Source organism: Eublepharis macularius, chromosome 4 (assembly GCF_028583425.1).
Source record: "Eublepharis macularius isolate TG4126 chromosome 4, MPM_Emac_v1.0, whole genome shotgun sequence".
NCBI classification, from domain to species: domain Eukaryota; kingdom Metazoa; phylum Chordata; class Lepidosauria; order Squamata; family Eublepharidae; genus Eublepharis; species Eublepharis macularius.
Window position 1 is genome coordinate 164,264,343 of NC_072793.1, and position 223,893 is coordinate 164,488,235.

General features: G+C 45.3%; 9 protein-coding genes across 12 annotated transcripts; all 9 read right to left on the reverse strand.

The window, feature by feature from the left end:
• Nucleotides 1–3,054: 3,054 nt before the first annotated feature.
• On the reverse strand, nucleotides 3,055–38,675 carry LOC129327341 (tripartite motif-containing protein 10-like). 3 transcript variants are annotated; one of them, XM_054975901.1, is made up of 9 exons: nucleotides 38,431–38,675; nucleotides 37,732–37,821; nucleotides 34,309–34,732; nucleotides 26,997–27,092; nucleotides 21,940–22,170; nucleotides 14,322–14,344; nucleotides 12,206–12,321; nucleotides 6,406–6,507; nucleotides 3,055–4,850 (listed from the first exon to the last, which is right to left on the reverse strand). In XM_054975901.1, the coding sequence occupies exons 3-9, from the start codon at nucleotides 34,714–34,716 to the stop codon at nucleotides 4,333–4,335; spliced, it is 1,494 nt and encodes a 497-aa protein (XP_054831876.1). In that variant the 5' UTR covers nucleotides 34,717–34,732; nucleotides 37,732–37,821; nucleotides 38,431–38,675; the 3' UTR covers nucleotides 3,055–4,332. The 3 variants fall into 3 exon arrangements, with proteins under 3 accessions (XP_054831876.1, XP_054831878.1, XP_054831877.1); XM_054975903.1 differs by lacking the exon at nucleotides 37,732–37,821; XM_054975902.1 differs by lacking the exon at nucleotides 38,431–38,675 and having other exon boundaries at nucleotides 37,732–37,860.
• Nucleotides 38,676–43,088: 4,413 nt separating this feature from the next.
• LOC129327339 (E3 ubiquitin-protein ligase TRIM7-like) lies at nucleotides 43,089–64,517 on the reverse strand. 2 transcript variants are annotated; one of them, XM_054975898.1, is made up of 8 exons: nucleotides 64,045–64,517; nucleotides 58,158–58,322; nucleotides 54,818–54,913; nucleotides 53,542–53,772; nucleotides 51,473–51,495; nucleotides 50,626–50,735; nucleotides 48,000–48,032; nucleotides 43,089–45,662 (listed from the first exon to the last, which is right to left on the reverse strand). In XM_054975898.1, exons 1-8 carry the CDS (start codon nucleotides 64,450–64,452, stop codon nucleotides 45,130–45,132), a joined length of 1,599 nt encoding a protein of 532 aa, XP_054831873.1. In that variant the 5' UTR covers nucleotides 64,453–64,517; the 3' UTR covers nucleotides 43,089–45,129. The 2 variants fall into 2 exon arrangements, with proteins under 2 accessions (XP_054831873.1, XP_054831872.1); XM_054975897.1 differs by having other exon boundaries at nucleotides 43,090–45,665.
• A 4,978-nt stretch (nucleotides 64,518–69,495) lies between these two features.
• LOC129327338 (zinc finger protein 287-like) lies at nucleotides 69,496–84,356 on the reverse strand. The gene is made up of 8 exons (XM_054975896.1): nucleotides 84,321–84,356; nucleotides 82,367–82,865; nucleotides 82,179–82,224; nucleotides 73,673–73,731; nucleotides 73,255–73,426; nucleotides 71,124–71,246; nucleotides 70,715–70,837; nucleotides 69,496–70,420 (listed from the first exon to the last, which is right to left on the reverse strand). The coding sequence occupies exons 2-8, from the start codon at nucleotides 82,766–82,768 to the stop codon at nucleotides 69,741–69,743; spliced, it is 1,605 nt and encodes a 534-aa protein (XP_054831871.1). The 5' UTR covers nucleotides 82,769–82,865; nucleotides 84,321–84,356; the 3' UTR covers nucleotides 69,496–69,740.
• A 4,498-nt stretch (nucleotides 84,357–88,854) lies between these two features.
• LOC129327352 (E3 ubiquitin-protein ligase TRIM7-like) lies at nucleotides 88,855–111,114 on the reverse strand. Its single transcript, XM_054975916.1, has 7 exons — nucleotides 110,689–111,114; nucleotides 109,021–109,116; nucleotides 107,972–108,202; nucleotides 106,037–106,059; nucleotides 102,322–102,440; nucleotides 99,895–99,927; nucleotides 88,855–91,353 (listed from the first exon to the last, which is right to left on the reverse strand). The coding sequence occupies exons 1-7, from the start codon at nucleotides 111,112–111,114 to the stop codon at nucleotides 90,851–90,853; spliced, it is 1,431 nt and encodes a 476-aa protein (XP_054831891.1). The 3' UTR covers nucleotides 88,855–90,850.
• Nucleotides 111,115–114,881: 3,767 nt separating this feature from the next.
• LOC129327755 (E3 ubiquitin-protein ligase TRIM7-like) lies at nucleotides 114,882–131,852 on the reverse strand. The gene is made up of 7 exons (XM_054976513.1): nucleotides 131,127–131,852; nucleotides 126,321–126,416; nucleotides 125,799–126,037; nucleotides 124,869–124,883; nucleotides 124,107–124,225; nucleotides 122,472–122,504; nucleotides 114,882–116,063 (listed from the first exon to the last, which is right to left on the reverse strand). The coding sequence occupies exons 1-7, from the start codon at nucleotides 131,535–131,537 to the stop codon at nucleotides 115,546–115,548; spliced, it is 1,431 nt and encodes a 476-aa protein (XP_054832488.1). The 5' UTR covers nucleotides 131,538–131,852; the 3' UTR covers nucleotides 114,882–115,545.
• A 23,884-nt stretch (nucleotides 131,853–155,736) lies between these two features.
• On the reverse strand, nucleotides 155,737–170,573 carry LOC129327350 (E3 ubiquitin-protein ligase TRIM7-like). Its single transcript, XM_054975915.1, has 8 exons — nucleotides 170,109–170,573; nucleotides 169,743–169,907; nucleotides 167,955–168,050; nucleotides 164,379–164,609; nucleotides 162,919–162,950; nucleotides 158,894–159,003; nucleotides 157,553–157,585; nucleotides 155,737–156,324 (listed from the first exon to the last, which is right to left on the reverse strand). The coding sequence occupies exons 1-8, from the start codon at nucleotides 170,547–170,549 to the stop codon at nucleotides 155,807–155,809; spliced, it is 1,626 nt and encodes a 541-aa protein (XP_054831890.1). The 5' UTR covers nucleotides 170,550–170,573; the 3' UTR covers nucleotides 155,737–155,806.
• A 4,713-nt stretch (nucleotides 170,574–175,286) lies between these two features.
• On the reverse strand, nucleotides 175,287–190,178 carry LOC129327344 (E3 ubiquitin-protein ligase TRIM7-like). The gene is made up of 7 exons (XM_054975906.1): nucleotides 189,499–190,178; nucleotides 188,064–188,159; nucleotides 186,900–187,130; nucleotides 184,418–184,440; nucleotides 179,346–179,464; nucleotides 177,813–177,845; nucleotides 175,287–176,098 (listed from the first exon to the last, which is right to left on the reverse strand). The coding sequence occupies exons 1-7, from the start codon at nucleotides 189,916–189,918 to the stop codon at nucleotides 175,584–175,586; spliced, it is 1,437 nt and encodes a 478-aa protein (XP_054831881.1). The 5' UTR covers nucleotides 189,919–190,178; the 3' UTR covers nucleotides 175,287–175,583.
• Nucleotides 190,179–198,951: 8,773 nt separating this feature from the next.
• LOC129327347 (E3 ubiquitin-protein ligase TRIM7-like) lies at nucleotides 198,952–210,039 on the reverse strand. Its single transcript, XM_054975911.1, has 8 exons — nucleotides 209,466–210,039; nucleotides 208,427–208,591; nucleotides 207,966–208,061; nucleotides 206,854–207,084; nucleotides 205,920–205,942; nucleotides 202,832–202,950; nucleotides 200,370–200,402; nucleotides 198,952–199,846 (listed from the first exon to the last, which is right to left on the reverse strand). Exons 1-8 carry the CDS (start codon nucleotides 209,895–209,897, stop codon nucleotides 199,320–199,322), a joined length of 1,626 nt encoding a protein of 541 aa, XP_054831886.1. The 5' UTR covers nucleotides 209,898–210,039; the 3' UTR covers nucleotides 198,952–199,319.
• A 5,093-nt stretch (nucleotides 210,040–215,132) lies between these two features.
• On the reverse strand, nucleotides 215,133–219,059 carry LOC129327756 (zinc finger protein RFP-like). The gene is made up of 4 exons (XM_054976514.1): nucleotides 218,643–219,059; nucleotides 217,704–217,799; nucleotides 217,162–217,392; nucleotides 215,133–215,138 (listed from the first exon to the last, which is right to left on the reverse strand). The coding sequence occupies exons 1-4, from the start codon at nucleotides 219,057–219,059 to the stop codon at nucleotides 215,133–215,135; spliced, it is 750 nt and encodes a 249-aa protein (XP_054832489.1).
• Between the last annotated feature and the right edge of the window lie 4,834 nt (nucleotides 219,060–223,893).

The window sequence follows — 223,893 nt, forward strand, 5'->3', positions numbered from 1 at the left end:
CAATTGAAAAGTAGTGCCAGTTTGCATTGAGGGGTCTGCAAGCTTTATCAGCATCACTAATCAGGTTTCTCAGCTCCTTTTGGAAGCTTCTTCTGTTCCTGTCTCCTTCCCAAAAGCAACAAAGGAAAATTCTTAAACCTTTTTAAGAAAGGCAGTATTGTACAGTGGGTTGAGTGACAGACTAGGATCTGGGTGACCCAGTTTCAATTCTCTGCTCTCTCATAGAAGCTTGCTGGGTGACCTTGGGCTACTCACACTCTCTCAGCCTAACCTACCTCACAGGGTTTGTGGTGAGGAAGAAATGGAGGGGACAAGCCACTTTGGGTCCCCATTGGGGGAATAAGCAGGGTATAATATAAAATAAACCTTCTAGAGGTTGGGTTTCTGATCTAAGATTCTAAGATTCTTTTGATAAAAACTATTCCCACACTGAAGTAAAATTGGCTACTTTATTTCTACTGCGGATTGATGAAATACACCTAAATATATTGGAATCCAAGCCTCAGAATACAATAGCAAATGAAGAGCGTTGTGTGAGGGCAGTCCTGGGTTTTCTGCAACAACTATACAATTGCATTTTACTACACAATGCTAGAGCTTTAGATAAAGCATTGGGAGCATTTTATGATTGGTTTTTGAATGTGTGGGTGTGTTTGATGTACAATTGACCACTGAGGAAGGCCTTAGGGCCGAAACGTGTCTGGTCGGTCTTTGTGTTGTTCATTGTAGTGTTCATGGTCTGTCTTTGTGCTGGTCATTGAACTGTACCATCATTTGGGTACTGAGAATGTTTTAGCAATTTTCAGCATACGTATGTATGCCATTCAGCCATTCAAGCCTTATGTTTTAAACTTGTTTTTAACCTAGATTTTGTGCACGTTTATAATAAATACTCTCTTTGAACATATTTTATTTTACGTTGTAACTTGACCCTTCTTTTCCTCTGCTTGTTTGGGCTGAGTTTGTGGGGGTCTTCCCCACACCCCCGTACCCTTCCTTGAGAAACAATGTGACTTCATCATTCAACCGAACTCAAAATCCTGAGAGAAGTAATAGAAGAGAACCGGAAGTGAGCAGAATTCAGGCAATGTACAGCAGAAAGCTGAGAGAAGCTATGGGCAGGTGTAGACTTCCACACAAAGGGAAAAAATGCTTTGGGAAGAAGTCTGCCTCACTACGAGCACCCAAATTAGATGTTATGAGGAATATATACTGCCCTCTAGTGTCTTCTCACATGCTTCCGGTGATGAAAACAATACCCATAATGGGCACCATGGTGCCAACATTGTCCACACCATGATTGCATTTAAGGGGCTGTCAGTTGTGGAGATGTTCAGAAATCCTGACACGATGTTGTGGCAGTTTCACATATTTCTCTGAGTCTTCTAATACTTTACATGGATACCTCAGCATCTTTGATACTTTGCGTGGATACCTCAGATATACTGCTTTAATAGTCTCTGCCACCACCAACAGAGTTTAGTAAATTAGCAGCTTTAAATTGACTTTAGGAAGTCAGTGATCTTAGAAGGGTGCAACTCTGCTTAGGATTGTAATGGGTTGTTTTAGGCCAGCTAAGAATTCTCCTCTTGAATGAAGGGTGTGCCCATTCATGGCCTAAACGACAGAAAAAATGGATGGCTAATCTATATGCTGTCCTGACCTGGATAGCCCAGGTAAGCCTGACCTTGTCAGATCTCAGAAGCTAAGCAGGGTTGCCTTGATTAGTAATCAGATGGGAGACCTCCAAGAAAGGCCAGGGTTGCAGAAGCAGGCAATGACCACCTCTGTTAGTTTCTTGCCATGAAAACCCTGCCAGGGGTCACCATAAGTCAGCTATGATTTGAGGGCACTCTCTGTCACCTATCTATATAACAGCCAAGGTGTGACTAGCTGATGGGAGAGGGGCAGGTGCTCAGGCCTTGATCCCTGAGTATAGAATGAATCTGGTATTATTACAATTGAGTAATTTATTTATTCGCACTATTAATAATCTGCCTTTCTCAATAAGACTCAAGGCAGATTACACAGTGTGAGTCAGTACAGTCAATATCAAAGATACTTCAATAAACATGTAATGGGTATTGTTACGACCCTTACTTTCTCTAGGGTAGATTTTGCCTTTAATCTTTCCCTTACACCCTCTGGGTAGATTGCTGCCACCAGGAATATTATATTCTAAGATATTTTATTTAAATTTTCCCTTTGGTAATGTGCCTAAGCATTAGGCTCCTTCGTGGTTTTATGTGGCCCTGAGGATAGGAATGGGATATAGCAATGACAGCTACTCTGGGAGATTAACAAAAACAAAATAAACTTTTATTTTTTCAAGAAGCGTATCAGTTTCATAAAAGTAGTTCTCAGTTCTTAAAGTTACTTCGTTTAAACTCATTCACACAGATCTCCTCTAAGGCTTCACACACAGGTAGCCTCTTTCTCTGACTTAATATTTCTCACAGCTTAAATTTACTCAGGCTGCACACAGCTTGCCTGCTTTCTCTTGACTGAAACTTTGCTCTCCACTCTCAGTCTAAACTGCATTCACTCCACCCACACTCTCAGTCATCAAGCAATCATATCACTTGCTCATCCCTCTCTTTCACCCCCACTCTTCACTTATATCACACCAAGTGTTTAAAGACACATGCACACATTTACTTAAACATGCAAATTTGTAAAGATTTAAAAAAACCCAGCAGACATCCAATACAGAGCTGAAGAAATGCTGAAACAGAGCATAAACAATTCTACAACTGATACATTAAACAACAGAGTAACTACCCAATAGGATCATATTTATAGCAATAGTAGTCAAGTCTGAGGTCCCTCCTTATCCCTTGACTGATGGGTTCCCTAACCCTTTACTCAGGGCTTTTTTCAGTTGGAACATGGTGGAATGGAGTTCCAGCACCTCTTGAAAATCCTCGGCAATAGTGTGTGAAAATAATATTATTTCAAAGAATCCTGTGTGTTTCTTCCTCAATTCCCTCTTGAGTTCCACCACCTCTTTTCCCAGAAACTCCCCCCCCCCTGATTTCACCTATGTGCAGAGTGGCACCTGCAGGAGACCCTGTTCAGATGAACAAAGCTGCCATGGAGGAACATAGGGAGGGAGGCGGTCCCGTTGGTATGCTGGGCCAAGGCTGTGAACATTTTATGATTCGTGGCTAAATATGAAACAACAATGAAACACAAAGCTAGACAGTCTTCTGATCCAAAATATCTGAGAAAAACCACACTCAATAAACACGTGAAAGGAGAAGAATGTATACCTTTATGCTTATACACAGATCTGGTCCTCATTCCAGATTTGGAATCTGTACAATCCATTCTCATCCAACCTTCCCAGACTCCTCGGGAGAGGTATATCTTTGCTTTCTATCTTAATATATCTCCCTCTAGTTTCCAACGCGCAGTGCACCACAGAGAGCTGCCATTTTTGTTCCTCTTTTGTAGTTAGCATTTCAAACCTGGAAGACTGGATAGCTCTGCCCTAATTGATTCCACTTCTCTGTCCTATTCCCAAATCCTTCCCACATTTAAGCCTCTAATTTAGAAGTGACTGCTGCTCTAAATTGGAGAGCTCTTGTTGATTTTTGGGTTATTATTGTTTTATTGTTAATTTAGATAACTTTATCGTGAGATGACTGGAGAAGGCAATGGCAAACCACTCCATAAAAAGTCTGCAAAGAAAATGTCGTGATGCAACGTCCCCCCCCCCCCATGGGTCAGTAATGACTCGGTGCTTGCACAGGGGGCTTACCTTTACCTTATCATTACACAGCTGCGGGTAGAAAAGAGGAATGTGAAAACCATGACACAGATTTGTGAGTTTGGAGGGAGACTGAAATCCTGCTTTAGGGCATTATTTTGGGGAGCTCTCAAGGAAAATCCAGCCAGACGAATATATCACAGAATTCACGTTGGCTGCAACAGCTGAGGATTGTCAGAGAAAAGTGGGTCATCATGGAAGATTTCAAAACCTCACCATCTGGTTTTAAGATTGATGTAAGCTGGAAACACCCTTTTCCAAGCAGTACTGGCTTGCCCTAGCAAGTATAGCAAAAGTTTCTTTGCCAAAAATATTTTGGACAATGCTCAGCACGTACCTTCTGTCATGCTTGAAAATAATGGCATACTTAGTAAACCGCTCTGAGTGGGCATTAAGTTATCCTGAAGGGCGGTATATAAATTGAATGTTGTTGTTGTTATAGATGTTGGCAGAATCTGTATGATGAAATCCTCTCTAAATATCTATGCTGAATGATTTTGAACAATCCTCTTTGTTTCAAAAGCAATAGCAGCATGGCCTGTGAGGGTGATTTGATTGCCTTAAAGAGATAGACTTATGTGGCCTTTATCATACACTTGAAAAAAGGGCTGGAGGGCCTCTCCAGAGAAAGAGGTATTTGAGAACTCATAGAGAATGGCTCTCGTGTCAGCATCAAAAAAGGCCACGTGCCCCTTATGGTAGTCCAGAGAGACTCGGATCCTCTTGGGCTTCCCATTCAGAGATGGATGAGGGCGCTGATGAGTTGTGAAAGCCCAGTACCCATCTGCCCACTTCCCCACAGCCCAAATCCCTCCTTTAGGACTTAAGGTGATCCAGCCCTTTCTCTTCACAGACTTTTTGGCGACCCCCACAGCCCATCGACTTGCGCTTCCTACAATGACTTCAAAGATAAGTTGGCCTGATGTGAATCCCTCATAGCCCAGAACAGCAGTACATGTATCAAATCTCTCAGGATTATCAGGCAGGTGTTGATATTTGTCTTCATGTCTCACACTTTTCCGATCCTCGGACAGAACGAGTTGGGGATGGGCCGTGTCTGGGTCCAGAGTCAGTTTTGCTGTCGGACCCAAATGAGGAAACAGAAGAGAAGCACAGTCAGGTGGGAGATTAATCAACTTCCTGAGCCTCAGCTAAATACATCATCGCATCATCTTCACCTTCTGTGGGTAAGTCCCACTCATGGACGCTACTGATTATAAAACTATAGTTCAGTTTATTTTATTTTGCCACTATGACTAAAGAGAAAAACTGAAGCCCGGAGAATACTGAATAAGGAAACTCCATCCTAATTTATATATAACCCTATTTACTTTGGATGCCACAGTGTACAGGGAGGCAGGAGAGTGCAGTGGTGAGGGAACGGCATTTTGCACACTCTCAAAGATACTTTTCTACTCATATTTGGGAACTCTGCATACTGGGGAGGTTAAGGTCTAGACACAAATTAAATTGGGAAAAGTGAGAATAAGCAAGAGTGAAAAAAGAATCAGTTTTTGTAAAGTATTGTTGGATAACCAAGAGTGTATTATATTGGAAGGAAATGCATTGTAGGTGTTCTTAGGATGCAAGCAAGGAAAGTGGGGTCAGGGCTTAATTTCTAATGAGACGTGCTTTCATGAATGCACACCTGCATCCCAGCCATCAATGTATTCTTGTATTTTGCATCCTATGCTGAATTATTAGTGTGAACTGTACTGAACTGAGAAGGGATGGCTTGCCAATTGAGTTGTTATCAGCTACAAATATGTACTTTCATTTCTGCAGTAAGTGGCCTTGGAGGCCAGATGTGTAAAGCAACCTATGTATCCGTTCTCAGACACTGTGATGATTTAACACTGTGATGTGTCTAGAATAACCTTATCAGTTCCCATGTAACTCTGGGGTGGGGGGTGGGGGTTGGCACCAGAATAAAATGGACCCCAGGGTGGGAAGTTTCCCTATATCTAACCTTGTCCATGTTTGAATAATCTTAGGGTGATTATTCTTAGCCAATGGCTACCTTAGGGTGAACACCTTGTACTGTATAGATCTCTAATAAAGTTTGCCTCAACCAATACACCAAAGTGCTTGTTGTGAGGGACTTAGGGAATCTAACTGCCAAGACTGCCACCACTAAGGCCTGATTATATTAAGGTGAAGAGTAAGAGCTGTATTTGCTTATTCATGGGGGAAAGCACTCGGCTTATAATCAAAGACACACCTGAAAGGAGCAGTTCAGAAGCAAGTTTCAGCTGGGTAGCCATGTTGGTCTACAGCAGAAGAACAAGATCCAGGTCCAATAGTACTTTAAAGACCAACTAGATTTCCAGTATGAGCTTTCAAGAGCCAAAGTTCCCTTAGAAACTCCCTTAGAAATTGATCTTTCACTTGCTTTCATACTGGTCAATTGCTCATTCTAATGCTTCTTGGAATGTAAAGTGTGGTAATTAAGTTGTTCATTTGCCAAGTGGAACCTTCCAAGACTAGGGTTACTAACATGGGACTGTAATAAACCACAATGCACAGAAAAATGGGTACCTTAGTTACCACCTTTGTAGTGTGAACAAGAATTCAGAGAATATTGTTATAGTTTTAGATTGAACCCAGGGGTTAAATAAACTTATATTTCTTACCTGTACATTTTGTCTCATAGGGTTCAAAGTAGATGGGTGGTACCACTCTGGTCACTCTATTATCAGTGCTCTGTACTGAATCAAACCAGGTTTCTTCCATCCCTGATTGAATCCAAAATAATGAAGTCCTGTTAGGCAGTAGTAACCATATTCCTTACGCCATGGATATTTAAGTACTCCTTGCCTCACTGGTTCCATCTTGTTCCCCATGCTTTTCAACATGTATGTAAAGCTGCTGGGAGAGGTCATCTGGAAATCTGGGGTGAGTTGTCACCAATATGCGGATGACACTCAGCTCTGTCTTGCCAGAAGATCCTAGAGAGGCTGTTGACAGTGTTTTTGGGGAGAGACATGAAATCCAGTCCCAGCGTACATTTTTATACTATAATTGGGCTGTCCAGCCACATGCCCAGTGTGTGTGTTCTGGGATCTTATACACACACTCAAACAAAGAGCTGGTGACTCAAGCTGCTACTCTACAGACACCCTCTCTCTCCTAGACTGCTAAATATCACCCAGTCCCCTAAATTGCTCTTCTATTTCATCTTGTTTTCTAGTAAGCTCTGTATGAGTGTTGTATGCATTCTGTGCAATTGCCCTTTAATAAAAACCACTCTTGTTAAACACTAGCCTGTTTATTAAAGAGTTCTCTAGAGGAACAATCTTGATATGGGAGGCTGCCCTTGAAAATATTGCAAAAGCTATAGTTGGTACTAGGTATCCATTCTTCTGGTGGGGGTGGGGGAATCCTCTGCACCCACCGTTTGCCCCTGCTACTGCTTACTTGGCTTACTTGGCCAGCAGGGGGGAGGGCAGGGAGGGCAGGGAACAGGCCTCCCAGCTGTGCTCCCAGGGACAGCTCGACAATGTCACTCCCGGGAGTGATGTCATTGTGCCATCCTGAGAGTGCTCCTATGTTTTTCAGTGGTCCAATTTAGGCCCCAAATCAGCCCACTGCGAAGCATGAGCACACTCCTGCACCTTGCGTGATGATGTCACTTTCCAGAATGATCAGCCTGCTGCGAAGCATGAGCACACACCTGCACCTTGCACGATGATGTCACTTCCCAGGTGCAAGGGGCAAAGCCAAGGTAAGAGCTGAGTCTCCCCCTTGTGCTGAGAGGATAATGGGAATCGGCAATCCTAGTTGGCACAGAATGCTGTGGCCAGAAGGCTGACTGGAGTGGGTCATGTCCATGGCCTGCACCAGAGTTTCTGGTGCCTGTGGCCACGTGTGCATGTGCCCTGCATGTGCGTGCGCTCATTGATGACATCATCACACAGCGCAGGATGGATGGGGCGTCGTGCGGAGGCTGCTCCGTGCGCTGCCCCAGCAGTGGCTCACAGCTTCTGCATCCGGCTGGGGCATGTGGGGCTGAAGGAGTGCGCAGCGGAGCTGGTGTGGCTGGCTGCAGCTGCTGCTGCAGCCAGCCAGCCAGCCCCATGCTGCCATGAGCCACTGCTGGGGCAGCGCACGGAGGCTGCTCCTGGCTGGGGTGTGTGGCAGCGGCGGCAGCACGGGGCTGGCTGGCTGCAGCAGCAGCTGCAGCCCAGTCACACCAGCTCTGCTGCATGCGCCTCTGCCCCCAACACCCCCTCCAGCGCCCCTCCAGTGCCCTCACACCCGAGGCCACTGCCTACCTGGCCTCAATGGGCGCGCCAGGCCTGGTCATGTCATGCCAGTCTTGTTCCATCTACGCTGATTCCCAGTTTGCTCCTGGACCCAGTTCAAGGTGCTGGTATTAACCTTTCATGCCCTTGAGGCTAGCATTCCTTAAGGACTTGTTTCTCCCATATGAAACTACACATTCACTCCAGTCAGCTTTGGAGGCCCTGCTTCGTGTGCCCCCTGCCATCTGAGGCTTGATGGGAAGCAATAAGGTTGCCAGGTTCCCTCACCCTCTAAGCAAGAGGTGGGAGATCTTGCACTCCTCTCTTTTGTTGTCTTCCACACATGTGCTCCCAGACTACGCGATGCCATCACTTCCAGGAAGTGATGTCATTGCATTGGGCCTCGTGCAGCCCCAGGAAGTGCTCCTGCAGTCTGCAGTGGGCCAATTTCAGCCCATTTGGGGCTGAATTGGGTCTGTTTGGTGCCAAAATTGGCCCACTGTGAAGTGTAGCTCTGTAGGGCCCTCCCATCAGTGCTCCCGCACTCAGCAGCTGGCCAAATTGAGCCCGTTTGTGGCCAAAATCAGTCCACTACGGAGTGCAGGAGTGCTGCTGGGGCAGCATAATGGACCCTGGCTTGCTCCCATGCTTTGCAGTGAGCCAATTTCAGCCCCAAATGGACCAGATTTGGCCTGTTTGGGGCCCAAATTGACTCACTGCAGAGTGTGGGAGAGCACCATGCCACCCGGTAGCCTGCTCCAGGAGGTGTCCCCCCACACACACACTTTCCCCCCTGCTGGCTAGGTAAGCAGCGGTGGGGGATGGAGAGTGGAACCGGGGAATGCCCCGCCCCCAGTAGGGGACTGGTAACCTGAGAAAAGGCCTTCTGAGTTGTGGCACCAAAACGTTGGGACTTCCTCTCCAGGGAGATTCATCTGTCCCTTTCTATAGTTGTCTTCCACCAGTGGGGGAAGACTTGTTTTGTTTGGCGTACCCCAATAACCGTTATTGGCCCTCCTCCCTGTCTTTTGTGTTGTGTTTCTGTGTCTGTATAGTGGATCATTTTTATACTATTTTAAAAGTTGTTAAAATTTAAATTGTTTTAAGCTGTTCTTTTTTAATGTTTTAATATCTGCCACCTTGGAGACCCTATTTGGGTAGGAAGGTGGCATATAAATGGCTTAAATAAATAAATACTCTTCAGAACCATTTTTTTAAAGCAGTAGTCTCTTATAGGGGTGTGCAACAAAAAAAATTGGGAAAAGAGTAGAAAATTGCTTATTAACCCTCTTCAGTGTGCTCCAAAAAGATTCGGAGCACACCAACAAACTTCTGACCCCTCTGCTTATTTCACCCAATGAGAGGGGGACAAGGAGGTTTCCTCCTCCCTCTTCCATCTGGTGAGGAGGAGGAGGAGGAGATTCCCTCCTCCCTCTTCCACTGGGTGAAATAAACAGTGGGGTAGTAGGTTTAAAAACCTACACCACGCCGCTTTCTTCAGCCCCCTTCCTCAGTCCACTGAAAGCCAGGTTTCAAAGCATCTTTTCCTGCACCATTTGCAAGTGGTGTGGGAAGGGATGCTTTAAATTTTCAACCCATGCAGCTTTCAGCTGATTAGGGGGAGCACCAGTGTATCGGGGTGAAGCCAGCAGTGGGGCTTCCCTTCTACTATGATCATTTGTGGCAGGAGGAGCTTTCAAAAGCTTTAAAGTCAAACCCCATGCTGCTAGCTTCAGCTGATGGGCTGCTCCCCACCTGTCAGCTGAAGCAGGCAGTGCAGGGTTTGAAAGCACCCCTTTCCATGCCGCTCACCAGTCGCGTGGAAAGGGTAGCTTTAAAGTTCACACCCCACACGCTGCTCACCTTAGTTGACAGGCAGGGGCCCAAAGCTTTCCGAAGTGACCCAAATTGCTTTGGAAACCTTTGATTCAGCATTTCCAAATTGGGCCCACAATGCTGGGCCTGATTCAGAAATCCCAAATCTTTATAAATTAGGTCTGCTTTGGGTATTTACCCCAAATCGGAAACTTGAATTGCACACCCCTAGTCTCTTATTCAAAAGCTTGTAGTGCCATAGTATGTTGAAGGCTTTTAAGGACTGACATAATATTTCTAGTGTGTTGGAACTTTTGGTTGTTATCTAAAAACATGTACCCATTTTAATTTCCTTGAGAGAGCACTGCTAAATCTGACCCTGCATTTTTACATCACATTATTAAAAAAAACCCACCAAAGCGATCACAGGCTGCTGGCAGAGTTTAGGAAAAAATCCTATCTACACTTTGGAATTAACTTTCAATGGATTTACTACATTGGATTTTTGCAATAGTTAATAACTGAATGCAGGCCACTAATGCAACAGAGAGGCCTTCAGAGAATAGGCATGAACACATACTGATATACAGCAGAGAGAAAAAAACCAAGAGGTAGGTTGAACTACAGAAGAAAACATTCAATAAACCCTAAACACTAGAGAATGCTCCACAGCTTCCCCTAGGTTACAAGCGGACTAAAATACATTTTCAGCAATATTTTACAGTAACTAGACTCTTGGCAGGCTGTTGCTTCTCCAACATTGGCTAGCATTTGCGCATCTTATTACATAATTCTATAAGTGGGTATCCGACGACTCACCGGTTAGCCCAGAATGCAGGTGTGGTAGAGTGCCCCTAGGGGATAACAGGGGAGTCACTCTGTCGGCAGTGGCAATCCCGCGCCAACGGGGCAGGAACAAGTTGCTGGCGGGCACAGCAGCTCGTCTGGGAACTGGCACCATCCCCACACTCCCTGCCTGAAAGTGGCCAAATCCGGACCAGTTGGGATCATGATCCTGGGGGGGGGGGGCAGAGGGGCACATCAGAGGGCAAGCCTCGCTTGCTGCCTCCCCCAAACTGTGATCCCAGCGGGTGAAGGAGTGCAGCAGCAGGCAAACCTCGCTTGCTGGCTCTCCCTCAAGCTGCGATTCAGGCAGTGGGGAGGTGCGGCAGCTCCTGATCACCAGCTTCTGATGAGTTAGGGCTGGCTACACGGAGCTCCTCTTCTCTTGAGGAGTCCTGGCTGGTTACACAAAGCCCCTCTTCTGAGGAGTTCTCACTCTCACTGAGCCCAGACTGAGCCATGACAGGACTGGTCCCAGCTCTGCCTCTCCTCAGAAACAGTCAATAAGAGTGTGGCAAAAGCTGGGCAAGTGACAGTTTGAGTTGGTTATAAGGGAGGTACTGAGAGGGAGAAGGGTTTGAGACACTGTTAAGAAAGGCAACAGAAGGATAGCTGGATGTTAATCTGTTCTGTTACATAATAATCATTCTCTGTTTAGTGGCTGAGGGAAATTAAAGCTCATATACAAACCTCACACACTGGTCACAACCAATGGGCCAAATTTAATTTAATGGTGGCAGAGTATATATGGGAAGTAAACTCTAAGTTTCCTTTCCCCAATAACTCTGGGCTGTAGCTAGGTGAGGGGCAGTAAATAGAGAGAATAGGCTGCCTGTCTGGTAGAGCCTCTGAGAGAGGAAAAAGGGGACCCTGTGTATATTTAGGTCAGAGTTCTCTGCCTGATAATAGGTAAGGTTGCCAGGTGTCCAGTTTTCACCTGGACAGTTCAGTATTTTGGGGGACTGTCTGTGGAAAACATTTCCAAAATACTGGACACCTGGTCTGGCCCCTCCTCTTCCCCCATTTCCCAGCCTGGCTGCCCAGCCTCCTGTGCCTGGAACCCAATCAGCCTGGGGAAGTGGCCAGCCAGCCCGCTCAGGTGGCCTCCTACAGCTGCGTGAATTGCCTAAGCAGCCAGCCAGCCGAATCGCTAGGGTGGCCTCTTGCAGCTGTGTGGCCTGCCTGAACAACCAGCCAGCCTGCGGGCCCAGAAGTACTTGATTGCAATGATGTCATGTCCTGTAGTGATATCATCATGCTGGCTGGGCGTGTGCATACTCTGCACGCGCACGCAATTCTTTTTTAAAAAGTTTGCACACCCTCCCTCCCCGAGGTCCAGTATTATTCTGGACCCCATCTGGCAACCCTAATATAGAGGTTTGGTGGTGTGGGAGGACTGCTCTTAACTCCCTGGGAAGCCCCTGGACCTGTGAAGGGAAGTTTCTGCTAGGTGATTGTGCATAAGGGAGGGGGAGTCACAATAGCCTATTTATTTATTATCATCAATATTACTAGTCAAATTCTTCAGTACCTTTCAATTGTTTTAAAGCAGCCTTTGGAAAGGTGTTATCACAGATGCTCTGGATCTTCCTATTCAGCTCTGGAGGAAAAGCCACTGATTTCTCAAACTTTTGTTTTCCTTCATACCTGGTTGACAGAAAAAGTGTTAATCATCCATCCCTCAAATCCAAAATTCCTGAGTGGAACAAAAGAGGAAAATGAATCCCGACGGTGAGCAGCAGGGAAGTGTGCCAGTCCTCCCTCCAGCCTGGCCAGGACTTGACAGGCAGGAAGGCCTGCTTGTGTGAGCATCTTAGAGCGGAACCACAAGTGATGCCTGACACAGGTTGGACACTTGTCAGCTTCCCTCAAGTTTTGGTGGGAAATGTAGGCAGCATGGCGGAATGTTGGACAAGTGACAGTTGAAAAGTCCATTGGGCAGCAGTCAGAGAGCCAAGCTGCAAGACCAGGATGCCTACATTTCCCATCAAAACTTGAAGGAAGCTGACAAGTGTCCAACCTGTGCCTTTTGTCACTTGTGGTTCCGCTCTTAGTCAGTATGTCAGCACCATTTCTTCCGATGGGCATTATTTAATGTCTATTAGTCCTTGGCCATTTCCACACGGCTTACCTGCTTGCGTTATGTCCCGGCAGATCGTGCAAAAAATGCGGAAGATCCCTTTTTTTTGCACGAGATTTGTACGATGTCATGTGATGTCACACAAATCTCATGCAAAAAAATGCGATCTTCTGCATTTTTTGTGCGATCTGCCGGGACATAATGCAAGCAGGTAAGCCGTGTGGAAACGGCCCAAGTTTGTGCATCTTATGATGTTCAGTCATGAAAGAGTTAAACTGTTGCTTATGTTACTTAGTTAGTAAACTTATTTGCATGTAACCACTTAGCTGTCAAATGAGGTTTCTCACCATAGGACTGGGAGTCTTTATGCTTAATGATAGCTGAGTAAGGAATGAAGAAATGGAGTCCATCAGAGTCTTAACAAGAATTTGTCAACAAATATGGAACACAAAACAAAGTTCCATGGACTGGAAACAGTTTACATTCCAATTCCAAAAATGGGATGCCAAAGAGTGCAGCGAGCAACTATCAGACTATCACATTAATTTCCCGTGCAAAATTCTTACCATATATGGATCAAGAAATGCTAGATGTTCACGCTGGATTTAAAATAGGAAGAGGCACCAGAGATCACATTGCAAATTTACAATGGCTAATGGAACATACCAGGTAATTTCAGAAGAAAATCAACCTGTGTTTTATAGATTGCAGCAAAGCTGTAATGGAAAGGGCACAAGCAGTCATTTGTAGAATTCCCAGGTTCCCACTTATTAGGACACACAATCCCCCACCAATTCCCTCCAATGCCCACCAATGCCTTGGGGGATAAACTGGGGAGGGGAAAGGGCAGGGAAAAGTCTGGAGCGATGGCTCCACTTCCAGTTTAAACCAGAAGTGATAAGGGATGTCCTGCAATTTCTCAAAACCTCTAGGGTAAAACTTTTTGAAAAAAAACAGCACATCTCCAGTGATATGTTGACATCACTTCTGGGTGCACAGGAGTGACAGCATATTGCTGGCAATGTGAGGACACTGATGTCAGCCTCATGACACTGATAACAAGCCCCCCCCCCCAACAGCTAGTAAATCTCCAACTGGTTGCCGGGGGGACCTAGCAACCTTAGCCATTAGGGAGAACTGGCCTGCAACTCACTTTCAGAGGCTTTTCAACTTGTTCATGATCCACAGGTTGGAAACACTCCTCTAAACTTTAGAGCACTCCTCTGTAATACTGAGATGCTACTTTTTATCCCAGAAACAGCCACCAACTTGAATATGTACATAAGCATCCTTGAAAAAAACCCTTAAACTCTATTACAGAGTAAACAAAGACAACGCACATCAGGCAGAGAAAAAACTTGAGTCTGAAAGCAGAGTTAGGGAGCTCAGGCTTGCTGTGAGTACACGAATGTGGTACAAGTATGAAAGATAATCTCTTTTTCATTTTTAACATGCCAGATGGTCTGTAGTCCTATGGTTTCTTCTCTAAAGTCCAAAGGAACAAGTTCATTATATGCCATCCAGACCCTTCCCAGCACATGAACAGAAATGAGTGGGACCCACTTACCTCTGCAAGGTGCTTTTGAAATCCTGGAGGGAAAAGAGAAGGAATAGTCAGTGCTTGTCGTGGATCACACTAAAAAAACCCTTCACATGCTCTATGATGATGCTTTTTGGCCCTTTGTGTCTGCCTGCCACACAACACTCAAAGGCTGGGGATTTGCCTTCATGTCTTCATAAAATATGGAACGTATACAAGGCAACACAGCACCTAATAACAACAGAAGTGAAATCTAGTGTGTATAAATCAATAAGTCAGCTCTCACTTGAGGGCACTCTCCACCACCATAAACGCTTACTAGATTTTAATTATAATACAATGATAATAAATATAATAAGTCTATAAACTGACAGACTATCTCATGACTAGGTAAATACAATTTCCAATACCTAGTGTTAATTATATATAAACTCCAAATACAATGCTCCAATATATCAACCATATGGCAGTGCCGTAGCATGGGTCTCTGGCACCTGGGGGCAGCCCTGGGGCTGTTGGCGCCCCTACTGTCAGTCCTTGGCAGGCAGATCCCCAAGTACTCCACAGCAAACATACACAGGTGATTTGGTTGAAGTAACTTTTATTGGAAATCCATTAGGTTCAAGGTGCTTAGATAGTGGAATTGGCAGAAGTGACGTGTTAAGGGAAAGAATGGTTAGATAAAGGGTAATGTCCTGACCAGCAGCCGTGCACCTGGTGCAAGCGACCCCCCCCTGCCCCCCAGTAGATCAGGCCTTGCCATATGGCAGGGGTGGCCAAACTTGCTTAATGTAAGAGCCACATAGAATAAATGTCAGATGTTTGAGAGCCACAAGACATGATGCATTGAAGTGACTTCAGATGAAGAAGTGGATTTGGGGAGTGTCCTGTAAGTGACATCACAGGAAGGGGTAGGGTTTTGATGCAGTATGCTGGAAATGACATCATCAGAAGGGGTGGAGCTTGGGAAGAGCCATCACCCTACCTTTGACTTGGAAGAGAAACACAAAAGTGATGTCACATCCTTGCTAGGCTTCACCCCAAATTCCCCAGGTATTTCTAAGTCAAACATGGCAACCCCAACATTTTTACTGAAAATATGAAAGGCATAGAAAGAACGAAGGAAGGAAGGAAGGAAAGGGAGGGAAAGACATGAAAAGAAAGGAGGGAATGGAGGGAAATAAAACAAAATAAAATGTATGGCCATGGTGATAGAGACCACCAGGAGCCACACAATATGTCTAGAAGAGCCACATGTGGCTGCCGAGCCAGAGTTTGGCCACCCCTGCCATACGGTAACAAAATACATCAAAACAGTCTCAAATACAAAAAACCAGTGGAGCTTCAAGAACCTTATTTTTTATGCTAGATCTGTGTTCAAGAATTTGGGTCTTAACAGCCCACATGTTACTTCTCACATACAGTCTGTAGCATGGGTCAATGACAACATACACACTACTTAGGTATTAAAGTTTGAAAAATGATTCAGCTATAACAGTGGTTGAATCAGAAAGACAAAGAGCCTTTTCAATCAGTAGAGGCTCATTTTTTAAAGAGAAATTTACACAAGACCCTATTACATATGCATTTGAATGCATGCCTATAGCAAGTGTGATTATGAACATTTTTTTAAACATTGCCATTTGGTAGCTGGTATTCCAGGGTGCAGTGACAGACCACGTGTAGGTTTCAGATGAACCAACAATATTAGGGATATAATAGTACATTCTACATGGGCACGAACCAAAAAAATTTAATGACTGTGTGGTTTGTGGTTCGGTGCTGACGATGATCCCGAGGTCACGAACCACAACGAACATTTTCTGTTGCTGAACCAGTTCACGGTTCGCAGTTTGTGGGGAGCAGAATGGCCCCTGTTGCACGTAGAGAGCCCATATTCCCGGGGAGTGTTTTGCAGGCTCTCCTACAGCCATCACCCAAGTTTGGACAAGATTGCAAAAGGGATCTTGGAGTGATACCCTCTCCAATCTGAGGCCCCCAGGAAACTCCCACTTGATACAATTAGAGCCACCGGTTGATGTTGGCCCAATGTAGAGAAGGTGGGTTTTGAGGGCAGCTGCCAGGCCTGGTGGGCACAGGAACGCGGTGATTAGCCACCTCCCCTTTAGGGGGTGGGGGGTCTGGCCACTTGCCGGCGACACCCCCCATATGCCCACCCACCAGGCCAAAGAGGAGCACACTGGTATTCGGCGTGAGAGGGAGAGGATATGTCATTCGGACAGGGGCCTGATCCCCCAGCAACTGTGGGTCCTCACCCGAGGGTCCCACTGAGGAACAGTGCAGCAGCAGCTGATAGCACCCACCTCCCTGCCTTGCTGGAAAGGACAGGAGGGAGAGGAGATGTCATTTGGAGGGGAAGTGGGAAGATCCACCAACAGCCACGAGGCCTTCTCCGAAGCTCCCACTGAGCTACTCTGTGGCGGCAGCCAACAGTACCCACCCTGCCTTGCCAGAAAGGATGGGAGGGAGAGGAGATGACATTTGGAGGGGTACGTGGGAAGATCCCCCTGTAACCGCCAGTCCAAAGTGGAGCGCACTGGTATTCCCAGCGCAGGCTGGAAGTAGGGTGATTACGGCAGCCGCCGGGCCTGGCAGGCACGGGAAGGCGGCAACAAGCCACCTCCCCTTTAGGGGGCAGGAATACCCTAAAGCGTTGGTTATATTGTCAGGAGACTTTAACGCACGAATAGGAGGTAATGATGAGGCCTTGCTTTCAAAGGTGCTGGGCTCATCTGATTTAGTTCTTCCATCTCCCTGGTTTTCCAGATGTTCTAGAGATCCCAAAATTAACTCAGCCGGCAAGCATCTGGCCTCACTGGCGGTCACGTTAAATCTGGTGCTTTTGAATGGCACTGTCAACCCTAAGCGATCAGGTTGTTTCACCTGCATTACCTCTAATGGTCTAAGTGTAGTTGACCATTTATTGGCATCCCCAAGCTTACATTCCTTAACCACCAATGTGGAAGTAGGTGAATATCTTGGGGGAGATCACCTCCCTTTGATTCTTGAATTCACACCTCAGCAGATGGATATGCCCACCTATATCACTATGGCCCCCCAAGATCGGACCCTTTTCAAGAAATCTATCAAATGGTCCCATGAGATCAAGTCCCAGATAGCTGAATTGCTTAATCAAGGAAAGCCTGATATATGCTGGGCACAACACTGCCATTCAGATGAAACGCAAGGAGGCTTGGAATATTATAGAATGTTGATGAGGAGTTTGTCATCTTTCTTCTCTGTAGATAAGAGGGTTATTAAGCAAGAAAATGTTGCACCTAATTTAAGGGGTAATAATTGGTATGATGAGGAATGTAGAAAGCTGAAGAGATTAATCAGAACACAGTTTAGAGTCGCTAAAATCACAGGTCTTCAGAAGGAAGTTGTAAAGATCAGACTTCTTAAACAACAATACAGGAAGACCATTAAAAGGAAGAAAGAGTTGGCAGCCTTGAAAGACTGGGAATCCCTTCATCTAGCGACAGTAAAAAATGATCATAAGCTTTTCTGGAAGCTAGTCAAAAATTCATCTACTTACTCACATGAAAACTTAGATATTACCACACACCAGTGGATTTCTCATTTTAGTGCCCTTTTTCAGAGTACAAAAGAACCTATACAAACCACTATCACAGTACCTTGCTTTTCAAATGAGAACACTGGAACTTGGCCAATGGTCTCTCCAAGCCAAATAACTAATATAATAAAACGTCTGAAACGGGGCAAAGCACCCGGACCGGATTTTATCCCTCCTGAATTGTTCCTAATGAACCCTGATTGGTGGGGGGCTTGTTTAGCTCCCATATTTTCATCAATAAATAGTTCAGGTTCCATGCCATCTGACTGGAAGCGTTCAATTATAATCCCAATTTATAAGAAAGGTAATAGGTCCGACCCTCATAACTATCGTCCTATAAGCCTACTTTCTATTCCAGGGAAAATCTTTGCGGCACAACTTCTTGATAGGTTAACGGATTGGATGGATCAAGAAGCAGTACTCTACCCTGAACAAACAGGCTTCCGTACAGGGGCCTCGACTATGGATCATTGTTTGGTTTTACACCATCTAGCAAGCAAATATTTGGCACCCCCCGGCGGTAAACTCTATGCGGCCTTCATGGATTTGAAGACCGCATTTGACTCTATTAATCGTTGTAGATTGTGGCGTAAATTGTCAGAATCTACAATAGATAAAAGACTTTTATATTTAATAACGAACTTATATACTGACACTTCCGCCCAAATTAGGTACAACCGGCAGGGTCAATTAACTCCAAGTTTTCAAACCGATAAAGGTGTGAAACAAGGTTGTTTGCTGGCTCCATCCTTATTTAATCTATTCATTAATGACATGATTCCATTTGTGAAATCACATACCAGACACCCCCCTTATCTAGCAAATACTCCAATTTCGATTCTTTTATACGCAGACGATGCTCTCCTTATCTCCAAAACAGAACTAGGTTTAAAATCACTAATTAACGCATTTATTACATATTGTAATAATGAGGAACTTAAAGTTAATTATGCTAAATCAAAAGTCCTGAGATTTTCCAGGTCCTTCCATAACGGCCCCAAATCGATAAGAGTACTGGGAGGGGCTTTGGAGAGAGTCCCCTCCTTTAGTTATCTTGGTATCACTTTTAACTACAATCTATCATGGAAACCACATATTCAGGCTGCTCTGAAGGCTGCAAACATTTCATCAATGGCAATTAAAAAATTCTTTTACTCCAAAGGAGCAAAACATATACCAGCAGCCATTAGGATTTTTAATGCTAAGGTTATCCCACAGATACTTTATGGGTGTGGAGTGTGGATTGAAGGTGTATCCGACAACCTTGACACCCCTCTACACACATTTTTGAGGGAGATAGCGGCAGTCCCGAGATGCGTAGCAGGTACTGCACTTAGAATCGAATTCGCCCAACCCTCAATTGAGAAGAGAGCATGGATTACAGCCTTTAAGTTGTTCTTGAACAAGGAAATTTACAAGGACAATTCAGGGAAAGTAGGTTTTGCACACTTGATCCCGCAGGATACCTATAAGAGTAGCTGAACTAATTTAATTAACCAGAAACTAAAAATTCTGGATATTGATATAACATCTTTACAGTCAAATGAGGCCCTAAGAGTTATAAAATTAAAACTAAAGGATCTCGATTACAGCAGTACTCTCCAGAGAGCCAGACGTACATGTTCGGGCTTATCCCTGGGACTTTCACCCCCAGAGGCTATTCCATCTTATTGCTATTCTTTAAAGATTCCAGCTCAACGCAGAGCCTTCACATTGGCTAGACTTAACTCCTTCCCCTCTAAAGTGCTTTCTGGTCGTTTCTCTGGACTCCCTTATTCTGAACGAGTTTGTGACTGTGGACAAGGAAAGTTAGAGACCTTGGATCATATAATAGTTTTTTGCCCTAAGTGGAGTAAGGAAAGAGAGAGATTTATTATTCCTATTATGTTAAAAGAAAAGCTTCCCTTCCTTCCTTGGGCAATCTCAGTGCTACTGTCTGATAACTTTCCTGACAATCAAACCTCTGCTATAGTGGCTTCCTTTTTAGCCACGGTGATAAAGAAACAAAATCTTCATGAGCTTAGATAGTTTAAAGTGATAATGACGAGTTATGTCTGTGTGAATTGGGTCTGTTCAAGTGTACAGTTCATATTTTGTTGGTGTTTGTATGGCTTATGGCTTCGGCCAGAAAAGCAATAAACAACAATAAAGGGGGCAGGGGGTCTGGCTGCTTGCCGGTGGTACTTCCCATGTGTCCACCCACCAGGTCAAAGAGGAGCATGCTGGCATTCCCGGCGTGGATGAGAGAGGACGTGTCATTCGAATGGGGGCCTGATCCCCTAGCAACCACAGGTCCTCACCCGAGGGTCCCACTGAGGAACAGTGCAGCAGCAACCGACAGCACCCACCTCCCTGCCTCGCCAGAAAGGACGGGAGGGAGAGGAGATGTCATTTGGAGGGGAAGTGGGAAGATCCACCAACAGCCACGAGGCCTCCTCCTAAGCTCCCACTGAGCTACTCTGTTGCAGCAGCCAACAGCACCCACCTTCCTGTCTTCACGGAAAGGACAGGAGGGAGAGGAGATGTCATTTGGAGGGGTCAGAGTGCTCCAGAGAGGGACAGGTCAAAAGAGGGTCGTGAAGTCAGAAGATCCCAACAGCCGCGAGGCTGCCTCCCAGGATCCTACTGAGGAACTCTGTGGTGGCAGCCAGCATCAACTACCTTCTTGCCTTTGCGGAAAGGATGGAATAGGACAGGACCGGAGAGGTTGTTGGGAGGGGACTGAGTGTTCCGGAGAGGGCAAGGTGAGAAGAGGGACCATGTACTTGGGTGGGAGAGGAGGGTCGAGCCCGAGGCTTCCTGGCTGCATTGCGCAGCAGGACTGGGACAGAGGGACACAACATCCACCCTGAAGGAGTGCGCAGACTGCTGCGACAGAGGCTTGTCCGTTCCCCCTGTGTCACAGTGGAGGCTGTTGCCAGCATCACCCACCTTCCTGCCTTCATGGAAAGGACATGACTGGTTGTGGTGGCATTACCCATTCACCCCTGCCCAGAATTTGGCTGTTGGCAGGGGACACCACGATGTACAATTTTATGTGCAACAGCAGTTGATCTGTCCCTCAGGGCCAAAAGTCGAAGCATCATACAGCACCCACCTTCCTGCCTTCACAGAAAGGGTGTGAGGGCAAGGGACCCATTGCCCCCTGTTCAGAGGGGGCAGCAGGTGCCCATGGAAAGGGGGGGTACCATGCAGTGCCACACTAACACCAGCAACAGCAGCAGAGCTGTTCCTTGTGGCAGAAAGCAGCCTCAGCTGGCAGCACCACACCTTCCTGCCTTTGCGGAAAGGACATGACTGGTCATGGCATTACCCATTCACCCCTGCCCAGAGGGGACAGCGTCTGCCGTTGGCAGGGGCCACCGTGATGTACAATTTTATGTGCAACAGTAGTTGATCTGTCCCTCCTTGCCAAATGCTGAAGCATCATACAGCACCCACCGTCCGGCCTTCACAGAAAGGGTGTGAGGGCGAGGGACCCATTCCCCCCTGCTCAGCGGGGGGCAGCAGGTGCCCATGGATAGGGGTGCACCATGCAGCTCAAACCTGTCAGCTCAGAATATGCATCTGAGCTGCCCCTTGTGGTCCAAAGCAGTGGCAGCAAACAGCACCCACCATCTTGCCCTTACAGAAAGGGTGGGAAGGGCACATTCCCCCCTGCTCAGAGGGGACACCAGGTGCCATGGAAGGGGGCATGATGACATCATCATGTGATGATGTCATCACGTGGTCCAGGGTGTGTGCGCATGCAGAGCATGCACATGAGACTGGCCTCCAGCGCCAGAAACCCTGGCACCGGGGCTGTCGTTAGCAGCATGGAAAAGGGGACAACAGACTCTATCAACATGAAATAGAAATGCCTAATTCATAATAGGCCACACTAAATTGAATGCTTTGTCCTGTTTCTTCTGGGTGCTCCTGTACATATACCAAGTTTCAAGCACCATCAGCTGGGACCCCACTTCTTAGGTAGGTGAAAGGTGCACACAAAGGCATGCAGCCAGCTTTCACCTGGGAAAGCACCAGGTCTGTTCCTGCCAGTCTTACCTGCAGGAATTCAATTGCTGGTTGCTGCTCTTTTTCTTCCATGTCCTGGATGAGACTTTCAAGAGAGGAGAATTCCTGGGAGATTTTGGCCAGCTGTTCATCCCTTTTTCTTGCAATCTCTTTTTCTACTTCCTCCATCCTGCCCAGCTGAAGTTTCTCCTCTTCCTCCAAAAACTGGCTGAGTTGTCTGAACTCAGCCACTGTTTTCTGCTTTGCTGCTTCTGTTTGCTCCTGTGGCAAGTAGACAAAAAGGGGGAAAGCAGCCCATGGTCAGGAACAGTCAATTCTTGTGATATCAGAAGGATGAGGATTGCATAGAATAGGCACTTCTGGCTTTTCCTAATCCTTAGAATTCTTAGACTCATCCTTAGAATGGCCTTTAAAGACCATCTTTGTAATATTTTTATTGGAATTTTAAACAAGTTAATTAAAAGAAACATACAAAAAAGAAAGAACATAATTCTAGAAATTAAAGAAAAAAGAACAAAAAGGTATAGAAATATTAGATATTACGCTCTAACTCTAAAATTACCATAAATGAAAATTACTCCATTCTATCTAAACATTCCTTTCCTTTCCCTGATCTTCAAAAGCACAAATCATTCATTCATTTGTTTCTGTTTCTCACAAAAAGTCTAATAAGTAACCAGATATTCATCTAGTGTCTTTTCTCTGATCAAAGACATCAATTTAGTCATCTCAGCACAGTCTATTGTTTTCTCACCTTGTTAATTTGTTTTATTATTTGTATATTGATTTTAGTTTTTGTTTTTATCGATTTTAACTGTTCACCGCCCAGAGTCCCTGGGGATGGGCGGTATATAAATTGAAAAAATAAATAAAATAAATAAATACCCTATAGTCAATTTTTGCAGATAAAAAGAAATACATCACAAAGAAATGACTATCTTAGAGTAGCTGAAAATATGAGTGAAGCATTCAGAGCGCGTGGTTACCCTAAACACGTGATAGAGCTGGCTAGAAATAAGGCTGATAGGACCTCACGGAGGGCATTATTAAAATACAAGAAAACAGAATCACTTGGGCTTTGGACTTTTCTTCCCTTTCTGGGAAAATATCGAAGATTATACATAGGAACTGACATATTTTACAAGACATTCCTGGATGCGACTCTCCACCACAGATTGGGTTTAGACGAACCAGGAGTCTAAGAGTGCTGGTTCACTCCGATTTAAAGGTACAGGCAGACAGTTCTACTCTGCCCAGGGGACATTTCCCCTGTGGTCACTGCAGTATCTGCCCGCTTAGCATTGATTTGAAAGATATAACTCATCCAGTGTTAGGCCGTGCCCTTTTTTCTAAAGGTTTTTCTACGTGTGCCACTCCAAATGTAGTCTAGCTTATCAGATGCACATGCACTTTACTATACATAGGGAGTACATCACTCCCAATCCGTCTTAGGATTCAGGAGCACATATCTAAAATAAAAACGCAAAACCCAGAGGCCCCTCTTTCTCGGCATTTTCAAACTTACCACAAGAGTGAAAGGGAGCTGAAATTCTCAGTACTGGAGGTTTTAAAAGACTCAGGTTATGCCAACAGGTTCTTATTATAAGCGGAAGCACGGTGGATTTTCAAACTCAATACCCTAACCCCCCATGAACTTAATAATGAATTAGATTATTCAGCATTCTTATGATCACTTAAATGTTTTTTATGAATTTGGTGTTATTTATTGAACTTTTATAAATACAGTGTTTATTTATTGACTATTTATTGGATATTGTATGTATATTCCACCCTTCATGTATATTTCTTGTAATTCTAGGATTTAACGATGTCCCTGCGAGGTATGAATTTTACTTTCTATTAATTTTTAACATTTATTGTATATTTATTGGAATGCATACATATTTATCACTGTAATTTATTCATGTACCTTACTGGTGTATGTAATTCAGGATATGAATATTTTGTGCTATTACAGCCATATAGGATTATTTTCCATGGGAAGGGTTATATATAAGAGGGTGACTGTGCGTTCCTATATTGAAAAGGGACCTTTAAGTGGATCTCGGAGTGAATTGCTATATAATTAAGGGAAAAGGTCAATTAATTACCCCACCGTGACTTTACGGAGCTGGAGGATATTCCATTGGATTTAGCTATGACTGTAAGTAGACAACTTTAGTTTGGATATATTTTGTAATTTTAACGGTTCGGGTAGCTGATTTGCTGCAGTTCTGTTATAGGTTTAGTGGCCTGATGAAGGAAGTAGTTTGAAACAAGTGAAATCGAATAAGCCGGCAAAGCTCATTGCCATTGCCAGTCACCACTGCTATCCATGGCGTCTGCCAGCAGGAAATGTTACTGCTTGGTATTCTTAAGAAGACGCATGACGTTCTGTATTGCTACACTGTCTACCAGGACTGCTGCTGCTAATCTCCGCTGCCATCTACAGCGTCAGCCAGCAGAAAACGTTACTGCTTGATGTTTTGAGGAATGTGAGTGGCGTTTTGTAACTACTATACTGTTTACCAGGACTGGTCATACTCACCTCATTAAATTCATCATTTTCATATTGTTGCTGCTTGCTGTTCATACCATTTACCACCAGTGAACGCCTACGATTTGGAAGTGTCTAGAAGACATGTGGTGTTCCGTTTCCTTCTCTACCCTTTGGGACTGTGATATCGCATGCACTGATTGTTGTATATACGGCTTTACTTCCTGTGAGCTGTGTGCTCTTTTTGATTTAGAGATGAAAAAGTAACAATATTATTTTCTTTCTTTGCAGGTATTCTCCCATGTGTATTTCTGGGGAGCAAAAAGCACTCCAAGTTAAGTATTCTACCAAGATGTTTGATGAAGAAGAGCTGAATCAAGACAAAGTAAATTCTCTTGAGGAAGACCTTCTCCTCCCAGGGACACTGTTGCTGATTCCCTAGCCTTTGCTCAATGGTGGATCAGTAGTTTAAACCATGCATTTCATTGGATCTTTATCAAGGGCATAGAGGCATATGTCCTACGTCAATTTATGTCATACCCAGCAATCTCAGTCTTACATGTTTCACATGGAGTACTACAATCAGAGCAGCAACTGCCTGATCGTGGCCAGGTGAAGGGGGGAAGGCATTGCTGCCTGCTCTGCACCTGATTCCTGCCGGGTGAAGGGGGCAGTCATTGCCACCTACTTCATTCCTGATCCCGGCCAGGTGAAGGGGGAGTATTGCTGTCTACTCCTTACCTGATTCCCGCCAGGTTAAGGGGGGTGGGCATTGCCCCCTGCACTGCTCCTGATCCCAGCTAGGCAATGGGAGGAAGGCATTGCTGCCTGCTCCACGCCTGATCCCAGTCGGGTGAAGGAGGGATGGGCATTGCCTCTTGCTCTGTATCTCAATCTCTGCAGGGTGAAAGCAGGGGAGCAGTTGGGCATTGGTGCCTTCTCCCTGCCCCAATCTCTGCCAGGAGAAAGTGGGGGGCAGGAGGGAGAGATGGGCTGCCTCACCTACGCTTCCCACTACGGTGTGCTCTCTAGAGGCATGGGCTTCTTCACCTGGACTTTCTGCCACAGTGGCACCCTCTGGAGGTGCACCAGGATAAGAAGTGAGTTGTCTGGAATATGACTTGCCTTTTATATAATAGGATGACCACCATTCTCTTTGTGACCAGAATCTGAAATGATCTCACCTAATCAAGGTTTTTCTTTTAGGATGAACTATTTTAAAAGGGTGCTTGGGAACCTTATTTTGCATTTTAATGAATTTTGGTAATTATTTCTTATGAATCTGATCGAGCTGCTCCCCCCACCTGTACTTTTGGACTTCTGTTCTCTAGATCTGAAAGTGAGTGGGAGGGACACCTTTAGCTGCCCCTTTTCTATGTTCAGGGCAAGCCCAGAGCGAAACCACAAGTGACAGAAAGCACAGGTTGGACACTTGTCAGCTTCCCTCAAGCTTGCAGCTTGGCGGAATGTTGGACAAGTGAGAGTTGAAAAGTCCATTGGACAGCAGACAGAGAGCCAAGCTGCAAGACCAGGACGCCTACATTTCCCATCAAAACTTGAGGGAAGCTGACAAGTGTCCAATCTGTGCCTTTTGTCACTTGTAGTTCCGCCCCCAGTGCTTTAGACAACTATAGAGATGCAGGTGTAAAAATCTTGATGCATAACAATTTAGTAAACCCAGCAAAGACTTCAGTTCCAACACTGATTTTGGTGATGGTGCTTCAGTAATGGCACACACTACTGGATGTAAGCCTGCTTCATTAATCTTGTGTCCCAGGCATACAATTTCAAAGGTCCTGAAAGGTACACTTCTCCTTATGGTGAATGCCTGCAGATGATAATTTTGTAAGTATTTAATATAGATTTGCCAGTCTTCTGCCTCAGGTTCTCCTGTGATTAGGATATCATCATGAGAGGGTATACAGAAGCCCTCTACACATGGCCCCTCTGCATGTTAAGTGAAATGTGCAGAGAAGGAGAGACCCAGCTCCCACGGAAGCATGCCTAGTGTTACTGCCAGGGCTTTTTTCTGGGAAAAGAGGTGGTGGAGCTCAGTGGGTTGCCACCACAAGGGGCAACTCCTGGTGGGAGGTGGTGCCTGTGGTACCACATGCACATGCACAAAGTGTGCACATGCTTCCGGGACCATGCAATGATGTCACTTTGGGTCAGCTGGAACAAGGGAGAAGTTTTTTTAAAGTTTAAATCACCGTCAATGAAAATGGTCACATGGCCAGTGGCCCCGCCCCCTGATCTCCAGACAGAGGAGAGTTTAGATCGCCCTCTGCACTGTGGCACGGAGGGCGATCTAAACTCCTCTCTGTCTGGAGATCAGGGGGCGGGGCCACCAGCCATTTTCAAGAGGTGCCGGAACTCTGTTCCACTGTGTTCTGGCTGAAAAAAAGCCCTGGTTACTGCTAAACAAAAGTATCTGTCATTTGCCATAAAGTGGCAACTAACACTATTAAGTCATCTAGGGAAGATCAGGGCATTCCTAGTTAGTGCCCTGTGCTTTGACTCTTCATTTTATGTTCAATTTCCAGATATTGATGTAAGTTTCTGTTGACTTCTCAGAGAAAACAAGACTTACAAGCAGTCCTTGGCATTGATTTTCTGTGTCTGCTTTGTAGGCCAGAATTTCTTCTCTCTCCTTCCTCAGGATCTCAAGGCAGTCACAAAATTTACCCTGAAATGAAAACAAAAGGTCAGGCTTTCTTATTTTGTAGAGGTTTACTGTACAGAGAGATGGCACGGTAATGTTTGACTTCAAAGACATGATGTCATCGCACCCCCTGCGAGTTCACATGCGCAAAGATAGCCAAAAGTGACTGCTGGGCCCCACATCCCACTGGGAGGGTAAAGGGACCTGGCAACCCTACTTGACATGCTGCTCCTGCATGAAGAACGTTGTAATGCACGCTACATAGGCATACTCTTAAAGACAATTTGGAAACTCTAGCTAGTACAGAACACTGCAGCTCAATTGGTTATCACGAGCTAGCTGCAGTCAGCTGACACTCCATTGGTTACCAATCAGCTAAAAGGTTCAGTTCAGGTGGTGCAGAATGCTGCAGCTTGTTTAGTCTCAGGAGCTAGATGGAGCATGCATATCACTCACATTCTGCTTTCACTCCATTGGCTTCCTATCAGTTACTGGGCCCAATTCAAGGTCATGATGACTATCACATTCAAAGCCATTTCATGGCCTAGGCCCCTCTTATCTGTGCAACTATCTCTCCCTCTATGTTCAGTCATGGCAATTTTGCTCATCTGGTCAGAGCCTTCTCCAGATTCCACCCTGCAGCTGGGCAAAATCAACAGCTGCCCACACGTGCTTTCTCTGTGGTAGCCCCCATTTTACGGAATGGCCTGCCTGAGGTGAGCCCCCACTCTCCTGGCTTTCCACAAATGATGCAAAAATGAATTATTCAAGAGGGATTTCTACCCAGATTACAGGACTGTGTCATAAGAAATAGCCCAGAGAGATGTCTTGTTAGGGACAGGGACTAAACACTACAGTTTTGAGTACCATCTGCTGATGTAGATATGGGCCTACTAGGGAGTTTTCCATGCTGCTAAACATGCCAAAAAATTTCTGCTACCATTCCCTAGGGTTGCCAGATAACAACAAAAACAACAACAACATTTGATTTATATACCACCCTTCAGGACAACTTAATGCCCACTCAAAGCAGTTTACAAAGTATGTCATTATTATCCCTACAACAAAACACTCTGTGAGGTGGGTGGGGATGAGAGAGCTCCAGAGAGCTGTGACTAGCCCAAGGTCACCCAGCTACCTTCAAGTGGAGGAGTAGGGAATCAAACCCAGCTCTCCAGATTCGAGTCCCACACTTTTAACCACTACCCCAAACTGACTCTCCTCTTACCCTCCCAGCGGGAGTGGGGAGAATAGGGATCCCATTCCCCCTGTAGGGGTGGGGAATCCCCTGCTCCCACCTTTCACCCCTGGCACCACTTACCTGGCTGGTGGGGGAAGGTGTAAAGCAAGCCTCCCAGATGCTGCCCTGAGAGCACTCCTGAGCTTCACAGCGGGCCGATTTGGGCCCCAAATGGCCCATTTGGGGACCATAATGGCCCAAAGCAAATTGTGCGCAGGCTCCCCACCTTGCACAATGACATCACCTCCCAGAAGTGATGTCATCGCGCTGGTACAGGACTGTGCATACACGGAGCATGCCAGGAGCAAGGACAAGGTAAGCGTCAGGTCCTCCCTCCCACTGAGAGGGCAGGATGACCTGGCAACCCTAGAGGGGACCCAGCACTCATCTTGACCTTTGTGTTCATGCACACTTGCAACGAAACATTCACTGAGCAAAGTACAATAATGAATAACAGTCAGGACATTAACAGAAACAGATACAATAGGGAATGGTAAGGATCCCAAGTCCTCCAGTGGGGGTGGGGGTTCCCCCACTGCCACCTTCCACCCAGTGTCATCACTTACCTGGCCAGTGGGGGGAGATGGGGGAACAGGCCTCCTGGGAGCTGTCTCCAGGCTGCATGATGACATTACTTCCGGGAAGTGACATCATTGTGCAGGGCCCAGGAGCACTCCCAAGCTTCACAGCGGACCAATTTGGGCTCCAAATGGAGCCAGGCGTGCCTCTTGTCCAGCAGGGCTTCTGATTGAGTTCTGATAGGCTGTGCAAATTCAGTGGCAGTTGCCACCACAGTATTTGTTTTATTTTCTCTCTCACTCCTCTTTTCCAGTGTATTTTTTAAAAATTACCCAGGCAATTCAGCTTCCTCTGTGTGTGTTTCTGTGTGCTTCACCCCTCTATAACAGCCATTTTGTTATTTGTGGCCATCACCCTGTGTCAGATTTCCAAAGGTGCCCATAGGGTCAGAAAGTTTGGGGACCCATCTATTATATGTTTGCAAAATTTGAGTCCACCAACACTATGCAATGGAACCAGACTGGAGGTAAGACATTTTTATAACTACATTATCAGATGGACAATAATTACAGGCTATGCACCAGGCCAGGTTATATTTATTCCAAGAATTCCTGTAATACCTATAATTTCAATTTAAGAGGCTTCAGTTTCTCATTCAACTATGTTTTGCAATGAGCATGAAAGAACAATCATTAAAAAGAGTTGGCCCTTGGGCAACTCATTTTAATGATTGTCTTTTCTTAAATTTTTTTTTATTGGATTAGAACATATGATCATTTAGTACAAATATTTCCCCCTTGTAAATTCCTATTTCTAACCCCCTCCGTTTCCTCCCCCCTTTTGTTTGACTTCCAACAGTTTTCCAACCCTTTGTCTATCTTATTACTTACTTATTTGTTATCATTTTAATCATTTTAATGATTGTCCTTGTTTGCACATGGGCAATTTTATGTAGAATTCTGAAGGAGTAGGAAGAATGATTATATACAAAAATGTGTAATATTTGTTTTAAATTCTTAATGAGTAGATTATAATCTTAATGGTGTTTGATGCTCTAATTGTTTACAGAATAGTTGTTAAACAAATTATATTGAAAATTGTACTATTACAGGAGAAAAATATGGTGAAACACGGCCTTTAAGTTCAACTCTCAGAATGTAGAGGAACAGAACTTAGTAAAGACACAGACTTTCAATCACCTCCTGTTCGCTCTGGGAGGTTAAAAAATCTTGCAGCTGTCCCAAGTCTCCTTCTGGAAGTGCCCTGCCTTCCCCTCACGCCTCAGAGTTTGCAAAAACAAACTGGGTAACTGCTAACTGTCATCAGTGGCTCTGAGAGTCTCTCCTGCTAAATGGAGTCTTAATTTGTATTTTCTTCAACAAACTTGACATTGTGTATGTTATGAGACAGCCCTCCCACACAGCAAGAGAAGCACTAATGAGAATTGCCAACTGCCTGGAGGGAAAAAAGTGCTCTGTCCCTTTAACAGAGAATTAATGGGATGTTATTTACAAGGGGATGCTATGTCAGAAAAAGCTTCATCTCCCCATTTCTAGACATTAAGCCTCTATGAGAGGGATGTGATGTACTCCAGCCCTCTTGGCAACCCTAGCAGGGAGTAAGAAGAACATTAGGACTTGGGGGGTGGCAGAAGAGGCACAGGAGCCTGAGGGGACACATGGCAGAGGGATGCTGCCTTCTCCTGGCAGGTCCCTGTGTCTTTAAAAGCATAATGACTAGCCTGGGGTACCAAACTCTGTACCTGCCTTGCCATTAAGAAAATAATTGGGGGGGGTGAGGGGCTTGAGCATCTTGGGCTCAGAGCTACCTGGAGAAGTTCCGGCATAGGATGGCGGCGGCGGCACGGCGGCAGCAGCTCCTCTCTGGGCTGCAGTATAGGCTGCAGTATAGGATGCCACCCCAGCAAGGTTAGCCAGCCTCAGTTACACTTGTTGCATACAGATAATCCCCATCAGTGCTTTCTTGCCCCTCAGCATGAGAAGGATGGAGCCGCCAGGCTGACCTGCTGCTCCTTGTCCAAGTACTTTGTCCCTCCTGAATGTCTCCCCATCCTTGGCAACCCCTGGCACAATGCTTCACCAGACACCAATGCAGTTGTCTCAGAGGTAGAACTGGAGGAAATGGCAGTATTTGAGGAGGTTTGTGCCTAGCAAGTGTGTTATGACCTGTACTTTCTTTGGGGTAGATTTTTCTTTTAATCTTCCCCTTACACCCTCTGGGTAGTTTGCTGCCACCAGGAATATATTATTCCAAAATATTTTATTCAAATTTCCCCTTTGGTAACGTGTTTAAGCGTCAGGCTCCTTCGTGGTTCTATGTGGCCCTGAGGATAGGAATGGGATATAGCAATGACAGCTACACTGGGATATAACAAAACAAAATAAATGTTTATTTTTCAAGAAGCGTATTGGTTTCATAAAAGTAGTTCTTAGTTCTTAAAGTTACTTCCTATAAACTCATTCACACAGATCTCTTCTAAGGCTTCACACACAGTTAGCCTCCTTCACTAGACTCAATATTTCTCTCACAGAGAACTCCTCAGACAGCACACAGCTAGCCTGTTTTCTTTTCACTCTCAATTCTTTCTCTCTCAGGCGCACACACAGTTTGCCTGCTTCAAAGAGAATGAATATATAGTCTCACAGACACACTCAGAGCAGAACCACAAGTGACAAAAGGCACAGATTGGACACTTGTCTGCTTCCCTCAAGTTTTGATGGGAAATGTAGGCAGTTTGGCGGAATGTTGGACAAGTGACAGTTGAAAAGTCCATTGGACAGCAGTCAGAGAGCGAAGCTGCGAGACCAGAATGCCTACATTTCCCATCAAAACTTGAGGGAAGCTGACAAGTGTCCAGCCTGTGTCAGGTGTCACTTGTGGTTCCGCTCTTAGTTCAGGCTTCCACTCAGGTTGCCTTTCCCTCACAAATACATGAACACACACAGGCTGCACACAGCTCGCCTCTCTTGTCCCAACTGAATCTTTTTCTCTCCCTCAATAACTGAAAACTGCCTTCACTCCGCCCACTCTCTGTCATCAACCAATCATATCACTCACTCATCACCCCCACTCTTCACCTAGCTCACCAAACATTTAAAGACACATGCACCCATTTCTTGAAATCATTACAAAGTGCATGCTCTTCAGTTGGGGAAATGCACCAAAGTGCCTGCTTGGAGCAGTCCCTTCCTACCCAAGATTTCCCACTTCAACCCAGCAGTGACCATGGACCTTTTTGCTGGGCTTCCACACCTCTCTCTCTCTCTGGAAAGTGGTGTTCTCTGTCATAAACCTGTCTGAGACAGACTTGGGAACAGGAGGAGCCAGAACCTGAAGGATGACTAGGTGGCCCAGGTAACATCCAGCATGACTGGACCCCATCCAGACCCAGAGCCTCTTCCAGATCTGGGGCATCAGACTTATCACTGAAGGCTCAGATCCTGGCAATGCTGCCAACATGCCAGAATCCCAAGCAGCCAGTCCCCAGTTGTAGGGCCAGGTCCTGGACTACCAGTCTTCTAACTTCTCATCCAACAAGAGAGAGCAACAGAGATAGTGGGCTCATGAAGAGGCAATACAGAGATGGAGACGTGCCAGGCTGGCAGCTCATGTTCCAGCTACTGAACCAGATCACGATGTGAATGTAGATCAAGCATGTACATCTCTGCTTAAATGCACAGGATCAGAGCTCAATCAAAGCCTGGGAAGGCGAAGCCCAGGAACAGTTGAAGCTTTTCACCCTTCAGGATACTTTAGCTCTGGGATAAGCAAAGATCCTTGCTGGTGCAATCAGTTCACAAGGCTACAACCTTGAGGGCTAGAACGGGCTCCAGACCCTGCCTGCTCCAATACTTCAGATCTTATTCAGTGAATATCTAGAGGAGAAGTTCTGGCTCATGAGGAGATCCACAGACCCAGAATCCTGAGGACAGAGCATTCTACATTCTTGCCAAGATCCTTGGAGCTGTGGCTGGTGTTGCCCTGCTCATGAATTCACTCCCTGCAAGGGACCCTCAGGGTCAGTGGGGTGAGTGCTGCTGAGTGCTGACTGCAATTGGTGAAGGGGAAATTGCTGGGCACCAGCGGGGAAGTAAACAAAGGCATTAAAGGCAAGCAAGCATACTCTACCCCCCTCCACCAACAATGCTGCTGTATGGACTGTGTGCCAAAAAGTGCCTACTTCAAATGCCACCTCAACTTTCTTTGGAGGCCTTACAATAAGCCACTGTTTTTGTAGCCCCCATTCCTTTCTATACAATACTGGCGTATTTTATTGAGCTGTTATAAAGATAAATTGGATAATATGTTTGAACATTTGAAATGCTGTACTTCAGTGGTAAGTAGACACGGGCACGAACTCTCCAAAAAAATAACGAACCCACGGTTCACGGTTCGATGCTGCCGACGAACCCGAACTAATGAACTGAAACGAACATTTCCCACTGATGAATTTAGCCTGGAAGATGGCTCCCTACTTTGATTTGGCTGATCTGGTCTATGTCTTGGTGACCTTGAGACTGGAATAAAGTAATTCACTCTACATTGGTCAGCCCTTGAAGTCAACTTGGAAACTCCAATTGGTGCAGAATGTCACAGCTCAGTTACTATCAGGATCTAGGCAAAGTATTCATATTACACCCATTTTGCAGTCACTCCATTCACTACCTATCAGTTACCAAGTTCCATTCAAGATATTGGTATCATATACAAAGTCCTCCGTGGTTTTGAACTCTCATATTTGCAGGACTGCCTCTCCTGCTGCAACAATTTCTCTCATCTGAGCAAAGCCTTTTGAATGTACCACTTTGCAAATGGGTGAGACTGATGACTCTCCATAAGTTACTTGATAACTACCCGTAACTTGATAACCATTGATGATAACCATTGATAATTTGCTAACCCATTGATAACTACCCATAACTTCCATAAGGTGGGGACTACCTTATGGACTTGCCTGACTGACAAGTTCAGGAAGGCCCCCACTCTCCTGTCATTCCACAAAACATGTTGAACAGAATTGTCTAGGATGGCATTTTTATACAGGTAGTAGGGCTGTGGTCTAATGAAATGGTCTGGGAAGGGCACTTTATAAAGGGAACAAGATTGTAGTCTATACCACTGTGTGTACTATGTATTGTGTATTTATTGTATGTATTATCCTGCTTTTACTGAATTGCTTTCTACTTTTGTAATACCATTTTCTGCTTTGTTTGACATATCAGGTCTAATTTTTTTTGTATTGTTTCTAATTGTTGTAATCCTAGTCCTACCGTATTATATTCCTACTGTATTGCTTATTAAACATCTCATGCTATTTGATTGCATTGACTTATACTGAATAATCCGCCTTGAATCTCAGTGAGTAAAGCAATTTATAAATAAAGTAAATAAATATTAGAAAGTTAATCTTTCATAGAAGATAAAAGGATTCTACTAGTGAGGATGCAGATTACTTCCTACCTTATATTGCTGAGCAGCCTCTTGCAGGGGAAGTATAGAGTGCCCTTTATGTTCTGGGGATCGCTCACAAAACCAACAAATAATTTTTTCATCCTCTTTGCAGAAGAGGCAGTTTTTTTCCTTGTGGCACAAATCAAATTCTTTTTCTGGATTTTTTTGATTCAGCAGCAGGAGTTTGATTTGTTCTACCAAACTTGCCAGCTGCCAGTTGCGCCGGAAATCCCCTTTCTGGTACTTGGCATTGCAGACAGAACACTTCAAGCTCACTATATCGTCTATATTCTCACAGAACTCAATGCAGCCCTGACAGAAACTGTGTCCACAGTCCAGGACCACTGGGTCTTTAAAGTAGTCATTGCAGATGGGGCACTGGATCTGATTTTCCAGGCTCATGGGTGCTGAGGCCATGGTGGAGCTTCAAAGCCTAGGTTTAACAGAAAAAAAACAAATTGTAAGATCTAAAAGAGACAGCAGGATGGGAATGAGGTAGAAAAGGAGGATTGGTTTGTAGACTGTTGAAATTATTTTGAAATTGAATCTATTTTATTGTTGGTATTATATATTATATATATTATATATCTGGTGGTTGAGGGATAGCATATATATCTTTACACAAATGGCAGATAGGTAAGAATTTCACAAACCCTACAGCAGGAATAATTCTCTATTAGAAAACCTCTAATTTAATCTACTTTCTGATGTGACTTCTCCTCTTGGATATATACACCTTAACATGGTAAGGGTTTTTTGTGTGTCAGTGAAGCTGAGAGCAATACCATCATGAGATCAGAGTCCACCAAAAGTCTAAACTCCTAGCAGAGTTAGTCAACACTGAGGCAAAGACTAAGGATTTTTTCCACAGAATTGTACCCTGAAGGTTCTGTCTCCATACTGCTTCAATTTACCCCGATTTCTACACACATTTTTTGCTTTTTGTGAGGTTCTGGCGCCTGCAGTGGCGTGCGCATGCACTCTGTGCGCGCGCACACCACGGACTGCGTGATGACATGTCATCACGCGCTGCAGGGGGCTGGGCGGCGTGTGGAGGAGCGCCGAGCGCAGAAACTGCGAGCCGCTGCGGGGGCGGCGTGTGGAGGCTGCTCCGTGCGCCGCCCCAGCAGCGGCTCACGGCTTCTGCGCTCAGCTGGCGCAGAGGAATGCGCAGCAGAGCTGGCGTGGCTGGCTGCAGCAGCAGTTGCAGCCAGCCAGCCAGCTCTGTGCTGCCGCCGCCACATGTCCCAGCCGAGCGCAGAAGCTGCGAGCCGCTGCTGGGGCGGTGCGCGGAGGCTGTGCCTGGCTGGGGTGTGTGGCGGTGGCAGCAGCAGGAGCACGGGGCTGGCTGGCTGCAGCAGCAGCTGCAGCCAGCCACACCAGCTCCACTGCGTGCTCCTCTGCCCCCAACACCCCCTCCTGCGCCCCCCCAGTGCCCTCGCGCCCAAGGCCAGAGCCTACCTGGTCTCAATGGGCGCACCAGCCCTGAGTGGCTGCAGTGGTAAATTTCGCCTCAGTATTACCAAATCACTTCAGCAATACTAGAATGAGTTTGGTAATGCCAGATTTTACTAAATCGGGTAAAATTTGGTATTTTTACCAAACCCTGTAACTGAATAACACATTCCTAGTTTCAATTCAAATCCAAATCAGGTTGACAGGGCAGATGACAGTGAGTCCCAGGATAGAAGGGGCTTTACTGTGAGGGTGAAAGCTGGAAGCTTTTTCATTCAAGGAAAACAACTAAAAGGGGAATAATAGAAGTGTATATAATTATGACTTGAAAATAGAGCGAGATCAGTCAATGTTACTGATTAGCAGTAGATTTAAGACAAACAATAGAAAGTGCTTCTCTTTACTTATAGAATTCTTCCACAAGTGGTAGTGATGATTGATAGTGGTACAGAAGGCTTTAAAAAGGGGACTAGACAAACTCATGGAAAAATAGGTCTCTTAACAGGTATTAGCCATACCTCAATAGAACCCCAGTTCTCTAGATATTACCTGGTGGAAGGACAGGCAATAGGATACTATTTCTTTCATGCCCAGTTTGTGAGTTTTCAGGAAGGAGGGATGCATGAGATTTATGGTGCAATTTGTTCAGAGTGAGGCAAGCAGGAAGCAAGTTCTGGTCCCTAAAGCAGCATCAGCTCCCCCATTAGAATAGACAAAGATTAATTCTTTCAATCAGCTGTAAATTTCAGATCTTCCTCCCCCTCGGCATTCCTTAAATCATTTCTCTCCTAGCAACCTGCTCATGCATAAACACTCATAATGTGTTGGATCTTACTAGCTTTTCTCAGTTCTCTTCCCAATTGCAGCCTTAATCTTATGCACCTGTCATCTATGTGGGTCCTATGATTTCCGGTGTAGCCTTTTCAGAGGTCTCCTCCCTCTTTTTCCAGCAGCAATACTGGCAGGATCCAATCCATGAAAAGTATTGATTACAGTGCCATTCTTATTTTAACTGACCAGCAATCAAATATACAAAAATATGTAATCAATATTTCTTATTACACTTTGATAAATAAAAACTCAACCCAAAACTTTTATAATTACAAAATTTGTTCTAATTATTCCAGCAATCAAATAAACTACTTAAATACAATAATATATGCAGAAATAATTATATTCTATTGTAGCTTATCAAAATAGTAGATTTTCCAAGAAATTTAACACATTCCCTCAGTCAGAATTGCCACTATTTAAAAGACATTGGAAGACCCGTGACCTCCATTTTGTCAAGTATGACTCTTAAGCAGTTAAGTTTTTCAGGGGCTTTGATGAAAGGATGAGTCCATTAACTTCCTTGCCTAGTGTCTTCAGCTGTTACTCACACTCATGCTTCAAAAGATCTGTTTAGAAATAGGCTCTTTGTTTCATTCAAGGGATGTGTGTCAAATTGTCAACTTGCTATAGGGGACTTCAGGTATAGAGTGGCTATGTTTCAAGTAGATAGCCATATTGGTCTGCAGTACAACAGCAGTCCAGTGGCACCTTTCAGTCCAACAAGATTTTCAGGGTAAAAGCTTTCAAGAGTAAAAGATCACTTCTTCAGATACCATGGCTGTGACGAATAGTTTTTGATTCTACCATTCTCTTAAGTTCTCTCTTTATAACATCACCCAAGACTGTCCACTCCAATGCACACAGACAACACTCCTGTTCTGTATTTCCATTTTGCCCTTTCTGCCTTCTTCATACCACAAGGCACCATTTATTAGCTGAATCATTGTCTCCCCTCTCCCTCATCCTCTCAAAATCTCTGACATACATTAGTGAAGCCTCCTATATTACCATTGCCTAAATATAAAGGCAGAGAGGGGGTAGAAAGGGAAAAGGGTATAAGAGGTGGAAAGCTCCAAGCACAGCCGTAACTGAATTCCCCTGTCCTGAATCTACTAAACTACCCATCCCTTATGTCAGAATTACCTGCTGGTTGTCTCACACCAGTATCTTGGCTCTGTTAGTCACACAAAACAATCTCCCCCTTGATTGTGATTTCTCACTCTTTGTTCACCTCTGCAGGGCACAAGAAAGAGCAGATCTGAGATTCCCTTGGCAGCAAACATACCACACTCGTTGCATCTACCTTCCTTTGCAGCTTCAGAAAATGAAAGCTGAAAAATGCATTTCGGTTCACACCTCTGTTGATAAATGGATCACCAAACAAACACATTAATTGGCAATAACCTTTGAACAGACAGCAAATCTCTCCCAACTATTTGAAATGGGCTTGGCACAGAAATTGGACAGCCTGTACTTTCTTGCATTTTGTGATCTCTTCACTCATCTTATTACATGTTTTTCTTCATATCTCTGTATGTACTAATAGACTGTACTTAGGATTGTCAGGCACATGACTGGAACCTCTGAAAAACTTTTTAGGGCTGGGGCATGTAGAAAAGGGAATAGTTGATGCATTGTTATCACTTCTGGTTAAAACCTAAAAAAGACAGCACAGATGCTCTAGGATTTCAGCAACAATTATGGTAAAAGCAAATAAATAAATAACATTAGATTGGGCTTGTTTTTTATAAGATGAGGTAGGTGCACACTTGACAGTGTGGACAGATTCCACCCAGTTTGCTGCTGTCATGAGTCGGCCTCAGCCTCAGCTGGCCACCTTACCTCTTGCCCCAGAGTCCTCCTCAGAAGATGAGCAGGAAGGGCCAGCAGGATTTCCTCTAGAGCCAGAAGCCCCTGCAGAAGCTACTGGAGAGGAGGAGCAGTCAGAAACCGCTGCTGCTGCTCTGAAGAGAATTCAGCAGGAACAGCCAGAAACCTCCCCAGAGCCTGCAAGAGACAAAGACTCCCCCAGGGCAAAAGCGAAACCCAAGCACCTGGAGCCAGCTGAGAGGAGGAAACATAGAGATAAGACAGCTCTGCTGGAGAGAAAGAGGAGTGCTTTGCAGGCACAGCACCGATTGGGGCTTTCAGGCAAGGAGGCAACATCTGTTCCTCATTAGGACAGCATAAAAGAGAGACGCTGAAGAAACTAAGTGTGGAAGCAACTTAGCTTGCCACTCCCTGATACCAGAGCTCTACGCCTTGCCTTGCCTTGCCCCCCCCCCCCCCCCCCGGCTCTGCTTCTTGATTGGACTCTGACCTCGGCCTGCCTTCTGACTTCCCTTCTGCCTGCTCCTCTCTCTGACTGACGTATTGGCCGTGACACTTGGGCTGACTTCTGGACTCTTGTTTGCTGCCTTCTGGACTACTGACTTCCTGGCAGTACCAGTGGGCCTCCTGCCTGTTGTGTTCAGCCCTGCAGTACCAGTGAGCCTCCTGCCTGTTGTGTTCAGCCCTGTGCGCGACAGCTGCTTGGTTTTTTGTGGCTGGGGTCCCTTTAATTAGGCAGCTGCTGACTCAAGAGATAAGGCTTTTAAGTGCCCTCATTTAGATTGATTGCACCTGTTATCTGGTGTTCATATTGAAAAAGAGGAGAGAGTTAAGCTATGGTGAATAGTAAGTGTAATGACTTTTGTAACATTGATCTATTATATATTGTACTTTATTGTATGGTCTGGCATGTGGTGTACAAATGAATTTGTATTTTAGGCACAGCTATTATTACTATGCGCTCTTGAGAAAGAGTCCCAAAACAGGAAATCAGCGTGCGTCCTGTTGAGCGCAGAGCAGCTTCCCCCTTCCCCTTCTGATTGCATCTGGTCCGTGGGTCCTCCCGGCTGGGCAGTGGGCTTCGGAGCGCTTCTGCTGGCGGACCGTTGCAGCCCTCAGAGAAGAGAGGAGTGCAATTGCTTTTTGAATTGGGAAACATCATTCTGGACCTTATTGACTTTGGGGAAGGTGGTCCTCTCCATTTTGGCTTGTGGTTGTGCTTGTTATTTATTATGTAAAAACATGTTTATGTTTCAAATATTGACGAGAGAGTGTTCATGACTGTGCAGATAAAACATAAATACTGCCTTTGTATTCATGTGTCTGTACCTGCAAGTACCAATTGCTGTTTTTTTTTTCTTCTTCTGGGAAATATAAGCAGCTTTATTGCAGGTTCATGAGGTTGTAAAAGTATGTGAAAAGTTACTAGACAACTCCAACCTTTAGCAAACTTCCTTAAACAGTGTAATCAACACACCTAAAGGATGAAGGGAGGAAACCATGAGGTTAAGTGAGGGACCACACAAAAGAACAATACGCACTCTGAAAACTTAGAAACTAAAACATCTGCATATACTATTTGCTAGCTGCATCATGCATCTTTTAAGATATTGGCAGTTGCTCTCCACATGTCCCTATGAATGTGGCACATTGCACAAACAGCATTACGTCTTGTGTGTGAAATATTCACAGAAGTTCCTCATTGCTGGACTTTACTATGGTTGACACAGTACACACCTTCCATCTGAGACTAGGTATGTTCCTTTGATTTGGAGAAGACAGCTCTGAGTCAAAAAGGCAAACAGAATGCACTAATAATCCAAGGAGGTGATTAAATGAATAAAAAGGCATAGATGGCAAGGAAAGCCTGAAAAAAATGAGAAAAATAATTTGCAATGCTGAGGTTCATTAAAGCATGGCACACAGCTTGTGGAATGGCAAAATTATGGGAAAGGGAGTGCGCAGTTACAACTTCTGAGAGTCTGATGAAGGGAAGTCTAACTCTTGAAAGCTCATACCTTGGAAATCTCGTTGGTCTTTAAGGTGCTACTGGACCCTAATTGGATCTTACTCTTTGACTGCTGACCAACCTGACTACCCACCTGAAACTATCATTGGAGAAGTAATGCACCCTGTTTTGAGTCTCCAATTAAACTCAAGCCAAAAAAACTACAATATGATGACAAATCTATTGAAGAACATCAATGTGGGGTGACAAACTATGCCCCCCATTGAGATTTATAGTATGGGGTGGGCATTTGATTTTTCTCATATGCAGCTGTCTAAAATAAACTATTTTTTTGTTTGTGGAAGATATTGATTTATGTGCATATGTCCTGTAAATAATACTTGGGGGAATCAGTTCAGTTTTGCCACAGATATGTGTGACCAAGACCGACAAGAACCCAGAGTGTAGCTATGCAGAAGTCTGGGTGTGGCTATAAGGCAAAAATGATTTTCCGTCTTTGTGAGGTCAATGGGAGGCAAGAAGTAGGTTTTACTAGGTACTAGTACTACTAGGTAGTACTACTTACTACCAGTTTTGAGTCCTGGTACAGTGGTGTGACTATTTCTATTATTATTAGGTAAAGGTAGTCCCCTGTGCAAGCACCAAGTCATTACTGATCCATGGAGGGACGATGTTTTCTTGGCAGACTAGGTGGTTTGCCATTGCCTTCCCCAGTCATCTACACTTTATCCCCAGGAAACTGGGTACCTATTTTACTGACCTCAGAAGGATGGAAGGCTGAGTCAACCCTGAGCTGGCTACCTGAACCTGGCTTCCGCCGAGATCGAACTCAGGTTGTGAGCAGAGCTTGGACTGCAGTACTGCAGCTTACCACTCTGTGCCACGGGGCTCTTCCTTCTATTATTATTATTTATATTATTTATGGGCCACCTTTCTCACTGAGACTCAAGGCAGATTACAAATTGTGAGAGTAGTACAGTCATTGTAAAGACAATTTCATAAACAATGCTGTAGGGTAAATAAATGCAAGTTTAGCAAGAATCCAATACAGCATTAAAGAAATGCTGAAACAGAACATAAGCAATTCTAGGGCTGATGTGGGTACACGTATTTAAAGCAGCATATAATATGTAAGGCAACACAGTGGTGAAGTCTATGGGTGAAGTCTTACTGTCATCTGACAAAGAGAGATGTGGCTGTAGAAAGCTTATGCTACAATGAAGTTGGTTAGTCTTAAAAGGTGCTATTGGACTCTTCCACTATTTTGCAACTACAGACTAACACGGTTAACTCCTCTGGATCTTCTCCAGAAAATGCCAGTTTTATTCGTGCCATTTTGGGCCATTTGGAGAACCAGTTTCTCCCTTGCCTTGGTGGCTAACAGCCCCTTCCTCCCTGCCCCTTGCCCTGTCATCCAAAAGAAATCACCTGCTTGTGTTTTTTATTATTTTTTTAATTAGTTTTCCTTTCTGACTGAGACTTAAGGTGGATTACACAGTGTGTATATACAGTAAATACAATATTCTTATAGATTCCCCCTGAAGAAGCATCAGTGAAATTTATACAGGAACTATATTTGACTAAAACAGCACTTTCCCCCACTTTGCCATTGTTTGCTCCAAAATGAAGCAGCCAGGATATTGCCAGAGGCTGGTTACAGGAATTGTATCATCCCTGTGCTAAATAGGGATCCCAGGTGCCTGCCGGTGTTGGGCAAACTCCCAGGGATGTGCCCCCTTGTCCGCCAATTGCCCAGACGCTGCACAACGATGTCAGTTCTGTAAGTGCAGTCGCTTCCATTAGCGATGTCATCACACCTGCCATGACCACCCATCGGAGTGCTCCTGTGCTCCACAGAGGGCCAATTTGGGCCTGAATCAGGCCACTGCAGAGCAGGTGTGCTCCACCGCGGATTCAGGCCTGAATTGGCCCCCACGGAGCACAGAAGCGCTCCCAGAGGCAGCCACAGCCCGCACAATGACATCATTTCCCAGAAGTGACCTCATGGGCTTAGGTGCAAGCACAGGCACAGTCACCACCTCCCGCTGAATGCCAGGGGGACCTGGCAACTCTAGTGCTGAAAGATCTACACTGGTCACCCATCTGTTTCCAAGCATAATTGAAAACTCTGATTCTTACTTGTAAGGCCTAACACAGTTTGGGGTCAGGTTACATGAAGGAACATTTCTTCCTGTCCAGCCCATTGATTAAGACCTGTCTTTCAAGCCCTTCTCTCTGTGTCCTTGCCTTCAGAGGTGAGGCAGGTGGCAATTAGAGACTGAATTTTCTATGGTGGCACTTAATCTCTTGAACTCCTTTCTCCTTGAGACTCACCTGGCACCTACTTGGCTTTACTTTTCTTAGGTGCCAGGCCAAAAAACATCTTTTTGCCTAGACTTTTAATTAGGGCTTTATTTTACCAGCTTTTGTGGCAAGTTGTGAATTTGATGTTCCCTTATTGAACTGTTTAGTTATTTTCCCCTAATCCCTTCAGGCCAAAAAGCCTGTGTTGTACTTTAGTACCCTTCTAGGAGTTGGCTGTTTGTTCTCTATAAAGTAGAGGGTAGGGAAGGCCCAGCTTTTGTTCCAAATAAACTTCCAATCCTTCTGACACAGTGTGCTTGTGGAATGATTACAGTCTGCTTCTATTTCTGTTATGGATAGTTTTTATACTCCTTTGGTTCAGTGGCTTTTTATTTTATTACATTGTTTTAATTGTAAGCTGCCTCAAGCAGGACTTTGAAGGGACAGCATAGAAATGTAAATAAATATTTTTTAAACTTAGGGAGTTGGAATTTGAATGCTGTATTCTAGTGGTTAGAACGGGGGATAAGTCATGGAAGACCCCCGTTTTGTTTTTTAAATTGCATTCTTGATTTATACTATTTCAATTCCTTATCCAACCACTTGTTTAGAAGCTCAGTGTACATTGATCTTTTTCTAGTCAGGTTTTCAGCTGTGACATCAAAATGCTCTGGCATTTATGTGAATACAGCTCCATTATATGCATATTGCCACAAAGTAACTTGAAGATGAGATATGAGGTCTAGTTGGGTATCTTGCCATTGCTTTTCTTCACGTCATCCCAGAGTTCCTTTGTCCTCTTCTTTATCTCTCTTCCTTGCTTTCCAGGTCCTTTATTCCATATAAATTTTTGCTGAGGGGCTTTCATTTCATGTCTTTGTATATCAGTTTCCAGTTTCGCGTCTTCTGCCTCTTGAATTTCCCTGAATTGCAGTTGCTTATTGTTCATTATATCTTTTGTCTGCATCATTTCCATTTTCACATTACAAACTTGGTTTAAAACTTTCTCCAAAGTGCTGTTTATCTGTCTCATAGCTGAACATATAGCCCACTGTAGGGTCTTTTCCATTTTCATTGTCAATCCTTCTCCAGTTTTTCAATATACGGGGGAGGCAGGAATTTGGATTATTTCCAAAACAAATGGGCAGCAAGGATTTTTCTCTTTTCTTTTGTTCCCCTTTCCAGTAACTTTTAAGACTATATTTGAAGCTCACATCTCCAATAAGTCTAAGACGTTAATTTCACTCCCTCTCCTGCATCAACATTTGCATATTCAATACGTAGCACCACTGGAGTAGCAGAAATAGATAGGCGCACACCAACAAGAAGAGCCACAATGTCTTTAATCATAATATGTACCAGCAATTTTCAATTAGCTGTTATCTTGCAAAGTAGTCCATCTTACCAAATTATTTCCATACTTAACTTTATCTCCGACACCTCTAGACGAAAGAATCTTTTAGTTAATGATACAAAATCCCTAGCGTCTTCTTTTTCTAGTCAGTAAGGTTAGAGTGTCTACTACTTAAGCCATAGAGTCCGTTTCCAAAACAGTTCAGAACTGGAGAAATTTACACTTACACAGAGGAGGTTATCTAAGGCAGTTGTAAACAGAAAGTTGTTGCAGTTTGAAGTAGAAAAGCTTAGACCGGAGGCTAGAAGCTGATTACCAGAATGGTTCCGTGTCGTCTTGAGTGAAAGGATTTTGTTTTGGAGCGACTATTCTCGGCTGCATCCAAGAATTCCTCTCCAAATAGCATCCCAGGCGTAGGGGTCTCTGGACCCGCCCCCCGACTATTAGGATCAGATTATGTCTTGAGAAATTCTCCCCAGACACAACTGACTCTCACTGCTGCCGTTCCAGAAGTCAAGTTAGGTAAGGCTTGAATCAATCGGTCAGCATGCCCCTCTGCTAATCCCCCCACAACAAGAGCTTCTTCCATTGACACCTAGGAAACACACTATCTACGTCAGACCATGTGTTTTTATTATCACATCCACCCATACATGCACTAGGACAGTAGGATAATTAGGGTTAGTCACTATAAGCAATATGTGTTGTGTATGTTTTGGAAGCCTAGATTACTCCCACACCATATCCCAGGGCTCACATTCCCTCGGTTTGTTATGTATTCATTGTTGTGTATTTCTTGGTTGTATTTTCCTGTTTGGTTATTTGATAGTAATAAAACCTTTGTACAGAAGTTTCGTTTGTCATTCCCCAATATCAAAAGTCTCTAGTCTGAATGCTTGCTGTGTAGCATATGGGATCCTGGTATATATAGGGAAAGGCCCATATAGATTAACCCTAGCAGTGCCAGTCTGCACTCTGAACGTGCTCAGGGGTATGTTCCTGGGACCAGAGAATAGACACACTTTGATTTATCATCTCAATTTCATGAGCAATACCACCACAGCCTGAAAGAGATTTGACTGCCTCAAAAAGAGAGATCAAAGTGAGCATTTGAATTCACTTCAAAGAAGGGGAAAACAGTCTCTCCATTAAAGGAGGCTCCTGAGAATGTGTGCAGATGGGCTGCTGTGTCAGCATTGAAAAAAGACACTTGCCCTTTGTCATAGTTCAGACACACTCGGATCTTCCTGGTAGTAAATCTGAGTAATACAGGCAAAGAGCTACTATGACCAACATAGAGCTTCGGTATCTGCATGAAGTTTCCATCTATCTTCTTCACACCCCAGAACCCAAACTCAGGTTTAAGATCAGTGGCATATCCCTTCCTTGTTACAGACTTTCTGGCAACTCCCACAGACCAGCCATACCCATTGCCCACAACTTCCCAGAAATGTCGGCCCGATGTGAATCCCTCACATCCCAGAACAATTAAGCATTTATCAAATCTCTCAGTATTGTAAGGCAGACTCTGAACTTTGTTTCCACATCTCACACTTTTCCTATCCTCAGACAGGATGAGGAAGGAGTTGGCTGTGTCTGGATCCAGAGTCACATCTACTGCTGAGGGGAGATGAAAAGAGAGAAGATTAAGACAGACAGGGAGATTAATTCCTGAACCTCAGCGAAATACTTCAAAGGATACCCTCCAACAGTCCTGGGGGGAAAGCCATCCTTGAATAGTTCTGTTTTTAAGTCAACAGATTTGCTTATTTTCTTTATTTTTCCATTATATGGAAGTATGTGGGGAAAAATCTGAAACCCAGAGTAGCCATAGCAAGGTATCTCCCTCCATACTAGGGTTGCCAAGTCCCCTTACCCTCCAGATAGGACCTAGCATCCACCTTATTGTTGCCCTAGTGCATGCGTTCCCCAGCTACATAATTTCAAAACAGAAAATCAATAACTAGGTACAGTCAGAGGCAAACTAGATGTAATAATAGCCTCTAGTCCAACCCATGGGTATCAATGCCATTTAAAAGAACTATCTGGCCTTTGGAAAATTGCTGAAACAGCCCAGATTGGGATCTAAACAGCCAAAATTGGGCCAGTGCCAGTCCAGAGAACCCTCCCCTGCCTGGCACCAGGCCGATCCAGGCCGTTTCCACCCTGATCCAGCCCATTTCGGCCCTGATCTAGGCCATTTTGGGCCTATTTAGAGTCCAAAACATCCCCCACCCAGCAATGCCCAATCTGGGCTGTTTTGGGCCCAATACGGGCAAAACATAGCCCAAATAGGCCATTTTAAAAATACACACATAGAAATTTTAAACAGCTGCCGGAACATCATTCCAGGGTGTTCCAGCTGAAAAAAAGCCCTGATCTTTAGCATCAGTTTCATCAGTCATCCGTCTAGGCTTCTCCTTTGTTTTAGCTACAGGAATAGTCTTTGCACATTCTTCCTTGATAATGTCTCTGGGTTCAGCCCACACTTCTTCTGGTTCAGTGGGCTTCGACTGAAAGATTTTACTGTTAGTAATACAAATTTGTTTTTACATGGTCTTTAAATTCTTCAGGAATGCTATTTAGATTATATTTTGGCACTATAATTCTATTAGTATTTCTCTTCAACTTTATTCTAATTTTTCATATTAACAGTGGTAGAGATGTATACCACAATCAGCTTCTGGTGTTTTTTTAACAGACAGAATAGACCGTATTCACCTTCTGCTTCCAAATGTGTGATCTATTTGATTTTTGCATTCACCACCCAGTGATTTCCACATATAAAGTCATCTGGTTGCCTGAAGCCTGCATTTGCAATTAACAAATTGCTGGTTTCACAAAATTCTATGAGTTGTTCTCTTGCTTCATTTCTTAATCCTAGTCCAAATTTTCCAACAAAGTTTGATTCTGCTTTGTCTCCTACTTTTGCATCCTGGACATATGATTATTTGTGCATCTTTTTTATGTGAATGATCAATTGGACACTTGCATAAAAGTTTTCCATTTCTTCCTCCTCAGCATCGGCAGTTGGGGAAAAACTTGAATGATGGTTATGTTGACAGGCCTTTCATGAAGTCAGACTCATATTAATTGGTCAGACTTTGCATTATAGTTCTTGATTGCTTGTGCTACAACTTGCCTCACTATTAGAGCAACACCATTTCTCATTTCCAGAGTAAAACACTTCGTAATTTCCTATCTGAAAATGTCCTAATTCAGTTCACTCACACCCAGGATTACAATGTTTAACAATTTTATTTCTCACTTTATAATTTCAAGCTTACCTTGATTCATACTTCTTACATTCCATGCGCCTATTAGTTTTGGACATTCCTTTTGCATCTATTCACATCAGCAATTTGTTTAATCCAGTCCCATCATAAAGAACAGCATTATTTGAACTTGTCCTCTGTTCTACCCCAGTAGCCAATTGAATACCTTCTGACCTGAGGGTTTTGTCTTCCAGCACTATATCTTCTTTTGTTTCAGGTTGTCTCATCAATAGGTAAGAGATTATCAGAGGTGATTTACCACTGCCTTCTTCTGCACAGGAGTAACCAGGGTTAGCTAAAGTGACTCTGCTGTTGTTTGTGAAAGATCCTCCTCCAGTGTCACTCTCCACTATTGGTGCTGCCCAGTAGCTATCCTTCAAGGATTTCTCCACCCCCATCACCACTGGAACTGCCAGTTCTCTTCTGCTGATGCACCTGTTCATTCCTGAAGGGGGTGGGTGCATCTTCGTCTGGTTTCTCAGCTCTGACCATTCTTCCTCAAGTCACTCTGCTAGGAATATACTCTTGATCCCATCTGCTTCTATCACTATTGCTCTCAGCTTCACAGACACAATCAAACCACCTCACCGTGTTAAGGCGGTAAACTATATTTGGTCCCCACATTTCTAGAGCAGAACTTTTAAACTGCAATGAAACACAAACAGGTATTAAAACTTACCTTTCTGCTTTGGAGGTCCAGACATCAGTGTGGCTGGGAAAGCAAAGGAAGAGAGATTAAGCATCAAACCATTGTCTATACACCCAATATTTTAACACAAATAGCAATTCACGAAATTATAAATGCTGAAACAAACCTAGAGAGCGTGGGAATCTTCCCCCCAATTCTAATTTATGAGTCTCATTACATGTTACAGAACCCTTGTGTCTGCCTTATCCTTTGTAACTGTGTATCTGCCCCTTGGCCTGAATCTGGCTTTCTTTTTTTCAAAGAACTAAACGATGAATGATCAAGCATAAGCATTGTATGTTTGCCTCCAAAGGAATCTTAATTCCAAAGCAGTAACCAAGTCAGCCAGTTACAGTAAAATAATCAAAAGTTCAGTAGCACCTTAAAGACTAATATTGAAATATTGTTGTTAGTCTTTAAGGTGCTACTGAACTTTTGTTTTATGTAACTGAGCCAGCTGATGGTGCCATTATATTAACTACTTTCTAATTATGTGTTGTTACCATATAGAGGACTTATTGCTACTGACCTGTGTTTGTCTGACAGAGGTCTTACTTTGGGGGCTCAAAACATCATCTTCCATGAAAAAAAATGCCATTTAAAATTTTTTTAAAATATCTGTATGTATTGTCGAAGGCTTTCACGGCCGGAGAACGATGGTTGTTGTGGGTTTTCTGGGCTGTATTGCCGTGGTCTTGGCATTGTAGTTCCTGACGTTTCGCCAGCAGCTGTGGCGGGCATCTTCAGAGGTGTAGCACCAAAAGAGAGATCTCTCAGTGTCACTGAGAGATCTCTGTCTTTTAGTGCTACACCTCTGAAGATGCCCGCCACAGCTGCTGGCGAAACGTCAGGAACTACAATGCCAAGACCACGGCAATACAGCCCGGAAAACCCACAACAACTATCTGTATGTAATCGATCTATATCTATAAATATATATATTTACATTTGATGCAAAAATTGAAAAACAAAATATTTCTATTTTGATACATTACTCTTTTGGCTCCAGTTTGGCAAGCAATTTCTTTGTCAATCAGAGCAAGGAAACAATAGGGAGAATAGCCTCCCTGCATTTGCCAGCCTCTTTATGCAAGGACGGTATGACTCTGTTTTCTCCACCTATCTTACAGGGCCATAAAAGAGACACAAGTTGACAGAAACCACATGGATTGTGTAAGGAGGCATGAACATATGTTTCAATTTCTCTTCCCCCAATGCAATTTTATTTCAATATTTCAAATTCTAGCTTCTGCTGGGCTTACAGATGAAAAGTTATCAAATATGAAAACTGATACATGATTTTTGTGCCAGTTCTGCATTGCTCAAGCCTGGAGGTTGAAGGTATAATCTGGAGCCAGTAAAGACAGTGAATTTGGCAATAACTGAATGGGATGTGGACTGAATCCTTAATTGGGAGAGTGTTGATAAAGGCACTACAGAGTGATAATATCTAGGCTCAGAACAAAAAAAAAGGTGGAACCCCCTCATGTGGGAAAGAATGAACACAGTCAATATAGCTATGTATCCGAAGTGATTTTAAAGTGCAATTCTAAAGTGTCAGGTCCAAATATACACAATTATAGACAGAATATTGGAACAACTATACAGAATTAATAGTTATAAAGGTGACATCCAAAATACAATTCAATACAAAATGGGGCCATCATAATACAACACTCTCTTCTTGTTATAGCAACAGTTGATGGCGCTGGAAGGACGGTCCCGGACAGAGGTAAATACACATGTCCAACATTGCTCCTGTATGTAATTGATATTGTTCTTTCTCCCTTACAGGTAGCAACTCCAGGAAAGCCCAGAGGCCGTTCACAGCAATAGATTTTCCAGCTTTGCAATGCAGACATCCGCACCTTGATTTTTTGGGACAATCATCATTTGTTATTCTATACACCCTTGATAAAGGTTACCAAAAACTGGCCTGAACAAGCGGCCTGTTGGGCAGGATACACTGGACCTCTGAACATGAGGAAATTCCTGCCCTGCTACAGAGTATACACAGGTCTCCTGGGCTTTCATCATGATACTTTGAATTACGGAGACGTTGGAAAAAAACTCGGAAGTCAGCTTCTGTTATCGGTAAGAAAGGGCAGTTTCTCATCTAGACTGAGCAAAAGAAGTTCTGATCATGAGCCAGGGGCAAGTACTGACATCAGATGCCAGATCTGCAGGCACAAGAACAGGACATTAGTTTCATTATAAATTATGAAAAATGTTAAACTTTAAGGGAATGGAAGCCCAAAATACAGTTTAAAACGATATTATGAACAGTAAAAATCTGTAGTGTATTATTTGCAAATTTCACCAGCATCATTAAACCAGTTACATCATCTCCCTTTGGAGGCCTCTTCTTTCCCTTCCTCCCTAATAAACAATGCAGCATCCCAAATGGTGGATATGGACATCAATTTTTTTAAAAAACACACATCTTTTTAGAGATTTCATTTTTGAGCTAAAATTCCAGGAGCAATTCCAAACACAATTCTTTCCACGCTGAAGTAGAACCGTCTTCTCTGCTAGCATTCTTGAAACGAGGAGCCCATGACAATTTCTGGACTTGTGTAGTGTTCTGCATGAAATACCTGCAGCCATACTTTATTACCTTTGAATTGTTTCATGACACCCTCCAGAAAATGATGTAGATCACAGAAGTCCCAGATCCTCCATCTCAGCTCAGAAGGAAAAGCCTCCGGAGTCTCAAACTTCTTATACCTAATGAGAAACATCGTTCATTCATCATTCATCCAAATCAGAATTCCTGAGAGAAGCAGAACAGAATCAGAAAATTAGCAGAAAGGCAATGGAACAATAGAAAGGTTAGAGAAGCCACAGGCAAGAACAGTACTGCAGAGAAGGATAGAAAGGATTTGGGGAGAAGAATCAGCCTCGCTGTAGTTCCTTATATCCCAATACCAAGCTTCAAACTACAAGCTGTCTATAATAAAAGATCCACATGTTCATCCATCTGTTGCAGGCATAACTCACCAGAAGATATACGAGCATGGGAAGCTATTGGGTTGGTGAGTGGAACGAGCAGGGACATACCCCTACTGAATAATAAGGGTGATTAGATTTTTAATTGTTGTTTTATGTATTTTGTAATTTTCTGAAGATGATGATGGAGGGCCACAAACTGTGATGGTTATTTTGAGACAAACTGTGTTAATGACATGGAGTTAAAAACAATGACAAGTGTGCTGAAGATGTTGCCAAGTCCCCCTACTGCACGTCCCCCTGCAGTGATGTATACTGGAGGTACGGGATTATAGTTCAGTCAGGGTTCCTTGGTATGAGGAGGTATGAAAGAGTCCATTGGTATGAAAGAGTCCATTTTTCATCTGCAAAGTGCTGGAAGGTCCAGAGTCCTACACTATCTCCTCAAGGTCAGGAAAGATCATGTTTTCACACGCTGCCCAGCATCCTTCCCAGCAACATGAAAAGATTCTTACCTCTGCAAAGTGCTTCCAATATCCTAGAGAAGGAAAAGAGAGAGAGGGAACTCAGTGCCTGTCACAGATCACTCTAGAAGGATCCTTCAGCCCCTGATGGGTGATGCATTCTGACCCTGTGGTGTATACTATCAGTAGTTGTACATTCATAAAGTAGGAAAAAATCTTCATGAGATAATAAGTGAGCGCAACCAAAGTACAGCCATTTCAGTGTGCAGTGCAGGACGATCTTTTTAAAACTCAGTGAAGGAAGAAAAGGTTATATTAGCCAAAAAGCAAACAAACAGGTCATTATTTTCAGCAGACCCTTCCCTTTAGAAGATGCTGTAAAAGATCTTAAGATCCTAGTTTTTGGTCATCCACCAGAACTCCACTTGGACGTCTTTATGCTTGCATGCCGTTCCCAAGACTCAGTTGAAAATGAAGAAAAGATGTCTTCAAGTTAGGGTAGCATAGGTTAGGGTATTTGACTTACGCTGTGTAATCCGCCTTGGGGCTCAGTGAGAAACATGGACTATAAATGAAACAAATAACTAATGGAAATAAAATACCCACAGTTACCTGCAGTTGGAAAACATGTTTCTCAAGCTACTGAGGATGTTTCAGGCGAATTAAAGAGAATGAACAATAATGCATGAGAGCTGGGTTACTGAACAGTTTTCCATAAAATGTTAGTCCCTGGATAGCAGAGAGATCTGGCATTATGTGGAGTTGCATTTCTATGTAAATTATAGAAATTTTGTCAATTTGCATCTATGAATGTTCATGCATGAAGCCTGGGCATGGCCAAAGATATGAGTCCTTGGGCATTCTCCTATAGATCAGATATTATGAAGAGCCAGCATTTGAATCCAGGACTGGCCCAAGAGCTAGTTTGCTGTTGTACTGTTGTTTTATTTTTGTGTGTTTTTTTCATCATTGTTGTAAGCTGCCTTGGGTCCCCCTTTGGAGAGAACAGCAGGGCACAAATAAATGAATGAATTACATTAGTGTATACAACTGGCTCTTTTTTTTGTTCATTTGTTAACAGCCACGCTACTCAACACATGAGTGAAGGGAACGTAACGACTTCTGCATATTGTGAAGAGCAACCAAATGACCAGCAGCAACAAATTCACACCTTGGCAGCTCAGGAATTTGTTTTGCAGTTTCTTTCTGAAGCTCCCCCTGCCCCCATCAGTTCTTCCAAGGCAGCATTGTGTGAACATGGCTGTAACTTGGTCACTTTACAGCAATTTTTCTTCAAAGCATGCTACGTTATAGTATTTTGCATGGGATAGTCAGGGTTCTATGGGGGTGGGCATCTCAGACACAAAACAAAATCAAAGCAATAGAATGCTGTTTAATTCACATGGCTTAACCTGTGTAGGCATAACTGTGGCTACATTATATACTGTCGTATTTCTCTTGCATGCTCCTCTGTGGGAGACTGTTACTCAAGACTGTGCCCTCTCAAATCCTTCTCGGGGTGTTTACCTTCCTCTTCACATGAATAACAGAGCAATTGTCAGCAGAGTGACTAATGTCTAAATCCATTTGTATAAATTTGCATAAATAGACTTAGATGGGAAGAAATCCACATAGGACTGCACAGTTAGTGTTGTACACCAGTGTTTCCCATTCCCAGTATTTTTGAGTATAAGAAACTCTTTTTAACACCAAAAAATTTCCTGGAGCTTCACAGGATAGCAGTTGCACTATATAAATAATGACCAAAAGATAAAAATGATAATGCTTGGTGAATAAATGGATTTTCAGACTCCTTGCTCTGTGGACCCCTGAGCCCACAAGTTGGGAACCACCATTGCACATCTTAAACCTGGGATGTTCTACAGAAGACTTTACTCTGTTTCTACCTTATTTCCATTCTTAATTTTGATTATTTTCAGAAGGCCTCCCTTACTCTGTAAGATGCAACCAGTGTCTGGAAAGGAAAAGGACAGGTTGGCAGATAACAGACCAGAGTTTCAACACCATGATCTGAGCCCCTTTACTTTTAGTGTGGGTGAAAGGGGCACCCAAAGATTTGGGGCCAGCCTACCCATGGAAAAGAATCTGGACAGTGTTACCTGCAAGAGTTCACTGGCTGCCTGCTGACATTTCTCCTCCATCTCCTGGATGAGACCTTGGAGAGAGAAGAGTTCTTTGGAGAGTTCAGCCAGATGTTCTTCTCTTCTTCTTGCAATCTCTTCCTCCACTTCTTCCATCTGGGTCAACAGAAGTTTCTCTTGCTGTTCCAGAAACTGGCGTAGTTGTCTGAACTCAGCCACTGCCTTTTCCTTCTCTTCTTTTGTTTTTCTCTGCAACAAGCAGGTGAAAAGAGGAGAAAAGCAGGCCAATGACAGCATGAAGAAAGCAGTGAGAATTCTCATAGGAAGGGCACTTCGGACTTTTCTCAAATATCACATTGACATTCAGTAAGCATTTTTTTTAAGTTGCTTAAAGTGGCCAAAGTATACATCAATCTCAGCTGCATTCTTTCCTCCTGGATGTGTTCCTTTTCTTTGTAAGCCTGAAGCAGAAGACCCCAAGAGAGAGGAAAGAGCTTCTCAAATGTGTTCTCCACTGTGGTCCTGTGAAATTGAAACTCGTGTACTGTGAGGTCCCATCTGGGGTCCAGACACAAAGATATGGATTATCTCATTTCCATAAAAGGCTGACTTCCTCTCTGGTCTCCCAATTTAAAGTGCAGCTTCCCTGGCTGCATGTTGGAAAAGACTAATACCCAGCCCACCCACCCCAGCCCCCCCAAAAGCCAGCTCACAACTGAGCACTCCATGTATTTGATCCCTTAGAATTAACAATGAGCGAACATCACTCATCTTACTTTGGAATTCGCCTAAGATCTGTAAGATTTTTCAGCAAGTGTTTGAGGGGGGACTCATCTCCTCGCTCATAATTTTGGTCCATGCACAGTGATGAGGCTAAGGACATGCATAGTATTGCCTTGTCAGTAATAGCTGTATGGTTTCACCTGCCCTGTGTCCATCTCATAGAATCACCCATATCAAAGAGCTGCTTGGAAATTCAATTGATTCTGCCTCCAGACAGACACATCCAGGAGCAATAGAGGATTCTAGATCTGAATGGAAAATGAGAATTACAGAACACTATTGCAAGAAATAAGCAAGAGACCCGTAGTCATACCAAGGGCAAGCCGTTACGTTAAGAATTTCTGTTGACAAATTAGACAGCTTTGGGGTAATTACTCTGATGATCCACAGAATCTCATTTAACATTTTGAGTCCAGTAGAACTCAATTTGTAATGCAACCAAGCATTAGGAGCTGGACAAATTCATATACCAACCAAATTTAAGTATTGGTTCTAGTATCTGTCCACTTACAAGCACGTCTTGGCTTTCCTTTATCGCATCCACTTTATGTGCCAACATATTTTCTCTTTCTTTTTTCAGAATCTCCAGATAACGACAGACTTGGTCCTGAGGACAAAACAAAGTTAAGATTAATATATTTTTTTGCTGGGGAAAATTTTTATTACCTCTGTTTGCCAGGTACGAGGTCCCCATTCTCTCCAAATTTGGGGATCTTAGAAGCAGAAAAGGTTTATTATGAGTTCTCAAATAAGCCTGATGCACACACTATCATGCCAGCAAACAGGCAGCACTTACATTTATACCATCTCACAGGCATGATGCAAGTAAACAACAATTACAGTACAGAGGATTACATAAATAAGCAAGTGAATATCTCATCATGTTCATGACATGATATAGTGACAGGTCAATATGTTTGCTTTCAGGTAATCCTACTATATAATCCCCTAAACGGGTTTCAGATGACTCACAGGGATTTTACAGAGCAGGCACATTAGTGCACCCCTAGCACTGCTCGATCTGTGCCCATGAGACCGGAACTGGGCACTTCTGGGCACATGAGCCTGTCTGACATGCCCTCTGCATGCCCTGCTGCTTGCATGTGTGCCCCTGGCCAGTGGCTGCAGCCGGAGCTGGGCAGTCAGCTGTCCCAGGAGGAGTGAGACGAGAGAAAGAGAGAGCCACCTGCTCAGGGGTGCGAAGGCGTGCCAAGAAGCTCTCCAAGGCAGCCCTAAACTTAGCAGCAGCCCTTCCCTCTGAGAAGGCAGGCAGGGAAGAAGCCATGCCTCCAGGTCTCAGCTGCTGGCCAGGCAGGTGCCCAGCTTGCTCCGCTGCCTCCCTACCACTCAAGGCAGGCGGGCGCCACATGGCCTGCTCACTTGCGTGCATGCCCACCGGCTGCCAGGTTTGTCATGGCAGCAACTGTCTCCCCCTCTCCCAGCAGAGCCCCTCAGAGTGTGTGGAGCCTGGCCCACCAAGGGACAGTGTGGTGGGTGTGGACAGGTGAAGGATGCTTCTTCTTTAACCCTCCTGGCACTGGGGGCTACTCCTGAGCAAGGGGCAGCTGGCCAGTAGAGCTGCAGTGAAGGAGAGCCCGGCCCAAGTCCCTGAGGCTGCGCTTCCCCTCCCTCCACCCAGATGGGGTTCAAAAGGCAGCAGGAGGCAAGCTTGCAGGTTGCCAGCCCCAGGTAGGGAAATTCTGGGGGGTGGGGGAGTGAAGCTTTGGGGACCTCAGTGCAATATAATGCAATAGAGTCTACCCTCCAAAGCAGCCCTCTCTTCCAGTGGAAGTGATCTCTGTCCGCTGGAGATCAGTTGTAACTCCAGGAGATCTCCAGGTACCACCTAGAGGTTGGGAAGTAGGGTTGTCAGTTTCAGGTTGGAAAATTCCTGGAGAGGGTGGCGTTCAGGGAAGGATGGAAGCTTAGCTGGATATAATGCCATAGAGTCCCCTCTGCTAAGCAGCCATTCAGGGGAACTGATCTCAGTGGCCTGGAGATCAGTTCATTCCAGACCTCCATCACCACCCGGAGATTGACAGCCTGCCTTCGATGATGGAGACTTTGCTAATGGAGAAGAGGTTGCAAGCCTCTCCTGCTTGCTCAGGGGCAGAAGGAATTGCTGCCTCGGGCAGGGAAGTCCACTCAAGTCAGCAAGCAGAGGCTGTTTACATTTGCAAATCATGCGCCCTTCTTGCCTGCACGCACCCTTCTTTTTCTGAGATAAATGTATTCACAAAGTGCCTGGATAGAAGTGGTGCAGTCACTGCTGTTGGTCTTTAGGGCTCAGCTAGACTCCCAAGTTCGCTAGGGTCTTGAGTGTGCACATGGGAATGCGCTTGGATGTAAGCCCCACTGTGCACCGCAGCATTGCCGTTGCAGGGTGGTCCTTGCAGAAGGCTTTGCTCAGAGGAGTGAAACTGCTGCAGCAAAGCATACTGGGAGAAGTACGAGTCCTAGACTATGAGGGACTCCTTACTTCTAAAGAACTTGAATTGAACCTGAATATGAATGGAGCAGCTGATCAATTGGTGCAATGGGCCTACTCAGCCTAGCAAAACTATACTACCATCCTAAAGAGGGTCATCCCTTTCAACGTCCATAGACTTCGGTGGACTTAGAAGGGTGTGTTTAGGAGTGCACTGCTGATCTCCTTAGCCTTGAGTGTTGGGAAAAGTGCCCCAATCTCTTTGGATGATTTTTGGCACCCTTTCCAGTACTAAAACCACTTTTTTGAGATACAGCAACTAGAACTGTACACAGTACTCCAAATGAAGCTGCACGCTAATGCCACAGAAAAGCATTACAATATTGCCGTGGAGGTGGAAGGGAGGCCCGGCACAGCACGTCCCTCCCAACCGTTTGCTAGGGCCCATTGCATTTCTTTCAAGCAACGGGCTTTATTGCTGGTGTCACATAAACTATCAGAAAGACTCCACGGTTATCTCTACATTGCTGAGGAAGAACATACCCAAGGCTGAGAACAGGGCAGGAAGGAAATATACGTAGCCTTCATTTGTCTTCTGACTGTACACAGCAAGGTCTTCGTGTTATTACAACCAAAATACAGGATGGAATGAGGGGTTATAAGCACCCAGAGAGAAGAGTTTTATTCACAAGTTCTTTAGTCATTTTAGACCACAAAGATTCACATATACAGAACAATAGAAAAAATTCCCTAACAACTTTATACAGGTCTAATATTTTAAGGTGAAAAAGATCTTCAGTTCCATTGAGGCAAGCTGCAGGATGTCCCAGATGAGGCCTCCCATCATTTTTAAACACAGCGATGTGTGTTTGGGGGCAGGATTAGGACTACAATGTGCGTGGAGGGTTCTTTCTCCTCCCTATGTTGTTTCCCCAGTTTAAAGCAACGGCTGATGGCTGCCATTTCCAAAGTGGGGAGATATAGGCACTAAAAGCATACTTGTCCCTGCGTGCTCCAGCTAATTGATTGGAATTGGGAATGTAAGAGGATGAATTTCCTTTTAAAGCGCTGGGCTGCTGGATAACTTTTTAAACAAGAAGACATGGCTGAGCATTCTGCCCCCTCCCCCATTCTCACGAGGTCTACTCTTTCCCCAGTTGCCCTCACCATCTTCCCTCAAACCGAGGACTTCGTTCCTGATGGTTGTCCTGAATGTGGGGGAGTGGGTGGGTGTATTTTGTGAAGGAGCGGCTGAGCCAAGAGACACCGAGCTTTGATAGACAGCAAGCAGGTTTTCACTCCGCATTTGAGCGCAGAGCCTATGACAGACGCCTGAGGGAATTTCCCTGCAAAGAGTGTCATGAGATACTCAGCAGAGAAGAATCCATAATTCTCCCCCTCTCAAGACTCAGAGATTTCCTACCTTGTACTCCTGGGCAGCCTCTTCAATAGGAATCACCTCATGATAGTTGTGCTCCTTAGATCTGTCACAGTTTAGACACATGAGGGCGCCATCATCCTTACAGAAGAGCTTCAGAGGCTCCTGGTGCTTTTCACAGACTCTTCTCTCCTCAGCTTTAATGACAGTCTAAGGACAGAGAAATGGCATTAGTTTCCTTGGGGGAATATATCCCTCTCTCTAAATGCCTGGAGCGAATCAGTGCCTCGTTTAGAAAAGGCCTTTTTATGTGAAAGCTGGATAGAAGCAAGGTTTTATTCAAGTTACCAAGCCTCAAACTACTTTGAAAGCCACTGAAATAATCCGTTCTCCTAGTTCTAAGCAATATTCAGTGGTTGGAACCTCCAAAGTAGAGAGGAGTTCCAGGTAGCTGCTTTGTTCCAAAGAAAAATCCAAGAACAAAATCTATATAATAAGCTTTACTAGGACTAGCCAAAATGACACAAAAACGGTACAAGCTTTTGAGTTCTCCGGAACTCTTCATCATGCCGAAACATCTCTTTTCTCTCACCTCTTCCTTTTTTAAACATCCAATCTGATGAACAGTTGCAGGCAATGTGAAAGTTTGCAGGGTGTTTTGTGTCATTTTGAGTTTAATAAAGAAGTATTACATAGTTTTTGTGTTTAGATTTTCTTTGTACCAAGGCAGGTAGCTATCTGGAATTTCTATCTACTTTAGGAATTTAACCCATAAACACATAAGGCTGAAGTTGATTTAGAATAGTCCAATCTTATTTTCAGGTGCTAATAGAACTCAGCTGCCCCAGTTACTTACTCAGTAGACCTTAGCAATGAAATCCTATATGATTCTTGGGGGCAGTTCTTGCCCCCAAAATCAGCCACTGGACTGGTCCCTTGAAGAGCACAATGCACAGAGTATAGGGGTGTATAATTTGAGGTGATCCCATTTGTTTTGGGGTGCAGCCGACACCAGTATCTTAATCTTACAGTGCAATCCTAACAAGAGTTACTCCGGCCTAAGCCCATTGAAATCAATGGGCTTAGACTGGAGTAACTTTTAGGATCGCACTGTTAATTTCTTCTAGAGGAAGACATTTGGAACGGCTATCACTAATACGAGGTTTAGGATCAGTTAACCGTACAAATCCACTGCAGGGTCAAATCTTGAGTTTGGGATGTATGAGTTGCTGTGGTCCAAATGTTATTGGGGGCTGTAGAGCTTTTTAAGTAGCATCAATATTTGTGGCTTGGTTGGCCAAAAAAAAGGGGGGGGGGACACTAGGAACTGCAAATAAGAAACTGTGAAGCAACGTTAACATCAGAATAAAGAAGACTTCAGCTGAAGGATTTGGTTCCCACTGATCCATCAAATAAAATTAATCACTAATACTGTCACTGTATGGAGAAGGCAATGGCAAACCACCACGTAACAAAAAGTCTGACAAGAAAATGTCATGATGTGATGTCCCCCCATGGGCCAGTAATGACTCGGTGCTTGCACAGGGGACTACCTTTACCTACTGTCACTATAAGGTACCACATTTTCCCTCTGCTTTTGGCCTTTTAAAGGACCTACTATGCATTCTGTTTGGTATTTATGACACACTGAATCAACCACCAGTTTTAATATTCACTAGGGAAGCTGGGATGTTCTCATCTTCTTCCAAAAAAGCCAAAGGCGCCTGATGCGAACTCTGCTCTGCAACCCTAAATCTGGAGGACTCTTCAAACAACTGACAAAATGGCCTCAAACTCACACCCTGAAAGATCTTATTTTCTTCTACTCTCCCCCTGCTTTTTTTTTAATACCTCCAACCTAAGTAGGGTTACCATGCCCCCGCTGGGGGAGTGGGATTCCCCGCTCCTACCCCCCCACCCCAGGGTAGGGTTGCCAGGCCCCCTCAACCTCCGGGCAGGAGATAGGGTCTGGCACTTACCTTGGGGGAGAGGGGGGGTGCGCATGCAAAGTGTGCATGTGCCCCCCCCCGGGCATGATGACATCACTTCAGAAGTGACATCATCGTGCAGCCCCTGGGAGCACATCCAGGCTCCACAGGGGCTCAAAACGGGCCCGATCCATGATAAAACTGGCCCATTTTTGAGGCACTGTGGAGCGCAAGACCGCTTCTACGCTCCACAATGCCTGAAAACAGGCCCGTTCTGCCATGGATTGGGCCCCTTTTGAGGAGTGAATTGGGCCTGTTTTTGAGGCGCTGCGTAGTGCACTCCTGCGCTCTGCAGCACCTGAAACAGGCCTGATTTGCAGCAGAACGGGCCCGTTTTCTGGCCCTACAGAGTGCAGGAGCGCTCCTGCACTCCGCAGCACCTCAAAACGGGCCCAATTCGCACTGAAATAGGCCTGTTTTGGGGCTCTACGGAGTGCAGGAGCTCCCAAAAATGAGCCCATTTTGCTGTGGATTGGGCCCGTTTTCAGGTGCTGTGGAGTGCAGGAGCACTCCCATGCTATGCAGCGGCCCTGATCCAGACCAAAATAGGTCCGATCCCGGTGGCTGCTGCGCACGAGAGCACACAAAGCCACAGGGGAGCCCGCAGGGAAGGTGCGCGCCCTCCCCAGCTGGTTAGGTAAGTGGGGGTTGGGTGGGGGGAGCAGAGGTCTGGGATCCCTACCCCAGGGTGAATAAAAATCAATGCTTTCTTTTTTAAAAAAATTAAAAATTAAAAATTGGATTTTTTAAATAAAATGTTTTTTGAAGATAAATGTATCTAAAGATAGTTTTCTATTTAAGATACATTATAGCCCGAAGGTTATTCATCATGAAATAAGAATTAGTTTTTAATTATATAGCATGAGGCTGTATATTCATACAATGTTTAAATTTGTTGGTAAATGAATTCCATTAATCCATTCACAATGCTGTGCTCTTTCAGAGGTTTCTATAAGATTATTGGGCAGTTTTTCTGTCTAGAAGATATTATCACAGATGCTTGGTTTTACAGTTCTTGTGTCTACAGAGATCACATACCTCTTCTTCACAGCAAAAATGTTATAAAATAAACATACAGAGTTGAGAAAAAGATCTTAATCCCATTGTTCCTTTGTAAATCTACGTACACAAAATCACCCCCTTACCTCTTAAGTGCTAAGTTTCAAAAAATGCAATGAATAGAAGATTGTTGGAAGTGGAATAAATCTGCAAAAGAAGCTAAGTGTGAGGAGGGAGGGGCAAGCAGTAAAAATGAAAGTGAACCCTTTTGAGCAGAATACTCCCCAACTCGTTGGATCTTTGTGTGTATAGCCTGTGGTTTATCATATTATTCTTTCCCTGTATAACCAAAGCAGTAAGTTTTGATATAACTGTAAACTAATCTGAAAAGTTGTTATTCTAAAAATGAAATCTGGTTGTAGATATTAAGATTATACCAGAAAGAATGAGTCTTTATGTAGAAAACCATGATTTAAATCAATTCTTACTGACTAGAGATTCAATCATGATTTAAATTGTGATCTAAAGTGATTCATGTATTGTCAAAGGCTTTCACGGCCGGAGAACGATGGTTGTTGTGGGTTTTCTGGGCTGTATTGCCGTGGTTCAATTTAAATCAAATCCACCCTGTAGAAAACTATCTTTAGATAATTTTTTCTTCAAAAACATTAAAAAATCTGATATGTTTAAAAATCCATTTTTAATTTTTTTTAAATTGATTCTTATCCACCGTTTCATGAGAATCCATTTAAAATCACCTAGTTCCAACTTCTACCCAGTCCAGTTAACAATGAACACATTGTGTGAACACATTATTTTGTTCTGTCAGTCCTAAATCGACTGCCTCTTCATTTAATTGGATAATCCTGGGGAACAGTACTGCGAAAGGGAGAGAAATATTTCCCCACATCATTGTTATATCTCAAACAGCTAACCCTCTGCGCCCTTCCCAATTAGACACAAAGGACCACCACAAAGGAGGTGGTCTTCAGAACTTTAATTGCAATTATAGGAGAGAGAACAAAATACCAAAAATGGTTCACTCTGGCTCCTACTTCGAGCAGCAGAGCTTTTACAGCAATTATATCATCATAATACAATTGTACCTAATTACAATAGGGTTGGTTTACAGTTTATGTCACAGTTAAGTCAGCTCATATGACATTTGCGCATGTGTGACACTGCAGAATAAGCCATTGTTTTGAATATGTTACATTTTAAGAATTCCTTTCTGACTGAATGTATCTGGCAAACAATGCTATATAGTACATATTGTAATTAGGTTGATAGAACAAAGGTGTAAAGTGCATAAAAATAGCATCTGTAACGTGACAAAAATCCCACATCCCAGTTCAACCTTGGGGGGATCCATTCTTCTAAATCTGCAAATAAACTCAATTTCAGCAATCTCAGGTTGTAATTTTCCAGTGCTTTATGACAAGTCCACCAGAGAGAGAGTAGAATCATTGTCCAGCATAGGTTGCAGGTCAAAGCTGTTTTGAACAGCTTTGAACTTCCAGAATTATATATGCCATCAAATGTCAACAATGGCCTTCAACTCTCCGTACTGGACAAACATGTCAGCCTCTGTCCCATAGCCTGGCCTAAAACCAGACTGAAAAGGATCCAAAGCACCCAAATTGTCCAAGAAGACCCGGAGTTTGTCAGCTATGGCTCTCTCAACCACTTTCCCCAGAAATGGTAAATTAGAGACTGGGCCATAATTGGCTATATCATTTTTGTCTAAGGATTTTTTTAAAGCAGCAGGCAGACCACCACGCAGAATGGGGCTGGGTTCCAGTGAGGGTGGGAGTTGGGAAGATTGACAAGAAAAACTGGGAGGATCCAACCATCAGTTTGTAATGCCTTTTGACGGTTCATTTTCCCAATATATTGTCGAAGGCTTTCACAGCTGGAGAACAATAGTTGTTGTGGATTTCTGTCTCTGTCTTTTGGTGCTACACCTCTGAAGATGCCAGCCACAGCTGCTGGCAAAACATCAGGAACTACAATGCCAAGACCACAGCTATACAGCCTGGAAAATCCACAACAGCCATCATTTCCCCAATGTTGACACAAGCCTTTAAAAAGATATATATATTTATTTCTTTTTCTATCCATTTAGTTACTACTATTTGGGTTTGTTTTTAAGCATATTGGATCCCCGTGCCTCAACAATCCATTAATTTTGTTTCAGTTACTGAGCCTAATGGTTCAGCAATGTTTTGTACATTTATTTCAGTATTCATACCCCAACGTTCGTGGCTTGTCAGATTCAAAAGAGACAAAGTACAGTAAGGACTGAGCGCATTGGAAGCCTTCTGAAGCGGCAGCGACAGCAGTAAGGAAAGATTACTTTTCTGCAGCCACTGCAACAACTAAATCACATTCATCACAAGTGTTCAAGATAAGCCAATTCGGAACCATTTTGAACTTCACTTGAGCGTCCTCATGGAAGAGGTCTCATGTAGGGACTCTGTATGCTCAATGAAGGGAGATGCAATGTTAGCCACCAAGGGCTCCTTTATGTGGTCTTTACAAGATTTTAGCAGCCAGGATGGGCAAGGATCTAGAGTATAAGTAGTGGCCAATACTGATGCTAGAACTTTGCCAATATCCTCCGCTTTAAAGATCTCATTACCCCCCTTTTTACTGCTGTCCAGTCATTCATGGAAGGGGAGTGTTCAGGATTTCTTTGGAGGATGGTCTTAGCGTGCTCTGAGAAGCCCCAAGGACCCTGGGCTCCTCGTGCAGGCGGCTTGAAGCCCTTAGATGGCCAAAGTTTGGTTTGGGATGCATGGCTGACAAATCCCTGTTCACTATTAGGATAGTGTGTCCTCAGATTAATTTACTTTTGTATTTACTCTTTCCTGTCAGCTAAGAATCTCTTACCAGAATGAATCTGCCCCTACTATTCCCCAGCAAAAACGGCAGATATTTCTTACCTTGTTTTCTTGGAAAGCCTCCTCGAGAGGAATCGCCACATGAAATCTGTGCTCCTTGGATCTGTCACAGACCAGGCAGATGGGGGCTTCGTCGACCTTGCAGAAGAGTTCCAGGGGCTCCTCGTGCTTCACACAGAGCGCCTCCTTTCCCCCCTGACATGTAAACTTCTTGGCTATTTCGACAACGTTTGCCAGCCGCAGGTTCGGACAGAGGCCCCCTGGCTGAGCTTTTCCCTTGCATTGGGGGCAGGAAGCCTCCGTCGCCGACTCCCCCCAGCTCCCGGTCAAGCAGCCTCGGCAGAAGTTGTGGTCGCACTCGGTGATCGTGACGGGATCCTTGAAAAACTCCAGACAGATGGAGCAAGTGGCTTTCTTGCAGAGATCTTGGAGTGGCCCTCCAGCCGCCATGGCCCTCTCTCTGCGGAGGCACCGCGTCGCTCCTCCGTGCAGCACAGCGGCTTGCGGGCGCAGCAGCAGACGGAGGTAAGTTTCGTTTCCTCGGTTTTCAAGCCGGCGCTGAGATGTGCCTTTCCAGGAAATGACCCAGTCCCTGCCGGGGCGGAGTGACGGGGGGGGGGGGGGGTAGGTGGCTGGAAGAACGTGCTGGAATGGTTCGTGGAAAAATTTTGCCACACTTTTAAAACAGGGTTCCCTTTTTAAAAAATTGTGAGAAAGATTCAAGCGAATTAAGCATCTTCAACTAATTTTTTTAAAGCTGGTAATGTGCCCGAAGCATGAAGGATGCGCCAGATTCAGGGCTAAAACAGCACTGAAACCAATGATGAAAGGCGCTGAAATAATTGAATGTGTCGTTCTAGGAAAAATCTGATTTCTACCCGCTCCATTTTTGTAGTTGATATACAGCCTGGTGAAATTAGTTCTGCCTTCTCCAGAAGACACTCTGTACAAGGTATGAGGGATTGTTTCCTCAAATCATCATAACTGTGGCACATGAAGCATGCAGGGCCGGCACTCGCGCTTCGGGCACCTTAAGCGACTGCAAGCTCCACCAAGGCATGTTCACACCACCTGCTCCTCTTCCTCCTGCCTCCCTCCTTTGAGGAGGGGAAGGCAGCTGGCGAGCACCAGCCATAGCGGTGGATCTGGCGGCTCCCCCTTCTGCTCTCCCTCTCACTCCCTTCCAGCTTCTCTCCTTTGTGGGGGGGAGGGTGGCAGGTGGGATGAGCAGTCTCTACCAACCTGCCCCACAACCAAGGGCCCCATGCACCTTGGCAGCAGTACAGGGATGGGGGTGCGCTTGATGCTGCTAACTCGACAATTGCAAACCTCTCTTGGCCCACTGGAACCCCAAGGAAACAGCATGCCTAGTGGGATGCCTAGTCAGTATGGTGTAGTGGTGAAGAGCGCAGGGCTCTAATCTGGAGAATGGGTTTGGTTCCCTGCTCCTCTGCTTGCAGCCAGCTGGGTGACCTTGGGTCAGTCACAGCTTCTAGGAGCTCTCTCAGCCCCACCCACCTCACAGGGTGCTTGTTGTTGTGGGAATAATAACAACATACTTTGTAAACCACTCTGAGTGGGTATTAAGTCATCCTGAAGGGCAGTATATAAATCGAATGTTTTTATTACTATTATTACTCGAATTATCTGAAACACAATCAAAATAAGCAGAGGTCACATAGAATCAGAGTTGGAAGGGGCCATACAGACCATCTAGTCCAACCCCCTGCCCAGTGCAGGATCAGCCTAAAGCATCTCTGACAAGTATTCATCCAGCCTCTTCTTGAAAACTGCCAGTGAGGGGGAGCACACCACCTCCCTAGGCAGCTGATTCCACTTTTGAACTACTCTGACCATGAAAAAGTTTTTCCTAATATCCAGCCAGTACCTTTGTGCATGTAGTTTAAGCCCATTGCTTCGTGTCCTACCCTCTGCTGCCAACTGGAACAGCTCCCTGCCCTCCTCCAAATGACAGCCTTTCAAATATTTAAAGAGAGCAATCATGTCCCCCCTCAACCTCCTCTTCTCCAAACTAAACATTCCCAAGGCCCTTAGCCTTTCCTCGTAGGGTTGTCTCCAGACCCGATTATTCTTGTCGCTCTCCTCTGCACCCTCTCAATTTTGTCCACATCCTTTTTGAAGTGAGGCCTCCAGAACTGCACACAATACTCCAGGTGTGGCCTGACCAAGGCAGTATAGAGAGGGGCTATGACCTCCTGCAATTTCGATGCTATGGCCCCTTTGATACAACCCAGGATTGAATTAGCCTTTTTTGCCACCGCATCACACTGACTGCTCATATTTAGTTTACAGTCCACTCTTACCCCAAGATCCCTTCCACATATACTACTGCCCAGAAGTGTATCCCCCATCCAGTATTTGTGCTTCCCATTTTTGTGGCCCAGATGTAATACTGTGCACTTGTCTTTGTTGAATTGCATCCTATTCACAGCTGCCCACTTCTCCAGAGTATTCAGGTCTTGTTGAATTTTAATTCTATCTTCTTGGGTGTTAGCTACCCCTCCCAATTTGGTCCCTCCAATCTGATGAAATGCCATTGACCGCCACTCTTTGAGTGCGGTCCTCCAACCAGTTCCCTATCCACCGAACTGTCCTACAGTCTACTCCACAGTCTTCCAGTTTGCCCAACAGAATGTCATGGGGGACCTTATCAAAAGCGGGGCCTGTGCAGGAGGGTGGCGGGAGGGGAGGCAACTGGAGAGCCGGCAGCCCGCCGGGGCAATGGTGGGCGGCCGGGTGCGGCCCACACCGGGGCAAGGGCAGGCCCGGCAGCCAGGGCAAGGGGGGAGGCGGGAGAACACGGCGGCCTGGCCCGATTGGGGGACGGATGGCTGGGACAGCTCTCCTGTGTGAGAGGCAAGGAGGGGACTGGCCATCCTGGGCAGGGATTGGCCAGGGGCGAGGAAAGGGGTAAGTGTGGTAAGGAGAGTCATGAATGAAAGTAAAGCAAGTTAAATCAAAGCAGTTTGCCCTCCTTTACACCAGCAGCCGGGCTTGCAAGCACTCACTCACTCTCACTCTCTCTCTCAGGAGTCACGAATGAAAAGCAGCTTACTCTCCTTTAGAAAGCTAGCCCTAGCAGCCGGTCTGCTGCCACCGCTTCCTGCTGATAAAGAGATGGGCAGCAGGGAGGCAGCCTTAAGGAAAAGGAATCACATGGGCAGGGCCAAAACCCATGTGATCTCTGCTCAGAGCTACCAGAACGCCGTTTTAGGCGTTCCCACTCCAAATGAGCCTTGGACCTAGCGATCCGGCAGCTTGGCTCGTGTGCCCACAGAGAGGGCTCTGCGTGCCAGCTGTGGCACGCGTGCCATAGGTTCGGCATCGCTGCTCTATACATTACTTCTTTTATAAGTTCTCCACAGAGCCAACCTATGCTCTGTGAAGACACGCATCACCTTGGAAGTAGACACACAAATACCACATGGAGGTACTGTGCACTTGTGTGGCAGCAGAAAGAGGAAAACTCTCCTTCCCTGCCCTGTGTTTGCCCGGGGGGAAAGCTTGGGAGAAAGGCAGGAGCTTCCCAACCCAGTAGCAGCTTTTTGAGGCTATTTGCATGCTGTGTTTTGTTTTGTTTTTAGTAGAAGCCGATCCCCATGGTGATGTGTGTCTACGCTGCACATAGGTTGACTTTGTGGAGAACCCATAAAGGAAGTAATGTACAGAGGGACTGTGACTTTAGTGCAAAATTGGAAGCAGCAGTCAATCCCATCTCAGACAGTGGCGAAATATAGTGTGGACACTGAACAAGATTTTAAATGAAAGATATATGCAGGCTCAGAAATGGAAATCTCATTCTAATTTTGTGGACATATGGACTTGAGCCTGGATCTTGTTCAGTATATGAATGGGATCCCTCCTGTGAATCCTACATAAGCTGCCTCTGCCTGCATTGGGCTGAGGGCTGCTGCCAGTCAGAGTAGGCAAGACTGTCCCTGATAGGCCAATGGTGTACAAGACACTTCATTTGTTCACGTTTGTGCCCAACACTCAGCATAAATTCAAAATGAGGGCCGCCTGCAAGTGGGGTGAACACCATCCTAACTTTACCTGTACTAAAGAAGTGGCATCTAAATTATCTAAATAATCCAATAATTTCCTAGCAAATGAGGGAACTGGAGTATGGCTACAGGTGACTAACAGAGGCAGGCAGAAAGGAAGGTGGAGACAAATATAAAAATTTGCCAGCACCTTCAATAGTGGATAGTGGAAGTTGTGCTGCCAAAAATGAGGGGAATTAGAACATCTTGATACAGATTAGCTCGAGAACATCCCTCTATTTGCAACTGAAGCAAAGGTTAACTCATGAGAAACCAGGACAGTTCAGACAGAACAGTCAAGCTGAGAGGAAAACAGACTCTTTCTTACAATACAAACAGGGCGTAATCATTTCCCAGACTTATCAGAGCCTGTGCAGTGTAGCTGTCGGAATGTCAGATGAGGATCAGAGATCAAGGTTTGGATCTCCGCTCTGCCACAGAAGGTCGCTGGCTTACCTTGGGCCAGTCGCGCACACACTGTCAGACCTCCTCACATGGGTGTTGTGATTATAACTGGGAGAAGAGAACAATGTAAGATGCGTTGGGTCCCTGTTCCTTCATCTGGTATAGCTGCCACTCTTTTTGCAGGAAGCAGAACTGCTCATTCAGTAGTCAAACTAACATTAAATATGGCAAGCGGAACGAACAGGTGTAGAGCCCCTAGTTCTAAATAACACAACTTTGTAACTCTCAGGTCTGTGATACCCATAAATAAAATGTGTTTGGCAGGGCAAATCATTTATAACAAACTGGATCACAATCATTTTAGCTGAGAATTGAACATGCTTTAGCTAATACCAATTCAATAGCCATATAACATGGGCCTGCTTTAGCACAAAAACTCTAGATGCTGAGTGAACCTTTCTAGATCCTCCCCTACTTCTGACTCCTTTGCTGGGATGCATGATTCCTTCTCTGCTTGGACTTTATGATGCCTGAAAAGTTTGGGCTTGTGGCTGAAGCTCTTGTCACATGAAAACTTTTGTATGGCTTAGTTCCTGTATGAATTCTTTGATACAAAACAAGGTGACTGTTGTGACCCCAGGCCATGACACACTGCCTCCCATACAAAACTCTTCCTTTCTCAGGTTTAGAGACACAGGCAGTTACAGTTAGGGACTCAGGGCTGTCACAGTTCACTACCTGTCTAGTCTCTCTTTACTATGCAGAGAGCCCTCACCCTTTCACGTGCTCAGGCTTCCTTCTCTCAGGGACTTTCCCAGACAGGGCAGCCAGTTCCCTAAATTTACTACCCTTCACCCAGCTACTGCCCAGGGCTACTGGAATAAGGGAACTCAATATTTATTTCCCTTATATGCTGCCATCATTTAGTTCATCAGGTTATCTTGATCATGATCAGAATGGCTTGTGTGTTATCATTTATCATGACCCCACATAAATCCAGTCAGCCAAGGTTAAACAGACAAAGGAGGGAAAAGTTAACATTTATAAGAGTAACAACATAGGAATGAGTGAATCAAACACTGAGATACATTATTCTTCCACCATTTATACGGTTTCTCTCTTGTGTGCATTTGTTGATGGACAATAAGGCCTGAACTCCGAGAGAGGCTCTTTCCACACTACAAATTTTTCTGATTCTTCCCCTGTGTGGTATGTTGATGGGCAATAAGCTCTGAACCCCAAGAAAAACTCTTTCTGCGCTTCAAGAATTTATACGGTTTCTCCACTGCACGGCTGTGTAGGTAGTGGTTCCTCCACCGCGTGAGTATCTAGGTAGTGTTCAACAATCTCTTTACACAAGCTAAACTTCTTTCCACACACCAAGCAATGATATGGAGACTCCTTTGCATGTTTAAGTTGATGGATACTAAGGCTAGCCTTCTGAACAAAGGTCTTACCACACTCTAAGCATTTATATGTGTGGGTACGTCGATGTTTAGCCCATTGATCTTGCTGAGAGAAGACCATTCCACATTCCTTGCATTTAAATCGTTTCTCTCCTACGTGGACATATCGATGCATCCTAAGTGTCAACAACGAAATATATGCCTTTCCACAGTCTCTGCATCTATATATTCTGTTCCCTTTACGGGTTTGTTGCTGGCCAGTAAACTCTGACCCCCAAGTTAAGCCCTTTCCACACTTCGAACATTTATATGGTATCTCCCTTCTCCAATCTGTATCAAATAATGACTGAGAAAAGAACATTTCCCCACACACAGAACAACTTGTTCCTTGGTCTGGAGGTATGTCCTGGGATCTAGTACCCTGAGAATCAGATGATTCATTCTTCTGCCTTTGTTTTGTTCCAGTATTTCTTGTCTGCTGTTCTCCTTCCAGTGGGACCAGTTGTGGTTCTCTTTCGGACTTGTTCTGGGGACCATCAGCCTCTGGAATAAGAGTAAAGACAGGTAAGACCTAAACATGATACCAAGGAAAAAGAGGCCATTAACTGCTCTTGGTAGTGACCGAATGGAACATTTATACGGTTCCTCCCCTGTGAGGAGGTGTTGAGGGCAAGTAAGCTTTGACCCCCCAAGCAAGGCCCATTCCGCACTTCATACTAGTATATGGTATATCCCTTCTCCAATCTTTATCAAATAGTATTGGAGAAGAGAACATTTTTCCACATGCAGGGCAATTGATCTTTCTTTGGTCAGGAGGAATGTCCTGGGATTCAGTACCCCAAGAATCAGATGATTCATTCTTCCTCTTCTCTTCTGTTCCAATATTTCTTCTCTGCTGTTCCCTTTCTACTGGGAGCTGTTGTGGTCCTTTTTTGAACTTGTTCTGGGGACCATCAGCCTCTGGAATAAAGAGTAAAGACAGGTAAGACCTAAAAGTGACATCAAGGAAAGAAGGCTACAAAATGCTCTTGATAACAACACGATGGAACATTTATATGGTTTCTCTGCTGTGTGGATTTGCTGATGGCCAGTAAGCTTTGTCTCCCATGCAAGGCTCGTTCCACACACTGCACATTTTTTTGGTTTCTTCCCTCTCCAATCGGTATCAAATAGTGACAGAGAAAAGAATGTTTTTTCACACACAGGATCTTTCCTTGGTCTGAGGGGATGTCCTGGGATTTAGTACCCCGAGAATCCGAGGATTCATTCCCCCTCTTCTGTTTTGTCCCAGTATTTCTTCTCTGCTTTTCCCCTTCCAGTGGGACCTGTTGTGGTTTTCTTTTGGACTTGTTTTCAGGACCATCAGCCTCTGGAATAAAGAGTAAAGACAGGTAAGACCTAAAAGTGACATCAAGGAAAGAAGGCCATAAACTGCTCTTGATAACAACAGAATGGGAATCTCTTGAAGCGGAGACGAATCCTGCCACATGTTAATTGGCTGTTGATTCTTCCTCAGAGAGATGTTATATGGTCTGCATCTCTCCTGAGGACTGTTCTCCAGATATTTTTAAGGTTACTCGGGTCTTTTCTGCACAGGGCTTTTTTTTCAGTTCTGGCCCTATATCACATTGATTTCTCTCCAGAGTTCAGCAGGCATGGTCACAATACCCCAATGCAGCCTCCCGACTACTTCCCAGCCCTTTTTGCATTCTGCACAGTAAAAAGCTGCAGAATCAATTCTTCCCTGGGGTTTCTCATATTTTTCTCCCTGCGCACCTACTCTGATTTCTTCCCCCCGTAAAAGTCAAATCACTGCTTTTTTGAAGTGCAGAATGTTTTCTTTGGTGTGAAGCCTGACTCTGGCCCTACGTTCACACTCCCCTTTATCACCCTGTATCCAGATTAGGTGAACAGTGACCAATCTAGGGTTTTTTCTTGATTAAAAAAAAAAAATTAAAACTACGTTGCGTTACTGTTCGTTTAAAAAAAAAAACCTTTTTAACAGTTGAAGGGGAAGACATTGCAATGTGTCTAATAGAAACACACTGCAGAGAGTCCTTAATCCCAGTTTCGCTCCAGAACACCTCAGCCAGTCAATACACAGAAATATCATCGTTTGTCATATGAGCATGCTAACTTTGGCAGTATGAAATAAATCGTCTTCTGACCAGCATGTTGGATTACATTTTGTACAGGATGTTTCCTGTACTTTATAGACCACTCTTATCACAGTTTGAAATGCATGTAAAAAAAAAAAAACCCAGTGAAACTGCTGATGTTCATCTTCCCCCAGAAAGCCTGCAGCAGAAACAGTAGCAGAAATAAAAACCAGACACCACTTCAAGTGGTGGCCAAAAGTGGTTCTGATCCTTGCGGGCCAAAAACCCAGAAAACCCGTTGTAAGGCTGCCATGCTGAAGACATCTTAGTGGCTTTTTATGCTCTTCTTATGACTGTTTAAATTTTCATATCGATTATTGATGTTGTGTTTAAGGTTTTATGGCATTGATGGTATTTGTCAGATGCCTCAAAGAGGGATCTGGAGAGACATACATAAATGTTGAAAGCAACTGGGTAGTGTATAGAAATTTCCTCCAAGATTAGGTAGCAATAAGCCTAACTTCATTCTCTTTTTGCATTTGAGAAATTTTTCCTAGCTATTTTCAATCATTTGATTATTAGAACCCTCTTAATTCTCCAGCGGGTGAAGGGTGGCCAAATAAGTCCTATCTGGTTACACCAGAAAAAGGTCATCACTTCACAGGAAGTTACATATCTGATCTCTCTTTTTCTTCTACATCCTGGAAAAACCTATTTCTGTTTCCTTGCTGCATGGAAATATAATCAGGTCTGGGAACCAAAAATCCTTCTTTGGGGAAAAGAAACAGACCAATTACTTCATGGGGGGTGGGTGGGCTACTGCTTGGATCCAGAAGTTATCTGGTGAGTCATCCTCAGCCCAAAGTGGAGAAAAAGGGAGCAGGGAACTTCATCACAGAGAAGGGAAGCCCTAGCCCAGAGAGAACCTCCAAGAAACAGTATCTTAGCCCCCTCCAAAGGCAAGCAAGATCCAGCATCCTAGTCTGACATCATCTCATGTGGCTGTGAAGCAATAGATTTTCACCTGCACTCAAGATTTTGTGCCTGCTGAGTCCTCAACTACCAGGTAGGGGTGGGAGGATTTGTTCCTCCATTTTAGCTTACAAACTAATACGTGAGAAGTCCACTAAATATTCAAAAGCCCCTCCCCATGCCTGCATGTCGACCCGCTCCACTCCCCTACTGAGCCTCCACTGAAGGAGGCCTACCAAATTCCTCCTCAAAAGGAGTGGTTTGGGCCTTCAGCACCTGTGAATGAAAGGGAAAGTAGAGCCTTACTCAGAGAGGCCGCCTTCCGACAGTTTCTCTCCATGACTTCCTTATGAAGGCTTCCTCGATCCCGGTCCAGCAAAGCCCACTCAACCTCAGGACAATACGCAGGCTCGTCCTCAGACGAGGAAGACTCTGAGGAAGACTCTGAGGAAGACTCTGAGGAAGAGCTCACAAGACCCTGAAAAGGGGAGGGGAAAAACATCCGTCTTCACAGAAAACCTAACAATTCTTCCCCTTCCGGGGGCAATCCTGAAGGATTATAAATCAGATGTTTACTTTCAGGATTCAAACCTCCATCAGATGTTTCCATTTCCAGACTAGTGAGCAGCACCAATAGCAGCCAAGGGGAAGGGAAAGAGAGATTCTCTCTGGCCTAAGGACGGCTGGGGGGCACCAGAGGCATGATCCGTACTTCCATACTTACCCGATCAGGAGGCCCGGAAACGCACGGCGAAGAACTGATCCTTGGTTTATCAGCACCACCTGGAAGGATCAAAAGATAATTGGAAGGTATTCTCTCCTTTGCACATGTTTAGCATTTCAATTCCTCGCATGGGGAAAGAAAAGATTCTCCTGTCTTGGCTCATGGTCACTAGAGATGGGCACGAACTGCATTACGAACCTCAAAAACCCACGAAAATGGCGATCGCCCGATCGTGACCTAGTGGATCGTGATTGGCCACGGCCAATGAACCAGCAGTCGGGAGAGGTCCAGTTTGGGGCGTTCGGGCGCGGTTCGGGAAGCACTTTGCCCCATGGTTCTCCATGCCATCATGGTGCACCTGTATGAGGCTGTGCGAGACATGGTGTGCAGAGACCTGTCGGCCACCCAAGGCAGAACAGTGCATTTCACGGCTGACCTGTGGAGCAGCTGCCATCACGGGTACCTGGCCATCAATGTCCACTGGTGGCAACCAGAGGACCGCTGCCTCCCCAGGCTAAGATCTGGCAGCCGTAAAAAGGTGCCCAGCTTGAGCCCGGGCTACAGGATGGTTCTCCTTCAGGCCTGGGGGATGGACAAGGTCCACACAGGGAATAACATCGCCACCACCATCAAGGCGGCTCTGAGGGAGTGGATGCCCGGGGTGGGTTTGTCCGTGGCTTCATGGTCACGGACGCGGGAGCCAACATGTTGGCAGCCCTGAAAGAGGCATCCCTCCTGGGCCTGGTGTGCATTGTGCACAAGCTGCACCTCGTCATGCAGGACGTGCTTGGGCTGGGGAGCAAGCCGAGGGACAGCAGGGACGAGGGAACCTTGCGGACGCGCAGTCTGCTGGACAGCTGCCGTCGCATCGCTTCCCACTTCTCCCGCAGCATCAACTCATCCCGCGAGCTGCTCCAGAGACAGGGGGAGGAAGGGGACCCCGAGCACCAACTGTTCCAGGACCTGCCCACCCGCTGAAACTCCACCTACGACATGATCTGTTGTCTGGTGGAGCAGAGGTGCGTGGTGCAAGACATCCTGTCCTCTTTGGATGTGCTGAGGAGAGGAGTTGAGCCTCAGCTCCATGGACTGGAGAGTCCTTGCACAGATGTCCCGGATCCTGAAACCTTTCAGGGATGCCACTGAGCTCTTGTGCTCCTACCAGGCCAGCCTGGGTCAGGTCCTCCCTCTGATCTACAGCCTTGACCAGTTTCTGGTCCAGGAGCTCCAGCAAGGGCAAGAGCTGCTCCCCAGGGTCCAGGACTTTGTCCGGAGGATCCAGGCCTGCATTGCCGAATGCCTGCATCCTCTCCGCTGCGAGGCACCCTACCAACTTGCCTCCCTCTGTGACCCCCGCATCAAGGGCAGCATCGCCACGCAGGAGGGTCAGATGCAGCACTGGAAAAAGGAGCTCCGCAGAGCGGTGCTCTGTTTCCAGAGACAGAGGGCAGGAGAGAACGAACCGGGCAGCAGCGAGGGGCAGGCGGTGGAGGAGGAGGGTGAGGGCGAGGGGCAGGAGGTGGGAAGAGAGCCACGCCAGGGAAGAGCCACCTCAATGGAACCTTCGATCTGTGGGCCTCGTCGGCGGGCGCGTCCCGCTTAGCGGAAGACTCGGCAGGGGCCATGGTGCGCAAGTACCTTTCAGAGCCCACCGAGCCCCCCCATGCCAACCCGTTGCAGTATTGGGCGAGGAAATCAGACCGATGGCCGGAACCATCCATTGTCGCCACCAACATCCTTTCCTGCCCTCCCACCAGCGTGCAGAGCGAGCAGGTGTTCTCCCACCTGGGAGACCTCCTCCATCCCCGCCGCACATGTCTGCACCCGGACCTGGTGGACATGTTGATGTTCATCAAGGTGAACCTCAACCTACAGGGGCACCCTCCCCTGGACCTGGACCTACCTAGGGTCTGAGCCACCCTGGGGTTGTGGCTGTCCCAGCTCGTCCACAGCGGGCTCAAGCCTCCCTCAGTTCTCGGGGCTTCTTCCATGGATGGTGACCCTTTGTCCTCCTCTCCCTGTCAAGTTCCCGTTCCCTCTTCACACCTCTCCCTCTCCGGATCTGCCCAGATGCCTCCCAACCTCTCCTTTCTTTCCATCCTGTCCTTTCCGCGAGGGCAGGAATGTGCAGTGCTGCCAGCTGATGCTGCTTCTGGCCAAGAGGAACAGCTCGGCTGCTGTTGCCGATGTGAGAATGGCACTGCACAGGAACCTCCCCTTTCCATGGGCACCTGGTGTCCCCTCTGAGCAGGGGGTAGTGTCTCTCTCCCACCCTTTCCATGAGGGCAACAAGGTGGGTGTTGTCTGCTGCTACCGCTTTGGACCACCAGGGGTGGCTCAGCAGCTCGCGCTGAGCTTGACAGGTTTGAGCTGCACGGTGCCCCCCCTTTGCATGGGCACCTGCTGTCCCCTCTGGGCAGAGGGGGATGGGTAATGCCGCCACGACCAGTCACGTCCTCTCCGCAAAGGCAAGAAGGTGGTTGATGCTGGCTGCTGCCGAAGAGTTCCTCGGTGGGATGCTTGGAGGAGGCCTCGTGGCTGTGGGTGGACCTTCACACTTCCCCTTTTAATGACATGTCCTCTCCCTCCCCTCCTTTCCAGCAAGGCAGGAAGGTGGGTGATGCTGATGGAAGCCTCCTTTGGGTGCTTGCGCAGCAGCTCAGGAACTGTTCCACATATAGTTAAACTGCACGGTCCCCCTATCCTTCGCCAACGCTGAGCCCTCTGAGCAGGGGGGAAGCGGCCCCCTGACTCATGTCCGTCCCATAAAGGCAGGAATGTGGCTGATTCCTGCTGCTACTGCTGCTGTCATGTTTCCGTCTCCCCCTCGCAGGAACCACTCTGAGCCGTCCAAGCAACGTCTCCTGTCCTGCCCATCACCTACATTCCACAAAGGCAGGACAGTGGATCAGGTCTGCCCCTGCTTCAACATGAGGGACTATCCTGTTACTGCTCCCACTTTGGTTACACATCTTGGTTGCGATCGTGCAGCCGATTGTACCATATAGGGGTAGAGTCGGTTGACAACGTGGCGGCTCCCGTCAACAGGACTGACAGGACCTCTTTCAGCTGGGTGGGAATGTGTCCTGCAACTCGGGTCGTTTCTGGCGAGGCAGGAAGGTGGGTGCTGTCGGCTGCTGTCACGTATGTCCTTAGCTGGAGCCTCAGGAGAGGACACCCAGTAGCAGGGGGATCGGGCTGCCCCCATGCGAATGTCGCGTCCTCTCCCCCCACCACCACTGGGAATACCAGCATGCTCCACTTTGGCCGAGCGGTTGCAGGGGGACCTCCTTACTCCCCCCCCCCCGCATGACATGTCCTCTCCCTCCCATCCTTTCTGGCGAGGCAGGAAGGTGTGTACTGTTGGCTGCTGTCGTGTATGTCCTAAGCTGGAGCCTCAGGTGAGGACACCCAGTAGCTGGGGGATCAGGCTCCCCTGTGCGAATGTTGCGTCCTCCCCCCCCCCCGGAATACCAGCACGTTCCACTTTGGCCTGGCGGGCGGGCACATGGGGGGTGCCACCAGAGAGCGGCCAGACCCCCCGCCTCCTAAAGGGGAAGTGGCTTGTCACTGCGTCCCCATGCCCGCCAGGCTTGGCGGCCGCCAGCCTCAACCACATTCCTGCCCTCGCTGGGAATACCAAGGCGCTCCACTTTGGCCTGGTGAGCGGGCACATGGGGGGTGCCGCCAGTGAGAGGCCAGACCCCCGCCTCCTCCCCGTGCCCGCCAGGCCCGGTGGCCACCAGCATCACCCACCGTTCCTGCATCGCTGGAAACAGCGGCGCGCCCCACTTTGGCCTCCACAAACCACGATTCACAATCCGGTTCAGCAACGGGAGATGTTCGTTGCGGTTTGCTAGTTCGGGATCATCATCGGCACCAAACCATGATCTGCTGGTTCATTAATTTTTTTGGGTTCGTGCCCATGTCTAGTCACAACTATCCTTGCATCCTTATTTAGGATAACGTTTTTGCTTCCTTATGTTTGCAAAACCCAATCTTGCTACATCCAATCACATGACGGGAGCTTTGACTCTTGAAAGCTTATACCCTGGAAAATCTTGTTGGTCTTTACTGGACTCGAATCTTAATCTTGCTACGGTTAGCACACAGAAAAATATGGCCTGTTTCTCCAATGGTACAGAATTTACAGAATTAAGTAGGAAGTACTCTGAAATGGAAGGAACTCTGACAGAACCACAACTACCATACCTCAGAATCTCTTTGCATGTGGGCTAGACCAGCACATATGCAAAAAGGCAGCCTTGTTATTGGTAAAGTACCACAACCCGCTTCAAAGCAGGGGTGGCCACTCCCTCTCTCAGGGAGGCATTTACAGTCTCCAGGACACAGTCTGCCTGCCCCTTGATGGCAGATTGAAGCAATCAAGAGGGGCAAGAGTTATACAAGCAGGTGGTAGACCTCCAACGTCTAAGAATCCTGCCCACATCCTCAGACTGGACAAACAGAAAGGCATCCCTACACAACTGGCCAAGTCGGCATCCTGGGACCATCTGATCCTGCCATTGCTAACACAGAGTTCAAGTCAGAATGGATGCAAGAGATTTTATCCGCAAAGCGCTTAGTAAAATGATGCAAGGGGCTTGCTATTACTTGAGACAGGCCCACGGTTGTCATGGAAGCCATTACGTTCTGAGCTGCTCCTGATAATGTAGCCTCGGCATAGATGCTGAAGTCCCCAAAACAACCAGCCTAAGTTACCATGGCATAAGATCTCCTGAAAGTTTATAATTTTCTTCCTTGTTTTATTGGCACAACTCTCTTCCCAATTTTTGACATCAACTGACATCAAACATTTGTTTTTAGTTCAGAGGCAGCTTTGTCTGAAAGTCCGTAACTGCTGGCGCCAGAGCTGAGATGGGCCAAAAATGTTTATTTATTTATTTATTTATTTATTTATTCAATTTATATACCGCCCATCCCAGGGGCTCTGGGCGGTGAACAGTTAAAATTGATAAAAACAAAAACTAAAATCAATATACAAATAATAAAACAAATTAACAAGGTGCAGTGGTGGGGAGAACCTTCCCCACCCCAAAGGTGGGAGGCCGACATGGCACCGCCCCCTTCAATCACCAAACGCCTGGCGGAACAGCTCTGTCTTACAGGCCCGGCGGAACGATAATATGTCCCGCTGGGCCCGGGTTTCCATTGACAGAGCGTTCCACCAGGCTGGGGCCAGGACTGAAAAAGCCCTGGCCCTGGTTGAAGCGAGGCGGGCTTCCTTAGGGCCGGGGACCACAAGTAAATATTTATTCGCTGATCGAAGCGATCTCCGGGGAACGTACAGGGAGAGGCGGTCCCGAAGATATGCCGGTCCCAACCCACTCAGGGCTTTAAAGGTAAGAACCAACACTTTGAACCTGATTCGGAATTCAACCGGAAGCCAGTGCAGCTGGCGCAGGACAGGTGTGATGTGTGACTGGTAAGGTATACCAGTCAGGACCCGTGCCGCCGCATTCTGGACCAGTTGTAGTTTCCGGATCAGGCCCAGGGGTAGCCCAGCGTAGAGTGAGTTACAGTAATCTAGCCTGGAGGTGACCATTGCATGGATCACTGTAGCCAGGTCCTGGGGCGTCAGGTAGGGGGCAAGTTGCCTGATCTGACGAAGATGGAAAAATGCAGACTTGGCAACCGCCGTGACCTGGGCCTCCATCGATAGGGAGGCATCCAGGAACACACCCAGACTCTTTACCACTGGCAAAGTTGCCAGTGGTGTCCCATCCAGGGCAGGGAGCTGGATCCCAACATCTGGCAGCCCCCGTCCCAGCTGCAGGACCTCCGTCTTCACTGGGTTCAATTTCAGCCTGCTCTGTTTCAACCATGCCGTCACAGCCTCCAAAGCTCTGGCCAGATTGTCTGGGGCCGTGTCTGGCCGGCCGTCCATCAACAGAAAAAGTTGGGTGTCATCCGCGTATTGATGACAACCCAGCCCAAACCTCCGCACCAACTGGGCGAGGGGGCGCATATAGATGTTAAATAACATTGGGGAGAGTATCGCCCCTTGGGGAACCCCGCACACCAAAGGGTGACGGGCCGATAGATCTCCCCCGAGCGCCACCCTCTGTCCCCGACCCTGGAGAAAGGAGACCAGCCACTGTAAGACTGTCCCCCTAATCCCCACATCGGCAAGGCGGCTGGCCAACAAATCATAGTCAACCGTGTCAAACGCTGCTGTGAGATCAAGTAACACAAGCAGCGCTGACCCGCCTCGATCCAGATGCCTGCGAAGGTCGTCTGTGAGGGCAACCAAGGCTGTCTCCGTCCCATGGCCAGGACGGAAGCCAGACTGGAATGGGTCCAGGACTAGAGCATCATTCAGGAATTCCTGCAGTTGTACCGCCACCGCCCGCTCAATCACCTTGCCCAGGAACGGGAGGTTCGACACTGGGCGGTAACTGGACGGGTCGGTGGGGTCTAAAGATGGTTTTTTCAGGAGGAGCCGCACTACCGCCTCCTTTAACACTCCTGGAAAAACCCCAGAGCTCAGGGAGATGTTAACAATGGCCTCCAGATGGTCCCGTAGCCCCTCCAAGCTGGCCTTCACCAGCCAGGATGGGCAGGGGTCCAGAGGACAGGTGGTTGGCCTCATCCCCTGCAGGATCCTGTCAACATCGTCCTGAGAGAGCAGCCTGAAATGGTCTAATACGGACCCAGAAGACGGCCAAGGGGTCTCCAGTTCCCTTACTGTATCAACAGTGGGTGGCAGGCCACGGCGAAGGGACAAGATTTTACCCGCAAAATAGCTCGCAAAAGCCTCGCAGCCAATAGTTGAATTAAGAATTTGGTGGTCTCCCTGAGAGAGGGAGACCAAGGACCGAACTGTTTGAAATAATTGAGCCGGGCGTGAGCTAGCGGATGCAATGGAAGCAGCAAAGAAATCCCTCTTTGCTGCTTTCACTGCCACCTCATAGGCTTTCATAAACGTCCTATAAGATGTTCTTGCCTCTTCGTCGCACCCCCGCCTCCACACTCGCTCTAGTCGTCTCAGAGACCGCTTCATCTGGCAAAGCTCCTCGGTAAACCAAGGAGCTACCCGTTTGCGGGCTCGGAGAGGACGGCAGGGGGCAATAGCGTCGATGGCTTCGGAAAGACGGCCATGCCAATCATCCACCAGCTCATCTAACGTACTGCCAGGGGGCAGGGGGGTTTATGTCGTATTTTCTCCCATATGTTTAGTAGATACTCACAATATTATCACAGGTAAGCTATAAATCCCTCTCAGTTTTCATCAACCACAAAACTACTGGCGTTTTTACAAAGGCATCAACACAGTCTAGCCTGGAAAATTCCCCCCTACCTTGACACAGCCAAACTGCCCACCTGGATCAATGGCATGGTAACACTGAGACTTGATTACTGTGACACATTGAACAGAGGTCTCGTCTCAAAGTCAACTTGGAGACTCCAGATCCTGCAGAGCACAGCTCAATTATTATTAGTCAGGAAAAGCATGCATATTGCTACCATTCTGCAGACACTCCACTGGCGATCCATCAGTAACTAGTCTCAATTCAAGGTTTTGGCTACTCATTCATTCATTCATTCATTCATTCATTCATTCATTCATTCATTCATTCATTCATTCATTCATTCATTCATTCATGTTATTTATAGTCCATCTTTCTCACTGAGACTCAAGGTGGATTACACAGCTGATCAATATGATCAGTATGAGATATTCAATAACATATACAAAGCCCTTCAAGGCGGTCCCTCGTATCTACAGGACTACAACTCTTCCTATACTCTGCTATGGCAACGTCCCTCATCTGAACAGGGCTTTCTGCACATGCCACCCTACAAATGGGCAAAATCACCAGCTGTCCATACACAGGCATTCTCTGTAGTGGCCCCCTTATGGAAGAACTTGCCTGAAGACTTCAGGAAAGCTCCCACTCTCCTAGCTTTCCACAAACTGTGCAAAACCAAATTATTCAGAAGGGCGTTCTTACACCGGTAATAGGGTTGTGGGATAAGGAAATGGTTCAAAGAGATGCTTTGATAAAGGGATAGGGACTGTAGAACACAGTGCACTGTATGTTTCTGTAAGGGTGTTCCTACTCTGTTGTTTCCACATCTTTTAATACGTACGTCACATTGCTTGTGATTGTTTCAACATTGTTTTACTTTGTATCAGATTTCTGCAATCTATATCCAATTGTACTGTTTATTGAATGTCCCAGCTGTTGATTGGATTGAATTACGGTGCGTAATCCGCCTTGAGTCAGAGTGAGAAAGGCGGGCTATAAGTAATGTAAATAAAAATTGAAATATAATTTTTTTTAAAAAACAGCCACTATTCTTCCAACTATCGTGCACTTATTTTAAACTGATTCTAGGTTTTTACTTCCCCAAACGGAACGTTCTAACCTGAGAATATGGAGTGGAGCACCCTTCCCACCTAGGACCAGGGGGGCTTAAAAGCAGATGCCCTACACTCTAGGAGGACATCTGGTGGGAACGACACCACGTTTGGTCTTACCCAAAGCTGCTCCACAGTAACGCTCCTGCGTGATTTGATCCAGTAACTGAAACAGAAGTGGGGAGTCTGGTAAGAAAAGAATACAGACTATTATTGGTTCTAAAAACGTTGGGCAATCCATGTGGATTTTGAAGGGGCCCTTGATCATATCCTGTGCCCCACACACTGCCTAGATGAAACCCTCTCACCTGCTCTCTCTGTATCCTGGCCTCTGCCTGGCTCAAGAGGAACCCTTCTGCCAGAACCACCACCTGGGAACTGTTCTCCGGCCTGTATTCCTTGACCCAGTTCCTCATCTCCGGGGGCAGGATGGCCAGGAACTGCTCCACGACCACCAGGTCCAGGATCTCCTTCTTGCTGTGCTTTTCTGGCTTCAGCCACTGATCGCAAAGAGTGTGGAGTCGGCTGCAAGCGTCTCGGGGCCCCTTGGCCTCCTGGTAGCAGAAGTGCCTGAAATGCAGGCGATACACATCTGAAGGGAGGGTGATGTCTACCAGGTTCTTCTGCTCAGTTCCTCTTCTGTTCCTAGCCTCAGTGGCATCAGGGCCTTTTCTTGCTTCCGGATCAGCTGAATCCAGTTTGCCTTTCATCCTTCCTTCCTTCCTCTCCAAACAGCCTCCACCTGGACCAATAGATCACCTTCTTCCTCTGCCAGATTCCTCTATAAAGTGCTGGATCTATGACCTCCTGCAAAGCCAAGAATGATTTTTTTGGACTGATATAAATATGACATTTGCATCTGAAGAACTGAGTTCTGACTCACAAAGGCTCATGTGGGAATCAAGAGTGTTAGTAAATAAGAAGCTAGATGGAGCAAGGGGAAAAGAGCTTTCACACAAGAAGAATGGTTTTATTCAGCTTAAGAAAAGTATTACTATACTATAAACTAAAGATGCCTGCAGCATTCAGCAACTAGAGAACACCACATGATACCAAGAGAAGGGTGCCAATATACAAAATGGTTGGGAAGTTGGAAAGAGCAACTAAGAAGCAGGGTGGAGCCACTTAAGAGTTACAGAGGAGTGAATCGCCCCAATCCTGCTGCCAAACAGCTTAGAATTGCTTACAAAAGCCAGCAGAGCCATAGAGGAGCCAGAGAAGAGATGGGCCCCAACCTGCTGATTTGTTTCACGTTTTTAGTTAACTGTCCAGAAAAGAACTTTAAAATATGATAACAAGTTTGAAGAGAGCTGTATGTCGAGTAAAAATGAGGCTTTTGAGGGTATCTTTTAATTCAGTCAATTTTTGAATACTATCTTGATAAGAGTGCTTTTAGTCTAGAAAGTATTGCTTATTTTCCTTCAAAAATCTAAGTCTTTGTAAACTGGATGGGCTTTTTTATGCTCGACTTTAATTAATAACTTTTAATCTTTTTATTATGTTGTGCTTTTTAAGCCACTTCAGTCAGGTTCTCTAGAGAGGCATCGTAAAATTTTGTTGCAGCCAGTTGGCTGAAAGCAAATAAATTGAAGCTGAACCCAAGACAGAAGTGACCCTGATGGAAGTGATGCTGATTTGGAAAGCAGAGATCTTGAAGGACATTGTGCTCCCCCCTTTCAATGGGGATCAGCTCAATCTTCCAGACTCGGTCAAGAGTCTGGGGGTTGTACTGGATCCCGTGCTGCTGCTACTGAAGCAAGTTAATGTAGCAGTAAAAAAGGTCTTCCACAAACATCTGTCTTGCCCAGAATACGGCAGCCTACCTTCACACAGCCAGTCTGGCCGTCTGGATACACAGCACAGTGACATTAACACTTTAACACAAGTTTTTTTCATCCAGAACAGCAAGGAAAAGCCTGCAGTGTCTCCACGGCAATGCTAGGCTTATGGAAAGAATTACAGCAAATATTCAAAGAGGCGCCATTTTCTACAGTTTGCAGACAGCAACAGAAAACAGAGAAAAACAGGAGAACGTGCAGATCGTATTAGAGGAGCACCTCAGCTCGACCTCCGAAGAGGAGCTTCCAGAGAGAAAGAAAAACTCTTTAGGCAAGATTTATTCCTGAACTAAAAACTCTGGTTATATACTTCCGGAATCTTGAGATCCTTCTCCCCGCTCCCCAGAGGGCTACTCCTCTCGCCTATCCCAGTTGTCAAACGCAGGGGCAGATTTTGCAAAGGAAATACTCTTTTATGCCTTACCGGGTTTAAAATCACTCCCCCAGAGCGGCTTCTTCTACCCGTCACCCAAGGCTCTAGCCGGAAGAGAGGTAAAAAGTCACGGGGACGTTTCTTCAGGCCTCTCTAGTAATTGAGGCTCTTTCTATTTAACCCTTAGGTCGACGCCCCAGGAAGCAAAAAGGACCCACTTGTTGCTGGGTCCTGTAGAGAGAGGGTGTATTTGTCAGAACTGGGTAAAAGAGCATTTTAAACGGATCTTCATGCATTCATATGACTTTTACACTGAAGCAAAATAAAACTACCGGCATTTTGTAGACCATGTCCTACTTTATGGGCAGCATCATTAACAACAGTCAATCCACTGCTTCAGGTGCAGTGCAAAAACATGAAACCAGGGCTCATGCTGCACATGTTGGATAATGCACTTTCAATGCACTTTATCAATCGTTTGAGGTGGATTTTTTGTTCTGCACGCAACAAAATCCATTGATCTATAAAGAGGATTGGAAGTGCATTATTCAGCATGTGTGAAATCACTCCAAGGCACCAGTGCAAGGCGCGCACCCCAAACTCGTGTAGCTGTGGATGTGCTGAGTGATATGCTAACGTATTGTGGGGGGGCCTCTGTAAAAATGCTGAGGATCCATGCCTTGGAACCATGTGTTTTTATGCTGTGATGGTGCTACAAAGCAGTGGAACCGTGATTATTTTTTTTTGAAGAAACATTTTATTGGATAGGTTGAGAACAAACATAACAGAAAAAATATACATCTCACTATTTCTTTCTCCTATTGAGTACAAATTTATCCCCAACCCACCCTTTCCCCCCCCGTCAGACCTCCAACAGTGCTTATACCCTATAATTCATACATTGTTCCCTCTAATTCTATTATTTTCCATAATGTTCAAAGGTAAAGTTACAATCAATACTGAATTCAACAAATTACATAGTACTCATCAAAAATTATCCATAGACCACAATTGGTCTTTTACATCCCAATTTTTTTCCAAACAGTCAGTTTTCTCCAATCCATCAGAAGTGGATGCGTGATTTTTGTGGCGCTTGCTATTTGACTACAATATGAGGAACAATATTGTTGCACAAAAAGTGCTCTTTCCCTTTGCCCCTTCCAATCTTCTGAGCAAAAGAGAGATGAGACAGACAAGGGCTGTTGTAACAGAGTATATTTGCAAATATAGGGTACCAGCTTACAAAATGAGCTTAGAATGTACCACAGAACAAAGGAGCACATGCTTCTTTTAAGGGCTTGTGACATCATTTTGGAGAAACAAAAGTCACATTCAGAATAAGGCACCTGATCACTTTTATACCTTTACATTGGACTATTGTCCACCGTTCAGTCTCGCGACAACATCATGTACCATCCTTTCTTGGTCTCCATAGCAGCATCTTCCTTCATTCCACAACTGGTTACTTTTCTACACACTCTCTTCTCCAAAAAGGGGGAAGGGGTGGAACTTATAATTCTCCCTTTGTTTCTAGCTTTGCCCTGTTCACATACTGGCAGGAAGGTCCAGTTATCTATCTTCAAGGATAGACATTCTTTCTTTCTATGTACAGCTAGGGAGAAGAAGGGGGGGTGGCTAAAGACAGAGACCAGTTACTTTAAAACATAAAGAATCCATCTTATGCTTCTTGCTAGTTTACTATTATTGCTATGATTAATCCATAGTCTTTACTAATATTTGCTAATCCCACAATATCGTGGTGGTTTGGTTTCAGTGAAAAAAGGCATATGAATTCAGGATTCACACCTCACTCATTGTGATGTCAGGAAGTGCAGATCCATGTTTATTATTGTTCAATCTGTGGGTCTCGCTGTGATATGTACTTTGAGGTTGTTTTGAGGTTGTTCTGTAAAAAAAAACACGAAGATCCATGTGGATCTTCCTTTTACTTTTCTCCACACAACTCATGCAATGACCTTTGTGATTCTGGGCCTCTGCCACATGCCTTGCAGATGAGAGCTCCAGGAGAATTTTAGGGGTTTCTGGAACTTCTCACAGACTTTCCCCCACTTGCTTCCCTATAGGTCTGATCAACAGTCTTTGACCATCCCAGGTAACTTGGCCAGCAACCTGCTTGGTTCCCAGGTCATCTGAAGTCTCTTCTTACACTGAGGACAGGCTTTGGTTGCAGAAGATCCCAGCCAACAGTGGACAACGCAGGCTTGGCAAAAACTGCACCCACAGACCAGTCACTGGACCCTTGAAAAAGTCCAGGCTAACTGAGCAGGTCACTTTCCCTGCTAGTAAGTGACCTGGGGTTCTGGGCAGCAATAGCTCCAAACCTACAGCAGGAGAAGTGAATGTAACTAAAAATTAATATTATTTATTTATTGGCTGTATAGTCCGCTCTCCCTGCGATGCAGGCTCAGAGCAGATCACAACCTGATTAAAATACAATACAATATGCAATAATAAAGGTACAGCTAAAACAATTAAAACTGGCAGCAATATTCAAGACAGACAGCAGATTTCACAGTCCTGTATAATGAGTGGATCCACAGAGGCTGTGTACAATAACTAAAAACCAGGAGGGGTCTCCACCCCCCCTTAGCACTCCATCTTTGGTTTTGAATATTTCTGACCTGGGAAAAGATCTATAGGCAAAAGGAAAAAAAACTTTCATTTTGCACTTTAATTTGGTGAATTAAATTATATACCAGTGTTTTTATTCATTTGTATTACATTTGAAGTTATAGTGAAGTCATTTTTTCTGTTCCAACTTCTTATCTTTCTTCTGCAGGGTTGTTGTTTTTCTCTCTCCTTTTTTGTTGTCAAAACCTGTAGCACCAAAGGGTAAATTTTGCTTTAGCATCCACCTCTCCCCACTCAAGCTGAACTTCAGCTGCTGAAGACAGGAAGGAACTGTTAGACATTTTTCTGTACTTTCAAATGTTTAGATTCAGAACCAAAAGAGGAGTGGCCCAACCACATTCTAATGGCACAAAATGTTTTTTAAAATATAGTATTTACTGGCTCACCACAAAACAACTTTCCCTATCTGAAACCTCCCTGATAAAAGCAAATCAAATGCATTTAATAATGGCTGCTTCTAGTCTCCCCACCACCCCCACACACTGAGGAAATCAGTGGGGCTGATGCTAGGGTTGCCAGCCTCCAGGTGGTGGCTGGAGATCTCCCAGAATTACCACTGATCTCCGGGCCACAGAGATCAGTTCACCTGGAGAAAATGGCTGCTTTGGAGGGTGAACTCTATGGTATGCTACTCCATTGAGGCCCCTCCCCTCCCCAAACTCCACTCTTTCCATACTCCACCCCCAAAATCTCCAGGAATTTCCCAACCTCAACCTGGCAACCCTAGCTGATGCTGAGGATGGAAAATGAAGGAGACTGGGTCTTTTTTACTATTTAATGTATTGATTAAGTTATCAATATATACAAAAATGAAAATTATCTCATTCCACAGGTCTGCTATATTGTTTTGTATAATTGTTTTTAGGTAGCTGGAAGTTGGCATTTGATATCCCCCCTCAAAAGAAAGGCATCAGCCCTTTTACATTTGAGGATCTGTCTCAAAACATCATCTTCCTTAAAAATTTCAAGTGGTAGCCATATTAGTCTATAGTAGAAGAGCAAGATTCGGGTCCAGCAGCACCTTGAAGGCCAACTAGATTTCCAGGGTATGAGCTTTCGAGAGTCAGAGCTCCCTTCGTCAGATATGAGGAGTGGAAAAAAGGAAGGAATCTTTATAACCTATGCAAAGGCTGGCTTTGCCAAAAAATAAATGGACATAAATCTGATATTAAAAAATCACAACATTCAAAAACCAGTGGGAGAACATTTTAATCTGCCAGGACATTCCATCACTGACCTAAGAGTAGCAGTTCTCAAGCAGAGAAACTTCAAAGGAAAATTATGAGAATTCTGAAATTGACTTTATTTGCACATTTGGAACAATGGATTCCCCAGGGTTGAATTGGGACATAGGATACTAATTTTCTGCACTTTGCACCCCAGCCCTATAAAGCTAATTACAACATGTATTATAGCTAGCTTCCTGACACTCTAATTTAAAAAACCCCTCCCACCCATTGCCTGGATTATAAGGACTACTTTCTTTTCCCATGCCTCGTATTTGATGAAGGGAGCTCTGAATCAAAAGCTCATACCTTAGAAACCTAGTTGGTCTTTAAGGAGCGACTGGACCCAAATTTGGCATTTTAAAAGTATCTTGTTTGTGATTTGTATATATCTACATTTGCTGCTAAAACTGCCAACCATCCAGTCAATTGTTTGATGTACCAGCTTGGCAAGAAATCTCATCAATGGAAGGAGACAGTAGGGAGGATAGCTTTCCTGTACTTGTCAGCTGTTCTATGTGCTTTCCTGACACAATAATGTGACTTCTCTCTTCTCTTCACCTATTGTCCAGGGTCAAAAGAGAAACAAGTTGACAGAACAGAGATCCCTTATTCACTTCAAGGAAGAGATAGAAGGCAATAGAAAGCATAACAGATAATTAAGAGGTGTTTATTTATTTATTTATTTAATGTAATTTAAAGTCCGCCTCTCTCACTGAGACCCAAGGTGGATTATATAGCGTGAGATTAGTACAATCAGTAGCAAGGACATTTCCATACAGTGTCAAGGACATTTCCATAAACAATGCTATAGGATAAATAAATACAAGTTTACAAAGAAGTAGCTTTAGCAAGGATCCAATACAGAGTTGAAGAACTGCTGAAACAGAACAGAATCAATTCTAGGACTTACATTAAGCAACATAAAGCACAGGTAGTATATAGGCATACGTATTTAAAGCAACAGATACGTAAGGCAACATAGTAGTGAAGTCCCTAACTCATTAGCAAAGCTGGGCCAAGACCGTGAAGAGCTTTGTATGTAATAACCAATACCTTGAACTGAGCACAGTAACTGATTGGCAGCCAATGGAGTGACTGTAAGATGGGAGTGATGTTCATGTTCCTGCTCGCTCCAGCTAACAGTTGAGCTGTGTTTATATTTTGTCGTTAATGTCCTTTTTAATGTCCTACCTTTCTTTATATGACGTTTCCATCCTAAATGTTGGGTGGAGTTTTTCTCACCTGCTGTGGATCTTTGAGTATGCTTATGTGGCACAACTCTTTTATAGAGACAGGGAGCCTGGGGAAGTGTGGATCTTTCTAATATAAAACACAGGGAGGAAGGATTTCCAAGGCATAACTCATCCTACAACACCTAGATTGTGGCCGATAGCTTTACTATCCCTAGAGCCCGAGAGAGCAGCAAGGGGAGGCTAAAGAGTGCGAGGGTGGGCCCTTTCCCTCCCTTCCCCAGTCCATCAGAGAAGTAACGCTGGGTACCAGGCTATGCTTTCAGAATAGTTATTACAGACCAAACTATGCATTACTTTAGTTGTGTCAATGCAATCAGGAAAGATTCCATGAGAACCAAAAAGGAGTAGTACTACCTGCTGTGTCTTCCCAATTTCTTTATCCTCCATCTTAAAAAAATCCCCTTCTTTAGGAGTTAAATGTGAGTATTTTCAAAGTTGACAAAGGATACAGGTAGCTTCATTAGTCCATAGATAAGCCAAAAATAAAACCTATGCATATCTTATACTAAGACTAGCCAAAATTACATAACACAGTGTATAAGCCCCCTCTTTGCTAGTCCTTCTCTTCCCTCTCAACCTTTCCTTTATTTTTTTTAAACAACCCGCCTGATTGTGAGTGCACCGTACTGCCTGAACGTGTTCCACCTGAGAAGCAAAGAGCAGCCTTTGAGGAGGTGAGATTCAGGATAATGGCCCATAGCACAACTTCTAGAATAGCTTTGCCTTCCCAGACTTTCCCCCTATTCCACTGCCAGCTGCACTTTTTTTTCCTTATGCTGAAAATCTGATAGCTGATCATCCTGTCTAGTTTGGCCCCAAACCGTCCAGAAAACTTCAAAGGTCCAGAAAAGCCGCTCTTGGGAAATAAACAGTATATGTTTTTGATTCATCACTCTGGTCTTATGAGCAACACCTACAGGGCCTGTGTCATGACTGTACCCCATTCATGCCATTAAGTTGCTATGTCATAGCTATGCATTGATTGCCAAGTTATTTTGCTGTGCCTTGATATTACATTGCAGTTGTTCTAACCTAAATTCCTTTCACAGGCTTGTGAAACATCTTATCTTCTCTGATAATGTCTCTCTCAGCGCGGCGACCTTGTCTCCACAGCTGTGTATGCCAGAATTGTTTTGATTTAATGTCTTCCCGATAATTAGACCTGTACTTTCCCCTGAGAATTCTGTCTGAGCTTTTCCCGCCACAGATATGCTAAGGAGATGGGAGGGGGGAATGAGGAACCCTATATCCATATGTAATTTTGTCTTTTGGTTATTCCTACAAACTTCCTGATCAACTTAGGGTCTTTCCTATGGACAATGCTTATTTCTGGAATAAAGCCTTTTCAACCAAGAACCTCAGTGTGCTTGATGTGAGGGTCCAGAGGTTTGCCTGCCATAGTGTAAGGACCTTAGAACTGACATCCTGTGAGAGACATGTTATTAACTTAAGGAGAAAGCCTGAGGCGGCCTTTGTTGATCACGAGAAAGAAGGGCTGAAGGGTCTCCCTACCAAAGTAGGTGTCTGAGAACACAAACAGAATGGCTGCTTTGTCAGCATCAAAAAAGGCCACTTGCCCCCCAGCATAGTTCAGAGACACTCGGATCCTTTTGGGCTCTGAACTCAGGAACAGAGGAAAGTCATCAATTGTTTGATACAACTCACCTATCTTCCCTATACTCCAAGTACCAACCCTTAAGGAGCTCTTTCCCTTCCTCTTCACAGACCTCCTGGCAACACCCACAAACCAGTCTCCCTCAATTCCCACAGTGACATCCCAGAAATGTCGCCCTCCTGTGAATCCCTCACATCCCAGCACAGCACTCCAGTAGTCAAATCTCTCAGGGTTGCTGGGCAGATCTTGGGTTTTTTCTCTCCATCTCAGGCTTTTTGTGTTGTTGGACAGGATGAGTTCAGGATGGGCTGTGTAGGGATCCAATCTCACATTTGCTGTTGGAGAGAAATAAAGAGACAAAAGAGATAGACAAATAGAGAAGGGGGAGGAGTAGCATTATAGGTTAAGGATGTATATACTTGTGAGCAGGGCTTTTTTTCTGGGGAAAGAGGTGGTGGAACTCAGTGGGTTGCCCTCAGAGAAAATGGTCACATGGCCGGTGGCCCCGCCCCCTGATCTCCAGACAGAGGGTTGAAATTGCCCTCCGCTCCACTCAGCAGCATGGAGGGCAATCTCAACTCCCCTCTGTCTGGAGATCAGGGGGCGGGGCCACCAGCCATGTGACCATTTTCAAGAGGTGCTGGAACTCTGTTCCCCCACGTTCCCCCTGAAAAAAAGCCCTGCTTGTGAGGAAATACATGTATCTGAACGTGGAAATTCAGTTGAGAGTCTCTGGGTAAAAATAAAAGAAATAAGAAATAATAGTGATACTATGGAGGGGATCTGTTGTAAACCACCAAGCCAGGCAGAGGACTTGGATGAAAAACTCTTAGAACAAATTACGAAGTTCACAAAGAGATGGGGCACAGTGGACATGGGAGATTTCAAATACCTGGATATCTGTTGGAAGTCTAACTCTGCTAAAAATGAAAGGTTAAATAAATTCTTGACTTGTCTTGCTGACAACTTCATTTTTCAGAAAATAGAGAGGGAAACAACGGGTTCTGCTATCTTGGACTCAATTCTCACCAACAGGGAAGGACTTGTTGACAAGGTGAAGTAGTGGGCACCCTGGGTAGCAGTGACCACGTAATTTTGGAATTTACAGTCTTGGGGAAGGGAAAAGCTGTACACAGTCAGACAAAGAGGTTGGACTTCAGGAAAGCAAATTTTGACAAACAAAGCTATGCTGGTAGAATCACATGGTCAGAAATACTTAAGGAGAAGGGAGTTCAAGAGGGATAGATCCTTAAAAGCGAAATATTGAAAACACAATCACAAATGATTCCTATGAGAAGGAAAAACAGGAGGAGCTTAAAGAAGCCAAGATGGCTTCATAAACAGCTAATGAATTGAGAAATTTAAAAGAGTCATTTAGGAAATGGAAAGAGGGCCTTATAACCAAGGATGAATATAAACAAATAATCAATGCTTGTAGGGAGAGTGTTAGAAAAGCTAAAGCTCAGTATGAGCTTAGGCTAGCAAGAGATGCTAAAAACAACAAAAATGGGTTCTTTGCTTATGTTCAAAGTAAGAAAAAGAACAGGGACAGGGTAGGCCCATTGCAGGGACAGGTAAGTGAAATTGTAATTTGTAACGGGCGATGAAGAGAGGGTGGAACTGCTCAATTCCTACTTTTCCTCAGTCTTCTCATGCGAGGGACATGGTGCTCAACATGGCAAAAACACAACACATGATGGGGGAAGGGAGTTACAGCTTAGGATCAGCATAGAGGTAGTACATAAATGCCTAGTTTCTTTAAAAGAAGGATCCCGATAACTACCAACCCGTCACCTTGACATCTATACCTGAAAAAGTCTTAGGACAAATTATCAAACAGTCAGTCCTTGAGCATTTAGAAAGGTTGGCTGTGATTACTAAGAGCCAGCATGGGTTTCTCAAGAACAAGTCATGTCAGACTAACCTGATCTTTTTTTTGAGAAAGTTACTAACCTGCTGGATCAGGGGAATGCTGTAGACATAGTTTATCTCGATTTCAGTAAGGCTTTTGATAAGGTTTCACATAATATCCCTGTCGACAAGTTGGTAAAATGTGGTTTGGATCCTATTACTATTAGGTGGATCTGTAACAGGTTGACAGATCACAATCAAAGAATGCTAGTTAATGGTTCCTCGTCCTCTTGGAGAAGCGTGGTAAATGTTCAACATTTTTTATAAATGATTTGGATGAAGGAATAGAGGGAATGCTGATTAAATTTGCAGATGATACTAAATTGAGAGGAGCAGCAAATACGGTAGAAGACAGAGTCAGGATACAGGATGATCTTGACAGGCTGGGAAACTGGGCTAAAACAAGTACAATTAATTTCAACAGAGATAAATGCATTTAGGAAGGAAAAATCAAATGCATAATTATAGGATGGGGAAGACTTGTCTTGGCAGTAGTATGCGCGAAAAGTATCTAGGGGGTCTTAGTAGACCATACACTGAACATGAGCCAGCAGTGTGATGTGGTAGCTAAAAAGGCAAATGTGGTTTGGGGCTGTATCAACAGAAACACAGTGTCCAGATCATGAGAAGAGACGGTATTGCTCTACTCTGCTCTAGTTAGGCTTCACCTAGAGTATTGTGTTCAGTTTTGGGCACCACAATTTAAGAAGAATATAGACAAGCTAGAACATGTCCAGAGGAGGGCAAAGAAGATGGTGAGGGGTCTGGAGTCCTATGAGGAAAGGTTGAAGGAGCTTAGTATGTTTAGCCTGGAGAAAAATCACAGAATCACAGTTAGAAAGGGCCATACAGACCTTCTAGTCCAACCCCTGCCCAATGCAGGATGAGTCTAAAGCAGGGGTGGCCAAACTGCGGCTCAGGAGCCACATGTGGCTCTTCTAGACATATTGTGTGGCTCCTAGAGGTCTCTGAGTATCGCTGTGGCCATACATTTTATTTTAGTTTATATTCTTTCCATGTCTTCCTTTCCATGTCTTCCTCCCTCCCTCCCTCCCTCCTCCTTCCTTCCTTCCTTCCTTCCATGTCTGTCATATGTTAAATAAAAATGTTGGGATTGCCAGGTCTGAATCAGAAAATACCTGGGGACTTTGGGGGTGAAGGCTAGCAAGGATGTGATATCACTTTTGTGATGTCACTTTCAAGTCAAAGGTCAGATGATGGCTCTTCCCAGCTCCACCCCTTCCAATGATGTCACTTCCAGCATACTGCACCAAAATCCTACCCCTTCCTGTGATGTCACTTTCAGGACACTCCCCCGAACTCGCCTCGTCATCTGAAGTCGCTTCAATGCACCATGTCTTGTGGCTCTCAAAACATCTGATGTTTATTCTATGTGGCTCTTATGTTAAGCAAATTTGGCCACCCCTGGCCTAAAGCATCCCTGACAAATATTCATCCAGCCTCTTCTTGAAAACTGCCAGTGAAGGGGAGCTCACCACCTCCCTAGGCAGCTGATTCTACCTTTGAACTACTCTGACCGTGAAAAAGTTTTTCCTAATATCCAGCCGGTACCTTTCTGCATTTAATTTAAGCTCATTACTTCGAGCCCTATCCTGTGCTGCCAACTGGAACAGCTCCTTGCCCTCCTCCAAATGACAGCCTTTCAAATATTTAAAGAGAGCAATCATGTCCCCCCACAATCTCCTCCAAACTAAACATTCCCAAGGCCCTTAGCTTTTCCTCGTAGGGCTCAGCCTCCTGATAATTCTCATTGCTCTCTTCTGCACCCTCTCAATTTTGTCCACATCCTTTTTGAAGTGAGGCCTCCAGAACTGCACACAGTACTCCAGGTACGGCCTAACCACAGCAGTATAGAGAGGGACTATGACCTCCTGCAATTTCGATGCAATTGTCCTTTTGATACAACCCAAGACTGAGTTTGCCTTTTTTGCCACCGCATCACACTGGTTGCTCATATTTAGTTTACAGTCCACTCTTACCCCAAGATCTCTTTTGCATACACTACTACCCAGAAGTGTATCCCCCGTCCTGTATTTGTGCTTCACATTTTTGTGGCCCAGATGTAATACTGTGTACTTATCTATGTTGAATTGCATCCTGTTCACAACCACCCACTTCTCCAGAGTATTCAAGTCTTGTTGAATTTTAACTGTTTTCTTGGGTGTTTGCCACTCCTCCCAATTTGGTATCATCAGCAAATTTAATGAGTAGCCCGGTTGCCCCTTCATACAGATCATTGATAAAAATATTGAAAAGTACCAGGCCCAAAACTGAGCCCTGTGGCACCCCACTGGACACCTCCCTCCAATCTGATGAAATGCCATTGACCACCACTCTTTGGGTGCAGTCCTCTAACCAGTTCCCTATCCACCAAACTGTTCTATATAGTCCAGTCCACAGTCTTCCAGTTTACCCATTAGAATGTCATGGGGAACATTATCAAAAACTTTACAGAAATCCAGGTAAATCACATCGACAAGAGTTCCCACGATCCAGTAAGCTCACCACTTGATCAAAGAAAGAAACCAGGAAACCTCTCAGATGACTGAGAGGTGATATGATAACCATCTTCAAGTACATGAAGGGCTGCCATATAGAGGATGGTGCAGAGTTGTTTTCCACTGCCTCAAAAGCTCAAATCAGAACCAGCGGGTTGAAATTAAATCAAAAGAGGTTTCGGCTAAACATTAAGAAGAACTTCCTGTCAGAGCAGTCCCTCAGTGGAACAGGCTCCATGTATTCGGCAGAGGGTTATAGAAGCTCCTTTAGTGCCTCATTTTTCTCAAGTGGGACATGATGGAAGGGATTTGATATTTACTGTCTTGTATGTAAGTAGAGCTGTAAATCCTGAATTCATAAAAAGAGATTTACTTAGGAGGGAAGCTAGGTGGATATTTAAACTTAACACTGTGTCCCCATATGGACTTAATATGGATTTAACTTGCTACCTTACTTAAGATTTGTACAGCTGGCACTGGCACTTTAACTGCTGAGCTTTTTCTGAGTAGCTCTTCAGCTCAAGTTCTTCATTTATGTTTGGGGCTAGTACCCGGCAGAGCTGCCTCTTTAATCTTTACTATCTGGAGATGGTATGTTATGCTATGTACTTGATGTGTATGATATGTACCTTACTTATGTTTTGTATAGCTGGCACTGTCACTTTAACTGCTGAGCTTTTTCTCATCAGCTCTACAGCTGAAGCTCTTTATTAATGTTTGGGGCTTGTGCCTGGCAGTGCTGTCTTTTCATTCTTTACTATTTGGAGATGATGTGTTATGCTGTGTACTTTGAATAACTGCTACATGTAAGTTTATTTACTTTGGATCCTGAGTGGACTTAGTGTATATCTCCATTTGTGAACATCTCCAGTTTGACGGTTACAATTGCATACATTTGTACCTGGCATGGTCACTTTGAATTGCATTTATTGTATTTTTGCACTTTGCACTTCATTGTCATTCAATTGACTATTTTTCTGAGCCTGATTTGTATTGGCAGCTGTAGCTGTATTATGATGTTTTGCTTGCACTAATGAACATTCAATTTCTTTATTTGTGTTTCATTGTGACTAGTTAGTATATCACAGTGCTCTATGAGCTCTTCTTGTCTGATTCTGTGAACCTGGGCAGATCATGAGAGGGAGGGAAGAATGGTGCTTCATCAGTGCTTAGTTCTCGTGGCCCTTCTTAAATGCCCAGGGTAATGCCGATTGCCACCTTGGGGTTAGGTAGCAATTTTCCACAAGCCAGTTTGGCTAGGGATCCTGGAGGTGTTTTGCCATCTTCTGGACATGGAGCAGTGGTCACTGGGGTATTCGGGGGGGGCATAGTTGTGAACTTCCTGCACTGTGCAGGGGGTTGGACTAGATGACCCTAGAGGTCCCTTCCAACCCTATGATTCTATGAAAAGCAGAAGAAAACACACCCTTATACAATGGAAACCAAGCCTCAGGTTGGTTTGTGATTGGGTTCTGAGAACCTGGGGGATAATTAAGAGCTTGTTATGGAATTAGTATCTAATTTGGTACATTTTTTCTATAGAGCACAACAATAAATGAAGAGCATTGTGTGAATGCAGTCCTGGGTCCACTGCAGTATTTGTATTTTATCACACAATACTAGAGGTAAATTTTGATTTAGTATTTTACCTAAAATAATTCTAGCACTTAATAATAGACTATATTATATTTTTAAAAAAATTCTCCTCCCCCCTTTTTCTTTCGTTACAGCTCTAGATAAAACACCAGGAGTATTTCATGATTGGTGTCTATATGTGTGGTGTGTTTGATTATAAATTGTTTTCAATTGACCACTGAGGAGGGCCTTAGGGCTGAAATGCATCTGGTTGGGTTTTTTTTACTGCACCTTGGTCTATTTGTGTTGGTCATTGCACTGTACCATCATCTGTACCTTGAGATGTTTTAGCATATACATGTAGCCTGCCATTTAGGCCTTTTGTTTTAAACTTGTTTTTAATCTACATTTGTGCACATTTATAATACATACGTTCTAATATATATATTTTAGGTTGTTACTTAACCCCTCTATTTTGTTCCCCTGCTTGTTTGTGTTGAGTTTGTGGGGACTTTCCCCCACAACCCCCCTTTTTTCTTCCTTGTTGTCTATGAAAAGCAGAATCAGCTTTATTTTAATTATAATTAGTTATTTAATGAGTCTCAACTAAATACATCACCACAGATGCATCAGCTGTCTTGGGAAAACTGCAACCTTGAATAGCCCAGATTTTAAAGCAAAAAGATCAATTTTCAAGGTTTTTATTGTTTATTTCTGTACTATTTATGAGCATGGAAAAAAGTTGAAGCCCCAGTAATCAAAAGAAGGAATCTCCCTCCTAATGTTTTATAGAAATCTCTGTATTTTCATTCCACTGCCCATGGGGAGACATCCACTTTGGGTACTCACTGGGGAGAAAGGCATGGTATAAATGAAGTAAAAATAACATGCTAACAACATCCAGCTCCGTATTTCTTTATCCAAATCACCTGGTGATGTGGAAGAGGTATTGAGCTACAGCTGTGATCAAATGACTAAGAGTGAACAAATTGAACTTGAACCTCGTTATTCCTGAAATGTTTTTGTTAGGACTTAATATGGAAACTGTAAGTATGAAGGATAGAACACTATTATGGTATATGATTATAGCTGCAAGACTGTTGTATGCGCAATATTGGAAACAAGATAAGATACCAGAAGTTGATGAATGGATACAAAAACTTCTGCACATGGTGGAAATGGACAAACTAACTAGGAAGTTAAAAGAACAAAACTTAAATGATTTTTTGATGGATTAGAAAAAATTTAAAGATTATGGTCCATGGACAATTTTTGATGAGCATTATGTAATTTGTTGAATTCTATACTGACTGTAACTTTACCTTAGGAGAATATGAGAAATAGTAGAATTAGAGGGAATATTATGTGAATTAAAGGGTATAAGTGCTGTTGGAGGTCAGAAGGGAGGGGAGGGGAAGGGCGGGTTGGGATGAAATATGTAATTTATAGGAGAAAGAGATATTGAAGTGATTATGTTTTTTCAACCTATCCAATAAAAATGTTTTTTAAAAAACGAACTTGAACCTCATTATTGACAAGACAGAGGTAATGCTGGTCAGGAAAGCTGAGGTCTTGAAGGGGACTGTGTTTCCTACATTTGATGGATTCATAGGGGTGCCAGCTCCAAGTTGGGAAATTCCTGGAGATCTGGGGAGTGAAACCTGGAGAAAGTGGGGTTTGGGGAGGGAAAGGACCTTGGCATGGCATAATTCCATAGTCCACCCCCCAAAGTAGCCATTTTCTCCAGGTGAACTGATCTCCATGGCCTGGAGACCAGTTGTAATTCCGGGAGATCTCCAACCACTACCTGGAGGCTGGCAACCCTATGGATTCAGCAGACCCACACGGACTCAGAGCCAAACTAGAGCATCAGGTCTGGATTGGCCTCATGATACAGAGGGACCAAGAGATCTTGTTCTCCTATGTGCCTTTTAAAGTGTAGAAACAAGGCCCTGTGGCTGTTTTGGCACTTGAAAAGGTGTAGGGGGGAGACAAGATCTCCAGGTCCCCCAGTGCAGTGGGCCTGACCAGGACTGGGCTCTTGCAACCCACGTCCGGCCTTGAAAACAACAGAGAAACTCCATCTGGTACAGAATGCCATGGCTTGATTACTGTCAGGAGCAAGGGGGAATATACATGTTATGCCCATGTTGTAGTCACTCCATTGGTACTAGTTGTTAGCTAGGACACCCTTCATGGGCTAGGATGCTGTCCCCCACCCCCAGCCTTGAATATATCCACAAATCCACATATTAGCAGGACTGCTTGTCCTAATACACGCTGCTGTGACTTCTGATAAATGATATGATGGACAGTTGACCACACCTGAGCATTTTGTGGTAGCTCCCACTTTGTTGAAATGCCTACCTGAGGGTTCAGGAGGTCTCCCACACTTCAATCATTCCACAGAATGTCTAAAGTGAAATTGTTCGGAGAGGGCATTTTTATGAAGTGATCAGGGTTGTAATTATTGTCTGTGAAATTTTAGGCAGTTTTCACTTCATTATTCTTTGTATATATTATGTTGGCGTATTTGCATTGTTAGCCAGTGTTGTAATCCTGCTTTACTGTATGTTTTATATAGCATTCTAATGCATTCTTTAACTGTACAGTCTATTTTTCGTTGCATTGCTTGTTGCATGTAATAGAAGTTTCCTATTGCATTTGAATTGTGTGAGCAATCTTGAGTCTCAGAAGCCCTTTTCTGTAGCACATTAAGTCTGGAAAGCAGACATGGAAAAAGGAAATCCATGTCTGTGCCTCACATCTGGAGGTGTATAATGGTCCCATATTTTTTTATCAAGTTCTCTCTTTTGTGTTTGTGCTTAAGGCATTTTTCCATTAAAGGTTAGTATACGAAAAGAAATGTACCTCTTTGTGGCTGAAGACCAGAGACCAAAGTGTCTGGGGAAACAAAAGAAAATTGTAAGTAAACAGCATCCCCTGTGCTTAAAATAAGTATTGCAATACAAATCAGGCTATAAATCCTCCTTTTTTCTTTATTTCAACTGAAGGACTGAGTACAAACTGGGGAAAGTATCTCATGGGGGGAAATATTACTCTCCCCCAGTCTGCTTCTAAAAATCCCCATCTATCTTTTCTTAATGTGAATTTGTTCACCAGCTCCAATTACGGTTGTTTTTTGGTATAGAAAACAAAGGAGGAATGTTATATTTCGTGACCTGATGCTTATCGCTATTAAAAATGAAAAGTGTTTGGAAGCTGCCGCTAGTGCAGAATGCTACAGCGAGACCGCTGGTTGGGGCAGGATATTGGGAGCGTGTGATCCTCATACTACAGCAATTATATTGGCTATTGATCTGCTCCCAAGCCCAATTCAAGATGTTGGTTCTTACTTTAAAGCCCTACATGGCTTGGGACCAGGGTGCCTGAAAGATCATCCTCTCCCATACGTTCCTGCCTGTGAATTAAAATCACAGGGGAGGCCATCCTGACCGTCCCATCCAATAAAGAAGCATAGCTGGCGGGTACACGAGAGAAGGCCTTTTCGGTGGCAGTCCCACGGTTATGGAACAGCCTCCTCAGAGAGGTACACCTGCCCCACCTTACTTTTGATCTTTTGGAGGCAGTTTGAAGACAGTTTTATTTAGGACAACATTTATTAATTTAGATTGGGACTGAGATTATTAATTCAGTTTTTCTATTTAGTGGCAGTCTTAAATGGTGATTTTAAATTGTGATCTTTTATATATTTTTAGGGTGATTGTTTTGTTTATATGGTAAACTGTCTTGAGTTCTGAACAGTAGAAAGGCTGCTAATATAAATAAAATTTTAAAAGTGATCAAGAGTAATACGGAACACAGAAAATTCCCTTGGGTCTTGCTTAGGAGGATGTATACTAAGAAGGACCTAATCCAACTAAGGCCGATTCCAGACGGCCCTCCCCATTCCGAAACGTCGCACGTCGTTGCGCGGAAAACACGAAATATCGCGTTTTCTTGCTCGAGTTTTGCGTGATGTCACGACGTCGCGCAAAACTCGCGCGAGAACGCGATATTTCACGTTTTCCGCACAACAACGCGCGACGTTTCGGAATGGGGAGGGCCGTCTGGAATCGGCCTAAACTTAGTTGTGGATAGGTGGTTTTTCAAATCCGTTATCTTAACTTGGAAGAAAGTCAGTACTAATTTGCTCCTCTGGTTTCATAATTAACATTAGCCGGGGTTTTTGCAAACTATCCCTCAAAGACTAAAGTCCAATTCCAAACCCAGAGTTTGAATTTAAATGCTACCGTGACACAGGATCAGAGAGCTCATGTCTGGGGATTTCCCATGAAATTCAGAGTCACTAAAAGTCACTGAGAGTTTGTCACTGGCTCTTTGGAATGCAAATCTCAAATGAACAGTCACAGTGTGGTGAAAATGGCAAAGGAGATTAAAGAGTAACTGGATAGAAGGTGACCAAAATCAATATTTTCTTGTGAGGATCACAGAAAAGAAGAAAGGGAGCCATTTCTGCTCACATCCAGGGATCATTTTAAATGTCTTTGTCACAAATGAGAATGCCAGTCAAAAATCATAGCCTCCCTTAATTCAATTTTTAACACAAGAAGCATTTGTTCAGGTGAACATTATGGAACTGTTATTGCTAAAAAATCAATTAGTTGCTATATCTGTCTCCTTTTCTTCTTCCAAGGAGATGAGGGCAGCAAACATGGGAGTCTCAGCTAGCAACCTGATACAGGCACTCATGACACCCAGATGTTTCTCTCAAGGAATGGAAATACCTCAGACATCCTGAAACCATTCTCTAGGCCCAACTGGGACACTCAACAAGCAAAAACAATTTATTCACAGTGGTTGACTTCAAAAAGGTCCATTTTTGTCTTCATGGTATAACAAAGAGAAGGGGGGGGTGTGCCTGAATTGTGAGGATATTTTGTCTAAGAGCCAGACTAGACATTACAGTGCCCACAGGTACCATCCATGACCACTGAAGACATTTTAGAGAAGAATTTGGCCATTTAAAAATGCAGCATGGGCGGGGGGAGCATGAGGGGAGTAGGTGACATATAATATGATCCTATGAGGATGCTTGGAAGAGTCAAGGTCACCCTTGCCTTTCTTACTGGATGTTTGTTGTCATTCTTGTCTCTATGCAAGGTAAATGTAACTCTGAGGTAAGGCTGTGAGAAGTGTAAGTTAAATGCTTTCATAGTAAATTTTTTGAATTCGCACTCAAACTCCCTATTGTCATGGCCCTGCAAATCCTCTATTTGACCTGGAACCTGCTAACCTAATATAATGTCCAGTGTAAAATCACTGCCTCTCCATTACCTTTGAATTGCTTTGTGACACCTTTCAGTAAGACATTAAGGTCATAGATGTCCCAGATTCTCCACTTCAATGCAGGAGGAAAAGCTTCCAGAGTCTCAAAATTATCCTTCTCCTCACACCTGGAGGGAAACAAGGCTAAGCAACCGTTCCTCTAATTCAGAACTCCGAGGGGCAAACAGAACAGGATTAAGAAAGAAGGAAAAGGCAGATTGCCTAGACATACATAGAAGCAAAAAAGCAGGGAGGAATTTGGACAAGAGGGCCTACTTAGTGGTTCCTAAAGACCCCAAGGCCCAATCAAACAGGAACAGTGTCTTCCCCCAAGGGAAGCATCCCCACCCACCCCTCCTAAATTTTACCTTGTAAAGTCTAGTGGAAGAAGACATGGCACATGCTTTGAGGCACATGGCACACATCCTGTTCAGACATTCCCCATTTTTGTTCCTTTTTCAATACCTCCCACTTGCTGTGTGATGAAATACCCCACCAATTTCTTTTTTCCTCTAGGCTTTTCTGGGACACTTTCAGAGGAAAAGGAGGGATGCTGTTTCATCAGCAGCCACAATCCCTCCTAATGTTTAGTGCTGAACGTCTGAACGTTCTATATATTTATTTACTATTCTTTATTTATCATCCACCTTTCTCCCTGAGTCTCCCTGAGACTCAGGATAGATTAGAAATGTAATAAAGACCAGCTTAATACACACAAAAAACCATATAAGGAAACTAGATCACACAATGAAATAAAGAGTGTGATTCATCCAATGAGCACCTTTAAATGTTCCATGGTTACCAGGCCCACAAACCACTGTTCCTCCCTACAGTCATTTTCCAGAAATGTCGCCTGGCTATGAATCCCTCAAGTTCTAGCACAGCAGAAGTCAAATTTTCAGGATTGTTGGGCAGATCTCTGGATTTAATCTGACACTCTTCTGATCCTCAAACAGGATGAAAATTGAACACGCCCATACCAATTCCTGATTCCTAATAAGTTCCCTCAGGGATACTCAGTGGAATGAGGGGAAAACAGAACTGTGTGGGACACTCAACAGTGTTCAGCTCTGGTGGCTCTCTCGTGAATCCTTTCTCACCAAGCCAAGGAATTGGTGTCATAAAATAATACCAACTGGCTGCTATTTCTGTGTAACTAGAACAGCCAAGCAGAGATTGCTTTTATTCTTGAAGAAACTGAAAATTTGTTTGATTTGATATGGGCAAGATTTGTTTTATAAGTGAGATCACCCCTACGTGTGAACCAGAGTACTAGCTGGACTTTCTAGACAGATGCACACCCATTGGAACCCTCAATGGCTATTTTGCTGCATAATCTTCAGTCCAGAGAAATGGGAGCATCCATCTTTGCTCATTGAAGAGCTACCAGCTGCTTCCTTCTTGGTTATATCAGACTAGAAACAATGCCCATTGTGCAAATAAATACAACGGGCTCTAGAAAGCTGGGGAGGGCTGGCATGGGGGTGGGGGTCTGGGGAGGGTTGGCAGATAGAGGGGCAAGGGAGGTCTGGGGAGGGCTGAGAGGCAGGAGGGGTCTGATGAGGATTGGGAGGGGCAAGGGGGGTCTGAGGAGGGCTGAGAGGCAGGAGGGGTCTGGGGAGGATTGGCAGGTAGAAGGGCAAGGGGGGTCTGGGGAGGACTGGCAGGTAGATGGGCAAGGGGGGGTCTGAGGAGGGCTGAGAGGCAGGAGGGGTCTGGGGAGGATTGGCAGGTAGAAGGGCAAGGGGGGTCTGGGGAGGACTGGCAGGTAGATGGGCAAGGGGGAGTCTGAGGAGGGCTGAGAGGCAGGAGGGGTCTGGGGAGGATTGGCAGGTAGAAGGGCAAGGGGGGTCTGGGGAGGACTGGCAGGTAGATGGGCAAGGGGGGTCTGAGGAGGGCTGAGAGGCAGGAGGGGTCTGGGGAGGATTGGCAGGTAGAAGGGCAAGGGGGGTCTGGGGAGGACTGGCAGGTAGATGGGCAAGGGGGGGTCTGGGGAGGGCTGAGACACAGGGGAGTGATGTGCCTGTACCCTCTGAACCCCCCTGCAGCTGGGGCACAAATCATCTCGGCTCCATCGAGAGCAGCATGGTGCGGCTCCAGTGGGGCTGAGAGGGTGCTGGGTGCTTCGCCTCCACCCCGTCGCCCCAGCCCCGTTGAGAGTGGCGCGGCACAGCTCTGGAGGGGCTGAGAGGGCACTGGCTGCTTCGCCTCCGCCCCATCACCCTGGCCCCATCAAGAGCGGCGCAGCTCCCATGGGGCTGAGAGGGTGCTGGGTGCTTCACCTCTGCCCCAGCCCCATCGAGAGTGGCGCGGCATGGCTCCGGTGGGGCTGAGAGGGCGCCAGGGCTTGCAGGCGTGTCAGTTTTCCTCCGCTGCCCTCCTCTAGGTGGGCTACGTAGCCCAGCTGCAGAGGGCCAGGCAGACTCGCCGGGCCATCCACCACCACCAGCACCCTCCAGAGGCAGTGTTCCATGGTGCACTTTTATCCTGGTGCGCCCCACGCAGGCGCACCAGGATCAATGTGCGTTGTTTGAAAGACGCTAAGGGGATTATATAGTAGGATGATTTTGTTTTCATATGGAAGGAGGAGATATTTCTTAAGCCCCGATCTGGATGGCCCAGGCCCTGCCTGGTTAGTCCTTGGATGGCAGACCTCCAGGATTGCTATGCAGAAACAGGCAATGGCAAATTGCCTCTGTTCATATCTTGCCTTGAAAAACCTATGGGGATCACCCTAAGTCATCTGTGACTTGATGGTACTTTCTACCACCATTTCTTAACTTACTTTCTGTCCTCTGGAATTTTATAGCACTGCTTTATTGCCCAGAACAAAAATTGCTCTCCCCCACCCCCGGCCTTAGTGAGATTGGGAAAATATTAAACTACTTATTCTTTATGAAATGACATACAAAAAGTCAAACAGAGTCATCCCAAAGAAGAATGGAAATATCTTTAAACCTCCTCCATCTTCAAACATCCAACATGCTTTGAGTCCCTTGTTACCTAATGCACACATGAATAAACTTCCTTGTTTGTGCAAACACAGGAGTCATCATGACCTGGGTCAGACAGAGAGAAATGGATGCGGCATATCACAAGGTTTGAGACTGAGATAAAAAGTGATGGAGCTCCAAAGCAGGCTTAGAAAGGAGTGGAGGAAAAGATCAGAGATAGTTTATTGAGGAGAATCAGGGTTACAGGCAAGCAGTCACAGCAATACTTCAGTACATTTCAGCACAAAAATACCCCTAACCAGCCCATCAGTACCCCATTCTGGGACTGACCCAGCTGTTATCCTAACAGGGCAATGCACATATCTTAAAGAATAAGAGATGGGGTCAGAAGTAAGCAGAACAGAGGAAACAGACAGAGAAGGGACATTAGCTATCCTTTTCTGCCTTCGAGAATCATCTGTGGAGGTTTAGCTGTGTCCCAGCCTCCCATTCCTTTTACCACCCCATCTCCATTTTTGCCTAGAGATTTCTCTAAAATCTGGCAAAGAAAAGAAAAGCACTGAACTGTGTGCAACAAGCACTGCTCAGACAGTAGCCCTCCGTGCGAGAACAGAAAGGCATGGCAAATATGAAACAGGCTCTCAATTTTCAGCTATGGAGGGGCTGGAGGGGCTGGAGGGGCTGGGATCCTAGATTCCCCCCTCTAGAGGACCATGTGCTCTTCTGACCCTCCCCAGGTTCTTGACGGGAAATGCCTGCGATCCACTTACCTCTGCAAGGTGCTTCTGACATCCTAGAGGGAAAAGAGAAAGATGGGGGAAATTAGAGCCTGCCACCCACCGCACTGGGAAAATGCCTCCAACCCTTCAGGGCGATGCACTCTGGCCATTGGGTGTGTCCCTCTGAGGGATGTATATTTCTAAAGTACAGGAGAAATCTCCATAAGGTAGTAAGTGTTCGGGCAAAAGCAGCACCATGGAAACATCTGTTTTAAAACCTGAGTCATATGATGTATAATTTGAGGACACTCCACTCCTGCACTGCCCCTTTAAAATGAGCAGTAAATTATATTTCCTACTACCCTTTTCCCTAGACGTCCAGGAGAACCTTGGAAGTTACCTAAATCTGCAGTAACTGAAGCTCAGATACCACAGATTAGGAAAACTACCACTGGAATAAAGAGGATGCCATAATGTGTTTCAGATTCAGGGGGTATGTTGAGGCAAAAAGACTTCTCACTTGACATATAAGCTGACGGAGTCTGAATGGTCAGCAACTAGGCTTAACATTTTCCTGCTTCTGGTAGGAGGCCTCTGCTGGTGGGCCCACCCTCCTGCCCCTGCTCTTTGGGACGGGTGGGAGAAATGCCTGGAGGCAGAAATGACATCACACCATGTTATTTCCGCCTCTCGCCTTACCCCTAACACTGGTGACTGACCAGGAAGGAGATCTCCACAGGGAAAGGAAGGCGAATAGCTCAGTGAAGAATTGGTATGAGGCACAGCTGAACAGGGTCAATTTGTGCTAGGGACTGAAAATAAAATAGCAGTATCACCCTTGTTTACAAAATGTGTTGTGCAGCTGCCTTTGGAATACTGTGTACAGCCTTGATCACTCCGCTTTAGAATGGGTATAGCAGAGTTGAAATGGTAAAGAAAAGGGTAACCAACATGATTAAGAAGTGGAACACCGTTCCAACAAGGAAAAACTATGGAAGCTGAGGTTTAGAAAAAGACAAAGGGTTGGCATGACAGAGATTTATAATTATGGAGGATGTGAAGAAAGTAACAGAAAGACATTTTTCTCCCTCTCCCAAAATACCAGGAGTCAAGGGGACCCCATGTGGTTAATATTCACTGCACAATAAATGAGAAATACTTGCCCAATAGGGGAATCTTAGGTATACAAATGGAAATGTACATGTAGCCTTCTAACAATACATACGTTTCCTCCACAGGGCAAATATCAGAAGCCTAGGGCCTTTTCAGGATGTGAAATGTACCATGGTCGTATTCTGAATTCAAAAGCCACAAATCTGTAAGTTACATTTCAAAAGCCACAAGGTGCTCTGAAGATGGAACTCTCAGGCAACATTTAGTTTGACAGGACCGAGGGTGAACCTGAGATAAGTATACGGTGTAGATAGGCCCTGGAGTCCACGGCATCCAACATTTTGTTCCCATCAAGAGGCTTCCAAGAAACATAAAACTAGCACTTGCTTTGTGGTGGTACTCATTGGTACTGAGAGCCAGCACCTTGGGTGGGGGGGAGGGCTCTCTCAAATCCAGATAGGGGAATTAGTGGAATTGGTGTAACCTTATATATGAGTACCAGAACCTTTTTTTAAAAAAGCATTGCATACAACGTTTTGAACAGCAGCAGCAATTTAGGAAGGGAACTCATTAACAGAGAAGTTAAAAAGGTGACAGACAATATCAAGACCGAGGTCAGTAAAATAAGTACTCAGTTTCCAGGGGATAAAGTGTAGATGATTGGGGAAGGCAATGGCAAACCACCCCATAACAGTCTGCCAAGAAAATGTCATGATGCGACGTCCCCCATGGGTCAGTAAGGACTCAGTGCTTGCACAGGGGACTACCTTTACCTTTAAGCTAGGGCATCGCCTATTGTATAGGTGAAGGCAAAATACAAAAGATCTGGCGCGTCCCAGAAGGAAACTTGGCTTGTTTCTGCCACAGTTTTACCTGCAAAAGTTCACCGGGTGGCTGCTGAATCTTCTCCTCCATCTCTCTAGTGAGACTTTCAAGAGAGGAGAGTTCCACAGAGAGCCTTTCCAGACGCTCATCCCTTTCTCTTGCAATCTCCTCCTCCACCTCTTCCATCTGGGCCAGCAGAAGTCTCTCTCTTTCCTCCAGAAACTGGCGTAATTGTCTGCACTCAGCCACCATCTCTTGCCTCTCCGTTCCTGTTTGCTCCTGCAGCACACAGGTGGAAAGGGGAGGGAGATATACCAAGAATATACACAAAATCATGACAATTTCATTGGAAGAGTACTTCTGATTTTTTTTTTCCTCTAGAGGGATCGTATCAACATTCAAGAGAGACGGTATTTGAATAGCCCAGGTGCCTCTATACGCCAGGCCAGGGCAAATCATAACCAACGTCATACTTCTGGATTCCTTGCTGTGGTTATACACATCATTTTGGAGATGATTTATAGATATACCTGGATGATCGAAATACCATTATTCATACCAGGGTGCCTTTAAGAATTCTATTCTCTTTGAATGGTGAAGTGGGATCTACTCACCCCATGATAATTTACATCCTTTTTATCTTTATTCTGTGCTTTGTCGGACATTCTGTATTTTAAGAACATATCGTTTGGCAGGTATTAAACAAATTAAGACCACGGAGGAAGGTCTCACGGCCAAAGTGAATTTGGTGACATGTATATTCCTGGTCATTTGCAAGCTGCCTGCTTACAATGATTCAATAATTTATTCTTTGGTCATTTTACATTTTAACCAGTGTTATTTTTTGGAATTTTATTATAGAATTTTGTATTAATTTTTTTTGCTTTTTTGTATTGATCTTGGTCCTTATCAATACTAAATCCACCCCCCCTTCTACTTATAACCCTCCAAAGCAGCCATTTTCTCCAAGAGAACTGGTCTCAGTAATCTGGAGATCTGCTGTAATTCTGGGAGATCCCCAGGCCCCACGTGGAGGTTGGCAACCATCGATGGGGCAAATAATCTCCCCTCTGCTTCTCAGTAATACAGACACTTACAAACAGCTCTCGGCTTTCCTTTTCTATTTCTGCTTTACATGCCAGAATTCTTTCTTTCTTCTTCTTCAGAGTTTCCAGGCAGCTACAGAATTTATCCTGAAATGAAAGCAAAAGTTCAGTTTGGGTTCCCTTTCAGATTTTTATTATAAATTCCAAAAGTGGCAGAGAGAGCCATGCTGAACAGTCTGTTGGCTTGAGCAGATGGAAAATGTTAGCGTCTCGATTCAACAATCACGCCAGGACCTGCCGCCCTGGCCGTTTCCAGATGGCTTACCTGCACCCGGAATGTTGCGCCACATTGCGGGGAAAATGTGAAATATTGCATTTTCTCGCGCTAGTTTTGCGTGATGTCGTGCAAAACTCGCGCGAGAAAATGTGATATGTATTGTCAAAGGCTTTCACGGCCGGAGAACGATGGTTGTTGTGGGTTTTCCGGGCTGTACTGCCGTGGTCTTGGCATTGTAGTTCCTGATGTTTCGCCAGCAGCTGTGGCTGGCATCTTCAGAGGTGTAGCACCAAAAGAGATGCTTTTGGTGCTACACCTCTGAAGATGCCAGCCACAGCTGCTGGCGAAACGTCAGGAACTACAATGCCAAGACCACGGCAATACAGCCCGGAAAACCCACAACAACCAAAATGTGATATTTTGCGTTTTCCCCACAACGTGGCACGACGTTCCGGTTGCAGGTAAGCCATCTGGAAACGGCCCCTGTCCCCAAACCCTGCTTTAGGTTGAACCACTTCTGAGTGAGTCACAAGTTGAAAACAGCACAGCCTTTTCCTGCCATGGGGCTCAAGGCTAGCAGCCTTCCCTAGAGCCCACAGGACTCTTTGTCCTGCTGACAGAGTTATCAACCTCAAGGGCAGGAGGGCTGGAGTTCTCCTGGAATTACAACTGAGCAATAGCTGGAGTCGAGATCAGTTCCCTTGGAGGAAATAGCAGCTTCAGAGGGCAGAGGCATCAGATCCCCATAGGCCTCCCTCCCCACACTCCATCCTCCCTAGGCTCCAACCCCCAAATCTCCAGGAATTTGCCAAACCAGAGATGGCAACCCTGCCACCCTGAGGAAGCCTACGGGTTGCCTTATGTTGCCCCGTGACTTCATGTCGTGTCCCCACCCAACCATAACAGCTATTTGACTAACAAACACCTCAGGAGCTCCATTCACAGATCTCCCCGCAGCATTTTGCCCGGTTCCCAGCTTCAATGCTTCTCCGGGTGAGCTGGGCGGTTGATCTGTGGATGTCCAGCAGAAGAACGGGTTGTGCCTCGGGAGGACTGCTGTGAATCAGACTACGGGCCTTTCCTTTTCTGTCGTCTCCTAACCCTGACAAACGTGCAATGCTTTCCAACGTGCCTGCGTATTTGCAGCCAGGGGATCCACTCCGTGCCCGAGGAATCCCCTGTCGAGGGATCCTTCCAGGCGCGAAGGGAAGCCGGCCTCAATCAGTGCCCTGAAAACCCGGGAGCAGCGCCACCTGGTGTTCAGGGCGAGGCGCTGCGGCCGCCCCCTGCTGCGACCTTGGGCTTTGAGAGAGTGGAAGAGTTAGGGAATGCCTTCAGAAGCACTGCGCGATCATACGGCGGGTTGTCTTTCACAAATGTTTCTCTAAATGTGGAATCTACAGAGAAACTCCGGATCGCCGGGACCTGCGAGCATTTCCTACCTTATACTTCTCGGCAGCCTCCTGAGCCGGAATCACCTCGTGCTCTTTGTGCTCCTTGGACCTTTCGCAGACCACGCACAAGAGGGTCGCGTCGTCTTGGCAAAAAAGGTTCAGGCTCTCCTGGTGTTTCTTGCAAATCCTCCCATTCTTTGCTTCTTCCTCATTCCCCCCCGGAAGACTCATTCTCTTCACTATTTCGACAACGTTGGCCAGTTGCCTGTTCGGGCGGAGGTCCCCTGGCTGAGCAATTCCTCTGCATTGGGGGCAGGAAGCCTCGGCCGGCGACTCCCCCCAGCTCCGCGCGAGGCAGGCTCGGCAGAAGTTGTGGCCGCACTTGGCGATCGTGACGGGATCCTGGAAAAACTCCAGGCAGATGGGGCAGGTCGCCTCCTCGCACAGCTCCGCCACGGGACCCCCAGCGGCCATGGCTGCCTTGACTCACGGGAAAGAGTTCGTTTCGGTTTCAGCCTGTAAAGCAGTCGCTGGGAGTTCCCCTTCTTTCAAAAGCCTTGAGATCTCTGACTTGCATGCAGCTTAATATGTACACTGCAACCGAACTGAACAGCTTCTAGATGAGGCGCACAGATTTTTAAAACGATTGATTCAGGAAGAAGAATGATTTGGGTATAAAACTGAAGAAGTGAAGATGTTTTCATCAAACCTTCCCACGGCTATTGGGTACTGTCTGCTGATGAAGATACGCTCCTAGTGGGCAGTTCGACGTTGCTGAAAATGTCATGTTAATTACTTAGCTTTATAAGAACAAAAAGGCATTGCTGGATCAAGCTAGTGGTCCATCTAGTCCAGCACTCTGTCTCATACAGTGGCCAACCAATGATGGATGGCCAGTAACAGGGCACAGAGGACAAGAACTCCTCCTGGCACTGGTGTTCAGATTTTACTGCCGCTGAATATGGAGGTTCCTTTTAGCCACCATGGCTAGTAGCCAGATAGGCCCATGCCACATGAATCTGTCTAATCCCCTTTTAAATCCATCTGTGCTTGTGGCCATAACTACACCCATGAACAGTAAATTTCACATTTTAATCACTGGTTGAGTAAATATTTCTTTTTGCCCTTCAACTCCATTGAGTGCTATGGTTGTTGTGGGTTTTCCGGGCTGTATTGCCGTGGTCTTGGCATTGTAGTTCCTGACGTTTCGCCAGCAGCTGTGGCTGGCATCTTCAGAGGTGTAGCACCAAAAGACAGAGATCTCTCAGTGTCACAGTGACTGTGACTCTGTCTTTTGGTGCTGCACCTCTGAAGATGCCAGCCACAGCTGCTGGCGAAACGTCAGGAACTACAATGCCAAGACCACGGCAATACAGCCCGGAAAACCCACAACAACCATCATTCTCTGGCCGTGAAAGCCTTCGACAATACATCCATTGAGTGCCTCTGAATTCTAGAATTTTGGAGCGAATAAAAGTTCTCTCTCCCCACTGGCTCTACACCTGGAATAATTTTATAACCCTCTGTTGTGTCCCCCCTACCCTGCCAGTTGTCTCTTTTCTAAACTGAAAAGGCCCAGACTATTCAGCTTTTCATCATAGGACAGGAGCTCCAGTCCTTTAATCATCTTGGTTGCTGTCTTCTGTACTTTTTCCAGCTCTGCAATGTCCTTTTTCAGATAGAGTAGCAAGAACTAGACTGTATTCCAAATGAAGCCACACCATAGATCTATACAGTGGCATTATAATATTGACCACTTTATTTTCAATCCCTTCCCTAATAATACCCCAAAAAGAGTTTTTGTTTTTCATTGCAGAGGCACACCAGGCTGACATTTTCATCGAGCGATCCACTACAACCTCTAGGTCTCAGGAAGTTCAGGCCCCATTAGCAAATACTTGACGCTGTGATTTTTTGTTCTAGTGTGTATCTGCCACGTTGTTGTCCACTCACACAATCTGCGGAGATCTTGCAGGTGCTGTTCACAGATGGACTTGGTTTTCACCAACTTGTGTGATTTTGTGTCATCTGCAAACTTGGCCACTGCACTGCTCATCCCCAAGTTCCAGATCATTTACAATTTATAAATTTATTTATAAATAGCGTTTATAAACAGCTCTGTTTCAGTACTGATCCTTGTGGGATCCCATTACTAACCTCCCTCCATTGCAAGACAGGAGGCTTGTTCTGACTTACCTGGTGGGTTTTGCTGCAACTAAGGGGCTGGTTGGAGGCCCCTCTGTGGTGGCCTCCACCACTAGGCAGAGCAGGGGGGAGCCCGCCGTCCTGCATTTTACCGGGCACTTAGCTGGGCACCCCATCAAGGTGTGTGATTTGTAGGAGGACGTGGATCCTGGCTGAGTGAGCCAGCAGCCTGCCTGGGCCCCACTGCTATTGCATGTGTGGCAAGGCAGCATGACATAACAGTCTCCCTTGTTCCCGCTCTTACCAGCTTTGGCTGGGGAATGCTTGTCACAGCTTGGCAGTTTTCAGGCATTGGGCCAGATCCACTGTTTGGCTCAACCCCTTTTTGGGATCCCCTTAAGGGAACTTGGGAGAAGTCAAAGGGGATGCACTTGCCTCAGGGGGCATTAGCAGGCTTCTCCCTGGATAGCAAAGAACTGCCAGGGCCATGCCCATTGTGGGTTGCTACCCATCCTACCATCTTGCATTTGGTGCCCAGCAGGCAGGCTTGGGAGGGCATGCCATCAAACAACAGGTGGTTCATTTGCATCAATTCTCCAATAACTGTAATCAATAAAGTTGTGGCAAATTTTCTCCCAGTCTTATGTGTATGTGTCTTTATTGCCCATAGCACCAACCTCACACATAGCAATATAGCTACAACTGTCCGTTTATTCCAACTCTTTGCTTCCTGTCATTTAAACAAATTTTAATCCATAAGAAGACACAACATTTTATCCCATGACTGCTAAGCTTATTTATTTATTTATTACATTTCTAGACCGCCCTCCCCGTCACACAGGCTCAGGGCGTGTAACAACATACAATTTATAACATACAATTTAAAACAATTAAAACATTATAAATAAACATTTAAAACATTATTCCATGTGCAATAAAATTTCTCAAATGGCGGGTATAAATATTAAAATTCAGCATTTTAGGTGCAGGGCTTAGCTCTTACATAATGACCTGCAAAATCAAAAAGAGTCCAGTAGCACCTTTAAGACTAACCAATTTTATTTTAGCATAAGCTTTTGAGAATCAAATTCTCTTCGTCAGATGCATGATACAGAGACTGGTCAAACACAGAAGAGCAGAGGGAAGAGGCAATTAGGGGGGGAGGGGGAGGGAGCAATCAAAACATTCCTTTGCTAGTATATGTAAACATCTCCTTTTGGTGTGTGTATCAGTTGGCTTCAAAGGAGTTTGCCCTGTTAGTTTGTAGAAGCCAAACAGCTAGACCATCCAATTCCAATGCAGTATGGGCCTTCGATAACCACAGCTCTCCCTGCCAGATGCATCTGACAAAGAGATCTGTGGTTCCCGAAAGCCCACGCCAGGTACCACTGAGCTCCCCCAGACCCCACCTCTGTAAAGGAAATCTGTTACCTGTGGTAATGTGATAACCATTCATAGTCCCTATTCAGTCCCAGCTTGACAGAGTCAAATTTGCATATGAATTCCAGTTCAGCAGCCTCCCGTTGGATTTTGTTTTTGAAAGGTTTCTGTTGAACTACAGTGACCTTTAAGTCTTTGATGGAATGTCCTGGTAGATTGAAGTGTTCTCCCACTGGTTTTTGGACGTTTCCATTTCTAATGTCAGATTTGTGTCCATTTATTCTTTTGCGTAGAGGTTGGCTGGTTTGTCCAATGTACAGAGCAGAAGGACATTGTTGGCACATGAGGGCATATATCAGATTGGAGGATGAGCAGCTGTAAGAGCCAGAGACAGTGTAGTTGATGCCATTGGGTCCTGTAATTGTATTCCCTGGGTAGATATAGGGGCAGAGCTGGCATCTGGGTCTGTTGCAGGGCCTGGTCCCTGTGCTGGTGACTCTGCTGGCCGATTCATGATTGTAAGTGAGAAGTCGTTTAAGATTGGGGGGCTGTCTGTAGGCAAGGAAAGGTCTTCCACCCAGGGCTTCTGAGAGAGAGGTATCATTTTCCAGGATGGGTTGTAGCTCACTGATGATACGTTGGATGGGTTTGAGCTGGGAGCTATAGGTGACAACCAGTGGTGTTCTGTTGTTAGTTCCTAATGACCTGCGTCACACTTTATGAGCTCCTGCATGGGTGGTGGATGGTCTTCAGTGGTATGGCCGGCAAGAGGACAGCCTAGCCCCCACCAAATCCCTGGTGGAACATCTCCATCTTGCAGGCCCGGCAGAAAGATAACAAATCCCGCTGGGCCCTAGTCTCCTCAGACAGAGAGTTCCACCAGGTCGGAGCCAGGACCGAAAAGGCCCTGGCTCTGGTAGATGCCAGACGGACCTCCCTGGGCCCAGGGACCATCAGCAACTGCTTATTAGCTGATCGAAGTGACCTCTGGGGAATATATGGGGAGTGGTGATCCCAAAGGTATGCTGGACCCAGTCCGCATAGGGCTTTATAGGTCAACACCAGATCCTTGAACCGGACCCGGTACTCAACTTAGGAGTGTTTAGTAAGGAACCTTGTCTTTGAAAGTCCATGTATATAACGTTACCATTATATGGTCACCATTATTGTTTCTTCATTGTCTCAAAAGACAAAAAAAAGGTTAATGAGGCAGGACTTTCCTTTGTAGAAGCCATGCTGATTTTCTTGGTCCGAAATCAGAAGAGACATCACAGTGTCACTGACCTACTCCCCTGCCCCCACACACCAATTTTGTTCCCTTTGCTGCATGGCAGTCCAACATAGGAAGTTGCTCACCTCTCCTGGTGTGATGTGACTGCTTTAAGAAGGAAGGCTGAGGTGGCCCTTATTAAACACACAAAAGAATGGGAAAATGGTCTCTCCAGAGAAAGAGGTTTCCGAGAATGTGTAGAGATGAGTTGCTGTGTCAGCATCGAAAAAGGCCACTCTGCCTTCATAATAGTTCAGACAGATTTGGATCCTTTTGAGTTCCCCACTCAGGGTGAGGGGAAGATTATGAGGAGGGTTGATAGCCACATAACCACCTGCCACCATCCACACAGCGCAGACCCCTTCCTCAGGACTAAGGGTGATTGCTTCCTTTCTCCTCACAGACTTTCTAGCCACCCCCACAGCCCATCCTTCCTCGCTTCCCACGTTGACTTCCCAGAAATGTCGGCCTGCTGTGAATCCCTCTTGTCCAAGTACAATGAAATATTTGACAAATCTTTCAAGACTGGTGGGTAGATCTTGAGATTCTTCTCCGTGGTTCACACTTTTCCGATCCTCAGACAGAACGAGTTGGGGATGGGCTGTGTCTGGGTCCAGAGTCACTTCTGCTGTTGGCAAATAAAGGAAAGAGAAGCAACATCAGCTGGAAGACTTTTGATTCACATTTCTTTTGTGGCAGAGGTGGGATTTCCACATAACATTTCCCCCCAGCATTTCCTAAACCTTTCCCTTCTTTGTTACAATCTTTCCTGAATACTCAAAGCTGGTTTGGAGATAGCATGAATGGGAAAGTGTGCATTTCCATCTGCATTCTTATCCTCTTCCAGCACCATTCCTCTTTCATTTTTAAGAACATAAGAGAAGCCATGTTGGATCAGGCCAATAGCCCATCCAGTCCAACATTCTGCGTCACACAGTGGCCAAAAACCAGGTGTTCTCAGGAGCTCTGCCAATGGGGAAGGGACACTAGAAGCCCTCCCATTGATTTCCCCCCCCCAAGAATACCGAGCATCACTGCCCTAGACAGAGAGTTCCAGCTATACCTTGTGGCTAATAGCCACTGATGGACCCCTGCTCCATATGTTTATCCAATCCCCTCTTGAAGCTGTCTATGCTTGAAGCTGCCACCTCCTCCTGAGGCAGTGAATTCCATGTGTTCATCACCCTTTGGGTGAAGAAGTACTTCCTTTTATCTGTTCTAACCCAACTGCTCAGCAATTTCATTGAGTGCTACAATAGGAGTTAGCCGTGTTAGTCTGTGGTAGCAAAATCAAAAAGAGTCCAGTAGCACCTTTAAGACTAACCAATTTTATTGTAGCATCTCGAAAGCTTATGCTACAATAAAATTGGTTAGTCTTAAAGGTGCTACTGGACTCTTTTTGTTCTTTGAATTGAGTTCTTTGAATTTTCTTCATGCATACCATGCCCACATCACCACCAGTGGGATTTTTGATTTTTAAATAGGTAGAAGGTATATTGCTGTAGCAGCATTACACCATAGCCATATACATACTGCCGTTTTTTTAAAATCACTCCAGTAAGGAACATGGTGGACATAAGGGAAAATAGCGGAGGGGAAACAGAGAATCCCACTTTATTGTGAAAGCCTCTGCAACCATTGTCCCCACATAGAAGCAACCGGAATTATATGATATGTCCCCTTGACACTGAGGTTAGTGTTACATGTTTATCACTTCCCTGTGGATTTTCTTGTATGTAGCTGGTTGTTTAGTCTTTTCCCTTTTGTTGTGTTGCTCTTTTGCTTCCTCACTATCTGTCAACCATGAACTTGCTGTTCCGACCTGTGCTTTGGGGTTTTATGTCTTTCCTAGATTCAGAATGTCTCTTATGTAACTCTCTCTCTCTCATCTGAGATCTATATCACCTTAAAGGAAGAGGAATCTTCCCATATTTCAAGAGGGGGTAGGCAGAGACTGCACAATAAGCCCTCTTGTGTGGATCCAATCTCTCACATGATTCCTGCATAAGGTTCCAAGCCCACTGCCAGCAAATGCCAGGAGATTTTGGGGGTGGTGCCTTAGAAGGGCAGAGATTCAGCAGGATGTGATGTCATCTCTGAGTGATGCTTTATTTCCACTAATCTATGTGGAAAAGACCATGTAGACTAGAGGGAGTTCCTGTAACTTCACCAACAATACCACTCCCTCCCCTTTTTTTTCCCTGCTTCCCACATTATTGAGGGTGGAAGATTTTTTTTTTTTGAAAAAAATTTTTATTGGGTTAGAATCCGTTATTTTTACATTTACATTCAGTTTTTCCCAAATTTTTCGTTTCTAACCCCCTCCCTTTCCCCCCCCCCTTTTATTGATCCCAAAAGAGGGCCAAGACCTGACTAACGTGAAAAATTATAGACCTATATCACTACTCAATAATGACTATAAAATTTTTGCGAAGATATTGGCGGAGAGATTGAAGGGGTGGCTCTCGGAAGTCATAGAGGAGGAACAAGCAGGTTTTTTGCCAGACAGACAAATAAGAGACAATTTAAGGACAGTGATCAATGCTATTGAATATTATGATAAGCATTGTGACAAAGAGGTTGGTTTCTTCTTTGTAGACGCTGAAAAAGCGTTTGACAATTTAAACTGGGACTTTATGTTTGCCACTATGGAAAAGCTACAATTGGGAGAAAGATTCATCAGAGCAATTAAGGAAATTTACAGAGACCAGACTGCAGCAATTGTAGTGAATGATGAACTGACTAAGAAATTGACGATTAGTAAAGGAACAAGACAAGGTTGCCCGTTATCTCCATTGTTGTTCATTTTAGTATTGGAGATTCTGATGATACAAATACGTCAAGATGAGGAAATTCGTGGAATAAAAATGACTATTCATATAAGGTCAGAGCATTCGCGGATGACATAATGTTAATTGTAGAGGACCCATTGGAGAACATGCCAAAAGTGATAGATAAGATCAAGGAGTTTGGAGACTTGGCAGGTTTTTATATCAACAAAAAGAAGTCAAAGATATTATGTAAAAATATGACCAAGCAGAAACAACAATTGTTAACGGAAACAACGGATTGTGAAGTAACAAGCAAAGTGAAATATTTGGGAGTTGAACTGACTGCAAAGAATATAGACTTATTCAAAAACAACTATGAAAAACTATGGACTCAGATAGAGAGAGACTTGATCAAATGGAATAGACTGAATTTGTCATGGTTGGGCAGGATTGCAGCAGTTAAGATGAATGTGTTACCAAGAGTAATGTTTTTGCTACAGACAATACCAATCATCAGAGACTCTAAACAATTTGAAAAATGGCAGAGGAAAATATCAGATTTTGTTTGGGCAGGCAAGAAGCCTCGAGTGAAAGTAAAAGTTTTACAAGATGCAAAGGAAAGAGGCGGAATGCAACTGCCCAATCTGAGACTTTACCATGATGCAATCTGCCTAGTTTGGTTGAAAGAGTGGATGACACTAAAGAACAAGAAACTACTAGCCCTAGAGGGATATAAAAAAAATTTTGGATGGCACGCATATCTATGGCATGACAAAGTAAAGGTCAACTCGATGTTCCTGCACCATTTTGTACGGAGAAGTCTATATATAATCTGGAAGAAGTACAGAATTTACTTACAAGAAGGAACCCCCTTGTGGGTGGTTCCATATGAGGTGATAGATCCGAGAGCTGTTGATAATGAACAACAATGTTTAACGTACAAAGAAATAACTAAAATTGAAGCATCTAAACTTAGAATAAAGACGCAAGAGGAACTATCACCTAATTACGACTGGTTCCAGTATAGACAGATCAGAGACTTATATAATTCGGACTCTGTAAAGGGGGGTATACGAATAGAGAACTCGGAACTAGAGCAGACCCTTCTTAAAGAAGACAAGAAAAGAATATCCAAGGTATACCAAGTACTGTTGAAATGGTATACCGAGGACGAGACAGTTAAAACACAGATGGTGAAATGGGCTATAAATTTTAATAAAGAAATAACAATGGAGGCATGGGAATATGTATTGTCGAAGGCTTTCACGGCCGGAGAACGATGGTTGTTGGGGGTTTTCCGGGCTGTATTGCCGTGGTCTTGGCATTGTAGTTCCTGACGTTTCGCCAGCAGCTGTGGCTGGCATCTTCAGAGGTGTAGCACCAAAAGACAGAGATCTCTCAGTGTCACAGTGTGGAAAAGATGTAGGTCATTTGTATCTACTCAGGAGGGGTGGGGTTGAGCTGAGTCATTCTGTAAGAGTTTCCCAGGGTGTGGAATGCTAATGGCGGGAGGCTTCACTGTAACCTGAGGAGGTTCTTTTGCATATGGATTGGTGCTTGATGTGCTAATCTTCTCTGCAGGGCTATTGTCGGGTGTGGAGTGTTTTGTTGGCCTGGTGTTTTTCAGAACTGGAGCCCATGCTCTGTTCATTCTTAAGGTTTCTTCTTTCCTGTTGAAGTTTTGCTTATGCTTGTGAATTTCAATGGCTTCCCTGTGCAGTCTGACAAAGTAGTTGGAAGTGTTGTCCAGTATTTTGGTGTCCTGGAATAAGATACTGTGCCCTGTTTGAGTTAGGCTATGTTCAGCCACTGCTGATTTTTCAGGCTGTCCAAGTCTGCAGTGTCTTTCATGTTCTTTTATTCTTGTCTGGATGCTACGCTTTGTGGTCCCGATGTAAACTTGTCCACAGCTGCAGGGTATACGGTATACTCCTGCAGAGGTATGGGAATACTTGTGGAAAACTACAATGAAGACAACGACATGTACTAATATTAAAGAGAACATTTACAAAATGATCTATCGTTGGTACATGACACCAAAGAAGATTGCGCTAGGGAATTTGAACACTTCTAATAAATGCTGGAAATGTAAGAAGCATGAGGGCTCCCTCTATCACATGTGGTGGTCATGTGAGGTAGCTAGGCAGTACTGGGGGGAAATAATAAGAGAAATGAGTGAAATTTTACAGTTTCAAATAAATAAGAACCCAGAACTCCTGCTACTAAACTTGGGAATGGAGGGAATTCCAGCCCATCATAGGACGTTAATATTTTATATGACAGCAGCAGCTAGACTTTTGTATGCGCAAAAATGGAAAGTACGAGAAGTGCCAACTATTGAAGATTGGATCTACAAATTGCTGTACATGGCCGAAATGGACAAGATGACAAGAAAACTGAGAAATCTGGACTCAGGGCAGTTTAACACAGACTGGGAGAAGCTGAAACAATATTTGGAGAAGAAATGGGAGGTGGGAGGAAAACTGTGGCAGTTTGAGAACTACTGAAGTATAATAAAATGTAGAGGGGGGTGACTTTACCGGGGGAGGAAGAGATAAATGTGAATTTATAAGCAGTTAGATTAACAGATTGATATATATAGGCTAATAGATAGAACATTGATAGAAAATAATTAATGATAAGGTTTAAATATAAGGATTGAGTAATCAACAGTATTTTCTTTCTTTGATAAGATCTATATAATGCACCAAACTGAATATACAGAAGAGTCAAATTGATTGACTATGTGATGAGCTATATAGAATTACCATAAAAAGATAGAATGAGTAATATATAGAGAATAAGTCAAATTGTTTGATTTAAATGTAAGATTTTTATGGTTTATGATATATAGGTTTATGATATATAGAAATATTTAAAAATGGAAAATGGGATAAATTGTTTATCCAAGATGGAAACAAAGACTTACAGTTTGGGTATATAACAAGAAAAGTAGTTAAGGATGTACTGCTTAATATAATGGAGAATGTATATCTGTTTTAGATAGAGGAAATTAATAGAAGTAAGGGAAAAGGGACAAAGGGTGGGAAAGCTGTTGGAAGTCAATAAAATTGAGGGTGGAAGATTGTCACTGCCAGTGGGCAAATGATAAGGCTAATTCTGTTCCAGAGAAGATACCCCAAGGTAGAATCCCCAGAAATTTCCCTACCTGGAGTTGGCAACCCTTCTCCTTACATGACATTCAGGAAAGAAAAGCCAAAACCACTCCAAAACAGATTATATACTTTGCTACATTGAGAAAAATGGGGTCAGGAGGAGAAGTGCAGGAGGTTTTACATTTCCTTGAATCTTCTTTGTTCTGTTCCTTCTTTCTGTTCCAGTGAGAATCAGATGCTTTGGTACGAAACAAAAACTGGTAGAATCAGCCATTATATTTATTCCTATCATGTTTCTTTTGTGTGTCGTCCCACTCACCCCTAGTTAGAATGCATTCATAGCCCTGCCAAAGATGTGCTGCGAGCATTTGGCCTTCCTTTCCTCTCATACAAGACATGGGCCTACTGTTATGTGTAGAATGTAGAATCAGTAGAATTCAAGGAAAGCGGTAACATTGCCAGCTGGAACTTCTTCTCACCCCAAACCACCAACATGGAGCTATTATATTTCAGGCTCAATCTAACCGGTTAAGAAAATGTTTGCCTCAGTCACCTCCTTTGGACCGGGAGAACTTCAGAGCTTATCCCCTCAGAATTCACCTTCTCTGCCAAAGACTTACAAGCCTCCTCAGAAGTAGGGTTACCAGCTCCATGTTGGGAAATTCCTTGGAGGTCTGGGAGATGGAACCTGGAGATGGCAGGATTTGGGGAGAGGAGGAACCTCAGTGGATTCTATTCTATTCTATTCTATTCTATTCTATTCTATTCTATTCTATTCTATTCTATTCTATTCTATTCTATTCTATTCTATTCTGTTCTGTTCTGTTCTGTTCTGTTCTGTTCTGTTCTGTTCTGTTCTGTTCTAAAATTGAATAGAGTCCACTCTCGAAAGCAGCCATTTTCTACAGAGGAACTCATCGTTGTAGTCTGGAGACCACTTGTAATTCCAGAAAATCTCTAGCTACCATCTGGAGCTTGGCAACCCTATTTAGAAAAAATTATAGACAAACTAACTGGGGGAAGTGAGGTTAAGATTTTGAGGGATAAAATGAGCATCCTGATAATCCCAGACTGCTCAAACCAAAGTTCAGGAAGTATAGGTGAAACTTCTTAGTTGAGAAAATGACTAGTGCATGAAAATAAATGTACCTTTCTGTAGCAGAATTCCAGAGACCAGATTGTCTGGGGGAAACAGAAAGAACAGAACGTTAGCAGCAGGCCCTTGCGCTTAACAAAAATATTAGTACCTATTTTTCCCTTTATTTCAACAGAAGGAATGGTTAGTTTGAAAAAAAAAATGGTTAGTTAGCTTGAAAAAGCTAACATGGTTAGCTTGAAAAAAAATCTGCTTCGAAATATTCCTCTCCAAGGCTTACCCATTTACAGATATTAAAATTTGTTTTCAAGTAATATGAATTTGTCCACTGTCCCTAATTGAAGGTATTGTTGGATATAGAGGGAAAAGGACAAAAAGGTATCACATTTTGCAAAACGATATAGTTGAAAATGGCCAGGAGCAAAGGTGAGCTTGTTTATCAAGAAAATAATCCCTCTGAAGTCTTTTTATAGAGCTTTATTCAGAAAAAGGTAATCGTGGCTAAGCACTTTTGAAAGCATGAGCATACCCATTGGCAGTCCCAACTAGCATATCCTTCTGGTTTCAATAGAGCTGAATCGTGATAAACATTGGCTCATTTAGTCTTAAATCTTTGCATCTATCATTTCAGTTTCAAAACCACAGTTTGACTTTAGACAGTGATCTTGCAGATCACACCTGGAGATTGCAAGTAAAGTTTATCATTGACTTAGAGTCTCTCTACACAAGACATCTTACACAGGGATTCTCAAGTGAAAGATTGTACACTTGTTCTCCCGCTGTGGATACACATGCATTTCTAGGGAGACAGAGTACACTTGAATATAAGACCACACAGAAAGTCACTCAAGCATCCCCGTGTCTTGTGTAGAGAGACTTTCAGTGGGATATAGGTGGCACCTTAAATGGAGAGTGTAGGGAGAAGAGTGAAAGAGACTGGAGAGTGAGTGGAGGGAAGGGGTCCGAAATCACTACGATCTTATATGAATTACAGAAATGAAGAAAAGAAGACCTGAATTCAATGACATCTGGCACAGTTAAAAATGACAATTAATATTCTTAGCCCTCTCAATTCAAATTTAACATAAAAATCATTTGGTCTGCTGCACACTCCACAGCTCTTATTACCAGAGGTGAGTGACTTGCTGTATCTGTGTCTCCAAGGACAACAAACATGGCAAGCCTAGATGCCTCCCCCTCCCCAAAGTCCCAGGTACTGTTGCAACACCCAGACATGGTTAGCTTCAGAAATGGAATTACTTCAGTTGTCTTCTGGTTATTCTTTGGGCCTAACTATGATACACTTGAGCAAAATGAGTTTATTCATTGGCCAGCATAAATAAGTCCATTTTATTAATTAAAATATTTATTAGCTACTTTTTCTACTCAAGGTGGCTTGCAATGTGAAAACCACATTTTGGTCACAATTACACAGCAAAGAGAAGGGAGTACTTGAGAGGGATCGTGACAGTGTTTCCACTAAATGAGAAAGTCCTCAAGAGTCAACCCTTCCCAGTACCTTCTCATTTTGCTTGCTTCACTTTTGACCAGTGAGCTAAAATGATCTTCGGAACTGGTAATCAAATCCCTCATTTTCCTGGCCCTGCTTATGACATCGGTGACCTCGAACCTGCTATCTGACCCAATGTAATGCCCCATATAAAATCCTTGCAGCCATTATGAATTACCTCTGAACTGCTTCATGATACCCTCTAGAAAAGGGTTTATATCACAGAAGTTCCAAATCCTCCACTTCAGTTCAGAGGGAAAAGCCAGAAGATTCTCAAACTTCTCCCTCTCTTCATACCTGGAAAGAAATTATGTTAAGCCACCACCCATTACATCCTGATTTTTTTTAAAAAAAATCCCACTATTCTTCCTGATTAGGGATCCAAAGTGACTTTTAAGGTGATCTGAATAAACTGATTTGGATAACTGGAATGTAAATCATCACCATTAAGTCAGTGTTAGGATAATCAAGAAGCAAGCCTGCTGATTTCTCAGTGTATTTTACTTTATGCTATTTTAGAATGAATACATTTTTTCTTCTTTTAAATTCAGGAATAACATTTTGTTCCTTTGTCTTTTAATTTTTTATTTTTAGTTTTTGTCTAAAAGCCAATGTACGATATAGAATATTCTGGGGGAAAGAAAAGAATGTATTGGCATCCTTAGGATGTTCCTTTTCTCTTGTAACTACGGCAGAGTTAATGAATACAAGATAGAGGAGACACAGAAGAGCCCCAAACATGCAAAAAATAGAGCAGAGAGAGCACTCGGGCAGCCCTCCTTGGGGTGAGGACGGGGTGCTGCTAGTAGGACAAGAGAGTGATCATTTACATCTATGAAATGCTGGAAGGTTGATCTAGAGTCCTCTTTCCAGGAGTCTAGAGGACCACACTTCACCTGCTGTCCAGACACCTCCCAGTGTCATGAAGGCATCTACTTACCTTTGCAAGGTGCTTCTGATACCCTAGAGGGAGAAGAAAGGAGGAGGAACTCAGTGTTTGCCACAAACCACTTTGGGAAGCCTCATAAAGGCCTGCAAGACAGTGTACTCTCACCCTCTAGTGTGTCCAGCTGATGGTTATATATTCATAAAGAGGGAAGAAAATTTCCATGTGCTTGTACAAAATTATGTTTGTGTCACTTTAACATGGTGGTAATTTGTTAGAATTTCAAGCTTTGTTGTATTCCAAATTTCATAACACTTTCCTCTCTGTTTCTTTTCCGACCAGCATCTACAGCAGAGGTTTGGGAGGTTGCTTTGAAGCTACATGCATAGCACAGTCATCTTAAGACTAAAAATAAAAAAAATCAGTGCACAGTATACATAGCAGGTCTGTGCCTTAAGGGAAGTGCAACTGAGGGCCAAACTACAAGAGACGAATGACATAGGTTGGACACTTGTCAGCTTCCCTCAAGTTTTGATAGGAAATGTAGACAGCTTGGCAGAATGTTGGACAAGTGAAGGTTGAAAAGTCCATTGGACAGCAATCGGAGAGCCAAACTGCAAGACCAGGATGCCTACATTTCCCATCAAAACTTGAGGGAAGCTGACAAGTGTTCAACCTGTGTCATTTATCACTTGTAGCTTGGCCCTATTTTAAAACAGAAATAAACTAATGCTGACATTTTCTTTGGATGCTCCTCAACATCCAACTTTATGTTCATCATCTTAGGTGGTTTTATCACTTATGTCTGGAGAGCTCTGACTCTCAAAAGCTTACACTCTAAAAATCTTGTTGGTCTTTAAGGTGCCACTGGATTCAAATCCTGCCATCTTGGGTGCTGTTCCTTCTCTTTATGTACAGGTGAAGGAGATACTTGTTTTGAAGCTAACTTTCTCCCTGCGAGGAAATAGAGCCTATTTCAGCCACATTCTTCCCTGCAGGAGTTTACTGGATGGCTGTTGAATCTTCTCCTCCATTTCCCAGATGAGACTTTCAAGAGAGGAGAGATCCCGGGAGAGTGTGGCCAGGTGCTTCTCCTTTTTTCTTACAATCTCCTTCTCTACCTCTTCCATTTGGGACAGGAAAAATTTCTCTTGCTCTTCCAGGAACTGGCATAGTTGCTTGAATGCAGTCACTATGTTTTGCCTATCTCCTATTGTTTGTTTCTGCAACAAGCAGATAGAAAGAGAAGGAAAGGAGGCCAATGTCAGGAACAGCATGAAAAGGCAGGTCATGGCAATTCTATAGAAAGAGAACTTCAGTCTTTTCATAGAACTCACTGTGAGGTTCTGAAAGTTCTATAAGAGCACATCCTTAGAATGGCTTTTCTTGATTGTTTTCTAAGGGAGACATTCTATGGGGCAGGATTGCCTCATATTTTCAGCAGATATTCAGTTTGCTAATATGTTCATTCAAATAATTATTTACACAGCAAATGATAACACTTACAAGCAGATCGTGGCTTTCTTTTTCCAGGTTCAGTTTACATGCCAAATTATGTTCTCTCTCTTTCTTCAGAATCTTCAGGTACCTGTAAATCTGATCCTGACAAAAACAGAAGTTCCCATTTGGTTATTTTTTAGAAAGTTAGATTTGAAACGCTTACCTCCCTTGTCCCCTTTGTCTCTATGCACGGCCCTCCTTTGCCATCCTACCTTGACTCTCAAGTTCTATTGTGCTCCTACCAATATTACCTTGAGCGTTTACACTATTTTCTCTTTGGATTGACTGGTCCTGGACTGGAGTCCCCCCAGCTCCTTTTGGCTTTCCCCCTGGGATTAGTTTAAAAGCTGCTTTGCCACGATTTTAATATTAAGCACCAAAAGTGTGGGAACTTCAAGTGTAACCCATTTCTTTTTGTACAGGTTTGGCTTGTCCAGAAAGTTCTGGAAACCCTCCCAGAACCACTTCATTATTCACGTGTTGAGACCCTTAATCTGTGCCTGTCTAGCTTGCCTTGCATGAACCAGTAGCAATTCTGAGAGCCAAGCTACAAGTGATGCCTTACACAAGTTGGACACTTGTCAGCCTCTCAAGTTTTGATGGAAAATGTTGGCGTCCTGGTTTTACAACTTGGCTCTCCATTACAGCTGCAAGACCAGGATGCCTATATTTCCCATCAAAACTTGGGGGAAAGCTGACAAGTGTCCAACCTATGTCAGGCGTCACTTGTAGCTTAGCTCCCAGTATGCTACCTTTGAGGTCCTGGCCTTTAACTTTTTGCCTAATAATTTTTCCTCCAGGACCATATGACCACTTTTCCCAATGCCATTGTTGCCAGTGGGCACCACAAGTGCCAATTCCTCCCCTGCACTATCTATCAACCTATCTAGACACCATGTGATGTTTGTAACTTTCACATCCAGCGGGCAAGTCACTGTCACAAATGTTGAAAAAGGTTCATCTGAGAATTTCCTTTTTTACAAATGTGCAAGTATGTATTGTTCTTTACAGTTGCAGCATTGTTCTCACTATCCTAACCTTGAGAGATAGTTTATGAATGAATGGCTTTATTTCCAGAATAAATATAGAGCAAACAGAACACAATTTGGAAAAAGTATTCTTTGGGAAAGTGTCATTCTGTGCTCAGAGGTGTCTTACATCACGCCTTCAGAGGAAACAAATTAGATGGTTTAATAAATTTTTGTGTGTGCAAAGTCACTGCCAACTTTTAGCAACCCTACAGGGTTTTCAAGGCAAGAGATGAACAGAGGCGGTTTGCCTGCCTGTGTGTAGCATCCATGGACTTCCTTGGTGGCCTCCCATCCAATTGCTAACTAGGGCTGATCCTGCTTAGCCTCCGAGAGCTGATGAGATCGGACTAGCCTGGGCTATGACAGACAACACTCATGTGAGGTTCATCTAATCGGGCCTATATAAGATAGCCATACCCTAACAACCCCGGAATCTCTCAGATTTGAGTTGCAGAGAAATTCTTTTATCTTCTGAAAATTCTTTGGTAGGAATCTTAGAAATTGCATTTTTTATCTTTTAAATATAAAATTGATAGGATAAGGGATTTATTTCTAATTTCTTTTTAAACATTTATTAAAACAAAAAGATAAGGGAATACAGAAAAAGGGGACAAGCAAAGCAAATATAAAGCAGTGTGCTACAATGATTATTAAAATACAGAGTGCAAAAGTCATGACCTTTATAGATATTAGAATAATAATTAAGCCTATTTAGTGGATATTTTTCCAAATAAGCAATACGTGCAGAGTTCAAGCCTATTTCTACTCCTTTTATTTCAAATTTTGTTGACATACACTAGTATTTTTTTGTATCAATAGGTTATTTTTATTTAATTGTTTCATGAGTGATTAGACTGATTTTAAATAAAGGTCTTAAAAATCATTGAGTGATTTTTGGGCTAAGATACAAGGTTTTCACCTGATGCCAGGACCAAATAAACTTCTGACCTCTTTCATTCAGAGGACTGACCGCCTGTCAGAGAATGATTATTAGAGAGAATAATCATCTTAATACAGCCTTGCGGTTTAGTAGTTAATTCACTGCTTTGGACTAGTTGACTCTCCGTTTCCATGTGAAGCATTAATGTTTCCCCACAGGTGGGATATAGCTTTGTAACTTCACCAAGCAGTCAAAATATCTGTGATAGACCACACCCTCTATGTTCCTAATAAACAAATCACTCACTACCAAAAGCCCACCTCATCATCCCAACCACAGAGGGGTATCCTCAGTACATCATCCGAGGAAGGGGTTCCCATCCAAAGGATCATATCCTTTCCCCTCAGGCTGATGCCCTCCAACCATAAGACCCTCATTCGGCATGACAGCAGAAGAGTTGTCAGCACAAAAGGGGGGCTGTTCTAGTATTCCTCTAAAGGTCTCCTCCACAAACCTTTCTCTCTCCCTCACTTTCTCCAGGTTGGCAACCATAGCCTCAGTGGAACAAGCCTGAGAGCCAAGAGCTCCATACATCGAGCACGCCCCCACAATTTCTGCCCAGTGGGCAGATAATCATACATGTGGCACTCTCTGTAGAACACTGGCTGGTTCATACTGCCCTGCTGCCTTTCTACCTTCATAGTCAGTTTGGTCATTTAACGGTGTTTTCGAGTTGAAATGGGGTGCTTACCTGAACCTATTCACATTTCCAATGGAGGATGGACAATACAGTACGGCGCCCTCCTTACTTATTCCAGGCTTGTATGACTTTTTTCAGGAAACTCAGACAACAGGGTTCTCTCCTGCTCCCCCTCAACCTCCCTCACTGAACTCCCAAACTCAACTCCCATGTTAGAAGTCCCTGTCCAAAACTACTAGATGCAAGCTCCTAGGCAGGGCTTTTTTTCTGGGAAAAGAGGTGGTGGAATTCAGTGGGTTGCCCTCGGAGAAAATGGTCACACGGCTGGTGGCCCTGCCCCCTGATCTCCAGACAGAGGGGAGCTTAGATTGCCCTCCGCACTGCTCGGCAGCGTGGAGGGCAATCTAAACTCCCCTCTGTCTGGAGATCAGGGGGCGGGGCCACCAGCCATGTGACCATTTTCGAGAGGTTCCGGAACTCCGTTCCCCCAAGTTCCAGCTGAAAAAAAGCCCTGCTCCCAGGAAACCTGTGTGCCTTCTGACTTCTAATGAACTCCAATTTGTAGCTGTGACTCTGACTCCGCTCCCAAGAGTTAGACAATAGTGGTCAGCTGACTCACCTCATCTGGGGATTATGGATTCTTTCTTTTAGAGAAACCGACCATATTTTCATCCCTTGTCCCATCATAAGAAGTGTTTCATTGTCTCAAACAAAGCCTGCCAGCTCATCAACAGATAGCAGACAGTCTGCAAGAGTTCATGCTCTTTACTATTTAAAATCTAGCCTCAGCTCTTGCCCTTGCCAGAAACCTGGTAGCAGGGGAAAACAGAGGGGTGCAAAAACCCATTACTACATCTGCAGGTGCCCATTTTGGCAAGGGAGAATGTCATTGCTGTCTAAAACGGGGACCCTTTCTCTGTGTGTGTCTGCAATTTGAAAGGGAAAATCTGTTGGGTGAGGGGTACAAATCCTGAGAATTTCATCCCAGTTGTACAAGTGAGTGTAGTAGTTACAGCCTGAAAAGTGCCTCTGGATGCTTTCTCCTATCTGGCTGCAATTTGAAAGGGTGGGTACCTTAGATGAATAGCACCATCCCTGCAAATTTTATCCAAAGTAGGGAGGGGAATTGCAAGTGGGAACATTTCCCTTTGACAGCAGTGGAAACGATCCCCAAATTAGCACCTGGAGACATGTGATGTCATTATATTAAACAGTCAGAAGAAAATTTTATCAAACAAAATATGCCAGATGCAATTTAGCATAACATTTTGATGGATGAAGGGAAATGGCCCCGAAGGGACAGGGGAAGAGGTACACAAGTAGAAGTCTTATCTTGCTTCCTGCCCTGCATTTGAGTGCCTCTCAGGAGAGACAGGGTCCCCTGACTCTATTTCAGAAGAGCTTTGTTGATCCCACTGGAGTCTGAGTTTAATATTCCTTGAGAAGGGGAGGAGGGAGAGGAGACCACAGTGCAGGAGGTGTGGCAGTGAATGTGGCTCATATCTGTCAGCTCCTCGTATCCCCTTAGGGGCTGACAGTACCACCGGACTTTGGTTTGCTCCCAGTTTGACTTAGCCAAGTACAACCCCCCCCTTTGTTTTGTTTTCCAGCAGAATAACATCTTCACAGGCAAATACTGCATTGCCTCCCTGGTCTATACTCTGCTTCTAGAGAACTATCACATGTTGAAGCAGACAAAACTCTTCTCCTGCTGTGGGGCTCAAAGCCAGAAGCTTTTCTCCATTTTCCCTTCTCAAATCTCCTCCTTGGTGTGTGAATCTGCTTGGTGGTCAGTCCAGTCCCCTCTTACACTCCTACACATAAGAAGAACCCTGCTGGATCAGACCAGCAGTCCGTCTAGTTCAGCATCCTGTCTCATGCAGTGGCCAAACAGTTGCTATGGAGATCCTACAGCAGGGCACAGAGGCTGAGGCCTTCCACTGATGCTGCCTCCTGGCACTGGTATTCACAGATTCACTGCCTCTGAATGTGGAGGTTCCCTTTAGTCACTGATAGACCTTTCCTCCTTGACTCCATCTAACCCCCTTTTAAAGCTCTCTGTGCCTGTGGCCACCACTACATTCTCTGGCAGTAAACTCCACATTTTAATCACTCATTGTGATTAATCCCTTTCCCCACCTCTCCTGCCCTGATACCTCTTAAAATATTTACCAGTTATTCTTCAGCATGAAGTCCCCTACCTTATATTCTGCAGCAGCCTCCTCTAGGGGAACCATGCAATGTTCTTTGTGATTATGGGATCTGCTGCATGCCTCGCAGACGGGCGTTTCGTCATCCTTGCAGAAGAGTGCCAGGGGATTCTGGTGCTTCTCGCAGAGCTTCTTCCACCCAGCTTCCTCCTTTGCCTGATCGTTCAGCTTTCTGGCTATCAAAGAGAACTCGTTTATCAGCCGGCTTAGCTTTGAGTTCTTTGGCTGAAGTCCTTCTTGGCACTGAGGACAAGCTGTGGCCGCAGGGAAATCCTTCCAGCACTTGAGAATGCAGGACTGGCAGAAACGATGGCCACAATATAGAGTTACGGTCCCACAGTCTGCACAAGTGGAGCAAGGCATTTTGTCCCCAAGCCTCTTCCTGGGGTTCTCAGCAGCCATGTAAGAGTGGAAGAATGTGAGTTTCCTGTCTGCCTCTCCTCACACAGACAACTTATATGCTGAAGACAGGGAGGACTGGGTGTTCCTCTGACTGAGGATGAGTTTCAGAAACGAAAGAGGGAGAGGTGACTTAACACTCAGTGGTGACGTACACTATGGCCAAGTTCTTTAAATTTTTTTAAAAATCTTCACTCTGGAGGGCCAGTGGTGGAGCTGAGCAAGTAGCAGCACATCACTTTGACCTGTTGTTGTGCAATGCAAGTGAGAAGGTTGTTATGTTTGCCAAACGTGCAGTGATTCACTTCCATTGTGCCCAAATTGACAATGCGGAAGGAAAGTTTAGAGAAGTCTGGCGGCATGACTTGCCTCGTTCTCTGAGGAACCCAGCCCCCAAAAGACACAAACACTGCAGATCAAGGAGGGGAAGCAAAGAGAAGCACTTCTTTCTCTCTCTGCAGCTGAAAATGCTTCACAGCAGACATTCGAAAGGACATCTCTTAAGAGGAAGAAAACAGCTGCTGCCTGAGTGCTAGAGATTTGGGGCTTGTGAGGCCTGTGTTCCAATTTATTTGATTCTGTGGTCCCATTGTTGGAAGTATAGTTGTCCTAAAGCATAAGAATGCCGAGACCAAAATATCCTCTAAGAGCGGAACTGCAAGTGACAAAAGGCACAGGTTGGACACTTGTCAGCTTCCCTCAAGTTTTGATGGGAAATGTAGGCAGCTTGGTGGAATGTTGGACAAGTGACAGTTGAAAAGTCCATTGGACAGCAGTCAGACAGCCAAGCTGCAAGACCAGGATGCCTACATTTCCCATCAAAACCTGAGGGAAGCTGACAAGTGTCCAACCTGTGCCTTTTGTCACTTGTAGTTCTGCTCTAAGATAACTTTTATTGTACAATAAAGGAGACAAGTCAGCTGCTGCCAACAAGTCTGCCTTATGAAAGCAGAAACACTCTTTTTATAGCAGTTTCCCATACATATTAAAAGCAAGCAAACCCTGTCCCCGACTGTCACATACCCTCTCCCTTTCCCCCATTGGTCTGGGTACTCAGAAGGTACAGCCTTTCCAAGCCGCCTTCAACATATTACATGGTATCCCCCCCTTTACATACGTCCCCATACATCGTATGTGTATTTAAATGAATCTATTATCTATACAGGGTGTGTGATAATATTCATAAGCCTTTATTAAGCATGCGTATATTGTTGAACTTTTGGTTTTAGCACCCACTTGTCTGCAAGTTTAACCACAAAGCACAATTCTTGGAACATTTCACACTGAACCCATCTACTTCATCATATGCCTGAGCGCAGCTATTCTCGTTTTGTAAAAACCACATTCTTCCTCTTCCAACGTCCGTGATTATATTGTATAAAAAGAACATTTCTCTATTAACTCCTTCACCACCCTCCCTTGCTTCTTCCGCAATGGAGTCCTAAGCAGAGTTACCTTCCCTCTATGTCCTTTGAGGTCACTGGGCTTTGAAGGATGTAACTCTGCTTAGGAGTGCCCTGTTAGGCTATTGTAGGCCTGGCTTGCTTGACTTCTTTGTATTTGTCATTCAGTATGAGAAAGTACTACATCTGAGGTGACATGAGGCAAGATGAAAATGTCTGTGGTGGTATATCTGTGCTGTCTGCCGACCCTCTGCAGCCAGGCTATGTAGCCCACCTGGAGGAGGGCGGCGCAGGAAAACTGGCGCACCTGCAAGCCCCAGTGGGGCCCGGGCAATGGTGCAAAGCACCCGGCGCCCTCTCAGCCCCACCGGAGTTGCACGTGCCGCTCTCGACGGGGCTGGGGCAACTGGGCGGAGGCAAAGCACGCAGCGTCCCCTCAGCCCCACCGGAGCCGTGTCATGCCACTCTCGGTGGGGCCAGAGCGACGGGACGGAGGCGAAGCGCCCTGCGCCCTCTCAGCCCCAATAGAGCCACGCCGTGCTGCTCTCAGTGGAGCCAAGATGTGTTGTGCCCCGGCTTCACGGGCGTTCTCAGGGCTACAGGCGCGTCGCTCCCCTGCATCTCAACCCTCCCCAGACCCCTCCTGCCTCTCAGCCCTCCCCAGACCCGCCCTTGCCCCTCTACCTGCCAATCCTCCCCAGACCCCTCCTATCTCTCAGCCCTCCCCAGACCTCCCCTTGTCCCTCTACCTGCTAATCCTCCCCAGACCCCCCTGCCAATCCTCCCCAGACCCCTCCTGCCTCTCAGCTCTCCCCAGACCCCCTTACCCCTCTCCCTGCCAACCCTCCCCAGACACGCCCCCCCCATGCCAGCCCTCCCCAGCCCCAGCTTTCTAGAGCCCATTGTATTTATTTACACAACGGGCTTTGTTTCTAGTCAGCTAATATCTACCTAAATCACCCCCCCTCCTCCCTACCAAGCTCTCTCAATAATATCCTGGTGCACAAGACAGCCTCCTGTGTTGTGGGGAGGAACAGCAGCGCTGATGGAAGGGAGAGATTGAGAGGCCAGTTCTTCCACATGGTCACAGGGAGGCAGGGGCAGCATGCTGGCTTCCTCTCTCCTCCCTGCTCATTTAATGAACGTGGGGTGCTGTCCTGTGATCAGGCTTCTGTTTACTAAAGGGGCTCTGTGGGCTCTTCCTGGCTGAGTATTTGTGTCTTGTGTGTATGATGAGGATTAAGTGGAATTATTAAGGCATTCCCACCATTGCCATATATTCACTGCTGTTTATCATTGACAGGAAATTTGGAGCATGATCAGAGAAGCAATGCTATCATTGGTGAGTGGTGATAATGTCGCTAGGGAAGGACTTAGCAAAAGTAATCAAAACCATCATGTATTCTATTTTAACTCACTTTTCTATAGCAAGTCCCTGATTTTCAAAGACATGAATTACAAACCTGTGTGGAGCAGTGGTTAGAGTTTCAGACTAGGAAGAAGTGATTCAAATTCAATTTCCCACTCAGTTATTTACCAAGTTAAAGACCCCTGTGGTACAGAGTGGTAAGCTGCAGTACAGCAGCCCAAGCTCTGCTCACGACCTGAGTTTGATCCCGGCAGAAGCCGGGTTCAAGTAGCTGGCTCAGGGTTGACTCAGCCTTCCATCCTTCCGAGGTCGGTAAAATGAGTGCCCAGTTTCCTGCAGGTAAAGTGTAGATGACTGGGGAAGGCAATGGCAAACCCGTAACAAAAAGTCTGTCAACAAAACATCATTTTTTATCCAGGACTGTTGGTAATTCTAGGTATCAGAATTTAGATACTTTACCATCTTATGCTTTTCATCATCTTAATAATGCTTTATAATATGCTTTTTATAATAAATATGCTTTTTATCATCCTTCCGAGATCAGTAAAATGAGTACCCAGTTTCCCAGGGGTAAAGTGGTAGATGACTGGGGAAGGCAATGGCAAACCACCACATATAACAGAAGTCTGACAAGAAAATGTCATGATGTGACGTCCCCCATGGGTCAGTAAGGACTCGGTGCTTGCACAGGGGACTACCTTTACTTTTTTTTAATTTACCAAGTTATTTACTTTTATGCCAGATTCAGCTGCTCATTTTCATATATTAATCCTCTGTTAAAGGGACAGTATATTTTCCCAAGGCCTTTTAGCAACTTTAGCCCTATCCCTCTGCCTGAAGGCTCTTGAGACAGCTCGCAACATAATAAAAAAACATGAAAACCATACTCAAACCCACATGAAATTATATACAATTATCAATAATTATATTATCAGTTTATTTATTTACATTATTTATACTCTACCTTTCTCACTGAGACTCAAGGAGGATTACCCAGTGTGAGTTACTACAGTCAATTTCAAGGATATTTCGATGAACAATGTGATTAGGAAATATAAATGCAAATTTGCAAAGATTTAAACCCAACAGAAATGCAACAACAACAACAACATTATTCAATTTATATACCACCCTTCAGGATGACTTAACACCCACTCAGAGCGGTTTACAAAGTATGTCATTATTATCGCCACAACAAAACACCCTGTGAGGTGGGTGGGGCTGAGAGAGCTCCCAGAAGCTGTGACGGACCTAAGGTCACCCAGCTGGCTTCAAGTGGACGAGTGAGGAATCAAACCCAGTTCTCCAGATTAAGAGTCCTGCTCTTAATCTGGAGTGTATAAATATTCCAAATAATAATCAAAGATGCCAAAAGAATGGACCACATTTAATAGAAAGCCCAGCATCAAACACTCACAAAGCCCAGTATCTGATGGCTGGCTGGGGAAAGTCATGATCCCACAGTTAGGGTACCACAATTGAAAAAGCCCTGCTTCTGGTAGTGGTCAATTTTGCATCTGCTGTTGAGGAAAGATGAAGAAAGGCCTGTGATGCAGAGCTGAGTGGTGTGCATCTACCCATTTATGTGTGCAAAGAGCAGTAGGAGAGGCGAGATGACAGAATTGTTAAGAGTAGGGATGTGCGTTTCGGCATTCAGAATGCCGAAAGAATGCCGAAACAAAAGTGTTTCGGCTTCTTTCAGGGAATGCCGAAACGTTTCGGGGAATCCCGAAACGTTTCGGGTAGCCGAAAGAAAAAAGCCGAAACGTTTCGGGATTCTTTCGTCTTTCATTCGGCTTTTCAATGGGAAAATGCCTCCGTCTTCCCGGACGTCTGGGGGAGGCATCTTCCCACCGAATAAGCCCAAAATTGGTGGGGACCTTCCTCTAACCCTTCTCTAACAACCACCCAAGTTTCAGACAGATTGGACTTTGGGGGGCCATGTTATGGCCCCCCAAAGCAGGTCCCCCCATCCTCCCATAAAGGAGCATCTTCTTCATTATTTCCTATGGGGAAAAAATGAAGAAGCAGGCTTCCTTTGCCAGGGGTGGCATTTTGCATGCAAAATGCCCCCTTACCCTCAGGGGCCCTTCTCCCACCCCTCCTCCCACCCCCCACCAAGGCTCAGCCTGCTCCCACTTGGGGGGGCCATTTCATGGCCTCCCCAAGTAGGTGCTCTAATCTCTACCACTGACAGCTGGGGGAGGCTTGTGTTGCCAGGGGTGGCATTTTGCATGCAAAATGCCCCCCAACCCTCTGGGGCCCTTCTCCCACCCCTCCTCCCACCCCCCACCAAGGCTCAGCCTGCTCCCACTTGGGGGGGCCATTTCATGGCCTCCCCAAGTAGGTCCTCTCAGCCCCTAAATTCCACCCCTTACAGCTCCACACAAACCCAATTCCCCCCAGCTGCCACACACAGACCCAAATCCCCACATTAGCCCCTCACAGACCCAAATCCACCCCCACCTGCCCCACACCCATAACCCCAGGAACAGGCTGGCAAAGGCCAGCCCTCTCCCTTTGTTCCCTATGCTGGGAACTTCTAAACTCTCTTTCCCTGGGCAATTCTGCACAGCCCAGGGGTGCCACAATGGTGGGCACACTTCTGAGTGCCAGCTGGTCCCTGTGAAAGAGCACCTGAACCACAGACACCCTCCCTCAAATTCCCCCACCACCTACAGAGATGGCTGGCCAGCCAGCCCCATTGTTCCCTATGATGGGAACCAACTGCACAACAAAGAATAAAACAAGAACAACACAAAATAAAGTTTTTTAAAAATTATTTTCTCCCTTCCAAAGTACAAGTAGGCAAAGCATTATGACACATAACACCAGCAGTCCCCCACACAGAAAAATAACACAACTCACTTAACATCAGAGAATCACAAAGCACGATTCCTGTCAAAAACACTTTATTTCTTGAACAGCTTTAGGCTACACAGCAGGGGGGGAACACCAAAGGGCATGGCAGCAGTATCTTACACAAAAATAACACAACTCACTTAACATCAGAGAATCACAAAAGCACAATTCCTGTCAAAAACACTTTATTTCTTGAACAGCTTTAGGCTACACAGCAGGGGGGGAACACCAAAGGGCATGGAAGCAGTATCTTACACAAAAATAACACAACTCACTTAACATCAGAGAATCACAAAAACACAATTCCTGGCAAAAACACTTTATTTCTTGAACAGCTTTAGGCTACACAGCAGGGGGGGAACACCAAAGGGCATGGAAGCAGTATCTTACACAAAAATAACACAACTCACTTAACATCAGAGAATCACAAAAACACAATTCCTGGCAAAAACACTTTATTTCTTGAACAGCTTTAGGTTACACAGTAGGAGGGCACAAAAGGGCATGATAGCAATGTACTACAAAAAATAATACAACCCACTTCACCGTTTTTGACAGCAATTGTGTTTGTGTGATTCTCTGATGTGAAGTGAGTTGTGTTATTTTTGTGTAGTACACTGCTTTCCTGCTCTGTGGTGCCTTCCTACTGTGTAACCTAAAGCAGTTACAGAAATAAAGTGCTTTTGACAGCAATTTTTTGGGGTGATTCTTTAATGTGAAGTGAGTTGTGTTATTTTTGTGTAAGATACTGCTTCCATGCCCTTTGGTGTCCCCCCCCTGCTGTGTAGCCTAAAGCTGTTCAAGAAATAAAGTGTTTTTGACAGGAATTGTGCTTTTGTGATTCTCTGATGTTAAGTGAGTTGTGTTATTTTTGTGTAAGATACTGCTGCCAAGCCCTTTGGTGTTCCCCCCTGCTGTGTAACCTAAAGCTGTTCAAGAAATAAAGTGTTTTTGACAGGAATCGTGCTTTGTGATTCTCTGATGTTAAGTGAGTTGTGTTATTTTTCTGTGTGGGGGACTGCTGGTGTAATGTGTCATAATGCTTTGCCTACTTGTACTTTGGAAGGGAGAAAATAATTTTTTAAAAACTTTATTTTGTGTTGTTCTTGTTTTATTCTTTGTTGTGCAGTTGGTTCCCATCATAGGGAACAATGGGGCTGGCTGGCCAGCTATCTCTGTAGGTGGTGGGGGAATTTGAGGGAGGGTGTCTGTGGTTCAGGTGTTCTTTCACAGGGACCAGCTGGCACTCAGAAGTGTGCCCACCATTGTGGCACCCCTGGGCTGTGCAGAATTGCCCAGGGAAAGAGAGTTTAGAAGTTCCCAGCATAGGGAACAAAGGGAGTGTTGCCAAGTAGGCTCCCCTCCCCTGCTTTGAAGCCTGCTATGAACTGTGTTAAAGTTTCCTGCGTTACTGTTTCACTGCTGCACCAAAGACTGCTTTGCACGTGTGTGCTCTGATACACGTGTCAGTTTCCTGCCTGCGTGTCAATTACCTTGCTGCTGTTATAGACTGTGTAGTTTACTGACTCCATGTTTGGTTAACTGCACAAAGGATTCTCTTTCTGGGCAGCCCTGCCCTGACCTATATCTGGAATTCCCTGTGTGCGTTTGGACTCTGTTACAAGTGTGCCCCGTGCCTGCATTGCCATCTGCCACGGACCGTGCCTGTTTCCTGCCTTGGACTGTGTTTTAAAGTGTTGTTCCCGCTGCCTCCATGGAAGCCTGCCTCATATGGGCCCAAGCCGCTGCTAGCAGCCGGGCGCCAGCCGGGGAAACCTCCAGCGAGCCTGGCTAGGCGCTCCCTAGTCAGTCCCCGCCTGGAGCCTCCCGCGGGCCGGTCGCCGAGCTTGCCCTCGCTACCGGGCAGCCTGCTATCCAGCCCCAGCTATGCCCAGCCGGCATCCATGTTCTCAGGCAGCCAGAAGACCCTGGGAAGAAGACTGCTTTGAGAAGCCATTTCGGCGAAGCGGGCACACCACGTCCGCAGCGAGAGCCCCTCGCCCCGCTCTGCATATCTTAGGAGCCGCCCCGGAGAAGGAACTAAGTGCCGACCATCCCAAGCACTTAAAGAATGCATCTCAAAGAAACCTCCGCATTCCAGAAGCTGATGACATCAGGACAAGCCCTGTCCGCTGGAACATCCTTTCAGCCCACTTGGATTTCCCCCTCCCTCTTTTGTCCCCTCTTCCTGAGGTGTCACTTATCACAATCTGATTACCAAAGTGGCCCATCCAAGCCATTCAGTGACCCATTAGACCCTTTGTTTTAATCTGTGAGAACCACCAAGTACAGCACCAGCCCCAGGGTACGTTTTGGGGTATTTAAGCTGGTCTCCCAGACCACTCGGTGCCTCGGCCATTCCTATCCAGACCTCCTTGCTGTCCGTCTGTGGTCCCAGTGCTGGCATTGGGCCACCTCGCTGTTGTGTCTCTGCTTCGCTCCAGGATAAGTGAGTATTTCCCTTACCATCGTTGGGAACCAGCTAATGCGAACGTCTCTGTATTTCCTACTCTGTATTTCTTAGACCTTGTATGTTCTTTGTATGATTGTGCAAGCTAGGCTTACGCTACACTCAATACACGTGTTTGAACCTGACTCGTTGTCTGCCTCTTTTTCACTAGAGTGTCTGGGATCAGGACCTCCGTATACATAGGTTAAGATCCGCGCTAATTTTAAGTTACAGACTGCTACAGCTAATTCCCCATTATAATAATAGAGCAGTTCTGGTAACAGTTTACTGGTGGAGGATGCGGGCACTACCCAGTTCGTGTGAATACACGTGAGTCGACACGCGTGTCTTCAGCGAACTGACTTAGAGGAAAATTTTCCAGACCTCAGTGTAAAGAGCGCAATTTAGCTCAGGGAATTAAAAGTGTGAGTGTGTGTGGCTCTAGCGAGCATTTCTATCTTGTGGGTTGGCTTTTCCCCATTTCCTCCTTCAGCCAGCTTTGGACTACTTGCCTTTTGTGGTGCACCGCGAGGCCCTCCAGCCGTTATAACCGGTGTACTGTGGGTGAGGACCTCTGAACTGGTGAAGTTCCTGGCCACCTTCCGGGCCGCCTAAACGCGTCTATGTGGGTGGGATCCCAGAAGTAGGCTCTATAGATTTATATACCTCCTGAAGCAGCACATATAAAATTCTCTTCCGCCCTCCCCCGTCTCTCCTAAGTCCGTCCAAACCCCGTTCCTGCCAGCACTTAGGCTTCAATCCCCGCTCCGGAGGAAACGTGAAGGGATCGATAGTCCGTTTGGTTAGTTAGCTTTGGGAATCTAAAGCCAGGTTCCTGAAGCCCCGCGGCAGCCTGCCGCACCGTGCTTAAGAGTTTTAAGTTAGACTCTTGGGCGCTTTTCCGCTTGCGAGTTTTAAGTCAGACTCGTGGGCGCACCTCGCTTGGGAGTCAGTGGGACTCTTGAGCGCACCCTGCTTGGGAGTTGTTAGAACTCTTGAGCGCTTTTCCGCTTGGGAGTACCGTGGTTTTACTCCTGAGCAATTTTGCTTGGGGACGTGCAGAGGCAGTCCTTGAGCGCATTCAGTCTTTTGGTCGAGGCTTGGAGACAGTTTAACCGTTTGTCTCTGAGCACGAGGCCTGGGGACTTTTTGGAGTTTAGTTCTTGGGCAGAGAGCTTGAGAGCATTTTGGCTTCTGAGCAGAGGCTTGGGAGCATTTCTGGTTGCCTGAGCAGAGGCTTGGGAGACCCCTTAGTTGCAGTTTCCGGGCAGAGGCTTGGGAACCCTTTCTGGTTTTCTGAGCGCATAGGCTTGGGAGACCCCTGAGCTTTGGTTTTCCGAGTAGAGGCTTGGGAGACCCCTGAGCTTTGGCTTCTGAGCAGAGGCTTGGAAGCACTGAGCGTTTTTGGTTCTTGGGCTTAGAGAGCTTGAGAGCACCCTCTGAGCCAGTAAACTTTTCCTGGTCCCGTGGCTTGTAGGCAAGCTTGAAACGGGAATAGGAATCTTCCTTCTCCCCCGGTGGAGAAGAGCCGAGTGTAGGACCCTAAAAATACCCTGTAAACCCTAAAAGTAGAACCTTAAAACCCCCTGGTAAAAACCCTTGAGGACCTGAGGGAAGGATAAACCTCCCAAAAGGAACATAGAGAGGAAGAAGTTGTTAAAACCCTTGAGCAGCTTTAATCGCCCCACCCCTGGTGTCGCTGATCTACTCTTTAACCTCCCCCGAGATCAGCCCTAAACGAAAAGAAAAAAAATGTACCGGGCAAACCCCACCGTGCCCCGCCTGGAGAAGTGGCTAGTGAAGAAGGGAGATTGCCCCTGGGAAGCCGGTTCCTTCAAGGGACCCGACCCGCTCCAGATAGTCAGAAGCGCCTTCCAAGATTTTTGTGAGAAGGAGAAACCTAGGTCAAGTAAGAAGGACAGATACGGGGCCTGGGCACTTTTCACCGCCCTACAGGACAGCGTGTCCCTGATAAATAAATTACAGATAGCGCAGGAAGATAGTGAGCAGGAGATAGAGAGGCTTAGAACAGCCCAGGACAGAGAGAGGAAGGAGCTAGAGGAGAAAGCCAAACGAGAACAGGACGCCCTGCATCTAGAAATCCAGAGTCTCAGGGCCAGACTAGCCGAACAGGAAAGAGACCATGAGGAGAAAGCAGTTGAGTGGCGCGCCGAACGCGTCAATTTCATATTAGAGAAGCAAGGATTAACTACCGCCCTCCAGGATGCCCAGCACAAGGCTGAAGCGGCCACCGCTCGTGCCGATATGGCTGAGCACGCATTAACGGAGGGACAAGAAGAGATTATTAAGCTCACCCATGCCGCCCGGTTCATGGCGGACCACAACCAGTCTAAAACCGCAGCCGCGGACCATTCAGCTTGTAAGAGGGAGCTAGAGGCCCTAAAGCGACACTTGGGGATGCAACAGGCCGTAATTTCCGCCGTGCACCCCTCAGCCCTCTTGGCCCTCCCAGAAGATAGTAAGGATAGCTGGGCATCTCAATCGCCCCAGCCCGAGGAAGCCCCACAGCCCCTCCATCCAATAGCTACTAAGGAAATTGTATCCATGGACGAGGATGGCAGGAAAACAGACCGGGTCGTTAAGGAAACCCGCAATTGGAGGCCCGATGAGCTCAAAGCCATAGCAGATCGTATGGGACCCCTAAACCGAGACACAGCCATCCAGTGGTTCACCCATGTGACCACCTCCCAGCCCTCCGCTAGTGGTTCCGATGTGGCCCAGCTGGCCCGCCAATGCGCTGCCCCTGAAATAGTCTCGGCCCTGAATGCCTATATCTCAAACCGAAGGTTAGCCACCCGCAGTCAGTACGGAGCAATTAAAGAAATTTGTGCATTCCTGTGGCCCACCAAAAGCTTGAAAGCCCTGTATATTGCAGAGTCTCAAAAACCTGGGGAGGACCCAGAGGCATATTTAGCTAGGAAACAGCTTCTTGCTGAGCTAGCAGACGAAGTAGATTTAGATGCAAGCGATGTACCCGACTTTGACGAATTAGAATTCAGGAGAGCAGTCTTAGATGGACTCAATAGTACCACCCGCCTAGCACTAGCAGGAGTGGAGCCCGGGAGCATCTCATGGGGAGACCTGGAGGCTCGCATCAGAAGCATTGCTGGCCTGTTGCGAGAAACCGGCGCCATCCGCCATGTGAAGCCCCCGGCCTCTCGTAGGAAGGAGAGCGAGCCGATAAGTGCAGTCACCTATGCCAATCATGGCCCCCACTCTCAATACCGACCACAGGGACGCAGCCCGTATCTGGAGGCAAGGGGAGGAATCCTGAGGGGACGGAGCAATAGCTTTAACCGGGGAAGAGGACCAAGGGACTACCGCCCGGGAGTCTCCTTTGCACCCGCCCCGAGTTACAGTTCCTCCTCCCAGCAAGGACCCCACGAGCCCCGACTGCAGGATGCACCCATAGCCCCTTCTCACTCGCGAGCATCGCACCCGTACCACCACCAGGTCTACCCGCCTCCAGATCAGTCTAATGCTTGGGGAGCACCGCAGGGCGACCACGAGGGCTACCGGGACCGAGGCAGCACGCCCCAGTCCAGGGACTCCCTCCGTTGGGAACTTTGGATGCGCCTCAAAAACATTGGAGCGAACATGGAGCTCTTCGACGGAAAGCCCACGTCCGTTCTAATGAAGGCGATCATGGAGTGGGAAGACCAGCAGCAGCCCCCAGTACCCCCGTCAGCGCCCCCTTTACCGCCAGACCCTCCCTTCTCGAGTCCCCCGATAGCTGCAGTCCGGGAGCGCCCGAGCCCCAACAACCCCTTTAGAGGAAGCGCCGCTTCCACCGACCAGAGTGCAGGATCAGCATAGGGTTGCCCCGAGTCCCAGTCTCCTTCCGTGGGCATAGTTGCCAAACTAAAGCCGGACACATGGGGGAGACCGACAGTGAAGGCAGGGATCGGGACTCCCGGGGAAAAGAAGAAGCCTGCCACTCTCCTCATAGATACCGGAGCTTCACTTAATATACTCCGGCCCACCTTAGTCACAAAGGGAACTCAGACCCCCACAACCATGCAGCTCGCCGGTTTTGGAGGCGGCACGCAGGAATCCCCGGTCTGGCAGAATATCCCCCTCTCCGTTGGGAGCCTGGCCACCCGGATTTCGGCATGCGCAAACCGGGGAGAAGATGATGGACTTTTGGGCATGCCATTTTTCCGTGCCGAGGGACTGACCATTGACTTAGCGAACGGGCTCCTGTGGCGCATCCCGGGAGGCCCAGACTTTGTTAATGCAGTCCATCGATGCGCAGCCCTCAAGGCCCCCCTTCCTCTCGCCCCCATCACAGGAGACCCCTGGGTTCAGGGCTTTCCCGAAGTGTGGGTGACAGATAAAGCCGAGTGTGGGATAGTGAAGGGCGCCTGCGTCCTGATTGAAGGAAAGGATCCCCCTCCCCAAAGACAGTACAAGTACCCAGCAGAAGCTGAGGCAGGGATAGCCAAGACTATAGAAGGACTCCTTGAGTGGGACGTCATACTCCCGATGCAGTCCATCTGCAACGCCCCATTGTGGCCAGTTCTGAAAGCAGATGGAGTAACCTGGAGAATGACGGTCGACTTCCGTGCCCTGAATGCCACCACCCCTCCAGTTGCCCCGGTTGTGGCCAAGTACAATGAGATCCTGACGGCCATTGCCGCTGGGTCCCGGTTCTACTCGGTCATAGACCTGGCCAACGCTTTCCATTCTATCCGGTTGCATGAGTCTTGCTGGTACAAGTTCGCGTTCACTTTCCGCGGCCAGCAATACGCATTCAAGCGGACACCCCAGGGATTCCACTCCAGCCCCAGCATTTGTCATGCCCATGTAGTTCAGATGTGGGAACGCCTCCAACCCTCCTCGAGGCCCCACGTACTGAGCTACGTGGATGACATTTTAGTCCACGCCCCCACGGAAGAATTAGCCCGCCAAATCACCAGGGAAGTCCTGGGACTCCTCCGCGAGACTGGGTTCAAGGCAAGCAGGGAAAAGGCCCAACTGGTTCAGACCAGCGTCAAGTACCTGGGTCTGACCCTGGGACCCGAGGGTCGCACCCCGGACGCCCAGCGAATGGAGGTCATTTCCAAGCTGCCTGCACCCACCGATGTCCCCTCCCTCAGAGCCCTTCTAGGAACTTTTAACTTTTCCCGAGACTTCATTGAGTCCTTTGCAGACAAAGCTCGCCCCCTTTATGCTCTCCTCAAGAAGAACACCCCCTGGGAGTGGGGACCGGAGCAACAGACAGCCTTAGCCGAGCTAAAGCGCAGCCTGGCCGCAGCCCCGGCCCTAGCCCATCCAGATGTCACCCAGCCGTTCTTTATCCAGTTAGCAGTATCAGACAAGAGCATAGGAGCCACGCTCACCCAGCAGCAAGCGGGAACCGCTAGAGTAGTAGCCTATGCCTCTCGCAACCTAACCGCAGTAGAAGCTAAGTTTAGCCCATGCGAGAAGACATGCCTTGCTCTAGTTTGGAGTCTGACCCATTGGGAATTTATCATAGGAGGTTCACGTACAATAGTTCAAACCACTCACACGCCCCTCAAATATATCCTGTCGGGAAAAATACAAGACGGACAAGTTTCAAACGCCCGCATAGCACAGTGGACCCTGGCCCTGGTCAACCGCGGAGTAGAATTCAAAAAGGAAACCACTGAGCCACCAGCCCCCTATGGCTTATTGGTAACCGGGACCGAGCACGAGTGCCCCCTGGACCCGCCACCACAGGTTGTCTGGCCAGTTACTTGGGGAGTCCCGCTAGAGGAAGCCCGACAGAACGGCTTCACATGCTGGTTCTGTGACGGCTCCTCCTTTCACGTTGGGGGCTCCCCTCGGACAGGCTACGGCGCCGTGCGAGTGAGCGACGCCCATACTCTCAAAGGTCCAGCCCGCCCCCATTCCAGCCAAGCGGCTGAGGTGCAAGCGCTTCTGGCAGTGCTTGAGTTTGAGGCCCCAGAAAGCCCACTTGCCATTTATACAGACTCAGATTGGACGGCCAAAGCCGCCACAGTCTGGCTCCCGGTATGGCAGAATCAGGGGTGGAGAGCCAGCGATGGGAAACCCGTAGCCCACCTACAGCTATGGCAGCAAGTAGCAGCACTCCTCCAGTCTCGCTCAGGCCCAACGCAGGTGACCCATGTCAAGGGACACCAGAAGACGAACTCAGAGACCGCTTACTGGAATGACCAGGCAGACCTCGCAGCCAAGGCAGCCGCCACTGAAAATGCTCCCCTACCGGAATCGGCCACCGATTGTCCCCTCCGCCCTATCACCACTCGGGCACAAGCCCGCAGCCAAGCTCAGGGAACCGCAGGAACACTAGACCTAGCACAACTGCAACTATCTGACCCAGAAATAACTGACCTCCTAGCCGCAGGAAGGGATCAGACAGGGAGACTCATGATCAGAGAAGAGGAAGGCATAGTCTGGGCAGTAGATGCAGCCGGCGAACGCCATTGGGTAGTGCCATTGGAAGTTAGGGCTGACTTAATTCAGTTTGTCCACGAGCAGGGACACCGAGGCAAGGATCTGACTCTGGAAAGGGTAAAAGAGGTTGGTTGGTGGCCTGGCATGCGCACCGAAGTAGCGCAATGGGTAGACAACTGTCTGTCCTGCGCGATGGTCAATGCAGACCCCACCGGACCTAGAGCTCCCCTCCAGCATCAGAGAATTGATGGACCCTGGGCTCGCATACAGATTGACTTTATCGGCCCCCTTCCCCCCACTGCTCGCGGCAATCGCTACTGCCTCACTGTCATAGACCCCTTTAGCAAATGGATCGAAGCGTTTCCGTGCAAGCGCAACAATGCAGCCACCACAGCCAAACTACTGTTTAATAATGTTTTTTCAAGATGGGGCATTGTGAGAGTCATGGACTCTGATTTAGGCTCACACTTCATCGGAGAAGTAACACAGGAGCTTTGTAAAGCACTGGGCATCCAGCAACGCTTCCACATAGCAGGCCACCCTCAAGCTTCAGGCGCAATAGAAAGAACCAACCGGACCCTCAAGGAGGCTCTCCGCAAGATGGTTCGCTCCTCCGGGAGAGACTGGGATGAAAAACTCCCCATAATCCTAATGGCCATTAGAGGCACTACCGCAGTTCACGGGCTAACACCCCATATGGTTATGACAGGGCGAAGAATGCAGCTCCCGGAAGCCTTCTGGCTAGATACGCAGCTCCCTTCCGATATGCAGCCCGTAGTGATTAATGACGCTTGGGTCCAGGATCTGCTCTCATCCATACACGCCGTCCACATGCAAGTGGCCCAGAGGTTGGGCACAGCTCAGAAAGATATGGACCGCAAACTAGGATGGGTCAGGAACCCCAGGCAGTGGGAAGAAGGACAGCTCGTTCTGTACAGGAAGTTTTCGCAAAAGGCGCATTCGCTAGCAGCCAAATGGCAAGGCCCAGTCCCTATCACAAAAAGAGTCTCCCCAGCCGTCTATCAGGTAGCCATCCAGAGAAAAACAGGAGGAACCTGGCTAAAATACTTTCACGCCTCTCAATTAAAAGAATGGAAAGGGAAGCCGCTCCAAACCGCCCCTCCTGTGTACGACCCTGGGGGAGCCACCACCAGCCCAGCCCCCCTCTGCCCAGTGATTCGCCAGATATCCCTTCACCCTGGGCCAGAGATACCCTGTGTCCCCTTAGACCAGACCTTTGTAGCTTTAGTATAAAAGAAACAGTAGAATATGTAGATGAAAGTGTGAGGGTCAAGAGTTTTTCCAGTTCTATTCTTTAACTTCATTAGGCGGGCCCCACAGTTGGGACCCTTGGGGGAAACACGGCAACCAAAGCCAAATAGGACCACCACCGAAAGTGATTCTTGATTGGATTGTAAGCCGCATGTTCGGAAAAAAATTGCACAGGCAAAAGAGATTTGCTGTGTGTGAAAGTGGTCGGAGAGGCTTGAGCCCAGAGGTGACTGTATTCTTTCGAACATGGTGGAACCACCAAATAAGGTGATCCCTGTATTCGAAAATATATCACCCGCCGTGCTGGTGAAGATCCCGCATCTACGTAGATTCGGGATCTCACCTGCCAGACCCACGCTTTCGCATGATGGTCGGCTTTGGCTTTGAGGGCCGTGCCTCCCCTGGAAAAGGTCCCCCAGATAGCCCAACATCCCTCTTTTACTAATGTTCATATTCGTCATGGTGAGTTGCTATACGGCGCCACCATCCAGTACGCTTTAGTGCAAAGGTAAAAGACCCGCCAGTATTTTGTAAATATGTGCCCTCTGGAATATGTTATTGGGGTGCGTTCGCCACGCACAAGGGGCAGCGTACCTCATTTACATAGCCAGGATCCCCCGCGCCAAGATGACCCCCGATTCACCCAGACCCGGTGGCGCCGACAGATCTCGGCCGCCTCCGCCGCTTTTCGATAAACGCCGCCGAGCGCCTTCGGCCCCACTTCGGCCCTTTCCGCCAGCAGCCGCCCGCCCCACGTAATCTTTTCCCTTGCCCGTACCGTATAAGGGAAAAGAAGGGGGGGGAGACATATTGAAGTTTTAATGAAGCCCTGCCAGGCCTTCCAAGTGAGGGCAACCCAAAAGTACCCCACACCCGTATGCCTCTTGCTCCATGTGTTTTTCTTTTTTGCTCAGTGCATTTTTCTTTTGCTCAGTATATTTTTCTTTTTGCCCGGTGTACCTTTTTTTTTACCAGAAGATGGGGCCTCCCGAGGGAGTCCCTCCAAAAATTGCTAGTCCTGCAAACATACGACGAAAGCCCATTTTTAGGAAATTAAAGCGAGGGCCCCCGTCTGCAGCAACCCTTATAGTTAATGGAAACCGCTCTCTAGTTTTCTTTCCCTTTTAAAACGGCAAGGCCAGGCCGAGCCGGACCGATAGCGCACAGCCCGCAAAATAAAAATAGCCCGCCGCCGAGCAAGGGACACCTGAAGGCCACATAGTCTAGGCACCCAGGGACCCCTGGGGCAAGTTTGCATAATCCCGCCTAACGCACAGCCGACCCTCGCTCGACGTAAAAACGTCCCCCCTGAAATATACATGCTATAGGAAGGAGCCTCCGCATAGGAGTCCCCCAGAGCAACAAGCTGGAAGGCTCGCTTAGTGCTCTGGGACTTCTCGTTCGAACCCTGCTTAACATACAGTGCTGGCAGAAATACGCCCTCCTTTTTCCCCGCTTTACTTTATTTTATTTTTGCTGCAATAAACTCAGGGAGCCTGTACTTATATCCGCAGGTCTCCCCAGGATATTTTCACCAGAAAAGAAAAAGAAGGCCAGGAGATGAGGCACCTGGCTACTCTGTGTTTGCTCATGCTGGCAGGCACCCTAACAGAGGGACGCCCGTCCAAATTAATGCCCTACCCCCACTGGAGATGTATTAATACACTGGCAGGGAATGAAATGATGGTCTGCAAGGTTGTGCAGCAGAGCAATATGACCACCCCCACGGACCGCACTAACTTCCGCAGTTGCGAAGAGCAGTGGATCCGACCCCCAGAGCTTGTTATTTTATGTGTGGGAGTCAAAACCATGTCCCAAGAATTAATATGTTACTCGCCTACTGACACAGTGTCACCACTTGCTCCAATTCCATGTATGTTTCTTCCCCGTATCAGGCCAGCCCCCACCGCAGTCCCGGTGGTAGACAGATATACCACCCCTGCCAACTTCGAAACCTCGCCATTTGTCACTGAGGCTCTCGGACCATACTGTGAAGTTATTCTAGTGTCGGCCGCAGTATGGAAGGCAGGAGACCCCTTTAGAATGACCATCCTACTAGGCACCACTACCACTGAGTCTGCATCAGTCATTATCACGCCCCCTTCAGGCGCAGTTCTCTCCTTTGCTATAGAGCGCTGGGAGAACCTGACCTGGATTGTAAAAGAGGAAGACCTAGCCAAACATGGCCCACCCGATTGGATTCTGGTTCAACAGACGCCCGAATGCCAAACCAAGCCCCTAGTAGAGAAATTTCACCGGCTTGGGCTGCTCTTTGTAAATTTGACTCACGAACCAGGCAATTATTCCCTGCTGATCCGGACCCAGGAGACCCACACCATCCAAATTGACCCTTTGATTGCTAGCAATGAACAATTAAGCCAAGGCGGCACGCATATAGTGGGCTCCCATGTTTTGAAAACTGACATTCGAGAGAGAGTTCTAGTCCGCCCGCAAATGTCTTTAAAAGAGATCCGCATCGACTTAGCTGAGCTAAATATAACCCAGAGGCTGCCGCAGTGCGCTCCCTATCTGGAGGCCGGTAGCAAGGGTTGGAATGCATGGCTACAACTGTGGATCGATCCCTCCCCCTCTCTCTCGCGTGCCAGACGAAGCATTGCCGACTGGACTGCTCCTGCAGCCGGAGGCTTAGCAATCATGGATTCGGTCAACATAGAGACTCTCGCTAATAAGTTTGCCCATGTCACGACTAGCATCTCCGACTTAGGTAAACCGGTGGTGCAGTCCCTAAATTCCATTTCGAATGGGCAACACGAGATCAGCTCCATTTTAGTTAACTGGGAGAGTCAAATTGAAAGAGATTTTTCTCTGCTGCTAAAAGGGACACAGTCTTTGGAACGCAACATGTCCATAGCCATGGCATGTATGCAAGCCCAACAATTAAATCAGGCTGTGGCCATGGGGCTAATTCGGCAAGCCACGGACGGGCATTTGCCCCTGGAAATTAAAAGATTGATTATGCCCAAATTGTCACCCATAGAACTGGAGCTTGAATCCTGGTGGTCTCTTGTAAATTCCTCATTCTCGCCGACCACCCAGGAGCTTAAATTATTTTTATTAACGGCCAGTGCGCACGAGTCATTCCACGTGTATCCAGTCGTGCCTCTGGGACTCCAAGTCAGCGACACCGAGGTCCTCTACGCCCGCCACCCCGACCATTGGGCCCGCCTCACCCCGACCGGATGGCAGCTCGTCAGCCTCCAAGGGTGCCAGCATCGAGACCTGACCGGCTTCATTTGCCAAGACCAAGCCTTTGCACCGCATCACCCCTGTGTAGCCCCGCAAGTCGACGCCCTCAACGAATGCCCTTTCGAGGTCGTCCGGGAGAACAGCTCCGCTGTGGTCTACCTTGGGAAAGGATGTGCCTGTGTGCGAACGGCCTGCGACTTTGTGATCCTGAACTCGTTCCAGCTCAAGCCTGTGATCCCGGGAGTCAACCGCTGCTTTTGCAACCTGTCTTCGGTGGCAGCCTGCGACTTCACCTACACGGTACCGGTCTGGACCCAAGAAGAGATCCTGGTGGCACCCTCCATCTATCGTTATGTGAAGCCAGTTTCCCTTGGCATCGGTCTGGAGCTAATCCACGAGCTCCTGGCCCACCCGCAGCTCCACCGCACCCTCCAGAGCATCCAGAGGGACGGGGACACTACTGCTTTGGTTGTGTCCCACAACGGAAAGGAGATTTTGGATCTGGTCCAGCGAATTAAGACCACCGGTGAGCACTCGTGGTGGGAAACCCTCTTTGGCTGGAGCCCCACTGCCACTGGAATTTACAATTTGGCTCTGCACCCGATTATTGTTATCTTGGCCTTTCAAGTTTTATTATGTGCCTCATTACTTTATTTGGGCTGTTGGAGCCGCCGACAGCTCCAGCAACTCCAGCTGTCCTACCGTCTGGATCATTACAATCCAGACCCACTCTTGCCCTAATGGTGATTCTTGGCGCCCTCCTTTAACCCTTGTTTGTTTTATTGCTTGTGCTGGTATGAACTATGCTTGTATTTTATTATGTGTATGGATCCTGAACCAGCCCCATGGACGCTTTGCTGCCGGACACCGCTCCGAGGCCCTCTTGTGGACTAGGGGGGGACCTATTACTCTGCCTCCCAGCCCACGGCCCGTCTCCAAACGACCGCCAGCAACGCCACCGCCATGAGGACTAGAACTGTGTGTCCGAAGCCCTTCTCGCCGCCTGCCGACCCTGCTCTGCGGATTGACACAGACAGCAAGGGGGGGTGGAAGTGTGTTTTGGAGCACATGAACTAAGCTTGCTTGTTCCTGTAAATATGCAACCCAGTCCAGCAGCTGTACTGCGGACTGAGCCGTCTGTGATCTTTGTTACTCTATGGTTTTATGAATTTCCTTCCATTGCTTTTATGAATTTTAACTCCCATGAATTTAGCCCCGAACTAGTCCCTCTCTCTATCTATTGCAAGTGCGCCCATGAACTTTATCCCTATGAATTTGATTTTAACCTTAGGAATTGCCTTTTTAACCCGACTCCCTCCGCCGAGGTAATTCTAGCATATCTATTATTTTATGAATTTGGTTTTAACCGGGACCCCTCCTGAACGGTCTCTTTTACTGGGTATTTAAACATTGGTTTTAGACTGTCTGAATTTGGTTTTAATTTGACTGTATGAATTGGTCTTTTAATTGCAGAGTTTATTTTTCTGACCCCCCCTATGAGCCCTTCCGCCGCTCACCCCTCATGAATTGTTTCCACGCACTTGCTTTTACTCTTGCTGCTTTATTGGTTTTAACCTCCCGAATCATTGCTTTTAATCCTATGTATTTATGTATTTATGGTTTTAATTATCTATGAATTGTTCAATCTATGAATTGCTCTACCCTCTATGAATTGATCTATGCCTTGCTTGCACCCTTCACTTTTATCCTCTATGAATTGCTTTTAATCCTACATTCATGAATTGAACCATGAATTGCCTTTGCTTTTAAACTTATGCTTATGAATTAATCCATGTATATGAATTGCCCCTGGTTTTAAGTGTTAACCCACCATGAATTCCGTATAAATTACCTCCCGCCATGAATTGATCAATGTACCCAAACATGAATTGTTGTTGTTTATATGCATGAATTGATCATTGCTGCCTATTACTATGAATTGCTATTGCTATGAATTATTGCTATTTATTCTGACGGTTGCACTTAGCACACCCCCTGGTGTGAACCCAGAGACCTGCAGCCCATTGGCTGATCTAAATTGCACTTATTCGGTTAGGTGGTTCTCCAAACTAAATTTTTGAGTGACGCCTCCTCCCCCTTCCCTTCCCACTCCTTCTTCGCTCGAAGCTCGACCACCGGACATTGCCGACCACCTCGCCTTTGAAGCCAAGTTCGGAGACCCGCGCGCCTGACGTCCCGGGGTCTCCGAGGGGGGGAATTGTTGCCAAGTAGGCTCCCCTCCCCTGCTTTGAAGCCTGCTATGAACTGTGTTAAAGTTTCCTGCGTTACTGTTTCACTGCTGCACCAAAGACTGCTTTGCACGTGTGTGCTCTGATACACGTGTCAGTTTCCTGCCTGCGTGTCAATTACCTTGCTGCTGTTATAGACTGTGTAGTTTACTGACTCCATGTTTGGTTAACTGCACAAAGGATTCTCTTTCTGGGCAGCCCTGCCCTGACCTATATCTGGAATTCCCTGTGTGCGTTTGGACTCTGTTACAAGTGTGCCCCGTGCCTGCATTGCCATCTGCCACGGACCGTGCCTGTTTCCTGCCTTGGACTGTGTTTTAAAGTGTTGTTCCCGCTGCCTCCATGGAAGCCTGCCTCATATGGGCCCAAGCCGCTGCTAGCAGCCGGGCGCCAGCCGGGGAAACCTCCAGCGAGCCTGGCTAGGCGCTCCCTAGTCAGTCCCCGCCTGGAGCCTCCCGCGGGCCGGTCGCCGAGCTTGCCCTCGCTACCGGGCAGCCTGCTATCCAGCCCCAGCTATGCCCAGCCGGCATCCATGTTCTCAGGCAGCCAGAAGACCCTGGGAAGAAGACTGCTTTGAGAAGCCATTTCGGCGAAGCGGGCACACCACGTCCGCAGCGAGAGCCCCTCGCCCCGCTCTGCATATCTTAGGAGCCGCCCCGGAGAAGGAACTAAGTGCCGACCATCCCAAGCACTTAAAGAATGCATCTCAAAGAAACCTCCGCATTCCAGAAGCTGATGACATCAGGACAAGCCCTGTCCGCTGGAACATCCTTTCAGCCCACTTGGATTTCCCCCTCCCTCTTTTGTCCCCTCTTCCTGAGGTGTCACTTATCACAATCTGATTACCAAAGTGGCCCATCCAAGCCATTCAGTGACCCATTAGACCCTTTGTTTTAATCTGTGAGAACCACCAAGTACAGCACCAGCCCCAGGGTACGTTTTGGGGTATTTAAGCTGGTCTCCCAGACCACTCGGTGCCTCGGCCATTCCTATCCAGACCTCCTTGCTGTCCGTCTGTGGTCCCAGTGCTGGCATTGGGCCACCTCGCTGTTGTGTCTCTGCTTCGCTCCAGGATAAGTGAGTATTTCCCTTACCATCGTTGGGAACCAGCTAATGCGAACGTCTCTGTATTTCCTACTCTGTATTTCTTAGACCTTGTATGTTCTTTGTATGATTGTGCAAGCTAGGCTTACGCTACACTCAATACACGTGTTTGAACCTGACTCGTTGTCTGCCTCTTTTTCACTAGAGTGTCTGGGATCAGGACCTCCGTATACATAGGTTAAGATCCGCGCTAATTTTAAGTTACAGACTGCTACAGCTAATTCCCCATTATAATAATAGAGCAGTTCTGGTAACAGGAGAGGGCTGGCCTTTGCCAGCCTGTTCCTGGGGTTATGGGTGTGGGGCAGGTGGGGGTGGATTTGGGTCTGTGAGGGGCTAATGTGGGGATTTGGGTCTCTGTGTGGCAGCTGGGGGGGAATTGGGTTTGTGTGGGGCTGTAAGGGGTGGACTTTAGGGGCTGAGAGGACCTATTTGGGGAGGCCATGAAATGGCCCCCCCAAGTGGGAGCAGTCTGAGCCTTGGTGTGGGGTGGGAGGAAGGGTGGGAGAAGGGCCCCAGAGGGCTGGGGGGCATTTTGCATGCAAAATGCCACCCCTGGCAACACAAGCCTCCCCCAGCTGTCAGTGGTAGAGATTAGAGCACCTACTTGGGGAGGCCATGAAATGGCCCCCCCAAGTGGGAGCAGGCTGAGCCTTGGTGGGGGGTGGGAGGAGGGGTGGGAGAAGGGCCCCAGAGGGTTGGGGGGCATTTTGCATGCAAAATGCCACCCCTGGCAACACAAGCCTCCCCCAGCTGTCAGTGGTAGAGATTAGAGCACCTACTTGGGGAGGCCATGAAATGGCCCCCCCAAGTGGGAGCAGGCTGAGCCTTGGTGGGGGGTGGGAGGAGGGGTGGGAGAAGGGCCCCTGAGGGTAAGGGGGCATTTTGCATGCAAAATGCCACCCCTGGCAAAGGAAGCCTGCTTCTTCATTTTTTCCCCATAGGAAATAATGAAGAAGATGCTCCTTTATGGGAGGATGGGGGGACCTGCTTTGGGGGGCCATAACATGGCCCCCCAAAGTCCAATCTGTCTGAAACTTGGGTGGTTGTTAGAGAAGGGTTAGAGGAAGGTCCCCACCAATTTTGGGCTTATTCGGTGGGAAAATGCCTCCTCCAGGCGTCCTGGAAGACGGAGGCATTTTCCCATAGAAAAAAGCCGAAAGAATGCCGAAAGAATGCCGAAATAATGCCGAAAGAATCCCGAATCCCGAAAGAGATTCTTGTTTCGGCTTTCAGCTTTAACGATAGAGAATTTTCTTTCGGCTTTCTACTTTCGGCTATAGCCGAAAATTTTTGGCTTGCACACCCCTAGTTAAGAGTATAGCAATACCTTGTGTACAAAGAGGAAGAGAAGAAAATCCTGCAGGGGGCAGCAAGCTCTAGCTGGACAGGACTGTAGGGTGAGTAACTTCTTTTTAGAAGGGCTTTTCCTTGTCTATCTGTGGAATGCTATTTTAGGCTTTTCTTTCAGTACTCTAGAGAACTCAATTAGCAAGGCGGCTGGTTTTATTTCTTCTCTTTCAAATCCAGTTTATTCGTTCTGTTAATAAAGCTTTTGTTATTCTTTAATCAGTTCAATGTCCTGACTGCTGCATAGGGACTCTGCCAACAAGAATATCAAGGGAAAAGGAGCCATTTATACAGAATGAAGCCAAAACCCTCTTTACAAATGAAAAATCCAGCAATGTAATTGGTGGACATCTCACTTTGGAAAGACAGGCCTATCACCACAGTCCTTGCAAAGAAGAATGGATAACCACCTTCATATATTTCTCAATATTATCATCATTAATTTTATAATACAGATTAGCAATAATCACTGTAATAAAGAATGTAACATATTCAGTTCAGATTTTGATTTGTTAAAATCCCAATGCATATATCCTTGTTTAGAGACCAATTTCAGCAGAATTAGCGGGGTAAATCTGACTCTGTCAAGAAGAAAGTGTGAGGTGGCCTTTTCCGTACACATAAAAGAAGGGCTGAAGGGTCTCTCCAGAGAAGGCCCCTGCAGAGAATGTGTAAAGGCAGGCTGCTGTATCAGCATTAAAGAAGGCTACCCGTCCGCCATCACAGTTCACAGAAACTCTTACCTTCTTGAGCTCTCCCTTCAGGGACAGGGGAGTATGATGAGGCTTTATAGAAGCTTCATAGCCATCTTTCCAGTGCCCCACAACACAGAGGTCTTCTTTAGTTTTTATGTGAAACTTGCCCTTTCTCCTCACAGACTTTCTGGTCATCCCCACAGCCCATTCTTTCTCCCTTCCTACAATGACTTCCCAGAAATGTCGTCCTGCTGTGAATTCCTCACGTCCAAGCACAGCAGCACGTTGGTCAAACCTCTCTGGATTGTCAGGCAGATCTTGAACTGTGTTTTCCCATTTCACACTTTTATGGTCTTCTGACAGGACGAGATTTTTAAAAGCAGTATCAGGATCCAAGCTTACATTTACTGTTGGGAGTGATGAGGGGAAAAAAATAAGCAGCATCAACTGAGAGATGGTCACTTGCACAAGTGCTGTTTGAATGTTATTGGGGAGGGGGGTTCTTTTCCCCATCTCTTCCCAGTACTGTGCTGCTTCTGTCCACCCCACATAGTTCTTAAGCTTGGTAGTTTAAAAAATAATTCTATCTTCTTAAAGGTATACTCACAGACCCAGTCACACAGACTAATTTTCCATAAAGATCTTCACTAACAGAATAACATCTCATCTCATTCACACAGCTTGTCTGACCTAGATGGAATATACACAGACCAACTCAGGAGCACAGTTTGCCAGATTTAGAGAGAATTAGGCCATCAAGTTTCCACACATTTTGCCTGATTTAGCCAGAATCCTTTCTCTGAGACACCGGAAGACTGCAAACCTCTTCTCTCAGCTCTTAATCAAAACTATAGTTTACTCCCCCTCCCTCCAGGGTGCAGCTACCACCCAATCACTCATCTAGCCCCCCCTCATTTCCTCTGAGGCCTGCATCTAAACGTGGGGTGTGTGTGTGTGGTTGTGTGTGTGGGGGGTGGTGCTTTCAAGTCATAGCTGACTTATGATGAACCCTGGCGGGGTTTTCATGGAAAGTGACTATCAGAAGTGGTTTGCCATTGCCTGCCTCTGCAGCCCTGATCTTCACAGGAAGTCTCCCATCCAATTACTAACCAAGGCCAACCCTGTTTAGCTTCTGAGACCTGATGAGATCAGGCTCACCTGGGCTATCCAGGTCAGGGCGCATTTAAACTTACACTAACAAATATTTTAAAACCCCACATTAGCAAGCAGAAATAAAGTCCAGTTGTAATACAATGCATGCGAAGCATCTCACATCACAAGGTGCAATGCTATTTATACTTCTGAGTACCAGAGTTTAAAGCCATCAGAGGAGACATTCCCTTCCTGTCTTGCCTGTGGCCTCCTCAAAGGCATCTAACTAGCCACTATTGGAAAGTGGGGAACCAGCAAGGCAGTTTTAACTTTCTTAAGAAAAAGTTTTTGTAAAAACGATGTGTTTTGATCCAGGAACAAAAATACATAATTCTTCTTCATTCGTCTTTCCCACAATACATTAACATGCTCATGATTTCTGGGCTCCCAGAATAGAACTTTTGAGTTCTAATGAAACACAAGCAGGGAAAATTTTGATAACCCCGCCCCCATCTTCTCCCTCCATCAGTTCTTGAAATTTACCTTTTTGCTGCTGAAGTCCAGATAGCAAGGTACCTGGGAAAGCAAAGAGCAGACACCGAGCATTAATCCACTCTGCTTAAGTCATTCTAGTTTTTTAAAAATGCCAGTTCACATCACAAATTCCACAACAGCATCTGTTTCACCGAGGGTTCCCAGGTGGGTTGCCCCATTGCCTGCTGATCTGCCAGTGATCGGTGGGAGGTGGCAAGTCCCCCAGAGATCATCCACCACTAGCAGGCATTCTGGGAATGCATGCAGTGCACACGTTCCCGGGGGGCGGGGGGGCATGACGATGTCACTTCCTGAAGTTATGTCATTGTGCCAGCCACATGCTTTGCTGGGGCCAATTTTGGCCCCAAATGGGCCAGAATTAGCCTCACATGAAGCATGGCCACAGATGATGTCTCTTTCTGGAAGTGATGTCATCACGTAAGCTCTGGGAGCACATGCGCACAAACATGGTCATGGGCAAGGCAGAAGGTAAGTGTTGGGTCCCCCACCTCCTGCCGGGAGAGTAAGGGGACCTGGCAACCCTAGCTTCACTCTTGTCCTCAGAAGGACCACACATCACACAAAGTAACAAAGCCACTGTTGGAAGTGAAGAATGTGCAGTGCAGGTCAGTGGGGGAGCAGAGTTAGCAAGGCAAATAGGTCAAGCTCCTCGACTTTTCCTTCTGACTGTTCTGCGGCTGTCTTTTTGCTTATTAAGACTACTGCTGTCTGGAACTTCTTCGTTCCGGTTGCCTTCATCTCTTCCTCATAGGGTCTTATTAAACATGCACAAAACTCATGTGTGAACTTTAGTTTAATGTGTGACCACATTCACCGTCAAAATGGTTGGGGGATAGGAAGAGGCTCCTGTGTGTGCGTGTGAAGGCAAAAGAGGCTTCATCTGTCCCTGTTTTCACCCAGCGTGCTTTCACAGATAGAAAAGAGCCGTTGGGGGGGGGGGCAGGCACTTTCTCTTACTGCCCATTCCATGTATCTCCTGGGCAAACTTGAAATATACTTCTAGTAGTAGCTAAGGACTTCAGCCTAAGGCTCCAGCCCAACAAAACGGTAGTGGGGGGGGGGGCAGTGGCATTCCAAGCCATGGATCCAAATGAATTCTTCAGTGTTTGGATTCAACAATCCAAACATATTCAGGAGGAGTTCCACACTGCTGTGAATCAGGTTGTGGGAGCTATTTTGATCAGACCTCTTTCCACAGTGAACTGAACTCAACTGGGTCTCAAATTCCATTCCTATGGGATAATGTCTGGATTCTTTCATAGTCATACCTCCATCTAGACTAGTGTGACATCCAGTATCAAAATGCTCCAGCTCTCTTTTTCACATTACCTTTGAATTGTTCCATGGCCCTCTCCAGAAAGGGATTCAGATCACAGAATTCCCAGATCCGCCATTTCAGTGCTGCAGGAAAAGCCACCGGATTTTCAAGTGTCTCAGAGCAGAACCACAAGTGACAAAAGGCACAGGTTGGACACTTGTCAGCTTCCCTCAAGTTTTGATGGGAAATGTAGGCAGCTTGGCGGAATGTTGGACAAGTGACAGTTGAAAAGGCGATTGGGCAGCAGTCAGAGAGTGAAGCTGCGAGACCAGGATGCCTACATTTCCCATCAAAACTTGAGGGAAGCTGACAAGTGTCCAATCTGTGCCTTTTGTCACTTGTGGTTCTGCTCTTATTCTCACACCTGATGGAGACAAACGTTTTTTGGCAGCTGAAGGTCCTGAACCAATGTAGAGCTCATTGCAATAGTTTAACCTAGAGGTCGCTAGCAAATAGATAATGGTGGTAAGGTCTTAGTTATCGAGGTACAGACCAGGTACAGCTGAGGATTCGGCAAATCAGGGACCTGGAGCACTCCCATGCTGCAGCAAAGGCAGTAGAGAGAACGTAAGAAGAGCCTTGCTGATCAGAGCGGTGGTCCATTTAATCCAGGATCTTGTCTTACGCAGGAGTCAACCAGTTCTGAAGAAGGGAGCTCTGACTCTCAAAAGCTTACACCCTGAAAATCTTGTTGGTCTCTAAGGTGCCAAGGGACTCAAATCCCACTGTTCTACTGCAGGCCAACACATCTACCCACCTAAACAGTAGCTAACCAGTAACCCTGGAAGGCTAACAAAGGGCATAGATGCCAAGGCCTTCCCCTGATGCTGCCTCATGGAGCTGGCAGGGCATTTTAAAGAGGGTTGTGCAACCAGGAATGGTAGAGCATTGCCAATCATAAAACAAAAACCTCAATAACTGTGCCCATCTGATGCACCAATGCTGCATTTAATACACTTCTTATTCCACCCCACCCCCCATCCCATGCTTTAATTTTTGCATATGCCCAATTGCATTATTACATTATTATGTTATGACATTATGATGACAGAGGACCCCAGCACTAAGCCATTAGCAGTGGGGGAAAATAAGCCAGCTTATTCGTGATTTTCTTAGCAGTCAATCCCCAAGCTTCGGAATCGGTTTGGGTGTATTTCTTCTGCACATCTGCCCTCTCTTTGCATTTTCACATTTGTGGAGATGGTTTATTTTGTTCTGTAGTTGTCTTAGATCATCAAGATTTTCAAGTGAGGGTGCTCTCACCATTGGTAGCATCTTCAGTAGTGTCACAGCACCCTCCCTTCTTATCTTTTGTGCATACCTATAATGTCATATCAGTATAAGGGCTGGATTTTTTAAAAACATCAAAAATTAATACACGGGGAAGCCTAAAGAGGGAACACCACCACCCGTACCTAAGTCTCCTCCTCTGCAGTCCAAACCAGAGAGGCCTTCCCGGGCTGATACAGAGCTATGAGGAGGAGGTCTGCACCGGCAGGGCAAACCGGTCGGGGATGGAGCCAGGAGCAGCCGTGGATAGTCGCTTTTTAAACTGTCCTGGTTTTTTCTGGCACCAGACGTTGCTACCCCCCTTCTCCTGGGGCACCAGGACTTTTGCATTTTTTAAAAAAAATAGTCATTTTCATATTGTTACATTGACCTAGTGGTGGAGAATGCGCTAGTGGGGTTTTCAAGAGCATAACAGAGGTGGTTTGCCATTGCCTGCCTCTTGGAGGCCTCCCATCCAATTACTAACCAAGATCAGCCCTGCTTAGCAGCCAAAATCTGACAAGATCAAGCTTTCCTGGGCTGTCCAACTGAGGTCTATATTGACCTACCGTTGTAATAATACATGCAACTGATACTCTGGATTCCTAGTTTTCATTTTAAAAAATTCTCAAATCCCTTCCCTTGCAGATATAAGAGAAAAGGTATCTCTCTCTGAAATGGAATGGATTAGAGACTATTAAAAAAATGAAAGCTCAGAATTCAGAGGATCTGGTGCACGTATTGTTACAATGGTAGGTTGATATAATACTATGAAAAAATGATGATTAAAAAAGAAAACAAAACCAGGAGGGGAGAAGGAAGGTGGCGGGAGGAGTGGTTCGACAATCACCAACATCCAATAACTGAAAAGTGGTTTGGAGGTGGGTGGGAGTAGGCAGGACAAGCAAAACTGAAAGAGGGAAAAAAAGACTCAAAATCAGCTTCCAGGAAAAGTTCAGGGTAAAAGTGGTTTCAAAAGAACAGAGGGAAAACCAAAATGAAAACTAAAGGCAAAAAATGCATGTGGAAATCAGGGGATTAATCAAAGCAGTATGGGAATCAGAATTTATGGGGGGGAAACCAAGGGGGAAAACAGAATTAATTTTGGCAGAGTGAGATATACTCACGCAGTCAGAATAATATTAATAGACTAGAAACAAAGCCCGTTGTGCAAATAAATACAATGGGCTCTAGAAAGCTGGGACTGGGGAGGGCTGGCGTGGGTGGGGAGTCTGGGAAGGGCTGAGAGGCAGGAGGGATCTTGGGAGGGTTGGCAGGTAGTTGGGCAAGGGGGGTCTGCGGAGAGCTGAGAGGCAGGAGGGGTCAGGGGAGGGTTGGCAGGTAGGGGGGCAAGTGAGGTCTGGGGAGGGCTGAAACGCAGGAGGGGACTGGGAAGGGCTGGCAGGTGGAGGGGCAAGGCGGGTTTGGGGAGGGCTGAGACACAGGAGGGGCCTGGGAGGGTTGGCAGGTAGAGGGCAAGTGGGGTCTGGGGAGGGCTGAGAGGTAGGAGGGGTCTGGGGAGGGTTGGCAAGTAGGGGGCAAGGGGGGGTCTGGAGAGGGCTGAGATGCAGAGGGCAACGCACCCACCGCCCTGTGAGCCCTCCTGGAGCTGAGGTGTGCCACTCTCAGCAGAGCCTCCAGCGGGGCTAACAGGGTGGTGGGCGTATTGCCCCCCTGGCCTGTCTCCCCCCAGCCTGTTGCTCCCCCCCCCCCCCCCAGCCTGTCGCTCCGATTCCACCAAGCTCAGCACGCCCCGGCTCCAGCGGAGCTCGCAGGGTAGCGGGCGCCTCGCTCTGGCCCCATCGCCCCGGCTTTGCCAGCAGACGGACAGGCAGGCTCACCTGGACGTCCGCCGCCAGTGGCGCCCTCCGGAGGCCAGGTTTGACGGTGAACATTTTATCCTAGTGCACCTGCGGAGGCGCACCAGGATAAATGCGCGTTGTTGGAAACCCGCTAAGAGAATTATGTTATAGGATAGCAACAAATACTGGAATTCCCACAATAAATCTAAATATTCCAGATGTCCACACATACTGTGCAACATGTTTACTCAAGGTGCAGAGAGAGTTGGGGTTTTTGGGGGGGGGGTGCAAGCAGTAAAGAAAGCCAAAGTTTATTCTCTGTATCCTATTAGGATACTGAGTTGGGAAAGACATCTGGTCAGATTCTCAAGTGTCTAGGCAGTTTGCAAGCCTTTGGGCTTGCAAAAGTTGGGAGGGTCAGAGTACCCAGAGGAGTGCTTGCCTTGGTCACAGCAAGGACTCAAGCAAACATTCAGGTAAAATGTCCAGGATAAAAGCACATGGAATTGTCCTTGCAAGGCAACACCTGAGCACAGCAAAGAGTTGAACCTCAGGGCAATGCAGCACAGAATTATGTCCCTGGCCAAACACCTGGTGTTGGTAGCAACTTCAGACGTAAGGGATGAGAAAGAATAGAAAACAAAGGATTTGATTTTCCCAAGATTGAAAAGGGATGAAGAATTCAGGTGAACTCAGCAGGTGTTTCCTGATCGGTCAGAGGTGTGGCCGATCTCCCTTACCTGCTTCATCCTACTCCTGCTGCCCATCACTACAAAAATATTAGCAATCCTTCCCCCAGATCTCTCATGGCCAGACATAATAGTGTAAAGCAGCTTCCACACAACCATCCAAATCTGAACGTATCACCAGCAGTTTAAGAATAAAATACCCCATGGGTTTAGAGGGAAATGCTCTTTGTATACTATCCAGATTCTCCCCAGCTTCATGAAGGGAAATGAGTGAGATCCACATACCTTTGTAAGGTGCTCCTGATCTCCTGGAGGGGGAATAGAATGAAAAAGAAAGACCTCAGTGCTTGCCACAAGCCATACTATGAAGATTTCTCAGACCTTGGAGAGTGAGATAGGCCCTCTAGTACATCTTTTGGGATTGTGGGCTATGTTAGGAGCCAAACGACTTGCTTTCCACAAATGCAGTCTAGCCTGGAAGATAGCCCCCTTCTCGACACAGCTGATCTGGCCACTTGGATCCATGCCATGGTAGCATCGTGACTTGACTACTATAATGCACTGTATGTAGTTCTCCCCTTTAAGTTAATTTGGAGAGTCCAGCTGGTGCAGAACACAGCTGCTTGGCTATTACTGGGAGTCAGGAGGAGCATGAATATTACTCCCATTCTGCAATCATTCCAATGGATAACTATCAGTTATCGGGCTCAGTTCAAGATATTGGCTATCACATAGAAAGTTCTTCATGGCCTTGGCCCATCATATGTACAGGACCATCTCTCTCCCTATGTTCCACCATGGCACTCATCTGAACAGGGCCTTCTGCAAGTGCCACCATACATGTGCATTGTGTGTGGCAGTCCCCACTTTATGGAATGGCCTACCTGAAGAGGTTAAGAATGGAACCTCTCCTATTCTCTTGGCTGAATTATTCAAGAGGGATATATTGTCGAAGGCTTTCACGGCTGGAGGACGTTGGTTGTTGCGGTTTTTCCGGGCTGTATGGCCGTGGTCTTGGCATTGTAGTTCCTGACCTTTCGCCAGCAGCTGTGACTGGCATCTTCAGAAGCATAGCACTGAAAGACAGAGATCTCTCAGTGTCAATCTGCTGACATGGAGAGATCTCTGTCTTTCGGTGCTACACCTCTGAAGTGGCCAGTCACAGCTGCTGGCGAAACATCAGGAACTACAATGCCAAGACCATGGCCATACAGCCCAGAAAATCCACAACAACCAATATTCAAGAGGGCTTTTTACTCAAATAGGAGGGCTGTAAGATAAGGAAGCAAACTCAAAGAGGTGGATCAGTAAAGGGACAGGGAGTGACTATAGACTTTACTACTATTGCTGTAAGTATAATCCTCCTGGTTGGGTCCTACATTGTTTAATATGTCAGTCTCCTAATTGCTTATGCTCTATTTCAGCATTTACAGAGTTGAAGAAATGCTGAAATAGAGCATAAGCAAGCAATTAGGAGACTTAAATCTTTGCAAATGTGGCATGTATATACCCTATTACATGTTTATTGAAATGTCTTTGAAGTGGATTGCAGTGACTCACATTTGAGTCTTGGTGAGAAAGAGAATAGAAATAACATAAATAAATATATAATAAAATGCAACTAGAGTGCGTAGATAGAAAAGCAAGAATGTTTCTGCAGGTAACCACCTGGTTATCAATGCAAGAAGCAGCCTTTACCTGGAGAGAAACTTTAGCTCTTTCTACCCGAATCTTACCTGCAGGAATTCATTCACTGGATGATGAGTCTTTTCCTCCAACTCCCAGATGATATTTTCAAGAGAGGCGAGTTTCCGGGAGAATCTGGCCAGCTGTTCATCCCTCTCTCTTGCAATTTCCTTCTGCACCTCTTCCATCTGAGCCAGGAGAAGTTTCTCTTGTTCTTCCAAAAACTGGTGTAGCTGTCTGTATCCAGTCACTATCTTTTCCCTCTCACTCTCTGTTCGTTTCTGCAACACAGAGAGAGAAGAGAAAAGAAGGGCTGTGTCAGGAATACAGTAAGTCTTTGCTGTGTAAAGCGGTATGTTAGAAGAATCTTGTATTTATTTGTTTATATTTCCTTTATATTCTTTCTCCTCAATGTGGACCCAAAGTGGCCTATATTGTTCTCCTTTCTTCCATTTTTTTTCTTCACAACTCTGTGAGGTCAAAGTTGAAAAACGCAGGTCTGACCTCACAGAGATTACCAGTGAAATCCTAAATGGAGTTACTCCAGTCGAAGCCCATTGATTGCAACTTTTATCAGGGAAAGAGCTTCTTCTAGATTTATACCCATCTTTAGGTCCAAAGTACATGTGAATCTCTGTCATTCTCCCTTTTCCTTGTGGTTTTCTCTTCCTAGAAGACACAGTTAGAAGCAGAAAACTCAGCAAGGAGAAGGAGCGTCTCCCTACCCACACATTGCTTCCATCTCCCCAACAGCTGCAAAGTTAGGGATTACCTGCCTTCTTTGGGCCAAGCTACACATGACGAATGACACTTGAACGGCAAGTGGATTGAGTGGAGGGCAAGTGAACAGGGAGAAATACACTTGCTGTTCAAGTGTCATTCGTCATGTGTAGCTTGGCCCTTTGTGGTGCAAAAAATCAAGCTGGAGATGGGCAATTCTTACCAGGAAAAAAACACTGGAGGGGAAAGGGTTAAGAAGCCCCTTCCCTCCTGCTTGGTCTCCCACTCTAGATTGTAACTTTTATTAAAGGAAATTCCATAGGGAGAAAAAATCGATATGGTAGGGCATCCCACGGATACATGAAACTGCCTTATCTTTCTCAACCTGTACGAACATTAAAGAGAATGTGTACAAAATGATATACAGATGGTATTTAATGCCAAAGAAAATTGCGCTAGGAAATACCAATATGTCAGACAAGTGCTGGAAATGTAAAAAACATGAAGGATCATTATATCACATGTGGTGGACATGTGAAGTAGCTAAACAGTACTGGGGAGAAATAATTGAAGTAATAAATGAGATTTTACAAATACAAATAAATAAGAACCCAGAACTGTTGCTACTGAACTTGGGAATGGAGACAGTTCCAATGCAGCACAGAACAGTTATTTTACATGACAGCAGCGGCAAGACTTTTATATGCGCAGAAATGGAAGACACAAGAAATACCAACTGTAGAAGACTGGATTTACAAATTGCTGTACATGGCAGAAATGGACAAAATGACAAGGAAACTTAAAGATCTTGACCTAGGGCAATATATTGTTGATTGGGGAAAATTGAAACAATTTCTGGAAAAAAAATGGGATGTAAAAGGAGAACTGTGGCAGTTTGAAAATTTTTAAAGAATAGTGTTGTAATGACAAGAGAGAAGGGATCTTACCATTTAGGGGGAATGTAATTATAATCTAAGCTTATATAATGTTTAAGGGGATTTTACATTGAATATATGGGATAATGAGAAGGGGGAAACAGATATCTCGATGAGGTATACTATACATGATATATGACATAAAACAACGGGTTAGTAGATCAGACTCTATATATAATATGATATGTGGCTGTGTTGTGTGGTGATGTGTGCTGTGCTACATTGGTGGCATAGCATACAACATATATATAATATATTACTGTGATATATACTATACTGATAGTGTATTTGATGGAGTATATGTTGAAAAGAAAAGAAATAGAATAAGTTTAAAGTAAGAGATAGGGTGATCTTTGTTATATATTATATTAGTATGTTATATTGAGTTGAGATATACTATACTGATAGTAGGTTTGATAGAGGTTATGTAAAAATAAGAATGTGCTTAGAATAAGAGATATTGAATTAGAGTTGGTAGGGAAATATAAATGAAATAGATTTAAGTAACAAGAAGGGTTAGGGGTTGGAAAGCTGTTGGAAGTCAATAGGGAGGGGGGAGGGAAAGGGTGGGGGTTAGAGCAGGGGGCAAAATGGGATTATTTGTGTCAAATTTGCAAAATTTTCTTTGTTTTACCACTCACTAATAAAAAATTTTATTTTAAAAAAAAAGAAAAGAAACTGCCTTATCTTGAATCAGACCTTTGGTCCATCAAGGTCAGAATTGTCGACTCAGACTGGCAACAGCTCTCCAGAGTCTGAGCTTGAGCTCTTTCACATCACCTGCTGCTCAGTCCTTTAAACTAGAAATGCTGGGAACTGAACCAGGAATGTTCTGCATGCCAACCAGATACTCTGTCCCTGATCTACAGCCCCTCAGGATGGAGGAAAGATCTGTTTCAATCAGTTCAGTTCCAAATAAGCTTGAGATCTCTGAGCTTTTCCAGAAAGCACATGGGGGGGGGTTCATCCATTTTCCATGAGTTCTGTGGGCTCCTAAACTTTACACATGTACACAGGTGACTCTCAGACACGCATGTTATTGTCTTGCCTCATGGGAACTGGAAGTGAGTTTCATCTGTCCTGCACCCCACCCTGTAGCACCATCCATGATACAGAATGGTTGTGCAATTCAACTGATTCTGCTCCCAGGGAAGCACAGCTGAGAGCAGAGATGGTTCTGGATTTTGATGGAAAAACAAGGGAAAAAATGTAAGAAACAGAAAATATCTAAACCAAGAAGATATTCAGGTTCAAAAGAGATGCCCCATTCATTTTGTAAGTTAGATATGGGTTCCCCTGATCCAACTCACTTTCCCCACAGCCAGATGGCAGCTGCAAGGAACTAATTTCCCAAGTGCAGAAGAGCCCCAGTTTGGATTAGGACCATGGTGTGGGGAGAGGAGGGGCTTCAGCCTCTCTGCATAGTTTCCCCAGTCTGAAAGCCCCGAGTACTGTTTGGGGGCTACACATGCAGTATTCCAGGCCTGACTTATGAAAAAAAACGAGTTTGGCCCTCAAACCCAAAACTTTCACTGAGAATGAAGTGGCTAACTTGAAAGTTCTTCTGTATGTACATGCCTAATAAAGCAGCTGGTGTAAGGATTGTAGTCTAATCCATGCTAACTGCACACCAACAGAATCTCATTTAATATCTGAGCCAGAGAAGATCTTGGGAAAATGAACTGTAATGCTATCGGGCATTAAGACCTGGACAAACCTGCATACTAACAATGATAATTAGAAAATGCAGCAACATTCCATCTTAGAATGTTGAAGATGAGTATTTCGTGAACGTTTTCTTCTATGAACCCCTTAAGTGGTAAATCAAGCTATTCTAAATGGAGTGGGTGGGTGGGGTGTCTGTCTCCTGGCCTGTCTTTTCTGTATATTGTACTCATTTCCCCCCTCCCGCCCCCCCCCCCCGGCATGGGTTTGAGCATTTGTTCACTTTCTACCCTTAGTGACACTTACAAACAGTTCTTGGCTTTCCTTCACTACATCTGCTTTGCAGGCCAGAACTTTTTCCCTCTCCTTCCTCAGAAACTCCATGCTGCTGTAGCTCTGATCCTGAAGAGAAAACACAAACATTTAGGGTTGGTTTTTTAAAGAAATTTACCAAACATAAAAAACACATATGCCAGTAAGGGCAGATTTTCCAGTTATTCTTTGCACTGTACAATTTTCCAGCACCTTAAATAAAAGCATGATCTGATTCAGCTTGTTTCTATTTATATTTAGTAAACAAAACGTTAAAAGGAAGTTATTCTGCAGGTGCCAACTTGAAAAATGGGCAAAATCTTCAACTCCCCATACATGTGCTTTCTCCATTATGCCTCCATCTTATGGACTGGCCTTCCTAATAAAGTCAGGAAGGCTCCCACTTTCTTGGCTTCCTGAAAGCTACGCAAAATTGAATTATTCAAGAGAGATACTCTGCCATAAAATTCCTAGGGATAATTACCTGAAAAACATTAATTACAACTTTGAAAACTGCCAGCTTAGTTTTATAATACATTGGCAATGCCATCCATGCATAAGGTCGAGACCTGGCACATCTGGTCCAATAACAACAATAACAACATTCGATTTATATACCGCCCTTCAGGATGACTTAACACCCACTCAGAGCGGTTTACAAAGTATGTCATTATTATCCCCACAACAAAACACCCTGTGAGGTGGGTGGGGCTGAGAGAGCTAGGAGCTGTGACTGACCCAAGGTCACCCAGCTGGCTTCAAGTGGAGGAGTAGGGGAATCAAACCCGGCTCTCCAGATTAGAGTCCCATGCTCTTAACCACTACATCAAGCTGGCTCTCAAGGGAAAGGGAGGGTGTTTCTTGCTGATTTCCCCCTTAGGCCCGACCTCTGACTTCCTACTTCTGCATTACTTGGAGTTCTCCTGTCCCTGGCAGCCTATAAAGCCTAGACTAGCCAAGTCACATCAGACCTCAGAAGCTAAGTAGCATTGGCTGTGGTTAGTATTTGGATGGGTGACCACCAAATAAGGCCAGGGTCTCTACACAGAGGAAGGCAATGGCAAAACAACTCTGAATGTGTCTTGCCTCATAAATCTCATAAATGGGATCACCATCAGTTGCGACTTGACAAAACATGGCAAGGGGGGGGGCTGACCATTTAACTTCCATGGAAAGTTCTCCTGGAGGGCTGCAGGCAGCCAGGAGAAAACAGAGCTAATCCCCAGGAGCTCTGTTTAGCATTTCAGGGGCCATTTGGTCTGGCTTGCCCACAGTCCATGCCAGACTGTTCCCCAGAAGTAGTGTTTCAGGGCATTTTATGCCTCAGCAGGAGAGAGGGGCAGGGAAGTCAGGCTCTGTTGCTGGAAACCCCTTCCCTCAGCTGAGATTTTTCACAGAATCCAGCCTATTGTTATTAATTTTATGAGGCAACAAATCTTTAGAAATGGGGATTTTCCAATGGAAAAAAGCAAAGACCTAGGAAATTTTCAGGAAATATTTTTTCACCCATTATCTCTGATTGATGGCCAAATAAGTTCCAGGTTTGGATCTCTTGCAATATTTTAAGAATGCAGCTGTTGGCAGAAAAGACTAGCCAGGAGGCAGCAGGAGATGGGGAGCAAAGATGTTTTTCATTCCTGCTTTCGGTATAGAAAGAGACTAGCCCAGGATAGGATCAGCAGAGGGAGTTTGTACACAAGGGGTCTCACCAGACACCCAGAAGAGCAGGGAGGGGGGAGATCCCCTGTTCTTCCTCTCTCAAGAGCCACAGAGATTTCCTACCTTATACTCCTGGGCAGCCTCCTCAATAGGAATCACCTCATGATATTTGTGCTCCTTGGATCCGTTGCAGGCCACACAGATGGGGGCATCATCGTCTTTACAGAAGAGCTTCAGGGGCCTCTGGTGTTTCTCACAGACACTCACCTTTCCAGCTGCTCTGATCGTCTGATACAAAAAATAGACAATTTTGTTTACTTAAGTTTACTTCCTGGTTTCTATTCCTTAGTTGGGCTTTTTCATACACCAAGTAGGGTAGCCAAAGTTACTGCAAGGCTGACGAAAAGAAGCACAATCCTAAACTAAGGGACCGAGGAAGAGTGAGCAACTTCCTGTCCCCAGCGTGATCCAGAGAGATTTCCTACTTGCCTTATTCTCTTGAGCAGTTTCCTCCAGAGGAGTCACCTGGTGATCTTTGTGTTCTTTGGATCTGCCACAGACCACACACAAGGGGGCTTCGTCGTCCTTGCAGAAAAATTGTAGGGGCTCCTGGTGCTTTGCGCAGACTCTCTCCCTCCCTTCTTCTCCCCTCTTCGCTTCTGCCTTCTGCCCTTCAAAAAGACTGAGTTTCTTGGCTATTTCGACAACGTGTGCCAGCTGCAGATTCGGGCGGAGGTCCCCTGGCTGAGCAATTCCTCTGCATTGGGGGCAGGAAGCCTCTGCCCCCGACTCCCCCCAGCTCCGGGTCAGGCAGCCTCGGCAGAAGTTGTGGCCGCACTCGGCGATCATAACGGGATCCCTGAAATATTCCAGGCAGATGGAGCAAGTGGCTTCCTCGCACAGATCTTGGACTGGCCCTCCAGCCGCCATGGCTGCCTCCCACCTCAGAAAAGCAACCGAGCTAGTTTCAGTTTCTCGAGCGATGATGACTGCGCGTTTCCGGAAGGGGGTGGGGGGGTGTCTCCGCTGGTGAGAAATCAACACAGTACGGAGTCTGGCTGAGGAAAGAAACTCCCTTTCTGAGAGACTGGTCCAAAGCAGTGCCTCGTTTAGTAAACAAAAATATTTTACATGAATGCTGAGTAATCCGTTTAAAATTAACTCCTGGGCAAACTACTTTGAAAGAATGGCGCTGAAAAGTTGGTTTCAAATAAAAGAGGAGTCAAGCGCCACTTTTAAAGACTAGAATAATTTATTTCAGCAAAGGTTTTAGTGGCTCAGGGAAGCCCAACCTTGTTAGATCTCGGAAAGCTTAAGCATGGCTGGCCTTGGTTAGTCATTGGATGGGAGACCTTCTGAGGGAGACCAGAATGCTGCAAAGGAGGAAGGCAATGGACTTCTGCTAGTCTCTTGGAAACCCCACCAGCCGTTGCCTTAAATCAGCTATGACTTGAGGGCAAGTTTTGTTATTCAAAGTAATGCTAGTGAACTCCTTTTGCTTTGCTGCTACGAGCGTGCCTGGCTATCCATCTGGAATTATTATCTTGCATCCACACCTCATTGGATTTTGCACTATAGCTGCCATTCACTAGATTTTCCTGGGTAGGCAAGCCAACCCAGGAATTAAATGTAGAAAAGGGCAAGAGTCCTACAAGACTAACAACATTTGTGGTAGGGCATGAGCTTTTGTAACAGCTTACTTCTTCAGATACAGCTAGAATGCGAGTCCATCCGTCTTTATATCTTGGAGAGTGGAGTAGTTACAGAAGCCGAATGATAATAGCTGGTGAATAACAATAGTAGGTGGGATAGGATAGGGTGGGGGTATGCAAAGGGGTAGTGGGTGTGGAGAAATCTACATTGGTAATGAGAAAGGAAGCCGAGGTCTCAATTCAGTCCAGGTGGATGCATTGTCTTGAGCTTCGTTATCAGTTGCAATTCAGCAGTCTCTCTAATCTCCCTTTAAAATTCCTCTGCAGGATAACTTGCTTTTAGGTCAGCAACTGAACGTCCTGGAAGGTTAAAGTGTGTTCCTCCCCCACCCCCGTTTTTTGAATGTTTTGGTTTCTGATGTCAGACTTAATGTCCATTAATTCTTTGTTGAAAGAACTGGCCAGTTTGTCCAATGTAGAGGTGGAAGGATATTACTGACACATGGCATAATTCACATTAGGGGATGAGCAGGATTGTTTGTTTTGTTTGTTTTATTATACTTCTAGACTGCCCTCCCCGTCGGACAGGCTCAGGGCGGTGTAACAACATATGATTTTTACATAAAGAATAAAAACATTATAAAAACATTAAAACTTTATTCCCTATACAATTAAAATTGGCGGATATAAATATTAATACAGCATTTTAGACGCAGGGCTTGGCTCTTGCATGATGTCCTGCACCACACTTATGAGCTCCTGCATGGGTGGTAGATGGTCTTCAGTGGTATGGCTGGCGAGAGGACAGCCTAGCCCCCACCAAATTATGAACCCAAGATGCTATGGCTGATGTTGTTGGGTTCACTGATGGTGATGCTAGGATCTATATGAGAGCAAAGTTGGCATATTGGTTTGTTGCGGGCCTTGGTACCAGAGTTCATGTTAGCATTAAGTAGTTTATCATTGCGGGTGAGTTGTTGTTTTAAGTTAGCAGGCTGTCTGTGAGCAAGAAAAGGTCGGGCCCCCAGTGCCTGTGTGAGGGAAGTGTTACAATCCAGCACAGGTTGTAGGTCATTAATAATGCATTGGACTGGCTTGAGTTGTGAGCTGTAGGTGACCACCAGCAATATTCTGTTGTTTTCTTTGGACTTGTCTTGTAGCAAGCAGTCCCTTGGATGTCATTTCGGCCTTTCAATCATCTTTCTCACTATGTCAGGGGGATACTGTAGTACCACAAATGTTGTTAGTCTTATAGGTACTACTGGACTCTTGCCCTTTTCTACTGCTACAGTCAGACTAAAATGGCTACCCATCTTGATCTATTTTAAGGAATTAAGTGCTTGCTATAGCTCAACCATAGCACAATATCCAACAATATGTGGATGTAGGATCCAAATAATGATCTAACAGCCAAATATGGTGTGCTTACACACATCTGTCACTGCCACACAGCATCTCATTTCACTCTCCACCCCATACGTACTCCCAATGTAGTTATGACGAAATCTCATTTATTAAGATGATGAAAAGCATAAAATGGTAAAGTATCTAAATTCTGATACCTAGGATTGCCGACAGTCCTTGATAAAAAAAATCCTGTCCTGTCCCAGAGGCCACGTGACGTCATTACGCAGCCCCTGGGAGCGTGCCCATGCTCTGCAGGGGCTCAGATTGGGGCCACTGTGGCGCACAGGAGTGCTCCTGTGCTCTGCAGAGGCCCAAATCAGGCTCGTTTGGGGCTCATTTTGGCCCAGATCAGGGCTGCTGCAGAGTGCTGGAGCACTCCTGCACTCTGCAGCAGCCCAAAACAGGCCCGAATGAGCCCAATTTGGGCTGAAACGGGCCCATTTTGGGCCACTGAGGAGTGCAGGTGCACTTCCACGCTCCACAGTGGCCCCAATCCGGGTCAAAACGGGCCCGATCCAGACAGCTGCTGTGCACAGGAGTGCGCAGTGCTGCAGGGGAGCACACACAGAAGGCGTGCGCCCCTCCCGCTGGCCAGGTAAGTGGGGGCGGGGTGTGGGGGCAGGGGCAAGGGATCTCCCACCCCTGCCAGGGGTCTAGCATCCCTACTGAAAACTCATATCCCCAAATAAATCCCCTTGCTTCAAAGGAAATATGCTATAGACTGGAGCCTAAGGTGTCAATCTGGCTAAAATTCATTGTGGCTAAAAATACATTTAAACCCATGATAGCAGACGTGAAGATGGTGTGAACTAATTTGTTCCGTTGTTGTCAACAGGTTAATCATGATAAGTATTGGCCTAACTTAGGGCCAAAGAAGGTATTTTGGACACATGCTGGAGCCCAATGCAGAGGGAAGGCCACACAGTTTTCTTGAGCTGAAACAGCTGCAAGGGGTTGTTTGCCTCCTTCTGGGCTCCATGTGCTGCAGTCAGTACATGTGCATTGGGGCAAACAGGCCTGACACTTCAACTTGTCAATTCTCTGCTGCAGCCAGGATAGTTCCTGCCATCTACCCACTATCCCTGCAGCTGCTGTTCAGCAGGGCGGTGTGTATGTTTGGGGGCAGGGAGTTGTCACACCCAGGATGTTGTTGAGACAGGGGAGTGTAAGATGCTTTGAATTACACCCAGGGGACCCCAATCTCAGGGAAGAACACTCTTGCCAGGGAAGGGAGTAATAAGCTGCTTAAATTGCCAGCTGAGCGGAGATGAGTTTTCTGCAAGGAGATAACCATTTGCCCAATTGCCAGAAAGGGGCAAGAAGATGGATGGCTATTTGGATTATCTGAATGGGGCAATAAAGGATGTAGATGTGCACCACAAGCAAGAACTTCCTGTTCTGTCCATCCACATCAGTTGCTGGAACCCCACCTTTCTCTCTACTCAGAGAGAGAGAGAGAGAGAGAGAGGGAGAGAATTTATTGTTTGTGGCCAAAGGCCATTACAATCAATACACATAAAACACTCTAGCGCTACTCCTAGATAAACTAATCCTTCTTTCCCTCTCTTCTCCTTCAGCCCTCTTTCCAAACAGCACTGCTAGTCTCAAATGACTTGTGAAGATTCCCATACTCTCATGAAATCCCTTCCTCTTCCAAAACCTTGACCACTATTTTGGTTGTCTCAGCAATCTCTGGAACTGGAAGAGTTGCCAGGATAATCTAAATGTTGGCTGAACTCTTACAAGAGGAAGAAGTTGTACATGAGTTTAGGAGGCCCTATGTGGCACATATGGCATGCTGTAATATTTTTAACGATGGCTAGCTTAGAGAGGAAAGGAGAATAAGTGCAGTCAATGAAGTTTTATGTGGTGATAAGAACGTCCACCTTCTGACTGGAATATAAAGGCTTGTATCTGATGAAGGGAGCTTTTCAAAAGCTTGTGTGGTGGAAAGTGCTATCCAGTCATAACTGACTTAACTCCAATGGTGTTTTCAAGGCAAGAGTCTAACTGGAGTGGTTTGCCATTGCCTGCCTCTGCAATCCTGGTCTTCGATGGAGGTCTCCCACCCAATTACTAACCAAGGTCAACCCTGCTAAGCTTCTAAGACCTGATGAAATTGGACTTGCCTGGGCTATCCAGATCAGGGATCAAAAAGTTATACCCTGAAAATCTTGTTGGTCTTTAAGGTGCTAATGGAATCTTGCCATCTTGAATCTTGCTCCACCCACCTCACAGGGTGATTGTTGTGGGGATAATAATAGCATACTTTGTAAACCGCTCTGAGTGGGCATTAAGTTGTCCTGAAGGGCGGTATATAAATCGAATGTTATCATTATTATTATTACTTGAATCCGCCATTCTCACTGAGACTCAAGCTGGATTACAACTGAAACCAATAGCGTAAGAACAATACAATACGTATAATCAATATAAGTAAAGAACTTTGCACTAAAACACAATGTAATACAGACCGTTAGGCTGGGGAACAGTGCAGTGAGATATTATATTGCATACCACAAACAATGTAATAAAACTGGATTACAAAGTAATAGAACAATTCAACAAACATATACAATGAAAACCAACTTAAATTCCACAGGCATTACATAACTTTGTTCACTTTATAAAAATGCCTTCTTGAACAATTCTGTCATATACATTCCATCATTCCCATCTGCTCTTACATGTAGTGCAAATTTGGATGCCTTCAATCCTGGCTTTGGGTCAGTGTTTGTTGCCAAAACTGGATTCTGGAGGAGAAAGCAGTCCTACACGACATAGATGTATGATTTTAAATCCTGAGACTGTAATCAAGGAACACGGCATTGAGTGAGCCCTACTGAGTCTTGAAGCTCACTGGATGGCGCAATGACGTCACTTCCAGGAGTGTGATTTGACTACCTTAAAGAGGGAGTCTGAGGTAGCCTTTTTTGAACACCGCAAAGAAGGGCTGGAGGGCCTCTCTACCGAAGTAGGTGTCTGAGAACACGAACAGAATGGCTGCTTTGTCAGCATCAAAAAAGGCCACCTGCCTCCCAGCGTAGTTCAGAGACACTCGGATCCTTTTGGGCTCTGAACTCACAGACAGAGGAAAGTCATCATTTGACGTCTGATAAAACTTACCTGCCTTCCCTATACTCCAAAAGCCATTGTTAACACTAAAAGGGGTATTTCTTCCCTTCTTCTTCACAGACTTCCCGGTGATGCCCACAAACCAGTCTCCCGCACTTCCCACAGTGACTTCCCAGAAATGTCGTCCTCCTGCAAATTCCTCCCGTCCCAGCACAGCAGGCCAGAAGTCAACTCTCTCAGGACTGTTGGGCAGGTCTTGGGGTGCCCATCCCCACTGTAGGCTTTTCCAGTCCCCAGACAGGGCGAGGTAGGGATGGGCTGTGTCGGGATCCAGACTCACATTTGCTGTTGGAATGAAATAGTGAGACAAATGCTGGGTCAGCTTTATCATAATTAATTACTTAATGAGCTTCAACTAAACACATCACCACACAAGCTCCAGGTGTCTTCAGACAAGGTACTATTTGTTATCTGCAAAGTCCATCATGGCCTAGGACTCCCCCAGCCTTGAATATATCTATTCCTGTCCTGATAACATAAGAACCCTGCTGGCTCAGACCAGTGGTCCATCTAGTCCAATATCTTGTTCCACAAGTGGCCAACCAGACACTACGGAGGGCCAACAGCAGGGCAGAGAGGATGAGGCCTTCCCCCAAAGTTGCCTCCTGGCACTGGGACTCAGAGGTTTACTGCCTCTGAATGCAGAGGTTCCCTTTATTCACCATGGCTAGTAGACCTATCCTCCATGAATCTGTCCAATCCCTTTTTAAAGCTGCCTGTGCTACTGAGTTCCACATTTTAATCACTCATTGTGTAAAGAATCAGTTCCTTTTGTCTATCTTAAATCTATTGCCCATCAACTTTGATGTTCTGATATTTTGAAAGGAGAAAAAGTTCTCTCAGTCCACCATCTCTATGTCATGGGTGATTTTATAAAATTTTATCATGTCCCCACCACTGTCACCTCTTTTCAAAAATAAAAAGTCCCAGACTCTTCAGCCTTTCCTCATTAATCATCTTGGTCACCCTCCCTTTCAAGATACAGTGACCAAATAGATCTATGCTGCTGTAGAAGATCTTCTCATCGCAGCAGTCTTCTGAATTATACCACCCTGAGGTAAGATGGACAGCTGACCCTACCTGAGCATTCTGTGGTAGCTCCTCCCACTTTGTGGAATTGATTACCCGAGGAGGTCAGAAGGTCTTCCACACTTCTATTATTTTGCAGAATGCATGAAATGAAATTGTTCAGGAGGGCATTTTTATGAAAGGATCAGGGTTGTAGTTATTGTCTGTAAAACTAGAGAGCTTTCGTATCTTAATTCTTTGTATATATTATATCGAATTTTTTTCACTTATCCAGTGTTGTAATCCTGCTTTATTGTATTTGTTGTACAATTTTCTAGTGCATTCCTTCATTGTATAATCCATTTTTATTGCATTTTTACTGTATGTAATATTCAGTCCCTATTGTATTGTTTTGAATTGTGTGAGCTACCTTGGGTCTCAGGTAGCCTTCTCTCATAGCACCTTAAATGTGGAAGGTAAATGTCAGAAATACCTGCCAACATATCTGTCATAAGGGTACCTTGTATACTGTACTGATCCTCTGAGAGTATGGGTAATATACATTTAAAGTTAGGCTAGTAGCTGCTTTGCTTATCTTACAGGTGTTTACTTTCAGTTTTGCAGCCGACAGAAGAATGTCCTTGAATGTCGGCCTGAGCCTGGGAACCAAAATCATTTCTTTCTTCTTTCCCATCCCTACCATCACTTCTTCCAATGCCTCTGTCTTTGTGCACTGATACTGATGAATCTCTAATAAAGCAACTTTAACTCATACACTGGAGTGTGCGCAGTGAAGTACTTAGGGATCTAACTGCCAGAACCTGACAGTAAACATGAAAGAGGGGAATCTGCGAAAAGGATCACAGCAACTTTCCCAAAAGCCTGTTCTGTGCCTCACATCTGGAGGTATCTCATGGTCCCATATTTTTTATCAAATTCTTTCTTTTGCAATTGTGTTCAACTTATGACTGATGCATGAAAAGAAATGTACCTTTGTGTAACTGAAGACCAGAGACCAGAGCAGCTGTGGAAACAAGAGAATAGCAACTAAGCAGCATATCCTTGTGCTTAAAATAAATATTGCAACAAAAATCAGTATATAAATACTCCTGTTTTTTCATTATTTGAAGTAGACTGAGGAAAAGATAAAAAATATCTAGTAGCAAAAATGTCTCTCATCCCCAATCTGCTTCTAAAAATTCAAATCTGTTAGTATGAAATTGTTCACCATTCCCAATTATGGCTACTGTTTGATATAGAAAACAAAGAGGGAAAAGCTATATTTGGCAACCTGACACTTAACACTATCAAAAGTGATCAAGAGTAATTCTGAACATGGTTATCCTTGAATTATCTGGATCATGCTAGGAGGAAGTATACTATGCATTGTACTTTAAGGGCCTAATCCAGCTAAACTTAGTTGTAGCTAAGTGTTTTTCAAATCCATGATCTGAGTTCTGAAAACATTCAAGATTAATTTAACTGGTTTCGTAATTAGCATTAGCTGAACTGAGGCCTAACTTTTGCAACTATCCCTCAAAGTCCAGTTTCAAACTCACAATTTGAATTTAGAGGCAACTATAAGAGAATCTCTCAGACCAAGTTTGTGGATTTCAAGTGAAAATCAGAACCATTAAAAATCTTCAAGACTTTGTCACTGAGTCATTAGGATGTGGATCTGAAATGAAGTGAGTAGTGAAGAGGGCAATGGAGAGGAGCAAGTGACTGGACCGAAAAGGACCAAAAATCAGAATGTTCTGGAGTGGATTACAGAAAGGATGGAAGGGAGCTGTTCCTGAATGTGTTATCAAAAGATTAACCCAACTGTACTGGCCACAATTAAGAAAGCCAACTGAAATTACCAGCCTTCACTGAATTAAAATTTGACATAAGCAACATTTGTTCAGGTGAATCCAGAGCTGTTCTTGCCAAAAAGTAATTAAGTGCTGTATCTATCTCCTGCTCTTCTTCCAAGAAGGTGAGAGCAGCAACGGTGGGGGTCCAAGCCAGCTCCCTGACCCACCTGTTCATGATACACAGACATGTTTATCTTGAGAAGTGGTAATACCTCTGGCATCTTCAAACCATTCTCTGTGCCCAATTAGGACATACGCAACAAGCAAAGGGGATTTATTCACAGAGGCTGACTTTAAAAGGGTCTATCTTTGTCACGGTGATATAGTAAAGAGAAGGTCTGTGTGTTCCTGAAAAGAAGAAAGAAGATATTTTCTATAAGTGAGGGGGCAGGGAAGTGTCACATTCACCCTTTCTTTTCTTACTGGATGTCTCTTGTTATCTTTGTCTCTATGCAAGGTAGAGATACTGGAGGTGAAAAAAAATTATAGATGGCTATGAACAATTGCAGAAAGTGTAACTCTGAGGTAAGGCTGCAGGAACAATTTTAAGCAGTCTTCTGAATTGGCACTCAAATCCCCCATTCTGAAGGCCTCACAAATCATATATGTAACCTGTAACCTGCTGACCCAATATAATGTTCAGTCTTAAATCCCTACATCTTTGTTACCTTTGAACTGATTTGTGACAGCTTTCAGTAAGATGTTATGGTCAGAAATGTCCCAAATTCTCCACTTCAGTGCACGAGGAAAAGCTGGTGGCTTCTTAGACTTCGCCTTTTCCTCGCACCTGGAGAGAAACAAGATTAAGCAACCATCCCTCCGATCCAGAACTCCCAAGTGGCAAAAAGAAAAGGATTAAGAAAGAAGGAAATAGCAGGCTGCCTAGGCATAGATGCAGAAAGAGATTGAGAAGGACTTTGGACAGGAAAGCCTACCTCACTAGTTTGGGAAGACCCCAAAGCCCCGCTGGACAGGAAAAGTGGCTTCCTCCAAGAATATCATTCCCACACACCTCTCTTGAATTCTTTCCCTGTAATGTCTAGTGAAGGGAGATATATTACAAGCCATCATCATGCTCAGATGCTCCCTATGTTCACTCCTTTCCAACCTCTCCTACTTGCTGTGAGTGTGATAAAATGCCCCACAAGACTCCTTTTCCCATTAGGCATTTCTGGGGAGACTTCAAGAAGAGATGCAGGATTGCTGCTCTCATCAACAGCCGTGTATCCCTCATAATGTCGAGTCTGAACATTTTATTTATTTATATCCCCCTTAAGATAAATTACAAATATAATGACCATAACAAACCATGAAATCAAACTGGATCCCACAATGAAATAAAGAAAGTGTAATTCATCCTATGAGCACCTTTAAATGCTCCGTGGTGACAATGCCCACAAACCAGTGTTCTACAAGAAATGTCATCTTGTTGTGAATCCTTCACATCCCAGCACAGCAAGACAGGAATCAGATTTTTTCAAGATTGTTGGGCAGATCTTGAGATTTCACTTGCCATCTCACACTTTCCCAGTCCTCAGTGAGGATGGAAACCGAGCACATCCATATTAATTCCTGCTTCCTGATAAGTACCTTCAGGGGTGCTAAGTGGGATGAGGGGAAGACAGAATTGTGTGGGATAATTATCAGTGTTTGGCTCTAGAGGACCGCTAGCCAATGCAGATGCCAGCCAAGATACTAGTTTTTTTTTTAAAAAAGAAGAAAATATGTACTGCCTGTTGTTGGCCAAAACAGCCAAGCAGAGATTGCTTTGATACTTGGGAAAACTCAAACTTCGTCTTACTGGAGAAGGGGGAGGCTTGTTTGATAAGTTACCACTTCTATGTTTGAACCAGAATGCCAGTTGGACTTTCCAGAGATGAACTGGAAACCTCAAGTACTGTTTTGACTATCAGTCTAGAGAAATGAGACTACCCCCTTTGTTCAGTAAAGATCTGATTGTAACACCTCTCTAGAAGTAATGTCTTAATATTAAATTGCTTGTTTTGTTTTTATGAGGGGTGGGGGAGGTTTCTTAACTTACTTTCTATTCTCAAGGACTTTATAGTACTGCTATGATTTTTTTTGTCAGTGAGATTTGGTGAGCATTGAACTACTTAATTTTTTATGGAGTAACATACAAAAAAAATCAAACAGGAACATTCCAAAGGTGAGTGGAAATATCTTCAAACCTACTTATCTTTGTTACTCAGTGAATTCAGGGCAACATGAGAACGTGCTTATCTGTATGAACACAGGGCTCAGGTCCAGGGTCAGATGAAGGGGAATGGATACAGGCTGCCCCAAGGTTTGAGACTGAAATAAAAAGCAATAGAGCTCCAAAGCAGGCTTGGAAGAAAAAAGAAAGAACCATTAGTGATAGCTTATCGAGGAGAATCAGGGTTACAGTCCTAGCAATATGTCAGTAAATCTCTGCACAAAATACTATCAGTACCCCATTCTGGGTCTGGCCAAATCATTACCCCAACAGGGCTATGTCTCTTTAAAAAAAAAGAGAAAGAGGTCAGAGAACTTGAAGTAAGCAAGCGGGGGAGAAGATACAAAGAAAAGATATTAGCCTGAAGAGCCCAACTTAGCCTGAGATCACTATACAGTGGAAGACAATGACAAAACACCTATATTCCTCCCAAAGGGCAGGAAATTAGGAAGGTTGAAGGTCAAGCCATTCAGGTTAGGTTAGGTTCACCTTCCAGATTTTTACTCCACCACCATGCATTGCACAGACTGCAGGATGAGGCAAAGTATGGACTTAACTCTCTCTTGATCCCTTTTTAAACCTCCCTCTACTTTCTCTTTTTCTTTACACACCACTTCATCACCTGCAGCTTTGCAAATTCCCCTCCATCCCTCCATAGCCCCTTAGTTATTTCCATCCGATGCTCCCAAGCCAGAGGCTTCCCTTCTTTCTGATAATCCCAGGATCATCCACAAACTTACCGACTTTAGTTAATCCACTGCAACCCAGGTTAGGTTCCCCATGGGTATTAGGAACAGAGTGGGCCACACAATTTAAGTGGAAAGGCACAATGACACTTGAGAGTAATGTTTTTTTAAAAACCTGCACAACCAATCAAAACTGCAGTGACCAACCAGAAGCCTGCTGGGCAAAAGCCACCCACTTCCTAAAAACACTTGATGGTGCCATGGTGCCCGTGGACATTGTGTTGGGGGCCCTTGCCTAGCCTACAGAAGGATTGCTATCTCCCTGCCCCCACCTGCCACCCCTGGCCCACTCACTTGGCCAGGGAGGGGGAGAAGCCCATGCGCATGCTTCCCCAGTCCCACAAAACTGGCTTCAGTGCACCCGGCATTTCCTCCCTTGTGTTGAAAAACTGCATCTTTTACAGCTCCAGAGGAGTTAGCTGTGTTAGTCTGTAGTGGCAAAATAGATGCATCTGACAAAGAGAACTGTGGTTCTTGAAAGCTTATGCTACAGTAAAGTTGGTTAGTCTTAAAGGTGCTACTGGACTCTTTACTATCTTTTACAGCACAAAGGAAGAGCCACATGGTACACTGAAGCCAAAAATTGCTCATTTGGAGGCTTCAGCACTCCCCCATCCCGCTGAACTGCCTTCAGCACACCTGGTGGCTCTTCCTTCACGCTGGAAAATGACATCATTTTCCAGCACACGGGAAGAAACTCTGGGCACACTGAAGCCAGTTCAGTGGGACAGGAGGGAGCAGGATTGCGGATACATGGGAGGTCAGTACCCTGCTTGGGCCCCTGTGGCCCCTGGCAAACCTAGTCTACAGCTTTGATAACTTGTTTTTTTTTATAATATTTTTTATTTTTAATTACTAAAATCCAGACTACAACCAAACTACAAACAGAAAAAGGAAAAAGGAAACAAGGAGAAAGGTAAAAAACAACATAAGAACATAAACTACAACTACAAGTATTGAATTCCCTTCATAATACAATTCTTTAAAGTTAAACTTTCTCATATGCGATTAGATTGGCAGATCTTATAAAATACAAACTACAGTCAGGATCAGGTCTTCTCCCCCCCCCACCCGCGTCTCGGTCTCAATTCCCTCTGAACAGCTGCACTAGCTGCGCTCACTCCCTCCTCCCCACTCCCCCCTCCAGATTCTGAATCTTCTTCTTGCTGGAACTCTTGATGATTAAGCACAAAATCCCTCAGCTGTACTTCCGATGTTATCTTGTAGGCTTGGTCTTTATATCTGAACCAGATACCTTCCGGAAATAACCATTTATATTTTATGTCACGCTTTCTCAGAAGACCTGCAAACCTTTTGTATTTAGATCTTCTTTTCCGAGCTAAAAATGGAACATCCTTCAGTATCTTAACCTTGTTGCCCAGAAAGTCCAAGTCCACATTAATCGAATTGTATAAGATGGTGTCCCGAGTCTTCTTAGATGAAAAATCAATAATAATCTCACGAGGCAGCTGACGCTTCGTTGCATATTTTGAAGATGTCCGACGGACTTCCAGAATATCGCTTTTTACCTCTTCTTTAGTTGGCTTTGCGAATGACGCCAAAAGTTCCGACACCAAATCCTTTCAATTTTCATTTCCCCCCTCCTTCACATTCTGTAAACGCAATACTGTCTGAGCACGATCCACTTGTAGTCCTATCAATTGATTCTCCAGAAGCTTTACTTCTTTATTTGTAGCTCTCATGAGTGTTGCATTTTCCCGGGCAGATTTCTCTGCTTCGAGCGCTACCTCTTTAATGGTTTTCACTTCATTTTCAACTGAGCCAATCCTTTGTCCAATTTCATTTAGCTTGTCAACAAAGGGCTTCATAGCTTCAACGACCGACCGTTTAACCACCTCTTCAAGAGTCTCTCCCTTCCCCAGCAATGCAGCCGAAACCGATTTGCCCTCCACAGGGCTCTGCTTTTTCGTCGCCATCTTAGGGGAGGGGGGGGAGTCCGCCAACTAGATTCCAAAACTCAATGAAGGGGAAGATTTCCGAACCTTCTTTAGCTTCAACTCCCACCAATCCTTCGCATACGCTTAGAATAACAGAAGGGATCCGCTTACTTACAGGCTTTCACCTTAAATCTGCTTGTTGCCGTTCTCCATGGCCTGGCAGCAAGCGATGCGCTGTGCAAGTCTGCCGGCCTCCATAGGAGCAAACGGGCAATTTACCCCCTGGATCAGCTTCAGGGGGCTCTTCCCGCAGCGCTCCGGACCCTGGCCCCCTAACTGGGAGTCTTGGGGGTTAACCCTCGCAGGTCAACCTCCCGGTCAGGCTGCTCGGCCACTTCCTCCCGGACCTGCGGAGAGGAGCATCCGACATGGCCGGGAAAACGAAACCGAATCCTACAGCTTTGATAACTTGATTAGGCTAAAACATCTCTATCTAATTCTGGCCATGGCCCAATGCAGATAATTATATCTATGGATATGGGCTATCCTGACAGAAGGACAGTCTTTTTACAAACTTGGGGGTTGCAGAAAAATCTTATTGTAAAACAAAGGAAAGATTTTTTAAAAGATTTTTTTAAAGGCCCAGTTCTCACAAGATTTCCTCGCAAGATCTCAGCAACCCTTTTGAATCGCCACTGAACCATTTGCAGAAATCAAGCCATGCTCAAACAGTGGAGAGAATAAGAAGGCATGGCAAATACGCAATGTTTTTAGCTATGAAATGCTGGAGGCGCTGGGATCCTAGATTTCCTCCTTGGAAGACCATGTGTTCTCCTGATCCTCCCTAGGATCCTGAAGGGAAATGCCTGAGATCTACTTACCTCTGCAAGATGCTCCTGACATCCTGGAAGGAAAAGAGAGAAAAAGAAGAGGAAAATGAGTGCCTGCCACAGACTACACTGGGAAAATGCCTCCGACCCTTCAGGGCGATGCACTCTGGCCATTGTGCGTGTCTACCTGTGGGATGTATATTTGTAAAGTGCAGGAGAAATCTCCATGAGGTAAAATTAAAAGGTGTTTGGTTAAAAGCAGCACCACTGAAATGCAGTACAAGGAAGCCTGCTTTAAAACCGAAGGGAAATTACATACGTATCGGGGATGCCCCAACCCCAATACCCTACCTTTAAAATGAGCAATAAATGATCATTCATGCTGTGCTTTTTTTCTGGGTGGCCTGAAGATTTGGTGGGTATTTGTCATGACCTCCTCTGATCAGCTCTCTGCCCAGGCCAGTGACTCAGACCTGGAGGGGTCATATGAAGAGCCTGAGGACCAACATGGTCAGGATAGGTCTAGTGCTGCAGAGGCACTGGCCGACCATGCCCCAACAGCACCAGAGACCACCCTACAAGCAAGTCCTGGCTGCCTGGGCTGCAATTGGGCCACCACCAGGCAGGACATGAACTAGGGCTCATAGCGCCTCCTGATCACCTCCCACGCTGCAGGAACAGCTATGGCAAAGGGCCCAGGCAGAGGCGGCGCAAAAGAGGCGCAATGCAAGGCTGGCAGTGCGCCACTTCTCTGCAGACCTGGAACAGAACACTGAGTGGGATACTTCCTTGCAGGATCATGACAGAGCAATGCCTAGCCTCCTGAAATCCTACACCTGCCAGCAAATGCAGCTCAGCCAGATCACCCCTCAGCCTATTTAAGCTGAGGTTCAAAGGGCTGCATTGCTGGATCAACCGGTCCACTAGGTGCAAACCCTGTGTTCCAATGCCACTTGCTCTTGCCCCAAAGGCCAGCTCACCAGGAGACATGAGTGACCCCTGAGGAGTCCAGATAACTAAGTGCAGGACAGTATTGTAATTCTCTAAGTCTCTGTTGTAAGTCCCACAGAGGAGAATCTCTGACAGAGAGAGATTTCTGGAATTAAAATACCCACCAGATGTAGTAAGAAAACAGATCAACAATGCCAGAATTATACCAAGGGATGACCTACTACAAGATAAGCCCAAACATAACAACATCAAAACACTACTGGGGAGTGGGGTCGCTTGCAGATCCCAGCTCAAATTAGTTCAATGCATCATTAATGACCTGCCACCTGTGCTGGACAATGATACTGCTCTCTCACAGGCATTGGGAGACCAACCTTTTCTTGCCTACAGACAGCCCCCCAACCTTAAACAATTCCTTACTCACAACAATGCATGTCCTAACGTGGACATGAACGTGGGGACCAGGACTGACAGTAAAGCAAGATGCCAACTCTGACCCTCTATTCACTCTAACAAAATAACCACTGGCCCTAACAACACCAATGATACCATCTCAGGTTTATTGTTTATCTTCCAATGTGATATATGCTATCAAGTGTCAGGAATGCTCTTCCTCTCTCTATATTGGACAAACAGGTCAGTCCCTTTGCAAATGAAAAAATGGACATAAATCTGATATCAAAAATCACAACATTCAAAAACCACTGGAAGAACATTTTAATCTTCCAGGATATTCCACCACTGACCTAAGAGTAGCAATCCTCAAGCAGAGAAACTTCAAAGGAAAATTACAATGCAAGATTGCTGAAGTTGAGTTTCTTTTCAAATTTGGAACAATGAACCGCCGCCGCCGCTGCCACCCTGGGCTTGTAAGAGACATTGGATTCTTTTCTCACTACAGATGTTGAATTTCTGCTTTTCACACCCCTGCTCTTTCAAGCTAATCACAGTATTGTTATACCTTACATCCTTACTTTAAATACCCCTCCCACCTTCTAGCTGGATATAAACCTATAGTTCCACTTCCAAAGGTATCTAAAGAAGGGAGCTTTGACTCTTGAAAGTTCATACCCTGGAAATCTAGTTTATCTTTGACGTGCTACTGGACGCGAAACTTGCTCTTCTACTGCAGACCAACATGGCTACTCACTTGGATTTTTCTCACTGAGAGCTAAGCTACAAAAGACAAATAACACGTGAAGGGAGTCATAATGTTAGCCGGGAAGCTTTATTTTAAAAGAGATCTGAAGGCTTTGTCAATTTCCCCTTTACGGAGCTGGTTTGTTAATTTCCTCTTTGCCACCCAAAGGCTCTGTTAGTTTCACCTTCCCTTCTAGGAGGTGAAGAGGAAATTAACAAACCCTCTGAGAAGCATCTCCCCAGGCTCTGTAGAGAGGGGGAAAATAATAGAAAAACTATGGCAAATACACAATTCTGTTTATCTTGGGTGCTCTTGTGCATAATAGATCCAATTATCAGCTCTATAAGATAAGACTCTTCTCTTGTAGTGCGGCTGAAGGCAACATACAAAGATTCGGACTCTTCCAGAGGGAAGTCTGGCCTGTTTCTGCCACAGTTTTACCTGCAAAAGTTCACTGGGCGGCTGCTGAATCTTCTCCTCCATCTCCCGGATGAGGCACTCAAGGCAGAAGAGTTTCCTGGAGAGCCTTTCCAGACGCTCATCCCTTTCTCTTGCAATCTCCTCCTCCACCTCTTCCATCTGGGCCAGCAGAAGTCTCTCTCTTTCCTCCAGAAACTGGCGTAATTGTCTGCACTCAGCCACCATCTCTTGCCTCTCCGTTCCTGTTTGCTCCTGCAGCACACGGGTGGAAAGGGGGGAGGGGGGCTGTAGTGAATTCTCTTTAAAACTTGAAGTTAAAAGGTCTGCTCATCACCAGAGACAGGCCTCACAACAACTCTATCTTCTTCCAGAGGTGGAGATAATCTCTTCTGCCCCACGACCAGGCACAGCTACCCATGAAATTGTCTGCCCTCTTTTCTGAGGCAGGTCCTAACCCCCTGCCTGCACTCTGTTCTCTGTAGTGTAGAAATTAGTTGTAAATCAGAGATATCTCCAAGCCCTACACAGGGCCTGATTGAGGGGGGGCAGGGGGGTAGTCTGTCCCCAGCACCACCAAAGAGGGGGCGCCGGGCACAGCTGCCAGCTGCTGGGAGCGTGCCAGTGGCAGCACGGGCAGCTGAGTGGCCGCCTGTGCCATTTGCTTGCCCAGTAGGACACAGGGAGCATGTGGCAAGCTGGCTGCCCCCTCAGCCAGGCAGGCGAATGGCACAGACAGCTGGGAGGCCGCCCACGCCACTCACCTACCCGGCTGAGGGGGCGGCCAGCTTGCCACGCGCTCCCTGTGTCCTGCTGGGCAAGCAAATGGCAGGGAGGGCAGGGAGGCCACCCGTGCCATTTGCCTGCCCTGCAGGACAGGAAGTGTGCACAGCAAGCTGGCCGCCCCCTCAGTGGAGCAGGTGAGTGATGCAGGCAGCCTCCCAGCCGCTGTTGCTGCCATTGCTCAGCTGGCGGCACGCCTGCCCCTTGTGATGACATCACGAAGTGACATCATCATGCAGCACCAGGGGTGCGCGCGAGGGTGGCCAAACTGCACTTGTCCCCGGCGCTTTGAACACTAGATCCGGCACTGGCCCTACATGGAGGTTGGCAATGCCAGATAGGACAAATAATTCCTCCTCTCTGGAGTCCCTCTGTTCAAATTTCCTCAGTAATACAGACACTTACAAGCAGCTCTCGGCTTTCCTTTTCTACATCTGCTTTATATTCCAGTATTCTTTCTCTCGTCTTCTTCAGAGTTTCTAGGCAGCTACAGAATTTATCCTGAAAAGAAAGCAAAAGGTTTGTTGATTTTTTTATTAATTCCAAGAGTGGCAGAGCGAGCCATGCTGAGCAGTGCATTGGCTGGAGTAGATGGAAAAGTTTGGACTATGGATTCATCGAATTCTGAAAGTTTGGGGGAAATTACTCCTGACCTCCAACCTGCCATCCTTAGCCTTCAAACCCTGCTTCAGATTGAATGGCTTCTGGATGAGTCATATGGTGAAGACAACACAGCCTTCTCCTGCTATAGGGCTCAAGGCTAAGGGCCTTCCCTGGAACCTATATGACACTGTGCCCTGCTGGTAGAATTACCAGCCTCAAGTGGGAGAGGGGCTGTAATTCTCAAATTAAACCTGATATCCAGGCTAGAGAGAACGGGTCCCCTGGAGGAAATGAAAACTTCAAGTGGTTAGCAGCGTTGGTCTGCACTAGAAGAGCAAGATTTGGGTCCAGTAGCAATTTAAAGACCAGCTAGATTTCGAGGGTATGAGTTTTATCAGATATTGGAAATCTAGTTGGTCTTTAAGGTGCTACTGGGCCCGAATCTTGCTCTTCAAAGAGCTGACTCTATGACATCACATCTCCATAGGCCTCTCTCCCCTGTCCAAATTCCTAGGCTCCACCCCCAAAGCTCCAGGAATTTCCCAAACCAAAGATGGCAAATCTGCTTATGGGTTGCTTTACGCTGGCCCAAGTGGGCCCACAGCCACTCTGGAGGTCAGAAAAATGAAGCAGGTGCCCCTTGACTTCATGTGGCACCCCCAGTCTGAATCAGCCTCCCTTACCCAAACATAGCTGCGACTAACTAACAAACACCTCAGGAGCCCCACTCACAGGTCTCCCTGCAGCATTTTCCGGTTCCCAGCGCAAATGCTTCCCCAGGTGAACTGGTGGTTAATCTATGAGGTCCCGAGAACAACAGTGTGCGCCTCGGCAGGACTGCTGTGAATGAGAGCCTGCGGGCCTTTCCTTTTCTGTCGTCTCCTGCTCTCGCCCTGACAAACGTATAATGCTTTCCAATTTGCCTGCGTATTTGCAGCCAGGAGATGCACTCCACATGCGGGAGAATCCTGTCAGGGGATCCTGGCGCGGGGGCAAGCCGGACTCAATCAGTGCCGTCGAGTGTTCCGGGAGAGGCACTGCGGGCGCGCCGTCCTGACTGCGTGCCTGGGCTCGGCGCGGGAGAAAGCGCAGGAAATGGAGTCAGGGGCATTGTGCGGCCATATGTCGGTTTGCGTCTTTCCAAATTTCTAAATGTGATTCTACAGAGAAATTCCAAATCGGAAGCCAGAGCTCTCGCCTTTGCCCATCAGCGTCGGGACCTGCAAGCGTTTCCTACCTTATACTCCTCGGCAGCGTCCACAGCCAGCATCACCTCGTGCTCTTTGTGCTCCTTGGACCTGCCGCAGGCGACGCACAAGAGGGTCTCGTCGTCTTGGCAGAAAAGGTTCAGGCACTCCCGGTGTTTCTTGCATACCCTCTCCGTGGCTCTTCTGTTTCCCCCCGGAAGACTCATTCTCTTCACTATTTCGACAACGTTGGCCAGTTGCCTGTTCGGGCGGAGGTCCCCTGGCTGAGCTGTTCCCCTGCATTGGGGGCAGGAAGCCTCGGCCGGCGACTCCCCCCAGCTCCGGGCCAGGCAGGCTCGGCAGAAGTTGTGGCCGCACTCGGCGATCGTGACGGGATCCTGGAAAAACTCCAGGCAGATGGGGCACGTCGCCTCCTCGCACAGCTCCGCCACGGGACCCCCAGCGTCCATGGCTGCCTCGGCGGGAGAGAGCTACTTTCGGTTTTCTCCGTCTGCAAAGCGGCCCCTGGGAGTTTCGCTTCCTTCAAATGCCTAAATATGAAAACTGCAATGAACTGAACAACTTTCTCGATAAGACAGATTTTTAAACGATTAACTGATTCATAAAAGGAGAAAAAATCTTTTGGTATAAAATCAAGCAAGTGAGCATATTTTGATCAAACCCTCCCTGTAAGAGCCAACGACCAGTCTGAGACGGACTCCTAGCTGTGAACGAGCCCCCAAGAACTCCGTGCCGAGGCTTTCGGGCTGGTAGTCGCAAGGCACGGAGGAAATTCTCCCAGCCCCTGTGATGAAAAGAGCTCCTCCTTTAGGCGCAACAAGGAAAAAGACAGCTAATGGACGACGGGCAGTTTCCACACGGATGTCTTGCTCCGCCTTGGCTTTTTTTAAATTTTTTTTTTAAATTAAGCTTTATAACATACAACAAATAGAAATCAACAATGAACATCAACTGTAACACAACAACTAATCAACAATAGTTTACAAGTTTTGAAGAATATGAACATTACAATAACTTTTAAACAAAGCATACATAATATTACCAAATATCAGAACGCCTTGGCTTCTTTACAGCAACACTGTTTATAGGCGCATTCACAAGCCATCATCCACTCTTTGTCCTGTTTCTGGGTTTCCTCCACTTTCCCCAGTTTCCTGGGGGCAAAGTGTAGATGACTGGGAAGGCAACGGCAAACCACCCCGTAAAAAGTCTGCCAAGAAAACGTGGTGATGCGACGGCCCCCATGGGCCACTAATGACTCGGTGCTTGCACAGGGGACTACCTTTACCTTTACCTACTTGCAGTCGTTCCCAAATATAGTTTGTGATGCTCTTTTCAGAAGATTGCAGTTGAAGAACAGTGTGGGTAAAAAGGTGTGCATGTTTGCGGGTCTCATCATTTACATTGTTTTGGGGAGCTGTTTTTAAAAATTCATAATATCTAGATAGCTATTAGAGGGAAGGTACACATTTCACCCTATAACTCCATAATGAAAAAGACTACAGGCTTAGTTCTTTTTTAATGGAAGAAGGGACTAGTGTTGCAGTAGGTTTATTTTTTGTCCAGTGGCATCTTAGAGACCAATAAGATTTTCAGAGTGTAAGCTTTCAAGAGTCAGAGCTCCCTTCTTCAGATACTAGTAGGTTGTTGTACAGCCAATGTGGGTTCTTGTTCCTGTTAGAAGTAAAAGTCAATGTGTTGGAATAGAGAAGCATGGCTATGCCCTCTGAGTTATGGTGCTCCTCTGAGCCAAGTTAGATGTTCAGTAAGAGCTGGGTCTTTTTAATAACAGCTTTGTTCACTGAACCCAACTTGAGTTCCCCCAGCCTCACAGCAGCTATTAGCTATTAAAAAAAATAAAACAGAGCTAATTTGGGCCTGGAACACAGCTGCAGGGAGAAGAAGGGCTCCTACCTCCCTTCAGCCATTTTCCTTGCTGAAACAGCACTGGGAGGAAGAAGTTATTTCCCTATTTCCTTAGAATACATGACATGAAGTGGCAAAAACGGAAATGACTTCTCTCCAGCCACTCTTGCAGTGTGGAAAACAGTTGGGAGCGGGGAGGAGGCATTCCCCCCTCCATGGCAGCATTCCAAGCCCAACTGGGAAGTTCAGAGTAGTTTGGACTTTGAGCCTCTCCGTAAATTGAGGTTCAGGGGTCCAATAAACATGGAGTTCTCTCTAGTATTGATCCTAGCTTGGATCCAAAAGTGGGGGGAGAACAGAGGCATAGTAATCCATCTCTACTAATGGGGATCACTGGAATTTCCTGGCCTGTTGTGACCAGGGTGTCCACGGGCACTCTAGCTAGAATGACAGTGGGCTGCTGAGCTTTCCCTCCCCTTTTTAATTTGCTGCAGAGGAACTTTCAGGTTTCGTGACCATCATCTGTTTTTTTTCTCATACCTATTCCCATTATTAAAGCTCTGATTTTTTTCTCCATTGGGAAGGTTGTGTTTATACTGTGAATGGGGGATATTAATGCCATAGGTGACTGTTTGTTTGATGGGCTTATACACTGGAACATAGTTGGGGCTTGGAGTGGGTTTTAAGGGTACCTTTCCCCTAAATAAATCTCCTGCTCTTTGAATTTTAACTACATTACAGATTTGGTACATCTATGGAGCTCATGGTTAATCTAGTCTAGATGATGTCTGGACTATTGAGGCTCCAAAATTATCAGTATTAAATTGAGAAGCTCCTCTTTTTAGCACCAGTATGTAGGGTTGTGCACCGAAAAAAAAAGTCTTGAATTGCTTTTCATATGCTGCTGTTGGTATTTTACTGTTGATCAGCTTAAAATTGATTGCTTAAGATGCTTGTTCAAATCACTCTTGGGAGTCTATCCTCCCCTGTCCATAAGATAAACTAACAAAGCATCCAAAAATGTGGACACACATGTCCCCTCATCCCCTAGCCACAGTGAAAATTAACTCATAAAAGACCTGGATCCAGAACAGGGCAGCCGCAAGAAGACGTTACATACACTATGACTGATGGTCTACAGAAAAGGATAAAGCCACCACCAATCAATTAAGCCCCTTAACCAAAGGAAGAGGGATAGCCGAGATGACGGACATACTGCAAAATGTGACCCACAGACCACAGCTGCAATTTAAACCACAAAGCCAAAATGCTTCCCATGGTGATGCATCTGCAGTAGATAGTAAAACCACAGCCCGCAATCAAACCTGCCCCACGAAAGGAAAATGGTTATCATGGTCAGGACAATTCAATCAAAGAATAGTATTCTGTTTTTTTATTAAAAAATTTATTGGATTAGATTATAATATCATTCAACACATACATTACCCCCTTGTAAGTCTATTTCTAACCCCCTCCCTTTCCTCCCCCCTTTTTAGTTGACTTCCAACAGTTTTCCAACCCTTAGTCTATCTTATTACTTAATTACTTAGTATCTCATATATTCTATTAAACACACTTAATACTCTTTTCTCTAAGCTTGTTAAATCTCTACTAGGAATATCTCTATAATAGAAGTTTCCCTTTAAATACCTCATTTAAACCATATGTTCTACATAAGATAATGCTAGCATAATAATATATATTAGCAATCAAGATATTAAAAATATAACATAGTATCCGTTTACTTTCCGTTTACTTTAACTCTTTACTTTCCACAATCATCCTGATTCTGATATTAGCTTAGACTCTAATATTCTATTACACACCCATCTTTTACTATTTCTTATTCTAAGCATACTTTAAGTCTATAAGGTAACTGTTATACTCAAATATCCATTATATACTCTTTACTTAAGCTATATATTGTAAATAATATCTAACTAGCTTAATCTTATATATCCATAGTAAAACATCTATTATTTCATACTCTATAATTTTTAATTTTATCATAACCCCAATGGTAGCTTAGATTTTAATAATTAAATTCCCCCTTTCCCAGTAAAGTCACTTCTCTCTTCTTCTATTACATTTCAGTAATTCTCGAACTGCCACAGTTCCCCTTTCATGTCCCATTTTTTTCTAGATATTGTTTCAATTTCTCCCAATCTGCATTAAATTGTCCTGGATCAAGATCTTTAAGTTTTCTTGTCATTTTGTCCATCTCAGCCATGTACAGCAATTTGTAAATCCAATCTTCTGTAGTTGGTATTTCTTGTACTTTCCATTTCTGCGCATATAAAAGTCTTGCTGCTGTGATCATATAAAATAACAATGTTCTATACTGCATTGGAACATCTTCCATTCCCAAGTTCAGTAGCAGCAATTCTGGGTTCTTATTTATTTGGGTTTGCAAAACCTCATTAATTACTTCAATTATATCTCCCCAGTATTGCTTCGCTACCTCACAAGTCCACCACATGTGGTATAATGATCCTTCATGTTTTTTACATTTCCAGCATTTATTTGACATGTTAATATTTCCTAGCGCAATTTTCTTTGTTGTCAAGTACCAACGATAAATAATTTTGTAGACATTCTCTTTAATACTTGTACATGTCGTAATCTTCAAAGTCGTTTTCCACAGGTATTCCCACGCCTCCATTGTTATTTCTTTGTGAAAATTTATAGCCCACTTCAGCATCTGGACTTTTACTGTCTCATCCTCTGTAAACCATTTTAAAAGTACTTTATAAATCCTTGAAATTTCCTTTTTACCTTCTTGAAAAATTACATCTTCTAATTCTGAGTTCTCCATTCTTATTCCTCCTTTCAAACAATCCGAATTATAAAGATCTCTGATCTGTCTATATTGAAACCATCCATAACATGGAGACAACTCCTCCTCTGTTTTTATTCTCAATTTTGAAAATTCTACTCGTGTTATCTCCTTGTAAGTTAAACACTGCTGCTCATTATCGACAGTTCTCAGATCTATTACTTCATACGGAACCACCCAGGAAGGAATTCCGTCTTGTAGGTAATTTTTATACTTCTTCCAAATCGTGAAGAGGCTTCTCCGAATATAGTGGTGTAAAAACATAGAGTCTGCTTTTACTTTATCATACCACAAATATGCATGCCATCCAAATATTTTTTTATATCCCTCCCAAGCCAGTAATTTGCGATTCTTCAGCGTCATCCATTCTTTTATCCATGCCAAACATAGAATAGTATTCTGGAAGCAGCTGGGAAAGATGCTGGCTTCCAGATAGCTCTAACACGCAGCCTCTTTCAACCCAGATTTAAAGGAATCCTTACTTACAGTTAGAGCCAGTGAACGAGACATGGTTCAATCAGAAGCAAGATACATCTTTATTGGTCCAGATTTATTCGTAGACTAGCGGTAAATTCATGATAGCTGTTGCATCCTTGCTTGAGGGGGTAAGATGCCGAACAAAGGGAGGAAGAGGACCATAGACTTTTAACACCTTCACAGGAAATCTACAATAAACTTCTATATTGGAGGGGGACTACAATTCCCATGAGAACCAATTGTTAAAGGGACAGCACATAGTTCTGACTACACAGATACTGAGGCTTTCTAAGCTGTGGTTACAGTACAAATAGTTATTTCGGAATCACTGCCACACAGGAAGAATCTGGAAGCCTATGGAGGTAGCAAAAAGCTGCTCGTCATAGTGCCAAGCAGACCCCATTCATTCATTCTGCCCCTCATATTGTATTATTTATTGGATGAATTATACTCATATTGCATTAGATATTGGATGCATTATACCCTTTTTATTTCAATGTTTCTTTGTTTTCCTGTATTATTTATTGTAGTATTGTATGGTCTTTATTTGCATTATTTTATAACTATGCAATCCCCCCCTGAGCAGTTCTGGCAGTAACTTGGGCCAGCACGTTCCCTTTCCCCTCACTGTAGGCACAGCAACTCCTACCATCATTCAGAAGCTGGTGGGCTGTTTTTTTTACTCCTTTCTGATGAGTTATGCCAGCCACCAACAACTGCAAATATCAGTAGTGGGAGGGGGGTTGGAATCTCTAGAGATAACCTGGACTGGAACGTTCCGAGTGCCCTCATTTTCGGCACTGCAGCTCCCACCACGATCATCCTGAGGTTGGCCAGTTTTGAGGCTCCTAGCTTTACTTACCAATGAACTACGCCTACCAGACAGACAGATCATATGTTCCCTTGCTTCCTTCAAATATCTGTTTCAGGAAGTCATGCAATTCCTCTCCTCTACTAGCAGTTGCTAGTAGAGTCCAATCATTATATTTTTTTTAAAAAAGAATTCTTTCTCCATTTATTTTACACCTATGTTCTATACTGGACTACCGTATGTACTCTCTTGGCTCTCTGTGCAAGTGTATACATTTTGATGTTTCTCTTTCACTGCCTACATTGGCTTCCTGCCCACTCCCATGTGTGTAAGGTGCCATCAAGCAACTGCCAATTTATGCTGACACTGTACAGTTTTCAAGGCAAGAGATGCTCCAAGGTGCTTTGCCATTGCCTACTTCTGAATAGTGACCCTGGAATTGTGTGATGGTCTCCCATCCAAGTACTAACCCAGGTTGACCCTGCTTAGCTTCCAAGCTTCCATCCTATCCAAAATACATAAAGCGCCCCCTCCCCCCGGGGAGACCTATAGTTTCGGGCCCCAATTCGGTTTTGGAGACACTTGCACAGTTCATGGATTACTTTCCGCATCCTCTAGTTAAAAACATGTCCACTTATATATTTGACACCTGTGATTTCATTGAAAAAATAGAAATCAGTATCTCCTGATGTGGTTATGTTGACTATGGACGTTACATCTTTATAAACCTCAATACTGCAAGATGATGCCAGAAGGACCGCTGAAACAGCATTAATCAATTCCAAACAGGTTGAACCTTCTGTACAATTTATTTTAAGTTTGCTGGACATCGTTATGGAGAAGAGCTGCTTTAAATGATGAGTTCTTCTTCCAAACCAGAGGAGTAGCAATGAGCTGCGCTGCCACACTTGCAATAGCTAATTTATGTATGTCGGCATTAGAACAAAGAACAGTGCTTAGTGACACCTTCAACCCATTTTGCAGATGGGTTAGTTTTTTTAGGAGGTACATAGACAACCTGTACTTGATTTATGATAAGGAATCTGTAGAGGAGTTTGCACAGTGGATGAATACTTTAGATCCTAATATTGCATTCACTTGGCAGTACAGTAGTCAATGCATCAATTATTTAGATGTTATTACCTTCGGGACACCACAGAATACAGTTGGAATTAGACCATACAAAAAACAGAAAGATAGAAATTCCTATCTGCTTTTTTCACCTGACCACCCCCACCATTTAAGGAACAACACTCCCGATGGGCAATAATAATAACAACATTTGATTTATATACCACCCTTCAGGATGACTTAACACCCACTCAGAGCAGTTTACAAAGTATGTTACTATTATCCCCACAACAAAACACCCTGTGAGGTGGGTGGGGCTGAGAGAGCTCCAGAGAGCTGTGACTAGCCCAAGGTCACCCAGCTGGCTTCAAGCGGAGTGGGAAATCAAACCTGGCTCTCCAGAATATCCTGCACTCTCAACCACTACACCAAACTGGCTCTCAATACTTACATTTACATAGGAACTCAACCCTGGAACATGACTACGTGAGAGAGAGGGACCAAGTTAGCCATGGCTTTCGCCAACGTGGCTATCCTGAGAATATTATTCAGAAAGCTATTAATAAGACAGGTAGAGTCAAGAGTTGTTTAAAAAGAGGGAACCAGTATAGGGATTAGTAATATAATTAGAAGACACTGGCATCTGGTTGATAACATTCCAGGTTGCAACAATATGCCAGCAATTTGGGATATGTTGGTATATGCAGAGTTTAAAACAACCAGACAGAACATGATAAGAGTTATCAGGACATCACAAATGTGGGAGGTGCAATGTGTGTGAGTTGTCAGCTGAAGAGGTGTTTAAAGTTGCCAGTACGGGCAGGGAGATACAACTGAGACAGTTTTCAAACTGTAGTACAACTAACATGATGTACATTATTGAGTGTTCGTGCCCTCTGCTTTATATAGGTAGCACACGTCGGTCAATTAAGATACATATACAAGAGCACATTTCACATATCAGAAAAAGGGTGATGGAAGCACCCCTGGTGCAGCACTTTGTGGAGTTCCATGATGATTCCAGACAGTCTAGATTCTCTGTTTTACATGTCTTGAATGATGGCCAGTACCCACATTGTGAATTGTTAAGGGGAACCTTTTGGGCAGATCAGCTCAATACAGTGGCCCCTGGAGGCTTAAATCAAATGATAAGATTATTCTAGCTATTTATAAGGGTAATGCATCTTTAAATAAGGAATATGATAGTACCACTGTAACTTTAACTGTAATAGGTTTCTTACATGGTGATTAGCATTGAGACTGGGTGGACGTGCCGCATACCTTGTAGAGGATTTATTAGACAGTAGGTTATTGTACTTGTAATATGTGAATAGAACTGAGCACTTTATTTGCAGTAATCAATATAGGAATTTGTGTGACTTATTGTTACTTGGGGTGGATGTGTTTTGTTTAGCAGTTACCCCCGAGTGCCTCTTTTTGTTTTTTAGCTTCCAAGATCTGACAAGATGAAGCTAGTCTGGGCCGTCTAAGTCAGAGTCCAATTTCCATATCCAGCACAATTTTTTATCCATACCCTTCCATTGCCTAGTCCCATAACTCTCATATAGCAATGAACTCCTCAGAGTAACCTTCATGCTTCAAGCTTCCCTATCCTCTGCCATCCAAAATCTCCTGTTCCTTCACTAGTTCTTGCTTTAACTTACCTCACAGATTATGGCAAGGATAAAGTGTGACACCACCAAGTTCCTTAGAAACAGAATTTAAAAACAGAAGAGATGCCTGTGCACCTGAAAAGGGCTAGGTTGTCTCCCCCCCCCTCCACCCACTTGACCTTGAAGGTAGCTGCAGAAACAACAGGAAACCTTTAACAGAAGTCATTTCTCAACACAACAGAAACACCCTCCTGTATGAGAGCTGCTGTAGAGTAAGTGGTCGGGTTGTAAATCAGCATTCTGCTAGTTCTACTCCCACTACTGCCTTGAGCTTCACAGGTGGCCCTGCATCAGCCTCTCCTTTCAGCCCCAGCTTCCCAGCTATATTGTGGGAATAATAACACTGACTTTGTTCACTGCTTTGAGTGGGGCAGTAATCTGTCTAAAAGCATGATATATAAGCACAGTTATTAAGTTTTTCCTCAGGTTACAAACAGCAGCTGAGGGGAATTATTTTAGATCAGAAAAGGGCATAGGGTTAAAACTCCTTTTCTGTTAGTACTTGCTCCTCCATTCCCAACATCATCTCACATTAGCTACAAAAATAAAACCTGAGAGAAGAACCATCTTGCCAAGCTTGTCCCTGGAGCAGTGAAAAAAGAATAAGTTTCTGTATCACCACATCTGTTGAAGGACTAAGGGGAATAAATTAAAGGAAAAATGAAAACAAGATGGGGGAATCACGAAGGCTGGAGCTCTATCAATACAGCCTCTATTTATAAATGTCTTTTTAAAAGAAAAGATACTGTTTTAATCAATAGTTACTTTATTTAAATTATCAGTATGCATGCCTTCTGAGCATCTCAAATCTAATACAGGTAACGACAACATAGTTTGATAAAACAAACATTAAAACAACAGACACAAAAACACTGAAACCCGTTATCCTCCCCCCTTTGCCCAGGCTGCTCTATGTTACTGTCCCTTTCAGCTTTGGGGTAAAAGTACATGCCATTTTTTGTTAGTTTGTTAATGTTTCGGTGACTGAAGTGAAGCCCCACAGAGGCCTTTACAGAGATGTAGGAGGAGCTCTTGAGCAATTCAAGGTTTGGTTTCTTTTTCTAATCATCCTGACGTTCAGAGGAACATCAGCAAGGCCTGGGAGGGGGATTAGATTCAATCGCAGTAAGAAGAGAGTACAAGGTGGGAACTTTTGCAAACCCAAAAAAAGGGGTGGAGGGTCTCTCCAGAGAAGGAGGCAGCTGAGAAAGCATAGAGAGGAGTTGCTGTTTCCGCATCGAAAAAAGCCACTCGACCCCCTTCGTAGTTCAGACAGACTCGAATCCTTTTGAGTGTACTATAATAGATACGTGTGGATGAAAAGTCAAGAGCCCTGTAGTAATCGGGGGTGTTCCTCATAGCCCATATCCCTTCCTCAGGAGTAACGGTTATGTTGGCCTTTCTGTTCACGGACTTTCTGGCAACTCCCACAGCCCACTTCTCTTCACCATCGTTCCTCACACTCACCTCCCAGAAGTGTCGGCCTGCTGTGAACCCCTCCCATCCCAGCACAAAAAACAACTCCCGAAACCTCTTGGGACTGTTAGGCAGATCTTGGTACTTGTTTCCCCATTTCACGCTTTTATGATCCTCCGACACGATGAGCTGTGGATAAGCTGTGTCTGGATCCAGAGTGATGTTTGCTGTAGGAGGAGACAAAGATGCAGTATCAGCTGGGAGACTGATAGTTGCTTTATATATTCACCTTGCAACATGGATAGTATATGTATGTATCAATTGCCTGTGATTTCTTGGTGGGGGGGCTGGTTAGATGATTTTTTTCCTGCTCTCCAAATACAAAACCATTTGAGTCCAAGACAAAGGTCTCTATGGACTGCTTTAAAGAGAAGGCAACTTGGAAGACTTCACAGTACCCCCCTCCCACACACACACACACACTGTTTTAAAGGTAAGCTTCAGGTCACACATTAAACACAAGTTGAATGGGGGTCCCCCTCAATCAAACTCAAAATTAGCGCACATGGAAAGATACTCTGGAGCAGGAAGGTTAAGATTTTTAGGGTAGAACAAAAAATGTAACAGAGACACAACGTGAGCATCTAGCAAGTCTTAAGAACAGGAAAATGTTCGACGAGAAATATAGGAACTGCAGTGGCAGCTTTTTTGGAAGGGGAAAAAGTTACTTTTGGCTAAAGAGAAATTTACCTTTCTGCTGCTGAAGTCCGATGGTCACAGTGTCTACAGAACCAAAGAGAAAAAGATTAATCAGCAGATCAGTTTGCTCCTCACAGCTCCAGCAACAATATCACTTTGTATCACCTTTATAAATTTTTATTTTCCAATGGAAGGATTAAACTAAAAAAAAGCCTGTCGGAGCACCCCCCCCCCCCCCACTCTCATTTTATTTACTTGCAACTATTCAAATTTCTCTTTGCTTAATGTTATCTTTTTCATCATTCTACTTATGGTTGCTGTTGGATTTAGAATACAAAGAGAAAAGTATCACATTTGGCAAAACAATGCTCAACGCTATTAAAAGGGTTAAAGAATTATCCTGAGCATGGTTAACCAGATATAATTTCCTCTGGGTTATCAAACACTTGAAATATGTTGACCTGTATTCTTTAAGGGCCTAATGTGTTTAGGTGCCTTTCAAACTATCACCTTAGCCATAAAAATAGTGTAGTCACAACAAAATTTTGTTCCACCAGTTTCAGTGGTGCTTAATTAATACTAAGTGGAATGCAGCAGAAATCTTTGCAACTACTTCTTAAGAGTCTAATTTCAAAACCACAACTTAATACATTAAATGACATATGGGCCAAGCTACAAGTGACGAATGACACAGGTTGGACACTTGTCTGCTTCCCTCAAGTTTTGATGGGAAATGTAGGCATCCTGGTCTTGCAGCTTGGCTCTCTGACTGCTGTCCAATGGACTTTTCAACTGTCACTTGTCCAACATTCCGCCAAGCTGCCTACATTTCCCATCAAAACTTGAGGGAAGCTGACAAGTGTCCAACCTGTGTCAGGCGTCACTTGCAGTTTGGCCCATAGTGACAGTCGAACTCTGGACTTGGGTGTTCCTTCAACTCAGAAGTCTGACAGCCATCTCAACTCACATGAGATTCATCAGAACAGAAGGAATGGACACATGAAGCTGCCTTATACTGAATCACATAATCGTTCCATCAGGGTCAGTATTGTCTACTCAGACTGAGAGTGGCTGTCCAGGGTCTCTGGTAGGGGTCTTTCACATCACCTAATACATAACTGAATATGCTAAGGACTGAATCTAGGACCTTCGTCATGCCAAGCAGATCCTTTACCATTAAGCCATGCCACTCCCCAATACAGTTTCCAGTGACCAGCAATGGGAGGTTATCTCCTCCCCTGCAGCAGTACAGGAACTACTGGTATCTAGACTAAAAACAAAGGGACTTGTGGAAAATCTAGAAAAAAACTGAATGCCTTCACCCTTGATGCTTCAGCAGCTGAAGGCCAGCCAAATCTTCACTATATGCAGAAGAATCAAGGGCATTTCCAGAGATACTTCCTGAACGAGTTGCCTTTGACACATTCCTCTTCTTTATGGGTGGGTGAAATGCTATGAACAAAGGATCAGATTTCCTGTATCTGGCAGTCCAATATATGTTGATGCATAAAAGCATTAAAAACTTCAGGACCTTGCTAGACCAGACCAGCAGTCCATCTAATCCAACATCCTGTTTCACACATTTGTCAACCAGTTCCTCTGGAGGGCCAACAAACCGGGCATAATTCCCCTGATGCTGCCTCTTATTTCAGAGTTGCAATGCCACTGGAAGTTCCTTTCAGTCACTATGGTTAGCATCACTGATGGGCCCGTCCTCCATGAATGGGTCTGATTCCCTCTGAAAGCCATCTGTGCTCTGGTTATCAGCATAGCCACTAGCAGTGAGTTCCATGATCTAATGATTTCGTGAGTTTGTCCTGAAACCATTACCCATCAATTTAAATGGATGCCCCTGAGTTCTAGTATTATGAGAGAGGGAGAAAAAGCTGTATCCGTTTTCTTCCCCCCTCCCATACATAATTTCATAACTGTCTATCATTTCCCCACTTTAGTCACCTTTTTTCTAAACTAGCAAGTCCCAGAGTTTAGCATTGGCCTGTGCAAGTCTTATGTATGCTAGACCGACTCTTTTTGATGGCAATGCCTTGGGGCAGAAGGATGGAAGGCTGATCTCCTGAAAGGTGAGATTGACCATAAACATAATAACATTAATAATGATGACATTTGATTTATATACCACCCTTCAGAACAACGTAACACCCGCTCAGAATGGTTTACAAACTATGTTATTATTATCCCCACAACAATCATTGTTTTGTTCAAACACCCTCAGTGGAGAGGCAATACCAGATAGCAGGGCCCTGAGATGGAACTGCCTGCCTCTGCTGGTATAAGAACCTGAGGAACTTCCAGTGAGGTGGTACAAGTAGAAAATTCAGGTAAATTTCCATTAGATGCACTGAACATATTCCCCTCACCTTTTCCCCCTCATGGTTAATATTCAAAGCCCCTATTTCCCTGGCCCTCCTTAATGACATCAGATATCCAGAACCTTCCACATCTGGCCAAATTTAATACCCATGATAAAAATCTTTGCAGCCATTTTTCACTACCTTTGAATTTCTTAATGACACCCTCAAGAAAAGGGTTTATATCACAGAAGTCCCAGACAATCCACTTTAGCGCAGGAGGCAAAACCACTGGCTCCTCAGATTTTTCCTTCTCCTCGTACCTGAAAAGAAAGAAAGTTAATCCTATTGCCCCGGATTTTTTCCATTCCACAATTGTCTACCCAAGTCCATCATGCTGAATATGCTCCACTTGCAGCTATTCTGTAGGCACATTCTATTAGCTATTTTATAATCTATCCATGAGATTAAGCATTCTATCAAACATCTTTTTAAAAGATACTATTACTCACAAAGCCTGTCCCAAAAGCTAGAGGAGGATAGAATAACTATTGCAATATAAAAGTACAGGAGGACCTAAGCCACACACACACACACACAAAGTGTGCATGTACGGGGGGAATGAATGGTCACAAAAACGTGTGGCAATATTTTTAAATGTTCAAATGTCCAACTTGACTTTTTTTGAAAATTTAATTTTTTTTAAATCAGAAAATAGTATTAGACTCTGAACAAAGTATCAGAAACAAAATATATGACAGAAAGTAACATTAGATAGTGAACATTGTATCATAAACAGAATATATAATAAAGTATTAAAGTTACAGAATATTTCTCCTCTCCATCCTCATTCTTATGTATATACAAATACATTGTACTCAACATTTTATAGTCAACTTGTTATATTCAACTTGTTCAAATTGTTATGTGTCCAACTTGTTCTGAGCCCCTACAAGCTCTTAAAAGTTCAATTATTCAATTAATCAATCAGTACATAAAAGTAGTGATAATCTACTGTCAGAAATAGACACAAAAGTCTGATAAATAATAAAAACGAGAACATAAAACAATCAATTAAAAAGTAATCAGTAACAGGATAAATAGGCGTCCGACAGTTAAGATACAATGATGTGCTTGGACTTAATTTTGTAAGCTTCTGCTAAAAATTTTGCGACACGTAGTAATTCAAGGATTGACATCTAAAAGGTAAATTAAGATTTTCCCTTTGGTAAGAGCACTATGCTGGAGATATTCAGTCAGGAATTGTTTACGTTGCAAGACAAGGAGAGAACACTCTAGAATAATACGAGACAACAAATCAAGAGCTCCTAATTCCCATGGACATAGCCTGTTTTGAAAAGGTATTTGCCTAAATCTGCCAAAGAGAACTATCCATGCAAAAGCGTTTAGGCGAGCCAGAGTAAAAGTTCAGTGCTGAAATGGAGAATCTAAAGCAGAAAAATAATGGGGCATCATTCCATGCCTTTGGTGTATACCTAAATTGGCTGGAGAGCAGACAGGGGGATGCAAGGGGAACACCTTTTGAAATTTGTGGTCCATAAGCCTTGATTTGATTGTTCTTAAAATATATAATTCATCACATAAAAGAAGGGAATCCACTGCAATGTCAAGCTTTTGCAGTTTGTGGATAAATATAGAAAACGGAGTGATGCTATGCCGATCTTCCATCAAATAAAATAGTAAACTCCCAGATTCAGATCTAAAATGAATTTTTAGCCAATACTTAAAAGCCATAATCCAAGCCTTAGTTTCCAAAAGATATAAACCCAACTCCGCACATAGAGATGAATAGGGAACACATCTGGGGACACCCAAAATCTGCCGAAAGAAGGAAGATTGCACATCCACACAAGAATGCTGGAGGGGGCCCAAAACACCTGAAAGCCTAGAGCCTGGCCATGGGTTAATATGGTCCTTCTGCCACCGCAGCTGAGGTTGGAGGGGAGCAACCAGCAAGCAGGCAACCAGGGTTGACTGTTCCCCTTGGCACTGCCCGCAGAAGCCCTCGGCACAAGGCAGCCACCTGGCTGCAGCATGGAGCTCGCTTGTGGCTGGCAAAGGGCACAAAAGGCAGCGTGAGGGACACCTCACAGGTCAGCTAGTCAGAGCTGCAAAACATCAAACGCAACCACACTCCTGCTGTCAGGCAGGGCACAGGGATGCTGTGGTGGGAGAAGTTGGTCCTTGAGTCCCATCCAGGCTAAAGCCATGCTGCACTGCAGGACACGGAAGGCGGGGGCGGCTTAAGGGAGGGGTGGGTCTGGCCCCACATAAGTCTACGCTCTCTGGCCCTAGGATTGGCCAGCACCTTGGGGGTGGGGTTAGGGAGATGGGGATAAAAGGAAAGCTCCCATTAAGGCCATAGAGGAAACCAGAGAAGCTGCAGCAGACATCCTGAAGACAGAGAAAGAGAAGGCCCCAACAGAATGCAGTGGAAGCTCTGGATGATGCAATCCTGCCCTGTCTCTCCTCATCCGAGGCATGAAGGAGCCCCCAGGGAAGGTTTGCCATGATGGCAGATGGCTGGGGACTCAACTTTGAGATCCTCACCAAAGGACACTCAGAGCGTCTCTACATGAGACCTCTTACATGAGAACGCTCAAGTGAAGGGAGATGCAATGTTACCCAAGAAGCATAGTCTAAAAAACAGGAGCAAAGGCTTTGTCAATTACACTACTCTAGAGCAGGCAGAGATCTATCCTCAGAGAGTTTATTTCATCTTCACCTCCCAGAAGGGGAGGTGAAACTGACAGAGCCTTAGGGGAGGCAAAGATGAAATAAACAAACTCTCTGAAGATCTCTGCCAGCTCTAGAGAGGTGAAATTGACAAAGCCTTCAGCTCCGTCTTTTTAAACTACACTTCCCAGCTAACACTGCGTCTCCCTTCTCCTGAGCATCCTCATGTAAGAGGCGTCCTGTAGAGACTCTCAGGCTGGACATTGCAAGAGAAATATTAAAGATATTTACAAATGCCCTTAGACTTTTCTAAGGGGTGTATGCGTGAATGTATGTGGGGGTGGGGGTGGGGGGGGTGGGGGACTGCTGCAGTGGCAAATGAATATAACATGCAGGACACAGAAAAGAGAACCGTCCAGTTGTAGAGAAGGCATTGCTTCTTGGAGTGAGAATAAAGCCTTTTAAATACAAAACAATCTGTATTCATCTATAAGACACTGGATGGTGGTGTGCCTACATTCTCTTCCCTGAGAATATCATGTTTTTACCAGACCCTTCCCAGCATCATGAATAGAAATGACAGGGATCTACTTACCTCTGCAAGGTGCTTCTGATATCCTGGGCAAAAAAGAAAAGAGAAAATCTTTATGAAATGATGACATCAGCAAGCAAAGCCAAGCCATTTTAGCACAGTGGAGGATCTAGTGGCCAAAACACCAAAAACACTTTTACAAAATCTTGGGTTTGGCACATGGTTTGTTTGTTTTCTATAGCTGCACCTGTTCACACTTCCATGCAGTTTCCAATCTTCCTTGGACATATGAAACTTCCTGATGCAAAGTCAGACCATATTATTTATTAATCTCAGTGCTACCTACTCGGACTGGCAGCAGCTCTCTGGGCTCTCATGCAAAGAAGAGTCTTTCTCAGCGAGAGATGCCAGAGATTGAAGGGGGTTCTTCCTACATGCAAAATCTGCATAAACTGCAGTACATCTAGAAAAATGAAATGAGTATTGGTACAATTATGCAAAAATGGTGTGGAAAAGTACTGTGGTAATGCTCTGCAGCTCATCTGGGGAATTTACTTCATTCCCCCCCCCCCGCCACTTTTCTCTCCAATGGATAGCCAAACCGGCTTACATCTTTCTCCTCTTTTCCATTTTATCCTCACAACAACCCTGTGAGGTAAGTTAGGCTGAGACGGTGTGACTGGCCCAAATTCATCTAGCAAGCTTCCACAGCCGGGTGGAGATTCCAACCTGAGTCTCCAGATCCTAGTATGACATCACACCACATGGGTTCTCCTATTAGTTTGTGTACTTTTCCAGATGTTTTCCTCTCAAGTAGTTCAAAATCGTGTACCTTAAAGCTGGAACACCTCTAAGGAAAGCTCTAATGTTTATTTTGATTATTTTTAGGAGGCATCTCTAGAAGGTGCAACCAGTGAGTTGGACCCAGCAGCAACAGAGGTGCTGAGCCAGCCTTTCCCTACAGTGAACCCTGGGCCATTTCTGCCTTGAGTCTTACCTGCAGGAATTCACTGTCCAGCTGCTGACACTTCCTCTCCATCTCCTGGATGATGCTCTCAAATGAGGCTATTTCCTCCGACAGCTGGACCACGAGCTCATCCCTTTTCCTTGCCACCTCCTTCTCTACCTCATCCATCTGGGCCAGCAGAAGTTTCTCTTGTTCTTCAAGAAACTTGTGTAGTTGCTTGAACTTGGCCACAGTCTTTTGCCTCTCTGCTTTGGTTTGCTTCTGACATGGAGAGAGAAGACAAGCTGGTCGTTGTGAAGAAGTCAGCCAGTCGTTGCAAGTAAAGAGAATCTTACAGGAAGGACACTTCTGACTCTTAACAGACATCACACGAACGTTCAGCAGGACTAAAATTTGAGTGAGTCATGAAGGCTGGGCCACACTTAAATCTCAGTTGTAATTACTTTCTCCTTGCACTGTGTTTCCTCTATGCAAAATTCCACCAGAATGTTTGGGGCAGAAAAACTGCCTAAGGGCTATGCTCCCCCTACTTTCCATTGCCTGGCCTCCCCATATAGAATGCAGGTTCCCTTGCTACATTTATAAAAGAACGAACATTCCCAGGAAAATACAGATGATTAGGCATTCCCTGCACTTTTCTCTCTGATGGATGAACACCACTTGGCTCAGTCTGGAATTAACTTGGTGTCAGAGATGTTTCATCAAGCATTTTTTTTTTTTGCAGGGGGAAGCGGCTCGCCTGTTTCCTGAAAGTTCTCCCAGTTTGTTGTGCTGATGCTTGCATGCAGATGGGAATGCAGACAAGCGTATTATTGCACTGCCTCCAGAAAATTATTTTGGGTCCATCTGCCTTATGCAGCACACTCATGTTGTTTGGAAATTCTGAACATGGGAACAAGACTGGGTTCTAGATTCTGATAGAATTCAGATGACACAAAACCTTTGTAAGAATCAAGAGAGCTGATTGGCCCAAACAGAAAAAGAGCTAGGCAAATTCATCTACCAAACAAAACAAATTACAAATTTCAGCAACATCATTATTTAGGACAGTCCTTCATTAACACTTTCTGTGAAAAATCAGGCCATGCCAAATACTGATTCTCTAGTATTTGCTTGCTTTGCACAGCATTAGCAAAACTTACGAAGAGGTCTTGGCTTTCCTTCATGACATCTGCTTTATACCCCATCATTTTTTTCTTCTCCTTCCTCAGAATCTCCAAGTAGCTAGTCATCTCCTCCTGAAGAGAAACCAAAGTTCAAGTTTGTTCCTTGTTAGAGATTGACTTGCTTGGATGTGACGGAGTATTGACAGATAAGCAGGACAATCGGCTGAGCCAGAAATGAACACAGCCAGACTGGTGGGTGTACCAATGTCCCAAGCAGCATCCCAGATTGTCTGTAAGACCAAGCTGGCCTGAGTAGAGAGGACAAACAGAGAAGCAGATGGGCAGCCAAATCTCACTCTCTCTTTGGGTAGAGTTTGGGATTGAATGTAGGCACACCAGCACCGCCAGATCAGGTTTTCCTACAAGAAGTGTCACAAGACACTCCACAGGGAAGAAACCACAGTTCTTTCCCACCAACATCCACAGATATTTCCTACCTTATACTCCTGGGAAGCCTCCTCGGTAGGAATCACTTCATGATATTTGTGCTCCATGGATCTGTCACACTCCACACAGATGAGGGATTCATCGTTCTTGCAGAAGAGTTTCAAAGGCTCCTGATGTTTCTTGCAAATGCCCTCCTTTTCAGCTGCCACCATTGTCTAATTCCAAAGGCAGAGAATCAACATTAGTTTCATTTGGCTTCCCTGCCTTGCCCTGAAATTCAGCTCCTGAGGGACAGCAGGGAGGTCTGCTATGGGAGGGGAGAATCACCCAGAATTGCTCAGCACTTACATACATGGAAATTGTCCAGTAGATCCAAGCTGAGATTGTACAGCTATTACTCCCCCCCCCCCAGCAAAATCACATCTGGAGTTTTTTTCCTTCTTAAGATAATATCTCATTTCAGTAGCCATTTTGGGTTGTCTAGGTAACTCCTCACAACACTGAAATCTCAGCAGCACAGTTATTTGAGAAACTAAGCCGAGAAGTGTAATCTGACACCTCCCCACCCAGATCAGTTGTCAGAGGAGGAAGACTGTGAAGGGAGAAGGGTGTAAAGGCGTTGGGAAGGGATGGATGCCCCTCTGTAGTCTTCCTCCAGATATTTTTCAGTTCTAAATCTACCACCATTCAATTTCTCTAGGCAACCTGGAGAATTGATACTATGGGAAAGAAACAGGAGGGGGGCACTCCGCCTTCTTTCCCCACACCACCACTTTTAAATCCTTCTGTTTTGTCTCCCCCCTCCGGTGCCTCCATTCCCAATTATATTCTTTAGCTTTTCTGTTCCTCGCTAGAAACGCACTTCAATCTCTTCAATTCTGCTTGACTTTATCTTTTTGTGGTGCTTTCCCCCTGGTATTAAGTGGGCTGTTGAACTAAGTTCATGGTTAAATAAACTGCAGTACTTCATCAAGCTGCTGGGTACAAAAATTATTTTGATTTCGTATTTATTACTTCCCAATCTCTACCTAACCTACAGAGAACTCACAACTCACAACCCATCCTGACGCACACAGATCTCTTACTTGCCTTATTTTCTTGGGAAGCCTCCTCCAGAGGAATCACCTCGTGATCTCTGTGCTCTTTGGATCTGCCGCAGACCACACACAAGGGGGCTTCATCGTCCTTGCAGAAGAGTTCCAGGGGCTCCCGGTGCTTCTCGCAGACGCCCCCCGTTCGTTCTGCTCCCTCCGCTTCTCCCGCCTCCTCGTCCCTAAGTTTCTTGGCTATTTCGACAACATTTGCCAGCTGCAGATTCGGGCGGAGGTCCCCTGGCTGAGCAGTTCCCCTGCATTGGGGGCAGGAAGCCTCCGCCCCCGACTCCCCCCAGCTCCGAGCCAGGCAGGCTCGGCAGAAGTTGTGGCCGCACTCGGCGATGGTGACCGGATCCCTGAAATACTCCAGGCAGATGGAGCAAGTGGCTTCCTCGCAGAGATCTTGGACTGGCCCTCCAGCCGCCATGGCTGCCTCCCAATAAAGACTGAATTGCAAAGATAAGTTTCGTTTTCTCCGTTTCCAAGCGGCGGTTCGTTGGCTGCATACTGTCTGGGAAATGGCTCGGCGTCTCAACTGGCCTGAAATCAACAGTCTGCAAAGAAGTGGAAGGCGCTGGGAGTTTCCAGCTTGGTGAGAAGATTGGGCAGGATCAGGGCCTCCATTAGAAAAGCATCTTAACGTGACATTTACCACCCAAGCCTATAGCTGCTTTTAAAGACAAGGCATGGATAGATCGCTGCAGGTCCTAATGAGCAAGAAACAAAACCAAAACCACAGCACCCCACCCTTCTACTCTAGTGTGCTTTCCTAATGGGGGGCGGCATACAGCTCCAAGAGTCACAATCACACATAACGGTATGCCATTTTTGTCAGTCACTGGTGAGGCAACTGCCTTCGTAAGCCCCACTCCCCCACCACCAATGGGGAAAAGAACAAAACAAATAGCACCGAGATTGCTGCTGGGGGGGGGGGGTGTAAGAGGCGGGTGCATTTGAGTCGGAGATACCAAAGCAAAGATAAGATAAATCTTTAATACAAATACACAACTCAATGCATTTAATGTTCACATAAGTTGCACAAAAAGAGGTTCTGCTAAATGCTAATAAGAAAGCTTATATAAACAACAGTTTACCGCTGTCAGATCTGTGGCTAAATAATAGTTGTATCCAGACTACCTTCTGCAATCAGACAAGAGTCCGTTGTTTTCAAAAGATTTACTGAAAAAAGCAACCATTATAGTCCACTGGCCCAGTTGCAATATCTGGACTGGTACACATGTATTGTTACGAATGAGAGGCAAAGAATACAGTACAAAGTATCAAGACTTAGTAGGCCCAGCCTCCCCCCACAGTTCTCAAAACAATCCTTTTGAAGCTGAGACAGTGAAAGTTTCCCAGGACTGGAAAAGCTGCAGCCAAAACATTCCTCTTCTGAGAGATAGCTGCTAGGGAACATCTTGGCACCTGTGAAGAAAGCACTCAGAACACTAAAAGAATTAAAATGGAGTCTCTTTGGTTACAACATATAGAGAAGCATTCTGAACCTGACAACCGCCCCCCCCCCAAACCCTTTGGATTAAAAAGCTTTCAACATGCATTCCTTGAAAGTGTGGCTTCCAGATTTACAAAACCAAAGAATGATGCAGGCATTAAGACAAATATTACATTTTAAATATGGCAGAGACAGCTTAAAAGTGGCCTTTACTGCCCTATGTACAAGTTTACTTTGATAATTGTGGAGTGAGCTCTGCAGGTTTTTGGGGGGGAGTGTTCGGATACAGAGGGACACAGAGAGAGAGAGAGAGAGAGAGAGAGAGAGAGAGAGAGAGAGCACATGGCTGGGAAGTCCATTTATAGGGCAAAACGTTCCCTGGGTCAACGCTCATGTCTTGCTGCCAAAAACAATAACTTAATGGTTTGTCAAGAGGTAAGACAATAAATTGGGAAAGGTTTGCTATGACTATCTGGGATGGATTATAGGTGAAAATATTGCTTGATGACCTGGTAAGTACCAGATGGGAAGGCTATCAGCTGTGCAGAATAGCTTTGATTAGGATAAGTAGGTGAGGGGAGGTAAAGGAGGGTGTTGGTGAGATTAGACAGCGAGTTTTCTCAGGAAGCTTCATTATCTCTGCTTCTCTCTGGGCATGGGGGCGTCAATCTGTCATCTCCTCCTCTGACTCATGTCTTGGTAAATTTCCATTCTCCAGGCTGGCTGGCATCCACTCTGCCTTATGCCAGGCTGCACCTAAGACTTATGGCAAGGGGTTTATGACATTCCATATCTATAAACTGCCCTTTCAGCGTGGGGAGAGGGGTCTGACTGCTAACAATTGTATCAATTTACACTGGGCTTATTAGCGGTCTATTTGTATGGAAAGTTATCATCTTACATGTTGTAATCTGCTTTGAGTCTCACTGAGAAAGCCTGACTACAAATACAGTAAATATAAATGAAATAAATTAAAAAGGGGTCTGCATGCTCACTTGCTAAGTCCCTTTCAAGCTTTTCAACTGACGAAAATAATTGTTGGAGGAGCTGTTTAGGCACTTGAAAAGGAGGTGGTGGGAAACAAGATTATATGGTACCGCCAAGGCAATTTTTAAACATCTAAATTTTCCTCTAAAATGATGTTGGCAGCCACAAGTTGCACCTGTGGCCATCGTAACGTATAGTTTGGCCCCAAGTACCAGTCAATGAATTCAAAGAGAACGTTTGTTGCCCTGCTAGTGAACTTCCAGAAGTATCTGGCTAGCCACCTTTTGCAAAAGAACCTTGGTCTGATCCATTGAGGCAGTTCTTATGGAAACAGCACAGAATGAAATGACAGCGACTCGTAGGGAAACTTTTTCTTGTTCACCTTTATTCAGTCAACACATCTACAGTTTTCACATACAGGACAGAACTTTTAAAACTCCCAGGAAACCCAAGGAGACAGTTTGGACAAGTCCTCCAACCCTCCTACAAACTTGGCCTTCCAGTAGCTTTCTGCAGCTCATATCCAGATAAACTGTCTGTGAATGCAAAAGGAGAAAAGATTAAAGCACCATACCTCAATACTAAAAATTCTGTAACAAAACTGTAGAACATCTCAGTATGCCTTTCCCACTTTATGGTGAGTAATGTGTGAAGTGGAAGCTGAAAAAAATGGGAGGAAAGAGGAGGATGTGGATTACCTCCCCAACCCTAATTCATTTGTAAATATGCATATTAGTAGTCTCTGAAAATAATTCCCCACCACCAATCTCAGTCGTGGTGGCTTTTGGCTCTAGTAACAAAGAGAAAATGTATCAGATTGGGAAAGCAATAATGTGGAATATTGTCCTAAGCGAGACGGGCTCGATCACTACTGGCTGCATTTTCCATATTTAAGAGTAGTTATAATATTGAATGGGCAGTTCATCCCTCTTGCTAAAAGAGCAGCAGCAATGAAGCAACAGCCAGAGTGATAATTTTTTGCAAAATTTATAATGTTATATCCCATCTTTCCTCCACAATGGGAATCCAAAGCCGTTTCTCCTCTCTGCCATGTTACCCTCACAAAACCCCCTGTGAGTTAGGTAAGGCTAAGAGTCTATGACTGGCCCAAGGTCTCCCAGAAAGAGATGATCTGAGCCAGAATGTTCCAATGCCCTTCTTTTTTTGCCACTGAAGTTGGCTGTCAATTCTTGAACACCTGAGTCTATTTCTCAAAGTTCAAGTACAATTTAGAGCACTTGAAAGTTATTGGGAACTTTGCCATTGCAACTCAGATAGGATGTAGATGCAAGAAAGGTAAATGAGACTGCAGAGTGAATGGGAGGGACCGAGCATTACTGTAGGAATTATGGGAAAGACATTTCTCCTCATGTCATGCAGACCTTTGCTCAACTACATTGGTCACCATTTAGATCATGAATTAACTTTGAATGGAGAAGGCTGAGAATATCAAGTTACTTGTTTGCAGGGGTCATTTTGTAGAAAAAGAGCTGGAGGAACTCATTAGCATAACTCATTAGCATAACTGATTTGCATATGCCACACCTCCTGACATCACCTATCCTGACTCTTTTGGACCCAATCCTGGCCAAAATTGGGCCCAAAATGGCAAAGGGGGGCTGAAAATGGCCAAAAAAGGACCCAAAATGGTCAGGATCAGGCTGCTGCTGAGCGGGAGAGTGATCCACCACCCATCAGAGGCCCAATCCTGGCTGTTTTGTGACCAATCCAGGCTGAAACGGACCCAAAATGGCCGAGAGTCAGGTGGGGGGGCCACCTGACGTGACCTCTTTGGGGGAACTGCTGGAACTGCATTCCTGCATGTTCCCCCTCAAAATGAACCCTACTTGTTTGGGTGATCATGGCAATCTTCTGACTAAGACCTTTTTTTGGCATGGGCGATTTTTGCTACTTTTGGGCCCATACCTCTTTGGGTTTTCTTCCCAATTCCACAGGCAGAAAAATTCGGAAGAGAACCCTTGAAACACTGCATTGAAAACTGAAAGGGAAGTTAAGCGTATGGAATTCAGAAGAAAACCCAAGGAGGTATGGGGCCAAAAGTGGCTAAAAATTGCTGTGCAAGAAAGGACCTTATTTCATGCCACTGAGAGAACTGACACAGTGTCGCCAGAGGTCTCTTGTTCAGGGATTTTTAGGCCTAGATATGCTTTGCTTCAGAAATTGAGGTCTCTCTGTCAAGCTCAGGGCTCATTTCGAGGGGGAACGCGCAGGAACGCAGTTCCCCAAAGAGGTCACATGACGTGGCCCCACCCACCTGACTCTTGGCCATTTGGGGCCCATTTCAGCCTGGATTGGGCCCGAAATGGCCCAGATAGGGCCTCTGATGGGTGGTGGATCACTCTCCCACTCAGCAGTGGCCCAATCTTGACCATTTTGGGCCCCTTTTCGGTCATTTTCAGCCCGTTTTTGCCATTTGGGGCCCAATTTTGGTCCTGAATGGCCAGGATTGGGTCCAAAACAGCCAGGATAGGTGATGTCAGGAGGTGTGGCATATGCAAATCAGTCATGCTAGTGACACTTCTGATGCTATCAAGGGGCGTGGCACATGCAAATCAGCTATGCTAATGAGCTATGCTAATGAGTTCCTCTAGCTCTTTTTCTACGAAAGGACCCATTACCTACTACGCCCAATATCCTCAAGCAAGAGGAACTGTTCACACTAGCTAATTATGATAGATCAACTTTGGCAACCACCATGTTATGAAGGCAGTAGAAAGGAGGCGGCTATCTGAAAAATCTTAACAATATTTCCTGAACTGGTAGTGGGATCCTCCCTTTTTAATTCTGGATGCTTTTTCTTCCCTTTGCTTTCTTTCAAACCTAAGGGGTCTTGAGGTGAAAAGGTGTACACAAATGACTGGAGGTGAAAATGAAGACTTTTTAAAGGAACGAGAAAATACAATTCTGATTTTAAGTGTAATTCTGACCAAAATGTTTTCCATCATGAATTAACATGGTATTCCTAGCTGGTACTCCGTCCAAGTTATGGTCTCTGCTTACTACTACACTGGCTGTTTTAATGTTACAAGTTATTTAAGAGTCTTTGTGCTGGTCCAAAAGTATCTAAATTAACACCCTTGCAGGAAGGCATTACCTTTGAGGCGTTGCACAACATTTGTCAAAAAGGGATTTATGTCACAGAATTTCATAATCCTCCATTTCAGATCAGGGGGGAAGCCTGCTGGGATCTCAAACACCCCCTCACACCTGAGGAGAACATTAAACCAAAGTTAATCCAGAATTCTTAACAGCCTAAGAAATAACACAGAGGAAAGAACTCCCCCTCAGAGACACGGAGGTAAGTGCCCCAACCCAGAAAGTGATGGGATTACTTTGGTGCAGAAGTTGTCCTTTATCATCGCTTCCAAGACCCACAAGCCAGACATGCCAATACATTTTCCCCAGGAGTTGTGAAAGTAATTTGTGTGAGGGAATTGTCAGCTGAAAAGCAGAACAAGAAAAGGATTTAATATACCCCTTTCCCCTTACACCAGTCATCCCCCAGGAAATGGGTGGTCTTGCTTCCTTCATACTTTACCAATCTTTTCCAGTTTCAGGAAAGGAAGGGTGGAGTCTGCTTACCTCTCCAAGAAGCTTCTAACACCCTAGAGAAAAGTGAAAGAACTCAGAGCCAAGCTACAAGTGACGCCTGACCCAGGTTGGACACTTGTCAGCTTCCCTCAAGTTTTGATGGGAAATGTAGGCGTCCTGGTTTTACAGCTTGGCTCTCCATTATAGCTGCAAGACCAGGATGCCTACATTTCCCATCAAAACTTGAGGGAAGCTGACAAGTGTCCAACCTGGGTAACACGTCACTTGTAGCTTGGCTCTCAGTGCCTTGCAGTGACCACATTCTGAAGACTCCTCAGGGAGTGACGCACTGTGGCTGTTCAATGAGACCAGCTGATGGTGGTCTGCCTCAAGGACAGGGGAGGGGGTCACAGTATCTTCATAAAGTTATGGAATAGCAAACAAGATGCAGCTATTTCAGTACTGTGAAGGGCAATCTACAATATGGGTAGTGGTTAGAGAGATGAACTATGTTGTGGAAATCCCAGGTCCAAATCCCCAATCTTGCCACAGAAGCTTGCTGAGTGACATTCAGCCAGTCACACACTCTCAACCTGGGTGTCTAAACTAGCATCCCATAACAGCAAAAAACATGATCCATGTAATACCTTTATTAAAACCCATCCAATGATACATATCAGTGTGGACTGGTCCTAATAAAGGTACTATATAGATGTAATGTTGGGCTCTTTGGATTAGCATGGCTGTAAACAACTTGTCCTCTAACAGTAGCCAACCAATTGCCTCTGGTAAGATTGCAAGCAGGGTATGGAGTATAAAAAAAGTATCTAACCATTATCAGATGATAAAAAATGATAGTCAGCCAACATTGTACAGGAATCCCAAGTTCCAAAGTCTACACCAGTGTTTCCCAACCTTTTTTCCACAGAAAATCCTCTAAATTAATTTTTGAAATCCTGAGGAACCCTTACCTATGGAAACATTTATAGGCCAGATAAAGTTGATGGAGAAGAGTGCAATTCAATTACTGCTAAATTACTATAAAGAAAATGTATTTTGTAACTCGCTTCATACAGATGTGTGTGTGTGTATGTACATGTATATGTATATGGTGACCCCTGCTGGGGTCTACTATGATTTGAGAGCAATAGAGGAGAGAGAGAGAGAAATTAAGCTTTTTCAAATATCAAAATATCAGATCAAAATAAAGTTTACTTACACATCAAAACAAAGCTCACATCTAAAGTCAATATAAGGTTTACTTTCAGTGTGATATTTGGGCTTGTTTATTTTTGCACAAATGTTGAGTTCTAGGTGAATTTCTCCAAACAATGTCCTGCAGAATCCTGCTTGGGAAACACCAGGGCCGATTCCAGACGGCCCCCTGCCTCGCGAAACGTCGCGCGTCGTCGCGCAGAAAACGCGAAATATAGCGTTTTCCTCGCGCGAGTTTTGAGCGACATCACGCAAAACTTGTGCGAGAAAACGCGATATTTCGCGTTTTCTGCGCGACGACGCACGACGTTTCGCGAGGCAGGGGGCCGTCTGGAATCGGCCCAGGCTACACTATGGGGACTACGCTGACATTTCCTTTGTATGTGGATATCTGGAGAGGCTAGAAGCATCTTGGACAGATGGAGTCCCTTTGCTCCTTGTATGGGTGAAGGGAAAGCCTAAGCCGTCCCCACCACCATCTCACCTGCAGGAGTCCACTGGCTGGCTGCTGAATCTTCTCCCCCATCTCTTGGATGAGACTATCAAGAGAGGAGAGATTTGTGGAGAGTTCGGCCAGGTGCTCATCCCTTTCTCTTTCAACCTCCTTCTGCAGCTCTTTCATCTGACCCAGGAGACGTTTCTCTTGTTGTTCCAGAAACTGACACAAGCCTCTGAATTCAGCCACCATCTTCTCCCTCTCTTGTTCCATGTGTTTCTGCAGGAAACAAACAGAAAGAGGAGAGAAGCAGGCAAAGCGTGCTACGGTCAGCCTTTGTTCTATCAAGTAGGATCCTGTAGGAAGGGCACATCTGACTTTTCCAAGGGGTCACATCAACATTCTGCAAGGAAAAGAACCTTGTGAAACTTTACACCACTCAGAATTATCTTTTACAAAGATTTTCACATTGGAGAAGAAACTGTTCTAGAAAATATGCAAGCTAAAAAGCAAGGTCACCTGATTTTTGAAATATATTTATACTTAGCTTTAACTGTTGTCCTATATTACTTCACTTAAGCAAAACTTACAAGCAGGTCTTGTCCTTCCTTTTCTTTGCCCACTTTACACTCCAGAATATTTTCTCTCTTCTTTCTCAGGCCATCCAGGCAGGAACACATCTCATCCTGAGAGAAAATCAAGGTTCTAGTTTAATTGCTTATGTCCAGCTCCTTTTATTTTGTTTGTGTGTTTGGAGATGCTCTAAATCTTTCTGATTGTGGTCTACAAACAGACCTAAGAGGACTTTATATCTAGTTGGATTACTCCTCAAGATTGGGTGACATCCCTTCCCCTCCTGCTAGTGACCAGACCTTTCTTCAAGTGAATCTCTGGAGAGTTTCATTCATCAGAGCAGATAATTTCTTGCTGTAGTGAACACAAGTGACATGCACCCAGGGTTAGAGAGAAAACATCCCAGAAAAGGAGTGCATTCTGGGCAGCCCAGACTGCAATGTCAGACATTTGTCAAAATACATTCTGGTTGATTTGTGAAGTCTAAATATTGACCCCCTGTCTGAACAGCCCTGACTAGCCTGAGCTTTGGAACATTGAAGCTAAGCAAGGCCACCCATGGGCAGTATTTGGATGGGAGACTAGCAGGGAAGACCAGGGTTGTTATGCAGAGGAAGGCTATGGCAAATCACCTCTGCTCATCTCTTGCCTTCAAAACCCCTTGAGGCGTCCCCATAAGACAGTTGCAACTTGATGGCATTTATCATCACCATAATCAACATTCTATTTATATACCACCCTCCAGGACAACTTAACATCCACTCAGAGTGGTTTACAAAGTATGTCATTATTATCTCCACAACAATCACCCTGGGGTTAAGAGAGCTCTGGAAGAGCTGTGACTGGCTTCAAGGTCACACAGCTGGCTTCAAGCTGGAATCAAACCCAGTTCTCCAGATTAGAGTCCCACCTCTCTTAACCACTACACCAAATTGTTAAATATTAACAATATTTACCTTGTATTCTTGAGCAGCCTCTTCCACAGGGACTACACCATGGTTTCTGTGCTCCCTGGACAGGCCACATACCACACAGATGGAGATTTCATCTTCCTTGCAGAAGAGTTTCAGGGGCTCCTGGTGCCTCACACATTCTCCCTCGCTTATCTCTGCCCCCCTTGCTGCTGGCAAACCCAGTTGTTTGGATATTTCCACCACGCTCGCCAGAGATCTATTTGGCTTGAAGTCTCTCACCACACCCTTCCTGCACTGAGGGCAGGTGGCATCCTTGCCAGGTTCCTCCCAGCTTCTGGTGATACAGGATTGGCAGAAATTATGCCCACAGTCCAGAGTCACTGGCTCAGCAAAATAGCCAAGGCAGACAGGGCAAGTCGCTTCGTACCGAAGCCTCTTTTTGGGACTCTGAGCAGCCATCACTTCCCTCTAGCAGAGCAAAAGGAAGGACCAAATGTCCTTTATTCGGTGTTCAGAACTGCCCCACCTGAAGCAGGATCAGGCTCCCTGGAAGCAAAAAAAGAGAACACTTTTCCAATCTGGGAAGAAAAATTAACAAGAGAGGTATCATCTCCCCCAGAAACGGAGGGACACGTTTTCCTGAAATCGCTTTCCCACTTTCACCTTTAAAATGGGATTCCCGCCCCCCACCTCATCAGATGTGCAGATCAACTCTTTTGCTAGGAAGTTGGAAGAGAGAGGCACATGTACCCAGAAGCAAGGGCAATGGTGCATTTGGGGCTAACCTTCATCTCCATACATCTCTTTCTATATATGTAATGAGGCACAAAACTGACAAGTTCCTTTCCTACTCCCCCCCACCTCTTTTCTCTTTACACAGCTGTTATACTTTGAATGTAGAAAGCTTGTTTCACACAGATTGCTGTGACACAGAGCCCACCCTCAAGACCCTGCAAGTTTAAAAAACCCACAATTATATGTGGATTTTGTTTAAAAGTCCCTTGTAGAATATATGGCAATCTGAAAAATTCAGGGTAGAGAAAGACAGATGGAAGCAGGATTTGAGTCCAGTGGCACCTTAGAGACCAACAAGATTTTCAGAGTATAAGCTTTCAAGAGCCAGAGCTCCCTTCTTCAGAGTTCTGACTCTTGAAATATTAACTCAAAATCCTGTTGGTCTCTAAGGTGTCACCAGACTCAAATCCTGCTATTCTACTGCAGACCAACACAGCTACCTACCTAAAACTATCTTCATAGGTAGAAGAAGGTAGTTAGTTAGAGTCTTTATGAAGCACAGTAATTAATGTGACCGACTATGACCAGGAACCCCTGGGTGCAAACTCTGGCTTGCTATAAAACTTACTGGATGCCTTTTGGCTAGTCACTCACTCTTGGCTGAGCCTAGAGGATAAAATGGAAGGGAGATCCAGGCCTCCTTGGGATAAATGTGACACACACACACAAAAAAACCTGGCCTATTTAGAAAAACAATCTGAGCACAACAGCAGTCTACATGAAATAAACTGAAAGGTCACCAGGTACTGAACAATCTTTTGAGTTCCACAAAACCAGGATTGTGGTCCCTTAAAAATCAACAGATTTATTGCAGCATCCTCTTTCATGGGTTACAGCTCACTTTATCAGAGGCATGAACTGAAACCTCAGACAGATTTTATCTATCAACACATTAAGCTAAAACACTTTAGGAAATGCAAAAGCTGCAGACAGAGATCCAAGGAAGTAGATCCATGGAATCATTTCCACCCAACATTTCACACCCCCAGCCTCAAAATGACGCCTGAGATGCTGCATTTTGTGCTGGAGGGAGGGGGGCAGCTAGAAAGCCATGCTCTGCATCGTTCCATACACAAAAAAGTGCTTGGTTGGATCCAAGGCACACTTTGTGGCATTCCTATGCAACACTCAAGACAGAATCCCAAGACAACAACAACAAGACAATCAGTGTACTTTCACAGCACCTGTAGTGGGAAGTAACACAGCCTCCCTAATTAAGTCAAGTTAACTTCATAGTGAGAGAGAAAGGGTTTACCTCTGCTTATGGCTTAATTAATAAAATTAAGCTTCATTTTATCTCCTCCAAACTCTTTTATTAAGAAGTGGAGATTTTCTGGTCAGAGATTCTTGGTAAGACTGAAATGCTTACACTCTGGTTTTTAAACTCTGTCATTTCAGTATCAAGTTTGTGTTGTTACTTCACACCAAACATTTCATGAAGTGGGCTCTAGCCCTTACTTCTGCCACAGTAAGTTTTTAGGGTACAACAGAACTAGATATGCCTTCACAGACTTACATAGCTTTAAAGTTTATTAACTATTTATGGACATTTTATTCTGTCCTAGAAAAAGGCAGGAAACTACAAAGTCATCCTTGTAATTAATTGGGGAAGAGAGAGCCCCTGGAAGAAGAACAAGATAAAAACATTTTACATACTCATGTCTACCACAAATTAACACTCAGAGATCAAATAAAAGGGATCTAGAACCACATTTGGAAAGAAGGCCTAGCCTATTCACAGCAACATGAGCGCAAGTATGATGAGCCACATTTTTAAATACAGTTCGGATCAGGCATCTGATGAAGAGAACTTGATTCTCGAAAGCTTATGCTACAATAAAATAAAATTGGTTAGTCTTAAAGGTGCTACTGGACTCTTTTTGATTTAGCCCCATATAAAGACTCCCAGAAACTAAAGAGTTAGCACACCAAGGGAAAAGGTTTTAGTTTATCCCTTTACCAGCTGTCCTATTTTGCCATCGTTAGAGAACTTGCAATGAAGGAGAACTTTGCAAAATGTAATCTTTCCTCTGGATTGATAGAGATCTCTACCATTTCAGCTCTTTGCATCCTCATTTCTGCTGCATACCTAGACCAGGTTTAAACAACATTGAACTCAGCCAAACTAAATTATAAAACAAACCCCGGACTACAAACCACCTCGCTTTTCTTTACTTTACCCAAATCCTGCCAAAGGAGCAATTTGCAGCTATTCTAACTGGTATCAGCTAACCTGAAAAGGGGCTTCTCCGAGTTAATTACAAACACCCTCTGCAATTAAAACAGGGAGCATATATAGAGTAGTTCAGGTTGTTGCACCTCCACCTACCTGGAGAGGGGCGGTACCAACTCCTAAGAGCAGCCAATCAGCAGCTCCTGGAATGCCCACCTCCCCTTGCAGAGTTTGCTTTCAACCTTTCTTTTGAGAACACATTTTGGAGTTGTCACCATAGAGCAAAAAGACTATGAGAAACAGAGGGAACCTAGAGTTTCAGATTTATTGAAAAATAGCCATTTGTGGGGCTGGAGTGCTAAAGCTGCTTCCATATTTGAAGGGGAGAAAGAAACGAGAGCTTGTAGTTACAGAAAGGGTTAAAACTACAAAGAAAACATGCAAATAGAGAATGGCTGACAGGAGAGGGGGAAGGAAAAACAAAGACGTCGCAGGGATAGAAGTGTGTTGTGAGAGGGGGTCTGAACAAATAGCCACATCACAAAAGCTCTGTTCGCATGTTAACCATAAATGTAGTGCATACTTCTATAAGAATGAGACACCTGCATTCACTCTGCTAATGAAACAGGCACCAGGGGTAGCCAACTCTGGCTAGGGATTTGGGGGTGGTGTCTGGGGAGGGCAAGGTTAGATAAGAGGGGGGGATCTCAGTGAGGTATAATTTCCACAAAGTCTACCCTCCAGAATTGCCATTTTCTTCAAGGGAAGAAACCTGTAGTCTGGAGGATTTTAGTCCAGTGGCACCTTGGTGACCAACAAGATTTTCAGAGTGTAAGCTTTCAAAAATCAGAGCTCCCTTCTTCAGACACAACATCAGCTGTAATTCTGGGGGATCTCCAGTCCCTATCTGGAGGTTGGCAAGCCTAGACCAGTGCCTGAATACTGCTTGTTTTTATCACACATTCAGCTGTAGGTGCGTTGAATGTAACCCCAAAAATCAAATGTACCCTGTACACAGATTGTACATGTGTTCCCTGTAACTTGTGGCTAGAGATTCACAGGGAAGTGGTAAATGTGGGATACTAACCAGTGTGCCAGGTGGTTACATAAAGTGATTCTGTCAATGTGCCAGCCGAGGAAGCTTCTCTTTCCTCTTCTTCCTCATACCCAACAGCACAGCCCTTCCCCACCTTGCCGCTTGACAATTCTGAGAGATTCAAGTACTTTGCTTCTGTGCTGTGATGTGAGGGATTCACAGCTGGCCAACATTACTCAAAGGTCACTGTGGGATGTGAAGGAAAATGAGGTGTGGGGTTGACAGAAAGTCTGTGAGGAGAAAGGGATCGCCCATCTTTAAAGGAAGAGATTTAAGCTGTTGATACCTGGCAGGCAGGCAGCCACCACTCTGATGCTCTTCTGCCAGTGAATGGAGAGCTGAAAAGTCATACGCTGCTGTGGGGGTGGGGGTGCAAGTGGCCCTTTTCAGTGCTGAGAGCAGACCCCTGCTCAACAGGTTCGCAGCAGCTTCCTTCTCTAGTGAGACCCCACCCCCACCCGTTTCAGGTGCATAAGGAGCGGATTTGTTTCCTACAGGATCAATTAGATTTGATTTTAATTCTCTTCATTTATACCCCTGCTTTCTCCCCAGTGGCAATCTTCTCCTCTCCTCCATTTTATCCTCAAAGAAGAGTAATATTCCAGGCTGAAAACAAAGAAGAAGCGACCACTAGAGTTCTGCATCTGGATACTTGCAGGGGCTGGGCCTCAAGCTAGGGTTGCCAACCTCCAGGTGGAGCCTGGAATTTTCCTAGAAGTACAACCGATCTCCAGACTACATAGATCTGTTCCCCTGGGGGAAATGGTGATTTTGGAGAGAGGTCTATGGAATCACATCCCCACTGAGTTCTGTCCCCTCTCCAAACTCCACTTCCCTAGGCTCTATCCCCAAATCCGGAATTCCTTAAATTGGAATTGACAATCCTACCTCATGCTGAGAAGTGAGTGATAAGGCAGAGAGGGAAGCCAGATACATAAGGACTGGCTAAGCTTCAACAGTGATGGGGAGAGACAACGTACATGCTTAGTTGTACTCTGAAAATTTAAAAAGTTATCCTTGCATAACCTTGCAAACATACGGATGTTTGGTGGGGCAGTGCACAGGGTATACTGTAGCTGTGTGGCTCTTTTGGTTGCTGGTAATTGCACATGTGGATCTCTGCGAGCCACTGAATGAGTACCGCGGGTCTAAGCAGCTCAGATCAATGTACAAAAGCCCTCCTATTTTATCCTCACAACAACCCTGTGAGGGAAGTTCAACGTGTGCTT

What these genes read in the sequence shown, in the direction of transcription:
- LOC129327756 (XM_054976514.1), bottom strand. Translation starts at nt 219,059, where the DNA reads ATGGCTGCTCAGAGTCCCAAAAAGAGGCTTCGGTACGAAGCGACTTGC. An exon ending in AGGCTGCTCAAGAATACAAG is followed by an intron (nt 217,800 to 218,642) that starts GTAAATATTGTT and finishes ATTTTCTCTCAG; the next exon opens with GATGAGATGTGTTCCTGCCT. An exon ending in AGGAAGGACAAGACCTGCTT is followed by an intron (nt 217,393 to 217,703) that starts GTAAGTTTTGCT and finishes TGTTTCCTGCAG; the next exon opens with AAACACATGGAACAAGAGAG.
- LOC129327344 (XM_054975906.1), bottom strand. Translation starts at nt 189,918, where the DNA reads ATGGACGCTGGGGGTCCCGTGGCGGAGCTGTGCGAGGAGGCGACGTGC. An exon ending in ACGCTGCCGAGGAGTATAAG is followed by an intron (nt 188,160 to 189,498) that starts GTAGGAAACGCT and finishes CTTTCTTTTCAG; the next exon opens with GATAAATTCTGTAGCTGCCT. An exon ending in TGTCACAAATCAGTTCAAAG is followed by an intron (nt 177,846 to 179,345) that starts GTAACAAAGATG and finishes TTGTTTCCACAG; the next exon opens with CTGCTCTGGTCTCTGGTCTT.
- LOC129327341 (XM_054975903.1), bottom strand. Translation starts at nt 34,716, where the DNA reads ATGGCCTCAGCACCCATGAGCCTGGAAAATCAGATCCAGTGCCCCATC. An exon ending in AGGCTGCTCAGCAATATAAG is followed by an intron (nt 27,093 to 34,308) that starts GTAGGAAGTAAT and finishes TTTTCATTTCAG; the next exon opens with GGTAAATTTTGTGACTGCCT. An exon ending in ATCAATGCCAAGGACTGCTT is followed by an intron (nt 22,171 to 26,996) that starts GTAAGTCTTGTT and finishes TACTTGCCACAG; the next exon opens with GAGCAAACAGAAGCAGCAAA.
- LOC129327350 (XM_054975915.1), bottom strand. Translation starts at nt 170,549, where the DNA reads ATGGCGGCTGGAGGGCCAGTCCAAGATCTGTGCGAGGAAGCCACTTGC. An exon ending in AGGCTGCCCAGGAGTATAAG is followed by an intron (nt 168,051 to 169,742) that starts GTAGGAAATCTC and finishes TTTTCTCTTCAG; the next exon opens with GATCAGAGCTACAGCAGCAT. An exon ending in CAGTGAATGAATTCCTGCAG is followed by an intron (nt 162,951 to 164,378) that starts GTAAGATTCGGG and finishes TTCCCCCTCCAG; the next exon opens with GAGATCAGGAGCACCTTACA.
- LOC129327338 (XM_054975896.1), bottom strand. Translation starts at nt 82,768, where the DNA reads ATGAAAGGCAAACTGGATTCAGCTGATCCGGAAGCAAGAAAAGGCCCT. An exon ending in TTACTGTGGAGCAGCTTTGG is followed by an intron (nt 73,732 to 82,178) that starts GTAAGACCAAAC and finishes TGATCCTTCCAG; the next exon opens with GTGGTGCTGATAAACCAAGG. An exon ending in TCGGAAGGCGGCCTCTCTGA is followed by an intron (nt 71,247 to 73,254) that starts GTAAGGCTCTAC and finishes TCTTTATTCCAG; the next exon opens with AGGCTGATGGTCCTGAAAAC.
- LOC129327352 (XM_054975916.1), bottom strand. Translation starts at nt 111,114, where the DNA reads ATGGCCGCTGGGGGTCCCGTGGCGGAGCTGTGCGAGGAGGCGACCTGC. An exon ending in AGGAAAGCCGAGAGCTGTTT is followed by an intron (nt 108,203 to 109,020) that starts GTAAGTGTCTGT and finishes TGTGTGCTGCAG; the next exon opens with GAGCAAACAGGAACGGAGAG. An exon ending in GTCAGAAGCACCTTGCAGAG is followed by an intron (nt 102,441 to 106,036) that starts GTAAGTGGATCG and finishes GTTTCCCTCCAG; the next exon opens with GTGTGAGGAGAAGGATAATT.
- LOC129327755 (XM_054976513.1), bottom strand. Translation starts at nt 131,537, where the DNA reads ATGGCTGCTGAGAACCCCAGGAAGAGGCTTGGGGACAAAATGCCTTGC. An exon ending in TATCATGAAGCAGTTCAGAG is followed by an intron (nt 122,505 to 124,106) that starts GTAATTCATAAT and finishes TGTTTCCCCCAG; the next exon opens with ACAATCTGGTCTCTGGAATT. An exon ending in TGGAATTCTGCTACAGAAAG is followed by an intron (nt 116,064 to 122,471) that starts GTACATTTATTT and finishes ATTTGCCAACAG; the next exon opens with CAGAAGTGACTCTGGACCCA.
- LOC129327339 (XM_054975897.1), bottom strand. Translation starts at nt 64,452, where the DNA reads ATGGCGGCTGGAGGGCCACTCCAAGATCTCTGCAAGAAAGCCACTTGC. An exon ending in AGGCTGCCCAGGAGTACAAG is followed by an intron (nt 54,914 to 58,157) that starts GTAGGAAATCTC and finishes TTTTGTCCTCAG; the next exon opens with GACCAAGTCTGTCGTTATCT. An exon ending in TGGACCTCCAAAGCAGAAAG is followed by an intron (nt 45,666 to 47,999) that starts GTAAGTTTTAAT and finishes ATCTCCCCTCAG; the next exon opens with CAGTAGATGTGACTCTGGAT.
- LOC129327347 (XM_054975911.1), bottom strand. Translation starts at nt 209,897, where the DNA reads ATGGCGGCTGGAGGGCCAGTCCAAGATCTCTGCGAGGAAGCCACTTGC. An exon ending in TGTCATTAAGAAATTCAAAG is followed by an intron (nt 200,403 to 202,831) that starts GTAGTGAAAAAT and finishes TTGGTTCTGTAG; the next exon opens with ACACTGTGACCATCGGACTT. An exon ending in CGGACTTCAGCAGCAGAAAG is followed by an intron (nt 199,847 to 200,369) that starts GTAAATTTCTCT and finishes CTCCTCCTACAG; the next exon opens with CAAACATCACTCTGGATCCA.